This window comes from Grampus griseus (genome assembly GCF_964374135.1).
Source record: "Grampus griseus genome assembly, chromosome: 1".
Taxonomy (NCBI): Eukaryota; Metazoa; Chordata; class Mammalia; order Artiodactyla; family Delphinidae; genus Grampus; species Grampus griseus.
The window spans coordinates 18,156,546-18,385,003 of record NC_139017.1 but is presented as its reverse complement, the minus strand read 5'-3'; the positions used below and the strand labels follow the sequence as shown (position 1 = coordinate 18,385,003).

General features: G+C 38.6%; 3 protein-coding genes and 1 pseudogene across 7 annotated transcripts; 2 read left to right on the top strand and 2 right to left on the bottom strand.

Moving 5' to 3' along the window:
• The first annotated feature begins 34,138 nt into the window (after positions 1–34,138).
• On the top strand, positions 34,139–124,213 carry RAB3GAP2 (RAB3 GTPase activating non-catalytic protein subunit 2). Of its 3 annotated transcripts, none has more exons than XR_014297695.1 (36): positions 34,139–34,372; positions 52,677–52,738; positions 66,115–66,238; positions 67,103–67,184; positions 69,035–69,082; positions 69,159–69,234; positions 69,547–69,648; positions 73,765–73,864; positions 76,148–76,246; positions 84,015–84,163; positions 85,350–85,429; positions 85,551–85,640; positions 87,430–87,569; positions 89,709–89,925; positions 90,498–90,641; positions 90,879–90,961; positions 91,316–91,380; positions 94,655–94,745; positions 96,755–96,882; positions 99,290–99,503; positions 99,889–99,986; positions 102,183–102,288; positions 102,918–103,078; positions 104,170–104,398; positions 106,617–106,790; positions 106,891–106,997; positions 109,389–109,455; positions 111,817–111,887; positions 114,373–114,408; positions 115,662–115,736; positions 116,050–116,268; positions 119,480–119,569; positions 119,771–119,992; positions 120,822–120,980; positions 121,186–122,093; positions 123,649–124,213. XR_014297695.1 is itself a non-coding variant. In XM_082670414.1 (36 exons), exons 1-36 carry the CDS (start codon positions 34,258–34,260, stop codon positions 121,929–121,931), a joined length of 4,128 nt encoding a protein of 1,375 aa, XP_082526540.1. In that variant the 5' UTR covers positions 34,139–34,257; the 3' UTR covers positions 121,932–124,213. The 3 variants fall into 3 exon arrangements, 2 of the variants coding, with proteins under 2 accessions (XP_082526540.1, XP_082526539.1); XM_082670414.1 differs by having other exon boundaries at positions 121,186–121,239; positions 121,881–124,213; XM_082670413.1 differs by having other exon boundaries at positions 121,186–124,213.
• Positions 124,214–124,358: 145 nt separating this feature from the next.
• IARS2 (isoleucyl-tRNA synthetase 2, mitochondrial) lies at positions 124,359–193,402 on the bottom strand. The gene is made up of 23 exons (XM_082670435.1): positions 193,067–193,402; positions 191,574–191,696; positions 165,540–165,699; positions 163,777–163,925; positions 163,644–163,693; positions 163,454–163,563; positions 163,276–163,366; positions 162,543–162,658; positions 159,313–159,482; positions 158,489–158,579; positions 157,032–157,183; positions 154,807–154,967; positions 144,794–144,896; positions 144,072–144,165; positions 134,837–134,945; positions 133,796–133,898; positions 132,617–132,742; positions 131,874–132,005; positions 130,724–130,830; positions 129,344–129,489; positions 128,459–128,649; positions 126,201–126,345; positions 124,359–124,990 (listed from the first exon to the last, which is right to left on the bottom strand). Exons 1-23 carry the CDS (start codon positions 193,331–193,333, stop codon positions 124,848–124,850), a joined length of 3,039 nt encoding a protein of 1,012 aa, XP_082526561.1. The 5' UTR covers positions 193,334–193,402; the 3' UTR covers positions 124,359–124,847.
• Positions 193,403–196,874: 3,472 nt separating this feature from the next.
• BPNT1 (3'(2'), 5'-bisphosphate nucleotidase 1) lies at positions 196,875–216,935 on the top strand. Of its 2 annotated transcripts, XM_082647546.1 has the most exons (10): positions 196,875–196,997; positions 201,153–201,280; positions 204,434–204,538; positions 205,231–205,338; positions 206,773–206,821; positions 208,052–208,143; positions 209,259–209,303; positions 212,169–212,366; positions 214,744–214,849; positions 216,121–216,935. In XM_082647546.1, exons 2-10 carry the CDS (start codon positions 201,161–201,163, stop codon positions 216,267–216,269), a joined length of 972 nt encoding a protein of 323 aa, XP_082503672.1. In that variant the 5' UTR covers positions 196,875–196,997; positions 201,153–201,160; the 3' UTR covers positions 216,270–216,935. The 2 variants fall into 2 exon arrangements, with proteins under 2 accessions (XP_082503672.1, XP_082503673.1); XM_082647547.1 differs by lacking the exon at positions 209,259–209,303.
• A 5,352-nt stretch (positions 216,936–222,287) lies between these two features.
• Positions 222,288–223,309, bottom strand: LOC309837520 (serpin B4-like; annotated as a pseudogene). Its single transcript has one exon. The product of its transcript is annotated as a serpin B4-like (transcript).
• Between the last annotated feature and the right edge of the window lie 5,149 nt (positions 223,310–228,458).

Genomic DNA, 228,458 nt, shown 5'->3' with positions numbered 1-228,458 from the left:
TCCAATATTTCTATAATGAATGCACCATGTTTTAATGAACGGGGAAAAATAGAAGAACTGAAAGGAAACTCAATCCTCAAATCATCAAGAAAGAGCCTGGAGCGGTGAGTACCCTGAGGTCTGGTCCTGGACCTTTCACTCATGATTTCTGTAACCTTCATCTCCCTGTGAGAGGGAAGGCTTTAAATCATTTCTAAACTCTATTCCAGCCATCAGCTTATGGAACATGTGAATAAGTTGATTTTTTTTTAAGGCAAAACAAACCTCAGGGACAAAAGGCATTCTCCAGTAACTTCATCATAGGCAATAAAGCAAAGAAACCAGCCTTGAGCAAGGTTATCGGATTCAGCCACTGACCTACCAGTTAGCCATGCTAAAAGGACTCAGCCCTTAGACCTCAGGGCAATCCTGCCATGGGGACGGTGAACACACACACACACACACACACGCACAGGAAGTAAAACACTGGAGGACTCCTTGAGCTGGAAGAATTTCTTTTATCAGTGATTTGCTAAAATGTTGTCAAAATTAGAGTCTCAAAATATATTTCTTTTAACTTCAGCGTTAGAAATGAGGAGGACGATAGTGTTACCAAGCAGTTCCCCTTGAGTGAGATGATTATTGATTAATACTTTCTCCATTCCTGAAAATTCATGCACGTTCTGGCCCCCAAAAAAGTCTCTACTCCTACTCATATTTGGGGGAGGTCTAATGAGTGAATGGCATCAATCCCCCACTCCAAGACACTAGAGGACTTCCCCGTGTTCTGAGAGACAAATAACATTTTGGGGTCTCCACTGTCAGAAACGTCTTCCTGTTTATCAGAGAGCCAGACACAGGAGACCTGTTGGTAGAACCAAACTCAGAGTTCACCTGAGTTTCTATGGGGGCTTTATCATATGAGAAGAATAGTGAGGTTCCCTCTCCACCTCTCCCTGTCTCTGGATTGTCAGCAAGGGAGAAATTGCCCCCTCTACCCGGCTTGAGTTCTTACAGCTGAACCAATAATAAAATCAACATGACACAGATTGACGGGAGAAAAGGAAACACATTTTAATTTGTGTGCACAAAGGTCCTATAGAAAGGGCACCGAAGTGGCCAAAGCAGAGAGTGTTTATGCTTTTTAGATAAAGAAACAACAAATTTGTGAACAATCGACAGGACAAAGAAACTTAGGTTTTGGGTGCTCAGTTAGTGAAGAATCTAAATGGAGTTTGGGCTTGGGGTAGTAAATTAAAGAACTAACAAGGTTTGTCTATATAGGCTTCTTGGCCCCAATTCCCCATCCCCGGCTGTAAGGGTGTCCTACCTCCAGATGTAGGGAGTTCACCTTTCACATGAGAGATTTATTTCCTGTTTTCAGGGAGACGGAGAGGAGGGTCAGAGCGTCCCTCTTGCACTGGTCATTTCTTGAGTAACTTTATTATTTTTTTAATTAATTAATTTATTTATTTGTGGCTGCTTTGGGTCTTAGTTGCTGCACACCGGCTTTCTCTAGCTGCGGTGAGTGGGGGCTACTCTTCCTTGTGGTGCATGGGCTTCTCATTGCAGCGGCTTCTCTTGCTGTGGAGCACAGGCTCTAGGCGCACGGCCTTCAGTAGTTGTGGTGCGTGGGCTCAGTCGTTGTGGCTCGCAGGCTCTAGAGCACAGGCTCAGTAGTTGTGGCGCACAGGCTTAGTTGCTCCGCGACATGTGGGTTCCTCCCGGATCAGGGCTTGAACCCCTGTGCCCTGCATTGGCAGGTGGATTCTTAACCACTGTGTCACCAGGGAAGCCGCCCTAAGTAACTTTAATTGAAAATGATATGCCTTGGAGGCACATATTTGGGGTGGCCTGCCCTGGACTTCAACAGGATCACGGTTGACTTCGCCACCACCACCTGCACATTCCCACCACTCGTGGGGATTTGCTTTAACTTGAGAACATTTGTTTGTGGGTGCCTTGAGAGAGCTTGAACCCTGAATCACAAAAATCAATGTCTAAAACTGACAAGTTGCAAATCAACTGAGAAAGCTATTCGCATATTTGAAATGTATGGTTCAACTGTGTCATTTAACCTCCACAATAGTAGACTGCTGGTTATTGGTGCTCTCATTTTGTAGATCAGGAAACAGAGGCTCCTTGAGCTATATTAGGTCTGCATTGAATATTAATCTACCACTTTAATGTCAGACCTAAAATAACTGGGAATAAGAGATCAAATAAAAATCAAAAGGCTAAAAAGAGAAAACAGGTCTATCATGAGTCAGGAGAGTATCAGGAGATTTCACAATTCCCTGAAATCCCTAGAATATCACTGTCTAATCTGATCACTGTGACTCGCATGTGGCTATTTAAATTTTAATTAATTCCTCGGTCACATGAAGCACATTTCAGTGTTTAATGGCCACACATGGCTAGTGGCTACCTTATTGGATAGCACAGATTTATATAGCGTTTCCATAATCACAGAAAAGTCTATTAAACAACATGGCTCTAGAATGTATCCTCATGAATGATGGGGTCTATTCTTAGAAGATGATGGTTTTTTAAATGCTATTGTCTGAGCAATACTTATACTGAGCTCCTAGAGAACAGAAGGAATCTGCTTTCTCCCACTGAAGGGACAAGAGGCAGCAGACAGTCTTTCACGAGACTTCCCTGCTGGCACAGTGGTAAAGACTCCTCTTGCCAATGCAAGAGACATAGGTTCAAGCCCTGGTCCGGGAGGAACCCACATGCCTCGGAGCAACTAAACCCATGCGCCACAACAACGGAGCCTGTGCTCTAGAGCCCGTGAGCCACAACCACTGAAGCCCATGTGCCTAGAGCCCGTGCTCCGCAACAAGAGAAGCCACTGCAATGAGAAGTCTGTGCACCACAAGGAAGAGTAGCCCCCGTTCGCCACAACTAGAGAAAGCCCGCGCACAGTAATGAACACCTAACGCAGCCAAAAATAAATAAAATTAAATCTTAAGAAAAAGAAAAGAACCCGCTCACTTGCCTAGGAGGCAGAGTTGCTTCAGTGGCCAAAGGGTGAGGTCTTTTATGGTGCAGTAGGCACACAGTCCTCCTCTGAGCTCTCTCTTCCACTCCAGGTGGCCTGATGGACAAGTGGACTCAGGGCCTTCCCTCAGGAGGCCCCGTCAAGTTGCTCACCTCAACATCCTTCTGTGACACAACCAGCCAGAGGTAGGTAAGATCCTAAGACTTAGGTTTGACCCAGAGTGGGGAAGGGCCAGGAAATTCAGGGTCACAAATCTCATTTATGCCTCATGCCTAAGCCAGAGATCCATCGTATCCCCACCAGAGCTGCATTGAGAGTTATTGCCATTGGCTTGGTCCTTAATAAAAATTGCAGTGTGATTTTTATTTGATATTCCTGTATATACTGTTCTTTGTGGAACCTGAGAGAAAGAGACTAACAGGCAGGGAAGGATGGAGGTGACCCTGGGATGCTAAACATTAACTATCATTAAAACCCCATCTCCCAATCACCAACACTTTGTCCATTTTCTTTCTTGGGGACACACTGCCCATTCCCTTCTTTCCGAAAGTCTCCTTCCTTTGTTTCAACGACAGGATTCTCTGAGTTTTCTTTCCACCTGTTTGACTTTTCATTTAAAAAATGCCTTTAATTTGTTCTTCTTTTTCAACTTCTTAAATGTTGATCTTTCCCAAAAGTCCACACGGAACTCTTTTCCCATTCTGAACAGTCCTACACAATCACACCTCTTTTTATGGTTTTGCCCACTTGCCATGTATTAATGCTCTGGAGGTTCTAATTACATCTCACACCTCTCTGTTGAGCTCCGCACACAGCTACTCAATGGCCTGCTAGATGTCACCATTTGGATGCCCCACGGGCAATCCAAAGTTATTTTCTCTTAAACGGAGCTTGTTCTTTTCTTCTCCATTGCTAAACCTTTTTTCGCCCAGCTTCAGCCAAGGCTGGTCATTGCTAGTGTTACTCATCTTTGCTGGTCAGCTTAAACCAGGGTTATGTTTCCGTTGACCCTAGGCTACCTCAAACAGCCTGAGACACAGAACTCCATGAAAACAACTGATAACATATCAAAGTTTTTTTTTTTTTTTTTTGGCTGCGGCACTCGGCTTGCAGGATCTTTGTTCCCTGACCAGGGATTGAACACGGGCCCTGGCAGTAAAAGCACCGAGTCCTAACCATTGGACCACCAGGGAATTCCCTGCAAAGGTTTTTAAGATAATGTTCAGTGCTGGTGAGGATACAACGTGAGAGCCCCTATCACATGCTCTTATGATGGGAGTATAAATGTATACATTTCTGGGCAGCAATTTGGTGATATGTATTGTTAACAATATTAAAACACTCCTTTCGAACACTCTTGGGTCCCTGTAATAACATAGTGAGACAGAGACCAGTCTGGCGTGGAGAATCTTTGGAGTCTCTACTGCCTTCTTGATGCCAAGAGACACTCCTACAAGCATCACAGGTATAAGGAAGGTGATGCCTTAAGACCAGGTTATCAGAATAATTTTTCACAAAAGTTTAAACGTACTGAACACATCTTCAAATTACATCATCCGTAATTCCCTCCAGACCCATTTGTCTTTCATCATGATAACAATTCACAATTTATTATATCAGAATATCAGGTCTGATGATAGACATTCCCTCCCAGTTTGGAGACTTTTGTGCTCAAGGGTCTCATCCAGGGCTAGTTTCTTCCTCTGGCAGGTGCTCAGATGCTAGATACAAGACCTCAGCCAATCAGAGCTTGAGGGACACTTTCTAGACTCAAGGCACTCTGCTATCTCATTTGCAATGAGATTATATAGATATATCCTAAGTAGAAAACGTGGAGACAGCAAAGAATTCCAATTCTATCAAACCACACTCCAGGCACAAAAGTCAACTATAAAACTTTATAAATAAAATGTAACACAAAACAGCACTACCAGAAATGGGTAGAAAGCTCTATTCAGGGAAATCAAAGAAACAATGAATGTAAACCAAATTAGTGCGTGGATTGGAGACATGATGTGGTACTTTAGCCCCTAGAGCTGTGTGCCTGAAGTGATGCAAAGTCTTCCCAACATGTGTCGAGAGTTTCCAAAAATTTATTCTCAATTCCTCCCGAATGGATGTATACTAAATCAATAAGTAGAGACATAGGTAAAGATTTGTGGTCTAGGGTGTTCAGTGCAATATTATTTATAAAAATAAAAATATTGAAGACTATAAATGTCTAGTTATAGATGGGTAATAAATAAATTATAGTACAATGAATACTATACCTCCATTAAATTATATTTTGAAATAATTTTAATGTCATGGTAAAATGCTTATGATACCATACTGAATTTAAAAAAGAACATACACATATGTACAGGTATAGTTTAATTTTAAATGTCTAAATATATGTATATGTGCAGTTGAAAAACAAGAGTTAAAGAAAATATACTGAGTGATGGCACTAGAGATTTCCCTACAACGTGTAGCTGTTATCTTTTGAACGAGAAAAAAATTAGGAAAGCAATCAGGCTGTCTCCAGCGTATTAATCAATACCTGGTGACAAATAAATAGTTTTTTTAACATCTTTATTGGAGTATAATTGCTTTACAATGGTGTGTTAGTTTCTGCTTTGTAACAAAGTGAATCAGCTATTCATATACCTATATCCCCAGTTTTTGTAAGTTCTTTCCTCCATTTAGATTTGAGTACCTTGAGAGTAAAGACCCTGTCTGCTATGTATTTTGTTTTCTCCCTTATAGTACAGGGTTTTTTGCACGAGGAGGCAGTCAACCACTAAGTCTAAGGAGAAACAGCTAATGTGATCAGCTCAATGATCACTTCTAAAAAGGCTCCATGGTCAATCTGTCAGCAAAATGAATGGCCACTAACCAGGTGAAATTCTACAGCTGTGAAGATGCCAAAATTCCCAGTGTAGAGGAATACCAAAAAAATTCGAGTCAAGCATCTCTGAGTTGTAACCCTAACTTCATCACTTAATAGCTAAGTAAGTTTGGCTCAGTTACCTGCTTCTGTGAGCCCCAGCTTGATCACCAATAATAATACCACTCCTAAAGGTAGTTATAAGAATTCAAGGAGGTACAGTGCCTGGCAACTTGTCAGTATTTTCGTTTCCCCCTTTTGAGACATGCATCTTTTCACCAAGAAACAAATGTTACGAATAATTAAAATTGTCATCAGCATCCTCTGTTCATTACTATCTTCTTTTGAAGAACTCAAAGGATTTAACGTTAAATTTTAAATGATACTTACGTGGACAGAATCCACCCACATCTAGAAAATTAGAGGGTGAATCTTTGTTCTTGCTGCCAGCAATTGAATTTTTCAGTATTTTCCTGAGAATCTTTTGTTGTTTCATCAAATCTGAGAGGGGTGGGACACTAGTTTCCCCAGGGTCTGGGGTTAAGCATTATACATAAAAGTCACACAGATATCAGGAGAGATGAATACTTTGTCTCAGGTCACTTATTTTCAAAAGCCTTTTGAGGCAGGAGAAGAGGTGGATGGGAGGAACTTTGAAAGAGTAACCAGCTTTATGAGGCGAAAGGAAGTCATTTTCATAATTTAATACTAGGAAGCAGAATTATCTTTGATGAAATAGTTACCTTGGAACTAGAACAGCTACTATTTCTTTTGTGTTTTTCCCTTACAATACAGGAACATTACAGTGAATGTAATAGGGCCATGTAAAAATTTATTTATCACCCAATCCCATTTCTCCTTGTGCTGTGACTAGTTGGTTAAGCAGTAATTTTCAAAATATTTTTTTCTTAGTTATCTACTGAGAAAGATATTATTCTTTCAAGAGGATATTCAAAACACTTCTATATTCTTTCATTTGATCCATGAACAATTCAACCTTTACATTGCCCCTACTTTGAAGGTGGTGGCAATAATTAGCTTGCGCTATTTTTGCATTAAGCAAACTAGTCATTTCAACAGAGAAGAAAACTGGATAGTAATAATGATTTGATGTGCATGATTCAATGTTATTTAATCTAAGGCTGTGTACAGTTCCACTTAAACTGATTCCGTTCCCCACCACCTTTGGGAAATATAGTTTTGTCATTATCATATCATTCACATTCCAGAATCCTTGATCCTTAACACTACAAAATTCTTACGGTGTAGCTTTTGTTCTCAGGGACTCAAGCTTGTACTTCTACGTCCTCTAGATACTACATCATCATTCCAGGTAGGAGGAAGGGGTAAGGACAACAGAGTGGGTCTACCAGCTACTCTTTGATTTTCACCAGGAAACAATAGTTTTCCTAGAATTTCCACCCCAGTAGAATGCAGCTTGTATATCACTGGTCAGAATTATGTTACATATTCATTCCTAACTGCAAAGAAAGCCTGAGAAGTCATCCTCACAAAACATTTTTTCCTCTGCAAATGTATCAGATATTCTATCAGATCCATTTTCACCCCCAGAGACATCTTCCTGGTGCCTATTGCCCTCCTCCAATCTGAGCTCAAGGTGCTCTAATCTTAATACTCAGCCAGAAACCCAGGACACCTCAATTTTCATCATCCTAGGAATTTTTCTTCCTCTTGCTCCTGTGTTAGATCCTCTGTTTCTCGGATGCTTAGTTCTTGGCTTACTCCCTTATTTTGGTGGTGTACATCCTTCAGTAGCTTTTTGAAAAGGACAAGAAAATTTTTGAGACCTAACATCTGAAAATATGTTTTATCTTGTGTCACACTTGAATGATAGCTTGGCTGGGTAGAATCCTAGATCAACAATCATATTTTGGGGCTGATAGTTTATTTTTTTCTCTCAGTATTTTAGCGATGTCAGTCAACTGTCCTCTGGCTTTCATTAGTTCTGATGAGAAATTCAACAATCATCTTTATCATGGTTCTCCTGTATATAATTCATCTTTTCTTCCCCTCTGGCTGCTTTCACAGTTATCTTTGATTTTATTAATTTTATTATGATGAGCCTAGGTGTGGTTTTCTTCATGTTTATACTGCTGAGGTTTAGTTGAGACTCATAGATCTCCAGGTTAATATTTTCCATCAAATGTGAATATTTTTTAGCCAATGTGTCTTCAATTTTTTTCTCCACTGCCTAGGATTCCAATTACATATATGTTACACCACTTGATATTTTCCCACAGCTCACTGAGTTGGGTTCCTTCTTCTTCTCAATCATTCTTCCACTCTGTGCTTCAGTATGGATAGTTCCTATTGATTTGTTTTAAAGTTTATTGACTTTTTTTTTTCCTTCACCATTGGTCAAATTACTGTGAAGTTCAGTCAGTAAATTTTTCATTTCATATATTTTATTTTTCAGTTCTAGAATTTCCACTTGGTTCTTGTATTCATTTATTTTGACGTTGCATATGTTCTTTCCCAGCTTTATTGATGTATGATTGAGATACCAAAAGAAGTGCATATATTTAGTGCATATAATTTGATAAGTTTGGACATGTGCATATACCCATGATACCATCACTACAATCAAGGCAATAACATAAACATATCCATTACCTCCAAATGTTTCCTTTTAGTTTTCTGCTTATTTTATTTTGTTTGTTTTGTTTTTGTGGTAAGAACAGTTAACATGAGATCTACTCTTTCAACAAATTTTTAAGTGCACAGCACCATATGGTTAACTGTGGACACTTGGGTGTACAGCAGATAGCTAGGACCTATTCGTCTTGTATAATTGTAACTTTATACCTTTGAACAACTCCCCAATTCCCTCTCCCTCATCTGCTGGCAACCACTATTCCACTTTCTGCTTCTGAAAGATTGAGCGTTTAAATACTTCATATAAATGGAGCTATGTAGAATTTGTCCTTCTGTGACTTACTTATTTTACTTAGCAAAATGTCTTCCAGGTCCAACCGTGTTGTGACAAATGATAACATTTCCTCCTTTCTTAAGGCTGAATAATATTCCATTGTCCGTGTATACTGCATCTTCTTTATCCATTCATCCATCAATGGACATTTAGGTTGTTACCATATCTTGGCTACTGTGAACAATGCTGCAATGAACATGAGAGTGTAGATATTGCTTCAAGATCCTGATTTCAGTTCTTTCAGATATATACCCAGGAGTGGGATTGCTGGATCATATTGTAGTTCTATTTTTAATTTTTTTGAGTAAACTCCATACTGTTTTCCATAGTGGTTGCACCATTTCACTGTCCCACCAAGCATGCATAAGGATTCCCTTTTCTCTACATCCTTGCCAACATTTGTTATTTCTTGTCATTTTGATAATAGCCATTCTAACAGGTGTGAGGTGATATCTCGTTGTGGTTCTGATTTGCATTTCCCTGAGGATTAGTGATGATGAGCACCTTTTCATATACCTGTTAGCCATTTGTATGTTTTCTTTGGAGGAATGTGTATTCAAGTCCTTTGCCCATTTTAAATTTGGCTATTTGTATTTTTTGCCATTGAGCTGTATGAGATCCTTATATATTTGGGAAATTAATCTCTTATCAGATACACGGTTTGCAAATATTTTTTCCAATTCTCTGGGTTGCCTTTTCACTCTGCTGATTGATTCCTTTGCTGTGCAGAAGCTTTTTAGTTTGATGTAGCCGCACTTGTTTATTTTTGCTTTTGTTGCCTGTGCTTTTTGTGTCATATCCATGAAATTACTACCAAGATGAATGTCATGAAGCTTCTCCCCTGCTTTCTCTAGGAGTTTAACAGTTTCAGCTCTTGTATCTAATTTTTTAATCCATTTTGAGTTGATTTTTCTGTAAAGTGTAAGATATGGGTCTACTCTCATCTTTTCACATGTGATTATCCAGTTTTCCCAATACGATTCGTTGAGAGAGTATCCTTTCCTCATCATGTATTCTTGGCACCCCCCATCTAGTTCTTTTAAAGAGTTTCATTTCTCTGGTGACATTTCCCATCTAATTATTGATTGTGGATATTTTCCTTTAGATACTTAAACATAATTATCACAGTTATTTTACAGTTTTGGGTGCTAATTCCAGAACTGTGTCATATCCGGGCTTGTTTGTATTAAATGTTATTTCTCCTGGTTATGATTCATGTTTTCCTGTTCTTCATATGTGAGTAATATATATATATATATATATATATATATATATATATTTTTTTTTTTTTTTTTTTCGGTACACGGGCCTCTCACTGTTGTGGCCTTTCCCATAGTGGAGCACAGGCTCCGGACGCGCAGGCTCAGTGGCCATGGCTCACAGGCCCAGCCACTCCACGGCATGTGGGATCTTCCCGGACCGGGGCACGAACCCATGTCCCCTGCATTGGCAGGCGGACTCTCAACCACTGCACCACCAGGGAAGCCCAGTGAGTAATATTTTTTATTGTGAGATGAACACTGTAGATACTCCAATGGGTTTTGCTGTCTTCTAAGAGTGTTAAGTTGTGTTCTAGCAGACAGTTAACTGGTGGTTCAGCTTAATCCTGTCGAATCCTAGTTTTACTCTGTATGAGACAAGATGAAGAGCAGCCTTGACTCTCGGACTTCCCTAAGGTGTAGTCATATTATCTCACCTAAATAACCAGAATATGTAGTGAGGTCTCTCCACCCTGGCGAATTAGCATTCAGATGTCTCCCCAGCACTGTGAAATCCCCGGAATCTTCAGTCAGCTTCATGGAGTCTCTCCATCCATGTGTGCAGTTTAGTATTTGGCCAAAGATTCAGGAGGACTCCTTTGCTGATATCTGAGTCTCCTACTCTGTGCCCCTTCCCTCTCCCTAGTACCTGACCCACAGATTTCAGCTGTCTTATTGTCCGTGAGTCCCAATTTCTGTTTCTCCCCGCTCTGGCTTCATTTCCATGTGTCACCTTTATAGAGAGCCTTCAGGTAGAAAACAAAGGTGAAGGTGGTAGTTACTTTATATGTTTCCCTTCTCTTAAGAAGCTTAGCCCTGCAGTGTTCAATGTTTAATAACTGAAAAGTTACTTCATATACCTTGCCCAGTTTTACAGTTGTTTGCTGTAGGAGGGTGAGTCTATACCAGCTACTTCATTAAAGCTGGAACTAAAAGTCAGATTGACTGAATTAATTAATTAATTTTTTATTTTATTTTATTGGCCGCACTGTGTGGCTTGTGGGATTTTAGTCCCACGACCAGGGTTAACCACTGGACCATCAGGCAATTCCCTGAATTTTTTACTTTTAACTTTGTATTTCCAGTGCCTATACAACAGTTTAACTCAACACTTTAAAAGGGACAATTTTTATGGTGTTACTGATTCTGCCCACCCTCACCCCCTGTATTTAGTGATCAGTATAGGAAAAAGCGGGGAGTTTTAACTGAGAGTGTGTAATATACGTAAAAACTTAACAGCACAACTGCTGGTAAGATTGATTTCTCACTATAAAGTAAGGCATGAGTCAAAGAAGATGTTTTTGCTCTGGATTAATTCAGTGCAGATTTGGATTTCTATTTTGACAGGCTCCCCGGAGTCTTCAAATACTAGCTTTAGAAAAATGATTCCCAGCTTAGGAATGGAGAGAAGATTCTGCCAGAATGGATACATATAGAGGAACCTCAGTTCACCTGGTTGGTAACAAAAAGGTAGAAACTGAAAGTATTTGAATCCTGGTCATTGTCCAATTTGGCCAGGACCAGAGAAGTCATTTTACATACTCAGTACTTCCCTTTCTTCTCTGGTGAAAATCAAGAGACAGACAGGGTGTTTATGGCAGTGATGGCTATCTTCTTTTTATACTGAGGGAGTAAAAGTATATACTTTGAGTATGAGAGAACAAAACACAAAAACAAACTTCTTGATTCTAAAGAAGAGATTCTCATAGGATCGAGAAGGGGACGAAGCAGTAACATTTGGTTTGAAAATTTTGAACAATTTATCACCATTGTTCAAAATATTAGATGCATACGATAGATGATAGATAGACGATAGAAATATTGCTTTATTTTTCTCTTTAGGGTGTGTGTGTGTGTGAAAAGAGAGAGAAAAATAAAACAGATATGGAAAAATGTTAATTGGCAAATTTAAGTGAAGGATATATATGGGTATTTCTTTTAGTAATCTGTAATTTTTCTGTATATTTGAAATTTTTCAATTAAAAATATCATCATGATCAATAAAGGTGAAGCTCTGTATTTTTAAAATATTATATGTGTCTATCCAGGGAGTTTGTAGAAGCTTCATTTAACAATCCCCTGCATTCCTCTCCCCAAGATTCTATCTTTCCACACACTTAGAATACCTAAGAATCTCTGCTGTGGGACATGCCCAAACCCTCCCCTCTTCCCACTCCTCCCAGACATCAAGCTAGTCCAACTAAGAGCCACCGCTCTAGGGGTTGGGACATTGGAGCTGAGTTCCAAAGCAGGTTATGTACCATCATTCTCCTGGAGAGATTTACATGCTTTGAAGTTTTAGATGTAATCTTCCTCAGAGACAGATGGTTGAACTGGATAAGTCTCCCAAGGTCCTTTGGATTGCAAACGTGTCTGACTGCTGAGAGGTAAGGGTTTAGAGTCTCTGGAGGAAGTATCACAACTGTTTATTTTCCCCTGTGGTCTGACTACTCAGATTTTTGAAGCTAGCACACACTTTTGCTTTGCTCTGTTTGCTTTTCCATCTCCTGAAAGAGCTAAGATCCAGTGTCTGCCTGGCAAAGTTGCCAATGGCAGCATATTCCCGGAAGCTCCCACCTCCAGATGATGTCAGACCTCACGTGACCCAACCACCACTCGTTGGGATGCGTGACATCATTCCAGGATGTGATTCCTTCTAATGCAGAGCTTGCTGTCAATGTGCTACTGTTGCTGCTGCCACTGCTAGGAACAGCAAGCCATAACCTCAGGCAGAGTCAGCTTTGCACAGGTCAGCAGTCAAGGCTAAGTAGACAAGAGACTCACCTGAAGGTCACATCGCCCCCACCAAAAGGCAGGGACTTTCGGGGCAGGCCACGCAACACATTAAACACGCATAAAGCATTCTCCGACCGCAGATCAGAAATGAAAGAAAGGTGCTTTTTTCCTGCCAAGATGTGGTAGCATGTGGTTTATGCTTTGTTAAGTCACACGTTTTGGTCTGTCAGGATGGGGTTATGTGGGTAAATGTTGGGGTGAATCATCACTGTTCCTTGGTGGAAAGAGACTGAGTATAAAACTCACATATGAACAGTAACGGGACAAGAAACCTTTAGAGGGGCATTAAAAGAAGAAAAGACATACTTTAAAGACACTTGTAATTCATAATCACCTCAAAATAATTATAGATGCAAAGCCTGGGGGTGGAGGGAGAAGATGAATAGTCAATACCCGTCTCTAGGATAGTTATAAATAAAGCACTAGAAATAATAGCAACTGTTTATTGAGCTCTTACCACGTGCCAGGTGCTGTGCCACGCAAGCTTGTGGCCTTGTTAACAGCATGACCAGGTAAGTAGGAGACAGGCTGGGTGGGGCCAGGGACCTAGGACCTGGGACCCTTTGCTGCAGTGCTTGCACCTGGAAAAATATCTCCTGGAGCAACAGAATAGAGAAACGGTAAGGGACTAAAAACAACTGCATGCATGCGCAGTTGGGGCAAATTATAAACAAGAGACAAAAAGGCCAAAACCCAACTGCCGCTTCTGAGATGCCAGGAGCAAAAGCAGGGACCGCACATGATCCCTGCACACAGCAACACCAAGGGGCTGGGCAGACCACCTAAGCCACGCCTCGGGTCCGACTCACTGATCTGCCCTCACTCTCACTCCATTTAAGGCACCAGCTCTCCCCACTTCAGGGAGCCAGCAAGCACACCTGTTGCTTGTTTTCACTCCCTTGGGCTGCAGCATGGGTCCCAATAAAGCCTTTCGTGAATTCCTCGTCTGGCCTGTTATCAATTTCTATTGATTAAAGAGTCCAAGAACTCAGGTCAATAACAAGCAGGCCACCCTTTGTCTTAGAATATAGTCTTAACCTTGTGTCCCAAGGGGTTCCCGTCATGGTCCAATCGACCATTACTCCCACCTAGTGACACTGAGCTCCAGTGCATCAGCCTCTTGCCATCTGGAGCAATTCAGACACATCTGCTTTTGGATCACCTTGAGTGATTCCCAGAGACAAGCTCAGGCCCAGGAAGGATGGCCTCAGTCATGTGCATCTAAGCAGTCCTGCAGGCATTCAGCCACCTTGTCAGGCCTGAGGAGAGCAGGGAACCATTAGTCCCACTCCAATTCATCAGGAGCTTCAATCAAGATGACTTCATCTCTATTTATCTCCTCTGAGCACTAAGCCTTTGGTTTCCTTGCTGTCTACACAGCCTCAGGTAACACCCACCTCATGTAGAGCCTTGTCTTGGATCGATCCCTGTCTCTTATCTATAAGCTCTTCCCCAAAACATCCTCCTTTCCCTTCCCCAGCCTACTCCCATTTGTACTATAACTCTGTTTTTAGTTTGTTTGTTCGAATTTCATCGGCTTTTTGATAAATTGAAGTATAGTTGATTTACAATATTATGTTAGTTTCGGGTGTACAGCAAAGTGGTTCAGTAATATTTTTTTCTGATTATATTCCATTATAAGTTATTACAAGATATTGAACATAGTTTGCTATGCTATACAGTGAATCCCTGTTGTTTATCTATTTTATGTATAGTAGTTTGTATCTGTTAATGCTATACTCCGAATTTGTCCCTCCCTCCCTCTGTCTCCCCTTAGGTAACCATAAATTTGTTTCCTATGTCTGTGAGTTTGTTTATGTTTTATATATAGATTCATTTGTCTTATTTTTCAGATTCCACATATAAGTGACACCATATAGTATTTGTCTTTCTCTGTCTGACTTACTTCACTAAGTATAATATTCTCTAGGTCCATCCATATTGCTACAAATGGCAATATTTCATTCTTTTTTATGGTTGAGTAGTATATATATATATATATATATATATATATGAACACTGGGGTGCGTGTATCGTTTCAAATTAGAGTTTTCATTTTTTCGGGATATAGACACAGGAGTGGGATTGCTGGATCATGTGATAGCTACTTTTTGTTTTTTAAAGAACCTCCATACTGTTTTCCACAGTGGCTGCACCAATTTACATTCTCACCAACAGTGTAGGAAGGTTCCCTTTTCTCCGCACCCTCTCCAGTGCTTATTATTCGTAGACATTTTGATGATAGTCTTTCTGACTGGTGTGAGGTTGTACCTAATTATGGTTTTGATATGCATTTCTCTAAAAATTAATGATGTTGAGCATCTTTTTATGTGTCTGTTAGTCATCTGTATGTCTTTTTTGGAACAATGTCTATTTAGGTCTTCTGTCCATTTTTTTTATTGGGTTGTTCATCTGATGTTGAGCTGTATGAGTTGTTCATATATTTTGAATATTAAGCCCTTTTCAGTTGCATAGTTTGCAAATATTTTCTCCCAGTCTGTAGGTTGTCTTTCTTTTTTGTTGGTTTCCTTTTCTGTGAAAAAACTTTTAAGTTTGATTAGGTCACATTTGTTTATTTTTGCTTTCATTTCTTTGGCCTTGGGAGACTGATCTAAGAAAATATTACTATAATTTATGTCAGAGAATATTTTGCTTATGTTCTAAGAGTTTTATGGTGTTATGTCTTATATTTAGGTCTGTAAACCATCTTGAGCCTATTTTTGTATATGGTTTGAGGGAGTGTTCTAATTTCATTGCTTTACATATAGCTGTCCAGCTTTCACAACACCACTTGCTGAAGAAACTGTCTTGTCTCCATTGTATGTTCTTGCCTCCTTTGTCATAGAATAATTGACTCTAGGTGTGTGAGTTTACTTCTGTGATCCCTACTCTGTTCCACTGAACTATATGTCTGCTTTTGTGCCAATACCATGCTGTTTTGGTTACTGTAGCTTTGTAGTATAGTCTGAAGTCTGGAGTCTTTGTCTCCTGCTTTGTTCTTTTTCCTCAGGATTGCTTTGGCAATTCTGAGCCTTTTGTGGTTCCATATAAACATTTAGATTATTTGTTCTAGTTCTGTGAAAAATGTCATGGATATTTTGATAGGCATTGCATTAAATCTGTAGATTGCTTTGGATAGTATGGTCATTTTAACAATATTAATTCTTCCAATCTGAGACCATGGGATATCTTCCCATTCCTTTGAATCATCTTCAATTTCCTTTATCAATGTTTTATTGTTTTCAGTGTACAGGTCTTTCACCTCCCTGGTTAAGCTTGTTCCTAGGTATTTTATTTTATTTTTTGACATGATTTTAAACAGGATTTTTTTATTTTACTTTCTCTTTCTGATATTTTATTATTAGTGTAAAGAAATGCAACAGATTTCTGAATATAAATCTTGTACCCTGCTACCTTGTTGAATTCATTTATTAGTTCTAATAGTTTTTGTGTGGAGAGTTTAGTGTTCTCTTATATAGAGTACCATGTCAACTGTAAATAGTGATAGTTTTACCTCTTCCCTTTCAGTTAACTCTCTTTTTAAAAACTAGATCTGGAGTCCAGGAAGCATTTGCTTCCCCACTTACTCAACAGTTGTGTTCACCCTCCTTGCTCTCCCAGTGAGCTGAGACCCCCTTGATCACTGCCTGCTGCTTCAGCCCCAGTCTCCTAGCAACACTCAGCTCTTCACAGTTTGGGAAGTAGAGGTGTCAAAGGGAGCCTGGGTGGCAGAGATGAGAACACGGGGAAAGCTCTTTGCTCTCAGGTCCTGAAGTAAAGAATTGCTGCTTCACAATCATTAATATTACAGAAGAAGGGATTTGCTTTCCCTGGCATATTTAGGACTCAGCCTTAGGGTAGGAAATAATGTGCCAATGAGGGCAGGGCTGTACTTTGGTGCCAGAAGCAGAGAGTTCTGTTTGAAAGATGCTTAATGATTCCTTATCTAGCTTGCCCTAAGGACTGATGAAGAGACGGTTAAGTTAAACGTTTATCTTTTTGGTACAAGAACAGTTAGACTGACTTGCCATTCACAAAGCGTGTGCTTCAGTTGTTCTTTGAGAATAATGTCATTTTAGAGTCCGATGATATCTTAGGATCATGTCACTCAAGTATCCTATCTTTTGTAACCTGGTAAACTGAGGGCCCAGGAAGTTAAATGACTCTTGGAGTCTCCCAATAAGGGAAAGGGGAAGTTGGAACTAGAACACGACCACTTAAGGCTCAATCTTATCCTCCTTCTATTACGCCATGCTCCAGAGTCATTGTAGACATGCACTGACCCATGCTGGTATACATCATGGTCAAGGTCATGGGTTGCAAAACAACTGGCTGTTTTTAGGGGTAAGCCCTGTGTTGTAGATAGAGCAGAAGTAACTGAAACACATGAACTGTGCCCTTGGCTTCACTAGCAGCATGTTCTTCTTGGTTGAGCTAACCAGGACAGACAGTGAGGAAATAGCAAAAACAACAACTAATCACTACTCACCCATGAGTCTGGTATTTGAAAGATGGACTCTTGGCTTGACCCTTTGTTTATGGTCAGAAGAAAGGTGATATCACCCTATAGAACTGTCTCTGTACTCGTCAAAATTCTTTTTTGTGACAAAAATCTAACTCAGGGCTTCCCTGGTGGCTCAGTGGTTAAGATTCCACCTGCCAATGCAGGGGACATGGGCTCGAGCCCTGGTCCAGGAAGATCCCACATACAGCGGAGCAACTAAGCCCATGTGCCAAAACTACTAAGCCTGCGCTCTAGAGCCCTTGAGCCACAACTACTGAGCCCTCATGCTACAACTACTGGAGCCCGCATACCTAGAGCCCATGCTCCGCAACAAGAGAAGCCACCGCAATGAGAAGCCTGTGCACTGCAACAAAGACCAGCCCCTGCTCACCGCAACTAGAGAAAGCCACACACAGCAACAAAGACCCAATGCAGCCAAAAATATATAAATAAAATAAATTAATTAAAAAAAATCTAACTCAAACTATCTTTAAACAACAAGGACGTCCCTAGTGGCGCAGTGGTTAAGAATCAGCCTGCTAATGCAGGGGACATGGGTTTGATCCCTGGTCCTGGAAGATCCCACATGCCGTGAAGCAACTAAGCCTGTGCATCACAACTACTGAGCCTGTGCTTTAGAGCCCATGAGCCACAACTACTGAGCCCACGTGCCACAACTGCTGAAGCCCACGTGCCTAGAGCCCGTGCTCCGCAACAAGAGAAGCCACCGCAATGAGAAGCATGTGCACCACAACGAAGAGTAACCCCTGCTCTCTGCAACTAGAGAAAGCCCGCATGCAGCAACGAAGACCCAATGCAGCCAAAATTAATAAATAAATTTTAAAAATAATAATAATAAAAATTAAATTTTAAATATTTTAAAATTTTTTTTAAAAATTAAAAGAACAACAAAAAAGGAATTGATCTTAGCTCACATAGCTAAGCATAACAACTAGGGAAACTCAAAGAACACAAGAACCTGAGGAGCCAGGGCTGAGGACAGGAACTGGGATTCAATCCTCCATCTGGCTTTATCTCTGGGTCTGTGATTAGCTCTCATGTATCCTCCAGTAGCAAGTCTTCTCCATTTAGTTCAAAAGAGGACCACAGTCATCTAACTTCATATCCTTTTGGTACCATAACCCCTGAGACAAGACAGTTGTTCCTCCAATTTCAAACTCAGAAATTCCAGGGAAGGACTTGGATAGGCCCAGCTGGATATCATATCTTCCCCTGAACCATCACTGTGTCGGGAGGAACAGGAAGTTATGATTAGCCAGAACTGTGCTACTGGCCCACACCTCTGAGAGTAGAGGAGGGGAGAGGGAGGATATTTACAAGAATAAGTGATAAAGGAAAGCTTGTTTGTATAACAGAAAAACCATAGCTACACCAGCTCCTTCCACTGCATCTTGTCTTCTATAAGTGTTGGCATTCAGCACAACTGCCATTACCTCATGCTACTCCTCGCTCCAGCCCACACGTATAGATATGGACTATTAATCAATACACTTGGATGATGACATTGGTGGCCCAAGGATTTCTTAGCAAGTTAAGCAGCCTTGCCTAAATCGATCCGTATCCGTGGACCCTGCAAGAATCCTCCAAGGACTGGAGGGCAGGAGAGGGTGTACAGAAATGAAGAGTGCTAGGAGAGAAAAGAAGAGGTGTGGGGTTTGTTACTAACCAGCCCCGTGACCTTAGGCAAATTCTTTCATCTCTCCATTTGTTTATGAAATGGGAGAAGTTGGCCCATGAGATCACTAAGCTCCGTCTAACCCTAATGTCCTACAGGTGCAATGCAGGTGCAGCAACAGAGCGTGTGTGTCACTGCCCCCTCTAGTGGTTAATTTAAAGTAGGAAAAGCGTGCAAGAGTATTTCAAATTTGAAATGAAGAGCGGAACAGCTTTCTCTACAGAGCCTGACAAGAGCATTCCACAGAACAAAGTTAAAAGGCAAAGTTCTGGGGGCAGAAGGACACCATTGCTTTGTCAATGGAAGCCCTGGAGAAGTGCCAAGAGAGACCCTACTCCTGCACAGAAATGCAGCAGCCACCCTTGACATCATGATTCACAAAGTCACCATGTGTCTAACCTAGGTAGTGAAAATTAGAAACTGACCATAGAGTCAGAAACCTTGTAGAAGAGTGTAAACAGCTCTGCAGACAGTAGAGGGTGAGAGGGAGAGAGAGGTTAGTCTCACAAATGCTGTTGATCGAAACTCATTTATTCCAAAATGTTTATTGAGCATCTACTATGTCCTAGGCACTGATTGTGATTTATAGCACTGAGGATAATGGAATTCACAGTTCCATCCCGCATTTTTTTTTTTTTTAGAACACATATCCACAATAATAGTATATTCAATTCAAGCCAACTGTAGTAACTTGAGTCTCCTGAGCTTTGACCCGATGAATAGGCTTTCCTAGACAGTGTCTTCTGGCCTCTGGAGCCTTTCAGCAAACACCTTGGGGCCCTGAAAACACCTCTTAATTAAACAGAACCCATACGGGTTTAGAAGGGTTTCTCTTCCTCCTTCACCTTGTCCCTCTGTGCCTTCACCCACATGCAGTAAAACTCAGAACATCCTTCTTTTCTTTCTTCCTAGTTAAACCACACTCATCCTACAGATGCAGGTCAAGTCCCATCTTCTTGATATAGGTCCTCTGACAACCCCATGGCGCAGCAATCTCTCCAGACCTAACCATGTTTGCCTGAACCACTCTCTTTCAGTATATAATCACATGGGACCTCTTTTGATTTACCTATTTTGACAGCTATGTCTTATCTGTCCAATGGCCCTGCTGGCAGGCAGGATCTGTATTTCATGTCATTTATCTCCACCTTCTGGTTACTGGAACCTTCCTTCTTTTCTTCTTTCCTCCCTTCCACAAATATTTATTAGCAAGCTACTTGTTTTTCAGGTACTTGTTTGCTAGGCACTGGAGAAAGAAACAAATTTGAATAAACCATTGTCTCTGAGTCTATGAGTCAGAAACAAATTTGAATAAACCATGAGTCCTTTGAAGGTTTTGCCTCCCCTTACCTCTCCAGCCTCACCTTAACACTTTTCTTTTAGCTCTAGACAGACTAAAAGATGTTCAATTCTCTAAATACACTACTTCCTCTCACCTCTGGGGTTTTCAGCTGTTTCCTGTGTCTAAGAATGCTTTGCCCTTTCTACTCCTGTTCGGTCCTCCATCCAATTTTTATCTGACCAACCAACACCTACTCAATCCTTCTGGGCTCAGCCTAGATGATAATTTCTCCAGGAGCCTTCCCTTATCCCCAAAGTGGGGTGCCCTTTTTATGTGCTCTCTTGTACCGTTCCTGGCATTGCACTTCCAAAATGGAGTTATAATTGCCTGTTTATTTATCTGTGTGTGTCATTGAAATCTATCATCTATTTGTACAGATATGTGTTTCTGGTGTGCACTGGGTGAGTCATGTGCATGGTTAGCTCTTGGTACCTAGCAGGTATTTTTAAAAATGTAATGAATGAATGAATGAATAAATGTCACAAAGGTAAACAGGTCACAATCCCTGCCCTTGAGGACATCACCATCTAGTGGGGGAGACAGAAATGCAAACAGATAAACATAATACAAGGTTCTATATTTTACAATAGATACATGGGGGTCCAAAGTGACTAATTTTGCCTGCGAAGACAAGTCCTTCACCAAGGAGGTGATATTTGAGCTGAGTTTTGAAGGCTTTCAAAGATGTACTGGGTAGAGAAGAGGCACATAGCAGATGCTCAGTGATTAACTCCTTTCGAATGTTCCAGCATAGCTCTGTACGAGTCTATATGGTCTTAAATGGTTCAAACCTTCCAGGTGCCTTTCAGTGTAAGAAAGAAAAGAATAGAGTATGGCCATAAATGAAGGATTCAACTAAGCAGGACAGTGGGAAGATTGTATTTGGAAAAAGGTTCAACAATGTCAAATATAAATCACACCAGTGGCTGCTGGGAAGACTATTATCACTGACTACATCTACTAGAAAGAAACTGTATCCAGAAGAGTGAAACACTAGATTGCCTATGCCGGTCAATGTAAGGAGAAGAAATTAAAAGGCCTGAGAGAGGGGAATTCTTCACTGAACACATAAGGGAAGTTCTACAGCTCTGGAACCTTTTAGTCTGTGAAAATTTTACCAAAGAGGAACAGAAAGCCAACATTCAACACAAATCTAGACTCTAGTGGAAATAGTCAAACATGTCATGTGGAGCTGGGCCAAACTAACATGTATGACTCTCACCTATAAAACCTTCCCTCTGCAGCCCTTTAGACTGCAGGCAAGATGTGAAAAGTGGTAGTAATAAAGAAAATGAACAAAAGGTGACTTTTCTCACCTTTAAGCAAGCACAGAAATATTGACTAGCCCTTAATTTCTGGAGGAATTAAAATTTAAGTTAAAATAATAAAAAATAAAATTTTGGGACTTCCCTGGTGGTGCAGTGGTTAAGAATCTGCCTGCCAATGCAGGGGACACAGGTTCGAGCCCTGGTGCTACTGAGCCCGTGTGCTGCAACTACTGAAGCCCGGGCACCTAGAGCCCATGCTCCGCAACAAGAGAGGCCACCACAATGAGAAGCCAACGCACTGCAATGAAGAGTAGCCCCTGCTCGCCACAGCTAGAGAAAACCCTCGTGCAGCAATGAAGACCCAATGCAGCCAAATAAATTTATAATTTTCCTTTTTTAAAAAAAAATAAAATAAAATTAGAGTAAGTTTAAAATCACTATGGCTACCTCCCTGGACTCACCCCTGACCATGACGTCACAATTCACATTCCAGAAACAGCCCCTTGTGTTTCTCTGCACACACAAATTGTTGCTCCAAAGCCTTTTGGAATGTTATTTCCTTTGCCTGAGTTACTTTCTCCCATCTCGCTTCTACCATCATTAACCAGCTAAAATCTATTCTACTTTCAAGACAAAGCTCAGATATTACCTCTAAAAAGTCTTTTCTGAATCCCAAGACTGTGGTATTCACCGCTGCTCTGTGCCCTTGTAATATTTTTCCCTGTTTGTGTCTTGGTAACCTATCAATTCTGCCAGTACAGGGTCTTATTTATATTTATGTTCATAGGGTCTCTAGCTATTCCTAGGACCTACTGGGCACCCAGAAAATAGTTCTTAAATGAATGAACAAATTGAAGAATATATTAAAGTGCTATTGGAGGATTTACTAAGTACTTTGATTAGATCTATGCCTCAGGAAGACAAATCTGGCAACAAAGTGCAGGGTGATTAGAGTGGGAAGACATCAGAATCAGAAGCAAGAAGAACCGGGGGCTATAAAAAGAGTTCAGGCAAGTGGTCATGAGGGTCTGGATTAAGGAGACGGCAGTGAGGACCATAAGGAAAGGGTCAATCTGATATACATTTTGGAAGTTAAATCAATGGAGCTTGGTGGCTGGCTGGTGAACAAGGGGGACAAATAATATTTTTAGTCTTTCTGTTATTCAGTAACCAATCAGCAAAAGAATAATGCCATTAATGAAAAGAAAGGAGTCTGGAATAAGAGTCACTTTGAAGAAAGGACTGGAGAAGGGAAGAAAGACAGCAAGAAGCTAATAAAATATCCAGACAAAAAGTGATCAAAGGGGAAGAAAGGGGCGAGGAGGATGCAGATTCATTGAACCTAAGGTTTGGGACAGCTTTAAGGAAAGTGTGGTCCAGAGTGAGAAAGCTACAGTGAAGTCAAGAAAGATGTCAGGGAATTCCCTGGCTGTCTAGTGGTTAGGACTCCATGCTTCCACTTCAGGGGGCATGAGTTCAATCCCTGGTCTCAGAATTAAGATGCCGCAAGCTGTGCGGTGTGGGGAAAAAAAAAAAAAAGTAAGCCTCAGTTATCTTAGCTCACAAATTCCAAGGCAATGGCTTTTGGGATTTAGGGTGCCAGGTTTAAATACAGCTCCCTCCAACAGTTTCCCCTCTTCCTAACCTGCCCTTGATTTTCCATTATGAAAATTGTTGGTTGAAACTTATCACTCAGCCAGTACACAACTTTGGGGATATTCCTTTATTTCATAGAACCTTTTAAGGAGCTATTTCAGTTGTGCCAAAAATAGGAAAACAAGAAATATTTGGTCATTTGGAGCATATTTTTATGTCCAAATAAAACCAAATTATTTAAACAGTTAAACATATCCAGGTAATTGGTTTAATCTCTTCTGAGCTATGCTGAGAAAAACGATCAGGGAAATAAAAAGGCTTTTATTTAAACAAGACATATGGAACAGACCAAGCTTCCTCTGCTAAAAGTTCCTCTTGTGTCGGGATTAGGTTTAGCTACAATAAAAGAACCTAAAATAACAGTAGCTAAAACATGTAAACATTTATTTTCTTATATAAAAGAAGTTCAGTTGTGGTAGTCCAACCTTAGATGGCAGCTACAGGAAGCAAAGGACACTCAAGCTCCTATCTCCATGCTCTGCCATAGGTGAAGTCACTTCCTGGTCTAAAATGGTTACAGGAGCTACAGCCATAATATCAAATTCCATGAAAAAAACAAAAAAGAGGAATGAAAGATTAGAACAGTTTTCCTTAGCTGTCTGTTCCTCTTTTAAGTAAACTTGCTGGAAATCCCTCCCAATAATTCCAACAATTTGTGCTCCATCTCAATGGCCAGCACATAATGGTTTGGACCCACACAGTCAAGAGAAGTTGAGGAACTTCCTTAATACTGTAAAGGAAATAGTCAATCAAGTCCAGGAAGCACAGAGAGTTCCATACAGGAAAAATCCAAGGAGAAACACTCCAAGACACATGTTAATCAAACTATCAAAAATTAAATACAAAGAAAAACTATTAAAAGCAGCAAGGGAAAAACAACAAATAACTACAAGGGAATCCCCATAACGTTAACAGCTGATCTTTCAGCAGAAACTCTACAAGCCACAGGGGAGTGGCAGGACATATTTAAAGTGCTGAAAGGGAAGAACTTACAACCAAAATTACTCTACCCAGCAAGGATCTCATTCAGATTTGACAGAGAAATGAAAACCTTTACAGACAAGCAAAAGCTAAGAGAATTGAACACCACCAAACCAGCTCTACAACAAATGCTAAAGGAACTTCTCTGGGCAGGAAACACAAGAGAAGGAAAAGACCTACAATAACAAATGCATAACAATTTAAAAAATGGTAATAGGAACATACATATCAATAATTACCTTAAAAGTAAATGGATTAAATGCTCCAACCAAAAGACATAGACTGGCTGAATGTGTACAAAAACAGCACTCATATATATGCTGTCCACAAGAGACCCATTTCAGACCTAGGGACACATACGGACTGAAAGTGTGGGGGGTTGGAAAAAGATATTCCATGCAAATGGAAGTCAAAAGAAAGCTGGAGTAACAATTCTCATATCAGACAAAATAGACTTTAAAATAAAGACTATTACAAGAGACAAAGAAGGACACAATATAATAATCAAGGGATCAATCCAAGAAGAAGATAATAACAATTGTTAATATTTATGCACCTAACAAAGGAGCACCTTGACATATAAGGCAAATGCTAACAGCCGTAAAAGGGGAAACCGACAGTAACACAACCATAGTAGGGGACTTTAACACCCCACTTTCACCAATGGACAGATCATCCAAAATGAAAATAAATAAGGAAACACAAGCTTTAAATGATACATTAAACAAGATGGACTTAATTGACATTTATAGGACATTCCCTCCAAAAACAACAGAATACACTTTCTTGTCAAGTGCTCATGAAACATTCTCCAGGATAGATCATATCTTGGGTCACAAATCAAGCTCAGTAAATTTAAGAAAATTGAAATCGTATCAAGTATCATTTCCGACCACAACGCTATGAGACTAGATATCAATTACAGGAAAAAATCTGTAAAAAATAAAAACACATGGATGCTAAACAATACACTACTTAATAACCAAGAGATCACTGAAAAAATCAAGGAGGAAATCCAAAAATAACTAGAAACAAATGACAATGAAAACACGACGACCCAAATCCTATGGGATGCAGCAAAAGCAGTTTGAAGAGGGAAGTTTATAAGAATACAATCCTACCTCAAGAAACATCTCAAATAAACAACCTAACCTTACACCTAAAGCCATTAGAGAAAGAAGAACAGAAAAACCCCAATGTTAGCAGAAGGAAAGAAGTCATAAAGATCAAATCAGAAATAAATGGAAAAGAAATGAAAGAAACAATAGCAAAGATCAATAAAAGTAAAAGCTGGTTCTTTGAGAAGATAAACAAAATTGATAAACCATTAGCCAGACTCATCAAGAAAAAAAGAGAGAAGATTCAAATCGATAGAATTAGAAATGAAAAAGGAGAAGTAACAACTGACACTGCAGAAATACAAAGAATCATGAGAGATTACTACAAGCAACTCTATGCCAAGAAAATGGACAATCTGGAAGAAATGGACAAATTCTTAGAAAAGTATAACATTCCAAGCCTGAACCAGGAAAAATAGAAAATATAAACAGACTAATCACAAGCACTGAAATTGAAACTGTGATTAAAAATCTTCCAACAGGGATTCCCTGGTGGCGCAGTGGTTGGGGGTCTGCCTGCCGATGTAGGGGACACGGATTCATGCCCCGGTCTGGGAGGATCCCACATGCCGTGGAGGGGCTGGGCCTGTGAGCCATGGCCACTGGGCCTGCGCGTCCGGAGCGTGTGCTCCGCAGTGGGAGGGGCCCCTGCAGTGAGAGGCCCGCGTACCGCAAAAAAAAAAAAAGCTTCCAACAAACAGAACCCCAGGACCGGATGGCTTCACAGGCGAATTCTATCAAACATTTAGAGAAGAGCTAACACCTATCCTTCCCAAACTCTTCCAAAATATAGTAGAGGGAGGAACACTCCCAAACTCATTCTATGAGGCCACCATCACCCTGATACCAAAACCAGACAAATATGTCACAAAGAAAACTACAGGCTAATATCACTGATGAACATAGATGCAAAACTCCTCAACAAAATACTAGCAAAAAGAAGCCAACAGCACATTAAAAGGATCATACACCATGATCAAATGAGATTTATCCCAGGAATGCAAGGATTCTTCAATATATGCAAATCAATCAATGTGATACACCATATTAACAAATTGAAGGAGAAAAACCATACGATCATCTCAATAGATGCAGAAAAAGTTTTGACAAAGTTTAACACCCATTTATGATAAAAACCATCCAGAAAGTAGGCATAGAGGGAACTTACCTCAACATAATAAAGGCCATATATGACAAACCCACAACCAACATCATTCTCAATGGTGAAATAATGAAACCATTTCCACTAAGATCAGGAACAAGACAAGGTTGCCCACTCTCACTACTATTATTCAACATAGTTTTGGAAGTTTTAGCCACAGCAATCAGAGAAGAAAAGGAAATAAAAGGAATCCAAATTGGAAAAGAAGAAGTAAAGCTGTCACTGTTTTCAGATGACATGATACTATACATAGAGAATCCTAAAGATGCTACCAGAAATATACTAGAGCTAATCAATGAAGTTGGTAAAGTTGCAGGATACAAAATTCATGCACAGAACTCTCTGGCATTCCTCTACACTAATGATGAAAAATCTGAAAGAGAAATTAAGGAAACACTCCATTTACCATTGCAACAAAAAGAATAAAACACCTTGGAATAAACCTACTTAAGGAGACAAAAGCCCTGTATGCAGAAAACTATAAGACACTGATGAAAGAAATTAAAGATGATACAAAGAGATGGAGAAATATACCACGTTCTTGGACTGGAAGAATCAACATCATGAAAATGACTATACTACCCAAAGCAATCTACAGATTCAATGCAATCCCTATCAAACTACCACTGGCATGCTTCACAGATCTAGAACAAAAAATTTCACAATTTGTATGGAAACACAAAAGATCCCGAATAATCAAAACAATATTGAGAAAGAAAAACAGAGCTGGAGGAATTAGGCTCCCTGACTTCAGAGTATAAAACAAAGCTACAGTAATCAAAACAGCATGGTACTGGCACAAAAACAGAAATATAGATCAATGGAACAGGATAGAAAGCCCAGAGATAAACCCACGCACATATGGTCACCTTATCTTTGATAAAGGAGGCAAGAGTATACAATAGAGAAAAGACAGCCTCTTCAACAAGTGGTGCTGGGAAAACTGGACAACTACATTTAAAAGAATGAAATTAGAACACTCCCTAACACCATACACAAAAATAAATTCAAAATTGATTAAAGACCTAAATGTAAGGCCAGAGACTATCAAACTCTTAGAGGAAAACATAGGCACAACACTCTATGACATAAATCACAGCAAGAGCCTTTTTGACCCACCTCCTAGAGAAATGGAAATAAAAACAAAAATAAACAAATGGGACCTAATGAAACCTAAAACTTTTGCACAGCAAAGGAACCATAAACAAGATGAAAAGACCACCTTCAGAATGGGAGAAAATTTTTGCAAATGAAGCAACTGACAAAGGATTAATCTCCAAAATTTACAAGCAGCTCATGCAGCTCAATATCAAAAAGACAAACAACCGAATCCAGAAATGGGCAGAAGACCTAAATAGACATTTCTCCAAAGAAGATATACAGATTGCCAACAAACAGATGAAAGAATGCTCAACATCACTAATGATTAGAGAAATGCAAATCAAAACTACAATGAGGTATCACATCACACTGGTCAGAATGGCCATCATCAAAAAATCTACAAACCATAAATGCTGGAGAGGGTGTGGAGAAAAGGGAACCCTCTTGCACTGTTGGTGGGAATGTAAATTGATACAGCCACTATGGAGAACAGTGTGAAGGTTCCTTACAAAACTAAAAATAGAACTACCATATGACCCAGGAATCCCACTAATGGGCATATACCCTGAGGAAAGAAAACCCGTAATTCAAAAAGAGTCATGTACCACAATGTTCATTGCAGCTCCATTCCCAATAGCCAGAACATGGAATCAACCTAAGTGTCCATTGACAGATGAATGGATAAAGATGTGGCACATATATACAATGGAATATTACTCAGCCATAAAAAGAAATGAAATTGAGTTAATTGTAGTGAGCTGGATGGATATAGAGTCTGTCATACAGAGTGAGTCAGAAAGAGAAAAACAAATACTGTATGCTAACACATATATATGGAATCTAAAAAAAAAAAAAAGGTTATGAAGAACCTAATGGCTGGACAGGAATAAAGATGCAGACACAGAGAATGGATTTGGGGACACGGGTGGGGGAAGGGTAAGCTGGGACGAAGTGAGAGAGTGGCATGGACATATATATACTACCAAATGTAAAATAGATGTCTAGTGGGAAGCAGCCGCATAGCACAGGGAGATCAGCTCAGGGCTTTGTGATCACCTAGAGGGGTGGGATGGGAGGGTGGGAGGGAGACGCAAGAGGGAGGAGATATGGGGATATATGTATATGTATAGCTGATTCACCTTGTTATAAAGCAGAAAGTAACACACCACTGTAGAGCAATTATACTCCAATAAAGATGTTAAAATATATATATATATATATAAAACGGCCAATTAAAGCTAAAAAAAATAGTGGTTGAGAAATGTAGTTTGCTTTTAAATCTGGGCACATAGCTGCCCCAGTAATATAGGGGTTATTTTGTAAAAATGAGGAGGGGGGGATGGCTAATGGGCCACAAGTAATCTCTTCCACATGTCGTCTCATTGTTTTAAATATGGTGGCTTATTTACCTGAAGTCCTAAATGCATTAAGTTCAAGAATATGGAGACTTATATGTGGAATTAAAGAAAACAAAAACAAAAAAAGAGCTGTTAGACAACATAGTGGTGGTTGCCAGAGGGAGGGGTGGAGGGGATGGGGAAAAAGGATGAAGGGAGTCAAAGGGTAAAACTTCCAGCCGTAAAATGAATAAATCACAGGGGATGTAATGTACAGCATGGTGACTATAGTTAATAACAGTGTAATAACACTGTAACTTAATATTTGTAAGTTGCTAAGAGAGTAGATCTTAAAAGTTCTCATCACAAGAAAAAAAATGTAACTATGTATGGTGGTGGAGTTTAACTGGACTTATTGAGATGATCATTTCACAATATATACATATTGAATCATTATGTTGTACACCGGAAACTAATATAATGTTATATGTCAATTATGTCTCAAAAAAAGTAATCAATAGCACACACACACAAAAGAAGATGGAGACTTAAAAGCACTATAGCACTTAGATTTTTTAGCTGAGTATGTTAATATCTTCCTTTCTTATGCTATTATAAAGTACATTTTGGCCCACTATAAATATTGGAAAATATAAATATATTTTCTTGTATTCAAAAAAGCAATAAATGTTGCTTTTGTTAAGTGAAGTTAGTTTTTTCGTGATTGGTAAATGCCAGCAAAACAGACTCTTCTTTTTCTTTCTAAAATATTTCTCCTTAAGCCAGAGATAAAGACAAAGATTGCCATAGCTAGCCTCTGTGTCTGTTAGAAAAAGAATGTACTACTGAAGTGAGGTTACAAATTTTCTGCCAAGGAAACAAAGTTTGGCTCATCTGTAAGTTGGATAATCACTTGTGACTTCCCCCTTACTAAATGCAATCACCTCTTCTCAGCCTTCACTGACCTTAAATTCTTTATTGAATTCAACACAGTAGATTCACCTGTTCATGAAATTTTCTTTTCCTTCCCTTGGCCTCTGTGACATGGTGCTACTATGTACGGTTTATTTCTTTGACTGCTTCTTTTCAATCTCCTTTTCTAGAGCTTCTTCCTCCATGCACCCCTAAAAACGTAATCCTCCCATCTTGTTTCCAGGACCCAGTCCTTCTCTTACTCCACGCAGAGTTCAGTGACACTTTCATCCCCACCCTTCAATATAACTCCTGTGGATGGCCTCTCTAATCCCACATTTCTAACTTCTGTTTATAAAAACCATGTTTGTTTGTTTGTTTGTTTTAACCTAGATCTTCCATAGACACTTCGAATTCAACAACTCCGATACTGAATTCAGCCTATTCCTATCTGCACCCTAATCCATTCCCCCTTTTGCCTTCTCCCTCTTGGTCGCTGACATGACACTGCCATCTCTCCAGTTCTTCAGACAGAACACCTCAACACCATCTTGAGTCTCGTCTTCCCACCCCACCATCCATATCTAATCATATACCAAAAATCCATTGATTCCGGCTCCAGAATCATTTTCATTGCCATTACTTTTCATCTAGAATAATGTTATGTTATCTTGAGGTGTCTCTCTGCTGTCGGTCATGCCACGTACTGCTACCCATCGTGTCCTACCTCTTCTAAAAAAGATCTTCAATTGGCTACACCTTGTACAGAGAATAAAGTTCAGATTCTAGTATTTGGACTTTGAAGTTCTCGCTAATGTGGAACCGATCTGTTTATCGCCTTTCATACCTCTTTCCCCACTACTCCCTTTCCACAGGACAAGCCTAGGAATCAAAATGAATCTCCCCCTTATTTCTCCCACAGCACTTTATGAGCACCAAAAGTCACCCATGGTACTCATCACACTCTGCTTTTTAGAGCTATTTGGGCTTGTCTGTTTCCCTGGTTAGGCACTGAGTCTCTAGAGGACTCATTCTTATCACCTCCCTGTGCACACAACAGTATCTTTAGTGTAGTAAGATAGATGTTATCCTCTGTGGATGTTTGCTGAAGAAAAACGAGTTGTGTACAGCCTTTGCTTCCGCTCACAGAATTCAGAGTTCAGTTCAAGGATGACCCTCAGCACAGCTATGACATAAGCCTTCAGTGCTTCAAGATATTCCCTTTTTCCGCTCTCCTTTATTTCACTTACAGATGCTCAGTGCCTTCTTGTTCACTCCTGCCCACCCAGGCCCCTTAGTAGGGTGTCTACATAGACCCGTCCTTTTGAGCAACTCCAATGCCGAGAACTTTTCCTTCCCATTTTCTTACCAAAACCTACACATCCCTGAGATGGGCTTCAGACTCCATTCTTCTCATTTCATAGCTCAAGGGACTAAGGCCCAGCAAGGTGATATGAATTGCCCAAGTTCATGTGACCTATGAGGAGGCCTAGCTGAGACAGAATCAGGTCTCTTGACTCCAAGTCCGTTGCTCTTTTTTTCACACGTTGCTGCCCACCCTGTCTCTCAACACCTTCAGCCTCTGGCTGCTGTTAAAAGACTGGCAAGGCCAAGCCTTTAATGCTCAGCGAGTATCTCTCTTTTAAAGACAGTTATCCATGCTCTAACTCACAATAACAAATATCGGAGAGAGTTCACATTAGTCCCCTCTTGCGATTGTTTGGTCACAGTCTCTTCCTAGCTTCTGAAGTCAAACCTTAGAGAGACACTGTCTAGGCTGGGATATGGAAAGCCTGCCCATTTTCTGCAGTGTGCTTTCTTAGGGCTGTGTGGTTAGTGATATTCAGTGTGTAACACAATCCTCCCACGCCCCACAGAAACCATGGCAGCAGAACTCCAGAGGCATCCCCCTGCCGCTTTAGAACTTCCCCGGGGGGAAGAGTTCAGTTCATGAATATGAGGTAATTTCTGTGAAGGGTATTTAAAATCCTTAAAAACATTCATGAATGAGTCTTTTCAGTACTACTTGGAAGGAAGTCAGGGATTTCACCATTGAAACCGAGCAGTAATGAAATTCAATGTCCCCCACGCAAGAGATATGAATGCCTCAGGGCAGAACAAAGACCAGCTGAATCAGCGAAGGGCAGTTACTTCCACAAAATGCATTTACCTGAATAGGAACTTGAAGGGTTTTCAAGGAATGACACTGTGTCGTTTCCAAAAGTATCATGTGTTCTTTAGTCATCATGTAAAACTAAGAATCTAAATTAAAATTTTATTCTAGTTTGGTCTTGGCGCCATATTTTACGGTTTAATCATCAGGGCTGGATGATGTGAGGAAGCACTGCATTTTTTCAGATGGAAAAAGGAAGCAGTGAAAGCTTCCCTTTTCTACAGGTTTTGATTTTAGAATTATAGCTCTCTGATGCTGAAGGAACTTTGTAGCACATCTAAACCAACCATATATTTTAGAGGTAAAGAACTGGTCCCTGTTCATCTGATAACATAGAAATTATCCTATTTTATGAAAATCATTCTATTTTAGAAACAAATAAATGCAGTAGGAATCTGGGCACTAAATCACAGTTGTTATATTACTAGGACTGAGTGGGCACACAGATCTGACAGAAATGAATTGCTCTGGACTTCATCTATTTGCCTTCAATTTATTTCCATCCCATTTTTCTGTTGTACAAAGTAGACGACCACTTTAGGTTTCCTTTGGAAAGTTCGTGTCTACATTTCTTTTTGCTAACATTAAAATAATTCCTTTGGGCAACAAAAATTAATCCATTGATCTAAGAAAGAAATGGAAATTTTTATTTGAGCCACATTTCAGGATTATAACCCGGGAAGAGCATCTCAGAAAGCTCTGAGAACTGTTCCGCCAGTTAGAAGTCCAGGCACAGTTATATAAGTGTTTTTTGAGACAGAAGACTGTACATCAAATGACGTATTATTGACAGTTTACATAATCCAGATCTAAGTTTCATGTGACCCCTTACAAGATCAAGAAGGAATGTTATCTTTTTTGGTTTTTACTTTTTAGAAAAATCATTTAAATGGACTTAAAGAGTCTTCTCAGAGACACACAGATAAATTTCTTCGTTAAAAAAATGAGATAAGACACACTTTTTCAGGATGGCATTGTGACTACCTAATTGGACAATGTGTGGAAAAATACTCTAAAAAATATATAGTGCTTTGTAAAAGAAGCGGGTTGTTCTATTTACTTTATGTACACATTCCATTTATTCCTCCAGCAAATATTTATTGAGCTATGTGCCACGTCTTGTGCTATACACAGGATATAAAGGGCACGAAATGACATCCCAGCCTTCAGGAGCTTATAATGAAGTCTGTTCCTGATCTTGGCAACCCTCCACCTCCACCCCAGCAAAACAAAGCAAAAAAAACACAACTAGGTGAGGTTCCCTGTTATGTTGTCACAGCACTTTGAACTTACTTCTTTCGTTCCTGGCATTATCACAATTTGAGTTAAATAGGTGAGTAAATAATCGCTTACTACCCGTGTCAGCCACTAGAATTTTGAGCTCCATGGAACAAGTATTTCATCTCTTTTGTTCTTTGCTTTATACTCAACGCCTTGCGTGGCTGACATAGAAAAGAGGAGCAATGTATTTGTTGAATGGATGGGTGAACGAATGAATGAAAGGGAAAATGCATGTCGAAAACATGACTACAATACCGTATAACACGTTCTATATTAGGCGTGCACAGGATGACAAGAGGATTTGCTGGAGGAGCATTTAAAGCTAGGCTTGAGGGGGCTGATTTCCAGAAGGGAAATTAATCTTTTCAGATTCAGATACTAGCGTGATACTGTCCCCCACTGGCCTGCCAGTAGCTTAACAGGGATTATTCTCTGAAATATCAAGATCATGCCAATAGTAGGACGTCAAGAAGCTCGGTTAAATGAATCAAAGGCCGGCGCGGACAACGTCCAATTAGATCATCTCTGGCTAACAGCCAGAATGAATAAAAGGGATCAATCCCAGGTGCAAGCGCAGAACTGTGACTAAAGCCGGCTCCCAGCCTCTGCTTCAACGTTAGACACCCCGCTGGCCGCCGCTGGTCACGTGACCCGGGCCGCAGCAGCCTGGGCACCTGGGCCGTCCCGCGCATGCGCAGTGCCTGGGCGGCGGACCCGAGGGTGCTGACAGCTTCCGGTTTTGTTTCCCCGTCCCTGCGTGGCGAAAGCTCTTCAGGCTCCGCGGTGGCGGCTGTAGCGGCGGCGGGGGGGCGGGGGGCAGGGTGTGGTGAGGTAAGGTGAATGCCCGAACAGGGTTCCCCGGAGCCATGGCCTGCTCCATTGTCCAGTTCTGCACCTTCCAGGACCTCCAGGCCGCCCGGGACTTCCTCTTCCCTCGTCTGCGGGAGGAGAACCCCAGCTGCACCGTGAAGAGGGACCCCAGTAAGTGCCCCCGCCTCGCTGCTCCCTTCCCCGCCTCCGCCCGCAGGACCTGCTAGGCTGCGTCGGGCCTCCCACCCGCTCCGCCCCTTCTACCCCGCGGCTCCTAGTTGCCCCCGCGCCTCCCTTGTTCTCTCTGCGCGGATCCCTTGCCCTCCTCGTCCTGAAGCCGCCTCCGCCCGCCCTGGCTGCGTCGTTGCTGTCTTCCTCTCGCCTAAGCCACTCCGCCCTCTGGCCATACACTGCGTCTTGCTTCATCTGGTCTCTACCTATCCCACTTCCCCACGCCCAACTCCTACTTGTCTCTCCTCCATCTTCCCTCCCTCCAGCCCGGGGTCCCCTGTTAACACTGCCTGCTCCGCGATCGCATCCTCCTCCCCATTCCTTGCCAGCTGTCAGCGCTCTAGCCTCGTTTTTCCTCAACCCCTACGCTCTTCTATGCCTGGGACTGTGGCCTTCTGCTACCTCCCCTCCCGAAAGGGTTTATCATCGCCCACACTCTCCCTTCTTCCCTCCCCTTTCCTCTCATTCAGATTTAGAGAATAAGTGATTGACAAGTGAGAGACTCCTAGGGTGGCGAGTAGGCGGCTCTCAACAAAGGAAAATAACCTGTCGGGGAGCGAGAATCCGCATCAGGAACTAAAGTTACAGTAGCATGGCCGTGAAAAGTTAATTTGCTTTATTGAGATGAGAAACCGTCCGCCTTTTATTATCATCAAACAGTGTGACTTGTCCACGTAGTATAAGATCCCAAGTCTGGTTTATTGGCTACTGCATAGTTCCTCAGAATTTCCTACATTTCTCCTATTGAAACGGTGTGTTTTGTGTGTTTGGTTTCTTTGTATTTCCTCTCTACTACAAAGCCATATGTCCAAAGCACATTTGGCTTTGCAGTATAGTGCTTTTACTTTGTGCTCTACTGGAATGGTGATGAAAGGCCCACTAACTAAGCTCCTCCCCTTTTTTAAAATTTAGAAGCTATCAAATCAAACCTACTTATGAATATTTACTCTGTGCCAGTCAGTAGTGCTGCACATCAAATACGGTTGGTGGTCTCTGCCATCTAAGAGCTTATAAGTTGCTGGGACAAGTAAATTAACCCCTTGTTAATTTATATATATATCTCAGTATAGCGTGATTATATATATATATGGCACAAGGGGATACTTCCTTGAATTGGAGGTACTTAGGCCTACCTTTGAAGTAGTAGTTAGATGAATAAGGGAGAGGTAATAGCATATGCAGAGGAAGGGAGGCCTGAAATGGCATGCTATTTAGAGAGCTAAGAAAGGCTGAATGGCTGAAGAGGAGAATATGAGGGAAACGGTTGCGGGGGTGAGCTGTAAAGGTAATAAGGAGCTTGATCCCAAGCCTTCTGAAAGGAGTGGGATGCATCTGAAAGACATTAAGCAGAGGAATGACGTGGTCAGATGGTACTTAATGTAATCAACAAAGTTTTGAATACCTGTTTTGTGCTTTGACAGCAGTGTGGAGGAGAGATAGGAAGCAGGGAAATTGGTTGGGAGGCTATTCCAATGATCCATGCAGAAGTGACACGAGCTGGAACTAAAGTAGCTTCAGCAGGACTTGAGAGCAGGAGCTAGATTAGAAAGATATTAAGGAGGTCGAGTCTACAGGACCTAATGAAGATCTGGTGCTAGGGGTTGCAGCTGGTGAGGGAGAGGGAGTGCAGGATGCCTTTGGCTTTTGGCTCGGGCAAGGGTTTCTCATGAAGGGGAATGAAGGAAATAGGTTTTGGACCTTTTTCATCTTAAATGTTTGCAGTTTGTCCAGTTTTAAATGTATGCAGTGAGTCTAGTAGAACAGGTCTAAAACTTAGTAAGTTTCCCTGGGCCAGAGGCATTAATTTGGGAGTTACCAGCAAAACGTGTCAGTCAGCCTCCAGGGTTATGAATATAGTGAAACGAATGCAGGACTGAAGATGTAACCGTAGAGGAGCACTGAAGTTTTAAGAGTCAAATAGAGATTAATGGGAAGAAGACTGAGAAAGAGTAACAGAAAGAGAAGAAACCCAGGTGAGAGTAATGCCCCAGAATTGAGAGAGGATTTGATGAAGGGAAGAGTGGTCAGCAGTTGCAAATGCAGCAGAGGTCAGCTAGGATAAGAATGGAAAAGGGCTCATTGGCTTTGGGAAGGTGGAGGTGACTGGGACCTTAGGACAGCTTCAGTGGAAGGGTTGGGGGCAGAAAGCATATTTACCAGATATTGAGGAGTTAAAAAGTGAAGTTGCCTATTTCAAGGAGCCAGGTTGTGAAGGATGGTGAACACAGGACTGTAGACAGGGGATGTAGAGCATGGACACATTTTCTCTATCCCATTCCCACTCCTCTGGTCCAGGCCACCATCTTCTCTCACCTGGGCAATGGCACTAGTCTTCTTTTAACAGATCTTCCTGCTTCTACTCTTGGTTTCTTTTCTTTCTTTCTTTTTTTTTCTATATATAATAGTTTGCATCTACTAATCCCTAACTCCCAGTCCTTTCCTTCCCCACTGCCCCCCATGACAAGCACAAGTCTATTCTCTATATCTGTAAGTCTGTTTTTGTTTTGTAGATATGTTCATTTGTGTCATATTTTAGATTCTACATATAAGTGATATCATGTGGTATTTGTCCTTCTCTTTCTGACTTACTTCACTTAGTATGATAATTTCTAGGTCCATCCATGTTGCTGCAAATGGCATTATTTCATTCTTTTTAATGGCTGAGTAATATTCCATTGTATATATAAATACATACCACATCTTTATCCATTGATCTGTCAGTGGACATTTAGATTGTTTCCATGTCTTGGCTATTGTAGGTAGTGCTGCTATGAACATGGGGTGCATGTATCTTTTCAAATTATAGTTTTGTCTGGGTAAATGCCCAGGAGTGGGACTGCTGGATCATATGGCAACTCTATGTTTAGTTTTTTGAGGAACCTCCATACTGTTTTCCATAGTGGCTGCCCCAATTTACATTCCCACCAACAGTGTAGGAGGGTTTCTTTTTCTCCACACCCTCTCCAGCATTTATTATTTGTAGACTTTTTAATGGTTTCTTGTAATTTGTAGACATTTTAATGGTTTCTTATGGTTAGTTCCCAAAAGCAGTCAGAGTGAACTTTTAAAGACAACATAATCATAACAGTCCTCTCTCTGTAACCCTCTGTGTCTTTCAATTGCACTTAATATAAAATCCAGAGTTCTCAAATGGCTTACAAGGCCCTTGAGGCCCTGCTTCCTGCCACTTCTTGCACCTCATACTCTTCTCTCCTCATTCCTTACGCTTCATACACACTTTCTGGTTGTTAAACCAGTCCAGCCCATTCGTGCCTGAGGCCTTTGTCCTTGCCCTTGTCCCTGCGTTGGATATTCTGTGCAGGTCCTTGCGTCCTCGGTGCATCTTGTTCAAGTCTCAACATCTCAGGGAGGCCTTTTCTGACCATCCAGTCTAAAACAGTCACCCCTACTCCCTTGTTCTCATTTGTTACTCGAAATCATTTCATCTTGTTTATTTTTCATCACCAAGCCTATACTGTCCAGTATGGTAGTCTCTAGCCAGAACTAGCTGTTGAAATGTGGCAAGCGCTACTGAGGAACTGAATTTTTAATTTTAGTTAGTTTTAATTAATTTAAATTTAAATAGTCAGATATGGCTAGTGGCTACCACATTGCATGGCACATTTATAAATGCTAAAATTTAGGTACCAACAGATTGAATACTTGTCCAAGGTCACACAATGAAGGGTAGCCTTAGGCGATGAACTTGATCCAGGCATTTGGGAATATAATCATACCCCAAACATCTAGATTAATTTATAATATGCCTATGGGTTGCAAATATGATTTAATTTATTATCCTTTTAAATAAAATTCTTAGGCATATGTGTGTTGGTATTATTGTGGCTACCAGCGATTCAAGTAGAAAAAAAGTGGAGAAAGAACCTCTTTACCGGTGAGCCCCTTTGCCAAATCTGTATTTTACAGTTAGAATGGTGCTGTAATTCAGAAATGAAAATCAGAAAAATAGCTTGTCCTATTGTAGATGGTTTACTTGGAATTCTTGAAATGACTGGGACTACAGATTTCAGTACTCACTCCAGGCCATCTTTTACAAAACATCAGGCTTTGTAAAGCTCATCATTAAGAAAACCTGAACCTAAACTTTTGTGAGGGTGAAAATTTAGAGTAAAAATGAAGTTATGGTGGTGGTTTGCTTTGCTTTTCTTCACTTTTTTTATTAGTGTTGTAAATGATTACTTTATTGGGCAGTAGAAATCATGAGATCATTTTATTTAGCTTATATAGTTTTAATTTCGTATACTAGCTCATCTCTAGAGGATATATAAGGCAACTGATAATTTTGAAGACTTATCTATTAGTTTAATAATTTTTTAATTTTAATATGGATAGCTGCCATTGACATAGTGATACCTAGTACCTGGGCACCCAGATCTCAATACTACTCTTCTATATTTGAATGCTCAGAGAATAACAGTATGACTTTACGTTACTTTGTATCATCAATTATAAAATGAAACTGTCTTCTATTGCTTTAAAAGAGGTCTTGAACCCTACTATTTCTCAGTGTTTACATTAGTGATAAATATTTATAATTGGTTCTACTCAATCTAGTGCTATCTATTTAGACATAAAATTTGGTCTCATACTTTGAAATTTTGGAGATGGGCAATAGTATGTGTCCCCACCTGGCCTACAGTGACATAATTTCCAGGGAGATTGGATTTCTATACCAGAGCCGTCTGATATTTATAATCGAGTTAGGTGAAAGAAAGGAGAGAAGGAAGGAAGGAAAGAAAGAAAGACATGTACAGAGAGGGAGAATCAAAATATTTGGAGGTAATTTAAGTATAATATTGTGGATCTATTAATTTACCTAATAGTAAAATAATTTTCTGTTGCCATACTAATGAGGTGGAGCCTCTTTTATCAGAAAGATAGAAGAAAGTAAAGCATACAGAGGATTACCTTGGAGTCATCAATTAAAGTCACGTTTTTGTCCAATCACTGAGAAAAGTATGCTTTTTAGGATAACCTAAAATCATGGAATCACTTTGGGATATTATAAATGATGTAAAGTACCCACTTTTTTATACTGAGTGAAAATGCTTTCTTTTGTTTGTGACCATAGTGGGGAGAGAAAAGTAATCTGAAAGTAGAATATTTATAGGAATTTCAGAAAATTTATAGAGGTATTGGATTTCATTAGCTATTTAAAATTGGAAGAGGATCTTAGAGATAAATTTTTGTCCATGACAAAAGTGACACATGAACAGTCTAATTCCTTTATTCAGCTAATATTTATTGAGCACGTACTATGTACAAAGTAGTCTTAAAGGTAAATAAAATAGGTCCCTCTCCTCCAGGAGCGTTCAGCCAGTAAATGAGTGTTAGAGGTGTTATGCTATAATTTGACACATGATAGTTGGAGAATGAAGGAGTGTTGGTTCACGCTGTTTAGGGGACTTAGGAAAGTCTTCACAGAGGAACTGATATTTTCACCATGTCTTAATAGTTGTCCATCAGGTGGAGAGAAAATGGTCAGGCAAGGGATGTGAAACAGCACGGGGTTCAGAAAGATGCAGATAGTAAATTCTGGTGGAAGAGTGGGATATGGTGGGATAAAGCTGGAGAGATTGGCAGAGAAGTTTAGATTTTACGCAGTAGCAAGGAAGTAAGACTACCTTGGGGATTACAGGGAAATTTGCTAAAGTTTACTTGGAAACAGACAGTTTTAAGTAGGTCCAGCTTCCAGATGCACCTATGTAAGTGCCAACTTTCCCACCGTACCTTCCAGATGCATTCCAGTCTGCAGCTTCCAGATGCACCTATATAAGTGCCAACTTTCCCACCGTACTGTCTCCTGTTTACTAAACAAAGGCTCACCTCTCACACGTTTCAAATATTATTATAGTAAGTTGCTTCCAAGGCATTTTAAAAAACCTCCCCTTTAAGGCACCGTAAACTCCCCCATCCATCAACAAGAGACTTCCAAATAATTTTTGCTATTTATGTTTAATAATTATTTGTCAACATTTGTGATAATGTATGTTGTTTTTCTCAGTTATCTGCTTCTAATAATAATTGCAATAAGTCAAGTAAAAAAAAACTTAATACTTAGAGCCTTTGATCCCAAGAAAACTGCTTTTTCTCTGTTCTTATCTGTTTTTGCAGAGAAATTTTTGGACTGATGATACATATCTGTATTATATTAGAATAGCATTCTGTGGAGGAAGTGAATGGAAATAAGAATTCAAGGAGAAAAAAGGACTTATAAAATTACTCTTAGAGAAGATAATCATATTTTTTAAATGGGTGTTTGTGGGTAGTATTTCCCAGTAGTATTTAGAATCCACTGAATAAATTTAAAAGGATGATATAAATCTATATTGAAACATCCATGTTTAATATATCAGAAATTACATTTTTTGTGCAAGGGATCCATATTATTGAAAAACTCTTTTGGGGTGTATATAATCAAAAAGTTTGAAGACATTCTTCTATAGGCCTGTCCTTCCCAATCTTTTTTCTTTTTTTTCATCATAGCATGCATAAAAAGTGAGACCTAGGCCCTGAATAGTGAAAACAATTTTGAAGAAGGAGGAAAAAGTTGGAGTACTTCTACTTCCTAATTTCAAAACATATTGCAAAGCTACAGTAATCAAAAGTGTGTGGTACTGGCATAAAGACAGACAACTAGGATAATGGAATAGAGAGCTCAGAAATAAGCCCTTGTGTATATGATCAGATGATTTTTGACAAAGTGTCAGGACCACTCAATGGGGAAAGGACAGTCTTTTGAACAAATCATGTTGGGAAAACTGCATATCCAAATACAAAAGAATGAATTTGGACCATTATCTTATACCACATTCAAAAATTACCAAAAAATGGATTAAAGACCTAAATATAAGACCTAAAACTATAAAACTGTTAGAAGAAAACATAGGGGGAAAACTTCATGACATTGGACTTGGCAGTGAGTTTTTGGATATAACACCAAGAGCACAGGCAACAAAAGCAAAAACAGACAAATGAGACTGTATCAAACTTTAAGACTTTTGTGAATCAAAGGCTGCAATCGACGAAGTGAAAAAGCCTACAGAATGGGAGAAAATATTTGCAAATCATATCTGATAAAGGATTAGTATCCACAGTATATCAATACAAAGAACTCCTACAGCCCAACAGCAATAAATAACTCAAGTGAAAACTGAGCAAAAGACTGGAATAGACATTTTTCCAAAGATGTTATAGAAATGGCCAGTAAGCATATGAAAAGATACTCAATATCACTAATCATGAGAATCACCAGCTTGGCTACTATTAAACAAAAACAAAACAAACAAACAAAAACAACAGAAAATAACAAGTGTTGGCAAGGATATGGAGAAATTGGAACTCTGTACACTGTTGGTAGGATTGTTAAATGGTACAACTGCTATGGAAAACAGTATGGAGTTTCCTCCAAAAATAAAAAAAATAGAATCACTATATGAGCCATCCCATTTATGGGTATATATCCAAAAGAATTGAAAATAGTGTCTAGAAGAGATATTTGCATACCCATGATCATAGAGGGACGTTCATAAAAGACAAAGAGTAGAAGCAACCCAAATGCCCATCGATGGATGAATGGAATGGGTTATTTACGTACAATGGAAAAGTATTCAGCCATTAAAAAGAAGGAAATCATATCACATGCTACAGCACGAATGACCTTGAGGACGTTATGATATGTGAAATATTCGCCAGTCAAAAACCATAAATGCGTGGTTCCATTTATATGAGTTATCTAAAGTAGTTAAATTCACGGAAACAGGAAGTAGAATGGTGATTACTAGGAACTAGGGAGAGGGTGAAAAGGGGTCTTGTTTAATGGGTTTTACAGTCTCAGATTTGCAAGATGGAAAAGTTCTAGAGATCTGTTTTATAACAGTGTGAATATACTTAACATTACTGAACTGTACACTTAAAAATTGTTACAATGATAATTTTTATGTTATGTGTTTTTAACATAATAAAAATATATAAATTAGTGTGGTAGTAAAGAAATGGGTCATAAAATGTAAAACAAAGCTGTTCATGGTGGGAGGTGACCTGCTAGAGGTTCCAGTAGTCCCAGGCCCTACTTGGCTGTCCTGAGAGCTGAGAGGATCTATCTTGGCTCACCTGTAACCCATTTGCAGTTTACTGGGAATCTCTGCTATAGACAGAGGGTAACCATTGGTGGTTTTAAGCAAAAGTATAGCATTTCAAGATTTGAGTTGCAGAGAAATGGATTTGGGGGCTCTGAAAAAGGTTGGGTAGTTCAAAGCTAGAGGTAGGTGACCATTTGGGAGATGTTCATACAAGTCCAGATCAGGGCCTTCAGAAGTAAAGACAGGACTAAGGTAGTAGCAGTGGTGATAGAGTTTGAAACTTACTAGCTATAGCAGTGGCAACCTATGCAAAGAATTTGAGCCGAGAAACAGGATAACCAGGTTAATATTTTAAACACATTCCTTTGTCGGCAAAGAAGAGAATGAATGGGAATGGTGGGTGAAAGTGGAAATAGAATGACCAGTTGGGTGGCCTTTGCAGTATCTCCCAAAAGGGGAGATAATCTTTTCCTTAGCTTGGTATTCTTCAGATGTTACTTAATGGTCTACACAGTGACAATCCTGGAACTATAAGATAGCAAGTATTTTTGAGTGACTACTATGCTAATATCATTTGGGACTTTTGAGACCCTAAATGAACTTTCCTCATGAGAGGGAATCCTTGCAACTCTACAGTGTCTGCCATGCCATATACCTCCTTTGAAAAGAAGACCAGAAACAGTCCCTTGAACACAGATCACTTTTCTTTGTATCATGTGAGCATAAGTCTCACATATAAATTCCTCAGAAGAGAGAATCTCAGGTCAGGAGAGAGATAATTACCCATGATCACATTGCCTCTTTTTATTTTTTTTAAGTCTATAAAATCAGACGTATAAACAACCTTCTGGCTACTCACATCCCACATTCCAAATGTTAAAACTTTAGTATTATGCTGTCCAGTATAGTAGCCACTAGCCACATGTGGCTATTTAAATTTAAGTGTAAATTAATAGAAATTAAATAAAAATTCAGTTCCTCAGTCATACTAGTTACATTGCAGTGGCCACATATACCTACCTAGTGGCTAACTAATTGGACAGCACAGATAAAGAACACCTCCAGCATTACAGGAGGTTCTATTATAAAGTGCTACCTTAGAATCTTCCAGACTTTCTGCTGAGACAATAAACACACACATACTGCTTGGGTATTTTATTTATCTATTTTAAATTTTATATCATGGACTCATTCTTGTAAAATGTATATGCTGGAACTTTTTTGGTTTACTTAATGTCAACATCTTTTCAAGCTGTATATATAACTCTATAGCATTTTTTCCTAATGTCTGTACAGTATTCCAATGAAGACTCTACCAGGTTTTAGTTAACCATTCCCCTATCAATGAACATTTAGATTATTTCCAATATTTTTGCTATAAGAAAATGCTCCAGTAAGCATCCTTATATATGCTTTTACCCATGATGCTAATATTTCTGTATGTAAATTTCTGGGATTGGAATTGCTGAATAATAGAAATTCACATTTTAATTGTTGATCATAGTTGCCCAGTTACTCTCAAAATTGGTCAGGTTCATTCCTATCCATGGTAAACAGAAGTGCCCATTTACACACTTACTTGTCATCGTTCTGTGTTATCAGTTTTTTTGATTTTTGCTCTTCTGATAAATGAAATGTGGTTCTTGTGTGATACTAAGATAATTATCAGACTTTATCTGTATTTTTTTTTTAAGCAGCAAGTAATAGCAAAATTAAGCTGGTGTTGCAAGAATTTAGCTTAAATATAAGGAAAGTTTTCTCACAGGGACAATAATTGAATATTAGACTGTTCTAATAGAGGAAGGAAGGAAGGAAGATACTGAATTGGTTTTAGAATATGCAGAAATTAGCTTTGGTGAGCAGTGTTTATGTACCTCCATCCTCATTTACATTCCCTCACATTATTTTCTGCTGCTTTGGATATAATAAATCAACACATAATTATGAAGTGGTAGGAAAGAATTATATAAGTTCTATCTAATATACGTAATATATTATTGCCTTTAGTGACTTCCTTTGAAAAATAAAATAGGGCATATTAAATTTCTTCAAGTCTACAGATTTGTTTTGTTTTGTTGTTGCTTTTGTCAAGATAGGTCTAGAGATTTCTTAGGTTTTTGAGCAAAGGAAGCATGTTTAGTTTTTAAACTTTAGAGGAGGAGGATACACTCTATTTCTGCTTAAAAATATTTTCAGTTCTGTCCTTTTGTGATTTGATTATCAGAACATTCTTCTTCTGTGATATAGGAGGCCACTTATTTGACAACAGGAGTCATTAGAATTCCAGAACTGGAAGGGACCTTAGAGACCTAGTCCGATTTAATCATGGTGTTTTGAAAGAAACTCCTTCTTATTGAAAATGGGATGGCCTCGTCATTTTAGATTGCTGCATATTTGTATGTGCTGAAAGGAATATGCTAATTTGAAATTTATATTCCCATTTCCATTTCCTTAGAAATAGAAAAAGATTAATAATTCTGAGGCATAGGAAATTAAGCCTTCTCTGTTCTTTAGTCCTTTTTTTGGCTTTGTATTGCTATGTGATGCTTCCTGTGCCTTGGCCAAGAAGAGCCAACTAAAATTGTTACATCCCCTGAATTATTTACAAGTCATAGGTTCTAGAGGTTCGTGCTCTTTATAGAAACAAGTACATTATCTCTGTTTTTTTCTTGTCTTAGAAGAATGGAAATGGATTTGCTTCAGCGCTAATAAGATCTTTTCTTAGACCAGGGAGATTAAGTTTTCCTTTTCCTAACGTCGAAGGATTTCAGTTTCTCATTTACTTTGTGATCTTGACATACTCATATTGGAAAAAGCAAATACTGTCAAATTAATTGCCCACTTCTAGAATTCAGTTTCCTTTCTAGCTTCAAGTTCTTGTTAAATGAAAAACCAATACTCAGTTTATGAGGACAGACTGTTCAGAAGCAAATCAGAATAATGTATATTTTAAATTAAATAGACCTACGGAAAGCAGCAGTTGAATTTCTCATTTAAGCTTTTGTTGGTAGAATAATTCATTCGTTGGAAATGTCCCTAAAAAAGACATCTATAATTTTTTGATGATTGAATTACAGTGTTTTCTCTATTGTTTGAAGGTTTCAGTGACTATAATTTGTCAAGTGAGAAACTGAACGGTTTTTTAATACTAGTATAATCTACGCTTCTCCTCAGGGAAAAAATTCTCTCCAGAGGGAGTTGTAGTTACATTTTACTAATATATTTTAAAGTCATTGGTTTTATTCATTCAGGCAAAACATTTAACTTGATAAGGGTAAGAACAAGAGTTTATGTTTATGTTACCAATTATTCTAGACAGTTCAAAATAGTCCTCTTCAGTGATAGGTATAAAAAAAATGTTAAGGATTGAAAAGTCAAGTTACTAATCAATGAAGAGGTAGTTGCTTTTTGTTACTGTTACTTGTGACTTCATCTTGCTTGTTTTTATTTCTCTATATATCATGTCAGTTGGTTGGAGATCAGCTTAGGAATTTTATTTATATAGAGAGCAAGTATGATTCAAGGTGTGGTATGAAATAAAAGTGAAAGTTAATTTCAGCAGATGAGGTCGACTAACAAAGTAATCTAAACTGGCAAACTTCTTGAAAGACTTAAATTGAATCCTCAGTGCAATCCTTGATTATCTGTGAATTTTAAGGAAAAATGATTAAGAATGTGAAAAGAATAGAGTTTAAAGGAAACTCACCCCTCAAGAATGGTTTGCTCCCCCCCCCCAAAAGTTACAGATTCAAAACTAAGCAGAAATGTCTCTTGGACTTGGAAATGCCATTTTTTTCCCAGTAAGTTGTACAGGAAATGAGGTGGGAAAGCCCAGTTAAAACATGAACCTTTGAAATATTTTGCTTATAGCTGATGCTGTCCTGATGTAATATAGTCGTAAAATGACTGCTTTGGGAGCAAACATCTGGCACATGAGTCATAGCACTAAAGTAACAAGACTAGGGAAGCATTTTCATGATCTATTTTTAGATGTCTCCAATAGGCAATTTTAGCTGTTTTTAGTATAACCTGTTTTATTCACTATTGGCAAAAAGAATATTTGCATAATAGAATACAGACAGAATTCAAGAATGATGTGGGTGTTCTTTTCTCTCTTTTTTTCTTTGCCTTTAAAATGGTATGGTAATTTATTTGGGGACTCAGTGTTCTTTGTAATTATTTTTTTCTAGCCTACTAAAAAATTAGGTTGAGAGTCATACTTAATTGAATGAATGTGTTGGTTTTCCTTTATTGATGCAGGATCTTTTTTTTTAAATTTATTTTATTTAATTATTATTATTATTTTTAAAATTTATTTTGGCTGTGCTGGGTCTTCGTTTCTGTGCGAGGGCTTTCTCTAGTTGTGGCAAGTGGGGGCCACTCTTCATCACGGGGCGTGGGCCTCTCACTATCGCGGCCTCTCTTGTTGCGGAGCACAGGCTCCAGACGTGCAGGCTCAGTAGTTGTGGCTCACGGGCTTAGTTGCTCTGCGGCATGTGGGATCCTCCCAGACCAGGGCTTGAACCCGTGTCCCCTGCATTAGCAGGCAGATTCTCAACCACTGCGCCACCAGGGAAGCCCCGATGCAGGATCTTTTTTAAGTAATGATACACTGTTGTTTGGAAATGTTGAAATATACATTGTGTATGTGTGTGTGTTTATGAAATATAAAGATCCATTAATCCGTATCAGGCCAACTATTTTGAACTGTATTTCTAGAGGATCTTTTTTTACATAGTCAAATTCTGCCACTTAGACTTGACTTAGAACAAAAATACTCTATTTTTCCTATTCTTAATCAAAACTAAAGCTAAGAATTGTTTTTTCATTTTTTTCTTACTAAAATTGAATGGAACAGAGAATTATCAAAATAAATATATTTATAATTTTATATAGAAAGCTTATTCGAAAGATGGTTTTGATCTGGGATATAAAGTCTGAGTATATAAAATTTATAAAAAATAAAGTGTTTTTGTATTTCTTTGGAAATGTGAAAGGTTTAGAATCAGCATCTGATTTGGTTACTATATTTAAATATATTAATTTAAATCTTGATGCTTTGATCCCTATAAAGGGATATATGGGGAAACATTTGGGTGAGAAGGTCATTTTATTTATATTCTAAATGGATATAAATATTTGCTACATACTTATAGTGTCCTTGAAGATACTTATATATGTGTGTGTGTGTAAGAGTTTGCGCGCACACACAATATACATATTCCCTGTCCTCCAAGGCTTAATGGTTAATTGTATCGACAAGATGTACATTTATGATAAACAAGTTAACAATGCAATAAATGACCCAACGCAGTTTATAATTAAGTTCTGAAAGAAAAATATAATCAAATGCTATGGTTTCACAAGATCATTGGTGGGTTCAAGAAAACGTCATGAGGAATTAATCCGAGTCCTGAAGGAGAAGTTGGATTTGGAGAGGTGGAGACAAATGGGAATGCATTTTAGTTGACAAATATGGGATAGGCAAAGGCAGAGAGTAAGAGTGAGGAATGAGGGTGCTGTATTTGGAGAGTAATCATTTTAACAGCCATTAAGGGTGTATATGTGCCAAGCACAGTTATTAACTCCATTTTGCTAAAGAGGAAGCTGAGATGGAAGAGATTAAATCGCCCAAGGACATATGACTCTTCAGGGGTAAAGCTGGGTATCAAATCATGCAACATGATATCAGAGACCTAAGAGTTGTTCTAGACTTGTGCTGTCTCAGACTGTAGCCAAGAGCCACATGTGCAGTGGAGCATTTGAAACACGTCTGGTCCAAACTGAGATGTGCTCTAAGTGTAAAATACATGTCAGATCTTGAAGTCTTAGGATCAAAGAAAACAATGTAAAATATCTCATGAATAACTTAATATTGATTACATATTGAAATAATGTTTTGGCTATATCATATTAAATAAAATGTATTATTAAAATTAATTTCACCTGTTTCTGCTTTTAAACTATGGCTACTAGTCAGTTTAAAATGGCATGTGTGGCTTGCATTTTATATTTATTGTACTGCTGCTAAGGACTGCCCACCAGTGAGTGAAGAGTCTAACTGAAGTGAAAGAACAGAAACAAGGGTGAGGGCAGGCAAAGGAAAAAGGAGATTAGATTGGCATTGAAATTTATCCTTGAAGCTAGAGTTCCTCAGAGCGTGATCCGTGGACGATCTGCCTCACGTTTTCAGAATGGGGTCAACCCTGAAACTTCAGTCATCCCTAATTCATTATTTTAGTCTCTTCCTTGCAGACATTTTAAGGCTACCTAGAGAGGGGAATCTGCAGAAGAGACTGTAACCCTGGTTTTACAAAGACAATGAACATGGATGCCATTTTCTTAATATTCTGATCAATGTTGCTGAATTGGACTTCAGCAAAATAAAGGATACAGGCAGTTGATGACAGTGTCATTTAAAGAATTGCTTTCTGGAGATTGGATGGTTGCTACTTATTTATTTAATATATGGAGGGGGAAAAAACGCTTAAAATTACCCCGTAACTTATAGCTTAGCCTTTGACTGAAGTGATTGCCACTTGGCTCATTAGGTGAACTAGGTAAATGCCAATACCAATGTGATTTGGCGATTTGTGGGGTCTTTGGAATGTTTACATTGGACCCTGACCACCCTAAAGAAGTTGTATGTCCTGGTGTCCATACGCTATAGTACATTTTGTTAAGCTGACTTACCTCTTAAGTCATACCAGAGCTTGGCACTTTCAAATTACCCTGGCCGATAGGAGATTTTGATCTATTTATTCCAAGAGACAATCATAATTGGATAACAAAAAGTAAATTAGTTTTATTTCTTCATGAGTACATAGAAATTTATAGATCTTAAGGTTTTACAGTAGATGTTCCGTATTGACATTAAACAGTGCATAGTTCTCAAGTGATAGACACGTTGCTGTGATCATCAACAACCTTGATCAGTGATCAGTTAAAATACACTGATGATGATGTGTATTGAAGAATACCATCCCTCATAGAACTGAATAAAATTCAGGACTGCCTGAATAAAATTCTGTACATGAACGGCAACTTTATCAGACATTCAGCGGCTATTTTTTCAGTATAAACTTTTTTTTTTTTTTAAGAATGTGCTTGATCTGCTTGCATATTTTGAGGACATAAGAAATAACCTTGGTAAAGTGCTGAGATTTTGACACTTTTTACCAGTCGACAATAATAGCTGTCAAATAGCAGCCTGCAAAACAGTATCAAATGATTTTCAACATAAGTCAGGAGGCTGAAAAATTTTTAGCACTGGCACTGAGTAGAAATAGCCACAAGGGTAGTACCAAATCTGCAGCTATTTCCGTTTTTGTTTTTTTTAATGTTTCCCATTTTTAGGTTGACTAGAATTTGGAATGCATTTTCTTACAGGATTATAAATAGAATTCTAGACCAGCCTTCAGAAACAGCTTTAACCTATCTGAGTCAGTTCTGTTTCACCTTCCTTTGACCTCTGTTTGTACTGTGACCTCTTTGGGAAATGTATTCCTGTGATAGTGGGAGATGCCTGATCAAATTTTCTTTGTCTTGTTAATAGAAATTCCCCAGTCAGAGGGATTGAGGTATGGGTAAACTGTCATGAACACAAGTATTTTGTAAAAAGAAGGTATTTCTCAAGGTCTTTCTGGTCCCGATTGGATTGTTTTGAATTGTGCTGTAAGGAGATAACTGGGTCTCTGCAGGGGCAGGAAATCCAAATTCCTGCTGTCTTCTGTCGATCCTGTGAGTCATTTGTGAATTGAGTCAGGTACTTTTTATACCAATATGGAAGAGAAATAACACATTTTTCATAGTTTTCTTTTGTACAGCATTCAACAAGGTTATGTGCACAAACCAAGCTCTTTGAAGGCTTATTTGCTTTTGTATCTCCAGCACTTAATTAGCACAGGGCCCAACACAGAAGAGGTGCTGTGCTGTGTTTGTTGAATGAATGAATGAGTGAATGAATGAATAAATAAGTGAGTAGCTGACCTTTATGAAGTACTTTAAATGCTGCATGGTCTCCCAAAGATTTGTGGTAATTTGATAAATATTTTTATAGCAATTTTAACATTGAATTGTGGACCTTAGAGTGATAAGCTTTACTGGGTCTTTGCTTCTCACGAGAGAGAGCATTTTCTAGACGCGTATAAATGGGATGGCCTAGTTGCCATCAGCCCACAATAAGACAGTTGTTTTTGGTGCAGTGGAAAAATTAGCAGAATAAAGAGATTGCCTAACGGAATTAGATTGCCGAAGAGCAAACTGTAACTTTCCAAGTTACAAAACAAATTTACAGGTCTGAATATCAAGGGAATACTTCCCCTTTAAAATAATAAATATCTTGCTTTTGACCTTATTTGCAAGCACCACTGTTTCCTAATCTTATCCTTCTTTATAAGCCGTAGGAGTAAGTATAGCAGAATACTTGCTAGCTTGGGCTTTGGAATTCAGGCAGACCTGAGTTCAAACCCCATTCTGCCACTTAATCCTCTGTCATCTTGGTAGAGTTACGTAAACGAGGTAATCTGTATTTCTCATTGTAAAAAGGGGGTGATAAAAGATCCTTGTCATGCTTATGTGAATTAATGTCTATAAAGCATTGAAGCATATAGAAATGCTGAATAATGTTACTTGCTATGTGATAACCCCTATCTGAAAATGGCATTTTTTTGCCTCTGCCTTTGAAAAGTTCCTAGCCACTTTTTAAAGACTTAGTTGAAGATGACTCCTCACTATATTTTTTCATCTCTGTCACTACCTCATCTGAGTTCCCATAGTATTCGATTACAGCACTCACCATGGCTGTTACATGTTTGTTTCTCTCCTACACTAGATCACAAATTCTTTCAAGAAAAGGAGTTCATATGTTTGTGTTTTTCTGTGTTTCTCCTACAGGGTTTGGCACATGGTATTTAACAGAACATTTGTTAAATTGTTTTGTTTTGTTTTGTTTTTTGCGGTACGCGGGCCTTCTTTCCTACTGTCAGCATCCTAGATAACAGGTTCAGTCCCATCTTTTAAGTTGATTCTTCCCCCAGAATTTTGAAGCTGATTGGTTTAAATACAGTATTTTATTTATATTTTGTAGTATTTTGATAGCTAAATCCTGATGACTAGCATTGAGAACTTATTATGTGTCAGGCACTGAGGACTTTCGTGTGCTGTCTGGTTTAAACTCTCACAGCAACCCCACTAGGTACTGTTGTTTTCCATGATGTTATGGTAAGAGAACTAAAACTTATAGGTACAGGGTAACTTGCTCCAGGTCGCAGAGCTGGTAAGTGCTGGATCCAGGATGTGAACCTAGGTAATCTGATTCTGGGGCCTAAACTTATAATTAGGCAACTGCCTGCTCTTTTCACATTTTGGGGGAACTTTTTTTTTTTAATTTAATTTGAGGTAATACATATAAAGTATACTGTTTGTTTCAGAGTAGTTCCTTTAAAAATTATAGTTTTATTCCTTCTCTTCTGATATGATGTGAGATAAATTCAAAGATAATTATATAAAAATGAGTAACACGAGCATTGTAAGGGATCATACTGTCCAAATCAATTTTGGGATTTTTAGTTCCCCGTTGCAGTGTTGGTTGAACATCTTATTTTAATCCAAGAGAGTGTTCTCACATATAAGAAATCACAGAGTATCAGGAAAAGGTGGTGAATAGTAGACCTATCTGGTTTCAAAATTCAGTTTTCTTTATCTTTGATACCTTGTCTTATTAAAACACTTTTAAAGATATCTGTGTGGAATTTTAGGTATGTTTTTGGTCATTGTGTATATTTAACTTGTCTGATGTCTTAAGTAACAAATATTTGTCATTTTAAGATTCTTTTAAAGTCACGTTTGCAGTTTGATCTAAATGTAAATAAACTCGATGTCCAGTATCTTAAGGTCCAAATAACCTGCACACTTTTACATACATTTGGAAATTCAGGTCAGATGTTTCCCGGTTGTTATTACATAGAGCAAAATCCTGATCTAGTATAGTTTACCATTGTTTTCTTCCTTAATATGAACATTATATTTATATAATACTTATTATATATCAGGGGTTGATTCTATTATGTTTACAGGAAATGTTTTTAAAATATTTTAAGCTCTATATTTCATGTAAGCACTTTTCATCTTTTTCAAAATAGGTAAATCAAACTGGGAAGATGATGGTTGGGGAGCATGGGAAGAAACAGAGCCCCAAGAACCTGTAAGTCTTTGTAAACATGTGCATGCTTTTTGATAGCGGCATTTTCCTTTTGTAATGATGGTGACATATTTCAGTGTTAGGTTAACATTTTAAAATCAGGCAGGCCTGGTGTAGAGCTTTGTGAATTTGAAGTTTAGTCTGCATGTGATCAGAAACTGCACTATCTGATTTCTGGTTTTTAAAGCTCACCTTGGCTGCTTTATGGAATAGGTTGCCTCTCCTACTCATAAAGGTCATGTGTTGGTTTATTTTACAGTATTTCATTTTGATGTTCCACTGTTTCAGCTGCTTCTGGGTGACGTAGACAATGACAGCCTAGTTAGAATGTGTAAGTGTTATCAGGCCTCCTTTAAATCTGACCTGTAAAGTATGTTGTCTTCTCTTTATTGGCAAGGAGATCCTAAATCTGGGGATGACGCATCTTAACTGTTTCAGTTGAAAGCTGAAGTATGCTTCTGCTCATTCTGAAAACACATGAAATTACTTACATGTGGAATATTTTTTCATTCGGATAAAATTTGAATATTTACAAGTGGCCCTCAGGGATGAGGGAGGCTTGTTGTTCTCTTTGTCTTGACAGATTTGCCCACACTGTGGATTTGGCAAATGTGGCGAGTGAAACAGTATTGTTAGGCCTCGTTGACAACAATTCTGGGTGTAGCAATCATTCCTAACTGTTTGAACCCTTTACCCTGTCACAGTCTTTTGTACATGGTGAGGGTATTTGGAAGACAACAAAAGTGGGCCAGGACAGTGGGCTTCAGAGGTTATTCAGATGTTAAAGTCACCCTGCAGTGTTTAAGAGAGCTTCTTTGAATTTGGATCCTGTCCTCAAAACAAGACAACATCTTTGCCAAGGGAGCCTGTTTGGTGGGTGAGAACATAAATGGCACTGTGGCCAGGGAAAAGGGTATGACCTCTGCCTTACACTGCAGCATCATCCAGAACTTTCCATGTATAGGATCATTATGAAGTTTGGCTGAGAAACATGTTTTATACCAGGACTATTAGAAAGTTTACTAAGCTGAGGCAAAAGATTTCTGTTATTTCTGCTACCAGCTATGGTGATGAACAAGTCCAAAGGCACAGCCAGCTCCAGAGGCATGGCAAGAATCAGAGTTAACTTTTGGCAGATGTGTGAAACGCAGAAGTACACGCCCTAGTCAAGGTTAATAGGTGTAGCCACCTAGTCAGCATGGAGAGGGAACTTCGACTCTCTCTTGTCATGGACAGACAGCAAACTCAAAACCTGCCTTCCTTCAGAGTCCACCTGGCGGGCCTTGGCCACATTAAAGATGAGAGAGACCAGGACTGGAAAAAGCAGACTGTCATAAAGTCAGCTTATGGTTGTGTCAGGGTGCTGTAACTGTCAAAACAATGATAGGCTTCTCTATCAATTGCCATTGGGTGGTGGTTACTGTGACCAGCAGAAGAAAGTAGGCTTTCATTCTTCATTAGTCTGGCATTAGAGACATGTTGTGTTCTGGTCCGTTTAGGCGGGCTGCAGTGGTGTGTCGGTGAACCACAGAGAAGGGTACCTAAGAGGAAAGTGCAGTAGCCACTGCCACCCACTGCCACCGAATGCCGACCTGAAGGCCAACTCGCTGCTACTGAGTCCAGCAGACAACTATAAAAACTTTAGGGTGCTTTTTATCCCCAGAAGTCTGTCAGCTCTTTGAGAGTAGTTTCTTATTTTTATGGCAGACGAGAGTAAAGGGCTTTTGTAATCATAGAGATTTAGTACCAGGGGTCTGGATAAGGCTTTTCTAAGGAAGGAGAAAGCCTCTTTAATTTCGATTCTGGGGTGTCAGCTGTAATGAGGGCTTAGGGAAGAAAGCATATTCTAGTATCTGTTATCAGCAGTAGCCAGCCACGTCCAAGAAAGCAAGCGTCTGTGACACTGGTAGGCTTTGGAACTTTAAGGATGGCTTCTCTTATAGAAAAGGACAAATGTCCTTCTCCTATAGATATTTCGTACCTGTGTTAGTCTGCTTGGCTGCCATAACAGAATACCACAGACTGGGTGGCTTGAACAACAGAAATTTATTTTCTCACCGTCCTGGAAGCTGGAAGCGCAAGATCAAGGTGCCATCAGGGTTGGTTTCTGGTGAGACTCCTCTTCCTGGCTTGCAGATGGCTGCATTCTTGCCGTGTCCTCACCTGGCCTTTCCCCTGTGCACGAAGACAGAGAGCTGGTTCTGGTGTCCCTTCCTCTTCTTAGAAGGATACCAGTCTATCAGAGGGCTGTGCCCTTATGACCTCTTTTAACCCTAATTAACCTCCTTAAAGGCCCCATCTTCAGATACAGTCACATTGGGGGGTTAGGGTTTCAACATGTGAAGTTTGGCTGCAGGATACAATTCAGTCCATAACAATGCCCCAAATAATGGATCCATGTCAGGCGTAACTTTTATGTGTACAAGTGCAATGAATAAGGTTAAGGAATTCCTCCTTGCCCGTGAGTAAATACACGAAAGGATTGAAAGGCAAACAGAATAGGCTTTCAAGACGGAAGAAAAGGCAAAACAAAGATCTTCCTCTGTACTGTATTTTAAGCTGACATCATGACAAAGGGGACCTGGCTGGGGGAAATGGGAAAAGAAGGTAGTTGTACTATAACGTCTACCTATTAATGATCCTATAACAAATAGTAAATCGAATTTTTTACAGTGTTGTAAGGGCTTTTAGTTGGGGTTATAATTTTTTTGCTTTGGGAAAGAAGTGGTGTGTTGCTCAGCCTCATGCTATGATGGGAATCTAGCCGGTTCGGGAAGAAGCTTGGTAGGGTTTAATTTAATTTTAACTGGCAAGGCAGATTTAATGAGCTTTCCTTCGTTGGTGTATTAAGACCAAAGGGTTGGAAGTATAGAATCGAGGATTTGTTTGATGGCGATTTCTGGAACAGGAAGCACAGAAGGTCCTGGGTTAAGGTCCTCAGTTAAGGTAGGCAGCATGGAAATTTTCCACTTAAGAGACACCTTAGGAATGTGTCGCATCTGTTTTACAGAAGGTGACATAATGCAGTTTACGGAGGCACTAATGATTTAGCAGATTAACAGGGAATGCAAAAAGCATGCTGGTCAGATCGAGGCCCCAGAGAAATGTTTGTTTACAGGCTGAGCAATAGGAGACAGCATGACCTGATTAGAGCATTAGAGCATTAATAATCTGGGGTAATGCTGGAAAATATTTTGCCTTATTTTAGTGTCCTTAGACTGTGGTGCTATCTACCACGCAAGAGACGTAAGCAGTGGATTGGCCAGAGGCAGAAGGAGAGCACCCACCTTACGCTAAGGATGCGCCCGAGGCCCTCCTCCTGTGAGGGGATGGTGGCCGCAGAGGGTCTCTTTCCTCAGGTGGGCTCTCATCAGGACTTTGGACCTTGGACTATTAGAAACACTCATTTTGCCAGTGACTTTCCATGTTAACACAAGCTGGGTTTAGCCTGGTGCTTCTCAACTGGGGGTGATTTTACCCCTTAGGGGGCATTTGGCAATGTCTGGAGACATTTTTGTTTGTCACAACTTGGGGGAAGGCACATCTAAGTGGGTAGAGGCCAGGGAGGGATGCTGTGAAGCGTTTTACAATGCACAGGACAGCCCTTCAAACAAAGGATTGTCCACCCAAAATGTTAGTCGTGCTGGAGTTCAGAAGTCTTGGGCTCGCCCATGGCTTTCAGTATAACTCTCCCAGCTTTTCTTGCTGCCTTTACCTTTTTGTTCTCTAAAATTTCTTGGCCCCTTTTGGGGGCCTCAGAACTTTTGATCTTGTAAATCAGCCCTACCTCAATTTAAAAAAAGTTATTTAATAAATGAAAAAAAATAGCAGAGGGGGGTAAAAAAAACCCTTTGATCTTTATGGCCATGAGTTGGGTTTTCGTAGATACCGGTGGAGTGATTTGCTAGTGTGAAAAGTGCAGTTAAAGGATTGTTTGCCAGCCAGCAAAGGTGAGTGTAAGCTGTTCCCCGGTCTTTGGCCACAGACCAACCAGTATCCGGGCTCAGTCTTGGGGGCACTATTTATGCCTAAATATTTAAAAGTGACCTATTTTTAGTCTCACTATGCGGTCAGCCACCACTTTTCCTTGCTCTTGTTGACAGTTGTTCATTTTAGTTCAAGTCTGGACTCCTCAGGCATTCCTGTAGGGTAGCTCTGTCAGTTGGTTTTGGCTTGGTGATGGCTTCTGCCAGGGAGGGAGGGACAGTGGCTGACTGTGTGGGATGGGGGAAGGGATCTGGGGAGCTGCTTTCAACCAAGCCTCCCGACTTCAGCCGCATCTCTGCCCTCACTCCCAGGGGGAGCTGGCACCAACTCCTAAGCCTATTGGCAATCTTGCAGTGCAGCTGGGGTTGCTCCTCATCTTTCCTCGCCACCACTTTAGTGGGAGTTAGTTTTCCAGGGACTGTAAAATCAGTTACCACCTGTCCGTCTGCTTTCTAGCTCTCAAATTTTAGTGGCTTTTCTCCTCTCCTTCTTTTTGTCTGTACTTGAAACAAACTCTTCTACTGTTGTTTTTAGTGGGGTTGAGAGTGCTGGGGAAAGTGAGAGTAAAATTGATCTGTTTAATTCTCTCTTTACCTGAAACTCCATGTAGACTTCATTTTTACATATTGTTCTACCTCTTGCCTTTTACATTTAATGTAATATGGAGGTTTTTCTGTGTCTGCATATATAAATCATCTAGTTCTTATAAAGGAATACTAACTGTTACATTGTATAGATATACTATGATTTATTTAGCCACACCCCTGTTGAGGGACATTTTGTTTTTGTTTGTTCTTTGTCTTTTCTGTTTTCTATCACAGGAGATGCTGTAATCATCTTTATATCTACTATGCATCTTTGGTTACACATGCGTGTAGTGTCATGAATGAAAGTCAGACTGCCTGAATTTCTATCCTAACTCTGCCACTCAGTGACTGTTAAACCTTGGGCAAGTTACCTAACTTCTCTCAGTCCAGTTACGTCATTCCTAAAGTGGGACTAATAGGATTATTATAGGATTAAAATCACAGGATTATTAAGAGGATGAAATGAGACGTGCTTAGAATAGTACCTGGAACATACGTAGTATGTGCTCAATAAATGTTAGCCATTCTTATTTTTCCTTTAGAATAAATAACTAAACGTGGAATTGCTAAGGTTAAAAAGTGTGCATGTTTCAAATTTTAATAAAAATTGTTGAAGGGTGCTGCCAAAAGCCTGCCCCAGTGTGTATTCCAAACACAGTACATGAGAGTGCCTCCTTCTACTCTCTGTGTCACAGAAATGAAAACATCTCCGAGGTAATTGCTTTTTACCATTGTGCTCTATTTATTTTGTAAAAAATGAAATATTTCTCTGTACCCATATTTTTATCAATACTGGGAAACTCAGAACTATGAGAGATGGGTATGTTTTCTTACAGAGGCCTGCTTTTCTCAGGTACTTTTTGAAATTGTTTGCCCCTAGTAGATTATCCAACTTTAATCTTTGCAAAATCAGAATGGTGTGAAATGCCATTTCAGTGTTTTAATTTGTACTTTTAAATTTATGAGTGAGGTTTGTCATCTTTTCACTCAAATATTTTTTAGGAACGTGTACCGTTATCGTGTGTGTGTGAGCGCGCGAGCGCGCGCGTGTGTGTGTGTGTGTGTGTGGACACTAATAGCAATTTAAAGTCCATAGCATTTAATTTAACTATTAGCTCTATTCTGATTTATATTGGGTGCTAATTGATTCTTGTTTATTAGTCTTATTTGTCCAACTAGACAGTAAAGTTTTTGAGCAGGAATTGTTTGGTACTTTCTTATATCCCATGGTGCCTAGGGAGCACATAGATTTAGTATTTAATATTAAACAGTTGTTTCAAAAATAAAGAAGTATGCTTTTTAGTTTTGGTGTTTTATTGTAGTTATTTGTGAAATGAATTTTTTTGTGAGTAATGAATTTGTTTTGTAAAAATGACACGTTTATTACCGAAAATTCAGGTATTATAGAAAAATAAAAAGAGTAAGATAATCAACTTTCTAACACCTAAGGATAATCATCATTATTAACTTTAAGAGGTTATAAATGTAGGCATATTTGGTTGAGTGGTTGGATGAATGGGCCACACAGAAAATTCTCTAAAAATGGAGTCACATTATATATACAATTAAAAAATAAATAATAGCAGAATTAATCCTACTTGAATTGACAATTGAAATAAAACTGTAAGAGTTACTGAATTATCATTAACTTCCTCTAAGGTTAGGAAGAAAAATAATTTTAAAAATTGAGATTGAAGTCAGAGGGTTTTGTGACTAATTGTGTTTGTAATTTTTTTTTTCTTTGGGTTATCTGTAATCAAATTTGTAACCAGATTTAGAGCTCTTGCCTTGCCTCATTTTAATTTTGACAAGACCTTAAGATCTTTCACTTGAGAATTTTAGTCCCTGATCTGGAAAATGGCCGGGACCAGTACTTTTCATGCCATGTTAGAGAAAGCTCTAGGGCTCTGCAAAGGTGCTAGGTAGCTTCCTCATTTCTGCTTTTATCTATATCATGTATTAAGATATTGTATAAAATTTTGTTCGGGAATAAAAAGTCTTGCTACCTAAAAAAATGTTTGAGAAGCATTGGGTATTATATATGCTAATAGTAGACTAGAAAAAAGGAAAACTTACATGGCATTATTTACTTTTTTGTGTTTCAAAATTGCTGAAGCACTTATGTCTCTTTGTTTAGAAAGTGTGGCTGACTAGTTTATTTCTTTGCTTTAGGTAGTAAACTACTGAGAATTACAGTGAATATGCTGACAGACCCTTATTTATACTGGATTTTGCTGGCACCACTGTTACATGTACATGCCTGTGAAAGTTAGCACGATGACAGTGACAGTGATAATTGCAAACGACGGACTTATTAACTAAAATTGAAAGCTTTGAAAAATTACTGTGGGCTACTTCAGTGGTTCTCTAGTCATCACAGTAGCTGATACACCAGAAAACATTTGCCACTATGTTTACAGAGTGATAATTTACCAGCCCCCATGGTGGCCAGCTATAATTGAAAGGCTGGTTAAATTACTGCAGTTTTACCATCTGCTGCGTTGTGAAAGACTAATCGTTTGACAAATTTGTGGGCTTAAAATCGAAAGAAGTAAATTTTTAAAATATATATTTGTCACAGCCCTAGCGTTTAGAAAAGATTCCTTTTCATAACCCACACCAGTGGTTTCCATTATTTGTGCAGATTGAGAAAAAATTTTACTAGTCTCAAGGCAAAGAAAAATCCTTGAAGTTTAAGCCACACTAAAATAAAATTATACTTTCTCTCTTCCCACCCTGAAACAGGGGCTGTGTTTTATGGCTAATGGACGTATTTAATGTTACCTTTAGTAACTGGGTACGTGCTGGCTTTTGTGAAAAGCCGTGGTAGCCCCTGGTGATGCTGTTTTTGTTTTTTTTAATATCATGCCTCGCTGGGGAAATTAACGGCCTTGTCAGAGGACGGCATTATTTTAGGATCATTATCTTCAAGGGAGTTTTGTTCATGGCTGTGGGCCCCATTATTGTGTGGGAGGTTTTCAGAAAAATCTGATTGATAGGCAGATGCCCTTATGGTAGAAAACAGTGATGAGCTTACATCTTATTGGCCAACGAGTGTGTGCTGAGACTTCCTGGCACATCCTTACTAGGCCTTTACAGCCCTCTTTCCTCCGTTTACTTTTTTAATCATTGAGGGGCACTCGTCTTTTAGTGTAGAAGCGGGGTAGAGCTTCTCGTCACCCCCTTCATTCTGAAAGCCCAGCAGCAGAGCAGAGTTAAAGGTGCCTTGGCAGTTTTCCTTATAGGGCCCAGCTTCCCAGGGCAGTGCAGTGTGGAAGCAGCACAGAGGTTGCCCAGGCAATTGAACCCCAGGGCCTGTGTCCAGATGCCTGTGTCCAAATCCCTGCTCGGTCTGTGTCATGTGGAGAAGTTACCTTGATCAGTCTCTGTTTCTCCATCTCAAAATGAGGGTAGTAATAGAACCTTCCTTATAGAGTGACAGTGAGAATTAAGTAAGACTTATGTGTAAAGCATTGAACACAGTGTCTGGCACTTAGCAAGTGTTTGGCAGATGTTGCTGTGTACATCATCCAAATCACTGCCGTCCTTCCTGTCTCATTCCTGTCGAGTTAGGTGGCCAAACGCAAGCACACATCTGGGGCAAACGCTTCTTGATGGACCCACTGTCCTCTGCTTAGGCTGATGCCAAAGGATTTCCTTATGGTGAGAGGAGATTTCAAGTGACTGTGGCCTGATTTCTACCAAATTGCTTGGTTACAGTGTAGCAGACATTATAGAACCATTTAGGACATGTACTTTCCCATCCTTTTATTCTTTGTTTGCCTTTGTATATAGCATGTTGATTGTTGATGTACATCACCCAGATGTACCAAGGGATTTTTTTTTTTTCTTTTTTGAGGACTTATTGAAAGAAATTTGATTTATGTAAGACTTCTTCTCCCACCTCCACTGCCAGTTGTTGTCAATTTGTAAATTTGCTTTATGCTTTTCTGATAACATTTACACTGCTTGGGGAAAAATAGCTAAACCCATGGAGAAATAACAAAAATCTACCACTGTGTATAATTTTAAGGATATCACTTGTTTTTAGTTGTGTCGTTAGCAGCCTTTTATCTTATTGAACCTGATACACTGAATGTTGTGCCTTTGGAATTACATGTGACCGGGAGCTGGTGGTCGTCCCACGCCCACCCCACTGTGGCTGTGGATCAGAAGAGCTGTTGAGCTCGTCTTCAGAGCACACAGCCTTGCATTTCGTGACAAAAGCTAGCATCGTTCCCAAGTGGCAAGACTAAAACTTTAGCTCTAGAATTTTATGACACGTCAAATCCTAATGATGATATGATATAATAATATAGCACAACATATATACTACAAGCATGCCCCATTTCATTGCACTTTGCAGATATAGCTTTTTTTTTTTTGCAAATTGAAGGTTCGTGGTAACCTTGCCTCAAACAAATTATCGGTGCCATTTTCCAACGTTTGCCCACTTCATGTCTCTTTGTCACATTTTGGCGATTCTTGGACTATTTCAAACCCGCCACCAGCAAAAAAGATTATGACTTGCTGAAGGCTGAGATGATGGTTGGCATTTTTTATCAATAAAGTATTTTAAAATTACAGTATGTACATTTTTTAAGACGTAATGCTATTATTACACACTTATTAGACCACAGGATAGTGTAAACATAACTTTCATAGGCACTGGGGAATCAAAAAATTCACGTGACTCACTTTGTTGTGATATTTGCTTCATTGTGGAGGTCTGGAGCCAAACCCGCAACATCTCTGAGGTCTGCCTGTATAAGAGAATCATGTGAGCGTTTCCTAACCCGTTTTCACAATTGGTGTATGGAACTCCTGCTTGTATGCGTCCAGCTTTGCCACGACAGACTAGGGGGGTCTGCTTTTAGTCCCACAGCTACAAGGAAAGATGGAGAGTTAGAGAGGACATAGAAAAGGAAATGCAGTGAAGAATGACAGAAGATATTGGTTTTCACCCCCTTTCCCCCCCATCATCAAGAGATGAAACCGGAATGCTGACCCATGTGAAGATTCTTTTTCTGGTTTCATGCTACTAAAAATGTACATTTATGAGATGGCTCAGCAGGGTTGGGGATGTAACTAGTCATTGTGGAGTAGTGTCTCTGAATTTGCTTCTGTGTAAGTGATATCGGTTTCTTGTGCTTTTATCTTGGTTAGTACTTATGTGGCAAAATTCATGTTTGCTCTGGGATCACTTGTAGTCCATTTGCTGGGTTGGTGGCAGACGGAGCATGATCATAATTTGACATTGAGTTCTAGGCCCAACTAAGGGAGTAGTACTCTGTCCCTTTTTATATATAACTTGTACCTGCCATGGATCTGTCAGCCAGAATCTTGAAATGTTAAATCGTAATATTACTTAAGGAAAAACATAAGATACTATTACTTAAGGATACGTTACTTAGGATACTAACTTTGAATCAATTGCTCATTGTCGTACAGTTTCATGTGCAAGAATAAATATTAGGTTATTCAAATATCTTTGTGACTACAAGTAAGGAGAAATTGGAATGCTATTATTTCCTCATTTTTACCATTAGAGCTGTGCTGCATGTGGAGTTGAGTCATAGAAAGCATAGAAGGCTTCTAGTCTAGCATGGGAGAAATGCAATCCCAGCATAAACAGAGGATAGTAAGAGTTTTCATTGCAATAAGTTCGAAAGACGGTAGAAGTCAGAGGAGGATGGAATTGTGATAGGAACTGGAACTTGAGATGGACAGACAGAAGAGAGAGGGAAGAGTATTTCTAAAGGAATGCTTAAAGGAATGCCTCAAGAATATGCTGGCTCCCATGTTCAAGTATGGTTCTTCATGGCTCTAAGTCGGTTCACAGAACCACAGAAAGACTAGCCTGGTATATAGTGATAAGTAATAGGGAAGTTCTTTTTGAGAAGGACTTTTCATTGACTGAGACTAGAGTCAAGTCCCAAGGGGAGCCAGGCTTCTCAAAGAGCTGTCGCAGGTACCCGCCAAGATGAGCAGGGCCCTCCTTTGGGCTCTGACACTGATTGTGTGGCCTGGAGCACATCTCTCAACTGCCCTAAGACTCTGCTATCTTTATTATGAAATGAGGTTTGGGCCAGTTAGTCTTTCAATGCCTTCCATCTTTGAATTTCTTAAACTCTTTGTCTTTTGAGCAAACATAAAAATACAGATCTCATCCTTATTAGTGGCATTATTTTGAAAACAGGATAGAAACACAGAAATCGTGTTCTTTGTTGAAAAGTAACTTTTACAGACTTTTTAGAGTTTACTGTTTGTACATAATTTTGGAAGTATGATAAACGGAAGAACCCATTTGTATAGATGTTCAGTTATTCTTTTCAGTTATTTTTTGTGGAACTTGCCAAAATGAGAGCTGCATTATCCCTTTTCTGGAGCATTGTTTGGATTTCTTTTTTATTGCAATGAGATGGAAATTTTAGGATAAGAGACCAATCAAAGAGTTTTAGACGCTCCTAATTTCTTATCAAACACAATACCTAAATTATATCCCTGTATGACTTGCCCTGCTTCTAGCCTTCTTACTGAAGGGGAGACTCCAATCATTTGAAAAATCCTGAACCTCAGAGTTGGTATAATTGGGTCTCAGTTCCTGGGGAGGGAACCATAGGGTTGTGATGCCCTCAGCTTACAGCCGAGGCACCGTGAGGAGTTCTGGGTGAGTGCCAGCTAAACAGAGACTGTATGCTCTGACAGAAATTGTGGGTCCAGGGAGAACTGAATTACAACTTACTTTTAACTTATAACTTTCATCTTTAGGGGATCGTTTTCCCCCTAGTTTATATGTAGAAAAATACACATTCAAAACAGCAAACTGAAAAAACAAATCAAAACAAAACAGCAAACTGGATAGCAAAATTCCTAAAAAATGGAGCTTTACTAAAACAAAACTGGGATTTTGCCAGTATTACTCTTCTTGTTATCTTTTGGGAGCGGGTGCAGCCTCTTCAGCATACCTTGCAGAAGAAAGAAGTTCCAAATCTATTCCTCAGTGTTCCATTGAGAAGGAAAAATAATCACATGACTATCCCAGAGGCTTCAGACCTACTTGGAGATTTTCCTGAAGATGTCCTATAACCCATATTTTATTTATATTTTAAATATTTCTTTGATAGTATCACAGCAAGAAATAATTTATCTTTCCTAGAAATACTACTGTAATATTTCTGATTAGGATGATTTTCTGTTTTTAAAATATTTAAAATTTCATTATGCTAGTAATACATGCTTACTGAAAGTTTAAAAAACATAAATATGTATTTTTTTTTTTTTAAGGAAAGCAGGCTGCATCTCTTCCCCCCTCTTACCCGCCCCCATCTTGATAAATTCAATCCAAAAGCTATCGGGTAGGGTTGCGTGAGGTAGGAGTCCGCGTGGCATAAAACCTAGAAGCCGTAAGAGAATAAGTAGGTTGATAATTTAGCTACATAAAAAAACTTCTGCATGAAGAAAAATAAGCTACGACATGAACTGGAAAAACTATTTACAACTCTGAGGTTCAAAGGACCAATTTTCCTTGTATGTAAAGAGTATATACAAATCAACTAGAAAAAGAACAGCAATCCAGCAGGAGATCTGCAAAGGAAAGAACACGCTGTTCATAGAAAAGGCTCTTAAGCATATGAAAAAATGCCTCTTCTCACTCATAAGAGGAACGCAATAGACTGAGATATTACTTTTTACCTGTTAGTTGGACGAAGATCAGTCAGAGTTGAAGCATCATTTGAAGAGCCCCGAGGAAGCAAGCACTTTCAAAACTTGCTGGGTCAGATTATAAATTAACACAACTTCTGTGGAGCACACTCTGGGGGTATCTGGCAAATTTACTAATACACATTCCCTTTGACCCAACAGTTTCACTTCTAGAAACTTAGCTTGCTGACACACTCCCACATAAACTGACAAATGTATAAAGTTATTCATTGTAGCATAGTTAGTAGCAGCAAAAGAGTGTAAACAACACAAATGTCCATCAGTAGGGCGCTGGTTGGCTAAATTATGGTGTGTCTATATAATGGAATGCTATGCAGCCATTTAAAAAATTCAGAAACTTCATGTAGAATGAAGTCTGAGGTATATGCTAAGAGAAGAAAGTAAAATATAGAAGTATGCATATAGTATGCTACCATTTGTGTCAGAAAAAGGGGAAAAGGAGTAGTTAAATGTATTTGCCCATGTGAGTTGTGTCTCTGGAGATGATGTACGAGAACCGGTCACACCGCTGTCTCCGGAGTGAACAAAAGGAGGGCCGGAATACAGGAATATCAGAGAGACTTTGCAAAGAAGACCTTTTTAGATCTGTGAATTTTTAACCATGGGAATTTACCTACATAGTGAATGCATTTTCAATTAAAAAGAGAGAACACCTTTCAGGTTACATAAAAAGATGTGTCCAAATTATCATACTTTACAGGTCGTAATTGTCAGATAATGTTTTCTTTGCTGTCTAGCTGCAGATACCCTAGCTATCTGTCTCAAATAGGGTTATTTACTAAATTTCCTAGTACTGAATTATTCCTAGAATAATCCCTATGGGAGGTTCTTTTAATGTCTTGCTATCTGTTTTATTTTTTTAAATTTCAATTAATATTCAAAACTGAGATCTGCTTGTAGTGGATATTTTGTTTATTGGTCATCTTTGACATGTTTTGATAAGGAATATTACTGAGACTATAAAAGAATTGGGAAGGTTTCTTATCCCTTTTTTCTTCTCCCTTGCTTCTCAAGGTGGACATGCTGAGTTGAACTTTTCTCGATATTTTTCCATGGAAATAATTGTAGTTTTATTCACAGGAAGAAGAAGGAAATACGTGCAAAACACAAAAAACTTCCTGGCTTCAAGATTGTGTTTTATCCTTATCTCCAACCAATGATCTTATGGTTATAACTCGGGAGCAAAAAGCTGTATTTCTAGTGCGTAAGTACTCTGTTATTTTCATTTATTTTAATGCATAGAATAGAAAATGGATTAGGCAGAAAGAAAAAGTTTTACTTCTCTCGTATGCATTATATGGTGGCATTCCATAGTTTGATACGTTATATAACACTTTTTATTCTCTTTCTTTTTATTTCTCTCTCTCTCTTTTCCCCTTTCTTTTCTGTTTCTTTCCTCTCTTTTTCTTTCTTGGCTGCAGATACTGTAGCTGTCTCTCTATGGCATTTCAGAGGCAGTACTGGGCATTGCCCAGTTCTTGCAAGGGGCAGTCAGAGCTAAAAAGGGCACTGACTGCTTCTTAGTAATAATGTGAGTCAAGTGACTTTCAACTCTAATTTGAAAACTCACAGTGCTGTAGTTTCCTGTTTGGGGCATAAGTTTTCAGCTTATAATTTTTGTTGAAGATTAAATTTAAAGTTTGGGTATATATAGAATGTGGAAAACCTCACTGATCAAAATAAGATCTTATATTAAATGGATATGGAATGGTCTTATAAAGCAGATGTGCCCTCCAGTAGCATAAATCTAATAGAAAAATTTTCTCTGCCAACTAAAGATAAAAAGTAGTTTTATAAATAAGAAAGGTGGGGTGGTACATGAGAATTAATAACTTTATTATATGGATTGAATTGGAGGAAAGAGACTAAAGAGAGAGTTTTATATAAATCTTATAAAAATTTTAAACATTATCTTATATTTACCTAGAAAAAGACTCAAATCAGTTAATATAGAACTATTCAATTCTGTACTCATCATTCTAAAGGGAAAGAGTGAAATTTATAAATTCTGTTTTAGTATACTATAGTTAAAGAAGTTATTTTGTGTGATAACTTAATTTTTTCTCAGCAAAATGGAAACATAGTGATAAAGGGAAGGAAGAAATGCAGTTTGCTGTTGGTTGGAGTGGCTCTTTAAGTGTCGAAGAAGGGTAGGTACCAGTTCATTTTTTTTGTCTCTCTGTGTGTTAAATGTATATGTGAAATGGTTTGACTTGTATGTGAATCTATTAAGAAGTTTCATTGTTTGGAATGTTTAGTAAATGTATATTCTTTGCAGCTTTAGAAGTTGTAGAGCATGATTTGGCCAGTAAATTTTAATTTTATTAACCATGTGATTACTTAAAAAAAAAAAAAAAAAGACCTGTTTGAAGAGAATTTAAAGGAGAATTCAGAGAGAATCCCATAACATCCTGCCTACATTTTGTCTTTTCCTCAGCTCTTCATTAATTTTATTCAGCTAAAAAGTCAAGGGCAGCCCTTGTCTTCTCTGCTTTGCCAGCATTGGGCTTGTACTTAAAGGGGACAGTGCTACATTAATTCTTAAAACTCATAAATACTTCAGAAATGCAAGCTGGTAAATTCAAGTTTCCTACTGATCCAGTAAGAGGTTTTTTTTTTTTTTAATTTTATTTACTTTTATTTATTTATTTTTGGGTGCGTTGGGTCTTCATTGCTGCCTGTGGGCTTTCTCTAGTTGTGGTGAGCGGGGGCTACTCATTGCGATGGCTTCTCTTGTTGTGGAGCATGGGCTCTGGGTGTGCGGGCTTCAGTAGTTGTGGCACGTGGGCTCAGTAGTCGTGGCTCGCGGGCTCTAGAACGTAGGCTGTTTAGTTGTGGCACACGGGCTTAGTTGCTCCGTGGCATGTGGGATCTTCCCAGACCAGGGCTCAAACCTGTGTCCCCTGCATTGGCAGGCAGATTCTTAACCACTGTGACACCAGGGAAGTCCCAGTAAGAGTTTTAAAACCAGATCTCTAGCATGGTTCCATGATGGAGCTGCTAGCCTGGAACCTGCAGCCAAAACCTGTTTTCAGTTAAATTTTTATGACTGAAAGGTACCTGGTCGGAATGAATAAGATTCTTCAGACTTTGAATTCAGATAAAGACAACCAAGTAGAAATCCATAGTACATGCCTGACACTCTGTAGATACTCAATGAATTGTTTTCTACTTTTATCAAAATAAATAGTATTTCTCCTTAAGTCATTTATTAGTCTAAGCATTTTGAAGACATTTAATTTCTGTCCGAAATGCAAAGCAAACATAATGGTTCAATTACTTTAGAGACGACAAACAAACAAAAAGGTTAATTTTGTTTGGTGATTATCTGGTTTGATGTATGTGGAAGAGGGTTTATATTTTGTTGAATAAGCTGGTGATGGTCCTGAGGTTTTACAGGTTAAATGAAAGTCAGTAGGAGTTATTTTAATTTTGAGGCTTGTCTCTGAGTGCGAGACAAATTTTTCAAGTCTATGTGTCAGAAAAAAAAAAAACCTTTTAGGGACCATCCAGCCTAGCAGGTGCGTAGAAATAGGTTATCAGGAGCAATTTCTGCAAAAAAGAAGCAGCCAGCCAATTGAAATACAGTAAGTCTCTAGATTAACGTACTCAGCAGAAATGCAGCTTGCCTGTAATGTGATTGCCAATTCCTCCCACCCTCTGCCCAAGTTCTTAGCTGATGCAGAGGAGAGGGGAACAGTAGGAAATGACTGCTTGGTGATCATTTGATGTTTTCTCAGTTTTGTGCTTTTCACGACAATACAGAGTGAAAAACACTGTTTTTTATTAACTACAGGTGAATATGACATTACCTTTTATGTGAATGGATTTTATGACCCTACTCGTGGGGGGAGCTTTACTGTTTTTTTATGTAGGCATTGGATACAACTGATCCAAAGAGCTCATCTTCCTCTTATTACCCTTTAACATCCCATTATAGAGCTTTCAAAGTAATTGATCAGTTCATTAGATAAGCATATGCTTTTGTTTTTGTTTCTAGGGAATGTGTAACCAGTGCTCTGTGTATCCCACTAGCAAGCCAGAAGAGGTAAGGATGAATGAGTCATTTGTTTTCTTTGCTTTGATTTATGAGCGCTTCAGATCGTCACTTTTGTTCGTAACAGGAGTTCCACTGGACGACCAGACTGGACCTGCATTGTGGTGGGCTTTACTTCGGGTTACGTACGCTTCTACACAGAGGTGAGTTGAGTGCTGTGCGGTTCCGAGATGACAGCTGACTGGTAACCCATCCCCATCACACTCACTTGTGACTCATGACCACCTGCCCCTTGGGACTGTGTATTTGATACTTTATGGGGTGGAGACTGGAACAGGGGGAGCAGTGGTGGTAGAAAGTTCTGATAGGAGCTATAGAGAAGAGAAGCCATATTCTGCAAACAGACTACCAGGCATCCACGGAAGGCCTGTTGGGGGAATGATGCTCTCTGGCCGTACCTGTTCCGGTATATTGGTAAGAAAACAAGCAGGGCTTATCTCTGTGCTTCCTCCTAGAGTGGCGTGCTCTTGCTCTCACAGCTCCTGAATGAGGACCCAGTGCTACAGCTCAAGTGCAGGACCTATGAAATCCCACGACATCCCGGCGTGACGGAGCAGGTAGCATAAGAGATTGTGTCCAGAGTAGTAGTGGCTTTACTTTGAAGTCGTTTCTTCCCTCTTTCATTGGGTGGAAACTTTAAGTATCTGCTTGTGGCACAGTTAGCTGTGCTATCATATTCTAAATAGAAATATAAGCTACTCAAGTAAAGAATACCAGTCTTGCTTTTACTTACTTAATGAAATATTGTATGCTTTGCTCTATAATGAAATAAAACACTTAAGTCAGAAGATAAAAAGTTTTCTCAGTTTTAGAATTTAATAGTGACTTAAGGTACAAAATGGTATTTTGTAACTTTATATCTTTTTTATTTGAACTTAGGTGTCAAAATTATATAGAGAGTAAAAGAAAAAAGTTCTAGCTGTATTATTAATAGTGCTACCACATTGCACTAACCTATTTCTCAGAAATGGGGTTATTAAATTTTTATTTATTGTGGAAAATATTTTATATTCATTGAAGATTTTGATAGAGAAAATAATACCGTTGAGTGTCCAAGGCTGTCCACAGTTTTTGCTTCTTCCTGGTGCTGTGTGAGATTTTCATTGTCTCACAGTCAAAAAGTAATTGTAGAGCCACATAAACGGATACACTCTTAGCACATCTTGTTTGGTACCCTGTCAAAACTATATAATATGCTTTCTTTCTTTGTGCTATCCTGCTTCCAGAAGATTTGAAGTAAACAAATCTTCAAATTTGACTATGTGGACTTAAATTGTGCGATAGATGGACTGGAACTCTAGAAGAAACTTAACTAGTAAGAGAGACTAGACTAATACCTATTAATACCTATTAGTGAGTTAATCAGTAATATTAAACAATACCTTATTATTTGCTAGTTTTTATGAACAGAATAACTTCTGTGCACGTTTAGAGAAGAGGGAGCTCAATTAGGACTAGGACAAAACAGGAAAATTTCATTGAGGGGGTGAAGTTTGAATTAAGCCTTGAAAATGGGTATCGAACTTAATTAGTGAGAAAAGAAGGGAAAGCATTTTAGGTAGTCAGGAGAAAAATGAAGGAAGATTCAAACACAGGACTATGTATGAGACAACAAAGAAACCTATGTTAGTAACTGATGAGACATTGTTGAATAGGCTGAGCGGCCAAATTTTTCATAAATTTGAAAGCCAAGTGAGAATCGGAGTTGATTCAGGAGATTTAGAAGCTACTAAAGATTTATGAGAAGGAAGTGATGTAATCAAAGGGATCTTGAAGGACTCTTTCTTCAGGATGAATTGGACTTGTGAGAGCTTGGAATCAGGGAGGCTAGTTATCTGGGTTTTTAAGTTATCTGTAATAGATGTACAGTGCTGGGAGCCAGGACTGCAATGGCTGTGGAAAGAGAAAGGACTAGTACAAAAATCATTTTGGAGGAACATTTGACAGGACTGGTTATTGTATCGAGATGTTGAATTTTAAAAAGAAAAATGGGTTGGCTCCAAGGTCTCCATCCTGAGGTGTGCCGTTGACAAAGTTGGAAGAGGGGACTGCTTTGGCCGTAAACAAAGGTTGTTAAATTGGGTTTTGGACGTGTTGAGTTTGAGGTGATGGTAGGAAATAAAATGAAAATACCATCGTGCCTGTAGTGATACAGAACTACCATATGGACACAAAGACTAGATTGAAGACGATGGTTGAAGTCATAGGTAATGAGTGAATTCCTCCACATAAAGGTTATAGGAAAATAAAACTGAAGCCTGAAGACTTAAGTCTTATAATATTCACCGTAAGGAGACAGGAGAAAATGGAACTATTGAAGGAAACAAGGAAGAAGCTGTTGGAAATCCAAGAAGATAATTTTTTTTTTTTTTTTTTTTTTACAAATTCTCTGGAAGATGAAGGTTCTTTAAACACTTTAAACTTGGTTATGTCTATAATAACCTTTTTTTAGAGCTGGCGGGAAAATATAACTCACATTTAAATATTTGTTTGCTCTTTGCTTTTGTGAGTCAAGAAAATCCTTTAGTTGAAAAATAACTCTTATTAAACATGCGGAGAGAAGCCTTTGTCGTTACCCTGCATTCTACACAGTATCTCTGGATCTAATACATCAGTTTATATATCAAAAATATCTATTTGCTGCTTCTTCAGTATACTCCTAGATATATTAAAGATCACAGGAGCAGATTTCCTGTAATTCAGTTCTGGGGGCAGTGAGTGTAGTAGGTGTGATGGCTGATCATTGCAGGAGAAGATTCCAAATGTTTTTCTGGAATGTCAAAGAAACTTCTTCCGCGGTTTCTGCATAAAGATCTCAGTCATTTAGCATAATTTCTGCTGCTGTTGGACCACTGGTGTTTGTATGAGTGTCTTCTTCAGGAAGGCGGTCTCGTTTTGGAGATAACTGACGAGGTGGTGATTAGTTCCTCCGAGTTGGGGGCTCTCTCCCCGCTGCTACGCTCAGTGGACTGTGTAAGCGTAGCTTTGTGAACTTGTTATGTGAGCCCATACTCCAGCTCTCTCGTCCCCTGCTTCCCACCCCTTGTGGCCCACAAATGTCTTTTAAAAATGGAAACACCCCAACAGTCCAGTAGAAAAAGGGGCAAGGCAATTCTCAAAGGAAGAAATATAATTGGTCTAAAGCATATGATAAAAATTTGAACCTTATTAATAATCTAAGGACTATAAGCAACTACATTTGGATAATTTTTCGCCTTTCAGATTGGCGAAGATTAACAAAAGTTGGTGACAATATGGAAAAACAGACACTGTCCTGTATTGTTGATAGAAGTAAAAATTGATAGGTACTTTGTTGAGACAGTTTAATAACACAGATGAAAATCGTGAACACCCAAAAGACCCCCTTGAAGGAATTTACACCAAAGTGATGTGAAAAGATATATACAGAAGAATGTTTATTGCAGTGATGTTTATAATAATGAAAATATTTAATCCATTCACAAATATTTATTTACTGCCTATTATGTGCCCAGCCCAGTTCTAACCACTGAGAATCCATTGGTGAACCAGACATGCAAAGTTTCTGCTTTCGTGGGGCCTGCAGTTTGGGGATGGTGGAGGGAAACCAACGATGAATAACTAGGGATTCCAAGACGATTCCAGCCTCTGATAGGTGCCGTGAGGGAAGTAATCATGTGGATGAGAGCGTACTGAGATGAGGGAATGGAGATGATGTTCGAGACAGAGGCTCAGGAGTGGCCTCTCAGAGCAACTACATTTGAGCCGAGACCTGAACGAGCAGAAGAATTAGGCAGGCAAAGACCTGGGAGGTGAAGGTCCAGGCACGCGGAAAGTACTGAGGTGATAATGGCCTTCGTGTTCAAGGAGCCAGGGCAGAGATGTGAGATGAGGTTAGAGACAGGCCGCATCTTGTAGCATGGTTAGAGTTCAGGTTTATTCTAAGTGCAGAAGGGAGCCATTGGAGAGATTTAATCAGGAGAGTGGTTCCATCGGCCGAGTCTCAGGAAGATCATGCTGTCTGTGGAGCATGGGTGGTGGAGCGCAAAGGCAGAAGCAGGAGGCCAAACTAAATGTCCATCAGTAAGAACTGGTTAACTGAATTTTGGTTCATACAATGAAATACAGCATCTCCACAACAAAAAATGATTTGCTCGCTTATTAAAATGGAAGAATATAATGGACGTATTATTGATTAATGAAAAACATGTTATAGAATAGTTTTAGAATACCAAAAACATGTTATATGGTATAGTCTCATACAAAAGTGTGCGATTATATGTGACATTATATACTGATGTATGTCAGGGATTTCAGGTGAGTTTCCTTTTTCTCTTCTTTTTACTTTTATGTGTTGTTTTTAATCCATACAGTGACTCTATCTCATTTTTATGAAACATTGTACATTTTTTTGGTTACTCCCACCATCTATCCTGAAAACGTTATTCACCATGTACAAAGGCTCATATTTGAGAAGAACGTTAAGTCCTTGGCCAAAAGGCATTCTGAAATTGTCTATTTTTACTGTTCCTCTGCCTGATATTGTTTTGTGTGTTGGGTGTTTGACAGTTGTTTAGTTATAGTATTTTAAAATTTGACATTAATAATGACATTCAGCTATAATAGAAAAATAGATATGCTTATTTGGCAATAATGAAAATTTATTATTTTCTTCTTTCTTATTGCTTTAATAGAATGAAGAGTTGAGTATCTTATATCCAGCTGCCATCGTGACTATTGACGGATTTAGCCTTTTTCAGTCTCTTCGTGCTTGTCGAAATCAGGTGGCCAAAGGTAATTTTGGCCAAGAAATAGCTAACCTCTGGTGATGTTTGTCTTATTTAACTTAATCTACTTAGAGAATTAAATATGTCTTCTAAATTAAAAAGGCCTTCTGAACTAGATTTAAAGGAAAAAAAAAACCGGTTACTGTAGAAATGGGAGTGCATTGTTGGGTAGATTGCTTAGTAAGATAAAGGCCAGGACTAGAACATCAACTCTCTTTACATGTTGTCAGTTGAACTGCAGGCTTTATTTACTGATTCAGCAATATGTCTTGGCCAGTTAAGAGAGAGATTCAACACTGAGGTGGAGAATTTAGTTGCATCTAGCTGAGAAACCAGATTTCTCACTAGATGGGCAGCTATTTGGGCCAGCATACTAAAATCTTGTGATTCTACATTGTTTCCATTCTCACTGAGGGTAAAGATAGCATAAAGTTTGCAGGGGGCATTTTCCTCACAGGAGGCAGGACCCAACAGGAAGTTAACAGCTGCTTTCCGCAACTTGAAACACTTCTGAACAGAGAAAAGTTAGAGACCTAAATATAATCTACATAGGCAGCTACATCATTTCCAGACTTTGGCATGAAAAGTGCACAAATAATCAAGAATTCTTAATCTTTACTACCCCTAGTTTACACTCTGATGCTATTATGTCTTTAGAAGAGGATATTGGTTTTCATCAGATTCAAGATGCCATTGATTATAAGGTGCACTATTATTTTCTGTTTCACTAAGAAGTAAAAATGCTGCCAGTGAGAGTCACACCATTGATTTTAAGATTCCAGTTTTAGAGATGTTAAAGTAATGGGAACAAAAAGCCTTAAAAGCAATGAAAATACCAGTGTTGGTGCTGACTTTCCCCACTGGGTTTGGATAAAGGAGCCTAATGGTCCTAAAAAGAGCAAACAAAGTTTAACTCTTAAATGATTTAGACAGCTCCCTGAAAGAAGAGTTTAATTAAGATGTGTTATCTGATTCATAAAGATTGTTCATAAATCCAGAACTAAACTATAAGACACAAAAGAAATAATTTCTTCTAAGGAAAGAATGCAGCATCTTACATTGCAATAGAAAAATTTTCACTGTCCTTTTAGCAGATTGTAACATTCTTGGTTATATTGCTCTTCAATAGTACATGCTTTTCTGTAAAGTCAAAATTTGTTTGAATTTTTATACCTATTTTCATAATCTTTTAAATTATTTAAATTTAGCCCACCATAAGTTTCAATATCTTTGTTATCTTGGAGACATAATAGTTACTGTTAATGTATGTGCCCAAAGAGACTGGCCATTTTCTGTAGATAAAAATTCTGTCCATAAAATAAACGAGAAGTAGACAATTGTGTTTTAATTGGTATCGTCAGCCGTTTCATTTTTACTATTTTTGAATTTCCGTTTATTTTGTTATGTATGAGTCCATAAAGCCATTTTATCTCCTAGGAGGTAAGTAAGTAAGCCACTTTGTGCCTTCTTATTTATTTTAAATTGCTCTAAAAATAATTCTGATTACTTAGCTGCAGACTGTTGTGACTTTTATTTCACAATATAGGAAAACTCTCTTCTTGGCCTTACTCTCAAATCTGGAGTGCTAGGAGGATTACATTTTTCTTTTATCAGAGTACTTCTACTTCCAGAATAAACAACCAGAATCCAGCCGTTTTCTAATATGTAGCATGAGAATGTACTGATGACTGGGGCCTTGGGCATGAACCTGTGACAAGAGCTGGAACTGTTGCTTTTCTTTTCATTATTCACTCCCTAGGTGGAAATGCTGAGGTCAGTGATCAGCATTGCATTCATTTTTCTGGCAGTGCTATCACTGTTAGCATATCTTTCTGGTAAGCCTGGCCTCAGTTACTTGCATTCAAGACCCTTCTATGATGTGTCCTTTGCTGGGCATACCATCAGGTTTCACTAAGGCACTGGTTGCTGTTTCCAGGATTTTATCCACTGTCTTACTCAAGGGGGAGAAATTAGTTACTTGGCTTCTACTGCAGTATGAATTCACCTTGATTTTTAGTGGTAGTCTAGAATGTTTAATAGTCTTCTCTGATTCCTTGAGTGTTCCAAAATCTCTTATGACAGCCAACTTAGTCTTTTAATGTTTGCATTTTATGTGCCTTGTATTGGTGTGAATAAATCTCACTGTACGCATAGTTTACATGACTTTGCCTCATTATTTTTAGTTGAAATTTTAGAATAATAAACCAAGTTATTCTTGATGATTTTTTGGTAAAACTTCATTTTCTCCATTATATTTAAGTTTGGATTGTCTAATTTTTATCTTTGACAGCTGCAGCATCAGGCAATGAGAACATACAGCCACCACCGTTAGCTTATAAGAAGTGGGGTCTACAAGATATTGACACAATTATCGATCATGCTAGTATTGGTAAGCCTGACTAGTTCCAGTTCTTTTGGAATTTACTTCTTATACTTTTTGATTGAACTATCTCATTTATTGGAAATGTAGATTTATTCTCATGTGAAAAGAATATGCATTGTCTTTAGTGAGACATCTGGAAGGTAGTTCAGACGTAGAGATTATCGGAGGTTTAATGTCTTTAAGAAATGGTAGCAGTTTTAGCAGTTATGCCCTCAGCAGCAGTACTGTACAGTTTTAAGTCACCCACTATTTGACTTGTTTTTATGCAGATGTGTTTAATTCATATAATTACCAGATAGATCAGTCTTCTACACATGTAACTTGTAGACCAGCAAAATATAGAGAAGAGCAGATTTTTTCTTGCAGCTAGTATTTGAAGGCATACTGTCTTAGGTATCGGGAATGTGGAGGTGGAAAGACGTGGGTCTCTGCTGTCAGGAAGCATGAGGCTAGTTGGGAGAAACATGTGAAAACAATACGGTGCCACAGCATGATGGTTGTCATAGTAGACAAGTGGACCGGCTGTAGTGGGAGCAGAGGAGAAGCCCCCAGCACCAAGGGAATCAGGGAACAGGAGGTTGACTTCAATCTGAGATGGAAAGAATGAGTAGGACTTGACCAAGAGAACAAGCGTGGATGAGGCACTCTAGCCAACAGGTACTAGGCCTGGGGTGGAAGTGCCTTGTGTGCAGGGAAAAACCATGAAGACTGGCCCAAGCGAGGCCAGTCTGTAACTAGGAGTCAGATTCTGAAGGACTAGTGTACTATGCGGAGGAACTTAATATCTTTCTCCTCACCACGTTGAGAGTCACTGAAGAATTCTGAACAAGAGAATGGTGTTATCACTTAGCCTGTTGGAAAAATCACTTCGGTGGAAGTTTAGAGGTTGCAGTGTAGGGGTCAAGACTAGAAACTAGGTGCAGTAAGGAAGCTATAATAATCTTGGTGAGAAGTAATGGGCATCTAAATTAAGAGTAGAAATGGGTGTGGAGAAGAAGGAAATGCTATTTTAAAATACATATCTATTTTTTTCTGTTTAATAGTATAGTATATGCTTGTTAAAATTTTCACATAGTACATAAAAATATAAAGAAAAAAGGGAAAAAAAATCCCTCTAAATCCTACCGTCTAGAGATACTCACCATTGGCTTTGTGGAAAACATCCTTACAGACGTGTGTAAGTGCAAGTGTAATATGTGTATGGTTATGCAGAGATATGTCTTCATAAAAGGATTCTATCATGACAACTACATTGTAGCCCTTTTCCAATCAACATATTACAAAGAGGCTTTCACCACAGTTTTGCTAAATATACATTTTCTCAGAGTCCTAGTAGAAGACAGATGGCATCCTTGAAATAGGATAATTGAAAGAGGTTTTATTTGCAGAGAAACTACTTATACAGATGTTGTATAGGAGAACCACAAAGGATAGTACAGCGTCTTGCGGGCTGATTAGCAGTGCAGCTGTTAACCACTCCTAGGCCTAAATTCTGCTCATTGGAGATAATGAGTAGAATCAGCGCCTCAAGAGCAGGATGGCTTTTGGCCAGTGGTCGCAAGGAAATAGGTATCCTGTCTTCGTTCTCCTTTCTGTCTTTGATGTCCTGGTGAGACTTCCCATTGTCTGAACCCAACTTGAAGTCTGGGCTAATAATATGCACATACTGGCTCCTGGGGCCAGCAGGGAGAGAAGGAAGGAGTGTGAATCCAGAGGGGGGGAACAGAAGATACCTGACACGCAGATTATCTTTGTGTATTGTTGCATTTCTGGTACAGAATACAGGTAGACCTTGTTTTATTTTGCTTTGCTTTATTGCGTGTCACAGGTACTGCTTTTTTACAAACCCTGTGTTGAGCAGGTCTGTTGGTGCCGTTTTTCCAAAAGGATTTGCTCACTTCGTGTCTCTGTGTCATATTTTGGTAATTCTTGAAATATTTCAACCCCTCTACCAGCAAAAAGATCATGAGCCGCTGAAGGCTCAGATGATGGTTAGCAATTTTTAGCAATAAAGTATTTTTAAATTAAGGTAAGTATGTTTTGTTTTTTTGCGGTATGCGGGCCTCTCACTGTTGTGGCCTCTCCCGTTGACGCGCAGGCTCAGCGGCCATGGCTTACAGGCCCAGCCGCTCCGCGGCATGTGGGATCCTCCCGGATCGGGGCACGAACCCGTGTCCCCTGCATCGTCAGGCGGACTCTCAACCACTGCGCCACCAGGGAAGCCCAGTATGTTGTTTTTTTAGACATCATACTGTTGCACACTTAACAGACTACAATATAGTGTAACCATAATTTTTACTTGCACTGGGAAACCAGAATATTCATTGACTCACTTTGCTGTGATAGTTCCTTTATTTCAGTGGTCTGGAATTGAACCTGCAGTATTTCCGAGGTCTGCCTATAATCTGTAATAAGCACCTTGTTGGTAGACATTCGTTTGTCTTTACTTTTTGCTAACATAAAAATGTGCGAAATTCCAAAGTGTTGAGTTCAGTTCAGGGTGACTTCCTTGTTCTGTTAATTAAACTTTGGAACATTGAGACAGGCTAGGAGAAATGATTGGATAGAAAATATTATTCTATTCATTTATCTCCCAGCCTACAAAATGAAGAAAGGAAAGGTGCCATGAGCTTTATTCTGTGTACATCTTTATGTAGAGGTCTGACTAATTCATTCAACAAAGAAATGAATGAATACCTGTTACATCCCCAGGCACTAATATTGGTGCTAGAAATACAAGGCAGACAGTACCCCTGCCCTGATGAAGCTTACGTCCTGGTGATGGGGAGACAAAAAATAAACAATTAAACCGAATGAATAAATAGGGTAATAACGAAATGTTAGTAAGCATCATGAAGAAAATAAGCAGAGGGTTATGACAGAAGTAAAGGAAGAGGGGACTCTGGGTAGACTGGTGAGCACAGGCCTCTCCTGAGACATGCAGGATGGGAAGAAGCCGAGATAGAGGCCCGGGGTGGGCAGAGATGGAAGACTGGAGGCTTAAAGAAACAGAAGGGAGGTTGATGTGACTTGATTGTACAGTGAGCGGGAAATGGGACCAGGTAAGGTTGGAGATGTACACTGGGGTCAGATCTCATAGGGGTGAGAAGTTCGGGTTTTATTCTAAATGCAGTGGACGTCATTGATGGAGTCTAAGTAGGAGATATTTAAAAATATCCCTCTGACTGCTCTTTAGAGAGAGGCTTACAGAATAAAGAGAAGACCAGCAAGGAGTTTGTTGCAATAAGAGAGAATGAGGACTTTGTCTAGGGAGGAAGCAGTGGTGCTAGAGAGAAGTAGACAGGTTGGAGATGTATTTGCACTTGCTAAGGGATGGGTATTAGAAACGAGAGAAGGAAAAGGGTCAAAGACTTCTTAGCTTTTAGGTTTGAGCAGCTGAGTGGATGGTCAGGGTATGGCTGAAATGTGCGTAGAAGGCAGAGGTTTGAGTGGACAAGTGGAGAGTTGTGTTTTTTACAGGTTAACTTCTGGCACAATCAGACATTGAAGTGGCGATGCCAAGTAGACAGTTGGATATACGAGTCATAAGGTCAGGAGAGAGCTCCCGATTCATATAAATTTGGGAGGGAATGGTTAACTGTGGAATGCGTCATAGAATTCAAGAAAGGAGAAGGTCCATTGGATTTGACGACATAGAGCTAGGTCTTCATTGACTCTGATCTGAGAAGTTTAAGTGGAATGGCGAGGATGAAAGCCACATTGAGGTACATTTAAGAATAAATATTTCCACCCCCTACTTTCAAAACTCAGCAACATAAGAACAGGAAATCAACTCACAGCATCTCCATTTTGACTCCTGTCCTGACCTCTTCACTAAACTCCTTACTCATTTTCCAACTACTGAACATTTCCCCCTGGGTATCCAAACTTAACAGATCCCAAACAGAATTCTTAATTTCCTCTCCTCACACTTGGTCCTCCTTTGCTCTTCTCTCTCGTCTTCGTCTGCTTTCACCACCACCAAAAGCTTTTGAGTCATCCTTGACTGTTCTCCTTTTGTCACACTCCTCATCCAGTCCACCTTTGTTTCTCCTACCCCCACAGTAGATCCTGAATCTGACCGAGTCTCATCTCCATCGTTGGCAGCACAGCAGTCCATGCCACCATTGTCTTTTGCCTGAACTATCGAGGAGAAAGAAATCCTAACTGGTCTTCCTGCTTCCTTTCTCTGATCTCTAAAATCCATTCACCAGTTAGCAGCTAATTTTGAAATATAAGTCATATTTTTGTCACTTCTCTGCTCACAACCTTATAGTGGCTTCCCATCTTATTCCTGATAAAACCCAACGGCCTTACGGTGGCATCCAAGGCCTGACATTGTCTGGTTTATGGTACCTTTTGACTTCACCTCCTGTAGAACTCTCCCCTCCTCACTGCCCTGTTCCACCACGCTGATCTCCTTACTGACCCTCAAATACAACAAGCATTCTCCCACTTTGCAGTCTTTGTAATTGTTGCCCTTTCTGCTTGGAAGGTTTTACCCAGCTAGTCACATGGCTCTCTCCCTCACTTCGTTCAAGTGTCTGTTCAAATATCATTTTGTCAGAGAGGCCTTCTTTAGCCAGTATAATAGACCTAGAAACTTATCCAGTGAGTTTGACTTTATGGAAATTTATATTAAGAAGAACTGTAAGGTGTTTGAAAGTGTGGAAAGGCCTCAGTTGTTCAGGGAAAACCCTAAATAACAAGGTAGTAATAAATCCAGAAAAGAAAAATTCACATCTAAGGCAGTGTAATTACAGTAGGCAGCTTGTCTCAGCAGTGAGTTCTTTATAATGAGAACAGAGAATGTGAATTTAATTTAAAAATTGAGATATGGTTATATTGGAAGAATATGGGGGGGAAAAGAGGGGCTGTATATATGCTACGCCTTCATTTACCTTAAATCAATGAAAAATGGTGCTAAAATTGGTGAATCAAAAGACAACAGTCCTCTAGAGCCCACCAATTTGCCACAATGTAGAGAGCAGGACAGAATGTTAAATAATACCACAGGGATGCAGTCAGCAAAATCTAGACTGTAGGAAATTAGTGTCCAACAGCCTGGTTTCTTCAATGAATAGATTTCAAGAGACTTGGGCATGGGAGGGTAGAGGGGCAGAGAAAGACAGTAGGATTTTGGGCTGGTGTTGTATGCCCATTTGTTTGTGGTCCTTATGCTAAAACTCAGGTGTATTGTTTTTCTCTGACAATGATCAGCTCTTTCGGTGCAGACAGCAGAGAATGCAGAAAGTTTAGGTCAACCAAGGGTGAGATTGAGCCAGGTGAGTATGTGGAGGAAGAGGGGGACAGGGGAGTCGTGCAAGAGAGTGATTGTGATGGAACACAAATCAGAACCAGGTAAGAAGCAAAGTGATCACATGAGTTACTGGATAAATAGTGTGAAAATGGTAGGAGTAATGTACTAAAACTCTTAATGAAATGCAGAATTATTACAGGGGATTACTAGAGTAGTTAAGATGGAAAGCTAAGAGGTGGTGGTCAAAAGGTGGTACGCTTAAAATCAAAGTTTCAAAAAATATATAGTTGATAATGACAGGATGCAAGGGATGGCATTGAAAGTGGATGACCCTACTGGGTGAAGTAAGTCAGACAAAGACAAATATATGATATCGCTTATATGTAGAATCTAAAAAAATGGTACAAATGAACTTATTTACAAAAAAAAAGTCACAGTTGTGAAAAACAAACTTGTGGTTACCGGAGCGTGGTGGGGAGGAGGGGGAGGGATAAATGGAGAGATTGGGACTGACATATACACACAACCATGTATAAAATTGATAACTAATCAGGACCTACTGTATAGCACAGGGAACTCTATTCCATACTCTGTAATGACCTGTATGGGAAAAGAATCTGAAAAAGAGTGGATATAGGTATATGTATAACTGATTCACCTTGCTGTACAGCAGAAACTGACACAACATTATAAATCAACTGTAGTCTAATAAAAATTTTTAAAAATTGCATTTGACATTATTAATAAAGATTGTCAGTTGTACTTATTATGTTTCAAAATGATATTGCGGTATACCTGGCTGATAACTTGAAAGTTCTGTAGTTATAAGAAATGACAAAGTGTTATTGAATTTCCTATATAATGAAAACAAAAAGTGGGTGACTTAAATTGTGGGAAGGAGGAGATCATTCGTGGCAAGGATGGAAAGAACTGGTCAACCATCTCTTTAGAATGGGTGAGAATAAATCCACTTAAAATTTTGGATCCATTTTGCTGGATAGCTTGTAGCCGTTTATACTCACACCTATAGTGTGCGGGAATATGAAGAGAGAGTATTGAAACTTAAATTTCAGTTTCTATGTGACACCATTCAGCCTTTGATGTTGTGCTGGTAGAATAAGGCAGAACTTATGCCAATTTTAATCATGTAGTGAAGACATTCTGTATGTTGAATCATGAATTCATTCATAAATATGAGACAGGCATTGTAATCTTTCAGAACAGTTCAGCTTTTGTAAGGATTATTTGATGACTTGAATCCCTAAATCCAGAAAGTTGTTTGCTTATGAACTCCCTAAAAGCATTTCCTTTACCAGGATTCTTCTTCAGGAGCAATGCATTTTTTGGACCATTTGCATTCAAAGCCGAGGCAGTACACACATATGAAAATTAGAATAACTCATGTTCCATTTTGCAGTGTGTTTGTGTTCGGAAGCTGTCAACCGGGTATCTTCATGTACCAAGAGTACCCGAGTTGGAAGACACTGCCCAAGGCCACATGTGTTGGAATCTAGCAGGATCTTTACTTTCTAGATCTCTAAGCTCACTGCCCCCCTACTTCTCTCCCTGCCACCTGGTGCGTTTAAATGGCGCTGGCTTCTCTGCTGCCCCACACAGCATGTGGGCATCAATATTCAGTCTGTCTACTTCTGTTCTTAGAGCCTTGGGGAAATGATCAGTACCTCTGCATTGTAAAAGCCTGGGGATTTCTGGACTGCAGGGTATCAGTAGATGTTTGAAAGGGTTTATTTTCACTGTGTTGGGAAGGATATGGGAGTACAGATGCTCTCCTACCTTTTTGTACATCGGCAGCACTCTACAGCATGCAACGTCACAGTACTTAATAAAATTTTTTTTGAAAGGTAGATCCCCTTTGAGCCTGTACTTCTGTTTATGAGGATTTGCCATACAAATGAACTTATATATAGATATGCACAGATCTATCAAGGATATATGTTGCAGCATTATTTGTAGTGACAAAAGGTGGGAAACAACATAAATGTCCATCAGAAGGTCAGATCAGTTATGGCATGGCCACACAGTGGAATACTCTGAGTGATTGCCAAGAATGAGGCATGTCTCCTTGATATTTTATTAAATTAAAAAAAACAAGGCACACATCGGTTTATTTGGTGTGCTGTCATTTATGTGCATACAACATTTCTGGAAAGCAGCATAAGAAACTGTTTCAGTTGTTACCTTGAAGAAGTGAACTAATACCTAGAGATATTGGTGGACTCTATATATCCGTACCATTTGAATTTGTATGTTTAAAAAATTAATATTTAAATTTTGTAGTATTTTATAGCTTAGAGTAATTATAGGTGGCAACTTTAATATCTTTATGTTTTATGATATTGATCTTGTAGCTTTTGAAAATGACTTCTGTCTGTTAAATGAAACTCAGCAGTTAGCATCTTAGAATGGAGTTGAAATAAAAATCTGATAACCTAAAATGACAGTATCATTTCAGTTCATTAAAATCATGTGTTGTTATTGCTGTTTTATCATTAGGTATTATGACTCTGTCCCCTTTTGATCAAATGAAGACTGCCTCCAATATAGGTGGATATAATGCAGCAATTAAAAACAGCCCACCGGCTATGTCTCAGTATATCACTGTAGGGTCCAATCCATTTACGGGCTTCTTCTATGCTTTAGAGGTAAGTGTTTCATCACTGATCTTGATTTTTCAACATATCTACAAATTGGGATGGTTACATAGCCTTAGAAAGATTAAGCAGTACATTTCTGAGTTTCAGTGTAAGCTAAAATTAGTCTCAACTCACTTTCTTCTAAATTCTTTAGATTAACTGAGAAGGTACTAAAGTCAGTGTAATACAAGCAGCCTTCTTTGTTTCTGATGCCCCGAATTCTTAGTTGAGTTGTCTTTAAATATTGGTGCAGTAATCAGAGGCTTAGTGTCGTTAGTGATGTCAGCCCACCAGGGATTTGAGTAAATGAGGAATTGTAAAGACAGAGCAAGCCGCCAACTATAGTTGATAAAGTGGTGAAAATTGCTTCCTAAAATTGGGAAAAATTAGGTGTTAGATTTGGTATCTACTGTTGTTCGCTTAAACAGCACCCTTCTCAAAATGGTTCAAACCATCTTTTTGCTTTAATAAATACATTTTTTAAAAAAAGAGGGGGAGGGATAAATTAGGAGTTTGGGGTAAATATATACACACTCCTATATATAAAATAGATAAATAACAAGGTCCTACTGTATAGCACAGGGCACTATATTCAATATCTTATAATAATGTATAATGGAAAAGAATCTGCAAAAGAAAAACATATATATATATATATATAGCTGAATCACTTTGCTATACACCTGAAACTAACACAACATTGTAAATCAACTATACTTAAAAATTTTTTTGTATAATATGAAACATTTCTAAATAAAAACTGGTTAAAAAATGGGAAAAAAAATAAGAGGGAAAAGGGCCGGTTGTATATGGATAAGAAATCAATAGCCCTGGTAGAAAAATGCCATTTTACTGTTCTAGTTTAATTTTTTTTCATTAATTACAATTTAAAGAGGGAAATCCTAAAGATAATTAAACTACTAGTGATTTTACTTTTCTTTTTCTTGTTTTAATTGGCCATGCCACATGGCTTGCGATATCTTAGTTCCCCGAACAGGGATCAAACCCGAGCCCTCTGCAGTGGAAGCACGGAGTTCTAACCACTGGACCACCAGGGGATTCCCTTTTAAACTGTAGAGTTAAAACTTTTGATTATATTGCTACCTCCTACCTTTTTAAGGTACATCTCGTTTAGAAAATATATTTTGTTTATCTGTCAGCTGTTGTTTTCTCTTTCAAATGTTCTGTTTTTCAGGGAAGCACGCAACCATTATTATCTCACGTTGCACTAGCAGTGGCAAGTAAACTCACTTCTGCTTTATTTAATGCTGCCAGGTAATTACATCACAATTTAAATGATCTAATTTGCATCTCACTAGGTTTTAACATATTTTGATAGTCTGCAGTTTAAAACTCTGGAAGCCCTGGTTTTAGTCTGAATTTGCTTTCTTTCCAGTGGTTGGCTTGGTTGGAAAAGCAAGCATGAAGAAGAAGCTGTGCAGAAGCAAAAACCCAAGGTTGAACCAGCTACCCCATTAGCTGTAAGGCAAGTCTGTCGTGCTCTTCTCACATTTTAGTATTCTTAGGAATGCGCTCTTGAATTAATGGTCTTTCTGTGTGCTTAGCTGATTTGTTGATTTCCTGAGTCTTTGGAGCTTCTAAAAGTCATTAATGTGGGACTAATTTATATATATATATATATATATATATATATTTATTTATTTATTTATTTATTTATTTATTTATCTTATTTATTTATTTTTGGCTGCATTGGGTCTTTGTTGCTGTGCGCGGGCTTTCTCTAGTTGCGGTGAGCCGGGGCTACTCTTTGTCCTGGTGCACGGGCTTCTCGTTGCAGTGACTTCTCTTGTTGCGGAGCACGGGCTCTGGGTGCACGGGCTTCAGTAGTGGTGGCACGTGGGCTCAGTAGTTGTGGCTCACAGGCTCTAGAGCACAGGCTCAGTAGTTGTGGTGCACAGGCCTAGTTGCTCTGCGGCATGTGGGATCTTCCTGGACCGGGGCTCGAACCCGTGTCCCCTGCATTGGCAGGCAGATTCTTAACCACTGCGCCACCTGGGAAGCCCAACGTGGGACTAGTTTTTTCCACCAGAATGTAAAGTCCACGAGGACTAAGATATCTTGCCTGTTTTATCACAGCTGTCTCCCTGTCATGTAGTGGGGGCTCAGTATGTATGTGTTGAGTGTGCTCTTCTACAAACACCTGTACACTTAGCGTAAGTTGCAGGAAAATTGGTTTTTTGATAGCTGTTGGATTTCTTTCTGTAAAAAGTTTAGTTTGTCATTAAGGTGTAGAAACTCAAAAAGGACTTAGTGATTTCTTTAAAAAATAAATAAATAAAAAGGGGGGGTCCCGTGCATCCAAGCATCTTCAACATGCCGGCTTTGCTTCCTTGCTTGCTTCAGCAGTGCTGTAGGATATTGAGTGGATTCGTCAGGTTTTGCGGGGAGTCAGTATGATTTTTGCCTGATTCTGTTTTTAAATCATTTTTTATTACCCAACAGAAAGGGAACTAGAAACCTCCCCTCCTTTTTTAGATGTTCTTCAACTAAAGAGATATAACTAATTATCTGTTATTAAAATTGATTAAAGATAATCTTCCAGGGTTTTTTCCATCTCAAAGTATGTTATAACACATCACATTTTCTAAGATCACCCAAGAATCAAGAAATAAGCCAAATGGCCCTTATGCATCCAAAGAGATGTAACAAAGTTTGAGTACTTTGTCGCAGGGACTTTTTTCAAAATGAGCTCTTCTGGTCCTTTCTCAGTACCTCTTTACTTTTATTTTACTCACAGTTCTAATAAGATTAATAATAGACCAAGAGCAGTTTACAGATAACTATTTAGAAGAAGGAACGTTCTTGTACCTGCATTGGTATCAGCAAGATATGATATCTAGAAAAAAAAAAAAGAGAATAGATCAGAAATCAGAACTACACAGATGCCTGTGTAGGAGCAGAGTATTCTAAAATTTAGTTGGTTGTGAGGGGATTGTTTCCTATGATGTATCACTTAATCAAGGAAATCTAGTTGTACTTGAGACTCTCTGAAAATAGGTTGTGGATATCTATATAGAAAATCTCTGAAATAAAACCTAGGTGTTTTTATTTTGTAATAGAAGAAATTTCCTTATGCGTTTTGTATTGCAAAATGTGGTGTAATCAGTTAATAAATTAGGTATTAATCCATAGAAAGTTCATACTTCTTTATATAAAAACAGATTCAGCCTATTTTGTTAATGCATTTCATTATTCTTTTATGTATTTCTAGATTGCACTTTGATTTGAGCTTTCTGTTTTCTTTCAAATATCAGGTTTGGACTTCCAGATTCTAGACGCCATGGTGAAAGTATATGTCTGTCTCCATGTAACACGCTGGCAGCAGTAACAGATGATTTTGGCAGAATTATTTTGTTGGACGTAGCTAGAGGAATTGCAATACGCATGTGGAAAGGTACTTCCTTACAAAAATCCAGGAAAAAAAGTTAATTTGCTTTCTACCCCAGCAGTTGGACAGTGTTATCCTTCTTCAGCTTCTGGTTGATAACAGTGTTTAATTCTTTACGTTTATGCTTTTTGTTTGTTTGTTTGTTTAAACCATAAACTCAGATCAGCAACACTTGATCCAGTAGTCTAACTGATATATCCTTTAAGTTTGACCAACTCAGGCACTTTTAACCTCTTCCTTACATACCTCTTTTCAGTTTTCACTGTCATTGTCAATTCCTGAATTCAGTTTCTTGCCCCCTCGAATGCCAAGGCAAGTGTTTCAGATTTAAGATGGCAAAACCTAGCAAAATTCATTTTTTTCTCATTTGACTTCCATATCTACGTGCTTGGGTCAGTTCACTTAAGTGTCTCAGTAACTTTGTCTGTTAGAAGTTGCATTTAGTGGCAAACAATAGAGCCAAGTACAGGGTTGATATGGTGTCACTGTGATGTCCTCAGGAACTCAGTCTCCTTCCATGTAGCTTCCCCATGCGAAGTTACCTCATGGTTCAAATGGCTGCTGAAGGTGTAGCCTTTTAATCTGCATCCCAGGAAGGAAGAAGGGGAAAGGAAGACTGACAATTTAGTCCACTTTGAAGATTTTCTGAAGTCTTGCCGAGCTTTTTCTACAATACATTAGCCAGGACTTAGTCACGTGGACAAACTTAACTATAAGGGAGACTTGAAAATATCTAGGCACATTGTCAACCTGAGTAAAATAAAATCTCCTTGACCAAGGAGGAGGGAAGAATGCATTGTTTGAAGTTATCTGGAATAGCAACATGTCAGCTCAGACTACTGGTTAGAAATCACAATTTTGGTGCAATCTGGTCGGTTTTTAGCATTGTGAGGAATAATGGATTTGAGGGCATTAAATTACTGTGGACCAGACTGAGGCCACTATTAACCTTCTTGCCAGAGAATTCCTGCAGTGTTTACCTGCCACATGTTTAAGTGTCTTTAGAAATAGGTTTTAATGCTGCAGATACCTCATTTCTCCCTGAAATGGTGTTTGTCTTCTGAAACAACATCAAGGGTATGTTCTCAGCAAGACTTTTCCAGAATATATACCAGCTGGTCCAAATCCCCTATGGCGATCTTATCGCTGCCATTGTTGCCTGTCCTTCTGCAGCTGGTGCAGTCTGTCGTTTTCCTCCGTGTACTGGAAAGAGAGGGATCAGTTGCCTGTGAGAGGGGCCGCCCTCAAGTGGAAGACGTGTCAGCTGCATCTTTCTTCTCACAAGCCGGAGCTGTTTCCCATCTCTCTGCAGTCCGTGTTTTCCCTCTGTCTGCACATCACCAAGGGACTTGAATAGCAGGGAACCAATTTGATCTTTTTCTTATATTTTAATTGTATTTTTAAGTCTGAACCTGATAACCTCCCCAGATTTTTTTAAAAAGAGGGAGGGAGGGGAATGAGATGAGGGAAGGGTGCTCACGAAGCCTCCGGGATAACTGTTTTTTTCTTAAAGAAATAAAAGTGATCAGAAGCAAATATAGCAAAATCTGAAGTTTTAATAAGACTTGGTGATTTAATATTATCATAATTGTTATCTTCTGTTTAATGTATTTCATAATAAAAAGATAATGTACTTTTTTTTTAACATCTTTATTGGAGTATAATTGCTTCAAAATAGTGTGTTAGTTTCTGCTTTATAACAAAGTGAATAAGTTATACATATACATATGTCCCCATATCTCTTCCCTCTTGCGTCTCCCTCCGTCCCACCCGATAATGTACTTTTTTTTAAATTTTTTTATTTTTATTTTTTTAATTTTTTTGCGATACGCGGGCCTCTCACTGTTGTGGCCTCTCCCGTTGCGGAGCACAGGCTCCGGACGCGCTGGCTCAGCGGCCATGGCTCACGGGCCCAGCCGCTCCGTGGCATGTGGGATCTTCCGGGACCGGGGCACAAACCCGTGTCCCCTGCATCGGCAGGCGGACTCAACCACTGCGCCACCAGGGAAGCCCCCGATAATGTACTTTTACAGCTTTTCTTAAGGCTCCCCGCCTCGCCGCCAGAAACATCCCAGAGTGCTTCAGGAGGCTACTGCTAAACCTAGATGACATAACTAAGTAGCTTTCCTTTCCTCTGTCTCCAAGGGTATCGAGGTGCACAGACTGGTTGGATCCAAATTGTAGAGGACCTCCACGAAAGAGTGCCAGAAAAGGTGGACTTTTCCCCCTTTGGAAGTCCTCAGGGTCCAAGTCGAGTAGCTCAGTTCCTTGTGATCTATGCACCGCGGAGGGGCATTTTAGAAGTGTGGAGCACACAGCAGGGCCCTAGAGTAGGCGCTTTCAACGTGGGAAAGCACTGCAGGTAAGCTGCAAACGCCGGGCCTTTTCCTGGTTACAGAAAGGAATGCTTTTGTTAGAGTAAAGCTTTTATTAAAGCTACTTATTAGATTACAAGTTGTTTGAGAATTGAAATGTCCTTTATTATGTTTTTTTCCTGCGAGTGCCTGGTATATAATTAAGGATTAAGTATTTAAGAGCAAAGGAATCTGATTGAAGAGGCCGTGATATGCTACTGAATTAAAGTCAGCTTTGGTGCTGTCATTTGTCCCCAGCCCTTACTTACGCTGTGGAGGCTCGAAAGGAAAGATTCTTTCCGGTTCCCCTGGTGATGATGTTGAGTGAGGTGAATGCTTTGTTTACCACTGCAGCTTAGGCCTGATTGTGTTCATTTAATTTTCTAGCACATTTTAACAAGGTGTAAGAACCCTGCTAGTTGGGTCCTGCTTTACTTATGTTTTTGGTCTCAGTATTTATTTGCCTTACGAATGCTTCTGAATTGATAATAATGTAGGGGTTCCAAGCTGTCATAATAGCACCTTGTAACATTTTTCCTTTCTCTACGATTTTTACCATGTTGGTATGTGATTTCCTCAGGCTTCTGTATCCTGGCTATAAAATAATGGGCTTAAATAACGTTACCAGTCAGAATTGGCAGCCGCAGACTTACCAGATCTGTCTGGTTGATCCAGTGTCTGGAAGTGTGAAAACAGTAAATGTCCCTTTCCATTTAGCATTGAGGTAAGTTGTATCACGTGCCAGCTTACTCGTGTCCCTCTGCTAACTTTTCCTGGTCCTTTATTTGCTACTTGTTTTACTTTGTTTCATAGTTATCATTTTGTTCTCTTTTCGGATTAGACTGATAACCTTTAAAGTTAAATAGGAAGAATAGCAAGGAAAAAGAAATCTGGAGCGTGTCAAAGTTAGAAGGAAAACAGTTTCACATTCTGTAAGAATTTGTTGTATTTATTGTTTTAGTGATAAGAAGAGTGAACGAGCCAAGGACATGCACTTAGTGAAGAAACTGGGAGCCTTACTGAAAGCAAAATCTCCCAATCTTGGTAGGTGTCCTTCAATAAAAATGAAGCAAACTGTTATGTCATTTTTTTAAAATTAGTAGAATATTCTAAATGGAACAATCAAAACCCTTCAGTGCATTTATGAGCTATTTCAGCTCCTTTTTTGGAATGAGGTGAGGTACAAGTAATCATGTGTAGTTTTTACTGGAATTACTCTGGAGGATGAAATGTGCCATCGAGGGCGTATTAAAATTGGTAACAATAAAACAATGATTTCCGCGAGAACCCAGAAATCCTTTAGACTGACTGATATTGCAAATACATGATTTTTTCTTTCAGAATAAAGTTTAACTGTCATAAAAGTGAAAATCTTACTTTGGTTAATTTTCTTTCTAGATTTGATTGAAACAGAAATAAAGGAATTAATTCTCGATATTAAGTACCCTGCAACCAAAAAACAAGTAAGTGTATATAATAAATGAACTTTCTTGCTGAGTAGCTAGTACATATCCTTCTTAACAAAATCTTTTTCTTCCTATTTCCCTCCAAACATGACAGGCTAAAATCTTCCTTTGTGTTTTCATTCCTGTTCATTCTTTTTTATATTCCCATGTGGAAGCTTCTATTGTTTCTTTTTTTCCTCTCTTCTTTTTTTAATTAAGTAATATTACCATACGCGGAAGCACATGCGTTTTATACACATAAACAAACCCATACATAACGTATATTCAAATTAAATAATAATAAGACAACGACGTGTGTGACCACCCACCTTAGGAAACAGAATGTTACCAGGAAGTCTGAAGAGCCCTGCACATCCCTCCTCCATCCCATCCCCTTCTCCCGTCCCTAAGGTAACCAGTCTTCAGAATTTTGTGTTCCTTTCTCTTTTGCTTTTCTTTACAGATACAGCATTTCTGTATGGCTCCTTTAAAACATATTGATGCATTTTCTGCTTTTTTGGAACTTTATATGAATGGGGTCACGCTCTGTCTTCCTCTGTGACTTACTTCATTCCTTCAGCATTGTGTTTCTGGGACTCATCCATGTTGCTGCCTGCAGCTGCAGTTGACTCATGTACTGTGCTATCTGAATTCCACTCTGTGACTGCCATTTATTTGTTCACTCTCCTGTCAGTGGACATTTAGCTTGTTCCTAGTTTTTTGCTATTAACAACAATGATAGTGTGCTTATCCTTGTACATTTTTGCTGGTGCACATGTGTAAGAGTGGAATTGCTAGGTATGAGCTTTGGCTGTGCTAGTTGATGATAAATTGCTTCTCAAAGTACTAATTGACATTCGCATTTATACTGTGGAAGAGGCCTTGTAGCTCCACAGCCTCCGCCTCTCATGATATAGTCAGACTGGTTACCTTTTCCAGGCTCCTGCTTATAATACGGTAACTCATTATATTACTCCCACTCTCCTCCTATCCAAGTCCCTCATAATGCTGCTCAGGTTCTAACTATAAATTCTTACCTGACACATCAATCCTCATGGATGCCTCTGAGCTCTACTTTTGATCAGAACCAGAGAGCTAATGACTATAATCGTCCCTCAGTATCCTCGGGGGCATTGATTTCAGGACCCCCTGTGATACCTAAATCTCAGGATGCTCAAGTCCCTTATATACAATGGTGTAATATTTGCATATAACCTAGGCACATTCTCTTGTATACTTTAAATCCTCTCTAGATTACTTGTAATACCTAACACAATGTAAGTGCTATGTAAACAGTTGTAAATACAATGTAAGTGCAATGTAAATAGTTGCAAGTGTGTGGCAAATTCAAGTTTTGCTTTTTGGAGCTTTGTGGAATTTTTTCTTTCCAAATATTTTCAATCCATGGTTGGTTGAATCTGCAAATGAGGAACCCATGGATACAGAGGGCCGACTATGCTTGTTTTCTAATTATTTCGTGTATATTAGTCAAGCTCCCCAACTTTTTCCTCTTTACCTCTTTTAAGCTCCTTCAAACAGGGACCTTACCAAATACGTCATTTTCATAATGCACAGCATCTAAAGTAGTGGGATGTTAGTGAATACTAATTTCTTTCTATCCCTCTTATTCTACTGTGACAGTCTTTTTTTTTTAACATCTTTATTGGAGTATAATTGCTTTACAATGGTGTGTTAGTTTCTGCTTTATAACAAAGTGAATCAGCTATACATATACATATATCCCCATAGCTCCTCCCTCTTGCGTCTCCCTCCCACTCTCCCTATCCCACCCCTCTAGGTGGTCACAAAGCACCGAGCTGATCTCCCTGTGCTATGTGGCTGCTTCCCACTAGCTATCTATTTTACATTTGGTAGTGTATATATGTCCATGCCACTCTCTCACTTCGGCAGTCATTTTTTAAAAACGCTGTTTATCGTCTTATTGTACAACAGGCAAGTCTCTGACTTTTAATTGAGTTTTCCATTCCACTGACAGCACTCATGGGCTCTCATCTTCCTCAGGGCAGCCTCCGTTATTAAAGGGACTCTTGTGAGAAGGTGGGCATGTGGAGAGGCAGTTTAGGGCATCGGTCGTGGAAAGGAAGCTCATAACCCACACAGTTCTCGTTTTGATACCATCTTTCTTATCTTACATCGTGGAACAGCGAAATTGGGAAACTTCAGCCTAGTGCACACTGTCTTCTTGATTTTTTTTGTTTTACTCTACTACTGAATTTTGTATGAAGCTATGAATTTTATTAAAAATACTAGACAACCTAACAGTGAAAGTTGTGTATTGTTTTACAACAGTTAAGGGGGAAAAGAAACCAGTTTAGACTTTGGAAGACTGAATAATAGGACAGTGAGCCAGCTGCTAGCTTGTGTGATAGTAGACAGAACAGAGGCAGATTACATTTTCCAGGGTATTTGCCTCTTTGGTCACTTTCTTTATATCCTTCACCCAGTTGCCTCATCATAGGCCGGACCAACCTCTTGAGCCGCCCTCTACGCCCATTTCTCCTCCACAGACTACACAGAGTTGTTGTGTTACAGTCTGATATTTGTCTCATGCCACATTCTTAGCCTACCTTTTAGACTACTTAATCTCATCAGTCAAAATCCAATTTAATGTGCTGATATGAACAGATAAGTAGGAACTTCAGGTGCTCTGTCTGACCCATTTGTGATTCTGATTGTTGCTTCTTTAGGCATGAAGAGGGATTTTGGAACTGATGATAACCACTCTTAAATATCTACTAGTGGGTAGGAAGCGGGTAGGTGGGGAGTGTGTGTGTGTGTGTGTGTATATATATATATATATATACACACACATACATATCTAGCATGGCCTGTGGATTCAGCCAGCCATGCTCAAGTGCAGTAATATAGCAGTAATTAAGTTATTGTCTGCTTTTATTATTGACATGACAATGACAGTGTCTGCTTTTCATTTATACCTATAGAGTATAGACTTATTCAGACTCTTATTGGTGAATACCTTTATCTCTGTTTCTGTTTTGTCTTGGCCATTCTGTTGAACATCAGTAGCCTTCTAAGTTGTTTCATTCTCAGTCTGGACTTTCTGTCATTGTACCATGTTTGACATGACATGAAATTGATTACATAATACTTATGATGCAACTTTAACCCTCAGGTAAGTATAATAAAACATCTTAAAAATGGAGCTTCCCTTTGAAGCTTGGGGTAGTGAAAGTATAGGCATAAATGTAAAATTTAAAGAACAAAATCATTGCCTTCTAATTATGAGAATTGCTCCATATCTTTCTTCTAGGCATTGGAAAGCATTTTGGCAAGCATACGTTTACCATTTTCCTGCCTTAAAAACATCACTCAGACGTTAATGGACACTTTACAAAATCAAGGTAATAGGATTTGTACTGACTGGAGGTTATGGTCTCATCTCAAATTTTATAACTCTGACGATAGAAAGTATTAACTGCTTATGATGCCATCACGTTACTGTATTTTTTAATTAATTAATTTTTAAATTTTCGGCCAGGCCGAACGGCTTGTGGGATCTTAGTTCCCTGACCAGGGATCGAACCTGAGCCCTCAGCAGTGAAAACGCAGAGTCCTAACCACTGGACTGCCAGGGAATTCCCCATCATGGTACTTTAATGTGGAAATAATATATAAGAAAGAAGGAAACTTATTTTATACCTTTAGTATTGGGGACTTTTTAATTCCCTGTATGCTGTTGATCTTCCTCTGAGCTTTCTCTGAATATGTTGCCTCTGTTTCTTACTGTAAATAGTTTTCGTTTGACTCCATCTACTGGGAGGAAAGATATCAGTATAGAATGATGGGAAGTGATTATTGTGGTAATAGCTGTAGAGCGTTGTAAAAGCCATTGGCAGGAGGGGACGAGATGACTGGTGGTAAGCAAAAAACAGCCAGGTTCTCTTGCTGCCATTGTGTCTTATTTAACTTTAAGTAATGTTGTTTTGACTATGATAATGATTAAAAAAAAATTCTAGGCTTTGATTTATGTTTTGTTAGTGTATGGAATCCACAGTTTTTCATCCATGTCCTTCATGAACGGAACTAGGGCTTCCAAAATCACAGACTATGATTACATGACCAGTTCTGAGTTTTCTGGTTGTTTGTTACTGTTCAGAATGTATTTGTCTGGAAAAGAATTACATCTATAACTGTGGGTTTGTAACTCCACATTCTGTCCAGCCGAGCTAGAAAAATTTAATTTATTCTGAATTCCTAACATCATTTAAAAATGTAGTGTGTGATGCAGTGACTTCATCTAGTCATGACTTTTTGCTTGTTGTGTAAATATGAAACCATCTGTGTATTTAATTATATTTAAGCCAACTTAGAGTCACTTAATAGAGAAGTCGTAATATGCTGTTTCAGGACTTCAAGCATCCTAATTTTGAGAATTTTTTTTCCAACACATGTGTAAAGCTGACTCTTGGTAAATAGTAAACTCCTGTAATGCATACAGCTTGTTAGAAATACCTCTTTCAAAAAGTATAGTGCACTGATAAAGTCCCCCTATCCCATCCTAAGGCCTTAAAAAATATCAAAATTTATTAAGTTAAAAATTATTTTGCACTAGGCTGGGAGTAAACCAGACACCATTGTCAGAGTTCTGTAACATCACTAGTTCCAAGTTCTACCCATAAATGAGACTCCTAAAAATGTCAAGTATTTAGTATGCTAAGTTTTATTATGGCTGTAAGAACTTGGACAGTCTTCCATGTTGCTATATCCCATATCAGAGTTCTTGGGAGTTTTCAGTGTCTGCCTTTTTAGAGAATAAGTATTCATTTGTATTAGAAATAAATATTTAAATTATCATATGTATTATACAGAGAGTATTTTTCCAGCACTAACCTTGAAAAAAAACCTGATTGATGGAGGATATTAAGTGGAATTCTACTTTTTGCCAGCCTTTCTTGAGGATACCTCTGTCACAATCCACATTTTCTGGTCGAATTATAATATCTTTGACCATGATAATAAGAAGAGGCAGGCAACTTTCTATTTGTCCTTCCTCAGAGTGTGAGCATAATAGACAACATATGATTGACGGGGTGAGGGAGAACATTTTCAAACCTGTTTCCAAATCATTTATTTAAATTTGAGTACTAGACTAAAATATTTCTTCTGTCTTTCTTTTTTTTTTTTTAACGTCCCCTTCTATTAGAGCACCTTATTTCATTAAAAAATTTAGACATTTGCCATGACGGGAAAAATTATTTTTGCCTTCTTAATCCATTATAGCTTAAGCATCCCAATATTTAATAAAATAGAACATCAAAGAATTATGTAATATTAAGAGATTTAATGAAAGAAAGGCCTTTTTTATCAGTCTGTTAAATATATCTCTTTATTTTTTCCTTCTACCTTATAGAGCTTGAGTGTGTTGATGAAGGATTGCTACAGTTTTGTGCCAATAAATTGAAATTACTCCATCTTTATGAGTCTGTCAGTCAATTAAATTCCATTGATTTTCATTCAGACACGCCATTCTCTGATAATGTGAGTAATCCCATTATTCATTATACAAAATAATCTCTTTGATTATTTTTTATTTTTTTAATTGGTAGTAAAGAAGTAGAATATTAAGGTTTTGGGTTTTTTTAGGTGTAAAAAAACAGTATTTTCTTTACAAGACCTTCTGCTGGCTTTCCGTGCCTTGGTGCTAAATTTATATTATTTAGGCTAGAATATTGAACTTATTGTTAATCCATTTTTAATACCTAGAAGCATTTGGTTTTCCTTATTTTTTAAGGTTACTTCATACAATACAACTTCTTCTGGACAGGGTTTGCAAATTAAAATATATGCAGTTTACTGAAGTAGCAAAATTTTAATTTCTTTTAAAGAAAAAAAAGATTCTGCCAAACAGAAGAGACCAGCTTTTCTGTGTTGTTAGCAAGCTCTGTTGTTTCCTATGTAATGAAATACATTAAAAAAAAAATATTTTATCGTACATCAGAGTGTTTAAAGTAATTGTAGAAAATGTTCTGTGTTTTTATTCTATAAAACGTAAAAAACTGATAGCACCTTGTAATCTCTATTACAGTGCAGTGTTGCTCATTTCTGAGGAGAGTATACAAAATTCTTACTTTCCATCTAGAGAAATCGCATTTCTCCTGATAGAGAATAGAGAGAAATATTGTCCTCTCTTCCCTCAACTACTGTGTGACCTTGGGCAGGTTGCCTGGCATCAGGGCCTCATGTCTTTTATTTGTCTAAAGGAAAATTATTAAGGTGATTTTAGTGATTTTTCAAGTCACTGGTAATGCTTTTATAAAACTCATCTGGTGTATCTGAAAGTTAATTGAGTTTTAAAGTGGATGCCTTTTATTGTAAATACACATACACAAATACAAATTTTTAGACAGAAAAATGAGAGAAAGTTTTCCCTTTGTATTGGAAATAACCTACAAGTCCTAACATCTTTTTTTATCTTTGGGGTTCTAGATGGATTTTATAAAGCATTTTAACAATCTTCACAATAATATTCTGTGAGTGCCATTATAAATGACAAAGCCATTTTTCAGGAGCTTTTGTTTTTGCTATCTATTTCACCAATAGAGAAAAATCATTTCAAGCAACAGAAAAGTTCAAGTTGATTAAGTTATGTCTATAGGATTGCCTGGACATTTCATAGATTCTTCAATGCCTAAATTTTTTTTTTATAAAATCAAAACTATCTCTCTTGAACCCTGCAAAAGAAACTTAAATATATGGCATTAATAATCCCTTGTAGAATTCATTTCCACTTGATAGCCCCAATATAGTGTGCAAAAGAATTATAAACGTTTAAAAATCAGTTGACAGATTGTTCTTTTTTATTATTTTTTTATCTTTAAAATGCTTTTAAAGAATTAAAACCGTATTTTGCTGTAAACTTATTTGGATCCTTAAAAAAACATGCAGTCAACTTCTAGGTTGAATGGCTAATTTTGTACATACAAAACTAAAATTCAAATCTAAACTAATTCATTTTTGCTGTCTGTAGGACATAGTTCATATAAGTTTGGTATAGCATTGAACCACCTGTGTGTATTCCGTAGCATTTTGCAGTTTACTACTTGTTCTTAAAACAACATCCATAAGTAAATAAATAACAAAACTGCTCTTGTTTAAGAATGCAGCTTTAATCATGTAGCATGAGGGGAAGAAAGTTTTGCTTGCTATGGCAAATGTGTGCGTGTGTGTGTGTGTCTGTGTGTGTATGTGTACACTTGTCCCTAGTTTAGAAGAATAATAGTAGATCAAGAGATGTTTCTGCACATAAGGTGCGTAAAAACAGTTTGAAAGGCTGGCGGGTTGTATCTCTGCAGCCCCAAGAGCCACATAGAGCATTTATATGTAGATACAGTGAAGACTGTTTTCCACTGCTTTTATTTTATAGTGTTTATGCTGCTTAATAAACAAGCATTAAATTTCAAATAGTTCTTTAGTTTCCTCGGAATCACAAGAGTTGGCAGTTGACACCCTTTTAATATTTTTTTTTTCAGCAGAGAAAGGTTCATTGCGGGGCCAAGCCAGGAGAACAGGGGGCTCATGCTCAAAACCCCCGAACTCCCCGATGGTTTGGGGGGAAAAGCTTAAATTTTTTTTCTGATTAAGCAATAATACATGTTTATTAAAATTTAGACATTTTAGAAGAGTATAATCTCAAGAAACTTTCTAAAAGTGGTACTTTCAGTAATATGTAGTATTTCAAGATTAGTTTATTTAAATAACCTCCTACTCATGAATTGAGAGTAAAGTTTTAAGCAGAGCACATCATAGCTATGACATTAATTCAAAAGTCATCATCTTTTGCTTAGTCTTGCATTTCATTTCAGATGACAGTGTTGACACTTACGGAAGAGTCATAGAAAGAGACATGGTCTATTCAGAACTGTTTGTTTTTCCCCTTATATTTAAGGACTTGGCTGTGTTACTAAGGCTTGATGAAAAAGAACTTCTTAAGCTCCAGGCGTTATTAGAGAAGTATAAACAAGAGAACAGCAGGACTGCTGTCCGATTTTCTGATGATAAGGATGGTGTATTGCCTGTCAAAACATTTCTGGAATATTTAGAATATGAGAAAGATGTGATCAACATAAAGAAGATAAGTGAAGAGGACCGTGTGGCTTTAGGTAGGCAGAATGAGAAATTGCTCTTTGAATCCTCCCTATTCTAGATGAAAGCCTGGGAGGAGCTTATAGCATCTCAGAGATTGAGTTTGTTTTGAAATTAATTAACCGAAGAATTTAATGTGTGTTTCACAGTCAACAGAAGATCCTCTGGACAGGTAGGCACTATGTCATAAAAGTTGTACTGAATTAGTAAGTACGCTCAGGAGACAGTGTCAGACATGTAATGATTTGCCTTCTGCTTTAATCACGTAAGCCGGTTACACCACTGATTTCTCTTCTCTCCTGTTGTTTTGCTCCTCTGGGGATCTAGGTTGCAATTCAGGAAGATGGTGAGTCCAGATGGTAAGTGGTCATTGACTGACGTGTCTTGACTTTGTTTTACCAGGCAGTTTCTTTTTTTGGAAGTGCTTATGTGGAGAAAGTTCCACTGAGGATATGTGCCACGCTCTGGAGTCAGCTGGACTTAGCCCCCAGCTGTTGTTGGTAAGGTTTCTTCTTTCTGGATGCTCTTCCTTGCTACTGTCACCCAGACGTGTCAGTCTCTCTCTCTTTTTTTTTTTTTTTTACCATTGTCTAAAGCATATCATAGAACATACATGAAAACTTTCTAAAAATGATCAAGGCTATTTATAATCACCGTATTTAGTGGAATCATATTACCTTACTTTTCTCGGTCTCTGTAAGTTATAACCAGCATATTCCGGGTGGGCCTAGAATAAATGTAGAATCTGTCACGCATGCACGCATTTACAATGGACTGTGATCTTCAGTAAAAACGTTCATATTAGAACTAAAAAGATCTTCTCTGGAGAACGAAATGGAGTTCCCTTAAAGCATTATAGAATTATCAAACACTCCCAGACTCTGAATATATATGAGGAGTTAATGTCTGTGCTATAACAAATGCAAATAAAAGAATCGTCCAATGGAAAAACTACAACGCTAAATTTTCACCCTTTCTGAAAAGGGCAGGGGAGTGAGCCCACCATCACCGTCCTGCCCTCTACCACATGTACACATACACATACTCTGTCACAGCCCCACACACACGTCTTAAATTTTGGCCAGGATTTGGGCATTCCACCTCTATGAACTTGTTGACTGTGTTAACGTATTGTTTTAATTGAACATGTAAGCCCTTTAAAAAGGGATTCTGTTCTACCTCACTCTGCAGTGTATATGTCAGGAAGGAAAGCAGTTAAAGATACACATGGTTGCACGTGGAGGTCCATAAGATGCTTTATTCATACTAGCCAAACACTGAAAACTACTCAGTGCCCTTCAGTGGGTGAATGGATATACAAACGGTGACACATCCTTACCGTGGAACACTCCTCAGCAACAAAAAGGAATAAACTCTTGCTACAAGCAATAGCTTGAATAAACAAGGAAAATATGCAGATAGAAAACAGCCAATCTTAAAAAGATACATACTACGTGATTTTATTTTCTTTATAAAATAACACAGTTGTAGAGAGAGAGGACAGATTAGTGGTTGCCAAGGGTTAGGGATGAGTGTAGGGGAGGAGACGGGTGTGGCTATAAAGAGTTAATAGGAGGGAGTCTTGTGCCGATGGTAGAGTCGAGTGTCTTGATTGTGGTGATGGTCATGTATGCAGTGCTACATGTGATAAAACTGCATGATGCAAAATGAGTGCCTGTATTACCGGTGAAACGTGTGTCAGCTTTATGGATTTTACAAATGGCAGTTTCTTGGCTTTGTGTAGGATGTGAACATTAGGGGAGACTATGGGAAGGGCGCACGGGACCGCCATGTGCATTCCTTTGTGTCACCAGTGAATCTATAATTACTTCAAAATAAAAAGTTAGAAAGGAGACAAGTATTACCTATCACTCAAAATTGTGATGCTTAAATAGATGAACACAGAATACTACTTATTTTCCATTGTGTTTAATCAATTTCATTTAAATTTGTTGTCTACATTAAATCAGGGTTAGAGAAACACCTGGAAAAAACAAACCTCACACCCTTACCTCAAGCCATATATAAAATTTAAGTCCAAGTGGAACATAAATATGAGGTAAGACTAACAAAACTTATAGAAGAAAACACCAGAGAAAGCTTGGTTTAGGCAAAGGTTTCTTAGGGTACAAAAAGCATGAACTGTAAAAGAAAAATATTGATAAGCTGTGCTTCATGAAAATTCAGAACTTCTGTTTTTTAAAAGACTGTTAAGAAACTGAAATGGCAAGATTTTTTCAAAACAGATCTGATAAATGAATTGTGTCCACATTGTACAAAGAATTCGTACAACTCAGTAATAAGACAACAGTACCGTTTAAAACTGAGCAAAGGATTTGAACAGACACATGACCAAAACATATACATACAAATGGCAAATAATCAATCACCTGAAAGATGTTGAACACCATTAGCCATTAGGGACATGCAAAAATAAAACCAGTATGGCCTCTGTCCCAGGAGGCCTAAAGAAGTGGTGGAAATGGGATGTAGATCCCGAACAAATGATAATCTCTTAAGTTAGACAAGCTGCCTGTTCCACCCCTCACGCTGCATCATGTAACAAGCAAGCACTTCCCTGTCAACCAGAGAGACCGGATCGATCATGCGTACATGTGTGCTCTCTAGAAAAGTACAAGATTTTGCTTATGGTAAATATTTTTTTAGACTGAAAAAGATTTAAAATCTGATTTCAGTCTCTGCTCCTGAGTGTTTGGCTTTCTAAGGAAAAAGATATTTTGGACAAACCGCAGTCTGTCTGCTGTCTCCATACGACGCTGTGCCTCCTGAGCAAGATGAAAGGTGAGCGTCGTGGGCGCCGAGGTTCAGCTCTTCGGGAGCGTGGGCCCCACTCCCGGAAACCGCGTGCAGTGTTGAAATTCTGCAGACACGGGAGGGAGGGTACTTTCTCTTAACAGAAGGAGGCCAGAGGGTACCAAACATTTCACTAGAGAGACTCTTCTGTGCAGTCATAGAAAGCTCTTAATGCGTTCAAAGTGTGCTTTATGAAAATTATATTTTGCATCATCATCAAAAATGATGCGAACAGTGCGTTTTCTCAACTCAGTGAGGTGAATCGAATGGTCTTCTGTGGAGGTAATATTTCTCTTATTGTTTTGGCATGATGAGAACAATAGTCTGTTACATTAAACGTTCAAGAGTAGTTTTCAGCAATGATGAAAATATTCCAAACGGAGCTTTACAGTTGATTCAGAAGCAAGATGTCTAACAGCGTAAATAAATAGACTATAAGTGTTCTGAATAAAATAAATTGTCGATTTATTTTCCAATTCATTGAGGAATATATAGATGCATCAGTGGGGAATTTAGTTTTAACATTATGTTTAATGTCAAAGTTTGGACCAATTAAAAAAAAAAAAAGTCTCCCAGCTAAGCGTTTCTTTTTTTTAACTTTCCCCCTTTGCCTGCAGTGGCCATCGAAGAGACCTGGGACTCTCAGTCAGTGTCCCCTTGGTGGCAGCAGATGCGCACGGCCTGTATTCAGTCTGAGCACAACGGGGCTGCTCTGCTTTCCGCGCACGTCGGGCACGCTGTCGCCGCCCAGATATCCAACAGCTTGACCGAGAAGAAAGTGAGTGGGCAGAGGGCTGCTCTGTAGGTGGGGGGCACCTCTCCAGCTGGCTCCCGGGACGCTTTCCCCTTCTGGGCTGCATCGTCTTCAGTGTTGTGCGACATCTAGGATTTGACATGTGTGTCCAGCAGGATCTTTTCTGTCTCTCTGGGGGGTGAAGGGTGCTGTCCTTAGTTTGTTTATTCCGATGACATGCATACTTGAACTTAGTCTCCACGTGGCGTAAGGGGAAAAGCACTGGATTCGGAGGGCAGAGATCTGGTCTCCGCCGTCAGCTGGTGATCTGTGGTGAGTGCCTTTAAAAGGCGGGTCCTGGTTCAGTTTCCTCGTCCAAAAGGATCAGGGTTAGACGGCATCACTTCTCAGATTTCTTGCGGCTCTGAAGTCCTACAATTGTATTTATACTCCCCTTTTATAAACAAAGGTGGTTTTGGCATAGAGTGTTGAATGACTCAAATGGAAGTTTCCTGTTGACCTTCTGCTTTGTGGCTTTTCCCCATCTCTTGAAAACTGAAATTTATTTAAGAAGAGAAAAAGACTTAATTAACATCCCTTGTATCTCATGGTAAATCAAATAATTTTTTCTAGGGGGATGTTGCATTAAATTAGATGAGATACTTCAATAGGTCCGTAGAGGTTCACTCAACATTGTCAGTCTCAGTAGTTTATGGGCTAACTTTAATATGACTGGCTTACGATGTTTATACTAATGGAGGGAGAGAAATTTAAGACACATTTTTTATGTTGGCAAGTACATTCTGAGGAACCATCAGTATCCTGGTGCTGACAGAAAAAGCTGTGGCTCTCGTAGGGATGGCCCTGAAACCTTTGCCGTGCGTGCTAACTGAATTGGGGGCCTCACTGCTGTTCTCTTGGTAAATGCCCCGACTCTATCCTCGTTGCCCCTAAATCTCCAGGCTACTCCTGACCCTCATGTTCCATCCAGCCAAGTAGTAATATTTGTGAAACAGCATCTGTGTATCGCTTTGTGATGTATCCTGACTGCGCATCAGCTTTCAAGTTAAAAGCTCCTTCAAGTGAATGTAGATCCAGAATCTTGGCCAGAGTATCACCTGTGCATTTTCTGTTAGTTTTCCCAAACAGTTTCGGGTACTGATTCGGAGGCCCTCACTGATTCCTGGGAGGCCCTTTCCCTTGACACCGAGTACTGGAAACTTCTGCTGAAACAGCTGGAGGACTGTCTCCTTCTTCAGACTCTGCTTCATAGCAAAGTGAATGCCTCAACCTCCAAAGCATCATCGCTGCAGGCTGAGCCGCTCCCGAAGCTTTCTGTTAAAAAGCTGTTAGAAGGAGGAAAAGGTAACCTGAAGCTTATTTGAGCATCTGTATCCATATACGTTTTTTTTTTTATGGTTATGGGCTATTTTGGCATTTGCTTTTTATAGAAATGACTGAAAGAATAAGGAAAGAGAAATACACTCAGATTTTAAAAATAAATAACCCACCACATACTTCTTCTCAGTTAATCTCCTCCAAGTCTGATCCTGTCAGCTCCTTGCTCAGGAACCACTAGCTACTTCCCCTCGCCTTAGAAAATAAGCCGTGGTTCTCAAAGAGTGGTCGCACTCCTCTTTTTTTCCAGCTTCATATCTATGTGAGGCCAGATCTTCCTCATACACCTCAACCAAAACATCAGGTCACAGTGGATAGCATGTCGAAGCTGATTTGGGCAGTCCAGATCCAAGCTAGACATCCAAGAGATTTGCAAAAGTGTAGTGCTCACTGAATATCTTGTTTTGCTTTGGCAGATACAATTATTTTCATAAAATACTAGCATGTAATGGGTTTATTATTTTTATTTTAAAATGAATTAATAAAATTTTTTAAACATTTTCTCAGTTTTAATTTCTGATACCGTAATTATCAATAAATATAACCCATAAGCTAAAAGTCCTTTGGGCTTGTCAAAAATTTTTACTGGGGGGCTTCCCTGGTGGCGCAGTGGTTCAGAGTCCGCCTGCCGATGCAGGGGACGCGGGTTCGTGCCCCAGTCCGGGAAGATCCCACATGCCGCGGAGCGGCTGGGCCCGTGGGCTCCGCAACGGGAGAGGCCACAACAGTGAGAGGCCCGCATACCGCAAAAAAAAAAAAAAAAAAAAGTTTTACTGGTTTAAGGGACTAAGATTGGGACTAGGAAGTTCAGAAATTGCTGTGGGACAAAGTGTAAACTCTTAGGCCTGCTCCCCACGGACCTTCACCTTGGAATGCAGCTCATTTCCACCTCCTGCTTGCTTGTTGCTAGATTCTAATTCACACGGAACATCTGTGATTCCCCATCTCTGGGTCTGAGAGGCCGAGCTGCTCCCGCTCGTGGGCCCTAAATCTTACTCAACTGCCAAGGCCCGCCTCGAATGCTGCCTCCCTCCACGAAACCTTGATCCACTGACTGCAGGTTCTCTCTTCTTCCTCCTAACTTCCCCAGAACTTCATACCGCTTTTCCGATGCACCACTCTCTTCTGTCCCGGAGTCGCTGGCTTCCGTTGCTTCTATCTTGCAGGATCACGGGCGTCTTAAATTTTGAGTTTCTTGTGGCGTGTACCCTCTCCTTACCAGCTGCTCTGTCAGGCTTTTGATACCAGAGTGACTACATGTCTGGGTTTAGAAATACTGGTATTTATAGTTTTTATTTAGGTAACTCGTTTTTTCATTCATTAGAAGGCTTGTGAACATTTTTAATTGTAAACTCACTGCACTCCGTGCTGCCACCTGGTGAAAATGTAGGAACGCCATTTTAATATTAACCCGAGCAACAGGATCAGGGCCTTGATCCTGGAACGGGAATTATCAGATGATTTAGAAGCCAAGCATTCATTGATATTTCCACTGATAATTATGATTTCACATTCTTTTTGTCAAAAGGTTTATATTTGAATCAAAATAGAAAGAAAGACTGAGAGGAAAAGTTTTGGTTTATTACAGAAGTTTCTATTTCTTTTAGGTAATGGGACTCTTCGTCTTGAATGTTTTTTATAATTTATAACTTCCTAAACTATATTGATGAGGGAAATATGGTATCGCATCATGTTGTTAATTAACTATGGCTAAATTTTGCCCGCAAGTATTCCATATAGGCAAGTTAGTTGACTATTAACAGTAGTGTTTTGCCCTAAGAAACCTAGACACAAGTATCATGCTAATCAGTCTGTTTTCACTTGCATTTAAATGAAAGCATTTGAAACATGTATTCATGTCTCCATCTATGTCCGATAAAGTACATTTTGAATTTGTGGACTTTGAAGGTGTGTGGTATACAGACTTATATATGCATCTGCATTAGTATTTAGCTAATCTTTTACAAGAGTATAAAGATGCCCTTAGAGATCCAATATCCCACTTGCCCTCATACAGTGAGTGGTAGGCGGCGACACCTATAAATCTCATAGCTTTGGGGTCACTTTCAGGCTTAAAACAACGTGGCACTTAGATCTTCATGGAGACATTCAGATCCTGTGCTGTATGGGCTCCTTTTGGCAAATGCTGCCAATTTTCATTTCCTTTCATGTCTCCAAACTATAGGTGGCATTGCAGACAGTGTAGCCAAGTGGATATTTAAACAGGATGTCAGCCCTGAAGTATTAAAACTGGCTAATAAAGAAAGAGATGCAGAAAACTCAGATGAACCCAAAGAAGGTATCAACAGAGGTTTATCTGAGGTGTCAGAGGTGGAGATGGACTTGGGAGCCATCCCAGGTAAGACGTAAACACGGGGAAACATGAAATCTGGCATAGAGAAGGCGGGCGGAGCTTTCCTTCAGGCAGGAGCAATACATCGCTCTCCTCTGACTTTCAGACCTGCTGCATTTGGCCTACAAGCAGTTTCCGTGTAGCCTCGAGCTGGACGTGCTGCACGCCCATTGCTGCTGGGAGTACGTTGTTCAGTGGAATAAAGATCCGGAGGTACGACTCTCGTCACCACTTTAGTGTTGGTTCTGTTTTGTGCTCATGCTGTACGTACGTGGGACTGTTTCCATCAGTCACTTACAAACACTGGCGTCTTCCCCTGTGGAATGTCTCCATACCAGGAGCTGTGCCAGGCCCTTTTCATACCCCCTCTCTCAACATCCTCACCGTAAACCTGTGAAGTGTGGGTGTCATCATTATCCCCACTCTAGAGAAGAGAAAACTGGCTCGGAGGAGTCAGGTTCCTTGCCTGAGTCGGGCCAGGATTCAAGCCTAAGCGTCTCTAACGCCAGCGTGTTTTGCCCTACTCCTGGTTAAACTGTGATGAGCGTATTTTTTATTTCCTTTGGACTGTCTGTGTGAGATAGCATCTACCTATAGACAGTTCTTCGTATTGTACTGTAGTCATCATGATAAAAACCAGAGTGAGGACTCTGATGCCAGCCTGACTCTCCGCTTGGGCATCGCTCTCTGCCCCTTCCAGCAGCCGCCCTCGCTCGCAGGCATTCTCAGTCTGGAAGCGGTGCAGGGAGAGGCCCGAGGCCTGGAGGCTGGAGGCCTGGACTTGATGACTCCAGACAGGTGTCTGGGTTTGGCCCAGTCACTGAACCTGGTTTTTTGCTCGCACCCTTTTTTAATGATGGTGCCAGTCCTTCAGGGTTGACACCAGGATAAGATAAGATGTAAAAACACATGACATGTATTTCCCTTTGCTGCACAGTCATTCACATAGGCCTCCTTAGTCAGTACTCTGGTAAATTAACCTTCTCAAATCAAAATTCTTTCCTTTATTGTCCTTATATCAGGTTGTACTTTTGAAGAAGAATCTCATTGATGAACTAATCACACTAATACATTAATGAAAACAATAGTTTTCCTTCCTCTGAGAAAAATGTTGTCTTGAACATGTAATCACTTTCATATTAAAGGAAGACATTTTAAAAGTAAGTGCTTGAAACAAAGTAATCGTCTTTGATCAGTTAAACTTTGACCAAAAGATGATTTTAGGGTAGGGGGCCTCTTGATACGCCTCCCGTCGCCGTCTTCGGTTGACTGCCCTGCGGCCTGAATGGTGGACGTATTCAGGCTCCTCCTATACAGGATACTTTTCCCGCATGAGAAAAGAACGTTAGGACCAGAACAGAGACACAGTAGTTTCTAAAATCTGAATGAATTAATTCCAGATTCAGGTCTAACATTTAAAATAAGTGGTCAGTTTAAAATGTTTGTTTAGTGGTCATTTTTCTTGTTTGTTCTTTTCCTGTTAAATATTTATCTCCTTGTCCCATTCAACAGCCCCTATCCCAATTCCACCATTTTACACACACAGCTTTATTAGGCTCAAAACAGTCAAAATTACTTGTGGGGAACTTTTGACACGTATTAGCAAAGGTGATGTGTTTAATATTGTACAGACCACACATTTTTTAAAAATTAATTTATTTATGGCTGTGTCAGGTCTTCGTTGCTGTGCACGGGTTTCTCATTGTCGTGGCTTCTCTTGTTGCGGAGCACGGGCTCCAGGTGCACGGGCTTCAGTAGTTGTGGCACGAGGGCTCAGCAGTTGTGGCTTGCGGGCTCTAGAGCGCAGGCTCAGTAGTTGTGGCGCACGGGCCTAGTTGCTCCGCGGCATGTGGGATCTTCCCGGACCAGGGCCCGAACCCGTGACCCCTGCATTGGCAGGCGGACTCCCAACCACTGCGCCACCAGGGAAGTCCCCCAGGCCACAAATTTATTTAGCAAACATTCAGATAATTTCATCAGTTTTACATACCATATTTGCGTTTTCATACGTAAACTACCTTGATTAAAAATAGTTGAATTTCCAACATCCCCTCTGCTATTTCCTATTTCCCTTTACTGCTTTAATGTTTTCTCTTTGGCACTTATTACTAACAACCTATGTAATTTACTTATCATATTTATTATCTAGCGCCCTCACTAGAGCATAACCTCAGGGAGGGCAAGGATTTGGTTCTGTTCTGTTCATGACAATATCTCTGGTGCCTCCAGCAGACGGGTGCATAGTAGTTGCTCAATAAACATTTGTTGAAGAATGAATGATATTTGCAAAGAAAGTAAACCTATTGTTTTCATATCTGTGTGAAATTCAAGTATTTATTGGAGAGAATACTGCTATGATGTACAAACCACAGTAAATTTTGAATCAGATGTCCTAGGAATCAATCATTATATAGATGATGTAAATTTAAGAGCGACCATTAACATTATCTTATGCAAAATTACTTCTTCCCTAATAATTCTGTGTTCTTAGTATAACATTCTTGGGTAACTTTATGTGGAAATTTATGTAAGAAGTCTCCGTTTGTATTTGAAACACCTATTAAATAATATCTTTTTTCTCTCTTTTTGCTCCCTCTATGTAAGGAAGCACTTTTTTTTGTTAGGTCAATAGAACACTTGGAGCACATTCTTAATGCACATGTTCAGAATGGTAAGTAAACAGGTGTTAAAAACGTAACTGTTCCATTCCAAAGAGCCAAGTCTCTTAAATTCACATCCTGTTAAAATTTTCCTTGACAGTCCTGCCACCTAACACATTACTGTGTATTGCTGTATGCAAAGTACTGGCTGTTTTAACTGCTTGAAAAAAGCCTGTCCCCAAAGGGGGAGGGGGCTGGCACTAATTATCACCTTCTCTCCCCACCAATCAGTTTCCCACACTGATGACTATTCCTAGGTGTAAGTAAGGAGAATATTATGCATGAATTATTGATTCCCTCTGTAGTTCACAGGTAGATAAGAAGAATGGTCTGCTCAGGACTGTAATTCCTGATGAAAAAGTTAGATAGCCAAAGCCTAATAATACTGTACCCTACAAACTACTTTGTGCTTCTTCTTCTTCTCCATTTTTTTTTTGTATTTATCAATAACCTAAGTTTATTTCATTTGTTTACAAAATGAATTGTCTGTGTCAGTATCTGCATCAATTAAAAAAACGTTTTTATTGAAATATAGTTGATTTACAATGTTGTATTAGTTTCTGGTATACAGCAAAGTGATTCAGTTATACACATATATGTTCTTTTTCATATTCTTTTCCATTATGGTTTATTATAGGATATTGAATATAGTTCCCTGTGCTATACAGTAGGACCATGTTGTTTATCTATTTTATATATAGTATAGTTTGTATCTGCTAATCCCAAATTCCTAATTTATCCCTTCCACCTTGTGCTTCTTTTGATAAACATGAATATTCTCCATTGGCTGCTGTACCATGGGGACTGCTGATGTCTCCTTGAAAAAAATGTTACAAATTATTGTAGAAAAATTGTCACCAGATTGCTGGTTCCATTTAATAGATAGATTAGATTCCCTATGAATTAATCGAGGAGCTCAGTACTAGGCTAGTCAGATACTAAGATAGGAAGTTAATAAAATACTAAGTGGTGAGACTAGGTTTGGGTCCAGGTAAGGGGAGGTATCTATCACCTTTATGTCTCTGTGTTACATTCTAGAGAAGCTACTTATTTCCTCTCCTGTAACACCTTGTTGCAGGTGGTATGAGGTCAAATTGCAGAAATTCTAAAATGTCTCATTTTACATGATAAGAACTTAAAATTTATTTTATATATTCATATCTTAGCTCTTACTTTCTTCCAAAGAAGAAAACAAACAATTTAAAGTGGCTCATTTGGAAAATATTGTCTCTAGAATATTCTATCCTTACTGAAAAAATGGTGTTTCTTCAAGTTAGAACTTTACCCAGTTTGTTAGGGGAGGGATAAATTAGGAGTTGGGGATTAACATATACACACTACTACATATAAAATAGATAACCAACAAGGACCTACTATATAGCACAGGGAACTATACTCAATATTTTGTATTAACCTATAAGGAAAAAGAATCTGAAAAGGAATATATACATCTGAATCACTTTGCTGTACACCTGAAACTAACACAACATTGTAAATCAACTATACTTCAATTAAAAAAAAAAACTTTACCCAATTTGCACATTGAGTAAGCTTCCTGGCTTTCTCTGCAGGACCTCACTCCTAGATACAGAACCAGCTGTGTGGGTAATAATACAGCATGTGAAATGTCATGTTTACACTGCCTGTCAGCTGTTACAGAAATTTAATATCAGTGCCACAGTTTATTGTATATGGACATGTAAAGCCCAGATTTTTTGTTTGGTTGAGTTTTTTAAAAATAGTTTTTTTGTATTTTGTTTTGCTTTTTAATACTTTTTTTGTATATCACTTTATTTAGTGGTCACATATTAGAAAACTCCATTGAGGTTGTTTCCAGTGTTTGGCTGTTACGCATAAAGCTGTCCTTGCCTCTCTTCTACACATTTTTGTGACTGTTTCTGCAGTGGAATTGCTGGGTCACACGGTAGACGTACTTAGCTTAGGGAGATACTGCCAAGTAGTTTTCCAAGTGGTTTTACCAATTTATTATCCCCCCAGCAGTGTATGAGCATTCTCATTGTTTCCACATCCTCGTCAACACTTGGTGTTGTCATATAAAACAATTTTAGCCTTTCTGTTGGTTGTGTAAAGCTATCTCTGTGTAGTTTTAATCTCTGTTTCTCTCATGACTAATGACATAGTCTTTTCTTATGCTTATTGGCCATTTGGATATCCTCTCACGCGGCCCAGTTCTGATTTTTATTAAAGATAAAGGTTTTTATTAATTTTATTACATAAGATATAAGAAATAATATCTAAATAAATAGCCCAGATAGTTTTATAAGCTTAAGGAAGACAGCAATTTGTTATATATGATGAAAGAGAAAATATAGAAGCATTCTGGTCACTGCTTTACTTTACTTGTTGTCCAGGCATCGCACTGATGATGTGGAACACATTTTTAGTTAAAAGGTTTTCTGCTGCTACGTACTTGATGGATAAGGTAAGGTAATTGTAAATTTCCTGTACCGACTTCTTGTTTATTTGGCTCCCTTAATAATTGACTGATATAAGAAAGATTATTTACATTAAGCCTTGTTAGACTGTTTTTTATTTGACATTACATTTTATTTGTGCTCAGCTGTGCTGGCCTTTTGATGATGATGACTTGAAGAGCCCAAATCCTTGAAAGAGAGTAATGTCCTGTAAAAGCCTCTTAACCCAAGTGATTAAGACCAGAGGTCGATTCAAGCAAGGATTTGCACTTTATTTTAAATTGAAGCATACAAATGCACAATTCCTCGCCAATCTTTGGATGTAGGGCCAAGATATTTTCTCTGAATAGGGTCGATTGCAATTTTACTTAGGTTTTCCTACATTAACCTCACCCATAAAGCATTGCCTGTGATTTCTAGATCCTGTTTCTTTAAAGCTATGATGCAATCTGAGTGCAAAATCTTTAGATTTTTATAATTTATCCCCTAGTTTTGTAGTTGTTTCCTCTGTATCTAATCCAGTAGACCTAGGAGTTAGCTACTCTCCTCCATAAATCTTTTTAAAGGGGTCAACACAGTATTCACATAAAGAACTCCCTTTTTTCCTCGTTCATATTTCATCAGTGACTTAATTACAGTATGTACAACCAGCATAAGTAGATTTGGCAACAAACCTAACAGGTAAGCCTATAACTCAACCGATGGGAGAAGCTGCTGGTGTACTGGAGGGGAGCCTTTGGGCCTCAAGCAGTGTGGCCAGGGCCCTTGTCAGTGTGCTTTACGGGCCAGCTGAGAATGTCAGTTACTCTGGCAGCAGTTAAGTGGATGTCAGGAGAACTACCACTATAATGACAACATGTTCTTTGAAATGTACAATGACAGACATTCCTAAACGGAAAACAGCACTCCAGCTCAGACCCCCTATAGGCCATGCTCCTCTAGAAAGTGCTTTGAAATCATTGGTAACCTTTTTGTGTAGTTAAATCTAAGTTGTTTCCTGTGCGCTCATCTTTCTTGCCCACTTACCTGCTTCTTTCTTGAAACACACTCCTTTTGGCCTTTATGGTATTGTTCTATTTCACCTCTGACCACCGTCTTGAGAGACTAATAATACAAAGCCTTTTCTATGTTTGTGTTACCATGTACAGATGTTCAGCATTCTATACCCACTGTCCCATCTGACCCTCAAAACTCGGGGTTTAAGCAGTCCTGAACAACGAAGCAGAGAGTTTAGGATCATTCATTCAACAAATATTTATTATAAGTGTCTCTTATGTGCCGAGGACTGTGCTAGGTTTCGTTGTTTGCAGAGATAAAAGTCACAGCCCCTGCCCTCAAAGAACCCACAATCAGAAAGATGGTAAACAGATAACAGGGTGCTCTTGGAACTCAGAAGAGGAAGTAAATGACAAGGGAAGGCTTCTGGGCTGAATTTTGGAAGATGAGTATATATGAATCCGTAAAAAGTGGGTGAGGAGCAAATGTTTCCAGCAAAAAGTCCTGGAGATGGGAGACAGCATGTTGGATTCAGAGAGCTGCAAGTAGCTTTGATTGGTTGAAGTACAGGCTATAGAAAGGAGCAGGAAGCCAACCGTGGAGAACTTCTGTTCTGTGTGGGCTCTGGACCTGGGGTTTTCTGACATGTGTAAACTACTTAGCATCGCGCCTGGCACAGCTGGTGAGGGCGCAGTAAATGGTAGCTGTCATTTTTGTCTTGAAGACATTGGGGCAGTTTTAAGCAGAGGAATGATATGTTCAGATTTGCATCTTTAAAAAACGATTCTGGCAACAGAGTGAAGTATGTTGAAATTGGGGTTGAAGGCCATTGCAGTAATCGCAGTGAGAGGTAATGAGGCGAAGAGTCTGTTGTCCTGTTCATTTTCACTGTTTCCTGTGAATTGTCTTATCAAGTAATGTTCCTGAAGGGCAGAACCTTTATCTCCCACTTATTACCCTGTATAAAGTATACAGTTGAATCTCACTAATTACTTACTGAATAAGGACACCAGCTGATTTTCTGAGCCAGGAATATAACTTCTGTCTGCTTTAGACGTTTCTTCCTTCTTTCTGACCATTTAAAGGTTCGTATTGTGTGTGTCTTCATCAACTAGCAGAATTCTTAGCTGCTGCTTATTCGTAGCCTTGAGTTTGGTTCTAGGTTTTAAGGTAGTGCAGTAATCTGATTATGCAAAGTGGGAACCAGATTTTTGGAGTTTTTCTTATTTAATAGTTCAAAAATAAGTATTTTTGAAAGGGGTTATTTGTGAGCCCAGTGTATTTTTCGTAATATATTTTTAAGTTCCACCACAAAATTAGTTGCGTTATGTTATAAATCAGTAGAACCAATGTTTAATTGATGAAATTAGTACTGCCTTTATTCATAGCTGCGTTTACATTTTTTAAATTTGGTTACTTTCTACTTCCTGTACCATGGTAATGCCTTTTGATTTAAATTATTAATTAAATGCAGCATCTTATGTCCTCTTGTCTCAGGTTGGAAAAGCACCAAAGGATAGGTTATGCCGAAGGGTAAGTGAATCTCCCTTAACTAGACGTGTAGTTGTTAATTTTGCACTTTATGTAGTACCTTATTAACTGAGGCGATGAACTCTGCCTTTAACCATTTTGATGACGCATCGGGAGATAAGAAAAATGCAAAGAGAATAGTATATTAATAAGGAAACTGGTCATGAACTATGGCCAATTTTAATTTACCTTTCCAGATTATCAGATAGTATGTTGAAACTAAGTTTGCCAAGATGTCTTCAACTTTGGACTGTGGACAGGAGGATAACATGCGGCCACTGCTGCGTATTTTTGCTGTCCTTCCAATTAGAAATTTATAATGGAAGTGGATTCATATGAGTAGTGAGTTTGATCTACCTTTATCTAATAGCTATTGTACAAATAGTCTTCAGTAATGTTCCAGTCCATGGATACTGGGGCTTATTTTTGAGGTCAGTGATTCACAGTGCTAGCGTTTGCTCAAAACTTTGAAATATTCTTATTACAAATATCTTAATAAATACTTGGACACAAGAACCCAGCCATTATAGGCCCTTAGGTCCTGAAACATCTCCATTGTTGAAGAAATCATCTGTATGCTCTTGAGAGTGGCTGTATGACTACCGTTCATATATGTGTGTACATACACACACACACACGTGCTGTATTCCTTAAGGACGAATTACTTAGGGATGTAAGGGATTTGTTGGCTCTTGGTTTAAAAAAAGACTGCATGTGAGCACAGTGGCCCCTTGGACAGGCCCCTTCAGGAAGGATCCGTTGCCCACAGCATCAGTCTGGTGTTTAGTTCACTGGCTTGGGGATCCTAGTTTTGTTCAGAGGGTTCAATTCAGTCCCTCAGAGATGCTCTGGAACCACACCAAGCTGTTTTCTTGGAACTTTTAAGATTCACACACGAGAGGAATCTTACCGCACACCGTGATGGTTTGGCTAGCAAATGCCTCAGCGAGCCAGATGGGAGCGGGATTGCCACCCCGCTATCTGTGGTTCACCGATGACACTGCGTCTTTCCAATACAGAGAGACATTTTTTAAAAGTTGAGGGTAAAACCATCTTTTTAAAAGCCTAATTTTAAAATTAGTTGAATCTAAAGAAAGGAATTAAAGTCAAGTGCCTTGACTTTCAGTTCTTACCTGTCTATTCAGTGCAGAAAGTCAGTCGAATAGGTGCGTTTTTTGTGTGTGTTCTGTTTATTTTTCTGATTAAAAACTAGCAGTTTTGCTGCCGGAGCTAATTATGTCCCTTCTTAAAAACAGGATGTGGGGATGAGCGACACAGCAATGACTTCTTTCCTTGGGTGTTGCTGGGATCTTCTTCAGACTTTAATGGAGGTAAAAGAGCTGTATTTTCATTCTGAACTGTCTCTAAAGTGTCAAATATTTTGAAAGTCATTGGACTTAAGAACTATTAAAGGAGATTATTGATTCACATCTAAGTTTTGACTTAAGCCTAAAAAATAGTGATGTTTCTTATTAGAATTAGATTTTATGGTTTTTTTTTTTTTTTTTTTTTTTACTATTATAACTTGAGGGGTGGGGAGAAATATGGGTTTGTACTTTGCTGCTGGTAGTAAGCTCATTAAGATGTTTGCAAACTATTATTTCTCCAATTCTGAACACAGTTCTCCCTTCTCAAAACACCCAGGCAGACGTCAGCCGGGATGAAATGCAAGTGCCCGTCTTGGACACGGAGGATGCCTGGCTGGCCGTGGAAGGACCGGTCTCCATAGTGGAGCTGGCGCTGGAGCAGAGGCACATCCACTACCCGCTGGTGGAGCACCATTCCGTCCTGTGCTCCCTCCTGTACGCTGTCATGAGGTTCTCTCTGAAGGCCGTGAAGCCACTCTCTCTCTTTGATAGTAAGGTAATCCTCGGAGGACTTGAGAGCCTCTCGGAGCTGAGGGTCTAGCAGGACTGTCTTATCGAAGTCATTCAGCCCTTTGTGTGTGTCTTGTATAGGATTATTCGTCACAGGGGTCTCTGTCCCCTATTCCTTGCCAGGCTTCCTTGTTCTGGTCTACCTTAAATATTGGTGTCCCAGGGTTCTGCCCTCTCAGCCATCTGCCCTTCTCATTCTGCACATGCTTCTTGGATACACTCCTTTTCTCCCTCTTGTGTGTCTTGTGCGTCTCCAGGCCTGACCTGTCCCCAGAGTTTGGGGCATGTATTTCTACTGAACGCCTCTCTTGGCATGTGCTGTGGACTGCAGATACCTCCTTCCTAAAATCTCTCTCGACCCTCACCTGCACCTACCCTTACCTACACTTGCTGTTCCCCCCCAGTTCGCTGGCTTGGTCAGTTGATGAGTGATGTCGCTGTCTGTGCCCTGGCGTAAACTAGCGACCTTGGAGACAGCTAGCTCAGTTCCCTTCTTCAAGTCCCACAGTCACTGTAAGTTCATTCTTATCAGTTCTTCCTTAAATCCTTTCTGTCCGTCCCTCTCCATCACTGTAGCCTGAGCTCAGGCCTCATCGTCTCCCCTAGGGTGGTACAGCAGCCTCCAGTTTCCCTCCACCCAGTCCCATGCTGCCAGAGCTTTCTTCCCAAAACACAGATTCAGTTGTATTAGTTTCATGCCAGTACGTAAAACACAGCCTCAACTGGCTTCTCCACCCCAGCTTGTGTCAGTAAACGATGATCCCGCTCTTGCGCAGCCACGGCACCCCCGGACACCTGCAGGCTTCCCGTCGGGCTCCTGGTGCCGGGAGCTCCCCCAGGAAGACTGCGTCCTGGAAGAAGGGGGAACAGGGCGCTGCTGAGAGCTCAGTTCCTTCTCCCAAAGGCACCGTCCATTTGGGCAGCAGCGAGTGAGAGCGGGAGACCTGGCATAGTATTAATATTTCCTGCCACGGGGAAACATGGAGCCCGAGGAAGGCTTCCCCACCCCATAATTTACCTTTTCTGCCGTCCATTCCTCTCTTACCTTGTGCTCTAGCCACTGTTCACTACCCCCCACCCCTCAGAGAAGGCAGACATTCTTATCATCTCTTGTCGTGTTTGTATCGTTCCGTTTTCACAGGCAACTATTCTGTATGGTCAGCTCCTATTCGTTATTCATTTATTACTTAAGTGTCACCTTCGCTTCAAAGTCTTTGTCTACATTTCCTGAACTGACCACCTCTTTGCCATATCCCCATGTCTATGTGCCATGCTGGCCACATAACAGGAGCCCAATAAATGTTTAATGCATTCATAAGTAAGGAGGTGATAAAGAGAAGGTACATGACAGAGGTCTGCAGAAGGGACGGGAGGGCGTGGTGAGTAGAGTCTGGGAAACCACTGGGAATCAGGAGTTGGTGAGGATGTGGACTGGGGAGAATAATACAGATCATGAAGGGGTTTCCAGGAGTCAGTAACCTGAGGACACACTAGGTTCAGTGCTGAAGCAGAGGGGATTAAAATTAAATGCAGTTTCAAGTTTGGGAGACTGGGCATGCCATTTACAAGGAAGCCCATTTACAGTGGTTTGGAAGTGTTGAATCTGAGAGTATATATAAGCAGAAATAGTATGTTTTAAGAAATTTATTTCAATAAGTACTTAAAAGTTTTTTTTTTTGTTTTGTTTTAAAGCAACCAAAATAAAGTACCTAGCTCAGTACTCCCCTCAAAAAGGTACTTTTAGAAACCAGAACATGTCCAGAATTGGACAAGCACAGTGGTGATGTTAGTCTCAACCCGGATCATGCTGGGATGGCCTGAGACAGCTGTGTGACTCTCACATGCAAATACCAAAGCAGTGTGTTTTGGCAGGTGAAACGGAATCCCACCTCTGCCATTTACCGGCTAGAGTTATTTCAGTTCTCCTAGCCTGAGCGTGATTATTCTAGTGCCTACCTCATGGTTGTCATGAGGGTTAAATGACATACTCAACATGAAGTACTTTGTGTCTGGAACGTAGTAAATAATAAACGTGCACACATATTCCCAATCCAAAGGCTCTGGTGTAGAGTAGACCCTGATATCTAAGACCTCCGGGTAGAAACTAGAGAGTAACAGACTGTGGGTGAGTGTGTGGGAAAACTTCCAAACGGTGATGTCCACATGTGGTGGGTTGCCGTTGGAAGTCTGGTGTCTCTCACCACTAAACGATGAGTGGCTTCACCCTACTTGGCGGTCACACCAGCTGACCTGCAATCATAGATTAGGTCTAGAAAGTACCTTAGGTGATATCTGGCATGACCTGAAAAAACTGCAGCCCAGGATGGTGGGGTCATTTGTCCAAGGTGACCTGTTTGGAAGGGGTGGGCCTGGGACTAGAGCCTGGGTCTTCCAGCTCTTTGCTCTGTATTACATTTCCTTCCTGGGGACTTCTGAAATCCTATTTCCTGATATTCCTTTTTGGCTCTTTGGAAACAGATCTGTTCTCTGAAACAAATGTTTTTAAACAGTTCAGCAAGTGTTTTTAAGAGGATGCAGAGTATATACTATGTGTTAGTTATCAATTATTGCACAACAAATGATCCCCAACCTTAGTGGCTGAAAACAGCAAATGAGTAGCATGTGTGTGAGTCTTGCTTAGGTGGCTCTGGCCCCAGGTCTCTCGCAGGTCTGCAGCTGGGGTGTCAGCCAGGGTTGCGGTCTCACCTCTGGGCTCCACCAGGGGCGGGATTGGGGATCCACTTCCAGGCTTGCGCGACTACCAGCGGGATTCAGCTCCTTGCCACACGCGTGACTCCGTAGGGCAGCCCACGGCACAGCAGCCCTCTGAGTAAGTGAGAGTGATTATGAGCTCCTAGGGCAGAAGGCACAGTGCTTTTGTTACCTGATCCTGCAAGTGACCTGCCTCATCTCTGCCTAATTCTGCTCACTAGCAGTGAGTCACCAGCACCCCCTCGGGGGAATGGGATTACACAAGGCACGGGTACCAGGAGGAGGGGACCACCGCGGCCCACCCTAAAGGCTGCCTACCGCACGCTAGATAATAGTTATAAAAATTAAATGAATAGAATTGTTATTGTTCAAAGACAAAAAAAATCAAAGTTATTCTTGATTAAATGACTTCGTTTTTAAATCTTTTTTTCACCTTAGTAACAGTTCATACTCATCAGTTTTCTTGGTCTCTTCTTTCTCTTTAGGGGAAAAACGCATTTTTCAAAGACCTAACTTCAATTCAGTTATTACCTAGTGGAGAAATGGATGCAAATTTTATTTCTGTACGACAGCAGGTAATTACAGTTATTGGGATGACCACCTCTAAGGTGTTCTTGAGAGTTAACTTCCCTTTAAATTATGTGTCTTTTTTTGATAACTATTTTAATGGAAAAGCCACAGTAATTGACAGGAAAGTCAACGATTACTTGGATTTGCATATTTTTTAATGAAACATACTAACAAGATGTTGCTCTCCTTCTTTGCCCATCTTCAAGTTCTTATTGAAAGTCGTCAGTGCAGCTGTCCAGGCCCGACATGCAGTCACGAAGGACAAAGGCTCCTCAGAAGAGGCAATGACCACTCTTTTGGGGAAAGACCAAGATTGGCCAGTGCTGGCCCTGGATCTGGCCCATCACCTTCAAGTTAGTGAAGACGTTGTTAGGAGGCATTATGTGGGGGAACTCTACAGCTATGGAGCTGACCACTTAGGAGAAGAGGTAATAATCACCCGGTGAATGTCATTTGGGCTCAAGTTTTAAAATTGATAGCTCGAGTAAAGAATCAGTAAAGTTGCCAATAAAGCTTTTTGCTTTTCCTTCTTTTGTTAGAACTTCTAGGCACAAAACGTGAAGAGAATTAAAATAAAAAACTAATCAGATTCCTGTTTCTGGTCAATGTTTAGTGTAACTCCTGCCGTATGCCGGGCCTGTTTTATGCAGAGGGACAGAGCCATAAACAAAACAGACAGGGTGCCTTCCTCAGAATCCACAGTCTACTCGTAGGAGCAGAGAAGCATGCTCAATTCTGTACTGAGTGGTAAATGCTGCGAAGAAAATTCACAAGACCATGTGAATAAACAGAAGTGTAACAGGGTGGTCAGAGGTGACATGAGAGCCGAGCCCCCAAGGATAAGAAGCAGCCCAGCCACTCAGAAAACCAGGGGGAGGTTTTCTGCCTCTTACTGCTAGAGGCAGAAAGAACACGAGGTCTGAGGTCAGGGACCAGGTCACAGGAGGTCTCATAGCCCACGGTTAGTCACGACATGATTTAATATAATCCCTTCTTTTGCCTAAAGCTTGAAAATGACTCCTGTAGTCATGCTGAACTGAAAAATTAGGAGATAAGAGGCGGCCAAAGTCAGGTGATGAGAAGAAATTTGGGGTTTAAATGCTGTTTGAATTGGGCTTTCTTTTGGTTGTATAAATGGCCATACCTCAGAAATGAAGTAGCCTCTCCTAGGCACCGAACTAGGCACGGGGGGTGCCTTTCCTAAAGGAAGCCCAGCTGTTAGCTTTTGCATCTGTTTGTTCACGTTCATCTCCACAGGCCATCCTCCAGGTTCAGGACAAAGAGGTCCTGGCCTCGCAGCTGCTGGTGCTGATAGGGCAGCGGCTGGCGCACGCGGTGCTGCGCACGCAGACGAGGGAGGGGCTGGAGCTACTTGCCAGGCTGCCCCCGACGCTGTGCACCTGGCTGAAGGCCATGGTAAGTGCCAGCAGTGAGAGGAGTCAGCAGGTCACTGGATGTTTTTTCATGTGCATTTTCAGTAGAGGAAAAATTTAAGTTTAATCTACTTAGTTCTGAAGAAAAGCATTTTTATTGGGAAATTACTCTCTGGCTAATGCTTAAGTTCAAGTAAGATGATTCAGTTGTATGTAACTGACGGGTTATTTTTGTGTCCCATTTGCAGAGCCCCCAGGATCTTCAAAACACAGAAGTGCCAATTGCAACAACAGCTAAACTAGTAAATAAAGTAATTGAGCTTTTACCAGAAAACCACGGGCAGTATAGTTTAGCCTTGCACCTCACTGAAGCTGTGGAAGCCATAGCTATTCCTCCTTTATGACACTTTATCTACTGTAAACAGTCTATAATTGTGTGACTATAATATGAATTAGTGCATGGTTATTTTACACAGTAAGATCTGGAATTTTATGGAGGGAATATGGTTTTTTTCCTTTTGTAAAATAAATAAAAATACATTATTACTTTTAAAAAGTGCAGTCTTGGCTAAATTCCCCTCCTTTGGTTAATACTGATGATAAAATATGAACAAGTATCAACTATACTATTAACTCCTCTTGCAGATGTTTGACTGTTTATTTTTAATTCAAGCACTTAAGTAGCTTTATTGTTAAACTTTGCTATTTAAAACTGGTTATAATTTACAGATAATGTTCTTATTACAACATTCTATATTTCGTACTCAAAACGTTATTGTAATTAAATTTAAACGTGTTCATGTATAGTCCCCACCAGTTACATGAGAGAAGTACACCACTTCCTTTTTAGTAAATGTTGGGAAAACGCTTTTGTTATCATGCTTGGTCCCGTACTGGGGCACTGCCCCCTGGAGCTCTGGATGCTGACAGGTTTCTTTCCCAGAGGTTATGCTGTTGCCATCAGAGGAGGATGACCCTGCCTGTGGCGGAATAATGGGTTCAAGATCATATATTCATCAGAATGGACACTAAATGGAACCCTTAACCTGCTGTACTTGCCAAAACAGAATCTAAGATGCAAGCAACACAGCAAAATTAATTAAAATGCAAGTTAAGATTTGCTTTTTGCCAAGATTCAAAGCTGTATCCACATCAGGTAATTGTAAAAATGTATTATCTTGTAAAACTTACGTTTAAAAAAAAGGGGCAAAGATGCTAAAAATCTAAGGTCCAACGTTATTCTTCCTACGAGTGTTTTGAGGTGTCTGCTTCTGGGATTTGGTACTGTTACCTGTTCTTAAGAACAATACAGGAAATGCTCAGTGATGACACTGCTTTAGCGAACCTACCTCACAGCTGGCTTGAGAGGGTAAATACAACTAATTTTGTACCCTACAGTGCCCAGAGCAGTCCAAGTGCTGAATAATCATTTGTTGATTAAAACCAAATTAACCAAAAAACTGTAAACCAAAACTCTGTAAAGAGCTGTACAAATAACACCAAGTATTTATTATGGTAAATCTTTGGAATGTAGCCATACAGTGCGAGTTCTGACATGTCCTGGATCACAGCTGTTATTCGTAGCAACTCGTTGTGATACAGAAGTTTGTTCTTCACTTCCTTAGGAAGAAGCCAACTCTCGCAATTGTACAAATTTGAGGCGTTAATCAGGAACATAAAGGAAAAGTCTGATGTTTGAGGATATCCCAGTGTAAATTCTTTTTAACTAAGAGATCACATCCAAATAAGAACTGTCTAAAACTTACTTAATAATTACTGTTTCATTTGTCGATGATAAAATCTTGAAAGATTAATTTTTCAGATGTGTTCAGGACGTGGGGTGAGGGCCTTGTATGTCTGATTGAGGCACACGCTGCAATAGAAACACTGAAAACGACCTCGGGCTGGTCTAGCCTCTCAGCCTCTGCTGGGATCTCTGCTGCCCCATCCAGACACATTTATATGATTTCTCGTAAACATGTCTAGCTCTATATAGTCACTTGCGTGCATTCTGAAAGATTAGTTCTTTCTGTGACTTTTCTAAATACTCTGAAAGTAGTTATGAACCTTGGAGGCTGGTCAAAGAAACTTGGAATTACAGGCGTTTTTAAAGATTAATAAATCAGTCACTTTGATTCCATTATCACTTTTGGGGGAGAGGGTATCTAATAAGCATTTTAGATAATAAAACTGGCTGAACTTATTCTAGTAGGACATGTAATCAAATTTGGGGATTGTTGAGAATATTAATCAGCTGAAATATGGCTCCTAGAACCATAACAAAGCATTGAGTCTCTAGTTAAGATTTATAATCCTAAACATTGCCATTCAAAGAATTTTAAAATTGAATTCTCAGTTGTATGATTAAAAAAAGCAGTTAAATATTTTACTACTTCATTAAGGGCTTTTAAAATAAATCTGATAGAGGAAAGGAAAATAAATACCTGTGTATGCATTGTGTAACCATGAAGAGCCACAAATAATGGTACAGAATGGACAGTTTCTGAAACAGGCATGTTGCACATACTGCAGTTATTGGTGGGAAACCGATAACTAGCGAGTAGTGTTTTCTTAGATCTACTCCCACCGCCAACCCCCCAATGCACCTTTCCTCATGAACATTAAATAGGCATTTTATACCTTGTTAAATTCTGTTGTATAATGCAAAGGAAAATAAAAGCGTTCAAATAATCATAAATTCTGCATTACAGGTTGTATTTAGATGTAGAACTAGAAGAGACAGGATAAATGCAAATGAAGAGGAATATAGCACACCAAGCTTCTAAATGGTTCATGCTTTTGCAAAAAGAAAAATGAGGTATGGAGAAAAGTGTTTCACCTTTGTTATAAAAATTAAACTAAGGTTGAAGTAAACACTGTTCAATTTAAATTGCTTTCTTTAAAAAAGAAATTGATCACAGTTTAAAATCACAGAAAACTCAGATTTAATAACACTGAGCATACATGGAATAATAAGTTCTCTTAGCAGTTGCTGTGGTTCATTTCACTTACAAGAGACAAATATTTTTAAAGTACTCAACAGCAACAGTGAAAGCCCTCTCTCACCCTGACAGGAATGGATTTGCTGTATTTCTGCTAAACAGAATTAACCATCCTTGGAAAGATTTTAATCCAGTACTGAATTGTTTATAAAATGCCCTATTATCTACTGTAATGTATTGTAAGTAGTCAAATTCTGTATATACTGCTATTTTCTGTGTCTGTTCATTGTAGTGAACTTTTATGTGTATTAGTGAAATAAATTTTCAGCTTTCATGTTGTTTCCTTAACATTTATAAATATAAGTATTAAGATACTTTCCGCTCTTACAGGAGAATAACAAACTTGGTGATGTCTTCGCTTCCGAGGCAACCCAAAAACTAGCTGTTCTGAAAAGGTCGGTGCGTGCTGTTAAGGCGGAGTGAAATTACTCTTGTCATCTCTTAAGCGAGACACCCCTCTGCCATTCCCCTTCAAAACCACAGGTTTTTTACTGGATATTCACAACTTTTGCACCACCATCAGTCAGTAATTTCCCAGGTGCCTTTATTTTTAGACAGACATTATAGAACTTAAATACTGAGTCAAGAAGACTGATAAAATATAAAACATTTTCTGCTGAGCCACATTTGTAGGCAAGCATTTTCAGTGTCTGTGTTCTGAGGAAGTCCATTATGGATCCATCTGCATAGGTATATTTTTCCATGTGTATATATACACATCATTTTTTATTTAGTTGTTGCAGAAAAAGCTTGTAGCTCTAACTCTGACTCTCATCCTCTACCACTTACTCTTCCACTCATTACCTAAATCTTGGATTTCTTTGCAGTGCTGTGAACAGTCCACCTAAACCCCCAGGCAGTCCCGTCAGAAGTTCTTGCTCAGAAAGCCCTCAACACACAGCGAGGTATTACTTCCCTCTCACAACTTCTGTGCATCGCGGACAGAGTGTGTCTGATGACTCAGCAGTGTACTTCCAACAGCGAGGGCATTTTTCCTTGGTAGTGGGCATGACAATTACTTTATATGAAGACTCTTCACGAATATCACCACCTATGAAAGAAAAACACGTGAAGAGTATTTTTATTTTACTCTTCAGGCCACTGAACTTGTACAGCTCTTTACTTTTTAATTGGTTGGCAGGTGCTCCTTTTTCAAAGCTTCCTCCTTCCTGCCTTGGAAAATACCGCTTCATTTGCACATCTGTACATAAACAGCCAAGACAGTGGACTCACTCACTCATACAACCTGACTGACTGGGGAGAGATGAGGAATCTGAGACCCTGAGAGACTGATTTTTCCACAGGTCACTGAGTTCTGTATCTACTCAGGCAGAGCAGGCCTTCTAGCTCTTCATCTGGGTGCAGTTCTGATAAATTACACTGCCTCTCCAGCTACATACTGGTTTAAGAATTTTAAAAAGAGCCAAATTAGACTGACAATGGCAGTGTCCCCACATTAAACTTCTTGGTTTGGACAAAAGGAAACAAAAACTTCTCCACAATGAATAGACCTCAGACTGGTAATGTACAGTAAAGGAAGTAAATTATTTTCTAGTCATTGCACAGAGAATGTAGATTAACATTTTGAAAAGCAAATTAAGCCAGAATCTACTACATGGTCAATGCTGCCAGGCCTCAGATTTCAACCGATGCCTCCCACCTCCTGCTGGTACCTAAAAGCTATTATGAAAAGCACAGACAGCATCACTTTTCCCAAAATATCTGCAAGTTTTTCTCTCTTACCATTACTCGGCGTCCTTTCCATCAACGAGAATGAATTAAGCTGACAAAATGCCCTATCAAACAAATAACTACAAAATGCTTATATCAATGTGGGAATGAGTTCAATAAAACTTCCTTGATTCTTCATTAACGGTGGCTACATGACACTTTAATTTGGGGTGAGCATAATAAGAAATTTTAGACTCAACAGTGGGGAAGGGTAGCAGGGCTGGGCAGGACTAAGTATCAAAGGACAGGGGGCACAAAAGCCAACCAAAGTAAGGTAGACTGACTTCACATGCAGTGACAATGACTTATTCCCTCTCCTCCCCCTACCCCTGTGTTCCTAAGATCGGCAGGTACGGCACTTTGAGAGCTAGTTTTGAAACCTGGCCATTGTTGACACTGCTTCCATAGAAAACCGTATTCCAAGTGTATATGTGCCTTTAGAATACAAGTAGTCCACTGCAAAGCTGGAGATGACCTATAATTATCATTCAGTTCCCCAGATACCGCTGTTACCCTCACCTCCTTCTTACCTTCTAGGTTGATTAGAAATGTCCCTTTAAGCTCAGTGACATCTGCAGTTACTGCTCGTGGTTCCTGAGAGAGCAAAGTTGTCTGGGACGCCATCATTAATTCATTCAGCTGAGAGGTGCTGGAAGTCTCTTCAGCCTGTAGCATCTGGGCACGAGCATTTGCAAGTTACTATCTATCTAAATTAAGCTATTACCATAAACAGGTTATAAAAAGAGATGCTGCAAGTTCTTGTGTTTGGTGAGGAACCCTTTGGGACCATTACCTCCTGAGCTAATACTATTAAATAAATCAATTCTTACTAGTATAAAAGGTAATAACTAAAAACTTCTAATTAATTATATTGATTGAGAATACACTGTAAGCCAGGCACTTCACTTTGCTAGATGGCTAAATGTCCAACCAGTATTTGTAATGATCACAAAACAGCTACAGTGTTTTTTATCCCCATTTTACAAGTGAGGAAGCTTGCTCAGAGAGGTTAACTTGCCAGGCGTTCCCGACCAGTAAATAGTACAGCTGCAGTTCAGCCCAGGTCTGTCCACCTCAGAGCCCATACTTCTTCCCTGTATCATGCTTCCTACAGTAGGAGAGGGGTTAAGATACTATCTAAACAAGGATCTGCTTTTAGCAGTGTAGACCAATGGTGACAATCTGAGTAATGCACAGAGCTCTTCTGAAGCACACAATCTGGATATCTGATAAGCACTCTTACATTTTTTGTTGTAATTTCCATCTTCAAAACGAGTGTGTGAGCTAAGTAATACAAAATTCCTTAAGGAGAAAAAAAATCAGCTCATGACAAAACAGGAGATTCAGAGATTAATTTGGTTTTAACAAATTCATACAGTTAGTAACTGACAGATCCAGGACTCCATTAGCTAGTTAGTGTAATTCCTAAGAAAAATACATTCACATTTTTGAAAATCCCGAAGTATTTTTTTTCCAATATAAATGATCCAAACAAGCTGTATTGTTTTCAGCTTATTACTCAGACCTAATGAAGTCAAAGGAAACATGACATGTAGGGGAAAAGCCCAGTACTAGGCTGTGTGGCCCCAGCCAGGTCACAGCTTCAATGGGGCTCAGTTTCCTGGCTCATAAAATGGAGTCATCAGCTTCCCAACTTGTAAATTTTAAAATGTGAACATCTTACCAAAATTCTGTTATCTGATCAACAATCGTATACCTACTGGCTATTTCAAGCCTCAAATCTTAATCAATTTAATTATATTATTAAAAGTTTAAATTGAAGTTCCAACCAAATGAGACGGTCATTTTTTAGTAAACTATGATACCAGTAAAACTTTTTTAAAAAACATATTCACTACCAATTTTCTTCTCAAACGTTAAAACTAGAGAAAGATCTTAAGTCTATGTTAAGCTACAAGTCAGTCTGCCCAATCAACCCCTAAGAATCCCAAGAAGAAACTTCTGATGGCCCTTTTGAAAATTAAAAAATAGGATGAATGCTTTGAGATCCCATGATAATTTGCTGGAGCAAATGAATTTTCTTCAGATCTCATGAGAAAAAGATAAAAATATTTTTTGGGATTTGTTTTGAATCTGGTCCAGATGGACAAAATTCTCAAAAGCTCCCAATTTTTGTGTATTCTGATACGACTGCCATATTGTCTAATTAGCCCTGAGGGCTTACATTTCAAACAGAACTTTATTACACCTTCCCATCCCAACCTAAAAAATAAGTAGCAACAGGGCTTCCCTGGTGGCGCAGTGGTTAAGAATCCGCCTGCCAATGCAGGGGACACGGGTTCAAGCCCCGGTCTGGGAAGATCCCACATGCCGCGGAGCGGCTAAGCCCATGAGCCCCAACTACTGAGCCTGCGCGTCTGGAGCCTGTGCTCCGCAACGGGAGAGGCCGTGACAGTGAGAGGCCCGCGCACCGCGATGAAGAGTGGTCCCCGCTCGCCACAACTGGAGAAAGCCCTCGCACAGAAACGAAGACCCAACACAGCCAAAAATAAATAAATAAATTTAAAAAAATAAAAAAAAAAAATAAAATAAAATAAAAAATAAAAAAAAATAAGTAGCAACAGTACATGTTTCATAAGAGAAGAAAAAGGAAGCACAGAGAAGTCGGAAACAAAGAATCAGTGATTAGTATTAGGATTAGAAAACAGAAATCCTAATTTATAATTTTTTTAAAATATATTATTTACACTGAGATTTTTTAAAACTAAATTTCACATGAAGCTGTATGATATGAACACCATTTCAAAAGGAACAAATTGCTACTTACTTCTATTATCTCAAAAAGCAGTCCAGGCTCAATCACAATGATAACCTCATACTCAGCTGCATTTCTGCCAGGGATGCTTCCAAGAAATGAATCTCTCATCGCACATGCACTCTCTATTGCTTCTTCCAGTCCAGGCTTCTTCCAGATAGAACTGGTTCTAATCCATCCAGTACGAAAAACACTCTTGGGTTCTTATAAAAAAAAAAAAAGTTAACCAGTTTACATACATTTTAAACTGTATATAAAGCTCAAACCATCAAATATTTACTATGCATGGAAAATAAGAATTGTTATTTATGACAATTAGCACGGAGCCATCCTAAATGCTTACCAAACATTTATATCAACATTTGGAAATGTAAACAAAGGATAAAGATATACAGTGAGATCTCAAAGGATGCCTAGAAGAAAATAAAATAGAAATATCCCAATATTACAGTAGTTGTCTCTGGGTTATAACTAAGATCATGAGTGACTTTTGTCCTCTTTCTAGAATTCTACAGTTTCTAATTTTCTGTAAGCTTATTAATACAACCAGACAGAAAAAACTATTATAAAAATATTCACAGACACTATACGTTTGTTTTAGTAAAAGCCTAAAATATATTTCTGACATTTATAAAGGTATTTAAGAAAAAGTGATTTCTCAATATAGTCAAGCTGCTAACACATTTCAGAAAGCACTTTAAGGTGGCATGAAGACCACGCTGAAATTCATCCTACTCCACACACAGGTGCAGAAACTACTAAATGATCGAGATGCAAAAGGCCACAAAACAGTCACTGTAGATGAGTAAGTGCCTCTTTTGTGAAGTAGATAAAATGAGAAGCTGCACCCTCAGCCAGGGTCTTTCTCATTCAGAGAACAAATCAAGTATTTCTTACCTTTAATGTAAGGTACGTACTGGAATACCTCTTCAGCCAAGTGAGGAAGAATGGGAGCAAAAGAACGAACCATTACATCCAAAATTTCGGCTAATGCAGTCTGACAAGAGCGTCGTTTGGGATCATCTGCATTTTCACAATAAAGCCTGTTGAAAAACAACTTATTGAGCGGTTGACAACACTTTGTACACGATGACTGCCAAGATGGGATCTGCCTCAGGCTGAGTTCATTCTGACAGTGCCTAAGCCTATGGCTCCAACGTCTTCTAATTAAAGGATAAAATATTCCATCATACAACTTTTTTTTTTTAATTTATTTATTTTTGTGTGTGCTGGGTCTTTGTTTCTGTGCGAGGGGTTTCTCCAGTTGCGGCGAACGGAGGCCACTCACTGTCACGGCCTCTCCCGTTGCGGAGCACAAGCTCCAGACGCGCAGGCTCAGTAGTTGTGGCTCACGGGCCCAGCCGCTCCGCGGCATGTGGGACCTTCCCGAACCGGGGCACGAACCCGTGTCCCCTGCACTGGCAGGCGGATTCTTAACCACTGCGACACCAGGGAAGCCCCATACAACCTTTTTGATAACATCCTCTATGCCTTCCAAGTGTGCCCACCTCCTCAAAAACTCTCATACCTACGCTATGTCCAATTCTGTTTTTCCGATCAGTAACAGCTAGAATCTAGACAACTCTGTTAAAGGAAAATTAATGTTAGTTGAAGGTATTTAAAAATGTGACTCCCCACCCCTGTGACCCTCTCAGTGTGTCAAGGGAAGGACTGGGAGTTACAGTCCCAGTGGAAGGTCCCTGAGGTGCTGATAGACTGCGGCTGACACCTCACACTGGCTCAGTTACTGTCACACATAAGAGTCACACCGTGTCGCCTGCATTCTGGAGCAAAACATGAGGACAGCACCAAGCCTGCCTCTAAAAGGGTATCGCTGATGTTATACAATGTCATTATATTAATAACTGGCTGAATACTTCTCTCTGAGAAATATCCCCCTCAAAGTCAGCAAACTCCTGAGGACAAGCAGTACGTTCGCTACCTCATATTCACAGCTAGTACTTACTGAGCACTTACTCTGTCAAACACAGCATTCAGCACATGACTTACATTGTATCTTTTCATTTCCACATTCTGAGACAGGTATTATCGTCACCATTTTACAGATTAAAAAACTGAGATTATAGGATAAGTTGCCTCAGCTCATAAAGCTAGTGACAGGATGAAACTTCCTAATCAGACTTGACTCAAGAACCCAACTTCTTAATAACGGTACAGGGCAGCCCCTCTTGCTCGCCTCTGCTTTCCAACATCTGCCAGGCAGCGCAGACGTTCAAGCAGTGTTTGCTGAGTATTTCAATATTCAGTCATACGTACCTATCTTTGATTATGCTGAAATAAAAGTTGGAGAGTTCTCTGGTATAAAATGCTCGTAATAGCCGAACAACTTTTCCAAAGTCATACTGCTTATATGCATCGGTAATCTAGGGAACAAAGCCAAAATAAATTCGGAAGCTGGGGTAAGCAAATAAAAATGCAAGTCATCATGAGCAAAATATGTTCCTTTTCAAAATATGTTTCAAAGGCAGACAAATACAAAACCAGCAAAACGCGAGAGCACTTAAGGATCTTTAAAACGTCATTTCTGGATATGAAAGTCACCATCCTCAGAAAACACTGAATAGTCTACCCTGAAAACTACAAAAGAACACACACCAAATGAAAAGATCAGGTTTTAAATGATGAAGCCACACTATTTTAAAACCGCAAAGAGTTTAAGTTACCAATGTTCCTTCATTTATGCCTGAAAAGTCAAATTGGGCGAAAATCTGCATGTACAACTCTTAAGGGTATGTGGAAGCAATTTTAATTTTTGAGAAAACACAAAATATTTGTGTTTATATATGACAGGATATCTTATAAGACAACATAGGAATCATCATTTCAGTTATTTCTATACTTTTGAGATGTATATTTCTATACCTCTGCAGTTAAATAAAGTACAACTCTATTTTATTCCTTCCTATTAAAGAAATACATGGAACTGATTTCAAGAGAAAAATGTGGTCTGAGGGGAGGCCTGTGCCTACTGCTGCCACCAGGTACTCCTGTAGTCTTTTGAGAGACCAGGAAAGAAATCATAAGACTTCATACCTAATCAACCTAGGACCATGTGGAATTTATCAACTTTTTTTTTTTTTTTTTTTTTAATTTGCGGTACGCAGGCCCCTCACTGTTGTGGCCTCTCCTGTTGCAGAGCACAGGCTCCGGACGCACAGGCTCAGTGGCCATGGCTCACGGGCCCAGCCGCTCCACGGCATGTGGGATCTTCCTGGACCGGGGCACGAACCCGTGTCCGCTGCATCGGCAGGCGGACTCTCAACCACTGCGCCACCAGGGAAGCCCAAGTATAACTTTTTTTAGTGCTTTTAGATACTATTTCTAACAAGGAATGCTCCACTCGTGTACAACCCAAATTTCAACATACAACTGTGCTATTTCCAAAAGCTTATTAATGCACACTTACCTTGTTTGCTAAATCCTGCAGTAAGTGTAGCATATACTGGTCTATGAAATACATATTGTTAACAGGGATAGAATCTGTTTCTGGGTTGAAACCAGCCACATTTCCCAAAAGAAAGCGGAGTGTATTCCTAAGCTATAAATATTGAGGAAAAAAATATACAGTCAAACAATATATGAGTCCTTCAATTATTACTGAAAAATTATTTTCTTTATAATTTTTATCCAACTCATGTTACTTTCTTAATGGGATACTTTGTTATATCATTCCTATAATAAGACTACAAATGCAGAAAAACTCTCATTTCAAAAGCTCAGTTGCAGAAACAACCACTGTACTTTATACATAAAAACTGAATTTTCATTATATTTCTTTAAAATCTAAGGGCAAATCGCCTTTCAGTGGCCTAAGTTTGTTCATCTGTGTCGCTAAGAATGTTGTGTAGGTAAAAATAAATGGAATAAATGTGCACAGTCATTGAGCACATAAAAAGTATACAAAATTAGTATAATTTCATATTATATTAAAATATAAAAAGACAGTGTATAAAATTATCAGCATTACTACTACTGTTTTTAAACAAATAAATTAGCACAGGATATTTTTAAAAGCTCCTAACATGTGGAGAACTCATTTTCATTCAGTTGTGAAGTGCCAACAAAAATGTGCCTCATTTTTTTTTAACAACGACTCAGTAAACTTTTCATTCGGGAATAGTACATAATAGAAAGAGTAGTGACTCTGACCTTGCTAATATCATCTCTGGCAGCATTCAGTACAGATGGACTAATTATCACTTCAGTGAAGACATTGGACTCAGCGACCCACCAGCGAAGGACATCAGCACCATAGGGAGGCTCTTTGCTTTGATCCTTTTCATTGAGGGAAAAAAACATATAAACATATAAATGGCTTTCGATTACAATTTGGTGAACAGAGGCTTTAGGTAAGACTCCTATTTAGAAATGTTTGAGCAAAATGTAAGCATAAAATATAACCGTACTGTAACAAAATAAGGGCTAATGATCTCAGAGATCAGGCTGAATCTAAAACAACAACAAAACTGGAAAAAGGGAGAGTTCGGCCTGCAATCTTGTTCAATGGTTTCCTGTCATGTCTGTAAACAGCCACTACAGCAGGTGGACAGAGTACTGGCCCAGATGCGTCTGTGATGGGGGAGCGGGCCGGTGGAGGGGAAGGATTGCTTTTCCCTCGCAATATTCCCAAGCTACTCCGACAAAGAGTTGATTACTGGACACTAGGAGGGCAGTAAAAAGCCAAGGGAGTAAAATAAGAGAAGGGATTTCTTTTCTGAAAGCAACTCCAAAATAAACCAAAGTATCAGCAACCCCAGACTGATGTTCATTAATGACTTGCTTTAAAGTGTATCATTTCCAAGAATATAATAATAAAACATTCATTCATTCATTCATTTATTTATTCATGGCTGCATGGCTTGCGGGATCTCAGTTCCTTGACCAGGGATCAAACCTGGGCCCCCACAGGGAAAGCGCCAAGTCCTAACCACGGGGCCTCCAGGGAATTCCCTGAAACATGCATTTAGAAGATGTGATCTAATTTTTTTCCTATACTGTTTCTGTTTAACTGTAAAACTACAGTTTATAAAGTTTTAAAGTTCAGACAATTAAAAGAGGGATAGCATGGCTCAGGACCTAACTGGAGATTCAGACCTGAAATGAGTCAAAAGGGCCACAATCCCAACCCTGCCCTTTTTCAAAACAAAAGAAAAAAATCACATATCATTTGAGAGTCTAGATTTAAAACATGGTAAAGCATTTGCTATTAGTATAAAAGATAGTTTTGTGAGGTTTTTGTTTTTTTTTTTACATTGAAGTAACTATATTAAGGGTTCTGGCTGCCAACTTAGCCTTAAAAATAAAATGAATTTTTAGGGAACCACCTACTTGTCCTCCATTAATGACAACATCAGGATCAATGACATTCCCGAGAGACTTGGACATCTTTTCTCCCTTTTCTCCAAGGGTAAATCCATGAACAACCACTGTCCTAAGAAGACAAATTAGCTATTATAATAATGAACACAATGATGATGGTCTTTTTGAAGATGACTCACAGCTTAAAAAGAGTAACTTAGTTTGACATAAAAATCTTTTTTCTTGACAAATTATGTATGAAAACTTTTCTTCAAAGTCTGATTCTCAGCTACTTGTTTATCCTGATAAATAGTAAGCTCTCTTATACACAAAATTTTTATGTTTACATTCACTAAACAATTATCTCCTGAGCATCTATTATGTACTGATTTTGATCATTAAAACTAACCAGGAAAAAGTATGTCTTAAAAAAAAAATTACCTTCAAAAGGACAATTTGAGAGAAATATATATCTGCTGTTCTATCGACTTTTAAAAGCATGTTATACAAGAGACATAAAACATGCAAATTGTGAGATGGGTTTTCACTTTAAGATAGCAAAAATCTTAAGCTATTAAAGAATCTTTCTGATTAGAACCTCCATTCACATATTTGAATAAGGAAAAGCTATTCTCTGTAACTAAATAAGAATCCCTAATTTAATAAAATTCACTAAAGAAATATTTCCATCCATTAGCCACTTGTGGAAATTACAAATGTAAGGGTATCTGACTGAGGCTGTCCTCAGTCAAGCTAGAATATCCTTCTCCACATCCATCGTGTGGGTTTCTCCACTACTCCAGTCAATGCCGGTTTTACCTCTTCTAGGAATTATGACCTGTATTGAAGTGACAAGGCTTCTTTGTACTGCTGTCTCCATTTTTGTCTTTTTTTTTTTTTTTTTTACTTCAAACCTATTTCTCTCCTGAGACTGCAGACTATAAGCTAATTAATTAAGGGCAGTGTTTTATCACATACATATTATTCAGTACAGTGCTTCACACACTGGCGAATATTCAGTAGAAATACTCAACCGTGTGCTGACTTGTTTAGCTCAGGTGTAATACTTACTTAAAAGGTGATTTATTCCTTGCTGCCACACTTGTTAATAAGGAAGACTGAAACCAACCCCCAAGCTGGTCTTTTCCTTCCATGTACAAATCTGCTCTTTGGTCAGTACCTCAAAAATAAATATGAAAAAACAAATTTAAGTTAATTAAATAGGAAAATGGAAATGAATATTTATCAAGGTATTAAAATATTAAAAGTAATCATGTTACTTATTGCTTGTGTCATGCTATACCCAATGGCTAGGTTGCATTCACTTGGGCTGTTACCCTCACTGCCAATTTATTAATCAAGATGAAGAAAATAAACCTTGGAGTATGATCTCCTAAACCACAGATAACTAAAATATTATCTAAATTAGGGACTGATTCATATTAACTACCAATATCAATATTTCCAGTTAAATCTTTTATGAAAATAAACTATTTTTATTAATTCAACAATTATTTGCTAAGTATCCAATAACTTTATATGTTGTCATTTAATTCTCATAGTAACTCTAGAAAGTAGATATTATTATTATCCTCATTTTACTGATGAGGAAAGTGAGACACTGAGAGCTTTTATAACTTGCCCAAGGTTATGCAGACAGTAAGCAGTAGACATGGAGTCTAAATGTAGACCATCTGGCCACGGAGCATATGCACTTAACCAAGATATTAAACAAATTAGGAAAAAATGTCTTATAAAGGGCAAGTTATTAACTTCTAATTTGACAACGACCCAGTCAAAAGATGGGCAAAGCATAAAAAAGCCCTATGAGCCAGGGGTTGAGGCACGAGGTTGGTGGTGGGGCAGGGGAGGAATGAGCAGGCAGAGTGCAGAGGATTTTTAGGGCAGTGAAAATACTCCAAATGATAGTATGATGATGGATACATGTCATTATACATTTGTCCAAACAGTAAACCCTAATGTAGACTATCTACTTTGGATGATAATGATGTGTCAAGGTAGGTCCATCCATTGTAACAAATGTACCACTCTGGTGGGGGACCTTGATAACAGGGAAGACTGCCTGTGTGAGGGCAGAGGGTACAGGGAAATCTCCGCACCTTCCTCTTCATTTTGCTGTGAACCTGAAACTGCTCTTAAAAAATTAAGTCTTGTGAACCTGAAACTGCTCTTAAAAAATTAAGTTTTTAAGAGAAAACATGGCAAAAGAAAAAAAAATGCCGTACAAATAATTTAGCCTCAAATTCGTTAGAACATATATGTACCCAAGCTTGAGAGCTACTTCAGCATTCAACAAATAACAACAGTTGATTCAAGAGTTAAAAATCCGAAATACAGGACCATTTGGCAAACATCATAAGTAATGATCATTTCAGTCAAAAATCATCAAGGACGCTTAAATACTAGGTGAAAATCTGGTGAGAAAACAGGATATTTCCACAGTCTTAAAGTATCTCTCTACAAGATACAGTTGACCCTTGAACAACACTGGTTCGAAATGTGAGTGCCCACTTACACCCGGAATTTTTTAACTAAATACGTGCTATAGTGCTACATGATCTGCCGCTGGCTGAATCCATGGATGTGGAACCACAAATATGAAGGGCCAACTATGAAGTTAGACTTGGACTGCAGGGAGGGTTGGTGCCCCTACCAACGTTGTTCAAGGGTCAACTGTACGTATAATAACAATTACGATGGGGAGATGGGGGTGGGGGAGGAGTAACCCTGCAAGAGAAAATGGGCAGGCACCACCTTAACCAAGTGATCAAAGTTAAACATCACCAGCAAAGACATCATGTGACTTCTGACATGATGCACTGAAAAGGACACTATCACTTCTGTGATATTTCTGCCGAAAATGCACAATCTAAATCCAACCATGAGAACACGTCAAAGAAACCCAAACCGAGGTACTATCTTCTACAAAATAAACCACCTGTACCTTCATGAATGTCAAGTTTATGAAAGACAAGGACAAAATGAGGAGACTAAAGAGATAACTAAATGTCACATGAGATCCTAGATTGGGTCTAGACCACTTTTTATTTATTTTTTTCTTTTCCCATATAGGACATTACTGGGTGAAATTGGAGTAAGATCTATAGATAGGTAACAGTATGGAATCAGTGCTAATTTCCTGATTTTGATGTTCATATTGGTTATACAAGAGACTGTCCATGTTTTTAGGAAACACACTGAAATATTTTGGGATAAAAGAGCATCAAGTCTGCAACTTACCTTTAAATTGTACAGAATAAAGTTTGTTTATATATCCATATAGAAAAAATATATATAAAGCAAATGTGGCCAGATGTTGACTATGGAAAATCTAGGTGAAGGTATGTACTTCTTTATACTATTCTGTGACTTTTCAGAATAAAAATGGTTTTCAAAAACAGGAGCATGAGGTCTTTGGGGAAGATTACTTCCATATTTTAAACCTAAACTCAGAACTCTAAGAAACCCCCACAATCCCTTTTTATTTGTAAAATGATGGTGATTTGCTCTTATGTCCTAACATTGAAGATTCAGTGTTGTAATCCTTATGTGACAAAGAGTATCTGGGTGAAGGTGGGAGACAAAACTGAAATAATGTAATCAAACATTAAATTAGTTAAATTCAACTAACATTATCAAGCACCTAGCAGGCACTGTGCTATCTGCCCTCTTGGAGATGATAGCCAATAGGGTAGATTTTCTGTTAAACAAGAAATAACTATGTTGTTATCAGGGTGAAAACACAGGTTAGCCTAGTCTATGTAGTTAGGAAAGCCTAGGATAATATAAAATGATAAATGCCTATGCAATGAGAACAAAAATTTTATCCTCAACGTCTAGAATGTTACATGTATATCCTACTTTCCTTCTTCCTCTACCGATCTGTAACCATTTAAACTTTTACAATACCAGTACTTAAACCCCATCCCACCCAAAATGTTAACTTCCTACTGGAGACCACATTTTGGATGTAGCAATAATTAATGAGAAGATTAATAACAGAATACTAGGGGAAATCCTTCTCTGAAATAAGTGGAAAATGAAATAGCAGGAAGTATTCCCAAGAAATTTTCATTTCTTCAGAAAATACCTACTTCTGGCCTAATGAAATGACAGTCCATAATCATGAAATCCAACTAACGTTCTGTCATCTTGGAGAAATAAATCATAGCTTCCAAGCCTTGATTAACACACCTAAAAAAACAAAGGGTTTAAATAATCTCTAAAATCTTTGCCAGCTCTAAAATTTTTAGTTTTAAGAAAGCTGGCTGTTGCCTAAGGACTTACACTATGCCGAATAAAAGCAATTTGAAGACTGCACAGTGGCTAGATTCAGACTGCCTGGGTCCAAATCCTGGTTGTGGCGCTTACTACCCATGGGGCCTTAGCATAACCTTTCCATGCTTCCATTTCTTCCTCACTGAAATGAGGATAACACCAAAATCTACTTACAAGGTTGTTCTAGAGATTAAACACGTAATATAACACGCTTAGGACATAGTAAATACTCAGTAAATGTTAATTATTATTAAGATACATCATAAAGAGCACTTGATAGTTGCTGATGGTATATTTTTTCAAACAGTTTTATATGAAGGAATACTTGCAAAAATGTGATTAGGTATACTAAATTACTTTTAAAATACATGGTCTCTGATTCTGTCCTAGAAACACATGTTGTACCTAATAAAATCAGGCCATTAATAATAGCACAACAAAACAACTAATTCATATTAAGGGTAAAGTCTTGGTGTCTTTCTCATTTCTCATATATGTTGAATTACTGGAATTGGGTAAGGAGCAAAATATTCTGGAAAAGGAAGTGTAACCCTAGAAAATTTCTGCAAACAAGAGCCTGCCACGATGGTGTATGAAACCAGAAGAAAAAGATGGAGGTGGGGAAGTTTTGGAGTAGCAAAGCACTGAGTAAGAAATGAAAAGATAAAGTTTATAGGAACTTTCAAAATGAAGATGAGAAGTTTAGTCTTGGATGGTAAGTAATACGAACCACAGTCAAACTCAAGTGCTGGTATACTGTAGAATCATTTAACAACCTCATATAATTAATTACTGGGACTATTTTCTGTTCTAGTAAGTTTATTTTTAGTAATGCTTAATTTTTTTTCTCACAACAAAAAGCACATTCTCACTTTAAGAAACTTGTAAAACAGTAAAGTTCAAGAAAATAAAATCACATATATTCCCAATACCCGGAGATAATCACTTTATTTCAGCATATTTCCTTCCACTATTTTGTCTATGCATACCAATATTTACATGAGTAAATATCCTACATCTTTGTATTCTGCACTTTTAAAAATTTAACACGCCCTTAAATAATACTTTCCCATGACCATTTAATGTTCAAAAAATGTTCAAAAACATGACTTAATGGAGGCATATCATTCTATCATATGAATGTATGCCATATCACTTCAGCCATTTTTCTACAGATGGACATTGGGTTGTTGGTCAATGTCATTTACTATTTGAAATAATACTGTAATGAATATCTTCACACATAATTTTTCATCCAGATCTGATTACTTCTATACTACAGAACAGATTCCTGTAAGTGGAATCCCTCAGTCCAAAGACAGAAAACTACTTCAAAGCTTTTGACGCATAATGTGAAAACCCCTTCTGGTAGGGCTGTGCCAATTTACACTTCCACTAGCAGTGTACAAGAGGGAGAAACGGTACCGCTTTTTTTCTGCCTATTTTTTATCCTTTTTCCTTCCTGCATAGATTTTTTTTTTATTATTATTATCATTATTTTTTAATATTTTCTTGGCAGCATGTGGATCTTAGTTCCCCAACCAGGGATCAAATCTGTGCCCCTTGCATTGGAAGTGTGGAGTCTTAACCGCTGGACCGCCGGGGAAGCCTCTGCATAGATCTTTTAGTGAAAGAAAAATTTAGAACCTTCTTATGGAGGCATAGTATGTTTGGTGTCTTAAAATTCCAGGAAAAGTAGCGATTAACCATGTGGTAAAAAGTTAGTATTTCTTTACAATAACTTTTGCTCTTATGAAAATTGTAGGAATTCCCTGGTGGCCTAGTAGTTAGGATTCTAGGCTTTCACTCCTGTGACCCGGGTTCAATCCCTAGTCAGGAAACTGAGATCCCACAAGTTGCCAGCGCAGCCAAAAAAAAAGTAAAGATTCACGTTTAGAGGAAACAACTGTTCAATACCTCTAGGACTGTGATTTAGGTATGGTAAAAATTTAAAGAATAAACCAACTGCTAAAAAATTACTATCAAAGAGGAATTCGCAAAAAACTGAGTAATCTACAATTTCATTACTAAATTGGTATAATTTTGCTGAATTGATGAATTTTGAGCAAGATTATTATATTGAACTAAGAAGGCAGGTTGTAGAACCAGCACAAACATTTGGCAAAACTACTGTTTAATATACATACATTTAAAAATAATTTAAACAAAAAATAATTGCTAAAAATAATCATTAATTTTTGAAATTAAGCTATTAGTACTGTATATGTCCTTAAACAGGTAACTTTAAAAAAAACTTATTTGTACATCTAAGTTTCTGTTTCAAAAAATGATCTCTTTTCTCTAATTCAAGTTATTTATCTGTTAAAAAGAATCAGAAATGATGTAGAATAAATATTTTAAAACACTAATTACTTCACCAGGTGAATGGATAAACTGTGGTATATCCAGACAATGAAGTATTGTTCAGCACTAAAAAGTAATGAGCTATCAAGCCATGAAAAGACATGGAGGAACCTTGAATACATATTATTAAGTAAAAGCAGCCAAAGTGAAAAGGCTACATCCTGTATGACTCCAACTATACCACATTCTGGAAAGGGCAAAATTATGGAGACAGTAAAAAGATCAGTGGCTGCCAGGGGTTAGTAGGGAACAAGGGATGAAAAGATGGAGCAGAAGATTTGGGGGGCCATAAAACTATTCTGTGTGATACATGCCATTATACATTTGTCAAAACCCACAGAATGTACATCACCAACAGTGAACTCTAATGTAAACTATGGACCCTGGATGATAATGATTTGTCAACGTGGGGTCATCGAACGTAACAAATAGACCACCCTGGTGTGGGATGCTGATAATGGGATGGCTGTGGGGAAGGGGTTCAAGGGGTATGGATTCTCTCTACTTTTCTATTTTTAAAAAATTTTAAACATTAATTCGTTTTATTTTTTACAATTTTTATTGGAGTATAGTTGCTTTACAATCTTGTGTTAGTTTATACTGTACAGCAAAGTGAATCAGCTGTACATATATCCCCTCTTTGGATTTCCTTCTCATTTAGGTCACCACAGAGCAATGAGTAGAGTTCCCTGTGCTATACAGTAGGTTCTCATTAGTTACCTATTTTATACATAGTATCAACAGTGTATATATGTCAATCCCAATCTCCCAATTCATCCCACCACCCCCTTTCTTTCCCCTTTGGTATCCATAAGTTGTCGTCTGTGTCTCTATTTCTGCTTTGTAAGTAAGATCGTCTATACAAATTTTTTCAAAAAAATAAAGCTATTTTTAAAAAAGTTTAAATATTAATTAGTTTTAAATCAATGCAATAATTAATATCTTTGGTTAACATTTAAGGAATGTTTTAGAAATATGGATATGACTTATTACTTATATTTAATTCACTTTAAATGCCATTCCCTTTCAGAAAGTGTTCAAGTTTCAATTTCTTAAGTTTTACTGACCTTGAACTCACTCACAGTGAAACTCACAAAGAACTCACCAGGTACTTGACCTGGTGTGAAAACAGAAGCGAAATCTCTTTCACTGCCGTAAAATCTGTCACCAAAAAGTAAAACTAGATATGTATGCTATGTAATCACCAAATTCAACTCGTTAAACATTAGTAGATACTGATGAAGACTGGTATCTAAAATTAAGCTCAAAATCAAGCTGATTTTACTTTGCAATAATACACTCTCAAGGAAACATGCAGACATTGAATCATTTCACATTAGACTTGATACAAGCCATCTGAGAATGAAAAGTACAATAAGCCTTCCCAGGAAAGTAGATGACTGCTCATTTTGTTTTGTTTTTTAAAGGAAAATCACCTTTGCTTTATGGTTTTTTGAACTATGAATTCACCTAGTATCTGGACTCCTTCCCACCTCATTCTTTCTGCCTATCTTTTGAAATTTTTTATCATGAAAGAAGAAAAGGGAGGAAAACAGGATGAAATATAAACCAATTAATCTGTTACTGATCAATCTCATAAGATTTTTATTTTATTTATTCTTTACTTTTTTTTGAGGAAGAGGAATATAAGATCTCAGTGAAAAAGTAGAAACTATAGTCTAAAATTGGGTTTGTGGGAATTCCCTGGTGGGCCAGTGGTTAGGACTCAGCACTTCCACTGCCGGGGGCCCGGGTTCAATCCCTCGTCGGGGAACTAAGAACCCACAAGCCGCACAGCATGGCCAAAATGAAATAAAATAAAATAAAATAGGGTTTGTGTATTATCTGTGAAGATAGTTTACTTATGTTCTGGCATCCTCCTATGCATGCAACACACATGTTTAAATGGCAAAATGATTTTCTTTCTTTGAATTAATTAGCTATATATGACATGGAAGGAAAAAATGATTTACTGATTAGGTGCGTTTTTACCACTAATTTCGTTTGATAAATTATTTCTGTCACTCTCAAATATTTGGTTAAGAACAAACTTGAAATAGTACGACTAAACTCTATCTGTACCACCAACAGCAGCACAGATAGGTTTTAATGACAATTTTCACACAGTTTAACAGTCAATGGCTCCAGGTATAATTTGTACGTGCTGCACTTGGTAACATAAAACCACTTTAGAAATTAAAAAGCAACAATGCCAGTAGCAGCAATACTCACCAAGGCTGAAGCAGCTAATGAACTTTGAAATATACTTTATAAGCACTATTTCACATATGGCATATTTATTCTATTTTGAAATTCAGGATGCTGCCCCAAATGTGGTAGGAGGTAACTCTTTTTCCTGTTTATAACATAACACTATTTAACCTACCTACCTACCTTCTGTAGTGTTATCTGCCGACATTTTCAATATAATTTAGGAAAACAAAGTACCTAAACTGGCAATATTTTCTCTTGAGTATGGTGGGAGAAACGTATGAAATAATTCTGAAAATTACTGCATACAATATTATAAAAATTATATTAGATCATTATGAATTTTTATGTACAGTTTAGCTATAATACAGAGTAAGCATGAATTTCTGTGTATTTTGCTTTTCAAATTTCCTATGCTGAAAGAAAGGCCCAATTAGAGCATTCCTAGCATTTACCTGCTAGGAATCACATTGCTGTCCTCTCAGTAATGAGGCCTACTACCAGAAGTATACCCCAGGTAAAACCTGACCACGATCCCTCTTCATCCCTTTAACAATGGTCAGCTGAACAGGCAAGCTGTTTTCCCACATTCCTTTGCTCCAGAAAGCAAACAGGATCTCCTGGGTAAAAGCCAGCACTCAGCAGCAATGTGAGGACCTGTCTGATGCAGCGTTGCTTCCCTGGCACCTCATCCCGGTCTTTAACCTCACAGTGGGGACAAGCTCTATTTCATTTCACTTCTAGCTTCTCACTTAGTATCCTTGAAGGTATCTTCTCACATCTAAACACGTCCTCTGTGTGCCTGCTACTACTCCCTTCTAATTCCTGCCCAATCTCGCCTCCCTTTTTATCCACGGAGTCAAAAGCTTCCCCTAACTGTGAGGAAGTAGAAATTAGTCAGCTGCCTGCATAGACAGGGGTAAAGCTGTGAGAAGGTAACAGAGTACAGACGAATGAGAACCGGAAAGCAGGGTACCCGACTTCTAGCCTGACACTAAGCTATGTAACCATCACCTAATTGGACCCTAATCCAATCTCATCTCCTCTTCTGAAAAATGATTGGGTCAGGCTATTTCAGTGATTTCCAAACTTTGTTTTACAGAACTGAGGGCCTTGGGGTCAAGGAGAATGAGCTGACCGAGAGGAAGAAGAAAATACCCATTTTTATTAATCTTATATATTGTGGTTCTATATAAAAATTTCAAATGGAAAAAAAAAAGTTTAGAAAGCATTGGATTAAATGATTTTTAATCATTTTTTTAAAATGATTAAAAGATCCAATAGCTCTTCCAGATCTAAAATTATATTATAGCCGATGTACTTCCAAATAAAGCATAAAAAAAAAAGAGTTCTTGATTATAGATTTCTTCTGATAGCATTTATTTATTTTCAAAACTGCTTGATTGGTATTTTATCTACTATTTTAAATTACCTGGAAGAACATAAGACCATGAAGTTCCACTGTCAAACCAGATGTCCAAAATATCCTGACCTGGCACATACTCCAAAGCATCAGGACCACCAACCTAGTAAGATAATGTAAAAACATTTTAATTACACAGCCATCACAACATTTACAATTAATACCCAAAAAGGTCTTAAGAAAATGAAATACTTACAACCATTAAATTCACATTTTAAAATGAAATTTCAGACGTTTTTAAGTATTTTGCAATTACGTACAACTGCTTCATTTCCATGTAAAAGTGATTGTGGTCACTTAATTATACATTTACTAATGGAAATATAAACTTTTTATTTCTTGATAATCTTCCAACTTGGATTCTTCAACATGTGATGCCATCAGTTAACTCGAATTCATGTCCTACAAAGTCCTGATATACCAATGTTAGGCACTGTTCCCTCAAAGTCACAAGTGCCTCTCTCTGCTCAGCCAACAAAGCAGTTAAAATCAATCTTGGCCCTCAGTGAGACAGCAAATATCCCTCACACTCTACTGCTACACTATATACCCAGCTTCTCTAGCTAAATAAAAATGTCTACTCTCAAACTGCACCGGCTCCTCATTTAAGATGAATAAACTCATGCACTTGACATGATAACATAACTACTTTTTAACTCCCAGGGAATCTCGTGTTGTCATTAAATCATGCAATACATAACAAAGGCTGTTAAATACGAATAGAAATTTACCTGAGATAAGACTTCTTTTGGAAGAAGTTGCTCCGGGGGAAGAGTCCACCAGATATCGCTGCCATGTTCCTCCACTAGTTTAATAATATGCTCAATAGTTTGGCTATTTTAGGGGGAACAAAGTAGAATTGTTCACTTAATTATTGTGATTAATACCTAATATTTTAAATTTAAGAAACAGTAGTACTTTTTCCCTATCTGCAGGATATTTATCCCAATATGCAGGGTATTTTTTCCTATCTTTTCCCCCAAATTTAGTGGTATTATCTTCAGTTACTTGCTTACTTAGTTCCTGCTGTCATCTTAAATTCAATAAAATAAAATAAAATTGATCATATGGAGCCCTTAAAAGAAAAAGAAAAACAAAAACGACTTCTCCTGATATCCCTATTTCAGTTACTGATTTCCCTGTTTCTATCAATCTATTTTCTATCCAAGTACCTATATTCAAAACCTGCTAATTATCTACCTCCTCCAATTTCTGCTCAAACTAAGCCACCACATTCTGTCAGTTTCTACCTTGAAATATTAATCAAATTTATTCTTTGAGTAAATAAAAGAATATTAGTCCAACCTCACTGCGTCAATACTAGATTGATGCAATGGTCTGACTTTTCCCCTATGCTCATTCCTCTACATGACACATGAAATTTAATTTATATGACACATCTTTGAAAGAGTTGCACTCCTAAAACTGCTTTTATCACACCAATCCCCTCTCAAAGATTTGCAGTGCCCCCTCACTGCTTATAGGACTGAGTCCAAATACATCTGCATAAGAGGCAATACTGTACCAGAGCACAGATTTTGAGATCTGATATTTGATAACAGATATCCAGGTTTATATCTTGACTCGGCTACTTTTTATATATATGACCACACACAAGTACTAAAACTTCTCTAAGTCTTGGTTGTCCCCTCTGTTAAGAAGAATAGTGCAATTTTTGTTCAAAAATAATTTGAGTATCTCCAATGTTTTGGACGCTGTTCTAGGCACTGGAGATACAGCAGTTAACAAGGAAGATAAGATTCCCACTGTAGTGGAACTTGCATTTTAATGATCCTAGATACGCTCCTCAGAATGACTGCAAACTAAATGAGATGATCCAGTAAAATTTAACACATGCCTAACACACAACAGAAAGCCAATAAATGCATATCAAATGAGTACTGAAATTGATCATTATCTTTGGGAAGATAAAATACACAGTTATAAATTGTCTGAAAATTAAACTCAGGGAAAATCTTATACTAAATCTTATACTAAATTTTCTCACAGCTTTATGGACATTACAACTTCCTCTAGTTGCTTTCCACTGAGACACAGAATATATTGGTCAAGAACATGGACCCTGTGTGGAGAGAAGGGAACCCTCCTACATTGCTGATGGGAATGTAAACTGCTGCAGCTACTATGGAAAACAGTTTGAAGGTTCCTCAAAAAACTAAATGTAGAGTTGCTATATGATCCTGTAATCTACTACTGGGCATATATCCAGAGAAAACTATAATTCGAAAAGTGACAGATGAATGGATAAAGAAGATGTGGTACACATACACAATGGAATATTACTCAGCCATAAAAAAGAACAAAATAATGCCATTTGCAGCAACATGGATGGACCTAGAGATTATCATACTAAGTGAAGTAAGTCAGACAGAGAAAGGCTAATACCACGTGATACCACTTATATGTGGAACCTCAAATATGACACAAATGAATTTACCTATGAAACAGAAACACACTCACAGAGAACAGACTTGTGGTTGCCAAAGGGGAGAGGGTGGATGGATTAGGAGTCTGGGATTAGCAGATGCAAACTATTACATACAGAATGGATAACCAACAAGGTCCTACTGTATAGCACAGGGAACTATATTCAATACCCTGTGATAAACCATAATGGAAAAGAATATGAAAAAGAATTCAGTGTGATACACTGAATCACTCTGCTGTTCAGTAGAAATTAACACAACATTGTAAATCAACTATACTTCAATAAAATAAATTAAAAAAAAAAAAAAAAGAACATGGACTCCAGAGCCAGACAGCTTTCATTTAATTCCTGGCTCTATAACTTACTAGCTATGTGACCCTAGGCAAAGCACTCAACGTTTCCGTACCTTGGTTTGCAAAATGCATATAATAACAGTATCATTAATAGAGCTATTATGGATATGAATTGAGCTTATATGTAAAATGCCTAGAACAGTGTCTGGCACATATTAATAGGTATTATATAAGCATTAGCTATTATTTAAACTGATTCTTTTGGGGTTTTTTTGGCCTTGCCACGCAGCATGTAGGATCTTAGTTCCCCGACCAGAGATCAAACCTTGTGCTCTGCATTGGGAGCACAGAGTCTTAACCACTGGACTGCCAGCGAAGTCCCATAAACTGATTCTTTGAAGTCAGGAAACTTAAGACAGTTAATTTTGTTAACCAGTTACCAAAACACATATCCATATTAATATTTAGAGATTAAAGTATATACACTAAAGCGAACTTTCCAATTATCCTCTTTTCTACCACACTCCATTAATGTAAGTAACTAAAAATGTAGGTCTATGAGAGTCGATGGAAATGGAAGGAGGAGTGGATAGGAAAAGTTCTAAGTTCTTAATCTGGATCTGCTTCTTATTAATCATGACTATGTATGGCAAATCACTGAACCTCTCTGGGTCTGATAATTCAGATAAAATGAAGTGTTTATGAAAAATTGTTGTGGGAAGCAAAAATCAAATGGGCATTTAAATTAAATATGCTCTACAAATTGATATCCAAAATACCTAAGTTGATTACACTATGAAGGACAGAATGAAAAAGTATAATGCTACCACATCTATTCTGAAGAAATTATGAACAATAAGAATGTTTAAATGGGCACAAGTCCATATTTCTAATACAGTCACACATTTCAGATGGACTTTAACAATAAAGATAAACTTTTGTGACAAGAGACCATAAAAACTTTGCGCAATAACAACCTAGTTATATGACAATATTTAGTTACATATTACTATTTTAATAGTTTGCACAGAACATTTTATCAGTTAAGAAAATATGAATATACTGTAATAGAAAATCTGAATAAACCTAATGCTATTACTCTTAGAACTAAAAAAAAGACAGATACTAGCAAAGTACATTTATACACATATATCATACCAATTATGAAATTTTCACTAAAAAAAGATTCTAAATATGAGTGTCATTTTTATTTTGCCCTTTTTTTTTTTTGGCCGCTTCATGCGGCATGTGGGATCTTAGTTCCCTGACCAGGGACTAAACCCATGCCCCCTGCATTGGAAGCTCAGAGTCTTAACCACTGGACTGCCAGGGAAGTCCCCTCATTCTGCCTTTCTATCTTTACAATGTTATCATTAGATTGTAATTTTCGGTAAATAGTAAAATAAAAACAGTGAAGCACCTTTAAATGTGTTGGAAAGAAACAGATAAAAAAATACAAACATAAAGGAAAATCATTCAAATTTCATATTAATTTAGAAAATAAGGTAGAGACGTTAAGAATAATATTATTATTAATCAAAATAAAAGCATTGGGCTTCCCTGGTGGCGCAGTGGTTGAGAGTCCGCCTGCCGATGCAGGGGACACGGGTTCGTGCCCCGGTCCGGGAAGATCCCACATGCCGCGGAGCGGCTGGGCCCGTGAGCCACGGCCACTGAGGCTGCACGTTTGGAGCCTGTGCTCCGCAACGGGAGAGGCCACAACAGTGAGATGCCCGCATACCACAAAAAATAAATAAATAAATAAAAGCATTTATGTGTATACCACAAATTATATACACACATTTATGTGTATAATTTTAAAAGGACTTTACAAGCACTCTCTAATTGGATTCATAAAAAAACATATTTATAGCTAAACTGACAGATAAACTGTTCTGTGCCTTGGGGTTCCTTAAATCATGAGCCTAATAAGCAAGTAACACAACTAAAAGCCAGGCCTCGAAACTGTCTCTCCTAAATCACGGCTTGATTCTGCTTTTACTTCTCCATTCAGCCTTTCTAACTCATTTATGAAGACAAACACTGTATCTGTGAACTCACACTCCCCTTCTCTGGGGTTTGCTAAGCAAAGGCAAAAAGACTCTTATTACCCATGTGTAATGAAAGCGTGAACCAGAAACCAAGTCAGGGCAGCAGGGAGTCTCGGGAGATTAGTGTGCTGACAGAGCAGGCACCAAGTCCAAAGAGCAGAGGCTATCTGCAACTTATTAGATACTGACAGGAATACATCATTTTTTTTTTCTGAGCTTCAGTTTCTATGAACATTCGGAAAAGCTGGGAGAAGAAAGGCTATGTGAAAAATTTTATTCTTAAAAAAGTCCTAACATTGTAGTCAGTAACCTTAACAACTGTAGATGATACTTACGTATCTGTTTCACAACGCCTGATTCAACTCTAATGAAACTAAGTTCTTTTTTATATCGCTAAATAGCAGATAAATTCAATGAAGTTTCAGAATTATATTTTAAGTATTACTTAACTATATTCAAGTATCTTAGAGAGTCTGTAACTAAAAATACCCAACAGCAAAGAAAGATTCCAATTTTGCAGCTGGCATGTTATTAAGGCAACTATAAAATCCTACCAAGTTTAGTCAACCAGCTCTAGTCTAACTAAAGTTGAAGTTTTAATTGCTACATTTTCTTATAAAGATATAGGTTGTTCACTTAGATATACAATATAATATTTCAATATGAGAAGAAATTTAATCTTGTATTATATACACCTTATTTGCAAATATACTTTTTAACTCATAAAGGTCTCTTATTTCAGTGAGGAGGAAAGTTTGGTTTTGTTTTTTTTAGTTTACCTAAATAATACTTACTAAAAATGGCATAACCATACAATGTTAACTGCACCAATGAAAATAATCCTGTAGTAGCTTTTAAAAATCTAGTTTCAAAAAGGCTGTCATAAATAAAACTACATACTACTAAAAATATGACTCATTATATTTGTGTCCCTTCTGACATATACAGATGAATTTGGACCCCCAAAAAATGTTTTTTCCAGTGTATCGAAAAGAAATATGAAACATTTTAAAGAGGGGAGAGAAGCAGCTCTGCTTCATTAATAGACCAATTCCTACTAATATTTAGAGCAAGACTTGCTTCCTTTCTTTTTATTGTGAAATATAAAAATATGATGTACTAAATATACTTTAATGGGCATTATCTTCTGTAACTTAATTCTATTTTGAGATCTTAGACAACTATACTACTTAAGTTTTTAAAAACAGGAAAATAAAGACTACTCAGACTATAAAAACTGAATAAAATTTATGACAAATAAGAATGCAGATTTCAAAGACAAAAACATTCTCACAATCCAAACAAATCAAAATTTAAGTGCACGGAATTGGTATCACTAAGTGAAAACTTTCTTCTGACTTGTACTCTGGTGGTCTGAATGCTCCTAAAAATATTGTGGCAGAGTTTTAAAAATAAAATTTGCAATAAAAAAACACATATAACCTCCAAACTTGAGGTAACTATAGTAGATTGCAAAATAAAGATAAATTTAACATTCAAACAAAATCTGAAAAGATAATTTCGATAAAATATACAAGTAAATGCTGCACAAGTGCTCAAAAGATACTCATTATAGCACCAGCAAAAATTTAGAAACAGCCAAATGTCAGGATGGGCTACATTTATTTGATTTTCATACACAACCATTAAGAGCTAAGCTACCATTTTTAATGGCTACCTATTCATTCTTCCAGAATTGACTTTAATTATTTCTTCTTTTTCATATAATTACGTTTCTTTATAAACAACTGTATTAGACATCCTTACAGATAGATAGATAGATAGATATATATATATATACACACACATATATCTTTGTACAAGAGATGTTAGTCCTTTTGTTTCCTTCGGATAAATACTTAGAAGTGTAATTTTTTATTACAAAACTGAGATGGTGATTTAAAAAGTTTTAAGACAATTTTATGGGCATTTCTAGTGATATTAAATATTCTTCCAAAACACACAAGTAGTCAAAATTTGTCTTTTGAAATGTAAGAATTCCCCCCTTTGTTAATTATACCCTATACTTAACACAAACACACAGTTAACTTATAACCTAAAGATGGTATAAATTACTGTTGATAAAAGTGGGTGAAACCACTTATCACTACATAATCTCTATGCTTCCATCTTAATGCTGTATTTCATAAAGCAGTAAGTCCATCATAAAACTTTGTACTTTACGCAACGGCCTTATCTAAACACACGCATTATGTGTCCTTCTTAGGTTTCAATCCATGAAAATCCGCTAGGTAGTACCAGCCACTATAACACCAACCAATCATTCTAAACTTTGCTATCAACTGGGCTGAAGCTTATTTAACGTGTTACCAGAAATTAAACAGCATTAAGATTGCTACGTAATGAACAAACTGTTGCTGTCGTTTCATTTTCCTGTATTTCGTCTTTATAAAAGCCAAAATATTAAGGACTATAATATTCTTTTCTTCTGGAAGTTACTGGAATAAGAATGAGGTAAGAGGCTAAATCTTTCATATTTATTTACTAAGTTTAATTCTAGAACACAATGAAATGTGGGGGAGCTCTATTTTTAATTTAATTCTATACTTATGTTTTGAAGATGACAGGAAACAATTTTGGAGAAATTTTTATTTGATGAACATTATCAAACTTTTTCACCAAAAAGTCATTATTATTAACATGAGCAAAAATTTGAGGTAGCTAAAGCTAACACCCAAACTTGAAAATCCTTGCCTGCTTCTAGTGAATTTCTCACAATTTCCAGAATTTGGGGGCTAAGTTTCCTAAATGCATGTTAACTATTGCATTAATACTCTTAAATTGATTAAATGGTCTGAAATGAAAGCAATTTAACTAACAACCTCTTTTCCTTCCTAGGTGGCAAATGTTTCTACATTTTATCTTTTTTATGCTAAAAAGTATTTGTTTTATTAATTAGTAATAGATTTCCACCTAAATTATAAAGGCATTATATTACAGATTAAGAAAAATGATCAATGATGTTAAAGTCAAAAATGGAATTATTTCTTGAGAAAATACAAAGTGCAAATGAGAACATTAATTCAAATAAAAATTAAACATCAGAGTTTCAAATCTACCCATCTCTCAGCTTATTCAGAACATGGATAAATCAAGATTTTCTTCTGTGAAACTAGTATCCTTAAGAGAGAATTTATAGACTTTCATCAAGAAAAGCAGAAAGGGGCTTCCCTGGTGGCGCAGTGGTTGAGAGTCCGCCTGTCGATGCAGGGGACACAGGTTTGCGCCCCGGTCCAGGAAGATCCCACATGCCGCAGAGCGGCTGGGCCCGTGAGCCATGGCCGCTGAGCCTGCGCGTCCAGAGCCTGTGCTCCGCAACGGGAGAGGCCACAACAGTGAGAGGCCAGCGTACCGCGAAAAAAAAAAAAAAAGGAAACTTCTGATCTGCTTAATGGGGTCATCAACTGTAACAGCAACTCCATGTGGACTGTGCACCAATTTCCAGTGGAGATGCTGTTACTTTTGATGGCTACCAACTCACTTCAATGTAGAGGCGTATTCAAGAAAGACAAAAAAAATTATGGTCACTTGAGTCTCATTTGATTAAGGAGGAAAAAAAAGACAGCCTTTCATGCCGTCTTTAAAAACTGACAAAGAATTAACATCCATTTTTAAAAATTAACTGTTATGTCACTTAAAGGACCAAAAATGGAAGAGGATTAGAGTCATTATTCAGAAATGGTGTACAGGAAAATGACCTATGAATTGACAGACAGTATGGTTGTTTGTCTGTCATTTCTGTAGGCCAATATTCTGTATATCTCTGCGACTTCAGCATCAGAAATCAACTACACCATGCAAGCAACACAACGGCAGATGCACAGAAAAGAATCTGTTACATACCATGTAAATGTATTGACTGTAAATAAAACATAAATGATACCTAAAGAAAATCTGCTTCTGTTTCTCTGACAAAGCTCACATTTATTTCACCTAGGTCACTGACCAATCGATCTATGTACCATTTTATTGTAGTGATTAAATAATGGTCAAATAAACCAGCTTGCTCTACTTACTAATACGTACATTGGTCCACTTGAATCACTTCAAGGAAACACCCTAAAAATCCTGCTCTCTAAATATGGAAAAGAATGAGGAACAATGGCAGCGTCTTATAAAGGTTTCCTTAAAAGAAAACTCTCCAGTGTGGAATTTTAAGCAATTCTTGTGTAAACTTATCTCAACTTTAATTCTTAGTAGGGGAAATAAGATATTAGTTTTTATGTGATCAAGCTCTAAATTTTAAGAACAACATATGCAACAATATTTAGGCCAAACAGTCTTAGCTCCAAGTTGTAATAATATTGCAATAGCCTTAAAATCACTTCCTGGTCTCTAACCTCTAGTTTCTTTTCCTAAAACATACCATGACTCTTCATGCCTACTTAAAAGTTTAAATTCCTTAGCCTGGTATTTAAGACTCACTTCAATTTGCCCCAATCAATCTTTCTTAAGTGTTTATCTTTCTGTTCCCCTCACACAACCTGCAGCCCCATTATGGTTCCTGTAAACATGCTATGTTTTCCCCACTCTGGGTCCTCAGCTCCTAATCCCACTACCTTCCCCCATTTGCCACCTAATCCTCCAGGCCCTACTCAAATGCCATATCCTTTATAACTGAAGCAAATGAGCTGTTTTAGGGTTCAATATTTGTTCAAGGCAGAGCCTTTAGTTCTTCCCTCTGAACCATGTTGCCATAAGGTGTCAGCCATAAGGTGAAGCAGTGATACAAGGAACATTTCAAAGTGAAAAGGAACCTTCACACCAAGGATACTAAGAACTAACTAATACTGGCTAAAGGTAATTTAAAAAAAAAAAACCAACAGTGTAGTCAACAATTTAAAAAAAACCTAAAATGCATATATTCACAAAAGTACCACCTAAAGAAATACTAATAATGTTGACAATGAAAAGCAGAACCTTTTTACAAAAATGATGATGAACCCCAAGGTAGGACATTCAACTCTGTCATCTCTCCATTACTTAAATTCTCCATTACTTGCTGGCGTCCATGCCTTCAAAACTCTCACTAAATCCTCAACTGATGAAATGTGAAAATACTTACCAAAACACAGTCAAACTCTTTGCTCATGGTCTAGAATAACTTAGTAAAATGTCCAAAACAAAATTACTCCAAAAAAAATGATAACCCAGGATGTATTCGCAAAAGAAATGATTAATATTCCCCTTTCCACATCTGTTAATAACAGCAACAATACTGAGAGCCACCTTAATTTACTAGAAGATAAACTAGCTAGATTATCACCTCATCAAGAGCAGGGACCATGTCAGTCTTGTTTACTGCCTCAAAAAAGGGTCTAGTATATGATTAGGGAAAACAATCTTCTTTTTACTGTATAAGCTTTTCTACTCTGAATTGTTCACTAGGTTCATGTATTATCTTTCCAAATTAAAAAAAAAAATTAAGGAAAAAAGAAATAACTAGGAATGTAATCATCACTAGAGTTAGTTATGTGCATTCAATTATATTATAGTTTCTTAAATTACCTATACAATTACCTAATGCCATTTCTACTGAGAGGGAGCGTAGACTCGGAGTGAAAGACTGACACTAATTCCCGAAGAAAAATCACATACTGGGCTCCACCACTCAACACTGCTTATCTCTGGGCTCCTGACACCTTATCCCAGCACAGGGCACAGTCAGGGATAATGAATTCTCATAGGAAAATATTCACAGTCTTTGCTTCTACGTATCAATACTGAAAAAATAATCCAGTGTTTGTTAAAATTTCATCCATCTGAAAGGATCTTTCTGAAATTTATATTTTACTCCCCTCAAAAAAGATAGCTATTTTAGAATATTTTATTTAACATATATCAAGAGTTTTCAATAGTCCACTATTTTTCCATTTTTGAAGAAAATACAACTCACTTTAAAATGTTGAAAATTTTAGAAAGAGTTCTACCTGTTGATCAAGAATTCATCTTTTGTCTTATGATGAAACACAGGAATTGGAACACCCCAAACTCTTTGCCTTGATATACACCAATATGGCCGCCTGTCCATCATTTCAACCATGGCATTCAGTGCTGATCCAGGAATAAATTTCACTTTTTTTAACAATTCCTGCAATTGATTCACAAATCAAGTTCAGTGAGAGAAAGCAGAACAAATTTTCTAGAACTGCCATTATTTATCCTAATACAGTTCTTTATTTTAGAGGTTTATAGTCATTTACATGCCCCCTTCCCCCACCAAAAAGAAACTAATCTAAAAACACCATAGATTTCAGAGCAAATGAGACAATGTTAAAATAGGACCACAAATGATCTAATAAATAACATCCAGAGCAGACTTCACCTTTGGAGGATGTGACAAGAAATTTTATACTAATTTCCAAGCACCCTAGATCAAAACTGGTAATAACAGGTTTAGTAGAAGTATTATACTTTATTAAACTACAGTTAAAATCAATTCAAACTTGATTTCAATAATTCTTCTTTAAATGCTTAAGAAATAAGCTACTATCTTAGGTGGACAAACAAGGACTGCAATGTAACCTAATTTTACATAGTATGGTTTACAACATAGAAAACACTTTCTCAAAATAAGTTACTTCCTATTTACTGGCTGTCTCTCAAGAACTCTCCTTCCCTCCACCTCCCGCCTCCAAAAGTTGTAAACTACTAGCATTTGCTTTCATTCGTTAATTACCAAGAAAAGAATTGTATAGCAAAAATGTTTAAAAATATCCGTAAGTGAAAATATAACTTCATTTTAAAAAGTCTCAAAGAAAGTCTCTCTACCCATCGATAAAAGCATTTTTACATTTTTAGAGCATGTTTAAACAGTTTCCTCGCTTACCTGAACCACCAGAAATCCCCTCCCCCAAAGCCCTTTGTAGCACCACCCACTAGTAGAAAGGCAACATTCGCAATTTATTTTGATTAAAAATTGAAACGTGATACTGACTTGATATTTGATTTTGTTAAGGAATAACTATTATTTTTTTAAGGTGGTAAAAATGGCATTAAAATTATGTTTTAATTTTAAATGTCAGATATACATGATGAAATATTTATGGAAAACATAATGCCTTTTAAGTTGCTTTAAAATAATCCAATGGGTAGGAAGTGTAGATAATGGGTAGGGATGCAGATAAAAATAAAATTGGCAAAAAGGTGATTATTGTTGAAGGTGGGTGATGGAAACATGGCAGTACATTATTCTCTCTATTTCTGTGAGGAACAACTGGAAATTTTCTATAAAGAAGTTAAAAAAAAATATGGCTTCAGCGTATTGCATCAGCATCAGACTCAGATGTTCTGCAACAAAAATCCGTGCAGAGCTGAAAGTTACAAATTGTAACATTTACAGGTAAGAAAAACAGCCTTCACAGAAATGTAAAAAACAGAAGAAAACAAAGAAACGGTCCATAGCACAGTTATCCACTCTACATGAATGCAGAAAGCATAAATTGCTTGCATAGCTTTGGCATGGACCCCAAATTGCCATGTCAACAAATGAACCAACTAATATTAGCAACGTTACATGCAAGCTGTAAAGCAAAATATCTGTATACTCAGCCTGGTTACCAAATATATATTTGAGTTCTTTCATTTAATAGAATCAAGTTGTTCATGAGATATACACACACACAGATACATAAACGTATTGAATGAAAGAGCTCAAATATATATTAATATTTAAAATGCCAGTTATAAAATATTTATTAACTCAAAAGAAATAGCTTTTCAAATGAACTGCAATTTCAATTTTAAGGAAGCAAAGAGTTTTAAAAGAGTTTTGCTGAATGCCCACTATGTGCCAGACACTGTTCTGGGAACTTTTATTCACTTATCTTGTGAGGTAGGCATTATTATCACTTTTATACAGATGAGGAAACTGAGGTTCTGAGAGGTTAAACAATTTGCTGAACTGAAGTCCTAATTCTATGCTATTTTCACTACACTGGGCAGGAAATTAGAGCAACTTAAACTCTTTAAGCATGTATAATGAAGGGATGGAAACCCAAGGTCCTTCCAGATCTAAAATTCTACAAGTTTATGAAACCAAATAATAATAGCATTAATCCCTTCTACTCCCAAAACCCTACCCCAACCTCACAGGTAAACCTTTCATACTGAGGGAATGATAAACCCAGCCCTTACAGTAGGATGCCTTTTATACCTTGGCTGTAGTCTTAATATCCGTGATATTTACAAACCACTGCTTGCTGGCACGAATAACTACTGGTTTCTTAGTCCTCCAGTCATAGGGATAGCTGTGTACCAATTTTTCCTTTTTCAACAAATTCTTTGCAGCCTGAAGCATCTTTATAACTTAAAAAACAATTAATAACAATTTACATTAGACACAATTAAAAAGCACTATGAAAATCCTAATAACTCTCTAAACTCCCAGGGAGTACTAAATCTGGGCCAACAGGTGACAGTAAGAGTAGCCATCTACCAGGTAGCAAAGGCATAATCTGGGAATCTCCAGGCAATAAAAGCAGAAACTGTAAAACCTTAATCAGACTCCAAATTATGCCATTCCCATGGCTCTTCTTTTCAAAGATGACAGAATACATCTAGAATTCTACATCTCAAATTCAGAGTCACAATCTTTCATACTATGAATCTTAAAATGGTCTCCAGGTAATCCAGAAGAAACCAGGTATACTGAGTTGAATTCTGTCCCCCCAAAAGATAGGTTCAAGTCCTGGCCCCTAGTACTTGTGAATGTGACCTTATTTGGAAATAGGGTCTTTGTAGATGTAATCTGCAATTAAGATGAGGTCACACTGGATTAGAGTGGGCCCTAATTCCAATGCCTGGTGTCCTTCTAAGAAGAAAGGACACACAGAGACACACAGAGCAAAGAAGAACATGTTATAATAGAGGCAGACTGGAGTGATACAGCTATAAACCAAAGAATGCCAAGGATTACCAGGAGCCACCAGAAGCCAGGAAGAGGCAAACATGAATTTTTCCATAGAGCTTTCAGAGGGAGCAGAGCCTGGCCAACACCTTTGATTTCAGACTTCTTGCCTCCAGAACTGTGAGAGAATAAGTTTCTGTTGTTTTAAGCCACCAAATTTATGGTAATTTGTGACAGGAGCCCTAGAAAATTAATATACCAGATCTAATTAGCCTTAGTCTTAGTGTGGGCAAAGAAAGGTTTTCATAGTACCTGGTCCTTGGATCCATATTTATAGAAAGGCAGAAAGAAAACTCAAGACTGGAGGACCCCTAAAATTGTTGATACATCAACTATCCTATATGTATCAGTGATATAAGGGTTACAAACGGAGTGCGAGTGTCTGATTCACAGTCAGCATCTAGTCCCAAGGTTGATTTCATCCTTCCACAAAACTAACACTGCTGATGACTATCTTTATAGTCCTAAAATAACATCACTCTCTGTTGACTGCCTTGATTTGCTTAAACAAGTAGAGCAACTTCAAAGCAAAAGATGAAAAAGTGCCAAACTCCATTTTAAACCATGTGGCAAAATAAAATATAAATAAAATATAATTTTAGCTTTTTGTTGAAAGTACAAAATGAGAGAATTGTCAGCAAAGGTTACTTCTGGCTGCTTTTCAGAAAATACATATTTATGATACCAACATAAACAGTACTCACCCGCATCTGTTCCCTCTTCAAGAACAGCTTTGTTTTGCAGTTCAGGACCTGCAGCATCTGTGAAGACTCCATCTTCATTCACTAAACAATCCTAAAAAGAGTCATTTTGAACAATTAAAATAAAGTATCAAGACATTTCATCTTATGACAATATCTAGCAAAGCAGTATACTATATAAAACATCTCATTACAGTCTAGTCTTTCACTACACTGAAAATTTGGATACTACTTATTCAGTCAATCAGAATTTGTGAATTACACATTTAAATCACCAAAGGCAAAATGTATTATTAAAACATACACCTAAAGTTTAATTACAAAAAGTAACAAAATATACTAAAAACCTCAATTTACAGATCTATGGCAGTGTACATACATTGTGACGACTTTGAGACTTGCCTTTAGCTAAATGGAAAAACTTGCTAAGTAACTGACGTGTGTAAAATAAATTTAGAGAAGACTGTTTAGTCTGAAAAAAATTTAAAAACCGGCTCTTTTCAACTATTTAGTAAAACCCACTTGCCATTTTTCAGGGATTGAAAGTAATTTGTCTATGTGACTTAATACTTGGAAAAAAAAAATGCCCCCATTTACTATGCATTCTTCAATTCTAACTCTGTGACAATTTTGTGCTAATTCTGGGAAATCGTTCTCAATTAGTATGAGTTAATAAGGCTTTGGAGGCTTATTGCACAGAAGCATTTCACAACTTAACTACGATGACAAAAATTATTGTTTATTATCAAAAGTAAAGACATTAGTTAGGGTTTATTGCTTTAATTCTTCAAAAGCAATAATTTAAAAGGAAAAAAGAGGAGCAGTACCATGGACAAGTTGTGTTGAGAAGCTACACTGTAATCTTCCATACCATGAGCTGGGGCTGTGTGAACCAACCCTGTTCCTTTTGTCATGGTCACATGACTGGCAGGTAAAAGAGGAGACACCCTCTCAGAAATGAAAGGATGAGCACAAGTACCATTTTCCAAGTCAACACCTGTGCGGAAAGAAAGCCACAATTAAGAATTATTTTAGGGTTTCCCTGGTGGCGCAGTGGTTGAGAGTCTGCCTGCCGATGCAGGGGACACGGGTTCGTGCCCCGGGCCGGGAAGATCCCACATGCCGCAGAGCGGCTGGGCCCGTGAGCCCATGGCCACTAAGCCTGCGCGTCCGGAGCCTGTGCTCCACAGCGGGAGAGGCCACAACAGTGAGAGGCCCGCGTACCGCAAAAAAAAAAAAAAAAAGAATTATTTTATATAGCAATTCTTCTACCTCTTTAAGATTAGCAATAGACATCAGCTGAAAAGAGCAGAATCTGGGATAAGACTGGGCTCAAATTCTGGCTTTCCCTTTTATTTGTTCTGTGACCTTCAGGAATCTATAAAATGTGAACAATTACGGTTCCTACCTCAGAGGTCTGCTGTGAACATAAACTGGGTTAATGCACGTTGAGCATTTTGGGTACTTATCACAATACTTGCCACACTGTAGATGCTTTAAAATATTAGCAATTATTATAAAAAATAGATAATCAAATGAATCCAAAATAACTTCTCTAATTTATGTGCAGTTATGTACCTTTTAGAATAGAGGACAAAAAATTCTAGATCAACACGTCAATGACTAGTACGTTCTAATACTATCTCTGCGGGAACTCGTAGCTTTTCATGTTACCCTAAAAAGGTAAGAGATGATAAATAATACCTGACAGTTACTGGGCACCCACATGTACTAGACTCAACATAAATTCTTACCTCATCTTCATAATACTACAAAGCAGCTAACATTATCCCCAATTTACAAATCAGAAAACAAGAAAATATAGGCCACGAATGAGAAGTATATATATTCCTCTGAAACATGGTGGCTAAAAATGGCAATAATTAATTTTTCACAAAGTAATAATTTGAAACAATAATGCAGTCTAGAAAAATGACCTTTAAATTTAACCTTAATACTTTCAAAAACCCTTTGAGAAGCCACTCAACTTCTGTAACAACATCTAACATGTCAAGGAAGTCTATTAATACCTTTTGCACTTAAAAAAGAGGTGGACTGTGGTTAATAATACTGTGCTGTATATTTGAAAGTTACTAAGGGATTAGATCTTAAAAGTGCTCATCACAACAAAAAAAATTTGCAACTATGTGTGACGATGGATGTTAACTAGACTTATGGTGATCATTTCACAATATATACAAATATTGAATCATTATTTTGAATGCCTGAAACTAATATAATGTTATATATCAATTACATATCAATTTTTTTAAAAAGAAGTGAGAGAGGTGTATGGAGTAAAGAATATACTGGAGCCTCTAAGTTACCTAATGCACCAACAAGGTCCAAAGGGTATTAAATATTAAACATTCTGGAGCTTCTTTCATGCCTTTGGCATTAAAAACCTTTTGATTTTTGTTAAGTTTGTTTAAACCTCTAACTGGTTTATATCTAAAGCAGTGCATTTTGAGGCCTTCCTTACTTTGCTAGACAATCTTTCCATTTTTGAGTGTCTACTCTTGTGATTTTTTTTTTCTTTTGTAAGAAACTCAAAGATATATCATCCCTAAGGATCAAAGGTAATTTTAAACTTCCCTAGATTTCCAGTTATATTTTTTTTAACATCTTTATTGGAGTATAATTGCTTTACAATGGTATGTTAGTTTCTGCTTTATAACAAAGTGAATCAGTTATACATATACATATGTTCTCATATCTCCTCCCTCTTGCGTCTCCCTCCCTCCCACCCTCCCTACCCCACCCCTCTAGGTGGTCACAAAGCACGGAGCTGATCTCCCTGTGCTATGCGGCTGCTTCCCACTAGCTATCTGTTTTACGTTTGGTAGTGTATATATGTCCATGCCACTCTCTTACTTTGTCACAGCTTACCCTTCCCCCTCCCCATATCCTCAAGTCCATTCTCTAGTAGGTCTGTGTCTTTATTCCCGTCTTGCCCCTAGGTTCTTCAGGACCTTTTTTTTTCCCCTGAGACTCCATATATATGTGTTAGCATATGGTATTTGTTTTTCTCTTTCTGACTTGCTTCACTCTGTATGACAGACTCTAGGTCCATCCATCTCATTACAAATAGGTCAATTTCGTTTCTTTTTATGGCTGAGTAATATTCCATTGTATATAGGTGCCACATCTTCTTTATCCATTCATCTGCTGATGTACACTTAGGTTGCTTCCATGTCCTGGCTATTGTACATAGAGCTGCAATGAACATTTTGGTACATGACTCTTTTTGAATTATGGTTTTCTCAGGGTATATGCCCAGTAGTGGGATTGCTGGGTCGTATAGTAGTTCTATTTTGTAGATTTTTAAGGAACCTCCATACTGTTCTCCATAGTGGCTGTATCAATTTACATCCCCACCAACAGTGCAAGAGGGTTCCCTTTTCTCCACACCCTCTCCAACATTTATTGTTTATAGATTTTTTTTGATGATGGCCATTCTGACTGGTATGAGATGATATCTCATTGTAGTTTTGATTTGCATTTCTCTAATGATTAATGATGTTGAGCATTCTTTCATCCATAGTTGTATTTCAAAATCAGCCACTACTTCAGAAGTCCCAAATTATAGCTTACTAAGGATCCTTTTGATAGAAATGCTATCTTGGAAATAACTTTCAGAATTTATTCAACTTCCTTATTAAAATCATATACCCCAAAATAAATGTATTTATTTCCTTCCTTGCTCCCTTCATCAAATCAGATAAAAGTAATTTTCAATAATTTAATTTTGAATAAAATTTTAGAGGGAAATTTGTACATTATATGTTGTACAAAGGGCATCTGTCTAATTTTCCACTGGATATTTGCCAAAAATGTTTTTTTAATCTATTGTGCCTTTGTCAATGTTCACATTTTCTATACTCCTATCATGTTCAATGCATATTCTCCTTCAGTTTAATTAATGTAAAATATATTCTAGAAAGGTAGAGGCCATATCTGTTTTGATTCACAATAAGAAATCTTCAGCAAGGTACTAAACTAAGATCAACCCAATATTTTGATGACTTTGATGGTCAGAATACCTGTAAATCCTTACCAGAAAATGTTGAAATAACCTCAAATGTTGTTTCCAAAGTAGAAGCAACAGATGTTACTTTATCTGCAGCTAAAACGTAGAAGTCTCCAGATTTGGAACACTTCACGACAGCATATCTAAAATAAAATTTTAGGAGTAAATTACTAATGATGAAAAAAGAAAAACCACAGATAACATTTTAAATGTTTTACATTATTTTAGAAAAACTAACTTTAAGATCAAAAAAGTACTATTTTCAAGGGACTTCATTCCTTACATTTCTGTTTTCTTTTCCAAAAAAGGTAGAAATAAGGTCTTAAGTAGAATCCTCTAAAGCTTAATAAAATCTATATGAACTGAAACTTATAATCTTTTTTTTTTTTTTTTTTTTTTTTTTTGGTACGCAGGCCTCTCGTTGTTGTGGCCTCTCCCGTTGCGGAGCACAGGCTCCGGACGCACAGGCTCAGCAGCCATGGCTCACGGGCCTAGCCGCTCCGCGGCATGTGGGATCTTCCTGGACCAGGGCACGAACCCGTGTCCCCTGCAACGGCAGGCGGACTCTCAACCACTGCGCCACCAAGGAAGCCCTATAATCTTTAACCTATATGAACTAAAGCTTAATAAAATCTATATGAACTAAGTTATAATTCACTAATTTTAAAAGGATAATAAGGATTAAATAAGATCAAAATAATGCTAAAAATAGAATTGATCCTATTTGTGAATAAAACAAAAATTGCAATAATATACCTACTTTGATTCTGGCATATAACAAACAGCCTGATTGGCTGGAATTGTCCAAGGCTGGGTGGTCCAGACTAAGAAACTAACAGGAGATGAACCATCTGTGAAAATAAAATTTCAAATATGCTAGCAAATCAAATGTTATAATTCCATAACTTTAATAAACTCAAGCAACAGATAAATCTTACCTATAAGAGATGCCAACTTAGGAGAAGGTTTCAAGAGAGGAAATTTTACATATACTGAGCAACTGACATGCTCTGGATTATATTCAAGTTCTGCTTCAGCCAATGCAGTCCTAAGGTTTAAAAATATTAAACATAAATATTTGGAACCCTCACAAAATTCTCCCCTTGAATACCAAAAAGACATAAATACCTTGATGAGGGAGACCAAAACACAGGTTTATAAGATCGATAAATCAAGCCCTATAAAAGACAAAGAAAAATGAAAGCTGGAATTCTGTAACACATATTTTAACATACTCAAAGAAAAAAAAAACTTTTATTACCTTATCATACATTTCATAGAAAATTCTCAACTGTCTGGCTTCATATCTTCCATCAAATGTATAGTAGCAATTATTCCAATCTGCCATTATTCCCCAACGAATAAATGCCGATTTCTGTTTCTCAATTGCTGCCTTGGCGAATGATCTAGCTAAAAACAATAAAGAAACAAAAAGCTTTTGAAAACAAATTAATTCAAATTCTTAAACGTGGTTTAGCATGTATCTCTCTAAATGCACGTACTGTACACAATTTAGACTATAAAAATTTTTAATAGGAAAATTATCTGAAAGTTAAAGTGTTCAGAAGATACCTACAACAAATTCTAAAATTAACTAAAATTTCAAAAGTTAAAATTTTGTTACCATCTCCTCTATTATTGAGAGATCATACAATGGCCTTACTTTTAGAAAAAATAAACTGGAAAAGTTATTCTTCATATTTCTCAGTTTAAGAAAAGGTCAGAGAACAATTCTTATTTCATTATATATACACACAAACAAAATTAACCAGTACAACCAATAATACTCTTTCATAAGGAAGTATGAAATCTTCACAATCATATCCAATTATAAAATAGTTTAGGGACTTCCCTGGTGGCACAGTGGTTAAGAATCCCCCTGCCAATGCAGGGGACACAGGTTCGAGCCCTGTTCCAGGAAGATCCTACATGCCATGGAGCAACTAAGCCTGTGTGCCACAACTACTGAGCCTGTGCTCTAGAGCCCATAAGACACAACTACTGAGCCCGAGAGCCACATCTACTGAAGCCCATGTGCCTAGAGCCCGTGGCCTGCAACAAGAGAAGCTGCCACAATAAGAAACCCATGCACCACAACGAAGAGTAGCCCCCGCTCATCGCAACTAGAGAAAGCCCGCACACAGCAGTAAAGACCCAAAGTAGCCAAAAGTAAATAAATAAATAAACACTGAGGAGCCCTTAAAAAAAAAACAAAAACAGTTTAACATATAAGAACAGAAGGGGGACTTCCCTCGTGGCATAGTGGTTAAGAATCCGTCTGCCAATGCAGGGGACACGGGTTCGATCCCTGGTCCAGGAAGACCCCACATGCCGCAGAGCAACTAAGCCCGTGCGCCACAACCACTGAGCCTGCGCTCTAGAGCCCATGAGCCACAACTACTGACCCCTGTGTCACAACTACTGAAGCCTGTGCACCTAGAGCCCGTGCTCCACAACAAGAGAAGCCACCGCAATGAGAAAACCGCGCACAACGAAGAGAAGGCCTGGCTCGTCGCAACTAGCGAAAGCCTGTGTGTAGCAACGAAGACCCAATGCAGCCAAAAAAGTTAATTAATTAAAAAAAAAAGAAAAAGGATAGAAGAGTCCTCCCTGACACATTCTATGGAAGGAAAGGATCAAAAAAAGAGATCTTTCAAAACAATTTTTAATTTAAAATTTACTTTTGGTTTAGCACCTAAAATAGGTCAAGTCCTAGCCAAGAAAGTAAATAAAAACATTGACCAAAATCATAATTTCAACAAAATGTGAAGACTAAAGAACTGAAAAATGTACTTGGATATGTTCACAAATCTTTCCTTCATTTCTGAACATAAGTTCTCATAAAAGTCAATTACACAAAATCTTAATTTTCTTTGACACAAAGTGGTTTCCAACAGATGTCATTATAAGCGAAAAACAATAGCAAAAACCAAAACACAACAGGTGTCTTTGATAAAGCCCTGACTTTTCCAAGGAAGCAGTGTTTACAAATACCATTTTAAAACAGAAATAGAGATTATTTACCTTTCTCTCTAACTTCCATAGCTGAAAGATTCTGAGCTTTTCCACCAAGTTCTGATAATACTTTTATTTCAATGGGTAAGCCATGACAATCCCAGCCTGGCACAAAATGTATTTTGGAACCTCTCATCATATGGTATCGGTTGGCTATATCTTTCAAAATCTGCAAAGATAAAACGATAATCATCATTCACACATAAAGCATGTGGCCTACAATTTATATTCTCTTCTTAATATCATTTTAAAACACTAAGAAAACCTAATTTTAATAAGATTTATATAGAATTATCTATTAAACCTACCAACTCCCTCAAGTTCTACATAAACACAAGAGTAACAAATACCTGATTTTTAAAATGCCATTAACTCCCCCAGAAGGAAGTTGAATTATAAAAGATTCTAAAGTGAAAAACATTACATCCACATTTACTAATCTGTTTGTAAAGTTGGAGTATGCAAATATGCAAACCATACTACCTTTTTAAGAAATGATTTGAGGGCTTCCCTGGTGGCGCAGTGGTTAAGAATCCACCTGCCAATGCAGGGGACACGGGTTTGAGCCCTGGTCCGGGAAGATCCCACATGCCGCGGAGCAACTAAGCCTGTGTGCCACAACTACTGAAGCCCACGCGCCTAGAGCCCGTGCTCTACTACAAGAGAAGCCACTGCAATGAGAAGCCTGCACACTGCAACGCAGAGTAGACCCCACTCGCCACAACTAGAGAAAGCCCATGCACAGCAACGAAGACCCAACGCAGCCATAAATTAATTACTTAATTATTTTAAAAAAGAAATAATTCAAACTTTCTAAATATCAGAGTACAAATTTGCTTTACTCTTTTGAAAAAAATTATTAATGTGAATAATCCAATATTATGTATATTTAGTTAATAAATATCATAGAATCAATGCAGAATTTATAATGCACTCAGAGTATGAAATATCACGGTTAACTTTTGTTTTTTTTTTTTTGGCCACACCTCACGCAGCATGTGGAACTTCCCTGATCAGGGATCAAACCTGAACCCACTGCAGTGGAAGCATGCACGGAATCTTAACCACTGGACCACCAGGGAAGTCCATGGTTAACTCTGTTATTATTAAAACCCTAAATAAAACAATAGACCTCTTCACTTAGTATAGTTCTAGAACTGTTTCTCAGCTCATTTTAGATAGTAGGGGGCAGCAGAGTCTTTTAAAAAATATGTTACCACTAAGAAATGGGGGCGGGCTTCCCCGGTGGCGCAGTGGTTGAGAGTCCGCCTGCCGACGCAGGGGACATGGGTTCGTGCTCCGGTCCAGGAAGATCCCATGTGCCGCAGAGTGGCTGGGCCTGTGAGCCATGGCCGCTGAGCCTGCGCGTCCGGAGCCTGTGCTCCGCAACAGGAGAGGCCACAGCAGTGAGAGGCCCACATACCACAAAAATAAATAAATAAATAAATAAGCAAACAAACAAATAAATAAATAAAAATTAAAAATGGGGGCTCAGGGACTTCCCTGATGGTCCAGTGGTTAGGACTTCGCCATCAATTGCAGGGCGTGCAGGTTTGATCCCTGGTCCGGGAGCTAAGATCCCACATGCCTCTTGGCCAAAAAACCAAAACATAAAACAGAAGCAATATTGTAACAAATTCAATAAAAACTTTAAAATTGGTCCACATCAAAAAATAAAAATCTTAAAAAAATAAAAATAAAAAATGGGGGCTCAAAGACAAAGGACAGATTTGGCTCCAAGCTTAACTCCTTCTTCCCAAAACTGAACAGTGCAGTAGTCCAGAAAAATATTTCTTCCTTTCCATGTCTCTCAAAAGTAGAAAAGATAATACACATTCTTCCCACTCACCCCTTCTTCCACGTAAAAGTCTTTCAAACTTCTTACCAAAGGGCAGGGGGGCCTTGTGATCTGGGTGGTAGTCATACTGCATAAACATTCATCTACTGATATATACTTAAGATCTGTACACTTTATGTTATGTATATTACTTAAATCAATCAATATAAATAACATCCTTCCCACTTATCCCTATTCAAAGTTATTTTATTTATTTAATTATCTGTCCCTTTGTGAGAAAATATAAACTCCTGAAACCAGAGATTCCATCTGTCTTCTTCATCCACAAACTCCAAGCATTTAGAATGGTATGTGGAACTATTCTAAAGTGCTTACTGAATAAAGGAATGCATGCATATATGTTCTAGACTGTGATGTCTTATACAGTAGTCACTAGCCACCAGCAGCTAATGAGCATCAAAACTGACTAGTCTAAATTGAGATGTACTGTAAATATAAAACATATACCAGATTTCCAATACTTAATACCCCAAAAAAGAATGTGAAATATTTCCAACAAAATTTACAATGGCTATATGTTAAAATGATGGCTCAAATATGTTGAGCTAAACATAATATTAAGATTAATTTCATCTATTTCTTCTGAAATATTTTTATGTGGCTACTAAAAAATTTAACTTACCTATGTGGCTCACATTTGTAGCTTGCAACATTTCTACTTTACAGTGCTGCTATCCATCATGTTAACAGAAAGGCATCATTTAAGCTACTTTTAATTAACGAAAATTTTAATTTAATCATGAGCTAGTAATTAACAATGTCCTTAATAAGGAAAGACAGAAGCCTTTATTAGAAGCCTCTAGTAAAAGAAACAGCAGGGATGCAACAGGAATATGTTCCTAATTGCTCAGTATCAAACATTACCCTCCTCCTCTCCAAACAAGTTCCTCCATACTTTAAAAGCCATTTGTCTCTTTTGGTCATGACAGTCCTCTCTGCCCTCATTTCTCCTTTTGTTTTACATTTTCCTATCACAATACTCGTGTATTCCTTTGTTTAACAGACAAATATTTGAATGCCTGCAATGTGCCAAGCACTGTCCTAGGAACCTAGAGTATGGCAGTAAACTGGAGAAACAAGGTCCTTCTTCAGATGGAGGAAGACAGAAGATAAACATATTCACTCACTATGAAGTTAAAAGCATGGCAAAGGGTTTGAAAGAGGCATGTGGCTGGTGGTGGTGGCACTATTTTACAGGGACATCAGTAAGCCTGAAGAGATGACATCTGAACAGAGATATGAAGGAAATGAGGAAGGCAGCCATCTGAACATCCGGGATGTATCCCAAGCAGAGAAAAACAAGCAAAACTATACATGGCACTGTCTGAGGAAGAACAAGAACTGTTCCTCCTCTAGTTCCAAAGTGCCCATGGTCTTGGACAGAGCCTCCAACTAGGCACAGAAGAGACCGTTTTGTGGGGTGCCTCAGTTTTTCAGAGAATTACTCCTCGATCCTTAAGCCATGTGGAGCCTACTGCCCTCCATTCCAGCTCTAAGGGTGAACACATGATCCACTGCAGCCATCAACATATTTTATCCCCAAGTCCAAATTGATTACTTCGGGGATAGACTTGTGACCCCAAACAGGCCAAGTACTTGTGTAAGAACTGTTAGAAAAGAAAGGATGGACGAATGTAAGCCTGAAAATGTTGGGAAATGAGGGGTGGAGGTAAAGGTGAGGGTACAGACATCAAAAGGGGGAAAGGCTGCCTAAGAGTGAAAGTGAGAGAAAGCAACCCCTAATATTATCTGAGTCCCTGGGTGCAGCCATGCACGGAGCTAAAACTACCATTAAAACAGTCAATAAATTCCCTTTTTTGATTAATTCACATAGAGTTGGCTTTTCTATTCCTAGGAACCAAAAGAATCTGGAACAGTAGAGTTTTGTTCTGGACTTTTATTATAACATACAGTCTCATTGAGTGTATTAAAAACAAGAGACTAGGCTATCTTTCTCAAATTAATTTAAAGTGTCTTCACTTAACATATGCAGCAGAAAGTTCCAGAAGAAGAATGGAAAAGTCAGCCTTAAATAATTTAAAATAGAAGAAATGACTTAAAAGCAACAACTTTAAAGCAAAGATAATACCTATTCAAGCTTCTGTGTGGTAAATAACAATATATTAGACTAAAGATTAGTCCAGACACCTGTTTTGTCTTATTGATCTGAACCACAACCAGATAATACTGCAGGATACTCCTAATGGATAGAGCAATTCAGTCCTCAGTCTTCCCCTAAATTTTCTTGACTATTTAAACTCATTAACTTTCCAGATTTACTTTTTATCCATTAAGAACATTTAAAAATTTTTTCTGTAAGTGACGGCCTTCCTTTGCCAGAGAGGTATCAGTGAAAACTAGCTAAAACAGAAAGTTCTAAATAAGATGCCAAATCTCACAATACAGAAAATGCCAAGGTTTCAACAAAAATTCACTCATACCCAAAACCAGGAAGATCTGAAACTGAATAAAAAAAGACAGTCACTAGATAACCAAGACTGAGACGAGAATAACCTGAAAATGACTTTAAAGTAACCATGATAAAAATGCTTAAATGACCAACTGTGAACATACTTGAAAAACATGAAAAAAGAGAAAGCCTCAGCAAAGAGTCAGTAGATATCCAAGAAAAAGTAAATGGAAAACGTTTTTTCTTATATTTGATAGCTCAATTTTACTGAGCTATCAAATGCAAATTTTAAAAGAGAAAATAAGTGAAATAAAAAGTTCTGTAGGGCTTTCCTGGTGGTGCAGGTGGTTGAGAGTCCGCCTGCCGATGCAGGGGACAAGGGTTCATGCCCCGGTCCGGGGGGATCCCACATGCCGCGAAGCGGCTGGGGCCGTGAGCAATGGCCGCTGAGCCTGCGCGTCCGGAGCCTGTGCTCCGCAACAGGAGAGGCAACAACAGTGAGAGGCCCGCGTATCGCAGAAAGAAAGAAAAAAAAAGTTCTGTAGTTGGGCTCAACTACGGAATGGAGGGGAAAAAGGGAAGAACCACTAACCTTGAAGTCAGAACAATAAACGACCCAATCTAAAAAGAAGAGAGAAAAAGGACAGAAAAAAAATATCATGCAGCTGTGGGACTATAACAAAGATTTAACTTTGGTGCCACTGCTGCCCTGAAAGGAGACTTTTTCAGAGCTGAAAAAGGTACACAAAAAAATAATGGCTGAAATCTCCCCAAACTGCCATGAGACATAAACCTACAAATTCAAGAAGCTTAACAAAATCCAGAGGAAAAATCCAAAGAAATCCATGTCAAGACACATAATCATTAAATTTTTGAAAATAAAAATGTCTTGAAAGCAGCTGGAGAAAAATGACATGTTGTTTATTAGGGGAAAAATAATTTAAAAGACAGCAAAGTTTTCATTAAAAAACATGGACGCCAGAAAGAAGTGGAACAATATTTTTCAAGTGCTAAGAAAAAACTAACAATCCAGAATGCTATATACACTGAAAGTATACTTCAAGAATGGAAAGAAATCAAGACACTATCAGATGAAGGAAAACTAAAAGGATATGTGACCAGCAGACCTACCCTAAGGAATGGCTAAAAAAAACTGTCTAAACAGAAAAAAAAACAATAAAGCAAAGATGCTGAAACATCAAGAAGGAAGAAAATGTATGGTAAACAAAAATATGGGTAAATATAATAAACGTTCCATTTCCTCAAGTCATCTAAATTATGTTTCACAGTTGAAAAGATAACTGTCAAACACTGTCTTATATGGACCAAAATACATGCAGAGGAAATATGTAAACCAAGCTAAAAGCAAGGGAAGGAAAAAAGATATAAAGGGACAACATGCTTCTAAATAATCCATGGATCAAAGAACTCTCAAAGGAAATTTTAAAAATACGATAAGATGGGGCTTCCCTGGTGGTGCAGTGGTTGAGGGTCTGCCTGCCGATGCAGAGGACATGGGTTCATGCCCCAGTCCGGGAAGATCCCACATGACGCGGAGCGGCTAGGCCCGTGAGCCATGGCTGCTGAGCCTGCGCGTCCGGAGCCTGTGCTCCGCAACAGGAGAGGCCACAACAGTGAGAGGCCTGCGTATCGCAAAAAAAAAAAAAAAAAAAAAAAAAACGATGAGATGAATAAAAATGGAAATTCAACATGACAAAATTTGTGGGACACAAGCTACAGGAGTGATGACACAGAAATTTATAGCAATAAAATACATACACTAGAAAAGAATAAAAGTCTGATCAATAATATAAAGTCTTATCTCAAAAACTAGAAAAAGAAAAACAAATGAGCCCAATGCAGGCAGAAGCAAGGAAACAATAAAAAAAACCAGAAATTGATGAAATTAAGAACAGAAAAATAAAAGAAAATTCAATGCAACAGAATTTGACTTCAGGCATGACAGTGTAAAAAAGCTACATGGATGGGATTGCCAGGAAAACTGGTGAAAATAATTTAAAACCCTAATCATTTAAAGCTTCTGGAGGGACTTCCCTGGTGGCGCAGTGGTTAAGAATCCCCCTGCCAATGCAGGGGACACAGGTTCAAGCCCTGGTCCGGGAAGATCCCACATGTCACGGAGCAACTAAGTCCGTGCGCCACAACTACTGAGCCTGCACTGTACAGCCCGTGAGCCACAACTACTGAAGCCCACGCACCTGCAGCCCGTGCTCTGCAACAAGAAAAGCCACAGCAACGAGAAGCCCGTGCACCCCAACAAAGAGTAGCCCCCACTCGCTGCAACCAAGACCCAACACCCAGCCATAAGTAAGTAAATAAATAAATTTATATTTAAAAATAAATAAAGCTTCTGGAAATGGTCCTAAGGGCATACAGCAAAGGAAGAAATATCTAAACAAGAAAAATGCCATGAAAGTTTGGCAAGAAAAATGAGAACCAAGACCACTCCCTCCCTCCAGTCTGCCAGCTCTGTGAGGCCGACTCCACTCCAGACCGTGCAGCCAAGGACACAGGGATCCTGGGGAGAGCAGGGGGTCGGCATTTATGATCCTGTCCACCTACCTGTTGCTGAGGCTACAAGGTCGAGATTCTCTACTTCTAAGACCCCACTCATGGAACAGAAACTTTACCGTGTGTGAGAGTCTGCTGGGAATACTGGAGCTCTAATCACCCTTGTTTGGGCTCATGAAATGGTGGTTCCACACCCGGAAAGGCAGTTCAAGAAGATGTCAGGCTAGTGACCCTCCCCATGGGTGCTCAGCTCCAAAAGTCGGGGTGTCTCTCACACAGAAGTGTAGTTTCCCCCACTCCCAGTTCCAGAGCCCTGCCTGGCAGGTTCTGCCCGGGGGAAGGAGAAGCGGGCAGTAAAACAAATAGCTCTTACTCTCCTCCCAGCAACAGAGCAAGGAGAGGTTCAGGCCTAAGAGGGCTCTGAACAAGAGTAGAGGCTGTGGTGAAAGGTAATTGGGAAAAGGTTCATAGATTCAAGATGACAGAGCTAAACTCTAGGCCAGCTCATTTGCAGGAGAGAAGATGGCTGGGAGGAGTCCTCCTGAGATCAGAACAAGAATCAAAGACTGACCTCAGGAACCAATACTTCAAAGGACCCCAAATTTGATTGAATTAGTCTACAAAACAGTTTATGCCCAAGGGCACTGTTGAAAACAACAGAGCCAAGAGCTGGAAAATTTCAGAACAAAACAGATGGGTGTTGGCAGGGAAAGAGGATGGGAGCTCTGCCCAAACCACTATCCTCTGAGGGTGACTGAGCATACCCAAAGCTGCTCCTCCCTGGGAAACAACATCAGAGGCTTAACACTAGAGAAACACGGGACAGGGTGGGACCAGACCTCATGAAAATAACCCTGCCAGTCACCAAACATATAAACAAGCAAATTACAATGAAAAGCCAGGGCAGGAAGCAGGCGGTGGCAGAAAGACCAATATACAGACTTATTATATTACTAGAATGCCTAATTTCCAAGAACAAAAAAAATTACAAGACATACAAAGAAACACAAAAGTATGGCATATAAACTGAAAAAAAAAGCAGGCAACATCAACTACCTATGAGGGCAACCAAATGTCAGGTTAACAGAAAAAGAATTCAAGACTACCATTATAAACATGTATAAAGGGGAATTCCCTGGCAGTTCAGTGGTTAGGACTCGGCACTTTCACTGCTGTGGGCCTAGCTTCGATCCCTGGTTGGGGAACTAAGATCTCACAAGCCACTTGGCATGGCCAAAAAAAAAAAACAATGCGTAAAGAACTTAAAAGGAAACTAGGATTAAAGAGATAAAGGGAGGAATGATAATGATATCATATCAATAGAAAATATCAATAAAGAGACAGAAATTGCTATTTTTGTCAAAAAGACCAAAAGGGGAATTCCGGAGTTGAAAATAATAGCTGAAACAAAGAATTCCCTAGAGGGGCTCAACAGTATATATGAACTGGCAAAAGAAATAACTAGTGAATGTGAATACAGAGCAACAGAGATTACATAAAACAAAGAAAAAACAGAAAAAAGAACAGAAAAAAATGATCAGAGCCTCACAGAAATGTGGAACATGCATATTCAGTATACGAACATAATGGAAGGAATGGGAGTTTCAGAAGAAAGGAAAGGAGCTTAAAAATATACAAAAAAAAAGGGGACCTTCAAGATGGCGGAGGAGTAAGACGTGGAGATCACCTTCTTCCCCACAAATACATCACAAATACATCTACACGTGGAACAACTCCTACAGAACAGCTACTGAACGATGGCAGAAGACCTCAGACTTCCCAAAAGGCAAGAAACTCCCCTCGTACCTGGGTAGGGAAAAAGAAAAAAGAATAAACAGAGACAAAAGAATAGGGACGGGACCTGCACCTCCGGGAGGGAGCTGAGACGGACGAAAGTTTCCACACACTAGGAAGCCCCTTCACTGGCGGAGACCGGGGTGGGAGGGGGGGGTGACAGGGGCGGGGAGGGGGGAAGCTTCGGAGCCGCGGAGGAGAGCGCAGCATCAGGGGCGCGGAGGACAAAGCGGAGAGATTCCCGCACAGAGGATCGGTGCCGACCAGCACTCACCAGCCCGAGAGGCTTGTCTGCTCACCCGCCGGGGCTGGCGGGGCTGGGAGCTGAGGCTCGGGCTTCTGTCGGAGTGCAGGGAGAGGACTGGGGTTGGCGGCGTGAACACAGCCTGCAGGGGGTTAGTGCACCACGGCTAGCCGGGAGGGAGTCCGAGAAAAGTCTGGAGCTGCCGAAGAGACTTTTTCTTGCCTCTTTGCTTCCTGGTGCGCTAGGAGAGGGGATTAAGAGCCCTGCTTAAAGGAGCTCCAGAGACGGGCGCAAGCCGCAGCTATCAGCGGGGACCCCAGAGGCGGGCATGAGACGCTAAGGCTGCTGCCGCCGCCACCAAGAAGACTGTCTGCAAGCACAGGTCACTATCCACACCGCCCCTCCCGGGAGCCTGTGCAGCCCGCCACTGCCAGGGTCCCGTGATCCTGGGACAACTTCCCCGGGAGAACGCACAGCGCGCCTCAGGCTGGTGCAACGTCACGTTGGCCTCTGCTGCGCAGGCTCGCCCGGAATTCCATACCCCTCCCTCCCCCCGACCTGAGTGAGCCAGAGCCCCCGAATCAGCGGCTCCTTTAACCCTGTCCAGTATGAGCGAAGAACAGACGCCCTCAGGAGACCTACACGAAGAGGCGGGGCCGGTCCAAAGCTGAACCTCAGGAGCTGTGCAAACAAAGAAGAGAAAGGGAAATCTCTCCCAGCAGCCTCAGGAGCAGCAGATTAAAGCTCCACAGTCAACTTGATACACCTACCCTGCATCTCTGGAATACCTGAATAGACAACGAATCATACCAAAATTGAGGCAGTGGACTTTGGGAGCAACTGTAGACCTGGGGTTTGCTTTCTGCATTTAATTTGTTTCTGGTTTTATGTTTATCTTAGTTTAGTATTTAGAGATTATTAACATTGGTAGATTTGTTTACTAATTTGGCTGCTCTCTTCCTTTTTACACACACACACACACACACACATATATACATACATATTTTTTGCCCCTTTTTCTGAGTGTGTATGTGTATGCTTCTTTGTGTGATTTGCTGTATAGCTCTGCTTTTACCATCTGTCCCAGGGTTCTACCCGTCCATCTTTTTTTGGTTTTTTTTAGTATAGTTTTCAGCACTTCTTATCATTCGTGGACTGTTTTTTTTTTGGTTTGGTTGCTCTCTTCTTTCTTACTTTCTGTTTTTTTATTATTATTACTTTCCTATATATTTTTATTTTATTTTATTTTATTTTATTTTGCGGTACGCGGGCCTCTCATTGCTGTGGCCTCTCCCGTTGCGGAGCACAGGCTCCGGACGCGCAGGCTCAGTGGCCATGGCTCACGCGCCCAGCCGTTCTGCGGCATGTGGGATCCTCCCAGACCGGGGTACGAACCCGCGTCCCCTGCATCAGCAGGCGGACTCTCAACCACTGCGCCACCAGGGAAGCCCTATTTTTATTTTTAATAATGTATTTTTTTTTACTTTTTATTTTAATAACTTTTTCTTTTCTTTCTTTCTCTCTCCCTCCTTCCCCTCTTCCCCCTCCCTCCCTCTGTCTGTCTGTCTCTCCCTCTCTCTTTCTTTCTTTACTCCCTTTTCTTCTGAGCTGTGTGGCTGACAAGGTCTTGGTGCTCCGGCCAGGTGTCAGGCCTGAGCATCTGAGGTGGGAGAGCTGAGTTCAGGACATTGGTCCACCAGAGATCTCCAAGCCCCACGTAATATCAAGCAGTGAAAGCTCTCCCAGAGACCTCCATCTCAACGCTAAGACCCAGCTCCACTCAACGACCAGCAAGCTACAGTGCTGGACACCCTATGCCAAGCAACTAGCAAGACAAAAACACAACCCCACCCATTAGCAGAGAGGCTGACTAAAATTATAATAAGGTGACAGACACCCGAAAACACACCACCGGAAGCGGTCCTGCCGACCAGAAAGACAAGATCCAGCCTCATCCACCAGAACACAGGCACTGGTCCCCTCCACCAGGAAGCCTACACAACCCACTGACCCAACCTTACCCACTGGGGGCAGACACCAAAAATAACAGGAATTATGAACCTGCAGCCTGCAAAAAGGAGACCCCAAACACAGTAAGTTAAGTAAAATGAGAAGACAAATACACAGCGGATGAAGGAGCAAGATAAAAACCCACCAGACCAAACAAATGAAGGGGAAATAGGCAGCCTACCTGAAAAAGAGTTCAGAGTAATGACAGTAAAGATGATCCAAAATCCCGGAAATAGAATGGAGAAAATACAAGAAACGTTTAACAAGGACCTAGACGAACTAAAGAGCAAACAAACATTGATGAAAAACAATAAATGAAATTATAAATTCTCTAGAACGAATCAATAGCAGAATAACTCAGGCAGAAGAAAGGATAAGTGACCTGGAAGATAAAATAGTGGAAATAACGACCACAGAGCAGAATAAAGAAAAAAGAATGAAAAGAGTTGAGGACAGTCTCAGAGACCTCTGGGACAACATTAAACGCAACAGCATTCAAATTATAGGGGTCCCAGAAGAAGAAGAGAAAAAGAAAGGGACTGAGAAAATATTTGAAGAGATTATAGTTGAAAACTTCCCTAACACGGGAAAGGAAATAGTCAATCAAGTCCAGGAAGTGCAGACAGTCCCATACAGGATAAATCCAAGGAGAAACATGCCAGGACACATATTACTCAAACTATCAAAAATTAAATACAAAGAAAAAATATTAAAAGCAGCAAGGGAAAAGCAACAAATAATATACAAGGGAATCCCAATAAGGTTAACAGCTGATATTTCAGCAGAAACTCTACAAGCCAGAAGGGAGTGGCGGGACATATTTAAAGTGATGAAAGGGGAAAACCTACAAGCAAGATTACTCTACCCAGCAAGGATCTCATTCAGATTCTATGGAGAAATTAAAAGCTTTACAGACAAGCAAAAGCTAAGAGAATTCAGCACCACCTAGCTTTACAACAAATGCTAAAGGAACTTCTCTAGGCAGGAAACACAAGAGAAGGAAAAGACCTACAATAACAAACCCAAAACAATTAAGAAAATGGTAATAGGAAAATACATATCGTTAACTACCTTAAAGGTAAGTGGATTAAATGCTCCAACCAAAGACATACTCTGGCTGAATGGATACAAAAACAAGAGGTATATAATTGCTGTCTACAAGAGAGCCACTTCAAACCTAGGGACACATACAGACTGAAAGTGAGGGGATGGAAAAAGATATTCTATGCAAATGGAAATCAAAAGAAAGCTGGAGTAGCAATTCTCAATTCAGACAAAACAAACTTTAAAATAAAGACTATTACAAGAGACAAAGAAGGACAATACGTAATGATCAAGGGATCAATCCAACAAGAAGATATAACAATTGTAAATATTTATTCACTTAACACAGGAGCACCTCAGTACATAAGGCAAATGCTAACAGCCACAAAAGGGGAAATTGACAGTAACACAACAATAGTAGGGAACTTTAACACCCCACTTTCACCAATGGACAGACTAACCGAAATGAAAATAAATAAACACAAGCTTTAAATGATACACTAAACAAGATGGACTTAATTGGTATTTAAAAGACATTGCATCCAAAAACAACAGAATACACTTTCTTCTCAAGTGCTCATGGAACATTCTCCAGGATAGATCATATTTTCGGTCACAAATCAAGTCTTGGTAAATTTAAGAAAACTGAAATCATATCAAGTATCTTTTCCAGCCACAACGCTATGAGACTAGATATCAATTACAGGAAAAAGTCTCTAAAAAACAACAAACACACGGAGGTTAAACAATACACTACTAAATAACCAGGAGAACACTGAAGAAATCAAAGAGAAAATCAAAAAATACCCAGAAACAAATGACAGTGAAAACATGATGACCCAAAACCTATGGGATGCAGCAAAAGCAGTTCTAAGAGGGAAGTTTATAGCAATACAATCCTACCTCAAGAAACAAGAAAAATCTCAAATAAACCACCTAAACTTACACCTAAAGCAAGCAGAGAAAGAAGAACAAAAAAAACCCCAAAGTTAGCAGAAGGAAAGAAACCATAAAGTTCAGATCAGAAATAAATTATAAAAGAAATGAAGGAAACAATAGCAAATATAAATAAAACTAAAAGCTGATTCTTTGAGAATATAAACATAATTCTATGATAAACTATTAGCCAGACTCACCAAGAAAAAAAGAGAGAAGGCTCAAATCAACAGAATTATAAATGAAGAAAGAGCAGTAACAACTGACACTGCAGAAATCCAAAGGATCATGAGAGATTACTACTAGCAACTATATGCCAATAAAATGGACAACCTGGAAGAAATGGACAAATTCCTACAAAAGGACAACCTTCCAAGACTAAACCAGGAAAAATAGAAAATATAAACAGATCAATCACAAGCACTGAAATTAAAACTGTGATGAAAAATCTTCCAACAAACAAAATCCCAGGACCAGGTGGCTTCACAGGTAAATTCTATCAAACATTTAGAGAAGAGCTAATACCTATCCTTCTCAAACTCTTCCAAATTATAGCAGAGGGAGGAACACTCCCAAACTCATTCTACAAGGCCACCATCACCCTGATACCAAAACCAAAGATGTCACAAAAAAAGAAAACTACAGGCCAATATCACTGATGAACGTAGATGCAAAATTCCTCAACAAAATACTAGGAAACAGAATCCAAAAACACATTAAAAGGATCATACACCATGATCAAGTGGGGTTTCTCCCAGGAATGCAAGGATTCTTCAGTATACACAAATCAATCAATGTGATAAGCCATATTAACAAATTGAAGGGGAAAAACCATATGATCATCTCAATAGATGCAGAAAAAGCTTTCGACAAACTTCAACAACCATTTATTATAAAAAACCTCCGGAAAGTAGGCATAGAGGGAACTTACCTCAACATAATAAAGACCATATATGACAAACCCACAGCCAACATCATCCTCAGTGGTGAAAAAACGAAACCATTTCCTCTAAGATCAGGAACAAGAAAAGGTTGCCCACTCTCACCACTAGTACTCAACATAGTTTTGGAAGTTTTAGCAGAAGCAGTTAGAGAAAAAAAAGAAATAAATGGAATTCAAATTGGAAAAGAAGTAAAGCTGTCACTGTTTCCAGATGACATGATACTATACACAGAGAATCCTGAAGATGCTACAAGAAAACTACTAGAGCTAATCAATGAATTTGGTAAAGTAGTAGGATACAAAATTAATGCACAGAAATCTCTTGCATTCCTATACACTAATGATAAAAAAACTGAAAGAGAAATTAAGGAACCACTCCCATTTACCACTGCAACAAAAAGAATCAAATACCTAGGAATAAACCTACCTAAGGAGACAAAAGCCCTGTATGCAGAAAACTATAAGACACTGATGAAAGAAATTAAAGATGATATAAACAGATGGGAGAGATATACCATGTTCTTGAATTGGAAGAATGAAGACTGTGAAAATGACTGAACTACTCAAAGCAATCTACACATTCAATGCAATCCCTATCAAACTACCAATGGCATTTTTCACAGAACTAGAACAAAAAATTTCACAATTTGTATGGAAACACAAGACTCCAAACAGCCATAGCAATGTTAAGAAAGGAAAACAGAGCTGGAGGAATCAGGCTCCCTGAATTCAGACTGTACTGCAAAGCTACAGTAATCAAGACAGTATGGTACTGGCACAAAAATAGAAATATAAGGGCTTCCCTGGTGGCGCAGTGGTTGAGAGTCCACCTGCCGATGCAGGGGACATGGGTTCGTGCCCCGGTCTGGGAAGATCCCACATGCCACGGAGCGGCTGGGCCCATGAGCCATGGCCGCTGAGGCTGCGCATCCGGAAGGGGCCACAACAGTGAGAGGCCCATGTAAAAAAAAAAAAAAAAAAAAAAAAAAAAAAATCCCTTCAGCCACTCTGTTTTTCCCAAAAAAAAAAAAAAAAAAAAAGAAATATAGATCAATGGAACAGGAGAGAAAGCCCAGAGATAAACCCATGCACATATGGTCACCCTACCTTTGATAAAGGAGGCAAGAGTATACAATAGAGAAAAGACAGCCTCTTCAATAAGTGGTGCTGGGAGAAGTAGACAGCTACAAGTAAAAGAATGAAATTAGAACACTCTCTGACACCATACAGAAAAAAAACTCAAAATGTATTAGAGACCTAAATGTAAGGCCAGACACTATAAAACTCTTAGAGGAAAACATAGGCATAACACTCTGTGACATAAATCACAGCAAGATCTTTTTTGACCCACCTCCTAGAGAAATGGAAATAAGAACAAAAATAAACAAATGGGACCTAATGAAACTTAAAAGCTTTTGCACAGCAAAAGAATCCATAGAAAAGATGAAAAGACAACCCTCAGAATGGGAGAAAATATTTGCAAAAGAAGCAACTGACAGAGGATTAATCTCTAAAATATGCAAGCAGCTCATGCAGCTCAATATCAGCATCAAAAAAACAAATAACCCAATCCAGAAATGGGCAGAAGACCTAACCAGACATTTCTCCAAAGAAGATATACAGATTGCCAACACACACATGAAATGATGCTCAACATCACTATTAGAGAAATGCAAATCAAAACTACCATGAGGTATCACCTCACAGCAGTCAGAATAGCCATCATCAAAAAATCCACAAACAATAAATGCTGGAGAGGGTGTGGAGAAAAGGGAACCCTCTTGCACTGTTGGTGGGGATGTAAATTGATACAGCCACTATGGAGAACAGTATGGAGGTTCCTTAGAAAACTAAAAATAGAACTGTCATATGACCCAGCAATCCCACTACTGGGCATATACCCTGAGCAAACCATAATTCAAAAAGAGTCATGTACCACAATGTTCATTGCAGCTCTATTTACAATAGCCAGGATATGGCCGCAACCTAAGTGTCCATCGACAGATGAATGGATAAAGAAGACGTGGCGCATATATACAATGGAATATTACTCAGCCATAAAAAGAAACGAAATTGAGTTATCTGTAGTGAGGTGGATGGACCTAGAGTCTGTCATACAGAGTCAAGTAAGTCAGAAAGAGAAAAATAAATACCAAATGCTAACACATATATATGGAATCTAAAGAAAAAAAAAATGGTTCTAAGAACCTAGGGGCAGGACAGGAATAAAAATGCAGATGTAGATGTAGAGAATGGACCTGAGGACATGGGGAGGGGGAAGGGTAAGCTGGGACAAAGTGAGAGAGTGGCATGGACTTATATATACTACCAAATGTAAAACAGATAGCTAGTGGGAAGCAGCCGCATAGCACAGGGAGATCAGCTCGGTGCTTTGTGACCACCTAGAGGGGTGTGATAGGGTGGGTAGGAGGGAGATGCAAGAGGGAAGGAGATATGGGGATATATATATATATATATATATATATATATATATATATATATATATAGCTGTTTCACTTTGTTATAAAGCAGAAACTACCACACCATCATAAAGCAATTATACTCCATTAAAGATGTTAAAAAAATTTTTTAAATATATACAAAAAAATAATAGTTGACAATTTCTGAAATTTACTGAAAAACACTAACCTACTCAACCAGAAAGCCAAATGAAGTCCAAGAAGAATAAACACAGACGAATCCAAGCAAAGATACATTAAAAATGCTGGAAGTGAGAAATTAGAAAACCTTGAAAGCAGCAAGAGAAAAAAAGACTATCTACAAGAGAACCCCAATAACACTAACAGCTGAGTTGTCAGCAGAAACAACGTAGGGCAGAGAGCAGTGGGATCACGTATTGAAAGTGCTCAAAGAAAACATTCTCAACCAAGAATCCTACATCCAGCAGAGCTAAATTGAAAAAATGGAAGCAAGATAAAGCCACTCTTTTATTTAAAAAAAAAAAAAAAGAAAGAAAAAAAGAGAAAGAGAGAGAGGGAATGAATTTGTTGCTGCAGACCCATCTCATAGGAAAGGACATGAGAGGATGTTTTTCAGGCTAAAAGCAAGTGCCCACAGATGGTAATTCAAATCCACAGGAAAAAAACATTCCATAAGATGTTACAGAAAAACCCTGAACGAAGTTTTTGGCCAACTGAATACTCTCTTCTCCTAACTGGTGTAAAAGGCAAATGTTCAAAAATATGTATGTAATGTGTTGTCCAGTGTAAAACATACAGAAATATAATATATTTGCTGATAACAGCACAAAGGAGGTATATATGAGAAAGGCTGCGTTGGGCTAAGAAAATGACTACAGATGGGAATGTAATTTGGTGCTGCCACTATGGAAAATAGCATGGAGTTTCCTCAAAAAATTAAAATAGAACTATGATATGATCCATCAATTCCATTTCTGGGTATTTATCTGAAGGAAATGAAAACACTTGGAAATATATGTGCACCCCCATGTTCACTGCCCCATTATTTACAACAGTCAAGGCAGGGAAACAACCTAAGTACCCATTGATGGATGAATGAATATGGAAAATGTGGTCTATATATACAATGGAATATTATTCAGCCATAAAAAAGAAGAAAATCCTGCTATTTGCAACAACATAGATGGAACTTGAGAGTGTTATGCTAAATAAAGTAAGTCAGACAAAGAAAAGCAGATACCCTATGATCTAACTTATATGTGGAATATAAAAAAAAATCAAACTCCTAGAAAGATTCTAAGTTTGATGAAATCAAATTTATCTGTTTTTCCTCTTATATATCATGGATTTTTTAAAAAATCAAACAGAGAACAGATTGGTGGTTGCCATAGGTGGGGGCTGGGGGGGTTGGAGATATGGGTGACTGGTCAGAAGGTACAAACTCCAAATTATAATACTTACCAGCTCTGGGGATGTAAGGTACAGCATGCTGACTATAGTAACAACACTGTATTATATATTTTAAAGTTGCTAAGAGGGTAGATCTTAAAAGTTTTCACCATAAGAAAATAAAAATTTAGAACTATGTGACACAATGGATATTAACTAAACTTACTGTGGTAATCATTTCATTATATGTATATATATATATAATATTATATTATATATAATATATATATAATAAATATATATAATAAATATATATATAAATAAAACGGGGGGTAATTTTTAAAAATTAGTTCTCACAAAAAATTTGCATACTGCTTGCTGTTTACTACCTACCCACACAATTGACCTGGTACCTGCTAATACTCCCAAAATTCAAAGTCAAAAAAATTATTCTAAATTTTAATGTAAAGGCAAAGAAACCAAAATAGCTAAAGCAATTTTGAAAAAAAAAATGGGAAAAATCAGACTACCAAATTTCAAAATTTACTCTACAGCCATAGTAGACAAAACTGTGGTATTTGTGGAAAGAGAGACATACAGAACAAAAAAACCAAACAGAATATCCAGAAATAGGCCCACACAAGTTTGCCCAACTGATTTTTGACATTGGTACAAAAACAATTCATTAGGGAAAAGATAATAATGGTGCTGGAGCAAGTAAACAACCATATGGGAAAAAATAAACCTCAATCTAAGCCTCACACCTTATATAAACCCAAGACAGATCATGGGATTTAAATGTAAAGTGTAAAACTTTTAGGAAAAAAAAAATCTTCAGGACCTCAGGTTAGGCAAAGAGTTCTTAGACATGACACTAAAGGCATGATTCATGAAAGGAAAAACTGATAAATTAGACTTCATCAAAATTTAAAACTTTCAATTTGCAACATACCCTGTTAAGAGGATGAAAACACAAGCTACAGGCTGGGAGAAATAGTTGCAAACCACGTATCCTGGCAAAGATTTAGTACCTAGAATATATTAAAAGCTCTCAAAATAAAATAGTAAAAAATTAAACAATCTAATTAGAAAATGGCCAAAAGACATAAAGAGACATTTCACCAAAGAGGCTCAACAGATGGCAAATAAATAGATGGAGAAGTGTTTAACATCACTAGCCATTAAGGAAATGCAAATTTAAAACCAAAATGGGATACACAGCCATCAGAATGGCTAGAATAAAAAACAGTGACAACACCAAATGCTGCTGACATGCAGAGAAACAAGATCATTCGTACGTTACTGGTAGGAATGTAAAATGCTAAAAGCCACCACTTAAACCAGTTTGGTATTTTCTTAAAAAACTAAACATGCAACTACCATATGACCCAGCAAGTGCAGTCCTGGGCATTTATCCCACAGAAATGAAAACTTACATTCAGACAAAAAACCTATACGTGAATGTTTATAGTAGCTTTATTCCTAATAATATAAAAAACTGGCAACAAGCCAGGTGTTAACAGGTGAATGGTGAAACAACCTGTGGTACATCACACCAAGGGATACCACTCAGCAATAAAACAGACTATTATTGATATGCTCAGTAACCTGGATGAGTCTCAGGGAAATTATGCTGAGTGAAAAAAGTCAATCCCCAAAACTGTATGATTACATTTACACAGCATTCTTGAAATGACAAAAATATAGAAGTAGAGAACAGATTAGTAGTTAGAACAGCTAAAGGAGGTGGTGGGAAAAGAGGGAAATGAATATAGCTATAAAAGGGCATCATGAGGGATTCTTGATGGAAATGTTTGGTATCTTGATTGTATCGATGTCAGCATCCTGGTTGTGATATGGTAGTTTTGCAGGATGTTACCATTGGGGGAAACTGGGTAAAATGTACAAGGAGTCCTCTCTATTTTTTCTTACAAATGCACTTGAATCTACAATTACTTCAAATATAAACTTTAATTAAGACAAAATTTGAATGATATTGCTTTCGAATAGCATGTACTTAAAAAACAATAAAAAAAAAAAACAAGCACTTCAGTTTTGTCCATGAAAAGAAATAAATGCCCTTTTTACCATCTGATGTAATATGTCTAATAATTTGAAAGTGAGCTATCAAGCAGCATAATTTGGCCTCTGTGGAAGCAAACAAACTTAATACTGAGGAATGTGCAATATGTGTAACACATCTCAAATGTTTCAGAAGTTTTCAATACAATTAACTGTTCTAATACATTGTACAATACATATTATAATTCTGCTTTAATAGCAATATTGACTTGTTTAGTGACCAGATTTCTGGTTTTGAAAATACAGACAGATGTCAAAGGTCGTGCCCTCTCCAAATTTTCCATTAAAGTATACATAAAAATAAAGGACTGAAAAAAATAGTGAATAAATTTTGGTACATTCTCTCAGTGGAATGCTACTAACCAATTAAAGACAACTAAAAAGGAATCAATTATTGACATCTATAACAGCACCTACGAGTATCAAAAAATACTACATGAGTTAAAGAAGCCAGACACAAAAGAATATATGTTATGATTCAACCCACCTGAAATTTTACAATGGGAAAAAAAATTAAAGCAATAGAAACCAACACAGTGATGAGGGCAGGGACTCCTCATTCTATGAGGCCAACATTACCCTGATACCAAAACCACACAAGGACACTACTAAAAAAATAAAATTACAGGCCAATATTACTTATGAACACAGAAGCAAAAATCCTCAACAAAATGTTAGCAAAGTGAATTCAATAATTCATTAAAAGGATCATACACCATGATCAAGTAGGATTTATTCCAGGGATGAAAGGATGATTCAGTTTCTGCAAATCAATCAATGTGATACATCACATTAACAGAACAAAGAATAAAAATCATATGATCATTTCACAAGGTGCAGAAAAAGTGTTTGCCAAAATCCATTTATGATAAAACTCTCAACAAACTGGGTATAGAGAGAACATAACCTGAAATAATAAAGGCCATATTTGACAAACCCACAGCTAACATCATACTCAGTGGTGAAAAGCTAAAAGCTTTTCTTCTGAGATCAGGAACAAGACAAGGGTGTCCACTCTTACCACTTTTATTTCAACATAGTAGTAGAAGTCCTAGCCACAGCAATCAGACAAGAAAAAGAAATAAAAGGAATCTAAATCGGAAAGGAAGAAGTAAAACTGTCACTGTTTGCAGATGACATAATACTATATATGGAAAATCCTAAAGATGTCACAAAAAACTATTAGAATTCATCAAGTTCAGTACAGTTGCAGGATACAAAAATAATATACAGAAATCTTTTGCATTTCTTTACACAAACAACAAACTATCAGAAATAGAAATTAAGAAAACAATCTCATTTACAACTGCATTAAAAAGAATAAAATACCTAGGAATAAATCTAAGGTAAAAGATCTGTGCTCCAAAAGCTATGGCACTGATGAAAGAAACTGAAGATGACACAAACAAATGCAAACAAATGGAAAGATATATTCTGCTCATTGATTGGAAGAATATTGTTAAAATGACCATACTACCCAAGACAATCTACAGATTCAATGCAATCCCTATCAAGATACCAACAACATTTTTCACAGAACTAGAACAAATAATTCTAAAATTTATATAGAAACACAAAAGACCCTGAACAGCCAAAACAATCTTGATAAGGAAGAACAAAGCTGGAGGTATCATGCACTCTGATTTCAAACTACACTACAAAGCGACAGTCATCAAAACAGTATGATACTGGAACAAAAAACAGACACATTAATCAATGTAACAGAATAGAGAGCCCAGAAATAAACCCCACATTTATATGGCCAATGAATCTATGACAAAGGAGGCAAAAATGTACAATGGGAAAAAGACAGTCTCTTCAATAAATGATGTAGGGAAAACTGCATAGCTACATGGAAAAGAATGACACTAGACCACTTTCATATACCATATACAGAGATAAACTCAAAATGGATTAAAGACTTGAATTTAAGACTCCTAGACAAAAACAAAGGCAGTAAGCTCTCGGACATGGGTCTTAGCAATGTTTTTTTGGATCTTTCTCCTCAGGCAAGGGCAACAAAAGCAAAAATAAATAGGACTACATCAAACTAAAAAGCTTTTTGCACAGTGAAGGGAACAATCTAGAAAACTAAAAGGCAATCTAGGGAATGGGAGATTTTCAAATGAGATGTCCAATAAGGAGTTAATATACAAAATCTATAAAGAACTCACACAACTCAACAGCAAAAAAAGAAAGAAAAGAAAACACACACACACACACACACACACACACACACACACAAAACTCAACTAAAGAATAGGCAGAGGACCTGAACAGACGTTTTTCCAAAGAAGATATACAGATGGCCAACAGGCACATGAAAAGATACTCAATATCACTAATCATCAGGGAAATGCAAGTCAAAAGCACACTCAGATATCACCTCATACCTGTAAGAATGTCTATTACCAAAGAGACAACAAATAATAAGGACACAGAGAAAAGGGAACCCTTGTCTACTATTGGTAGGAATGTAAATTGATACAACAATTATGGAAGACAGTATGAAAATTCCTCAAAAATTAAAATCAGAACTATCAATACCATACTATTTAGCAATTCCACTTCCAGGTATTTATCTGAAGAGACAAAGACACTAATTTGAAAAGATACACACATTTCCATGTTCACAGCAGCATTATTTACAATAGCAACCTAAGATATGGAAGCAACCTAAGTGTCTATCAATAGATGCATAGATAAAGGGTATGTGGCATATATATAAAATGGAATATTACTCAGCCATAAAAAAACAATAAAATCTTGCCACTTGGGACAACATGAATGGACCTAGAAATAAGTGAAATAAGTTAGACAGAGAAAGACAAATATCGTATGATTTCACTTATATGTGGAATCAAACAAAACAAAACAAACAAATATAAAAAAAAAAAACAGACTCATACAGAGAACAAACTGGTGGTTGCCAGAGGGAAAGGGGGTAGGGTGATGTTCAAAAAGGTGAAAGGAAAGGTGAAAGGGATTCAGAAGTCCAATTTACACTTATAAAATAAATAAGTCACAGGGATGTTATGTACAGTATAGGGAATATAGTAATATTGTAATAAATTGTATCATGACAGCAACCAGACCTACTATGGTGATCATTTTGTACTGTATAAAAATATTGAATCACTATGTTGTACACCTAAAACTAATTAATATTGTAAATCAATTATACTTCAATAAATGTATGTATATATATACACATATATACATGTCTTCTATATCTTGCACTGGGAGATTAACAGATGTATACAGCTGTCATAACTCATCAAACTGAATAATTTAAGATTGGTGCATGTTACCACAGGTTATTCTGGAAAAAAATTTTTGAGAACAATGAAATTATACATTCGTCTAGTACTATGCAAAGGTGCCAGTCTATTTCAAGAGAAAGAGCTTTACATCATAATGTAAGTCAACTCACTGCTTCCGTCATCAAGAAAGTCTTGCTACAAAAATAGTCACTAAACTGTGTGCTTAGTAACCAAGTTGATTTACATTCTGGTTGAAGCTCTCTATTTCAACACAGGCAGGGCTGTAACATACAATTGGATATCAACAGCCGCTCAGCTGGGCTAGCAGCCTGTGGGAGAAGGATGAAAGAAGAAATGGGGCTTAGAACAAGCTTAAACTTGAAAATCCCTTCCATTCCTCTCAAATTCAAAGGAATTTTGTATTCCATTTCATATCATGTGTTACAGTCTGAATGTCTGTGTGTCCCCAAAACCCCTCCTTTCATATGTTAGAGCCATAACCCTCAATGTGTTGGGAAATGAAATTTTGGGGGTAGTTAGGGTTAGATGATGTCATAAGAGTGGGGCTCTAATGATGGAAACAGTGCCCTTATAAGAAAAGCGTTCTTCCCCTCTCCCCTTCTTCCCTCCACCACCCCCTACCCCCATGTGAGGACACAGTGAGAAGGTAGCTTTCTGTAAGCAAGGAAGAGAGCCAAGATCAGCTGGCACCTTAATCTTGGACTTCCCAGCCTCCAGAACTGTAAGAAATAAATGTATGTTTGTTAAGCCACTCAGTCTAAGGTATTTTGTTATAGCAGCCCAAGCAGATTAATATGTATCTTAACATAAAATGGTTTTGAATAACTGGTTAAATATCTTTTTTCTCCCAAACTACAAATAAAATTGATATTATGGGAAGATATACCACACTTACCCTAGTTTTAAAAATACCACCCAAGACTGGGGTATCATAATACCTTAAATGGATCAATCACATACCTGCCTATTTTATTTTATCTTATTTTATTTTTTAATTTAATTTTTCTTTAATTTTCTTTATTTTATTCTATGCTATTCTATTTATTTATTTCTGGCCTTGTGATGCGGCTTGCAGGATCTTAGATCCCCTACCAGGGACTGAACTCAGGACCCCGGCAGTGAGAGCCCCGAATCCTAACCACTGGACCACCAGGGAATTCCCATGCCTCTTATTTTAAATAGAAAAACAAGGTTTAATTTATAAAAGTGCTCAAACATATCCATTGTAAATATTGGATGATACCCATAATGCAAGAACAGAAGGAAAAAATTACACGCCATTTTGTCTACAAATGGGGGCATTTTGGGCTTCCCTGGTGGCGCAGTGGTTGAGAATCCGCCTGCCGATGCAGGGGACACGGGTTCATGCCCCGGTCCGGGAAGATCCCACGTGCCGCGGATTGGCTGGGCCTGTGAGCCATGGCCGCTGAGCCTGTGCGTCTGGAGCCTGTGCTCCACAACGGGAGAGGCCACAACAGTGGGAGGCCCGTGTACCGCAAAAAAAAAAAAAAAAAAAAAAAAAAGGAGTATTTCAAGGAGTCTTACAAGGCTCATCCAAGTACCTGAGTAAGTTGAATAAAAGGGAAAAAAAATTCTGACTGGATGCTAGAAATTAAGATTTAGATACTCTTCTAGACTCAAAAGGAACACTGATGTCAAGCAACAAAATCACTGCTTTGCAAAAGGCATGCATGTGTAATTACTGCTCTACTTGGCAAAAAAGTCTCTTGGGGTTCTGTAGGGGGTGGGAGGGAATGCCAAATGAATTTAAAAAGTCAAGGAGAGTACTAATATAAAATGATTTAACCTAAGGTAGGTGAAAAATAAGAATCAGTAAAGAAAGGTCAGCTGATAAATAGCCTGTAATAAAAACAACTGTTTCCTGGAAAGCAGACCACTTAACTACTATTACCTCAGCATAACCATGAAGCAAGCTATAACCATTCTTACTCTTCATGGTAGAAAGCAGAGAAAGCCTACGTGACATTCAGGGAAGTCAAGTGAGTTCTCTTAGAGGAGAACCTAAATTTCTCACTCAATTCATTTACTATTTAAAATGCACCTAGCAGCCACCCCTCAAAAACAAAACAAAATGCAACCCTGAACTGTATAGGGTGATGACCTATCACTTTACATATCCAGTATGGACCTCTCGCCTCCAACTGCCTATTTAATATCTCCACCTGCACGTCTCATCTTGTCTCAAGGGAAACATGCCCAGGTCTGAACTCCTGACTTCTTCCCCCAAACTGATCTTCCCAGTCTTCTCCATCTCAGGTAAGAGCTCTTCTGACTTTCTAAGTGCTCGAGATGCTTCTTGGAGGCATCCTTGACTCTTCTCATTTTCTCACCCCACACATCTAATCCATCAGCAAATCCTGTCAGCTCTACCTCCAAACTATACCCAGAACCTGACTATTTCTCACACCACTTTCATGGCTTCAACCCTGGTCAAAATGGCCATCATCTCTCTCCTGAATTATGCACTAGTCCCCTTCTTAGTCTCCCTATTTCCAAACTCCCTCTACCTCTACAGTCTATTGCTCACACAGCAGCCAAGAATGACCTCATCACCTCTCAAAGGCCCCACCTCCAAATACTACCACATTAGGGATTAGGTTTCAACGTATTATTCGCAGGGGGCGGGAGCCAGGACGACACACAGACAAATATTCAGTCTATAGCAGTTGCTATATTATCTAACATATTAAATATTTTATTTATCTTATTATGCCTTCCTGTTTAGAGCACAAGCTCCATAAAGCCAGGACTTATCCTTATTTTGTTCACTGCTATTCCCAGAGTCTAAACAATACCTGGCACATAATAGGCGCTCAATAATGATTTACTGAATAAAATGATACTTACTAACATAAAATAAGTTCAAAGCAAATACAAGTGATGTTATTTTTCACACAGTACTGAAACTGTTTATTGCTACTTTCTATTAAGACATTTTAGTTTAAGTATGCCAATGCAAATTTACATAACTGTCATAAAACTAGAATATACTCTTTTGCAAAGTGTATTTAAATAAAGGTGTTCCCTCAAGTCTTGTAACCTAAATTATAATTACCTTATTTAAAGCATGTCCAACATGAGGGTCACCATTTGCATAAGGAGGTCCATCGTGAAGACAAAACTCTGTCTTCACTTTTCTTTCTCTTTGCCATGAATAAAGTTCCAAAAATCCACATTTCTGTTTAAAAAGAACAATAATGTCTGAACATCATGTAAATACATACTCCTGAATCTTACCATAAATAACAACCAACACTTGCTTATTTCCTATCCCATTCTAATGTATTCAACTCTAAAACACAAATAGTGAGGTTACTAAAATGCACATCTGAGTATTCATCTTTTAATACTTTTGAATAGCTTCTCCGTAGACTTCAGTTTAAAGTCTAAGTGCTTTATAAACGTATACAGGACCCTACAAAGGTTTAGTACCACTAAGTTCTTGGGCAGTCTCTCAGCACTCCCCACCCTCCACTCCATGGTGAAGGACCTGAAGATCCCCCATCTCTCTCTCTCTCTCTCTCTCTCTCTCTCTCTCTCACACACACACACACACAAACACACACACACACACACCTACTCACATCTTATTTCTGCTATCCTTTGGCCTCAACACTTGCTACTCTCTTAATTTGGAATAACACTGATTGTAATCCCACTCTCCTTCCCCCACTTGCTGTGTAACCTTGACCAAGTCATTTTGCCTTTGTAGGCCTATTCCCTCATCTGAAAAAAATGTTAATAATATCCAACTCACCGAGCTAGTGTGAAGATTATACGAGAAAATATCTGCAACTGTCACAGTTCCAGAAATACAGAAGGTACTGGATAAAACGCTTTAAAAAATTAGATGGCCAAAACAGGTTTGTGAGTCTAGAACTCTGAGAGCTGTCATAAGAATATTTAATCTAAGCATATTTACTTAGACAATACATCCAAAATATCAGGGATTTTAAAGACTCTATAATTACACAAACTAACAAGTGAATCTCTGCCCTTAGAAAATTCAGTCTAATACAGGACACAGAGGCACAGTTTAGGAAGCGGACTCTGAGGAAGTAACCACAGCTACCTGACCTTTCAAACAAGCCGTAATTCCAACTAGGGACCTACTGATACCACAAGAGTGAGCTTCAACTTCTCATAATCGAATTTTTATTTATATGTGTACATGTTAATTTACTTTTTAAAAGCCACTGGAAAAGCGTTCAAATTCGACTGGTTCTGTCTAAACTAAAACTGGGACTTCTATTCCATCCGTGCTGAGCATCGCTGGTTCCCCCTTAGCATTCCGCTCTGGAACCGGCCACCTCTATGGTACTTGCCTAGAGGTTTGTGCACTTCTGTTTTCACCCAATACAACCTGTGGGAAGCGCATGATTTCCACTGACCTGGTCGCAATACCCCCGGCCCAAAAGGGCCTGGAGCCTGCGGCCGGGTCCCGCCCCACCCGGGGTGTGAGTGGCCCGGGCGTGGCTCCGGGAAGGGCCCGTGTCCCCCCTCCCGAGGACCCCTCCCGGCCCGCGCCGCGCACAGGCCGGCCCGTACCTGTTGGACCTCCAGCTCCGTGTCGGGCTGCTGGCGGCCCAGCAGCTTCATGGGGAAGCTGGTCTGCGGCAGCAACACCGTGTCCCGATAGCTGCCATTACTCGAATTCTGCAGCTGGTTACTGGCCCCGGTGACTGACCGCACCAAAAGCCTCCTCGTCGCCCCTCGCCAGCCAGGCCGACGAGGAAGGCGGGGCGGCACCCACAAATTCCGGGCCACGGCCAGGGCCGCTGCTCCCGGCCCGCGAGGGCGCAGCCCGCACCGCATGGCGAGCCAAGCCAACCCCAGGCTCCGGAGAGGCGCCGGGGCCTAGCTTCCCGCCCGGCTCTGGGGAAGAGGAAGGCCAGAGCACCTGCGCGAGCCTCAGCAGGACTGCGCAAGCGCGGGGCAGGGAAGGGGCGGGGAGACGCAGGGGGCGGGGCCACATCCGGGTCCCCGCGGCAACCATCCCGGATCGGGGCTGATACCCAGGGGCCGAAGGAGATGGGGCAGGCGCGAACGGCTCATATTTCAATCACAGCGGCCTGCCTTTTTAGAAAGTATATTTTCTTTAATCCAGTATAAACCAGATATTATCACTTCAACAGGTAATTAACAAAAATTACAAGTATGATATTTAACATTCTTTCTCTTCATGCTAAGTCTTCGAAATGTGCTATGTATTTTACACATACAGCACATCTCCATTTGGACTAGCAGCTTGCCAAGTGCTCAACAACTACATGGGGCTAATGGCTACCTTACTGGGAAGCACCGCTTTAGCAAGTACAGCCTACCTCCACATAACATGTTGTTGAATGCAACAGTGCTCTCTGTTTACTCCTAAAACCTGCACTGAGGGTACACTGAGCTATCAGAGCATAAGGCAACTCTCTAGGACACCTGCACACTTCCCTTCCCACCTGTTGGGCTCACAGTCGGTTGTGTTTATCCTTGAACTTATTCATGCCAGTTGTACTCGCTGTGTAATTATACAATTTAATTATAAAAACCAATGGATGGTAAATTTTGTTATACTTATCTGTAACATAATAAAATAAATGGTCTGACTTAACTCAGTTATTATGAAAATCAAATGAGATTATGTAAGTAAAAGTCTTCTCAAACTAGAACTCCATGTAATGGCAGCCATTTGTTGATACTGCTCTCTGGTGAGTTGTTGTTTTTTTTTTTTAATAGAAATTATTGTTTCTTTCTAATTACAAAACTTTGGGAGTTACAGAAGAGCACACAAGTGAAAATTGTTCACTAACCACCCTCTCCCCGAAACCAATTTTTTTTTTTTAATTTTGGGCCCTGCCACATGCAGGATCTTAATTCCCTGACCAGGGACCGAACCCGTGCCCCCTGCATTGGAAGCACAAAATCCTAACCACTGGGCCACCAGGGAATTCCCAAAGCAATTTTTTTTTTTAATGAAAACTAAGCTGATGTTCTTAAGAATCTAGTAAAGGCATGTCTCTAAAAAACAAGAACAAACTGCTGTTGAATTAGATGAAGCTAAAACAATTGTAAAGTAGTGGGGAAAACATTGTAAAAATTTTGTAAGTATTCTGCTCTTAGAATTTTCCTAATTGTCTAACCTACAAAACCAGATGGTGCAGTATGGCTCTGCATTATCAGGAAAGATAAAGCAAAATTCCAATCTGGGGACAGAAGCTCTAAGAAGGTCTGGACACTCCTACACTGTTGATGGGAATGTAAATTGGTGCAGCCACTGTGGAAAACAATATGGAGGTTTCTCAAAAAATTAAAAACAAAACAACCATATGATCCAGCAATTCCACTGTTGGGTATGTAACTGAAAAAAACAAAAACACTAACTGGAAAAGGTACATGCACCCCAGTGTTCATAGCTGCATTATTTACAAAATTGTCAAGGTATGTAAGCAACGTAACTGTCCATCAACAAATGAATAGATAAAATGTGTTATGTCTATAAACAACGGAATACTTCTCGGCCATAAAAAATAATGAAATTTTGCGTTTGCAGCAACATGAATGGACTTGGAGGCCATTATGCTAAGTGAAATAGGTCAGAGAGAGAAAGACAAATACCGTTATGATATCACTTATACGTGGAATCTAAAATATACAATGAACTAGTGAATAAAACAGAAAAGAAGCAGACACAGATATAGACAGCAAACTAGTGCTTACCAGCAGAGAGAGCGGAAAGGGAAGGGGCAATATAGGAGTAGGGGGAAAAGGTTATTATGGGATTATACGAAATCATGTGCAAAATTTTTGAAAATTGTATAGCACTATAGAATTTAATGAATCTTTTACCCAATAAAAAAAATGGGGCTTCCCTGGTGGCGCAGTGGTTGAGAATTCGCCTGCCAATGCAGGGGACATGGGTTCGAGCCCTGGTCCAGGAAGATCCCACATGCCTCAAAGCAACTAAACCCGTACACCACAACTACTGAGCCTGCGTGCCACAACTACTGAGCCTGCGTGTCACAACTACTGAGCCCACAAGCCACAACTACTGAAGCTCGCATGCCTAGAGCCCATGCTCGGCAATGAGAGAAGCCACCACAATGAGAAGCCCACTCTCCGCAACTAGAGAAAGCCTGTGCATAGCAACGAAGACCCAATGCAGCCAAAAATAAAAATAAATAAATTTATTTTTTTAAGTGAAAATAAAATAAAGCATATGAAACTAGGAAAATAAGAAAAGAAAAGGCTTGGACAGATTGTTGTGGGGTTTTTTGATTGTTTTTCTTTTTTAGCAACGAGAATGCAGTGATGGGTTATTTATTTAATTTTAAAATGTTTAAAAATAAAGCAGTTTTATTAATATAAAGGATACCTTTAACAAAAAAAAAGACTGTTCCCTTTGATAATTTTTCTTACCCTGAATTCTACTCTGATGAAACAGTGGGTTTGGCTTTCTAATTAATCAGAGAATTTCTGTCTTTAAATGGATGAGTTTAAACAATTTACATTTGTTGTTATAACTGATATGTTTGCTATTAACTCTGTCATCTTATTTTATGTTGTTATATTTTAATCACAGTGCCCTACTTTTCAATACTGAAAAAAAAGATCATTGCCTCTTCGCTCTGCTGTTCTCACCGCAGGTCGGCTCCCACATGGACACAGAAATACAGGCAGACACAAGAAGTGTGCTCCTTAAATATATGGTGAAAGCCAAAATGAATAAACAGGCAATTTTTGGTTTTGCTTGTTTGTTTTTACTTTTGGCAGTGCAATAAAAGTCGTAATTAGGTTTTTTTTTTTTTCCTGTGCTTCAAAAAAACAAACAAAAATAATTAATATGGTACATCCGACCAGGAAGAGAAAAAATCTCCCAGGACTAATCAGTAGCCGAATGAGAGGGTCACAGACCCTTTCAGGAATCTGATAAATGCTTAAAAAAATAAAATAAAAAATAAACGCTAGTAACAAACACACTTCTGCATAAAGTTTTCTTAGGGGGAACAGAGGTAGGGGCGTCGCGGACCACCTGAAGCCAGTCCACGGACTCGTAGGGTTTCGAGGTTAAGTAGCCGCCTGCCGCCACGGGGCGGTATCACTAACCGAACAAATATCTTAAGAGTAAACTGTGAGCACAAAGTGGATTGGAAGACACCTGAAACCAGAATGATTACTTAATACACCTTTCGGTTTGACTTCAGGAGACTAGAGCCTACGGAAAGCTTGGAAAGCTTGGCGAAAACACGGACAAGTGGAACTTTCCGGCGGGTCTGAAATCAGACCGGGCGGTGGCAAAGTAACTGTTCTGCGCCTGCGCCGAACTTCCCGCATGCTCAGTAGCTGAGGTAGGTTTAGTCTGCATCCACTGATGACCTATCCGCGGAGGGTAAGCGCTGTACTGGACGCTGCGGGGGACCTGTTGCTTGGTAACGCTTTTTTGGTTACCCCTGAAGTCTCTTTCGTCTGACTTGGTGCCAGTCTTGTCACTGTAAGTAATTTTCTCTCCTGCGGGGCAGCGCAAGGGCCTTAGGCAGATCTGAGTAGTTTATTGGTCCCCTAACTCCACCCCTCTGCACAGATATGAAGAGATTCAAAGGGTTTATGTTAAAAAAAAATTACGCAAATCAGAGTACTTCTCCAGATATTCCGATATCGGACCTAGATTCTTCAGTGTCAGCATTTTGATTGTTTACCTGTGCCCCGGGGTCTTTTTATGGCCATATGTTGTTGAAATAACAAGGCAGACTTAGACGGTGAGTTCTTTAGTGCATCCAAATTTAGAGGCTGTCTTACGCCTAAAATTAAATTTCGTTAAAATAGCAGACATTCTTCCTACTGCCTTTTCTGGTTGTAGACTTGCTTTATTTATTTAGATTCCCTGAAAATGTGATTGCTAGTTTAAAAGATGTGTACATTTTACTGTTAATAAGATTTTCAAAAAAGCGGTTTCACCACTTTACATCCTCGCTAATAATGCTCAGGAGGATCTTCCCTCACACTCCAGCCAACACTGGGCAAACTTTCTTATCTATGCCAGTCTTACATACGAACAATCATTTCTCATTGTTTTAGATTGCATTTCTTTCATAATTAGTGAAATTGAGCATTTCACGATTTAATGGCCTTTGCTTTTATTTTTCTAAGTATTGCCTATTGGCGTCACTTGCACATTCTTCTGTTGAATCATTCATCTTTTACATATTGATATATGTAAGCCCCTTATGTAACAAAATTAGCACATTTGTCTAGTATGTGATACAAATTTTTGTTATCATTTTGTCACTCATCTGTTTGCTTTGTTTATGGTATTTTGGCTATATAAACATTTTAATTTTTATGCCTTCAGATTTATCAATATATAATGGATTCTTGGTTTTAGTCACGTTTAAAAGTGCTTTTCCAAATTTATAAAACATTTCACTCATGTTTTATCCCCATACTTTTATAGTTTCATTCTTTACTTTTAAAATCATGCATTGATCTGGAATACACATTGATATAAAGAAGGCAAAAAGATTCCAACACTTTTTAAAAAGATTAGCAATTGTCCCCACCGTTTTTTGCACAATTAACTTTCCTCCATGATTTGAATTATCACCTTTAGTGTATTTGGATCTATCTCTGGAATTTATTTGATTGCATTGATTTGTCTCTCAAATTCTGCCCAGGACTAAACTTTTAATTACTATAGTTTTATATCATATTTTGATATATGCTCATTTCTCTTTTTTTCAGAATTTGCTCTGTTATAGTCAAGTTCCAAAAGATAAATTGTCTTAGTATTTTGAGTGGGAACTCACCATTTATTTATTTTTCTTTTTTTTTATGGTTCTGGCAGCTTTATTGAGGTATAATTATCATACAATCAATGTAAATATTTAAAGTGTATAATTTGATATAATTTGTTTATCCACTCACCTGTTGAGGGACATTTGGGTTGTTTTCAGATTTTGTCTGTCACAAATAAATCTGCTATAAACATTCATGAAGAAGTCTTGGGACTTCCCTGGCGGCCCAGTGGTCAAGAATCTGTGCCTCCAATGCAGAGGGCATGGGCTCGATCCCTGGCTGGGGAGCCAAGATCCCACGTGCCGTGCTGTGTGGCCAAAAAATTAAAAAAAAAAAAAAACAACCAAACAAACAAAATTCATGAAGAAGTCTTTGTGAGCACTTACACTTCTTTTTCTCTTGGCAAATAGCTAGGAGTGGAATGCTGGGTCAGCCAAACTGTTTCCCAAAGTAATTGCACCCTCTTACATTCCCACCCGCAATGTGTGTTACTCTAACCAGTGTGTTGTGAATGATGAGGTCTCCCACTGGCTAGTGGGTGCATGAACTCCCAAGCCGTGTGAGCTCTGAAGATCACACCTACTGTTCCTTCAGGTAGTTTCCTCACCTGCCTGCACTGATTAGCAGGTCTCCAGAGGTCTCTCTGGTACTCTGCCCTGCACACTCCTATCATGTTGGCCTCCGCAGACACCCAGCTCCATCTCCTCAACTTGGACACTACTGCACTCCCCCTGGGTTCCGATTTCATCATTTATTTTAAGAACCTAATCCTCATATGCTCACCACCTTTATATTGAATTCAAGATACCTCTCCCAGGCTATGAGAAGAAATGGATCATTGATTCCTATTGTTTTTGTCCTTCTGAACTAGCCATGTTGACAGCTGTAAAGATTCCTTAAATGATAGGATATTAGGTTGATTGCCTTAAATGTTGTACAACCCTTTTTCATACTCCAAGCCTCAAGCCCAGAACATTATGAAAAAGAACCTGTGCTGTGATTCTGGGTCATATTGGTAATATTATATCCTCAGAGTCAAAATAATGTTGCGGAAGCTACAGGATTTTTTTTTTTTTTTTTTTTTGCCATTAACGCTGCCCTAATGTCCCTGCAGGATAGCCAGCAATGAGAATAATCATTATAATAATGGTTAGCCAGCATTATTTAGTGTTTACCTTGTGCCAGAGACTGATTTAATAATTACCATGACTCTATGTTATAATACTATTGCTAGCTCCATTTTACCAATCGAGGCACAAAGAATTTAAGTGGCTTTCCCAAGGTCACACAACTAATGTGTGCCAGAGCTAGGAATTGAACACAGGAAGTAGGCTTCAGTGCCTGTGCCTTTAATCCCTGTTTTTGATGAGCTTTCAGAGAGACATGCTTACAAAAGTTAGTGTTTTACAAGCCAGAAGGTGTAAAACTAGTAGAGAAGGAAGTACAGTGGATGTAATCTGAACTGCTGGATGTAATCTGGATTTAATCTGTAAACTGGATGTAATCTGAACTGCTATAAGGAAGTTAAGGACTTGCAGCTTCATTTTATTGACATATTTGATAAGTATCCTTTCTACATCCTCCTCTTCCACAGCACTTTTGAAAAGATGCATTCAACAAATTTTTTAAACTGTATTTAAGTTAATGGCTAAAGAGAAAAAGACAGTCAGGGCCAGAGTCCTGCAATCTGTCAACCAGTGACCCTTTTCCAGCTTGAAAGTGAATCATGAATAAAATTATGGGGTAACATTGTTCACCTAGTTATGAGTACACCTAACAGTGGCTCAGGATGGGGGATGAGGGCAGTTGGACCATGATTCAGTCCCAGCTAAGGCTCAGCCCACCCCACTGGGAATTTGGAAGCTAGGAAGGCCCAGCAGAATTGAGGTGGCAGCCCAGCTGGAGTGAGGAATGGCCTTTACACCCCCCTGTTGACCAGTTTCAGGTGAAATGACTCTTCTCAGCAGATAAATTCCTAAAGACGTGGCAGCCAAAGACCATCTGTTGGCAGCCCTCTCAACAGCTGGGGAAGTAAGTCCTTCAACCCCAGAGGGAATCTGGGTGATGTATCCCAGCATCAAAGCAGTCAATAAAATTGCAGGATTTGAATCTGTATTTTCAAAAAGGAAAGTACTTGATCCTAAAGACTGTTTTTTTCATAGTTTTTATTGGGCCAGGGGCTGCTTGACACTCATTACTTTTCCAAATGCTTGGTCTTCAGTCCAGTGGTTATCCTGCTTGTTCTCTTTATTTTGCTACTGATGAGGATGGTAGCCAATAACCAGCAGATTAAATTTTATTCAATCTCTAAAGGAATATTCATTGAGTTTCAGAAACTAAATGTAATCACATGCAGTCCCTCCCCTTTTTAATTACTTCCCACATACACACACATCCCTTATGCTCTTCATACCTCTGTCAGCACTTACCAGTTTTATGTTATAGACATTAGCTTACAGTATTTTACCCTCAGCCCACCAAAATATTAGCTCCTTAAGGGCAGGTATTATACCTTATTTTTTAGCCCCTGCAGCACGTCCACAGCTTTTGTACATTACATTTGTCATACATAAAACTTATTCACATGTTTATAGTCCTGGGCCAGTTACCCCCATGCCTCAAAATGTCCCATCTGCAGAGAAAAAGAATACTATAGAATTTATTGGGAGAGCTAATGCTGAAATGGAGTCTTTTTCCAAGTCTCTCTTAGTAAATGTTTATTAGAGAATCTATACAGTTAATTGAAGCAGTCTCAAGTAAACACTCAATACCAATATGTTGAATTGAATTCAAGTAAATGAAACCAGCAGCTGGCTTTGAAAGTAACATAACATTTCTCTCGATTTTCCTTTAGGGCACGTCATGGCTTCCAGTCACACTGTGTTGATGCGGTTGGTGGCTTCAGCATATTCTATTGCTCAAAAGGCAGGAACGATAGTCAGGCGTGTTATTGCTGAAGGAGACCTGGGTATCGTGGAGAAGGTACTGAAAGTCTCGTCTCATTTCATACCAACTCTGTTTTTGTCCCTTGAGGTTTAGCTAAAAGGATATAATAATCTGGACAGACTTTAATAGTTGAAATACTCAATGGCTCCCTTATGGCGATTGCAAGACCCTTAGTTCAGATGGGCTCCATTTCTGCTCTGCAGAGGACTCTAGACTTCCTACCTCCAAAACCTTTACTTATATGACTGGGCCTTCTAACCGCTGTCTAGCTCCAGAGCACTGGAACCAAGCTTCATATCCTGAAGTAATCTACTTCATGCAAAGCCGTGCAGTCCTTGCTGAACTTGACATGTTTGGTAACATCTGGCATTTAAATAAGTATCCCCTATATTCAAAGCTTTAAAATGTTTTTTCTGCATGGAAAAGAAACCTAAAGCAAAGGTTTTCTTTCCAGTATGATAATTAAAAACTTAGGTAAATTAACAGAAAGATAGTTTATAGTGTTAGTTGATTCTTAAAAGAAATCCCACCGTGCATGTGTTCTAGTTTAAAATATAATTTCTTCCACAAGATTTTATGATTATTTCACATTACAAATTTTTTTGTTTTATTTTTGCGGTACGCGGGCCTCTCACTGTTGTGGCCTCTCCCATTGCGGAGCGCAGGCTCCGGATGCGCAGGCTCAGTGGCCATGGCTCACGGGCCCAGCCTTTCAGCGGCTTTTGGGATCTTCCCGGACCGGGGCACGAACCCACGTCCCCTGCATCAGCAGGCGGACTCTCAACCACTGCGCCACCAGGGAAGCCCTGTCATAATCTTTAAGGAAAATTGTATTGTAATTTTTCCCAAGTGGGAAAATTTTAGGATATGATAAACATTTTAATGATTTGAAATAGAGATGTAGTTAAGATGCTCCTTTATGATTAGTCAAGCATCTATTTAAGGCTATTTGTATAAAAAAATAAGGACCTTATATATATATAAGTAAAAAACAACTTAGAAATAAGTTCCTGTGAACTAATTATAGGATATTCAACATAACTACTTTTAAAATTAAGAATAAAAATCACAAGAACTAGTGAAATAAATCTCATTTCCTTTTTTGATAGATTTATGGGCTTAATAGTATAGGAAATAGATATAGGGTATCTTGATTTTGAAATCAAAATTGATTTGAATCAACTTTTTAAAAAATTTGTTATGGTCCCTTATTTTCCATTTTCAAAAAGCATTCAAGCTATTTATAATATATAGATGATATCTCTCATCCCCCATCCTGAGCCACTGTTAGGTGTACTCATAACTAGGTGAACAATGTTACCCCATAATTTTATTCATGATTCACTTTCAAGCTGGAAAATGGTCACTGGTTGACAGATCGTAGGACTCTGCTCCTGACTGTCTTTTTCTCTTTAGCCATTAACTTAAATACAGTTTAAAAAATTTGTTGAATGCATCTTTTCAAAAGTGCTGTGGAAGAGGAGGATGTAGAAAGGATACTTATCAAATATGTCAATAAAATGAAGCTGGAAGGGCTAGTTGTTGTATTGGATTGCAGAATAAGTATTCAAAATAGTTGCAAACTCTGAGAAAGGTGGGCCAAATTCAACAAGATATTACAATAGGAATAAAGTCCTATATTAATGTTCAAGTAATAAGGGGGGAGTCTGATTCAAATTTGCGTGAAAAAGAGGTTTTAGTTGATCACATACATGCTCAATGACAAGCCAACAATGTAAAACAGCTACTTTCAGAAGGCTACTAATCTTACTGTCTTTCCTTTTTTATTGTTTTCTCTATTATGAAACATAGGAAGTGGAGAAAAACAGCAAAAAGTACAAAATCATCTATTAGGCCACCACCGCCAATATTTTGGATCATATCTTTGCATATTTTTCTCTTAGCATTATTTATTTTGTTTAAATTGATTTTCTCTTGTGATTATATTAGATGGACCACTTTGTAGCCGATAGCTAAAGAGTAATAGAAATATAGTGTTCAAGTTAGAAAGAAAGATAATAACCTCACTGTCCTCTCTACTGGTCAGACACTTCTAGTACTTTATATCCACTTGTTGACACCTCATTTTAAAAGAGACAGGGCAAAAACAGATTTGTCACACAAAGTATCTAGAATGGTGAGATCTGGCACTATGTCGGTAGAAAGAGCAGGGAATATCTTATCCTAGAGAAGAGTTGGGAGAGCTTGCCTCATAGAGTTGAATGGCTATCAATGTGTCTTTTTTTCTCTGGAGCAGTGGTCTCTAAACTTGATTGATAGGTAAGTAATCTTCAATTTCAACAATTATTTTAAGTAGTTTCATTCCACAGATATTTACAGAGCACCTACTGTGTGCCAGGTACAGTTCTTTAGAAAATAAAACAAAGGTCTCTGCCTTTGTGGCACTACATTCTAGCAAAATTGTTCTTTACATTGAGATAACCAGCAAACTTCCCTGTGGCAGAAAAGAGTTTGATTTTCATAGTCATTCCTTATCTCACTACGCAGTATTGCGAAAGATCTGCTATTTAAGATAAAATAATGTGTAAATCCACCTAAACAGGCATGTATAAATTGCAACATGTCTTAATTCTCTGAAAGCAAGCTAACCAAGGAAGTGGTCACTGTCTTTCACAAGTGTGACTATATGAGTTATGGATTGAGTTGAGTGCCATAGGTGAGTTATGTAGTAAATACTACTGCCATTCACTTTTATTTTTTTATAGTTTAGAAATAAAAATTTTGAAATAAGAAATAACGAATCATTCTGAGGACCTCTTGAATTATTAAAATTAGGATTGAGTGGAGTTTATAGAAAGATCCATATAAGAAATACCTTTTAAATAACTAAAGAGTTATTTATTATTATTAACTGCCTTGAAAACTGTGAATTTCTTGTCTGTCAACCTGCTTAAGCAAAAGATTAACGTAGAGATCTTATAAAAGGAATTTGTGAACTGGGCGAAAAAATATTCTAAGTAATTTAAAAGCTCCTTTCCAAACTTTAGCCACTATAAATCCCATGAGAAAAACCCAGCCAAGAAACTGACTCATATGATGTTAATTTAAGCTTGATCAATCTTAAAACAGACAGTGTAATTTAAATGGATATAGATAATCACGCATGAGGCATCAAAGAACAACTTATTTCATACTTAGTTCTGCTAAAATGTGCGTTCTTTGTTGCAGACCTGTGCAACAGACCTGCAGACCAAGGCGGACCGATTAGTTCAAATGAGCATATGCTCTTCTTTGGCACGGAAATTCCCCAAACTAACAATTATAGGGGAAGAGGTAAGACTATCATATATTTTTTTAAATCCCTGTTTACTGTATGGATTTGTAATTGCCCCTTTAGTGATTTATACACTACTTTTATGATTTCAAGCATTATATTTTTGTGTTTTAACACAAAAATAACTATCATTTTTCTTGGACTTTCAGAAAATATCTGCTTTTAATATTTTGGTTTATTTCTAGGCCACATATGTCAGTTCTTGACCATAGATGATATGGTTACTGTTGTGACATTCAACATACAAAGTATAAGATGGGTGGAGTTCTAGAACTTTGGAATAAAATGGGTTTTATGGTTCCTGTTTTTTTTTTTTAATTAAGGCTTATTTGCATACTTATTCAAAGACTAACACTGTGAAGGTGAAGGAATTGACATCTCATGTATTTGAGAGTTAGACATAGCTGATAGCAGAGTCACTTGTGTAAATAGGTGTATACTACTTAAAAATTCTTTTCTTTTTAATCCTTGTTCAGGATAATGAAGTTGGGATCCTTTGTAATCAACTTTGATGAGCCATATGTGGTTGTTTTTGCAATTTTATTCAGTGTGCTTTAAAAGCTCTAAATAGAAATGGTAAACAGGAAGGACTAGTGAAACCTGTGATACTGCATTTCTACTTGTTGCTGAGACAGACGGTATTCTGTAAACAGGAAACCGCTTCGGTCATCATCTGTGTTCTCTGCTTTAGGATCTGCCTCCTGAAGACGTGGATCAAGAGTTGATTGAAGATGGTCAGTGGGAGGAGATACTGAAGCAACCATGCCCATCACAGTACAGTGCTATCAAAGAGGAAGACGTATGATCCATGTTATTACTTAACTTTCTATTTATCTTCAGTTTTTGTCGTAGTAAAGGAAATAAAATTTGCCATCATGATGAAAACTTGGTAGTTATAAAACAAGGGAAACCAGGAACTTGAAATCTTTCAGAGCCAACATATAAGTGCCTGGCAACCATATGGGATGTCTGACCTATTCACTTCGAGTTCATTTTCTCATTCTATTGATTTCCTCTTCACTCTAAAACTGTTATTAAAAATACTTTTGGGGGAATTCCCTGGCAGTCCAGTGGTTAGGACTGGGTGCTTTCACTGCTGGGACCTAGGTTCAGTCCCTGGTCAGGGAACTAAGATCCCTGAAGCCGCGTGGCATGGCCAAAAAACAAAATACTTTTAGGGAGAAAATCTAATTTGTTATTTAGTAAATTTGGTAGTAAAACATTTCATTGGTAGTTGGAGCTGGAAGGAGATGAAATGGATTGCTACCTTATATTTTTGGAAGGCCATAAAAATTACCCCCCTTGCTTTTGATTGTTGCTTAAATTAAATCTATGACTTCAGATAACTATCACACTTCTTTAATTTTTGAGTTTTAATTTATGTAACACTCATTCGTTGAGCACTTACTATGAGTAAGGCACTTTGTTCTGTGATATGCAGTATAGAAAAAAAGATGTGGTGTCTCCCGTCAGAAATATGCCCTCACAAATTTACATCAAGCATCTAGTGGTTAATGGCTGCGTATCCTGAATCATATTAAAAGTCCTAAGAAGAGGGGACTTCTTTTTTATGCTACTGCCAGTTTTATAAACCATTCATTTTTCTTGGCCGCATATACGTGTGTCCTTACGATAATCAGACTGTCATTATTTATCTTAAATCAACATTTATATATAAAAATGAGTAGCATCCACACAAAACATTTTTGGTGCCACTTTAAAGTTTTCCTTATATCACCATCTAGAGCCCAGGATGTTCATGGCCACATGTTTAGTGTTCAGGTAACAATAAACTTTTACCAGTTAACCATTTTATATCAAAATTTTTTTTATTGAAGTATAGTTGATTTACAATGTTGTGTTAATATTTTACTTAATATTTTACTTTTTTACTATTATTTTTTAATTATTTTAATTATTTTTAATTATTTTTAATTATTATTTAATTATTTTTAAATTATTTTTATTTTTAATTATTTTTAATTATTTTAAATTATTTTTATTCTAATTATTATTTTTAATTTTTAATTATTTTAATTATTTTTTAATTATTACAAAATTATTACAAAAAATTATTACAAAATTATTACAAAAAATTATTACAATGATGACATTGGCTTAAGCCACCCATAATATAATTTCAAAAATTAAAAAAAAAGATAGTTTTAGTTTATCCATTTAAATCAATTTTTTAAATTTTATATGCTCAATTTGGACATTTCCTCTTTTTTAGCTTGTGGTCTGGGTTGATCCTCTGGATGGTACCAAGGAATATACGGAAGGTTGGTATCTCTTTTATATTTGTATTTGACAGCAGTAGGACTAATATATGATGTTTAGTTGTAAACATTTAATCTCCTTCAAATACCACCCCCCCCATACTCCACCAGTCCCACAATCCTAATGTCCCCTAGATGAAAATAACTAACATTAAACCAATGTAACCGAAGGGACTATACTGAACCCCCAGCTTTATTGGGTAGAAAAATGATGAAAAGTGTCACTGTATCGCCTTGCTCTGCCACCATCCCATGCCCATCCCTCACTCGCTTCCTCTGCGAACTGCTGTCTCACTTCACAGCCTCACCTCTAAAGATGGGTTTTGAAACACAGTGCACTATTTCTCCTTCCTGAAATTATCTAAGATGAGCAAAATTAGAAGGCAGCAAATTAAAATAAAGTTGGCAACGCTGAAGTGAGAAGTGCCAGGCTCAGAGCCAGAGTGGTAGGTTTTAGGAGCGTAGCATAAGCTTAGATTCTTATTTTTGAGAGGAAGATCAACGTAGCTTTTCTTATATTGGTTCTCAGCTGAAAAAAGAAAACTGTCTCGTAATTCCTAGAAAAAACTCTCTCTGCCCTTGGATGAGACATATCTACGAGGAGTGAATCCTGTAGTACGTGTGAAAATGTCTCTGTAATCCATTGAGAAATAGGGGCGCTCTAGGCAGCTTCAGTGCGTGTAAGAACACCTAAACAGCTCATTCAGCTCTCAACCCCGACCTCCAGAGGTTTTGATTCACTAGCTCTGCAAAGGAGCCTGAGAATCTGTACTGAAAAAATTGAGCCAGTTAATTCTAATGCTGCTTGTTAGTCCATTGGCCCCACTGTGAGAAATCTTAATTTAGGGGCTTGAAATGCAAATCTAGAGAGTAATCCTGCAATCGAGAGTGATCTAGCAGGCAGAGGTGAGTCGGATGGTGGTAGAGGGGGGCACAGAGGAATCTGATGATGATGGCTGCAGAGTTATGGCTGATTTACTTGATTGGTTTACAGATGATTACTAATGGGACCATGAGACGATGTGTATCAATTCAATTAAGTGGCTGTAGTCCCTACTTCTGTCCCTGGCCATCTCTCATAATTTGTGTATTTTGCCAGAGTAGGTTTAATCATGGATGAATCATTGCAAATTCCTTACCTTTATTGCAAAAATAACTTGGAGCCATTGATGTGCTGATGATGAGTCATAACCTGAGAAGGTTATGTAATTGATACAAATTTCTTCTTTTTAGGTCTTCTTGACAATGTAACAGTTCTTATTGGAATTGCTTATGAAGGAAAAGCCATAGCAGGAGTTATTAACCAGCCATATTACAACTACCAGGTATTACTATAAATGATACCAAAATATTTTATTAGATAAATAATTATGGTATTATATGATTCTTAATGTTATCTGATCCAATGATTTCTAGCTTGGTTGCACATGCAATCATCTGGGGGAGCTTTCCAAAGTAAGGATTCCCAGGTTATACCCCAGATGTATGGAATCAGGTCCTCTGGGGGGTGTTGATACCAGGAATGTGTATGTATGTATGTGACTGTACACAGACACACTGTATGATTTGCACATATTTGTTATGTATGCCTTATGATTCAAATCATAAGCAAAAGTGTAGGAATTACTGATATGGCTCTTGGTTAGCTTGGTCATTGAGACACCTGATTTACAGGTGGTGCTTGAAGCACGTTGAAGAAATGAACCATTTCAACCAAGAAAAGAGGCTAGCCATGTGGTTTTGCAGGTAATACTACATAGTGCCTAAATTATAGTCAGCATTAACTAAACATGTTCTTGTACTCTTTTCTCTCATTTTGTCTCTCTAATCTGCTTTGACTTTCTACTATACTCCCAAGAAATTGTCTTCCTTAGAAGTAAGAGGCTAATGTAATTCCAAATCAGCAATATACTGTTAGATCACATTAAATGTTAAAGGAAATTGTTGCAATAAAATACTTAAGGTATTTACGTTAGTGTGACCTTGATAGAACTTTGGAGAAACAAAGTAACCAGAGTGGGGACTATTACTTCTGAATCTCTAATTTGAGTTGAGAGCAGGATTAATCTCTAGTTCTAAGATAAGTTTGTTGTTTTTAATATCATTTATGTGATTATAACTTTTTATTTATAACCGTGTGCATCTTACGATTATTCAGCAAAACTATTTATGCATTCATTACTGGGAAAGTCTCACATTGAACTGCTTAAGAGTCCATTCATTCTTTTAATACGACTAATATTTATACAGTATGATACGCAGACACAAGTTTGCCTTTGTCATGTAAACTTTAAAGCAAGTGAAATAGGGGCATTTAATTCATAGATAATATTGCAGTGCGTGGCACTTTCTATCAAAAAAGGATCTAAGTGCTTAGGAATTGTTGACCATTTCCATCACTTCTTTCTGAGATTAGAAAAATTGTATTCATTTTCCACAGAACAATGAAAATCAAAAGTTAAGGGAACCCAGGAGTGAAGCAAAGGTGAGAAAAATAGCTAGGCTTTTGGCTGCACTGGTAGGCAGAAAAGAGGTAGGCAACTTGTGGTACCCCGGTAGTCACTGTCTGTCCCACGTACCAGCTCATTTTCTCCTGCTCTGCTTCTCTCCTTTGTTACCTGTCCCTTCACCACGTGCCCTTCTGTACACTTTCTTTCCCTCCTCTCTTCCTTCTCTCTTGCTTATGCCTTAAAATTTGTTGCAGCAAGGAGAAAAGTTGCTTAGCTTTGTTGGTAGTTTTCAAGGCTGAATGTCCAATTTAAAGTCATTATCATCATAGCTAACGTTTATCAAGAGCTTACTGTGTACTGACAGACTCGAGGGATACACATGCATTATCCCATTCTGATACTCACCAAAGTCCTTTAAGGAAGCCTTTATCCCTGTTTTAAAGAAGAGGAAACTGAGACAAGTAACTTGCCCTAGTTGGTCAATGGCAGGTCTGGTATCTAAACTGCAGTCCAAGCTCTTAGCCACTGCTCTACATTGCTCTCTTGAGCCAGATAGAAGACTTTTTACAGTTCAGACTTTATTACTGCTTCTAACAGATCCTGAAGCTGGGAAGCACTCAAAGGAAAGAGCATGGAATAGTGCAAAGAAACCCAGTCTGTCTGTATATCGGAGGTAGCTCCTTAACCATTAGGAATCTTACTGAACTCATCAGTAAGGTGAAAATGGTAGCCTTTTTTACCCCCAGACAGTTGGTGTGGGAACTCTGAAGGAGAGAGTCAGCAAGAGAGGCTGAGAGATCAGGAGCACAGAGGAAGGCTAGTTGGCTGCCTCATGGGATTGCATTTACCTCATCAGGGCGCCAGATTCCACGGTCCCATCCTCTTTGCGGACGTATTCATTCACAGAGGTCATATGAGTTTTTAGGGACCAGAGTGCTCATGTCCTCTATTTAGTATGCTTTCCTTTCTTTTTCAGAATAACTGGAGAGCTGAATTAATAAATAGACTTCTTGGGCACATGAAATTAGTCTCAGCAATTGAGCTGAAGCATAACGAGCACACAGAGCCTCTCTGTACTTTCCCGATTCCAGCCTCTCCTATAGTGTAAACTCAAGAGGGAAGAGGGGAAGCACTTGAACATATACTGAGCCCCCAGTGCTTGTTTTTTGGTTCCTCTGTTGCCCCATTTGCTGGGAGTGCCGTCCGCACAAAGCCTTCAGCTCTCAGGCTCTTTGGGGATCGCCTCACCTGTGAAGAACCGCCTTGCCAGTAACACGCCCATTCCCAAGGTAGTCCATTTCTAGTGACTGATGATTGGAGGGGTGTAAAGGCCTGGCATTTCATCCCAGTTTGGGATGTGTTCTCCCCAGTTTGGTACAAGTCTGAAGAGCCATTCTGGCTCCAGAGCTCCCCATGGGCTTGGCTGAAGCTGTGGTCATGTCTGCATCACAGCTCGGTTTCTCCCTCTGCCCACCCCCCTCCCTTCCACAGGTGTTGATCTCCGCTTCCCAGGGAATCCAACCCTGCAGCCCAAGCATATTTCACTATAACAGCACCCAGAGTACTGCTGTAGGGTAAATAAGATGATGTATGTGAAAGCATTTTGAGAAGTAAACCGAGGTAGTCTACTAGTTTAGTGACGACAAACATTGGCTTTTTAAAAAAATTTTATTTATTTATTTTTGGCCATGTCCTGTGGCATATGGGATCTCAGTTACCCAACCAGGGATCGAACCCACGCCCCCTGCAGTGAAAGTGCAGAGTCTCAACCACTGGACCACCAGGGAGGTCCCGAAAAATACTGGCTTTGAACACAGATGAGCTTGAGTTTGATTATGATCTTCTTAGAGTCCTTGGTCAGGTTACGGAATGATTCCAAAACTCATTTTTCTCATCTGTAAAATAAGGATGATAATACTATTTCATGGGATTGTTCTGGGGATTAAATGAGATAATATATGTAAAGTACTTAGTATGGTGGGTGGTACATGTTTAGTATTAAGTAAAAATATATGTCTGTATGTCTACTCTACTGATATAGTGGTATTTTGACGACTTTGTGTTAATCTTTTATGCATCAGGTTTACTTTCCATGAAATACCGGTTATGTTTTTCTATATGAAGTGTATAGTTATAACAATGTGGCTGAAAGTTCTTTGAGTGCTGCAAAGGAAAATACAGATTCTGGGATTGCACTGTCATTGTCATCTTACCATCCCAATTGTCAGTAAAATCTTTTAACCCTGACCCCATTATACATGGCCGCTCTTCAGTATCGGCATATGCACTCGCTTTGTCTCTATAGCAGCATTATTATATTATCACCATTACCTATTCCCATAGTAATATGATCCTTATTGTTCCTTGGACAATGAAAAGTAATCAATACACGGTGTTTCATTTCCTGGGGACTTTATGTACCTTTTGCAAACAGCTATTTTCAAATACAGTAATGAGATTGTTGGATAATTCTGAAAGGAACAGGAATCAGTATGTGATGTTGCCTTTCCTGAAGACTCCAGGGAATAACCAGAAGTTCCTTTCCGTACCTTTGGAACCCAATTATTATTATTTTTTTTGGCCGTGCTGTGTGGCTTGTGGGATCTCAGTTCCACGACCAGGGATAGAACCCAGGCCACGGCAGTGAAAGCCCAGAATCCTAACCACTAAGCCACCTGGGAACTCCCTGAAACCCAATTATTAACCAAAACAACGAGAACGATCAGTTGATGTTCTCAGGAAAATTTCTTTGTCGATGATACTGCTTTTGTACTTTATAACATTATCATGTTTTTATTTTTAAAAAATCATGTTGCTAATATAACTAAATGTTCTATTTATGGCGAACCTTTCTCTCCAAATGATGACAAGCTTTGCCATTGTTTCACCCATTTACATAGGCAGGACCAGATGCTGTGTTGGGGAGAACAATCTGGGGAGTTTTAGGTTTAGGTGCCTTCGGGTTTCAGCTGAAAGAAGTGCCTGCCGGGAAACACATTATCACAACTACCCGGTCCCATAACAGCCAGTTGGTTACGGACTGCGTTGCAGCTATGAACCCTGATGATGTGCTGCGGGTGGGAGGAGCAGGAAATAAGGTACCAAAATCCATCCATCATCTACCCTGAAATGCAATTGAATTATTAAAAGAAATACTGCACTGTTACAAAATGTGAAATAAGAGTTTGGGAGAAGAGATTAAAGATTGTAATTTGCCATTAAAGACACATTACAGCAACATTTGAATTTTTTTTTTTTTTTGGCCGTACCATGCGGCATGTGGGATCTTGGTTCCCCAACCAGGGATCAAACCTGTGCCCCCTGCAGTGGAAGTGCAGAGTCCTAACCACTGGACCACCAGGGAATTCCCTGAATTTTTTTTAAATGTTGTGGTTCAAGTCTTTTTTATCTAAGAGAATTCAGTGATAAGCCATTTGGATAAGACCCCAGGCCTCTTGCCAGTCCTCATTTTCTCAAGGATCCTCTTGGATTACTTCCCAGACCTTTCTTCTACAGACTCCAGGATGGGCTTGCCTGCCCCTTTCTGGATACTTACCCCATTCATTCACCTAGGCTCCCATCCTCCTGAGAACATTGTGAATTGGAATACAATTTGATCTCCATCCCTGATCTCTTCTCATCTGATTGCCCCTTGGTTGTCATGATGACATCCATCAGGTATCTCAAATTTGGCATCCCCAGTTGGAACGCATCCTCTTTCTACCTGCCCCCAGATGTGTTCCTCTCCCTACTTCCTATCTGCTTAATGGCACCGCCATTTTTCTAACTGCTCTAGCCAGACATCTGAAAGCCATCCTAGCCTCCTTCCTGCCTCACATCCTATCAATCTGATCCTACCTATAGATCTTCTTAATTCTTCCCTAATGTCGCATCCATCTCAACTGCCAGTGCCTTGGGTGAAACCTGTCATCATCCCTCAACCAGCCTTTACAGCAGCTTCCAAAGTGATCTCCCTCTAAAAGCATTTACTTATAAGAGGATGAAAAATGGAAGTTTAAAAATAGCAGTATTTTGAAAAAAATGTAAACCATTTCAAAGTAAAAATATATTCCTGATAGTCACTGAAATATGATTTCTCTTTGCCCCTACTTTTGTAACTACAAAATGCCATTACCTCTTTTATTCCCGAGGAGGTACCATTCCCCGTAGGAGCAAAGTCCCCACCCTACACAGCTCCCACCTTTTCTCCTTGCAAAGACCTTGTTGGGCAGTTCTTAACTTTTCTGCATCAAGGACCTCTTTGAGAATCGGACGAAAGCCACAGTCCCTCTTCCCTCAAAAAATATACCTGGCATAGTTCTTGGCACATAATAAGACTTGACACAGATTTCTTAAAAGAAAGAGAAAGCTTTTACTCAGAAGTCTGCAGCAAGGGTTAATGGTTTGAACGTGTCATTGAATACAGCAATCCTAAAAAGAATAGCTGGTTACCTTGTGTTCACTGAGGCTCTCCTTATTCTCCCAGGCTGGCCTCTTCATCTCAATGTTTGAAGTCTGAAGTTTACAGCACTAATTACTTTATAGTATAACCAAAAAATAAGTCAAGCAACTAACGAAAAGCTGATAGCAAGTTACTGCTGAGAGTCATGCGGCTTCTATCGGTGACTTCAGATTTTTTTTTTTTGGCTATACCACGCGGCATGCGGGATCTTAGTTCCCTGACCAGTGATCAAACCCGCATCCCCTGCGGTAGAAGCATGGAGTCTTAACCATTGGACCACCAGGGAAGTCCCTCAGTGACCTCAGTTTTGTATGAATATTACAGGGCATTAGTAAGATGACTGTTTGATTTGATTTTTATTTATTTATTTATTGGCATACTGTGCAGCTTGCGGGATCTCAGTTCCCCAACCAGGGATCAAACCCGCAACCCCTATAGGGGAAGCACGGAGTCTTAACCACTGGACCGCCAGGGAAGTCCAAGATGACTCTTTTAAAATTCATACTTTGGTAGCAGAAATAGCAACAGATATGATACCAAAACAAGGACTTATGAAACTGCTTTTAGACTAGTCAGCATCACATATCTGTTAGGATTTATTACAACCTATACACTATTGTACTGGTCGATATTTCTGTATCCTTTATATAATAATGGTCAAATTTTTTACAAGATTAAAAAGCTTTATTTTTTCTACAACAAATATATATTGCTTTTACTGTAAGAAGAAAAGAAAGCATAAAAAAGAAAACCTTATTTTAACTAACTTAGAATATAGAGACCATTCAGATATCCTCCTTGTAGCTTATTTGACTTCTTTTTTTCCCATCAGATACTACATTATTATGCATGTATTCTATATGTTTTTTCATAATACTCATTTACACCTGCTAAAGGCTTTAACCCAAGTCTGACAGAGGAATTGAAATATACTGATAGAAACAAGCAGTTTCTCTTTATTTGTACCTCAGTTAATTCATGGTTGAGGGATAATTATTCTCTTAACCTTACAGATTATCCAGCTGATTGAAGGCAAAGCCTCTGCTTATGTATTTGCAAGTCCTGGTTGTAAGAAGTGGGATACCTGTGCTCCAGAAGTCATTTTACATGCTGTGGGAGGTTAGTCCATTTTATTTGGGGGAATTACAGTTTTTATACAGTTTTCGTACTATGCTAGGACATGATATTTCAGTAATGTTACTTTACCTAGACTCTTAGGATATAAAAGATAGAAGGAAAGTTAGAGGTTATCCAATCTAAGCCTCGCATTTCATAGGTGAGAAAGTAGATTTTCAGTGAATTCATTTTCCTTTAGTTACAGTTTCTCTTTTGGACCTTGATCTACACACAGTTCATTTAATTAAACCCTTATTAATTTATGGCTTTAATGCTTTTAGGGGTTTTTCTTCTTGAAAAGTAAAATATTCATCATCATCCTCATTAGTTTCTTTTGAACCAATATTGTATTGGTAAATGTCTCAGTGCTAGCGCTTAAAGATCATAGAGTTGGAATTTTTTTAATCTACCTACAAAAATACTACAGATATATACACAGCAAGATAATTTTTCTAATTCAAATAGACATCAGATCACATCTCCTCTTTTTTTTTTTTTTTTTTTTTGCGGTACGCAGGCCTCTCACTGTTGTGGCCTCTCTCGTTGCGGAGCACAGGCTCCGGACACGCAGGCTCAACGGCCCTGGCTCACGGGCCCAGCCACTCCGCGGCATGTGGGATCTTCCCGGACCGGGGCACGAACCCGTGTCCCCTGCATCGGCAGGCGAACTCTCAACCACTGCACCACCAGGGAAGCCCCCACATTTACTCTTAAACACTTGACTTTTATTTTATCATTTCTCCTGGTACATTATTGTGTCGATATCTCAGCATATTACATGACAAGGAAGTTAAATTCATCACGATCCATTCTCATTAGAATGTTAAATGAGACTGTAATATAACACAGTTGTGTTTTATGAACATACTTCACTTAAACTCTTACCAAATAAAATGTTACTAATAAATGGTAGAATGAAGAAAACACTTTTGAAACCGGGAATCGTGGGTGATGGAGTATAACCAATAGGAAACGTAATCACTCCAGGAAAAGAGAAATTAATTGCTACTGAGAAGTATAAATTGAAAATACTAAGTGAAATTATTTTAATCAGGCAGAAAAAATAATGATTTAGCCTTTAGTTAGTCAAGTTCCTCTGTAGTCTTAAATTGTAAGTGAATTAATACTTAACCTTTGTGGTCATGCATTATCTTCCTTATTTTATCCAGAATTCAATGGATATTATTATATAGGGAAGCAAGAAGCTGTTAGAAATAACTAGAACCATAATGATCCGATCAGCCATTGACATTGTATTGATGTTTTTTCCATAGGCAAGTTAACCGATATCCATGGAAATGCCCTTCAGTATAACAAGGAAGTGAAGCACATGAACTCAGCTGGCGTCCTGGCCACACTGAGGAATTATGACTACTATGCAAGTCGAGTTCCCGAATCTGTTAAAAATGTACTTGTTCCTTGAAGGGAAATCTCGTCGACTCAGCCAGGAGAAGGACTTGCTCCTCAAAAACTAATTGGATGCAATTTGAGCTCTACCTTTACTTCATTCATTGTTGATCACCGATTTACATTTGGTTACTTAGGAGTAGAAAACTGAATTTTTAAACGTCTTGATTAATGAATCAACCAGACCAATTTTGACATCTGGAAAACTTGTAAAGTCAGTATATTTCACATTTCATTTTTCCTCCTTTTATTTGGAGCAGTGAAAGTAAAGCTTAGTTCCAACTGGCCATCCTGGTGCACTGTTGAATCAGCATTCCTGTTTTGTAAACCAGATTTCTTTAGGGCACAGAACCACAAGTTATTACCTAAATCTCATTCTTGTCTTTCATAGTAATGTAAAACGTTTTCCTACCCCCATTCTGAATACATTAAAATATTCTATATGTTGATGAAACAGATTTTGAAGAAACATTTCTTTATAATAAATTATTTAATTCTAGCTCTCTCTGTTATTCACCAGCTTTTTTTGTTTTTAAGTAGTTGGAAACTATGTATTCTTGCTGTGGGCATTACTTTATCCTTATGGCATCGTTATGCAGTTTAACTGTGGAAAGTTAGGTAATTGCTCCTATTCCTTCCAAAGGAAGATTATAATGTATGCTATCAAAATTATTCTGATATTCTGCCTAGGTTTTTATTGTTTAGGACTCTGTCCTGTGCTCTTAAATAAATTTCTCTCATTGTATTAAGCAAGTGGTTTAAATTAATCATTCCCAAACCCACTGCATGTCAGAATCACCTGGGAAGCTTTTCAGAAAATACGAATTCACAGGCTCCAGCCAAGCGGTTTTGTCTTAAAATTCCGTGTATTTTAAGACAGCTACTCCAGGGATTCGGTAGTCATTTAAGTGTAACACTCACTACAGACGGTGTTGGAGTACTGTTTTCACAAGGCACCTGCAGGAAGAGGTCTTTGTGGCTTTGACACCATTGGCCCCTCTCCCTCTTGCAACTCTCTTCTCACTGTCCTGTTTTTCTTCTTCCCCCTAATAGCCACTCCTACTCAGTCTCCTTTCTTGGTTTCTCTTTGTCTCCCTTTCCTTGAATGTCAGTGTTCACCATGATTCTGTCCTAAGTTCTCTCTAGATGATCTAATCCACAAATATGGCTTCACTTAAGGGCCTTTTACCCAGAATTCCAAAATCTGTATCTAGCTTAGAACTCTCAAACTCTAGATTTCTATACCCAAAAGCCTACTTTGATGTCTCACAGGTATCTCTGAATTATGTCTAAAAAACTCTTCATTCTTGCCTACCCCTCCCTAAATTATTTTACAGATCCCCAAGGTGATCCTGATAATTGGCCATGTTTGGAAAGTACTTCCTTCTAAGAAAAGAGTTCTCTGTCTATATGAAAACAGTGGACTAGACCTAATTTTTAAAAAAATCTAAGTACAATGTGAGAATAACTTTGAAGTTATTTTCTATAGGCTCTTATATAAAAACTTTATCCAAGTGACATATTTGGAAGTCTGCATTCTCTCTCCACTCCCATTTCTTCTACATTAATTTACACACATACACCCCTTTATTTCTTCCTTGAATCACTGCAGTGTCTTCCTGTCTAATCTTCCTTCCTGCACTGTTACTCCTCTCCAGTCCATCTCTCATTGGCTCCAGGTTTTTTAAAAAGCCAAATCTAGTAATGCCACTCACTTCCTCAAAAATCTTTTATGGCTTCCTATTGCCTTTAGGATAAAATGCAAGCTCATTACAATGACATGTGAACCTCTTGATGTTATAGCTTCTTCCTTCTCCAGGATCACCTCTGTTCACTAACCTGTACTCCAGCCATGCTCAACCATTTAAAGTTCCCCCAAAATACCATGTTTTCTCTCACCTTGGCCTCCATTTATTCCATCATTCATTTACTCAACAAATATTTATTGAGCACCTGCTGTATATTAGGCATGGCTCTAGGTACTGAACATTCAACAGTGGACATAAGTCTGTTCCATTTTTGAGCTCATGTTCCTGTGAAGCAATACAGATAATAAGTAAATGAAATTATTTTAGATTGTGGAAAACGCTGTAGAAGAAATCAAGCAGGAAGATGAGCTGGGAAGCAGCGGAGGCGGGGTGGGGGGGGGGAGAAGATATCCGGTAGATAAAGTGGGGATGTCTTCTCTGAAGAGGTGATGTCTGAGCCAAAAACTGGCTGGAAAGAGGTCAGCCATATCGAGAGCTGGGATTATTAGTAGGAATAATAAGCACATTGTCTCTGAGAAGAGAAAGGAAAATAACAAACACAAAGGAAGCCAGAGTAGGCGGAAGTAAGGTGAACAAAGAGAGGAGTGTTATAGATTGAGGTCGGGGAGGCAGGCAGGTGCCACATCATCAAAACCATTTTTTTTTTTTTTAATTTTAAGGGTTGAGGGAAAATGAGAGTGCCTATTGAAAGGTACAGAGCTTTTTTTGGGGAGGTGATGAAATGTTCTAAAATTGATTGTGGTAAGGATTGGATGATTCTGAATATACTAAAAGGCATTGAATTGTACTCTGTAAATGGGTGAATTGTATGGTATGTGAATTTTATATATATATATTTTTTTTTTTTTTCATGGTACGCGGGCCTCTCACTGTTGTGGCCTCTCCCATTGCGGAGCACAGGCTCCAGGCGCGCAGGCTCGGCAGCCATGGCTCACGGGCCCAGCCACTCCGTGGCATGTGGGATCTTCCCGGACCGGGGCACGAACCTGTGTCCCCTGCATCGGCAGGCAGACTCTCAACCACTGCGCCACCAGGGAAGCCCGCAAACACTATTCATGATAGTGAAATAGTGACATTCTCACTAAAGTCAGCAACCAGACCAATATGCTTTTGTTCAACATTACCACTGCTCCTATTCAGTGTTGTTCTGGAAGTCCTAAACAATGAAAGAGATAAGCCTTCAGAGATACAAATGTTGCATAGAAAGAAAAAAAATATCTATCTAGAAAACTCAGCGTAACTAAAAAAAAACTCTTGGAACAAATAAAAGCATTTAACAGACAGTGACATTAAGATCTAAGACACTTACTGCTGTGTCTCGCTTTCCTGAATACAGGTTTCTTTTTGTGTACCACAGCTCTACACTGTTTTTATTGTTTTTATTGATGATATCCCTTTCCTTGGTGATTCCATGCTTCTCAAAATCAGTGATCTGGGATGTAATGCTCAGCATGGTGACTATAATCTGGGAATGGGAAGAATAATAAAACTGGAAAACTCTAAACAACTGGAATAGGTATCATTACTCCCTAGCACTAACCTCACCAGTAAACAGTCCCACTCTCTTCTGAACTCTTTCCTTTTTTTTTTTTTTTAAGATGTTGGGGATCGGAGTTTATTAATTAATTTATTTATTTTTGCTGTGTTGGGTCTTCGTTTCTGTGCGAGGGCTTTCTCTAGTTGTGGCAAGCGGGGGCCACTCTTCATCACGGTGCACGGGGCTCTCACTATCGCGGCCTCTCTTGTTGTGGAGCACAGGCTCCAGATGTGCAGGATCAGTAGTTGTGGCTCACAGGCCTAGTTGCTCCGCGGCATGTGGGATCCTCCCAGACCAGGGCTCGAACCCGTGTCCCCTGCATTAGCAGGCAGATTCTCAACCACTGCGCCACCAGGGGAGCCCTCTTCTGAACTCTTAAAGCATCTCTGGACTCAGTCATTGGGCCCCTGGAATGTTCTGCTTTGTATTGCAGTCTTTTTAGAACCTTCTGTTCCGTTTGACAGTAGTAGATGTACTGAATGACAGAGATGGGACTCAAATGATCTCAAAAGTTAAAATTTAGCAATATTTTAAAAGAGAATATTGGCTCCGTCGAATCCTCTGTGCGTCAATATAAGGGTAAACTGATATATGCGAGGTCTTATATTAGATAACTGGAGGATGGAGAACTCTGGGGATTTTCATTGTTTATAATCTTACTATGAGTCAACAATTTAATGTGGCTGTAAAAAGCTAGTATGGTGTATGTTAATAGCACTGTAATGGGCAAACTAAGAGAGGCAATGCTTCTGCCTTTGCTTTGCCCTGATCACACCACACCCAGAATGTTTTGTTCAGTTCTGACTATCCCATTTTATTTTATTTATTGTTTTAATAAATTTATTTATTTTATTTATTTATTTTTGGCTGCATTGTGTCTTCGTTGCTGCACGTGGGCTTTCTCTAGTTGCGGCGAGCAGGGGCTACTCTTCATTGCGGTGTGCGGGCTTCTAATTGCTGTGGCTTCTCTTGTTGTGGTTGTGGAGCACGGGCTCTAGAGAGCAGGCTCAGTAGCTGTGGTGCATGGGCTTAGTTGCTCGGCGGCATGTGGGATCTTCCCAGACCAGAGCTCGAACCTGTGTCCCCTGCATTGGCAGGTGGGTTCTTAACCACTGCGGCACCAGGGAAGCCCTGAGTATCCCACTTTAAAAGGCATACTGAGTAGCAGGAGTATGTTTGGAGGAGGACAGCCGGAATAGTTTAAAACTATCACTTGAAGGAGACATCTGTCCTGGAGAGCAAAGGAATGGGAGACATCATGACAGCCTTCAATATATGAGAGATTGTCATGTGGAGGATTCTAAGCCTGTAAGCCTCAGAGGAGAGTGGATAGAGGTACAAAAAAGCAGATTTAGGTGCATCTAATAGTAGTAGGTGTTTAGAAACAGAGGGAGCTGTCTTGGGCAGTATTAAGTTCCTCATCACTGAAGGTGTTCAAAACCAGATTATCTGGTTATTCATTTGTTGAATAAATGATACCAGGATCCTCTTCATCCCTAGTGCATTATATGGTAGAAGACCATATAATGGTCAGCATGACCAATCAGTATGAAAAGAAACTTGAAAAGAGATCCAAGGAGTTCTCAGCAAATAAACAGAAGTATCTAACAAAAGATGATTTAAGACTACCCTGATTTCAAGTAGAACATTTTGTCTAATTTACTGACTGAGATATAACATCAATAGAGAATATGAGGCTGAACAGGTTACGGGACCAACTTTACAAGGCTTTTTGTGTTTGTATATATGTTTAAAAGACAATCTGTAAAGATGATGTTTGAAAGATGATAGATAAGAAAATCCAAGATTAGCAAAAAAAAAAAAAAAAAGCTAAAGACATCAGAAGAAGGTGAAGGTATATTCAGATCTCAGATTTGAAAAAGAAGTTGGTCATGAAAACCTGGGTGAAAATTATTTCAGGCAAAGGGAATGTGCGAACAGATAAAAGGTGTGAAACGAGGGTACAGTCTGCAGGAAGCTTATAATACAAAAGACAAAATAGGCAATTACAGTGTAAAATGATGTCTGAAACAGTGATAAATATAAGATGTTAACAATGCAATGATAATAAAAGGTATAAGTTGTGCTAGTATTTTCTCTTTTTTGTTTTGATTTGAGTCAGTCATTGTTTCACTGATAATTTACTTTATAAAATAAAAAATAGGCATTTAAGGGCCCCAGATATAACCTAAATGAAAAGAAATGTAGGTGTCCAAGTTAACAAGTTTGGAGAGCAGGTATAATTTGGTTTGGTTCATTTAAAACAGGTCACATACAGAACAATATTTAAAATTTAGACGATAACAGTATTGAAATATCCCCTTACCTTATCTTAAAGTTGAACAATTTGTCCAAAGGGAATTTTTTTTTTTTTTTTTTTTTTGCGGTACACGGGCCTCTCACTGTTGTGGCCTCTCCCGCTGCGGAGCACAGGCTCCAGACGCGCAGGCTCAGCGGCCATGGCTCAGGAGCCCAGCCGCTCCGCGGCACGTGGGATCTTCCCGGACCGGGGCACGAACCCGTGTGCCCTGCATTGGCAGGCGGACTCTCAACCACTGCACCACCAGCGAAGCCCCAAAGGGAATTTTAATGGGACAAAAAGAGGGTTTCTCTTGTGTGTGGAGAGAGATTGCCTGACATTCTATTTCAACTATTAAATTGTTAGTGATGACTATGATATTGGAAAGGAAAATGAATCAAAGAGAACCTATTATTTCTAGCAATCAATTTACTGGAACAACTCTGTGATCTTTTCCCAAAAGCAGTGACAGGCTAATAGCATCTGAGGGAAAGAAGCTCTGCCAAAGAAGATGATGCCGTTGGTTTTACTGTGCTTGATAAAGAGAAAGGGTAATCACAATAGAAATGTTCATAAATTGGTAATGATGCTAGAACAGTTTCCACACCAGTGGCAGCTGCAGCCTCCATGCTCTGCTCAGTCACCTCCACATAGAACTTGTGCAGGATTTTAGACACCATGGTGCCTGAGAAGCCGGTGTCCTACTGACTGAAGGTGACCACCATCTCCATGGCTCCCAGCATGGCCTTGAGGTCCTAGCTCTCTTCCATTTTGAACTGAGGTAAGTACAAATCCACATCACTCTTGTTCATGTTCTGTGAGCTTGCTCAGGCTCTTCATTTCTCAGTGGTGAGTTTACCCTCAAGCTCCTGCAGACCATTTACTTTATTTGACAGCAGCAGAGTCATGCTTGGATCAGCAAAATCATGCTTGCTTTGTATGGTATTTCCGGGATCTTGGCTTGCACATCCTTCAGGAAGGTGAAGTGAAGGGTCTTCCTTTGTTTCATCATCTGCATGGATTTGCTCACATTCTTGTTCAGCCAAGAGCCTCCTTCTTCAGTATTTTCTTTATCAAGGTCCTGGTCCCACTGCCCTTTGTAATAGACTGTGTCCACCAGAGCCAGGATGGCAGAGCTGCTGAGAGAGCCCTTGGGAAATGGATCCTTGATTTTTTTTCATTCGTTTGGCTTTCCACCCAGGAATTAATCTTTTTACTTTCTTCTACAGCATTTACAAAACCAGCATATTCCACACTGACTAGGTAAAATTTCCTAACATTATTCAAGTACTCCTAAAGAAATCTATACATCATTTCTCCTTAGAGTCTGGTGGTGATGTTCACTTCAATATATATCAGTGGTTTCTTTAATTCAGAAGCTTTCGAAATTGGGGATGCACATTTCCTGACTTTTCAGCATGATCTATTGTAGCTCTTAATTTTGTGTTCATTAAAGTAAAGGACCTTAATTTTGAATGCAGTGTTTTCTCAGGCTTCTACACAGAGCAGGCCTAAGGCCGATAAGATACTGATGGGAAAAGAAAATATTGTCCTCTCTTGACTTTATGAACTTATGAAACAGATGAAATGCAAATTGGGTGTTTGCTTCACTGAGTCATGTGCTAGTATTTTCAAACTAAAGACCTATTATGCTTTTAATTTTTTGATCTATATTTTCTTCACCTCAAGCTTTTCTTTTCCACGAATTATTGAACTGCAGAATTTTTGCCTATAAATATTGTAAAATAAAATATACCTTTTAAACTTAAAAACAATACATATTCACTAAGTGAATATTCACTGTCTTCACAGTACACATAAACTTTTTCATAGCGCTTTCCTCAGCAGTTATGAAGAAAAATAAGTTATCCACAAACACCATTTTCTTTTTTAGTGTCTGCTAAATATGGCACATATCATGACAACATTTATAATTACAGTTCACTGCACTACCTTCTATAAGAAAGAGGCACAGCCAAGAGTAGAGAACTGTTATCAATGACACTATGATAAACATGATTTACTGTATACAGTAAGACGCTGAAGAATGTTTAAACTTTGTAGTAGCCAGTCTCCAAAGATTGCCCATCTATTAGTTTTCCAGAGCGGCTGTCACAAATGACCACAAACTTGGTGGCTTAAAGCAACAGAAATTTATTCACTCACAGTTCTGGAGGTCAGAAGTCAGAAATCAAGGTGTTGGCAGGGTTGGTTCCTTTAAAGGCTCAGAGGGAGACCATTCCATACCTCTCTCCTCCTTTCTGGTAGTTTGCAGTCATCCTTGGCATTCCTTAGCTTGTGGCTGCATCACTCCAATGTCCGCCTCTGTCTTCACATCTCTTTTCCCCACTGTGTGTCAAATCTCTTTCCCCTGTCTAGGATGATGTCATTGCAAGATTCTTAACTTTATTTCTTATGCAAAGACTCTATTTTCAAATAGTTAACATTTAGGGGTACTGGGGGCTAGGACTTGGACATATCTTTTCCAGGGGACACAATTCACCCCACTACAGTCCCCAGTGAAACACACCTCCTGGTATTCATGCCTTTGTATAGTACCCTATTTTGTATCCAGGTGGGTCCTGTGACTCATTGGTCACCAATCTAGTGCCGCAGAAGTGATGCTGTGTGACTCCCAAAGATAGATCAGGAGAAGTCTTGCAAGTCTTCATCTTGGTCTTTTGGAACCTCCACTCTTGGGGCAGCCAGCCACAACTTATAATGTCTTACTACCCTGCTTGTTGTATCACAGGGAAAGTACCTGAGAAAATGTGGAGGGTAAGCACGGTCCATCTGAGCCTAAGCTTCCAGACTTCCTATCCTAAGCACCAGGTGAGTAAAGTTTTTTGCAATTTCAACCACCCTAACCTCCAGTTAAATAGCACCAAAAAACCCCACTCGATGTTACTTGGGGCTTCTATTGGTTACTTAGCCAAGGACGGTCCAAATTCCTAACCCACAAAAATATGAGATCTAATAAAATGGTGGTGTTGCTTTAAGCCACTAAATTTTGTGGTGATTTGTTAATAGCAAGAGATAAACAGAAAAAGTTACTTTGAATTTCTATTTTTCTATTGAAAATAAATAAATCACATATTAAAATAAGGGGACCAATAATAGTTACATAAATTTAATTGTAAGGAACCCATTTATAATTAAAGCATCAAGAATCCTGTTAGATAAGGAACTAAATTATTCCTCTTCCAGTTCTTACAAATCCATATGTGCACTTGACATTTAACTCATGTCTTTAGTTTTTAAGTCTTCACGTGTGTTATTAGGTGGGTTATTGAGTAAGCATAGTATATTATAGATTGCTTTACATGCATTTATCCACTCATTCATTCAACTCAACACTTATTGAGACCCTTCTATAAGTCAAGCACAGTGAATAATGTTGGAGACCCAAAGATGAATAATACATAGCTCTTGGCATTGGAGGGCTCAGGTTCAGTGACAATAGTGGGTTGGTTTATATCAGAGATTTGCATCTGAAAGATTCTCCAAAGCAGGATCTACAAATCTTTCTTTAAGAAATAAGTCAACTTTCCCTCCAGTGATGAAACATCAGATCTTTGAATACTTGTATCCTTCTTATTAGACTGGGCTCAGTGTACATGCCTTCTCAAAGAGGCCTTCTTTGACAACTGTATCTGAAGTTCCCCTTCTCTGATTTCATCCCTTTTAATCCTATCATATCCTTTTGTTGCTTTATTAAACTTATTATTTTATGAAATTAGCTGGTTTATTTTTTGCCTCATCCCACTATAATGTAAGCTCCACGAATTTAGAGACCTTATTTTTGTTCACTACATATTCCTAGCACAAAGAACACTGCCTGGCACATAGTTAAAATGTTAACTTAAAAAATGTTGTTGAAAGAACAATGTATCAAAATTACTGTAGTATGTGTTGAAACCTTTTATGGTGCCCTCTCTATAAGAAACCTTGAGAATGTCTCTGTATTTAATTTAATTCTGGTCTCTGTATTAGCACAGTTGTGCTTTCCTCAACATATAGTAAATATTTTTCCTCTTGGCTTTTATTCCAATTTTTTAGCTCATCCCAAGAAGGTGAATAGAGTTTCATGCCATCTATTTAGTGTTCTAGCTTCTCTCTTGATGTCACCTTCCTTTTACATTCTTATTGTCTGCTTTCCACAATTAAAATGATTTGTTTTATCACGTTTCTAAGTGAGGAATTGAAGGATTTACTCCTCAGAACAAGATAAGGCAATATAAGTAAATAAGTATGATTTAAACTTGGTAAGATCCCAGGTGACTGCTTTCCATTTTGCAAGTCTCTCATAGACCTGTTTTCCTGATATCCCTCAAACTAGCTGGTCAAAGAGCAGGCCCAGGGCTTCCCTGGTGGCGCAGTGGTTGAGAGTCTGCCTGCCGATGCAGGGGACACGGGTTCGTGTCCCGGTCCGGGAAGATCCCACATGCCGCGGAGCAGCTGGGCCCATGAGCCATGGCCACTGAGACTGCGCGTCTAGAGCCTGCACGTCCGGAGCCTGTGCTCCGCAACGGGAGAGGCCACAGCAGTGAGAGGCTCGCGTACCGCAAAAAAAAAAAAAAAAGAGGAGGCCCACATTTCTGCAATTGCCCTAAAATGGGATGAATCATAAACGATTCTAGTTTGGTAATGAGTCACTAATAGGCAAAAATGTAAAGTTTTGTTCTTAAGCCCTTTCTAGGCACTTGTGGTCAGTGCTTTCCAAAAGGACAGCTCTTAGGTTCCTGGCCCAAAACTCTTGCCTCATTCCCTTTGCTCAGCAAAACTCAAACAATAAAAAGAAACATTCAATATCTAATTTATTCTTTGTTCTAAGGTAAGAATTAACACATAGTTGCAAGAATACCTAAATTTTGTAAGATAAAAGATGCAAATTTATTTATTTTAAAAAATTTATTTATTTTTATTTTTGGCTGTGTTGGGTCTTCATTGCTGAGCACGGGCTTTCTTTAGCTACAGCGAGCAGGGTCTACTCTTCATTGTGGTGCATGGGTTTCTCATTGTGGTTGCTTGTCTTGTTACAGAGCTTGGGCTCTAGGCGCGCGGGCTTCAGTAGTTGTGGCACACGGGCTCAGTAGTTGTGGCTCACACGCTCTAGAGTGCAGGCTCAGTAGTTTTGGTGCACAGGCTTAGTTGCTCCACGGCACGTGGGATCTTCCCGGACCAGGGCTTGAACCCGTGTCCCCTGCATTGGCAGGCGGGTTCTTAACTACTGCGCCGCCAGCGAAGTCCTGCAAATTTATTTTCATTGTTTCATAATTCTTAATTATATTTTTCAAAGTCAATGTTTAAAAAATTAATTAATTAATTAATTAATTTTTGGCTGTGTTAGGTCTTCGTTGCTCCACCCAGGCTTTCTCTAGTTGCAGTGAGCGGGGGCTACTCTTTGTTGCGGTGTGCAGGCTTCTCATTGTCGTGGCTTCTCTTGTTGCAGAGCATGGGCTCTAGGCGTGCAGGCTTTAGTAGTTGTGGCACGTGGGCTGAGTAGTTGTGGCTTGCAGGCTCTAGAACTCAGGCTCAGTAGTTGTGGCGCATGGGCTTAGTTGCTCTGCAGCACGTGGGATATTCCTGGGCCAGAGCTCTAACCCGTGTCCCTTGCATTGGCAGGAGGATTCTTAACCACTGTGCCACCAGGGAAGTCCTCAAAGTCAATTTTGTATCACTCCCCACTGCCCCAGCAATCAATGGCTTTCTGTCCTTTTCCCTGTACCAATTATGATAGAGTAGGAAGGACCCATAGTATGTGCCAGGCATTGTGGGGAATCCAAGGATGTCTGTAAGATAAGGTTTCAGCAAACAAGAATGTGGAGAGCTAGCAGAGTGTGCAGAAGGGAAATCAATTTCAACAAAGACGTGGAAAGGTGCCGTATACGTAGGATCACCTGGGGGACTTGATAAAATGAGATTATGGATCCCAGCCCTACAGATTCTAATAGGAAGGTAGGGGTAAGGGGACTGGTCCTGTTCTGATGCAGGTACCTTACCTACTCTGGAGGATGGCCATACATAAGACGGAGCCACCTCTGATAGTGGGTTAGGACAGGCACGGATAATGCCTCTATAGCTGTATTAAGCACTCAAGGTTCATATTTAATTTAAGCAACACTCACTTCCTAGCGATAACAGAGATGTCTTTGGGAAATTGAGGTATCTCTGTAATCAGTCCTTGGTCCCTTAAGCTCTAATACCGGCCCCTGGAGTATGCTTGCAGAACACTCGCCGGCACACACGTCACAAGGTTTAAGAGGAGGACAGACAACCCTCTAAAAGGCACGCTTGCACAGCCCAGGCAAACAAAGCCAAGACAAACTGGGGCAATGGCTTTTAGCACTGCCTTTTATAAATAAACCCTTTATTATTCAAGTAGGAAAATCACTTTTGAAAATACATTCTTCTTTTGAAAGAACTGAGGAAACATGAGAAAAACCTCCCCCATCCCCAGTGTAAACATGGCTGTTGGTCTACATGCTTCCAGGACTTTTTTTGTGTTTACATACAGTGCCCCCCAACAGTATGATCTCTGGTGGCCTCGGCCTGCAGTGGCTTGAAGCAGGGTTTCGGTTTCCAGCCAGAGATTGAGGT

Excerpts from the sequence above, each read along its gene's own strand:
- RAB3GAP2 (XM_082670413.1), top strand. The coding sequence starts at position 34,258 with ATGGCCTGCTCCATTGTCCAGTTCTGCACCTTCCAGGACCTCCAGGCC. Across the intron at positions 106,998-109,388 it reads AGTGGAATAAAGATCCGGAG|GAAGCACTTTTTTTTGTTAG; the intron begins GTACGACTCTCG and ends CCTCTATGTAAG. Across the intron at positions 111,888-114,372 it reads CTACGTACTTGATGGATAAG|GTTGGAAAAGCACCAAAGGA; the intron begins GTAAGGTAATTG and ends CTCTTGTCTCAG.
- BPNT1 (XM_082647546.1), top strand. The coding sequence starts at position 201,161 with ATGGCTTCCAGTCACACTGTGTTGATGCGGTTGGTGGCTTCAGCATAT. Across the intron at positions 201,281-204,433 it reads ACCTGGGTATCGTGGAGAAG|ACCTGTGCAACAGACCTGCA; the intron begins GTACTGAAAGTC and ends TCTTTGTTGCAG. Across the intron at positions 209,304-212,168 it reads AACCCAGGAGTGAAGCAAAG|GCAGGACCAGATGCTGTGTT; the intron begins GTGAGAAAAATA and ends CCATTTACATAG.
- IARS2 (XM_082670435.1), bottom strand. The coding sequence starts at position 193,333 with ATGCGGTGCGGGCTGCGCCCTCGCGGGCCGGGAGCAGCGGCCCTGGCC. Across the intron at positions 158,580-159,312 it reads CTCAACACAACTTGTCCATG|GATTGTTTAGTGAATGAAGA; the intron begins GTACTGCTCCTC and ends GACTCTTTTTAG. Across the intron at positions 128,650-129,343 it reads GTACGTACCTTACATTAAAG|AACCCAAGAGTGTTTTTCGT; the intron begins GTAAGAAATACT and ends TTTTTTTATAAG.